General features: G+C 57.0%; 12 protein-coding genes and 1 long non-coding RNA gene across 24 annotated transcripts in view; 7 read left to right on the top strand and 6 right to left on the bottom strand.

Moving 5' to 3' along the window:
- Positions 1 to 5,772: 5,772 nt before the first annotated feature.
- Positions 5,773 to 19,432, bottom strand: LRRC32 (leucine rich repeat containing 32). Of its 2 annotated transcripts, none has more exons than XM_029047738.2 (3): positions 19,171 to 19,432; positions 9,874 to 9,964; positions 5,773 to 8,416 (listed from the first exon to the last, which is right to left on the bottom strand). In XM_029047738.2, exons 2-3 carry the CDS (start codon positions 9,958 to 9,960, stop codon positions 6,299 to 6,301), a joined length of 2,205 nt encoding a protein of 734 aa, XP_028903571.1. In that variant the 5' UTR covers positions 9,961 to 9,964; positions 19,171 to 19,432; the 3' UTR covers positions 5,773 to 6,298. The 2 variants fall into 2 exon arrangements, with proteins under 2 accessions (XP_028903571.1, XP_028903574.1); XM_029047741.1 differs by having other exon boundaries at positions 6,459 to 8,445.
- A 4,283-nt stretch (positions 19,433 to 23,715) lies between these two features.
- On the bottom strand, positions 23,716 to 38,632 carry LOC100074490 (guanylate cyclase D-like). Its single transcript, XM_029048552.1, has 19 exons — positions 38,626 to 38,632; positions 36,382 to 37,170; positions 35,530 to 35,834; positions 33,768 to 34,122; positions 33,212 to 33,296; positions 32,384 to 32,564; positions 31,882 to 32,013; positions 30,656 to 30,736; positions 30,390 to 30,566; positions 29,775 to 29,931; positions 28,848 to 28,997; positions 28,332 to 28,480; positions 27,675 to 27,838; positions 27,090 to 27,282; positions 26,652 to 26,826; positions 26,281 to 26,379; positions 26,054 to 26,148; positions 25,483 to 25,568; positions 23,716 to 24,002 (listed from the first exon to the last, which is right to left on the bottom strand). The coding sequence occupies exons 1-19, from the start codon at positions 38,630 to 38,632 to the stop codon at positions 23,894 to 23,896; spliced, it is 3,489 nt and encodes a 1,162-aa protein (XP_028904385.1). The 3' UTR covers positions 23,716 to 23,893.
- Positions 38,633 to 42,387: 3,755 nt separating this feature from the next.
- On the top strand, positions 42,388 to 57,435 carry TSKU (tsukushi, small leucine rich proteoglycan). Of its 4 annotated transcripts, none has more exons than XM_007660069.4 (2): positions 42,388 to 42,537; positions 56,207 to 57,435. In XM_007660069.4, exons 1-2 carry the CDS (start codon positions 42,419 to 42,421, stop codon positions 57,330 to 57,332), a joined length of 1,245 nt encoding a protein of 414 aa, XP_007658259.1. In that variant the 5' UTR covers positions 42,388 to 42,418; the 3' UTR covers positions 57,333 to 57,435. The 4 variants fall into 4 exon arrangements, with proteins under 4 accessions (XP_007658259.1, XP_028903783.1, XP_007658260.1 ...); XM_029047950.2 differs by lacking the exon at positions 42,388 to 42,537 and adding an exon at positions 49,580 to 49,831; XM_007660070.3 differs by lacking the exon at positions 42,388 to 42,537 and adding an exon at positions 54,631 to 54,705.
- On the bottom strand, positions 42,533 to 46,356 carry LOC103166926. The gene is made up of 4 exons (XR_003753878.1): positions 46,167 to 46,356; positions 44,590 to 44,663; positions 44,359 to 44,439; positions 42,533 to 42,770 (listed from the first exon to the last, which is right to left on the bottom strand). It is a non-coding gene; the product is annotated as an uncharacterized LOC103166926 (long non-coding RNA).
- An 11,414-nt stretch (positions 57,436 to 68,849) lies between the features above and the next one.
- On the top strand, positions 68,850 to 98,118 carry ACER3 (alkaline ceramidase 3). Of its 2 annotated transcripts, none has more exons than XM_029047952.2 (11): positions 68,850 to 69,014; positions 82,984 to 83,094; positions 83,913 to 83,965; positions 88,087 to 88,139; positions 89,492 to 89,573; positions 90,259 to 90,294; positions 93,241 to 93,299; positions 93,895 to 93,996; positions 95,725 to 95,829; positions 95,987 to 96,032; positions 96,447 to 98,118. In XM_029047952.2, the coding sequence occupies exons 1-11, from the start codon at positions 68,912 to 68,914 to the stop codon at positions 96,498 to 96,500; spliced, it is 804 nt and encodes a 267-aa protein (XP_028903785.1). In that variant the 5' UTR covers positions 68,850 to 68,911; the 3' UTR covers positions 96,501 to 98,118. The 2 variants fall into 2 exon arrangements, with proteins under 2 accessions (XP_028903785.1, XP_028903786.1); XM_029047953.2 differs by lacking the exon at positions 68,850 to 69,014 and adding an exon at positions 82,704 to 82,803.
- Positions 98,119 to 102,396: 4,278 nt separating this feature from the next.
- B3GNT6 (UDP-GlcNAc:betaGal beta-1,3-N-acetylglucosaminyltransferase 6) lies at positions 102,397 to 104,692 on the top strand (the record flags this gene model as incomplete). Its single annotated transcript, XM_029048551.2, has 1 exon — positions 102,397 to 104,692. A coding segment is annotated over one exon (1,014 nt), but the record flags the coding sequence as incomplete, so codon positions are not given.
- Positions 104,693 to 113,510: 8,818 nt separating this feature from the next.
- Positions 113,511 to 141,553, top strand: CAPN5 (calpain 5). 2 transcript variants are annotated; one of them, XM_029048432.2, is made up of 13 exons: positions 113,511 to 113,587; positions 119,661 to 119,848; positions 124,082 to 124,213; positions 132,554 to 132,762; positions 133,376 to 133,568; positions 134,390 to 134,583; positions 135,132 to 135,209; positions 135,704 to 135,899; positions 136,427 to 136,552; positions 137,028 to 137,224; positions 138,186 to 138,301; positions 138,711 to 138,847; positions 139,295 to 141,553. In XM_029048432.2, the coding sequence occupies exons 2-13, from the start codon at positions 119,684 to 119,686 to the stop codon at positions 139,475 to 139,477; spliced, it is 1,926 nt and encodes a 641-aa protein (XP_028904265.1). In that variant the 5' UTR covers positions 113,511 to 113,587; positions 119,661 to 119,683; the 3' UTR covers positions 139,478 to 141,553. The 2 variants fall into 2 exon arrangements, with proteins under 2 accessions (XP_028904265.1, XP_028904266.1); XM_029048433.2 differs by lacking the exon at positions 113,511 to 113,587 and adding an exon at positions 117,226 to 117,347.
- Positions 129,269 to 129,866, top strand: LOC114805910 (olfactory marker protein). Its single transcript, XM_029048434.2, has one exon. The coding sequence runs from the start codon at positions 129,306 to 129,308 to the stop codon at positions 129,789 to 129,791; it is 486 nt and encodes a 161-aa protein (XP_028904267.1). The 5' UTR covers positions 129,269 to 129,305; the 3' UTR covers positions 129,792 to 129,866.
- Positions 141,554 to 148,210: 6,657 nt separating the features above from the next.
- On the top strand, positions 148,211 to 189,795 carry MYO7A (myosin VIIA). The gene is made up of 50 exons (XM_029048388.2): positions 148,211 to 148,747; positions 151,704 to 151,817; positions 154,006 to 154,158; positions 156,351 to 156,535; positions 157,265 to 157,386; positions 157,651 to 157,793; positions 157,885 to 157,998; positions 158,604 to 158,757; positions 159,988 to 160,064; positions 160,230 to 160,349; positions 160,579 to 160,721; positions 161,162 to 161,372; positions 161,467 to 161,602; positions 162,007 to 162,113; positions 162,450 to 162,506; positions 163,349 to 163,405; positions 164,766 to 164,903; positions 166,796 to 166,954; positions 167,079 to 167,171; positions 167,819 to 167,913; positions 168,130 to 168,214; positions 168,377 to 168,595; positions 169,181 to 169,288; positions 169,873 to 170,082; positions 171,176 to 171,379; positions 171,498 to 171,674; positions 172,019 to 172,108; positions 173,247 to 173,374; positions 173,699 to 173,825; positions 174,073 to 174,192; positions 174,311 to 174,484; positions 175,302 to 175,529; positions 176,881 to 177,051; positions 178,621 to 178,738; positions 179,204 to 179,330; positions 179,589 to 179,758; positions 181,977 to 182,167; positions 182,690 to 182,814; positions 183,511 to 183,668; positions 183,829 to 183,982; positions 184,448 to 184,603; positions 184,688 to 184,793; positions 185,240 to 185,353; positions 186,025 to 186,112; positions 186,467 to 186,573; positions 186,781 to 186,966; positions 188,060 to 188,176; positions 188,443 to 188,526; positions 189,018 to 189,137; positions 189,427 to 189,795. The coding sequence occupies exons 1-50, from the start codon at positions 148,619 to 148,621 to the stop codon at positions 189,514 to 189,516; spliced, it is 6,759 nt and encodes a 2,252-aa protein (XP_028904221.1). The 5' UTR covers positions 148,211 to 148,618; the 3' UTR covers positions 189,517 to 189,795.
- Positions 189,796 to 190,015: 220 nt separating this feature from the next.
- On the bottom strand, positions 190,016 to 202,321 carry GDPD4 (glycerophosphodiester phosphodiesterase domain containing 4). The gene is made up of 17 exons (XM_029048363.2): positions 202,272 to 202,321; positions 200,308 to 200,377; positions 199,856 to 200,092; positions 199,328 to 199,431; positions 198,782 to 198,875; positions 197,326 to 197,385; positions 196,500 to 196,598; positions 196,166 to 196,358; positions 195,608 to 195,753; positions 195,265 to 195,347; positions 193,990 to 194,140; positions 192,851 to 193,075; positions 192,523 to 192,680; positions 191,634 to 191,781; positions 191,257 to 191,339; positions 190,741 to 190,787; positions 190,016 to 190,562 (listed from the first exon to the last, which is right to left on the bottom strand). Exons 3-17 carry the CDS (start codon positions 200,006 to 200,008, stop codon positions 190,474 to 190,476), a joined length of 1,833 nt encoding a protein of 610 aa, XP_028904196.1. The 5' UTR covers positions 200,009 to 200,092; positions 200,308 to 200,377; positions 202,272 to 202,321; the 3' UTR covers positions 190,016 to 190,473.
- Positions 202,322 to 212,011: 9,690 nt separating this feature from the next.
- PAK1 (p21 (RAC1) activated kinase 1) lies at positions 212,012 to 235,730 on the bottom strand. 3 transcript variants are annotated; one of them, XM_029048365.1, is made up of 15 exons: positions 235,614 to 235,730; positions 226,933 to 227,143; positions 224,211 to 224,311; positions 223,816 to 223,963; positions 222,451 to 222,488; positions 221,811 to 221,951; positions 221,153 to 221,327; positions 220,400 to 220,463; positions 217,760 to 217,808; positions 217,437 to 217,549; positions 216,807 to 216,924; positions 215,856 to 215,955; positions 214,035 to 214,231; positions 213,396 to 213,533; positions 212,012 to 212,398 (listed from the first exon to the last, which is right to left on the bottom strand). In XM_029048365.1, exons 2-15 carry the CDS (start codon positions 227,120 to 227,122, stop codon positions 212,312 to 212,314), a joined length of 1,659 nt encoding a protein of 552 aa, XP_028904198.1. In that variant the 5' UTR covers positions 227,123 to 227,143; positions 235,614 to 235,730; the 3' UTR covers positions 212,012 to 212,311. The 3 variants fall into 3 exon arrangements, with proteins under 3 accessions (XP_028904198.1, XP_028904200.1, XP_028904199.1); XM_029048367.1 differs by lacking the exon at positions 235,614 to 235,730 and adding an exon at positions 233,032 to 233,172; XM_029048366.1 differs by lacking the exon at positions 235,614 to 235,730 and adding an exon at positions 229,641 to 229,794.
- Positions 235,731 to 237,673: 1,943 nt separating this feature from the next.
- Positions 237,674 to 265,186, top strand: AQP11 (aquaporin 11). 4 transcript variants are annotated; one of them, XM_029048413.2, is made up of 6 exons: positions 237,674 to 237,860; positions 242,257 to 242,370; positions 246,167 to 246,584; positions 247,098 to 247,894; positions 263,350 to 263,466; positions 264,858 to 265,186. In XM_029048413.2, exons 4-6 carry the CDS (start codon positions 247,237 to 247,239, stop codon positions 264,932 to 264,934), a joined length of 852 nt encoding a protein of 283 aa, XP_028904246.1. In that variant the 5' UTR covers positions 237,674 to 237,860; positions 242,257 to 242,370; positions 246,167 to 246,584; positions 247,098 to 247,236; the 3' UTR covers positions 264,935 to 265,186. The 4 variants fall into 4 exon arrangements, with proteins under 4 accessions (XP_028904246.1, XP_028904245.1, XP_028904247.1 ...); XM_029048412.2 differs by lacking the exons at positions 237,674 to 237,860; positions 242,257 to 242,370 and adding an exon at positions 260,470 to 260,535 and having other exon boundaries at positions 246,080 to 246,584; XM_029048414.2 differs by lacking the exons at positions 237,674 to 237,860; positions 242,257 to 242,370; positions 246,167 to 246,584; positions 247,098 to 247,894 and adding exons at positions 257,083 to 257,814; positions 260,470 to 260,535.
- A 565-nt stretch (positions 265,187 to 265,751) lies between these two features.
- The window catches only part of CLNS1A (chloride nucleotide-sensitive channel 1A), a 6,000-nt gene continuing 3,696 nt past the window's right edge, over positions 265,752 to 268,055 (bottom strand). Inside the window, exons 3-7 of the mRNA XM_029047919.2 lie at positions 267,049 to 267,165; positions 266,834 to 266,944; positions 266,566 to 266,742; positions 266,260 to 266,353; positions 265,752 to 265,903 (exon numbers count right to left, since the gene is read on the bottom strand). Coding sequence (XP_028903752.1) covers positions 266,286 to 266,353; positions 266,566 to 266,742; positions 266,834 to 266,944; positions 267,049 to 267,165 — 473 coding nt within the window. The 3' untranslated portion in view covers positions 265,752 to 265,903; positions 266,260 to 266,285. The remainder of the gene's footprint in view (positions 265,904 to 266,259; positions 266,354 to 266,565; positions 266,743 to 266,833; positions 266,945 to 267,048; positions 267,166 to 268,055) is intronic.

The raw sequence follows: 268,055 nt of genomic DNA, 5'->3' as shown, positions 1-268,055 counted from the left end.
AGGGCAGGGACCGTGTCTCTTCCTCCTCGCCAAGTCCTTGTCTGCAGTGAATGTCGAGGGCAGAATTTACTCTAAAAAAGCCCCCGCTTTCAGCAGTCGAGGTTGTGTTCAGGATACTCGAAAACTGTTTGCCCTCTCTGTGGGATTCTCTCCATCTCTGCGATCAGGCTGGAGCCATCTCCCCTCCTCAGAGGTGACCGCCATGGCGAGAACTGGGCCGCCTGATGCCTTTAGCCAGGTGGAGTAGGTTTTGATTTCACGGCAGCCTTCGGAGCCTTGGGTATCGCACCTTCGACCCTTTGGCGTCGCACTAACCATCGTGTAAGTTTCTTAATTTGATTTACAAGTCGCGGTGCCAGGTTTCCGAAAGGTTCGCTCCTGTGTGGGTGCTGAGGTCCTGTGAGGTGCCGCTGCTCCTGCTGCCGCCGACGCTCCCGTTGTCTCTCCTCAGCAAGTAGGTCGCTTAGAACAGTGCTTGGCACGTAGTAAGCGCTTAACAAATACCATCATCATTATTATTATTATCTCCGAGTTGTTCGTCTGGGCTCACTTAGTAACTCTATGTCAACTAGGTGACTTGGCCCGGGCACGCCCTCCTAGAGCTGCGTGTCTTAAAGGCCTATGACTGTTTTGATCACTAATCAATCAATGCTATTTATTGAGCGCTTACTATGCGCAGAGCACCGTACTAAGCACTTGGAAGAGTACAGTAGAATTAGCAGACACGTTCCCTGCTCATAACGAGCATCAACACCCCGACCCTCCCCTCTCCATCCCTCGAGGGGGAGACGGACACTATTGATATAAATGAATAATTTATCATGTACAATTTCACGTAGTGCCCCGATGTGCCAAGACGCGGTGGTTATTTTCTTAGTAAAAATATATATTTTTTTCCATTTGCCTTGGCAGTCCGGAAATACTGCTTGCCAGTCGCGGTTTGCTGAGGAGCTGGGAAGGGAAGGCAATTTTTAGGGACACCTCTTCTAGTCCCTTTCCCCATTCGGTGTGAGCGGGACACCCCTGAAGAAGGCTGTTCAGCCAACAAAGACCTCGCTGAGCTACGCTGCTGCCGCTTCAGCCCCCGAACGACCAATATCGGGGACCACCTACTTGCGGAGGCCTTTTTTAAGTCTAAGCATCCCACCGTCCGAGAGATTTGCACTAGAATTGTTTTTCATTAGTGGTGATGGTTTGCATTTGGCCATCTAAACCCTCTCTTCCCCGGTGGTGCCAGAGAAGCTGCATGGCGTAGCGGGAGTCAGAAGATCATGGGTTCTAATCCCGGCTCTGCCATTTTTCTGCTGTGTGACCTTGGGCAAGTCGCTTTACTTCTCTGGACCTCAGTTGCCTCATCTGTGAAATGGGGATTGAGACTGTGAGCCCCACACGGGTCAGGGACTATGTCCAACTCGATTTCCTCCTATCCACTCCAGAGCTTAGTACAATGCCTGGCACACAGTAAGGGCTTAACAAATACCATTCAACAAATTCAGCAGTATTTTTTGAGCTCTTACTCTGTGCAGAGCACTGTACTAAGCGTTTGGAATGTACAATTCGGCAACAGATAGAGACCATCCCTGCCCAATGACGGGTTTACAGTCATTATTATCATTATTATTATTAAGCCAACAGTGATGCTTGGTGGGGGTGTGGGCGCAGACTCCGGCCGCGGTGGGGGTGGGGGTCAAGCCCCTCCGACTCTCTCCGTTTCCCTCTTCCTGTCCTCAGCCCCTCCGGAGTTTGTGGCCCCAAACTTTCTCCACTGACGGGAACCAGGACCACATCGGGAGGGGCGGGGGTCGCGCCGTTTCAGCCCCTCCAAGTCCCAGAGGAGCCCGGGGAGAGACCCCGCAGCAGAATCGCGTCAAGGGAGGCGAGGAGGGGCCGGAAGGCCAGGAGGGGTCTCTCAGTGGCTGTTGGAGCATCCTCCCCCTCTGTCCTCTTTCCCCCGCCCCCGATTCTTTCCCTCCTTTCCTCTCTCGTTCACCTCCAGCCCGAGCTGTGGGGGCTGGCCGGCTCCTCCCACCTAGCACCTGGCCCACCCACCGTGGCCTCCACCGCAGAGTGTGGGGAAAATGACCCGGGGGGCGAGGGCAAACCGGACCGGGGAGAGGCTTTCCGCCTTTCCCACGGGAAGCTGAGTAGCTGGGAACACCAGCAGGTCCCGAGGGGATCGGCCAGATCCTTGGACGGAAGACACGCTGGGTCCCCGAGGGAGAGTCCGGAGTGTGGGATGGTTTATACTGGGTCACCGGGGGAGAGTCCGGAGTGTGGGATGGTTTATGCTACGTCCCTGGGGGACAGTCGGGAGTATTGGTCGGTCCGCACTGAGTCACCGGGGAAAGAGTCAGGGATGGAGAGGGGAGGGTCGGGGGCGTTGAATGGTCCTTGCTGGGTCGCTGGGGAGAGTCGGGGGGGGGGGGGGTCGGATGGTCCGTGCTGGGTCACTAGGGGAGAGTCGGGGATGGAGAGAGGAGGGTCAGGGGTGGTGAATGGTCCTTGCCGGCTCGCTGGGGGAGAGTCAGGGATGGAGAGGGGAGGGTCAGGGGTGCCGGGTGGTCCATCCCTAACCGCGCGGGTGGGTGTCCAGCTCCCGCTGCTGCCGTCGGAGCCGGAGTCCTGGGCTGGACGGTCCTGGGACGCCCCCACGCCCCCCCCCTTTCACCGGGCTGGCCAGCCCCACATTCCTGGCCTGAGACGGGCTGTGGTGAGGTCGCTCCAGCTGCAGTCAATTCCCACACATCTGGCGGCGGAGGAGAGGGGCGGGGGCCGCGACCGGCTGGCCGTGGCTTGAGTCAGCAGAGGAGCTGGGCCGACGGGGCCGGAGCCCCCCCACGGTCCATCGCTTGCGGCCGCCCCAGGCGGGGGGGGGGGGCGGAGGGCTCCGGGTGGGAGCCCCGCGGCCTCCGCGGCCCCACGGGAGACTAGGGGTCGAGTGGGAGCTGGCGGGGTCTCCCCCAGCCTCTCGCGTCAGTCCTGACCAACCCCTTCGAGGGTCTCGACCCTCCTCCGTCTCCCCCAGCGCCCACCCCTCTCTCCTACCGGTCTCTCAGCCCCTCGACCCTCCCACTCCCAGTCCCTCATTCCCAGATCTCCCGGCGTTCCGGGCCCTCCGGACTCCTAGCCGCCCCCCCTCGAGGCCCCCCGCCTGGAATTCTTTTCCCTTTTAGCTCCCAGACCTTTTCTCGGCCTCTTGAAAACCAACCTCCCCCAGGAGGTCTTCCTTGCTCGACCCTTCTTCCCACCGGCTCGACTCTGGGCCCCCTCACCGCCATTCGTGACTTTATTTATTTGTTACTGATTTATTACTCCACCTCGGTTTACTTTTTCTATCGCCCTCTCCCTTGTAAATATTTTGTATTCGTACAATAAGGCGCCCCTCTCCCCCGTTAGACGGTAAACTCCTCGAGGAAGGGGCTGTGCTTATCACCTGCCCGGCCCCAAGCCCAGTAGGCGCCCAGTACAGCTTTCTGCACACCTTTTTCTATGGCATTTATGAAGCGCTTTCTATATGCCAGGCCCTGAACTATGCCCTGACATAGATACACGATAATCAGATCGGACAGAGTCTATGTCCCCCACAGGGCTCACGGTCTCAATCCCCATTTTACCGGATGAGGCAACTGAGGCACAGAGAAGTTAAGCACCTTAGGGGCTGGGAACAGGGCTCTGGACACACGACTCATCGACTTCAGTGCCCTGCATGCCGGAGACACCCAGTAAATCCTGCCGAGTGAGTCAATCGTATTTATTGAGACCTTACCGTGTGCAGAGCACTGTGCTAAGCGTTTGGGAGAGTATAATACAAAAGAGGCAGTAGACCCATCCCCTGCCCACAAAGAGTGAATGGGTGCAAACCCACTAAAAGACAGGTGAGCCCTGGGGAGGGCTAGAGCAAGGAAAGCAGACCCAGGCTTCCCTGTTTTCAGTGCCCTTGGAGCACGCGTGGAGGGGCGGAGGACTGTGAGGACGAGTCTTGTCCCGGATGCCGGGACCGCGGCCTCTGCCTCTATTTCCACCTCCCCTTATCTCTCAGCTCAGGACTGGTCCAGTCAGCTTCACGGTGCAGCGGGCCCTCCCTCACGTCCAGCATGGCCCAGGAGAAAGACCGAGGCACCGGCCTTGCTGGGTGTCCTCGGGCAAGTCAGGCAACCTCTCTGACCCCAGGGTCCTCCTCATTAGTCAAAAAGAGATAAGACTCCTGCTCGCCCTCCCTTTCAGATGGGGAGCCCGAAAGGGAGCGGGCCTGTGTACACACCGATTATTTTGGAGGTATCCCAACGCTTAGCGCGCAGTCATTATCGTTAGAGAAGCAGCGTGACCAAACGGATAGAGCACAGCCTGGGAGTCCGATTCCGCCTCTGCCACTCGTCTGCTGTGTGACCTTGGGTGAGTCAGCTGACTTTTCTGTGCCTCAGTTACCTCATCTGTAAAATGGAGATTTAGACTGCGAGTCCCACATGGGACATGGACTGTGGCCATGTGATTAGCTCGTATCTACCCCAGTGCCTAGAACGGTGCCTGGCACATAGTAAGCGCTTAACAACGGCTATTGTTATTGTTATTATTAAAAATAATTAACTATTATTGTTACTACAGCCCAGCAGATGAATTATAACATCTCCGACTCCTTCAGAGTTAGGAAGCACGCTGGCCGCGAGGCAGCAGAGGCCGCTGCAGATCCATTCTCAAGTCTTAGTTGCCCCTCAGGGGAGGATGGAGGAGGGTGTTTTTTCCTCCAGATGTTGTTCTCTGTAGCCGATCACTTTGTGAGATGCCCAGGGTTTGCTGCTTCCCTGCTTCCAGGGCCCAACTCCCCCGAGGGAGCGCTGACCCATCCCCAGAGCTTCCAGTAATGGTGTAGTGGAGAGTGCACGGGCCTGGGTTCTAATCCCAGCTCCGCCCCCGGTGTGCTGTGTCACCTCGGACAAGTCCCTTCCATTCTCTGGACCTCAGTTCCCTCATCTGTAAAAAAGGGATCGAGACGGTGAGCCCCGAGTGGGACAGGGAATCCGTCCAAGTCGGTTGACTCGTATCGACCCCAGCGCCCAGTACAGAGTCGGACACAGAGTTAGCACTTAAATGCCGTGACGATTAAGTGTAAGGGCCGTGGTCTGGAGTGAGTGCCGGGCCGAGAACTGCTTCCAACCCGATTATCTTGTATCCACCCTCGGAGCTTCGAACGGTGCCTGGCACAAGGCGAGCGCTTAACGAATACCACAGTGTTATTGTCATTATTCCAGACTGGCCCTCCAGACCTGCCCTCCGATCCCCGAGCACAGGGGTGAATCGGGAGCTCGGGGGGGGTCGGGGAGGGGGGGAGGTTTCCTGTCTCCCGGGACCCTCCGGCGTCAGGCCTCAGCATCGGCTCCGACTAGTCCAGTGGCGTCCGCCTTCCCCTCCGGGACCTGCGGCTCTCCGATAAGGGCGTCCGGTCTGGAGGGCTGCCCGCGGGGATCGGCCTATCGCTGGAGATAACGGCAAAGCCAGACAGCAGGCCCGGGGGCCTGGATGAGAGGGGGGCAAGGAAGGAGGCGGGAAATCTGAGGATCGCAGGAGGCGGCGCCAGGTACCGCCGCTCCCGCGGGGCCTGGGAATTACGAATCTGCCCGGATCCCACCTCGCCTCCCGCGCCATCCAGACTGGGTGTGCCCTCGAGGGATCGGGGAGGTCCGCTGCAGCCCCCCCCCCTCACCCAAAAGCCCACCACCCCGCCTCCTCCAGGAGGCCTTCCCCGATGCTCAGCGCTGGGATCGATTCATTCACGGCTCTGTTGTTCCGCCACCGCCTTTTACCGTTTCTGTCTTCTCTCCCGCCCCCTTCTAACCAGGCCGGCTCCGTCCGTTTGACCGGCTTGGCTTTCCCAGTGGACGGTCCGCTCCCCGAGGGCAGGGGTGCTGCCCTTTTGACTCTTTCCGTGCGTTTCCAGGTTCGGACTGCCGCTCCCCCCACCCCAATCCAACCCCACCCTCACCCCGGGCCACTCGACGCCCCGACGACCGGGTCTTCCCGAGCCCAGCTGGGCCCAGGCCGCGGCCCGGTGTCGGTGGGAGCCGGTCTGCGCCGCCTCCGGACCCCCATCGTACTCTCCCCAGCCCCTCGTACGGCGCCGGGCGTCCATTACAGCGCTCATCCGTAATAACCCCGGTATCTGCGAAGCGCTCGCCTTGTGCCGGACACCGTTCTGAGCGCCGGGGTAGATGCGAGGCGGTGAGGTTGTCCCGCCTGGGGCTCACGGCCTTCACCTCCGGCCGAGGGAACTGAGGCCCGGAGGAGCGAAGCGAGTCGCCCGAGGTCACACAGCAGCCGAGGTCAGACCGTCCACGCCCTCCGACCTCCAAGCCCGTGCTCTCGCCACCAGTCCACGCTGCTTCTCGGTAAAGGCCGTCGACCCGGAGAGGACCGGAGCGGGGCGCCGGGCGAGAGCCCCGAGGTGTCCGGCTCCTCGAGTCCGGCGGGGTCCTCCCGAGCGTCGACCTCGTTGGGGGCGGGGGGCGCCCGGGGAGCGGGAGGGGCCCGGGCCTCGCCCCCGGACGGCCCTCAGGCTTTGAGCTGCCGCCTCCTGAGCCTGTAGCGCCGGGCGCAGGAGAAGGAGGCCAGTCCGGCCAGGAGCAGCGTCAGCAGCAGCAGCGCCAGAGCCAGCAGGAGCAACCAGGTGGCGGGCCCCGCATGGCCCTCCTGGCAGTCCTCGGGCCGCAGCTGGCGCACCCGCACCTCCTCCCGGCCTCCGGGCACCGGCGGGAAGCGGCAGGTCAGGCGGTCGGGGTCCGGGAGGAGCGCGCTGTCCCCGCGCACCAGAGCGGACAGCCAGGCGTTCCCGCAGCAGCTCAGCGGGTTCCCGGACAGGTAGAGGCTCCGCAGGGTCCGGGCCAGGGCCGAGACGTCGCTGGCCTGGAGGTGGCTGAAGCTGTTGTTCTGCAGGTCCAGCACCCGCAAGGAGCCGCCGGGCGTCCAGCGGGGCAGCCAGCTCAGGCGGTTCTGGGCCAGGGTCAGGCGCTCCAGGTGCGGGAAGAGGGGCAGGGGGACGGCCAGGGCCGGCAGCGCGTTGCCCTGCAGGTGCAGGACGCGCAGCGACGGCTCCAGCCCCTCCAGGGCCCGCGCCCCGAGCCGCAGCCCCGGGTTGCCGGACAGATCGAGGGCGGCCAGCGGCGAGCCCCGGAACGCCCCGTCGGGGAGGCGGCGCAGCGCGTTCTCCGCCAGGTCCAGGTGGCGGAGGGTGGCCAGGCCGGACAAGGCGACGCAGCCGCCCGGCCCGGGCCCGGCCTCCGGCCCGGCCTCGCACACGCTGACGTTGTTGCCCCTCAGGTTGACCAGCCGGACGGCGGCCAGGCCCCCGAAGGCGGCCGGCGGCAGGGCCTCCAGCGCGTTGCGCTGCAGGTGCAGCTGGCGCAGGCGGGCCAGGCCGCGGGCCCCGGCGCTGAAGCGGCGCAGGACGTTGTGGCTGAGGTCCAGCACCTCCAGGGCGGCCAGCCCGCGGCCCCGCGGCCCCGAGAAGGCCCGCAGGCAGTTGCGGCTCAGGTTCAGCACCCGCAGGGACGCCAGGGGCTCCAGGAAGCCGCCGGGCACCGCCTCGATCTCGTTGGAGCTCAGATCCAGGTGCTGGAGCCGGCCCAGCGCCGACCGGCCGGCGTCCGGGTCCGCCGGCCGGTCGCCGGCCCCGCCGTCGGCCGGGCCCAGGCGGATGAGGTTGTTGGCCAGGTTCAGGTAGGCCAGCTGGTTGGCCTGGGGAAGCCGCGGGAAGCGCAGGAGCCGGTTCTCCCGCAGGTCCAGCCAGCTGAGCCGGAACTCGCCGGCGTCGGGGCCGGGGTCGGGGCCTTCGGCCGCCTGGAAGCTCTCGATGCTGTTGCGGCTCAGGTCCAGGCGCCGCAGCGGCCGGAGGCTGAAGTCGGAGATGCAGGCGATGGAGTTGGTGGAGAGGTTGAGGACCGAGAGGTGCCGCAGCCCGTCCAGCGCGCCGTCCTCGATGTCCAGGACCACGTTGCTGTGCAGGTCCAGGTCCTCCAGGGCCGGGCAGCCGCGGAACATGGGCGCCGAGAGCCGGGTGAGGCTGTTCTCGGCCAGGGACAGGGAGCGCAGCGCCGGGGCGTCGCGCAGGAAGGCCTCGGCCAGGCCGTCGAACAGGCGGTTGGCCGACAGGTCCAGCGAGGCCACCCGCGGCAGGAGGCCCAGCCCGGCGGGGCCGGGAGGGGCCAGGCGGTCCAGCCGGTTGCGGGCCAGGTTCAGGTGGGTCAGCTGGGGCAGGCGGGCGAAGAGCCCGGCCTCGATGGAGCTGATCTGGTTGGCGCTGACGTCCAGGTGGCGGAGCGCCGCGTAGAAGGCGAGGGGCTGCTCCGTCAGGCCGCGGAGGCGGTTGCCCGACAGGTCCATCTTGCGCACGTCTGGGTGGAGGGTGGCGGGCACCCGCTCCAGACCCCTGGAGGGGCAGAGGGCGTCCAGGTGGGCCTGCGGTTGGCGGGGGGGGGGAGGGGGGGGAGGGGGGAGAGGGGGCGGAGTGGAGAGGGGGCGGGTCAGAGGGCACCGGGACCCTCCCCTTCCCTCCCTCGCCATCTCGCCCGCAATGTCCCCCGACCTCCCGCTCCCGCCGGCCGCACAGACCATCTCTCTTCCCGGGACCTCAAAGCCGCGCGGGGCGGATCGGCGCCTAGAGGATCCGCCGTGCGGGGTGGGGAGGGCGGGGAGGGGCTTCGGGGTCCCGCGGGGAAGGTCAGGTTTAAGGTTCGGGGAGAGGATGCAGGCTGGGACCTCCGGAGAGGTGGCGTGGACCGGGATGGCGCATCTCCTCCAAGAGGCCTTCCCAGACTAGTCCCCTTTTTCCTCATCTCCCACTCCTTTCCCAGTCCCCCCGACCCGCTCCCTTTGCTCGTCCCTCCCCTCCCCGCCCCACAGCACTTACGTGTATATCTGTCATTTCATTTATTAGCGCTGATGCCTGTTTACTTGTGTTGATGTCTGTCTCCACCCCCGCCCCAACCCACCCACCCAGACCGTGAGCTCGTCGTGGGCAGAGATCGTCTCTTGATTGCCGTACCGTGCTTTCCGAGGGCGAGGGTACAGCGCTCTGCGCACAGTAAGCGCTCGATAAATCCGATTGAAGGAATGAACGAATCGTGGGCCCCACGGCCCGGGATCAGAGAGCCGCGGACGGAGCCGGATCGGGCTGGATGGGGCTGCGCAGCCCGGCCGGGTGTCCCGGGGCGGAAGGATGTGAGGAAGCCGGGGGGAAGCGCGGGTTTGACATTGTTGCAGTCTCTTCCCGCGGCAGCCCGGTTTCCTAAAGCAGCCGCAGCGGGAGGGGGTGTGTGTGTGTGTGTGTGGGGGGGGTCACCCTGCTGGAGACCCCGGCCCGGGTTGCGGTAGAGGGAACTGGGGATGGGGAGGGGGCGTCGCTGGGGTCTGAACTGCGCCAGCTGGAACAACCGGCCTGGGCTCCGGGACACACACACACACACACACACACACCCCTCACACACACCCCACACACTCTGGGGGGGTGGGGGCAATCTAGGATCTCGGGGATGTCGGCGTTAGGGGCTGGAGTGGGCGGGGGGAATAATAACAATAATAATAACGGTATTTGTTAAGCGCTTACTATGTGCCAAGCACTGTTCTAAGCGCTGGCGTAGATGCAAGGCCATCAGGTTGTCCCCCGTGGGGCTCACAGTCTTAATCCCCATTTTCCAGATGAGGGAACTGAGGCACAGAGAAATGAAGTGACTCGCCTAAGGTCGCACAGCGGACACGCGGCTGAACCGGGATCAGAACCCACGCCCTCTGACTCCCAAGCCCGGGCTTCTGCCTCTGAGCCACGCTGCTTCTCGTAGGGGAGGAGACAGACCGAGGCCCCCTCCCCCCTCGCAGGAAGACCCTTACCATGTCACAGGGAGACTCCTCCAGGGGCCGGAAGGTGCAGATTCCTCCCTCGGCCGCGAGCAGGACTAACAGGAGGCAGAGGTTCATGGCTCTGGGCGGGCGAGGCAGTGAGATGGACGATTAGACTGGAGGAAGTCTCCTCCTGCCCCCCCATCCTCCGCCCCATCGACCACAGCTCGAGCCGCCACCTCCAGGCAGCCTTTCTGGCTTGCCCACTCCGCCCCGCCAGCACATCTGGATCCACCCTCCCCCTCGCTTTGGACAGCTCGATTAGGGCTGTCAGGGTGTTCGTCCGCCTCCCCCACCGGACCGGGGTTTCTCCAGCGGGGGGCCAGTGTCCGCACCCAGTAAGCGTTCAGTAAATACGATAAAATGAAATGAATGAATGTCCCGCCCCCGACAGGGGCGTCCCCAGGGAGGAAACCGAGTCTGTGGCTCATCACGGATCCCCGAGGCCCGGCTTGGCCCCGTGGAATCACAGAACAGACCTTGGCGTCATCACAGAGGCCATCAAACGCCAACCGCGTTCATCTCCCCCCCCCCCCCCCCCGAGAGACCTTCCCTGATTAATCCCCGCCTTCCTGCTCCTGCCAGCTCTCAGCATCCTCGGTATTTACCGGATTTTTTTACATTGATCTATTATTCATACCTCCTCGTACACACTATAAAGTACTGTATTTTTCCCCCCCGTTTATGTCCGTTTGTCTCCCTCCTTGGACTGTCAGCTCCCCCAGAGTAGAGGAGCCTCTTCTGCTTCTCTCTGACCCCACCAGACGCCCAGTCCAGCACCCGGAATTCAGTGGGCATCCATTCCAGCACCCAGTTGGCACCAGTCTAGCCCCCGGCATTCAGTCAGAGCCCCAGGACACGGTAGCCGTTGGCATTCAATGGAAGTCCAGCACCCAGCATTCAATAAGAGCCCAGCGTGGCACTTGGCAAAGAGTTGGCGTCCAGTCTAGCTCAGGGCACAGAGTGGGCTCTGTCACCCCTCTGCCCTGGTGGGGCAACCCAGAATCCTGAAGAGAGCGGAGTCGACCAAGGGAGTCTTGATCCTCAAACTGTGTCTCCCCAGGAAAGGAGGCCGTGACGGAAGCGGGTTTGGGGGTTCCCCGAGGCTCTGTCAGGGGCGGGCTACAGGCCGGGCGACCCCTCCTGGGCCGTGCCCATCCCGGCCCCCAGTCAGGGTCGGGCGGGGGGCGGGGCAGCGTGGAAAGAGCCCGGGCTTGGGAGTCAGAGGTCATGGGTTCTAATCCCGCCTCTGCCACTTGTCAGCCGTGTGACGGTGGTCAAGTCACTCCACTTCTCTGTGCCTCAGTGACCTCATCTGTCAAATGGGGATGAAGACCGCGAGCCTCACGTGGGACCACCTGATGACCCTGTATCTCCCCCAGCGCTTAGAACAGTGCTCTGCACATAGTAAGCGCTTAACAGAGACCAACATTATTATTATTATTATTATAAGGCCGGGCTGCGTCAGGCCCGGGAGGCCGGGAGAGGTTGTGGGGACGGGGCGAGGCTGAGGTCTGCGGGCCGAAAGGGGCTCAGCCCCCAGCCCCGAGGGGTGGGACCCCATCATTTATCGTCCTCCGGTCCCCGCCGCCCCATTGTTCGGTGTGATTCATGACGATCGGACACTTCCTGTGCCGGAGTCCGGGCCGGGCCGGCCGGGCCGGAGCCCCGCGGGGGCCGGGGAGGGGGGTAAACGTTTCCAGGAAACGGCCACGTCAGGCCCTCGGGGGCGCAGCACACGCAGCCGGGTGTGCACCAACGGGTGGGAGCGTGCGGGAGGACACGCGATTCCAAATCCGGCTAATACGACGCGAGGGAGGGACGCTCCCGCACCGCCTTTGGCCAGAATTCGGGGCAGCGTGGAGCCGACGCTAATCCCCAGCCCGAGCCCCCCGCGGCCCCCCGACCCTCTCCTCCCTCCCCGCTCACGAGGCGAGGCCAGGAGCAGGGAAGACTGTCGAAAGAGCCCCGCTTGGAGCAGCCTGAGTGATCCGTATTTATGGGTCGGGGGATGGGAACGTGGACGTGAGAGGGTCCGAATGGGCCTGCGCGCCACATGTTGGGTGTTGGGCCCCGGCCGGGCGCACCAGCTCGTGTGTCTGGATCGGCGACTGCTGTGGGAAGAGTTGGGTGTGGGTACGAATCTGTGTGCACGGAGGGGGGTGTCTGTGGGTGCGGGACACTAATCTGGGAGCAATTTGCTCGGGGGAAAGTGTGGTTTGGGACAACCCGGGGGTGATTCTGTGACTTTCGCGTGTTCGGCTGCGCCTGGCTCAGCGTGGGGCTCAATCGTATTTATTGAGCGCTTACTATGTGCAGAGCACTGGACTAAGCGCTCGGAATGGACGATGCGGTAACAGATACACAGCCTTGACATGCCGGGCCCAAGAGTCAGGGCAGCCAGGAGTTCTGGACTGTGAGGCCCTCTTCCTCATCCGGGTCAGGGGCCTGTGAGGACCCTCCCCACGCAGCTGCTCCGAGGGTCCTCATTAGCAGCACGGCGTAGTGGATAGAGCAAGGACCCGGCAGTCAGGTCACGGGTTCTAATCCCAACTCTGCCACTTGTTTGCTGGGAGATCTTGGGCAAGTCACTTCACTTCTCTGGGCCTCAGTAACCTCATCTGTAAAATGGGGATTGAGACTGTGAGCCCCCCGTGGGAGAGAGACCAACCGATCTGCTTGCAACCACCCCTACGCTCAGCACAGTGCCCGGCACATAGTTGGCGCTTAACCAATGCCACGATGATTATTAAGTACCGCGGTTATTAGACCCCTGCGGTCTGACGGCCTGCACGTGTCTGTCTGACTGTCTGTGTGTCTATCTCCGCCTGGCCTGCTGTTGCTGCCTGTCTGCCGGTCCGTCTTCCTTTGGGCATGTTTGGGTGTCCGACTGTCTCGGTGTTTTGGAGGCACCCACGGGCAGGGTGCGCCTGCAAGTGGAGGGAAAATATTCAGGGCAGCAGGCAGCGAGGTTTGCCCAAGTCCACAGAGGCCCCTCGGTGCCCCCGCCTCGAGGACCCCTCCCCACCCCCCGGCCTCCTCGGTGGGCCTCCGGGGAAACGGCAGCAGAAGGGGAGTGCGCTGGCCGCCCCACGGATCCCTCGACGGTCCGGCGGAGCCACAGAGGAGTTCGCCCGTCCGTATTCCGGCCCCGGTGGGGGTGGTTTCTGGGGTCCCGGGACTCCGAGTCCAGGAGACCACTGCTCTTTTGGCAAAGCCGAGAAGGGGGCCGTGGGGGCTGGGGGAAGGGAGGGCGGGGGAACCCGTGCGAGGCAGGGGGATTGCGCTTTCCTTTACCTCGGTCAGTAGGGCTGTCCTTCGGATGCCCGGTGCCGATGGGTCATTTTCCCTGACGGCCGGCCCGTCTGGCCTCTGCGGCCCGTCCTGCCCGGCCCGTCCCGTCCGGCCGTCCCGGGCTCGCCCACCCACCGGACCCAGCCAGGGGAGAGACCGGGACATTTGGAGGGAAATATCCTGCTCTCCTTATTTGGACCCCCACCTCTCCCCACCTCCGCCCCCCGCCCACCTCACCGTGCTTTCGGCCACGAGGGATCCTAGCGCCGGCCGCGCTGCAGGAACCCGCGCTCCTCGGCGTGTCCGGCCGGCGCGGGGGGCAGGGACCCCCCCCCCTCCGCGCCGGGATTTAAATAGCAAAACCCGCTCCGGCCGAGCTGGGTCAGACAATGACCCCGGCCGGGGCGGGAGGCCAGAGGAAGCCGCTGCCGTAAACGAGGGGGCTCCTCGTCCCCCCGCCGTCCCGGCCCGAGCCAGGAAAAAACAGGCCGACGGCCTGCTGCTCTGAAGAGGAAGCCTTTCCCGCCCGGGAGGGGGGCTTGGGAAAGTCCTGGGGACCGGGAACCCAGCTGTGGAGCCGTGGCGTGGGCGTGGGAGGGTCCGGCTGGGGGCGGGGGGCGCCTGCTCCGGCATCCCGACCACTCCCACCGGTAGACTGAGCGCTCCCCTCGGCCGGGAGCACCCTCTCCGCTCGTCCGTCCCCAAACCCGCGCCTCAACCCCCTGCTCGCCGTAATCCAGCAGGGGTAGGTATTTGTGGAGCGCTTCCTGGGCGCTGAGCACTGTACTGAGCGTTTGGGAGAGGACGCCACCAAACCGTTGGTAGGCCCTCAAGGAGTTTGCAGTCTAAGAGAGGCTCGCCGACGGCCGTCAGTAGAGCTCCCTGCCCACCGTAGGCACCCGGGACAGCGCTCTGAACACCGTAGGCGTCCACTACTGCGTTCTGCTCATCCTAGACTCTGGGGCCTCTTGAAACCTGCCCTCTTCTAACCGGGAGAGACCTCCAAACGTCTGGGTCCATCCCCCTGCCCCTGGGCCTGTTTTAAGGTGCGCATGCCTCAGTGCCCCTCCCTCCTCCCCTTCCCCGCCTCAGGCCTCCTCTCTGAACTCCTGGGCGAGGACGGCCGGGGTCGGCTTCCCAGAGCTGTCGAGGGGGTCTCCCCCCCGGGCCCCCTATCCCGCCCCCACGCAAATAACTGGGGGCGGGGCTTGCCTCCCCCCCGGCCGGCTCCGGGCTGAGAGAGGCTGTGGTTACACCGCACGGTTTCTCCTCAATCAACACCGGCTTGGGGCTCCCAGGGTGAGACTGAACAGCAGACGAAGCGTGGCCGAGCCGGGACGCAGCCCTCGGGGTGAAGGGGCAGGGGCTCCCCCGATGCCCTCCCTCCAGGAGCTGGGTAGATGTCGGGGCCTGCAGGAGACGTTGGGGAGGGGACCACCCCTCACGTTACCTAGGTGTGCTTGGGAGGAGGCCTGGAGGGGCTCGGGAAGCAGGGAAGCCCCCGACACAGAACTCTTCACCTTAAACCCCGGGCCACCACCCAACTGGGCGGAGGTGTGTGGATGCGGGTGGGTTGTGGGGGGCTTCATGCCCGCAAATTGTAAAAGTAACAAGAATGATGACATCTGTTAAGCGCTTACTATAGCACAGTTCTAAGCGCCGGAGGAGATCCAAGGTAATGAGGTTGTTCCACGTGGGGTTCCCAATCTTAATCCCCCATTTACCCCAGAGAAGCGAAATGGCTCGCCCAAGGTCACACAACAGACGAGTGGCGGAGCCGGGATTAGAAACCACGTCCTCTGACTCCCAAGCCCGTCCTCTTTCCAATAAGCCACGCTGCTTCTCTTAATTAATAAATTGTAATAATGAATAAATAATTATAGGATTTTACAGATTCCCTGATGGCACTGAGTTTATTGTTACTACTACTACTAATAATAATATTGGAGCCGGCAAAATAATAACTGTGATGTCTGTCATTTCCTTCCTCCTGCTGCTGCCTATTCTCCGTTCCTCCTTTGGCCCACGCCCCATGTAGGGACGGAGAGGGGATCATCCACTGTGAGGACCCCAGGACAGGCCCTGGCTGCTCTCGGCCCCCGGGAAATGCAATGACCCTGCTGACCCTGACCCCGACTTTGATCACCGATCCCTGGCCCTCTCCCAAACCCTGACCCCAACTTCTTTCCCCCCGAGTATCTCCCAAAGCCACCTATCCCCCCTTCCCCGCCTATCACCCCTCTCCAATTTCTAGAGAATGAAGGGGGGGGGTGGCCAGGGAACCCTGGCCTGGCATAACTCTGCCCCCGGGGATCCCCAATTCTCACCCCCACAACCTGAGACCCTCACGAGCCCCCTGGGGGCCAGCAGGGAAAGCTAGGGGCAGAGTTGGGATTTCCCGATGGTTTTGAGGGACTAAATTTAGTCCTTCGGAGAAAGCGGGGATTCCCCCCTCCATCCCCACCTTCTCCAGGCCAGCACAGGGCAGGGCTAGCTGGGCTCCCCTGACCCAACTCAGAAACATCAGGATGGCAGGCCGACCCCAGATGATCCCTGGTGACCCCTGCCTCCCTTGGCCGGACCTCCCGTGGCTCTATGGGGAGGTACTGGGACTGAGTCCCTCCCTGAATCCTGTCCTGTTAGCCACCGTGGGTGGGTCTTTGGCCACCGAACCTACCCACTTAGGACTGACCCAAAGGGAAATGGACCAGTGCTGCGGTAGGAGGGATTCAGGTTAGACTTAAGAAATCCTTTCTGACTGGCAGAATCACCAGATCCTTGGGCAGATCATCTAAGGAAGGTCGTGAGACCACCCTGCTGGGAGATAAAGTGCAATATGGCCTAGTAGGAGTTACAAAGACCCAGGCTCTAATTTCAGCTCTGCCACTAGCCGGTGAGAGACCCCGGACAAGTTTCTTAACTCCTCTGTGCTGTTTCCCTTACCTGCAAAATGTAAACTCCTTAAAATAGGTCCTCTCTCCTTAGATTCTGCACCCCATTTTGGATAGGGACTTTTATCTGACCTTATTAGATTGACTCTACCCCAGTGTGTAGAAAGGGGCATGTAGTAAGTGCTTAATAATAATGATGTTTGTTAAGCACTTACCATCTGTAAAGCACTGTTCTAAGCGCTTACTACGTGTCAAGCACTGTTCTATTTACTGGGGTAGATACAAGGTACTCATGTTGTCCCACATGGGGCATTCAGTCTTAATCCCCATTTTACAGATGAGGTAATTGAGGCACAGGGAAGCGAAGTGACTTGCCCAAGGTCACACAGCAGACGAATGGCGGAGCTGGGATTAGAACCCACATCCTCTGACTCCCAAGACCATGGATCTTCTCACTTGGCCATGCTGCTTAAAAAACATTATTTTTATGATTATTATGAATAATAACAGTAGCAAAGGATTAGACCAGATAATCTCTCCAGATCTCCTCCTCCAGAGGGTGGGCCCAGCCACGGGTCGATATGCCCAAGCATCAGGAAGCTAGCCGGGCAGGGTGATTTCCTGTCCTTCCTCTCCATCCCAGCAGCTCCAGGGGCCCTGAAAGGTTCTCCCAGAATTGAACTTATTCAGAACGCAAACAGAACGAGGAGGGGTCATCTTGTCCGGCCTCCTGCCTCCAAGCAAGGTCACACCTCCACCAGGCTGCAAGCAGGAGTCACGGTGGACAAGCAGGCGGGTGGACAGAGGGGTGGGGAAGGGTGGCAGTGAGCAGGATGAACTTTCTCTCGGGAGACGAATTTCTCTGGGAAAAATATTTCTCGGATCAGTCAGGCTGTGGAATGGGATTTTTTTTTTTTTCCATTTTGTTTGCTCTGGGCGGGTCCTGGGCAGCCTTGAACCAGCTCCGGACCACCACCATCATCACACACAGCCCCAGGAGGCCCGGGGTGTGCTGACTGACGGGCTTGTGGATCCGGACCCAGAAGCCAGGGTGTCCCGGTGTCCATTCCCATTCCGGGCCTGGGAGAAGTACAAGTCCAGGGAGCAGAGATGGGGGGGAAAGGGAGAAGAGAATGAGGGAGGGCCGGCAACCCTACAGTGGCAGCGGGAGCCTCGGAAGCCCCAAGAAGTGGCCGAGGGCGACGGAGGGTGAAGGTCCGAGTCGAAGAGGGAACTCCACGGAGACAGGGGGATGGCCTGTCTGACCTCTGTTAAGGTTGTCCCTCCTCCCCACGGACTCGGGCCCTTCGAGGATCCCCGGACACCAGGTCGCTGCACTCCGGCTCCGAGTAGTAATGCCCCGAGACCCTACGGTGTGTCCTTAAAGACCAGGCCCCCGGTGGTCGCCGCCCCAGGTTTGGCTTGGCCGTGCCGGAGCTGGCGAGCAGCGGCCCGAAGGGAAATCGGATGAGCGTGGGAAGCGAGAAGCAGCGGCTCTCGGAAGCTAACGTTATCTCTCCTCGGCTTTTGTTCTGAACCATTTCTCGCACACCCGGTGACTCAGCCCGGCGAAGGCCCCACCCGTCCCACCCGCCCCGCCGCCCCTCCCGCGGACGCTAGTGGGCCGGGTCCCCCGGGCCGGGGTCGGGGCAGGGGGGCCTGGACCTTCCCCAGGCGTCCAGACAACTGTCTCTTCAACTTGTCCGCCGCCCCAGCCGGGCACAGCAGGGGCCGAGGGCGGAGGGGCGTTGGAGAGGGACAAAGGAGGGAGGAGGAAGAGGAGGAGGACGACGAGGAGAAGGAGGAAACAAGGGCCCTGCCCTCAAGAGGCTGCCAATCTGATGGGGAAGACGGAACCACACACGGACTGGATCCAGTCACACCCACGCATTTAAACCTGAAGACGACCCTTGTGACCCTTCAACCCCGGGAGAGATGTCGACGAGCAGCGTGGCCTATTGGTTAGAGCGTGGGCCTGGGAATCAGAAGGCTCTGGGTTCTAATTCCCTCCCCCTCCGCCCCCAGCCCCCGAAGTCATTTCTCTGTGCCTCAGTTACCTCGTCTGTAAAATGGGGATTAAAAATAATAATGGTAATAGTAATGATGGTATTTGTTAAGCGCTTACTATGTGCCAAGCACTGTTCTAAGCGCTGTGTGAGCCACATGTGGGACACGGATTGGGTCCAACCTGATTAGCTTTTATGTACCCCAGCGCTTAGTATAGTGACTAACTCGTGGTAAACGCTTAACACATACCTTAAAAAACAAAAACACCAAGAAAAAAAAAAAGAGCGATCCCTAAGCACTCAGTAGCGCGGCCGGCACTATCCCCCCCGGTACAGGGCGGGAGGAATTCCCCGCTATCACCTGGTGGCTTTTGGCATTTCTCAAAGCCGGGATCGGAGAGGCCAAGCAATTGGTCTGAGACCACCCAGCAGAGCCGGGAGCAGGGAAGGAAACTGAGGCAGCGACAGAAATGGGGTCAGGGGCCGAGTCGGACGGTACCTCCCCGCGGACCAGCCCCATTTCTCTCAGCCGAGCAACGACCTCCGGCCGGTCCTAATGACCAGCGGTCGGAGACGAGCCAAGTATCTGTAGAGCGTCGGTCCCGATGCGGACCAGAACGTTTTCCCAAAGGGGCAGCAGGAGACACGGAAGCCTCCCCCCGGGCTCAAGCTTGTCCGTGGGCTGGGGGAGCCCAGCTCTGCCCCGACAACCCCTCATCCCGACACCCAGGTAGCCCGGGAGGCCCGTCCTCCCGTTGGCTGTGTGGCCTCAGGGGGAAGGCTCCCTCTCTCTGGTCCTCGAGGATGCCCTCGGCCCCCATCCATATTCCTCCTCCTTTGAGAGCGGATCGCTGAGCCCCGGAGGGGACTCCCTCGGCCGGGGCTGGTCCCGGGTGGGGCAGGGAAGGCGTCGTCTAACGCCTCTTCCCTCACCCTGACCCTCAAAGCCGGTCGAAAAGGCGCCGGAGCCCCCGGTGGCGGGAGCGTCCGGGGGTCCAGGCCGGGTGGGCGTCCTCTCCCCTCCTCCTCGCCCTCCCTGGCCGCCCCACGCTCCTTCCATCCTCACCCCGCCGCCTCCCTCGGGGCCCAGGCCTCACCTGATGGCCTCCCGAGCTTCGGCCAACTCCCGCCTCCCTTTTTTCCTCCTCCTCCTCCTCCTCCTTCTCCTCTTCCTCCTGCTCCTGCTCCTGCTCTGGCCGGGTCCGGGAGGGGGGCGAGTCTGGGGCCGTGGGAGCGTAGACGCAGGCCAGCTGGCGAGGCGAGCTCAGCTCGGGAGAGGGAGAAGAGCCCAATCCGGGGGGAAGAGGAAAAACTTAATGAAAACCTCCCCACAGCCTCCCCCGGCCCCAGAGCAGACCAGAGCCCGGCCCCTCCCAGCGGCCCAGCCAGACTTCCAAACCGGGCTCTCCCCCGCCTCTTGTCTCCTCTGCCTGTCTCTGTCTCTCCCCGCCCCTCATCTCTGCCTGTCTCTACCTCTGTGTCTCATCTCGGTCTCTGTCTGTCCCCGCCGCTCATCTCGGCCGGCCCGTCTTTCCCCCACCACTCATCTGTCTGCCTCTGTCTCACCAGGCTCTCTCGGCCTCTCTGTCTTTGTCTGACTCTGTTTCTCTTACTCTCTTTTTTCTGAATCTGTCTCTGATCCTTTGTCTTTTTCGGTCTTTCCTTCTTCTCTTCGCCACCTCTTAGTCTCTGTCACTCTGTCTCTGCTTCTGTGTCTCTATCTCTTTCTATGTCTCCCTCTGTTCACCTTTGCCTCTCGGACCACCTCCTAACTCTATTTCTGCCCCTCCCTCCCCCTGTCCGGCCCCCAACCATGTTAGACCCCAGATTTGGCCCGGCTGGCTGGTCTCTCTCCTCCCTCTTTCCCTTGTCCTCTCGACCCGTCGACCCGTTGACTCTATGTCTTCTTCTGAGCCGTGGGGAGGAGAGGAGAATGTGTGTGGAGGGGCTCTAGGGTTGCAGGACGCTGGGGTGAAGTTCTGGGGGTCCTGAAAACCAGAGAGGGGGAGAGCTCTAGAGAGGCTGAGAGCTGGGAGGCCCGAATGCTAGGGGCCAGAGGAGAAGAGGAGCGTTGATCACCGGGAGAGCTCTAGGGAAACTGAGGCCTGGGAGGCTTGAGTGCTAGGGAGGCAGAGCGTTGGGGGAATGGGCAGGGGGGCAGGAATGCTGCTGGGGAGAGTCCAGGGAGGCTGAGCGCTAGCAGGGCAGAGCGCGGTGGGAGAAAGCTCTAGGGGGGAGCGATGGGACGGGTGAGGGAAGTTGGGGAGTGCCTAGTGTTGCTAGGCGGAGGTTATTATTCGCTGACTTCTGGGATCTGTCTTAGCCCTGGCTCCCTGGTTGCCGGTCGTTGGGTGGGGGAAGGTTGGGGGTTTCTGAGAGAGAACAGGATAATAGTAATAAGAGTATTTGTTAAGCACTTACTATGCACCAGCCGCTGTACTAAGCCCTGGAGTGGATGCGAGCAAATCAAGTTGGACACAGTCCCTGTCCCACGTGGGGCTCAGTCTCTTTCCCCATTTTACAGAGAGGGTACTGAGGCACAGAGAAGTGAATCGTCTTGCCCAGGGTCACACAGCAGACAAGTGGCAGAGCCAGGATTAACAGGGGTGGGGCCGCAGGCCTTTTTAAAAGAACTGGCCTTCAGGCCACAGCGATCCCAGGACGCTTCAGACTCTCACAGCACGTCTCCACCTCCCGGGTTTCTGTTGGTCAATGTGAGGACATTTCTGTGCTCCCCTTCCCTCCCGGGGGCACCGGGCTGAGTCTAGGGTCGTTTGAGGGTTGGGTACCCGCCCCCCGCCCGCCCCCATCCCCGCTCCACTCCCGTCACTTCCTCAGAAGCAGGTTGGAGTTTTGGGAAAAAACCCAAGTCCATAACTTTCCCCGTTCCTGAAGGATGAATCCGTGGGCGGTGCTGAGGGGAAGGGCGGGAGGGGTGAGGAGGGGGGCCGGAGCACGGGCTGAATCCGAGGGCCGGAGGCGGGACTCGAGCGATGGTCACGGTGACTAGATGATCTCCCGGCTGTTTCCTCTAGGCCCGAATCAAGCAAGATCTTCCAGGTCCCTAACTCTGGAAGCCGGGGCAGAGGGGAGGCCGAGAGGGGTTTGTAGATGGCCCTGGGGGCTAGGGAGTGGGGGACGTTTGGGGAGAGGTGGTGAGTGGGTGGGTGGGGGACGTTTGGGGATATGTGGTACAGGGCGTGGGGGCAGGGGGAAAGGCAGGCCATGTGGCTCTCTTACATTGAGAAAGTTCTCTGGGACCTGTCAGGATCAATTTAGGGGCAGAGTGACCAGGATCATTTCAGCTTTCCCGCCCTGCGCTCTGCCGTCCGCCAAGCTTCTCGGGTTATCAGAGCCCTCGCCCACACCGCTCCCCTCGACCACCTCCTGCCCTTCCTTCAAAGCCCCCTAAAATGACTTCTCCTCCAGGATGCCCTTCCTGATTGATCCCCACCTTCTTGGTTATGGCGTCCCTTCAGCCACCTCGGGTTGTTTTTTTTAGTGAGATGTTATAATGAGTGTCCATTAATTCATATTGTTCTCTTAAACTGATGCACGACTGTGGTCCGTTCACTAATTTATGCCTTCTGCCTCCCTCCGCTCGACTGCACGTTCCCGGAGGGCAGGGCCCAGAGCTTTTACTTCTGTATAGTCCCAACAGTCCAGTGCTCTGCACCCAGTACGGCCTGCACACGGTAGACATCTGGTATAGTTTAGTAGGGGGTCCAGTACAGCACCCGGACCACAGTGAACTCTGGCGACCCTGCTTCTGGGGCACGGGGCTTTCCTGGCTTCACACTGGCAGGTCCCTCGGGGAAGGATGCCAAGGCTTCAAGGCCTGCCCGTCTCTTTTGGGCACGTCCCCGGTCTGGGCTCCTCACTGTTTGCGTGGGAGGGACGCGCTTTTCCCCGTCACCAGGACCACCCTCGTGCTGCGAACACGCGGGGTGGCCGTGGGCACGGAATTTGGGAAGGGAGGGAAAAAGGGAGGGATGAGCCGGTCGTTGTCAGGCTTCCCCCATGCCCCCTTGAGGCCCCTCATCCTCACTCAGCTGAGTCGTCGCAGACCCTCCCTCTCTGACCCCGCACGGTGGGGGACCCCCCCTCCCCACCCCCAGCTCTGTTGGAGCCCCGAAACCTTCGAAGCCATCTTTCTTTGCTTTCCCTATCCATCGTCATCGAAGCAACATGGCCTAGTGGCAGGAGCGCGGGCTTGAGAGTCAGAGGACGTGGGTTCTGATCCCTGCCCCGCCGTGTGTCTGCCGGGTGACTGTGGGTAAGTCACTTGACTTCTCTGGGCCTCAGTTGCCTCATCTGTAAAATGGGGATGAGGACTGTGAGCCCCACGGGGGACAACCTGATGACCTTGTATCTACCCCAGTGCTTAAAACAGTGCTCGGCACATAGTAAGCGCTTAACAGATACCATTATTATTCTTAGTTCCCGGAGAACCCCCGGTCCAGCTGGACGACCCAATTTTCAATTTCTGTTCAACCCTCTCCTCTCCCGTGGGGAAAGATCTGCACTTGAGGAGGCGATCTGGAGGGAGACGGGAGACCCGGATTCAGGTCCTGGCTGTGCAGCGGGCCTTAGACAAGGAAATAATAATAATAATGATACTAATAATGGTATTTGTTAAGCCACCGGCCTGTTGTGTGATGGTGGGCAAGTCTCTGGCCCTCCCTGGTGTCCTGAATCTCCCTCTGTAAAGCAGAGGGCTCAGGGAATTTCCATCGTGGGTGGGTTCAGGAAAGGCCACGTCGGTTCTTCCCACTGTCCATCCGCCCACAGGCGTCCTACTCCCACGCGAGACCAAACATTGTGCTGGGTGCCTATTGTGTGCAGAGTGCTGTGCTGAGCGCCTACTTTGTGAAAGTGTTGGGCCGGGTGCCTATTGCTTAGAGAAACAGCGTGGCTCAATGGAAAGAGCATGGGCTTGGAAGTCAGAGGTTTGGGTTCTAATCATGGCTCTGCTACTTGTCAGCTGTGTGACTTTGGGCAAGTCACTTAACTTCGCTGTGCTTCAGTTCCTTCATCTGGAAAATGGGGATTAAGAATGTGAGCCCCACGTGGTACATCCCCGTTACCTTGTATCCCTCCCAGCGCTTAGAACAGTGCTTGACACACAGTAAGCGCTTGACAAATACCATTATTATTATTATTACTGTAGGGAGAGTGCTGTGCCGCGTTCTTGGGAGAGGACGAGAAAGTAAAGACCCAGGCCCTGCCCTCAAGAAGTCTACAATCTAATAGAGGAGACAGGCAGGTGACAATCTAACAGAGGCCGTGGAAACATGGCTACAACCGATACAGGAATAGCAAGGACGAGACGCAGCCTCAGTGGGAGTAAAAGGACAGACCCGGAAGGGCGGCGGGGGGTGGGAGGGCTTGAGGATGGGGAGGGGTCAGTCAGGCCTCTCAGGCCTACTTAAATCCAACTATGCCTACTGTCTCTATTCTCTTCTGAATCACAGTTTCTCTGTTCCTTCAGGAATGTCCGCTGTGAAGGAGGAGAGGGGCATTAGCACCCTGGCTTTCCCAGATGGGACCGCTGTCTCGGTTCTGCCGATTTCTCCAACAGCCAAGTATTTAGCACAGTACATGGCATCCAGGGGGTGGTCAGTCAGTGCCACTGCCCACCCCTTCACCTTCTAGCTGGATGGTGTGGTACCGGACTCTCCCTCCCCACCAGCTCCTCCCTCCTGGAATCTCTGGAGGAAGGGAGACTTAATGGGGGAGGGACGGGACTGCCTACTGGTGCCAGTCCCTCCCCTCCCCGTGGAGAGTGAGGACCCCCAAGAATCCCCGCGGGGTCCGCCTTCAGGGCCTGGCCTCCGTGTCCTCGAGGCTCCGGGGTCGTCCGGGGTTCCCCTTCGCAGTCTGGAAGGTGGATCGGATTTCCTTGTTCACCAGGTCCTGCCAGGGCTCTCTGCAAGGGAGGGGAGGCAGCATGGGAGGGGGGGACTGGGGAGGGGTGCAAGGGCGAGGGGGCGCTGCCCCGCCCCCCGTGAGCTGAGTCCATAGCTTTCCAGCCGACAAGCAGGCCGGATTCATTCATTCAATCGTATTTATTGAGTGCTTATTGTGTGCAGAGCACTGTACTAAGCGCTTGGAATGTACAATTCGGCAACAGATCCCTGCCCAACAACGGGTTCACAGTCTAAAAGGGCTCATGGTCTGCCCTCATCCCGCCCCTTGGTTCAGAAGTCCGGTCCCGAGGGGCTCCAGGGCTAGGCCAGGATGGGGCTGTGGCTTTTCTGCCTCAATCAGGTTTCCGATGAGGGGAGCCTGGAACAGCCTCCCTGCTGGCCTCCCTTCCTCCAGCCTTCCCCCAGAGTTGGCCTGGCACGCTGTTGCTGGATCCCTGTAATCTTTCAGAGCTCACTCTCCCCACAATCCCAGGGGACTCCCCAGTGCCTCCCACATCACCCAGAGACTCCAGTCTCTCCACTTCCAGGGACTCCCGACCAGCTTCCTCCTATCTATCCACTCTCCCGTCCTGCTCCTCCCCAGCTCGCACTCTTCACTCCTCCCACATTAACGTCCTTATGGTCCCTTTCTCTCGAGTCTCTGTCTCAGCTCTCTCGCTTATGCCCTCCCCTCCTTTCCGGAATGCCCAAACCCTCAGTTTCCCCAATCTGGGACCCTCCCCTTCTTCAAAGCCTCCTAAAAGCCCCCTCTTCCAGGAAGACTTTCCTGGTTGATCTCCATCTTCTCAATCAGTTACCCCTCAGGTAGCACTTGAGAATGTATTTGCTTACTTATTTATGGATTCATGTCTACTTCTGTTCAACTATGCCTACTGTCTCTATTTTCTTCTGAATCACAGTTTCTCTGTTCCTTCAGGAATGTCTGGTGTCTCCCCTACTAGACTGTACGTCCTCCAGGGTAAGGATACCTTTTCCTTCTGTCTATTCCCTCAGCACTCAGTATGGGATTCTGTACACAGTATGCTTCTAGTACAGCACTCAGCCAGTTAGTCAATCATATTTATTGAGCGCTTACTGCAAGCACAGCACTGTACTAAGCGATCGGGAGAGTACAACAGAGCAATAAAACAGAAACTTTCCCTGTCCACGATGAGCTACAGTCTACTCTACCCACAAAAGGTGCCCAGTACAGCATTCTGCACAGAGTAGTCACTATAGTACCCCGCACAGAAGGGACCCAGAACAGCTCTCTGGACACAGTAAACGTCCGTTACAGTCTTTATACCCTGAGCTAACCCAGGCAGGTCTTCTTGCCCCATGGAGGCACCCTGCCGAAATGAGGCCCGGGGCTGCTGTTCCCGTAGACCCAGGAAGACTGCTTCTGGATGGGCCTACGCTTACTTCACCGTAGCCCAAATATCCTTACACTGCTGTGGTCTTGGGCCTCCCTGGGGGCAGGGGTGGGAGGGATGGACTTACCCCGGTTTGATGTCCAGGGGAGGGGGCAGTGGCTTCTGGAAGCCTTTCTTCCCCACCAACCAGTAGGTCTCCTCCATTCCTTTGCCCTGAAAGAGACACAAATCCATCGTTGCCCCTCCATCCCAGCCGGAGCGAATGTGGTTTCGACAAGGTGGGGAGGTGGGGGAGGGAGACAGGCAGCTGGGTCAGAGCCAGGGAGCAATGTCTGAAGTAACAGACGGTGAGATCCTCCGGGCCAACGGTCACATCTTTTACTGCTCTTGTTTGTTTGTCTTCAAGTGTCTACAAGGATCATATTAACAGCAGTAGTATCGGAACCCGCGTCTTTCTGACTCCCAAGTCCCTGCTCTAGCCACTAGGCCACGCTGCTTCTTCTGTCTGCACAAGTCCCAGAAATGGAGATGGCAGAGAGGAGCCTCAGTGAAGTGGGGAAAAGGAGGACAGGCCTTCCCTGCCTGCTTTGATCCCTTGACCCCTGGTCCGGCCCGGTCCAGTCCCTCTGGGTCACTCTGGGAGGAGGAGGAGGGTAGCCAGTAAGCACCCCCCGCTTGGCCGTCCCGGCCTGTCTCACCTTGAGTTCCGTCTGGCCCCGGACGGCAATCTCGAAGCCCTCGCCCAGGCGGAGCAGTGTCCGCACGGTGCTCTGGTTGATGTGGATCCGGTAAGCTGGATGGGCCGTCGGAGAATTGAGGCCAGATGCCTCCCCCTCCCCGTCCCCTGGGGTCGCCACAGGATCCTCCACCACAGTGGCACGGTCAACCACTGGGGACACAGTGGGGGAAGAGTCGGCCCACTTACGTAGCCCCGTGGACTCCATGCGGGAGGCGGTGTTCACGGTGTCCCCAAACAGGCAGTAGCGTGGCATGATAAGGCCCACGACGCCCGCCACGCAGGGCCCTGGAACCCCAAATTTCTGCCCTGAGTCCAGCTCTCTCCCCCACCTACACCCCACCATCCCCGCCACGGTGAGCAGGGCCGTGGAGAGGAGCACGACATCCCTGCAGCTGCTTGCCTCTCTCTGGGCTGGTCCTGATGGGGTTGGGGAGGGCTGGACGTCACCGGGGTCACTGTGACCGGGGAAGCCTCTCTCTTTCTCTCTCTCTCCCTGTCCCGGGCCTGACCGGCCTCCGCCGGGCCTCCCGCCCTCTCCCCCGCCCCTCCACGCCCACCGGAGTGCAGGCCAGCCCGGATGCGGACGGGGACTCCGGGCATGTGACGCATCCTGAAGGATCCCACGGAGCTGAGGATGTCCAGTGCCATGTTGGCTATCTCGGCTGCGTGCCTCTCCCCGTTGCGCTGGGGCAGCCCCGAGGCCACCATGTAGGCATCGCCGATGGTCTCCACCTGCAGCGAGATCTAGGGTGTGGCACCCGGGGGCAGAGGGGAGGCCGAGAGAGGGGCGAGGAGATGAGAGGGTGGGGGGCCAGTGCCAGGCTGGAGCTAGGAGGAGACAAAGTCCTGGGCTGGATGAGCCGGGGGATGATTGGGATGGGGTGGACGAGACTGAGGGATTAACAGATTTGTGCTGTAGTGACCCTCGGGGTCCCAAAACCCTCGATCCCTCCATACTGAGTAGTCGGTGCAGGGGTCCAAGGGAGGCTCCTCACCTTGTAGACATCATGGCTGCCCAGGACGGCGTCAAATAGCGTGTAGAGGTCGTTGAGCAGGTTGACCACCTCGATAGGCGCGCTGAGGGCTGAGATGGTGGTGAAGCCCACGATGTCGCTGAAGTAGATGGTCACGTGTTCAAAGTATTCGGGCTCGACCGCCGCCCCGGCTTTCAGAGCGTCCGCCACAGACCTAGAACCACAGGTCGGACTTATCTGGCCGCTGTCTGACTTTACGGGGGCTGCTGACACAGATTCTTGAGGGCCCACCGCCCACCTTCGGGAAACCATGGCCTTACTTTGGGGGGCTACTGCCTGTCAGCTGGGGACTGCTGCATGCCTTTGGGGGCTACCGCCTAATCCTTGGGCAGCTGCCATCCGACTTTGGGCAAGCACTGCCTGATTTTGGGAGGCCACTATCTAGCTTCGGGTGACTGCTGCCTGATTTTGGGAGGCTGCTGCCTGACTTTGGGGGAGGCCGCTGCCCGGCTTGAGGGGCACTGCCTGATTCCTGGGGGGCCGCCCTGATTTTTCTGGCCCTGTGGCCGGGGCTAGGCTGCAGGGAGAGAGGGTGGGATGGCTCACTGGGGCAGCATCTGGGCCAGAAGCTTTTCTGTCTTCTGCTTCTCCCTCTCCAGCTCCTCTGTGCGTTCCCGCACCAGATCCTCCAGCTGGCCGGAATACCGCTCTAGCGCGCCCAGCACCGACTCCACGGACTTCATCTTCCGCCCTCCCTGGATGCTTTTAAACTGCAAAAGTCAGGGGGAGGTAGAGCACAGTCTCCACACTGAGGCAGAGCACCTCCCAAGAGCACTGTCCCCAGAGTGAGGCAGAGCACCATCCGCAGAGTGTTATACCCCAGGGCACCATCCCCAAAGGGAAGAATGATTCCTGTCCTCAAAGATTTTCCAGGTTTGAGGGAGACGGTCGACATGCATCAGTGAATTCTCATTTGGAGAGTGGAAACGAATGATAGGCCCTGGAGGGGAATGAATCCATAATCAATAAATGCACACACAGCTGGATTCATGACCTGGAAGGGTCGGGGGAATAATTCCCAGAAGGCCTCCTGGACTTTCCAGGAGGTTTTGAAGGTGGGGAGGGATGGACCGGTCAAGCGGATGGGGAAGATGCCAGCAGCATCAGTGACCCCCATGCCCTCAGATAAATCATCCCTCCCCCTCCATCCACTGGGCTCCTGCCCCATCGGCCTGGGGTCCAGGACGCTGGGGACCCTCGGACCTGGCTGAGGATCTCATCCAGGGTGGGTCTCTGTTCAGGCGTCTCCGCCCAACACCGCTGCATCAGCTGGATGCAATCCGGGGGCCCGAGGTCGGGGGGCACCGGGGGCCGGCACAGGGGAGGGGGAGCCTCCACCTTCTGGAGGATTTCTGTAGTGGAGAAATGGGACCCTTGGTAAATTCAGCTCCTCAGTCTTTGCTGAGCCACCACCTGCCACGAAAACTGCTTCTGCTCCTCTTTCCTCCCCTGACTCTCTCCCAGCGACCCGGTATGGACCATCCAACACCCCTGACTCTCCCCTCTCCATCCCTGGCTCTCTCCCCAGTGACCCAGCACAGGCCGACTTGCTCGGTGCCTCTAATCCCCCACATGCACCCTGCATTTCATGATCCCCTCTCCTGAAGGAAAGCGTCCCTCCAGTAGCTGCTCGGGGCTGACAGAGGAAAGAGGAGGGGAAGGGATGCTCCCTATGATGCTGGGAGCGGGGGCAGGAGATAGGGGGGGACACCTCCTTACCTTCAGCTGACAGCCCCGAGCCACAGAAGGGTGGTCCCCGCACCAAAACTTCCTGCACGATGATGGCGAAGCTGTACACGTCCCCCTTCAGGGTGGCCTGCCCGGTCTTCTGGGCATCCCTCAGGAGCTCAGGCGCTGTCCATAGCAGCTCTGGGAAGAGGAGCTCCCTCCCTCAGCCTGGCCACCCCGGCTCGGGGCCTGCGTCTACCTTGTGCGGGCTGGGGAGACTCCTAGCAGCCTCTGCTCACTCGCCAATTCTCACCGAGGATTTCAGAGGCTTGAAGTCCCCAAAGCTGCTGGACCTCTGGAGTTTGAGCCGGATAGTGGCAGTGCGAGTTGGGGGGGACGGGGAACAGATGCTAGGTAGCTTCGGGACAACAATAATAATATTAATAATGGTATTTGTTAAGTGCTTACTATGTCCCAAACACCGTTCTAAGTGCTGAGATAGATACAAGGTAATCAGGTTGTCCCACGTGGGGCTCACATCTTAATCCCCATTTTACAACTGAGGTAACTGAGGCGCCGAGAAGTTAAACGACTTGTCCAAGGTCACACAGCAGACAAATGGCAGAGTTGTGATTAGAGGCCACGTCCTCTGACTCCCCAGCCCGTGATCTTTCCACTAAGCCGGTGGGGGCGGCCGGGAGACAGTGGGGTTCGGGGCTGCGTCAGAGGAGCCAGGACCAGGGTCTCCATGGCAGCACCGCCCACCCTTCGGGAGTTCGTGGACCATGTTTCCTACTTTCAACACCTGGACTCTGCCCTCTCCACCCCTGACTCTTCCCCAGTGACCCAGCACGGACCAGTCAACCCCCCTGACTCTCCCTCTCCATCCCTGTCTCTCCCTCCACCGGTGACCCAGCACTGATGCTGTCCACAATCTCTCTAGCTCTCTCAACCCTGTCTCCCACCTCTTGCACATACCCTCCGATGGGGGCTGGGGGCGGGGGGCTCTCTGAGTCGCCAGGAAGGCATCAAACCCGTAGTCGGTGACCTTGAGCACGAAGCGCCCATCCAGCACGCAGTTCCGAGACTTGAGGCGTCCGTGGGGGAAGCCGCGGTGATGGAGGTAGCGGATGCCCTGAGTCGATCCGGAGGGAAAACCTTGAGCTGTGGTGGGAGTTTGAGGTCCCCAGGGCGAAGCCTCGTCCATAACATTACTATGAGCCCTCCCCTTCTCATCCTCTTCAGTATTTACTGATCACCTACAGTGTGCAGAGTGCCGTGCTGGGTGCCGACTGTGTGCAGGATGCCATACTGGGCGCTAACTATGTGCAGGGTGCTGTACTGGGTGCCAACTGTATGACTGTTTGGCACATCTAGTATTGTGCTGTACACAGGGTAGGCGCCCAACCTGCCCCATCTGCCTCACTGATCTTCAGTTATTTATTACCAGGTGAATCAGCATATATTTGCGAGGGAGAGTGGACTTCTTGTTGCCTGTGACCCAGAACCCCTCCTGGACCTCCTGGCCTCTCGGGCTTCTCCCAGGCCGCAGTCCTCTAGTAACCCAGGCCGCCCCCATCCGAGTCGCCTGACCTGGATGAGATCCAGCAGGAGAGACGCTTTGAAGGCCCAGTCGAGCCGCAAGTCGCGATTCCGCAGCAGATCCTCCAAGCTACCGCGGGAGCCGAACCCCATCACGACGGCCGGGACCCCGCAGCCCGAAAAGAAGCCCAGGCATCGGTTCACGTTCTCGTGGCGCAGCTTCAGCATCTGTTCGGGAGGGAGCTTGTGGCTCGCCCGGAGACCACCCCGCCCGACCCCAGAGCTCGCTCCCCCTACCCCCAGTTCCCCGGGCCTACCTCCCTCAGGAAGCTGGTGGACTCCGGGTGGAGCTCCGGGGAAGAGCCGGGCTCCAGTTTCTTCAGCCACACCCAGTCTCCCTGTCCGCACAAGAGCGATGTGGACACACACACACACACACACACACACACACACACACACACTTTCTCCACGCGCAGAAGTCCCTGCCTCTTACACGGGCTCACATGGGCTGATAGAAACCAGATAACCACAATGCAAATCTGATTGAGAGTGTAAAATCCCCATGTGTGTCCTGTCTCCCTCATCAGACTGCCAGCATGTGCGCACGTGTAGGGGTGAGATGGGCATTTGTGTCCTTTCTCCCCCAACAGACCGGTAGCTCCTTGAGAGCAGGAACTGTGTCTTCCCCTCCCTGTCCCTTCCCTGGCACCCCATTGTGTGTGTGTATGTCTGTGTGAGTGTGTATAACAAGGGAAGTCACCCAGCAAAACATCTCCCTCACCCCAGCCTGGTCCTGGGGCTCAGCATCTAACAACGACAGCATCTCTTCTGTCCAACTGCCAATCAGTCTTCCCTGACACCCCGGCACCACCAGTGATTGCCTTCCCGTCGTCTCACGAACAGCAGGCTAATAGGCTTTGTACCAGCCTCCTCCTCCCAGCCCATCCCACGGCCAGGAGCTGGGCCGAGCAGGAGCAGGCTCCGACACTTTCTGCTGCAACACTTGCTAGTCCACTGCCCCTTGCTACGCAGGCAGAGCGGGTCCCGGTCACACACTAGCATCCGGGAACTGGGTCCTTCAGCTGCCCCCTCCGAGGTCTCGCTCTCTCTCCCACAGTGGCTTGAAAGGCAAAAATCACCCCCTGACTTCCCAGTCAGGTGGAGATGGGACTTCTGTTTGGTCAGACGAGGCAGACAGACCCCCTGTGTGAGCCCTAAACCTTTCAGGAGTCCCTGGCATTACCCTGGTTCTGTTTGCACTGTTGCCTCCTCTGAGAAGTGGCTACTTTACTCTCCTTCCACTCTGGAAAAGTGTGTTCACTCTACACCGATTCTGCCTTGGGTCTGGAAGCAGATTCAGTGTAGCGCGAGGGGCATCAGCGAGGGGTGTGTGGCGGTCAATGTGGGATTCTGTGAAAGTGGGACTATGGGGGGTTATACTCATGTGCTTCCCTGAATCAGGCACTCACAGCCCAAGGATCGGGCCCTGAGCTGTGAGCCCGCATCTGGGGCCTGTCCCACCAGCCTCTCCCCACCAGCCTACCCTGAACAGCGCCGTATCAGGGTTCTCCGGGCCAGCCTGGACACTCCTCCCGGACAGTGACCACTCTCTAGACTTCAGGCTCTTCCCGTCCGAGACACTTCTGGTCTCACTTAGGCTTTCCGGGTTCAACCCCTGGGAGAACAACAGACCAGAGGAGCTCCCGTTTCCCGGAATCCTCCCTCTTGCTCTCAGACAGATTCAGTATAAGGAGACCCTTCCCCTAGCCTGGGCATTAGGCATGAAAGTAGGCCACCTCCTCCACCCCGGGAGTCTGGAAGGTAAGTCCAGAGGGTCTAACCGACAGGGTCAGAGCCCACGGACATCCCTCAGCCAGTAGGTATCTCCCCTCCCCTTCACCTTCGCCCATCCCCTTCCCTTCTTCCACCCCTCCTTCCTGATCCCTTGGGGTTTTGCTCTCCCACCTCTCCCTTCACCCAGGCAGAGTAGCCCCCACCCCAGCCCCCCGCCGCTTCCTCCCACACCCTTGACACTCTGGTCTTACCCTTCGGCTCAGTTTGGGGTCGATAAATGTGAGATCGTCCAGGGTCAACACCATCTTGTCGGACCCACGTGCCAGCCGGACCCGCAGAATGCAGTGTCTGGGAGAGGAGCAGCGTCTCAGCAAGGGGGCTTGGATTCCTTCCAGCCCCCTTCCTTGCCTCCCCATCCTAGACTCCAGGGAGCTAGGAGGCACGGGGACCATGCCAGGAAGAGGGTTACAGGTTATTCTTGGCAGACAGAAAGAGGATGGTCTGGGTGTCAGCCAGGCTCCTGGACATTTGTGGTTAAGGGTCTGCCTACCTCCGGGTCTCCAGAACTGGAGGTTTTCCCAGAATATTCACCCCCTGGGTAGGGAGATGGGGCAGGGTGCTTGCAGAGTGCCAGCCTGAACCACAAATGAAGAGGCAGTTGTATTCTCTCAAGTGCTTGTATTGTTCTCTCCCAAATGCTTAATACAGTGCTCTGTATACAGTAAGTGTTAAATAAATATTATTGATGGATTGATTGATCGATTGATAGAGGCAGTTGGGAAATTGTTTCCATGGGGATCTATGGACCAAATCTGGGGTCAGGTCAGTGCTAACAGCAGGGCTTAGAGGACGCTTGGGTGGGAAACTTGGGTGTGAGAGGTGATGATTTGAGTCACTTCCCCCAAACCTGCATTTTGGGTCCTGTCCCTAGGTTGCCCCACCCCGGCTCCCACCTCCACCTTCAGGTACCAACCTCTACACCCATCCCAGTTCCCACCCCCAGCCCTTGCCTCACTGCTTCCAAGGAGATCCAAGATATCTAGTTTCACCGTGGCCCTAAGGAACTAAGCGTGACTCACCTGACCAGGCATCCACCAGCCAATCCGCAGAGTCCCAGAAGGGCCAGTAGCCCCACGGCCAGGGCCATGGTCCATGGCCTCACACCTGGTGGGACAAAAGCACAGTCATAAGAGAACCAGGGAGGACCAGAAGCCCACCCCTGGCTACAAACCCCGCTATTCCATCTGGCACCCTCCGCCTCTTGAAATCTCCAGACCTGAAACCGATAGGGCCACTCGGTTCATCTGCATGGACGGCTTCCTCTTCTGATTATTCATTTCCCACTTACTAGTCATTATTCTCTTTACTGATTTCCTTGTTAGACTAGAGCCGGGTCTCAGGCCACCACTTTCGCTATGGTTCTGGGGCCCTTCGTCAGTTCCCTTCCTGACTACTGTAGCTATACACCATTGCAATCGATCGACTATGAAACGATCACAGAGGCAACTAAGCCTCTACCTGAGCCCCGTAATTGCTTGAATTCTCTCAATATAAAAAAAGTGCAGCTATAGACAGATGTCCAGTTTGCATAAGGACTGGTGGAGGTCTAGGCTCGTCTTGGTTTTATGGCCTCACCTTGGGTGCAGAGAGTGTTCGGGTGAAACCAACATCTGGAGTCTGGGGAAGGCGGGCCCCCTTTGGGAAAGTGGATAGTTCTGCCCAAGGCCTGCACAGACGGGCCTGACGGGTCCAGCACGTGGGTGGCGAAGAGCTGATCGCCCCGGCCATCTGTGTCCAGGACCACATAGGTAGCCCGGCCGACTCCCTTCTCGTCCGTGCGGATCCTGCGGCTGAAGCCGGCCATGTTCAGGGAGCCGAGGAGCTGGGCCAGGCCGGACCCAGTCAGGGGCACTCTCGGCTGAGTGGCGCGGTACAGGGCATAGGTCAGCAGGTAAACGGCATCATAGATGGTGCCAAACAGCGGGGAGACCTGGAAGAACAGCGGGAGGTGGGTGACCCCATATGCCACTGGCTGTGGCCAGGTGGGTGGGCTGGGGGTCGGAGGTCTCCCGAGGGTACTTGTAGGACTGGCTCAATCCCAAGCTCCTCATTAGTTTCCTGAAGGTCTTTCTCTCTTTTTTACAGTATTTACTACTTCTACTAATAGTAATAATAATAATAATGGTATTTGTTAAGCACTTAGTAGGTGTCAAGCACTGTTCTAAGCATTGGGGTAGACACATGGTAATCAGGTTGTCCCATGTGGGGCTCACAGTCTTAATGTCCACTTTACAGATGGAGTAACCGAGGCACAGAGAAGTTAAGTGACTTGCCCAAGGTCACACAGCAGACAAGTGGCAGATCTGGGATTAGAACCCACATCCTCTGACTCCCAAGCCCATGTTCTGGCCACTAGGCCATGCTAATAATAATAACAAAAAACTGTGGTATTTGTTAAACCCTTAGTATGTACCAGGCACTGTACTAAGTTTTTGGGTAGATACAAACTAATCAGATTGGATACAGTCCCTGTTCTACATGGGGCTCACAGTCTTAATCCCCATTTTACAGGTGAGGAAACTGAGGCATAGAGAAGTTAAGTGACTTACCCAAGGTCACACATCAGACAAGTGGCCGAGGCAGGATTGGAACCCACGTCTCTGACTTCGAAGCCCGTGTTCCATCCACTAGGCCAGGCTGCTTCCCTTCTTCAAACCCAACTTCCCTCTGCCTCCCACCTCAGCTTCCCCACCTCCTATCTCTTCACCCAGCCTCTTCACCCAAACTCCTCACCCTTTGACTCCCCATCTGCCTCCCCACCTCCAGCCTTTCACCCTCTGCCCCCCCAGACCCTCAGAGCCAAGTAGCTGAGTCTCAGTCCGATGACTGGACTGTGGAGACCATCTCACCTCCTCTCTGTCCCTGCTCCAGCACTCAGTAGTGTATGTGTATGTGTGTGCACGTGTCCCATCTCCCCGTCGGACTGGCAGCTCCTCGAGGGCGGAGACCATGGCTTCTCTCTCCTCCACTGCTTCTCAACCATTTCATTTGTATATTGACAGTGAGTTGGGAGCAGGGAAGTGTGGGGAATGGGGTCATCCATCAGTGGTCCTCGAGAGTGTCTATAGTAAAGGCTTGGAGGCAGCCAAGATGGACGCTATTGGTTTATGTGCGGCTTTTGGATTACCCAAGGCTTCAATTATCCCTGCTCTCACTGGACAAGGAAGTGCAGACAATCGAGCATGGCTATTGGGCGCTCTGGAACTAGATCTGCACCCTGTGAAGGCTGGACGAACCCTGAGTTAATTTCTCACCCTTCCCTTTCTCTCCCTGCCCCTCCCGCTCGACACAACCCCCACGTCACCCCGTCCACTAGCCCCACAGGGTCTCCACTGACTTGCTCGGGGTCCAGATCGGCAGTGATTTCCCCCCTTGCCCGGGCGGCCGCAAGTGCTTCGTGGAAGGGTTCTTCGCCGGACTCCAGGCTGACGGTCAGCACCGCGTCGTACGCCCTCCGGAGCTGAGAATCCCGCCGCAGTGCAGGAAAGGAGCGGTTCTGGTATGGGAGGCTGTAGAGCAGGGCATCATAGGGCACGAAGACCAGCCTCCCGTCCGTCAGTCCTGCCGCGTGGGCTGCGGTCAGGAAAGCGGCCTGGTCTTCACCGCCGGCAGCCAGCGCTGAGTGCATGCACAGCACCACCACTGCAAGCAGAGTGGTGGAAACGGGTCAGGCCTGGGGCTGGAAAAACAATTCCAGAGACTCTGTGGGTGGTCCCCTGCTGTACTGCGGAGGGTGTGGTGGGGAATGCCACGTGGAGGGGTAGTCCCACGGTGGAGGGGCAAGGCAGGGAATCTAGAGTGGGGTCCTGGTGGGGTTCTCTGCTCATCTGACTGAGTTGAGTTTCAATCTGGCTCTTGATATTTCTTGGCCCACTGCCTTGGGCCCCTCCACCCTCAAGCCAAATGATGGAGTCAGGGATGGAGAAGGGAGAGTCGGTGGGCGTTGGATGGTCCGTGCCGGGTGACTGGGGGAGAGTCAGGGATGGAGAGGGGAAAGTCAGGGGATTAGATGGTCGATGCTGGGTCACTAGGGAAGAATCAGGGATGGAGAGAGTCAGAGGTGTGGGATGGTCCCTTCCACTAGCTCCTGGATCTGGACGGCTCTCCTGAAGGACTGCCCAGGGTGGGACACAGGCACACATAGGGATGGGCCACCTTGCCTGGGCATGGGGGAAGGTGGGCCACTCACCTTTCAGTCTGTCTGCTCCTTTGAGCTGCTGCACGGTCTTGCTGACTCCCTGCCCATCGGGCCCCAGGGAGGCCTCCAAGACCCCTGGGATGCCCTGGGTCCTGAAGGCGGCGGCCAGCTGGCGGCCTGTGTCCACCCACATGTCATGGTGTGAGGAGACGACGGCAGCGTGAGCCCACCCGAAGTGCCCCATGAAGGTCAGCAGGACGGTCCCGGCCGGGGGCAGGGTTGGCACCAGGGCCCCGAGGCCCGAGGTCAGGGTGGAGTCCTCCAGCCCGCAGGCCCAGGAAAGGAGGGGCACGCCCCAGGTCTGCCCCAGCAGCGCCGCTGCCTTGCAGTAACCAGGCACAGCCGGACCCACAAACGCGGCCACCTGGCTCCTGCGGGCGGCGAAGGCCGCCAGGGCCTGGGGCGTCTGGCAGGCCTCAGGGACAACCTCATAAGTCATCTGGAAGCCCTGCCTCGGGGACAGGTCCCGGCTGACCCGGTCCAGGGCCAGCTGGGCTGCCACGCCAGGGAAGGCTGTGGCCAGGACAGGATCGCACTCCCATGGCCCCAGCACGCCCACCGTGAAGGGCGCGGCCGATGTCCGGTGGAGGGATGGTCCTGGACTCCACAGGAGCCCCCATAGCAGCAGGGACACGGACGAGGCCCAAGGAGCAGCGGGAGGCCGGAGTGGAGGCCGTCGGTCAGGGCCGGGGGCCCCGGATCCCGGGCCGGCCCGGCCAGGAGCAGAGGGCGCGACGGCCCGGCTCAGGGGGTTGCAGTGGTGTCGTCTCCTCTGCTCTCCTGGAGTCAAACAGAGACAGAGTCGGGGTTGAAGGTGATCTTCCACAGCCCTAATAATAATTGTGGTATTTGTAATGTGCTTACTATGTGCCAGGCATCATAATAAGCACCGGGGTGGATACAAGTAAATCAGGTTGGACACAGTCCCTGTCCCTCATGGGGCTCACAGTCTCAGTCCCCATTTTACAGGTGAGGTAAGTGAGGCCCAGAGAAGTGAAGTGACTTTCCCAAGGTCACCCAGAAGATAAGTGGCAGAGCCAGGATTAGAACCCCAGATGGATGGCTGGGGCGGGGCCGGCCTCCCGGGGATGCTGAGTTGCTAAGGAGCACAATTTGGATTTTCCGCCCCGGCTCCAGCGTCGTTCATGCCTGAGATCGAGTCCCTGGGGCCGCAGGAAGAGCGAATCTGGTCAGTGTCGGGAGTCGGGGAAAAACAGGAGGGGAAGAGGAAAGGGAGAGGGCAGATCTCCTGGACTATTCAGGCTCCCGACCTGGTTCCTGGCCTCCTGGCCCCTTGGCCTGAGGGTGAAGAGGGGCAGTGTGGATGATGACTTCTGAATGATGACCCCCCAGGTCAGTCTAGCCTACCCAACAACTGGGCACTCTGGCTCCCACTGTGGGGCTAGGACCTTGGAGGAACCTTGTGCTTGTCGCCCTCCTGAACGCTCACACTCAAGATTGCAGATAGACCCTCCAACCCCCCGACTCTCCCCTTTCCATCCCAGGATCTTCCCCAGTGACCCAACACAGATCATCTAACACCCCTGACTCTCCTCCCTCCATCTCTGATTCTCCCCCCAGTGACCCAGCTCGGTCCCCTTCCTAAGGATCTGTCCAAACCCCACTGAACTTGCGGAGGCCTCGATTTCTCCAGGAGATGTGAACCAGGTCACTATACTCCCTCCACTTGTCCGCTGCTCATCCGGACCCCGGTGGTCAGCGCCCACCCTCCTGGCCAGCGCTCTGGCCACATAGCCACAGCCAAACTCCAACCTGCCCTGCTCTCCCCTCCATCAGCCTGAAAACTACCCCCTGAGCCCCTCGAGTCTCCACAGCGAGCCCCAGAGAGGTTAGGTGACCTGCCCGCCCGCACTCAGCTTGGGGAGTGACCGGAGCCTCGAGCTTCCGGTCTCCTGCCACGCCCCAAAGGTCCTTTATTAATGATAATAACGATTACTAATTGATTATATTATTAATAATAATTGTGGTATCTGTTAAGTGCTTACCGTGTGCCGGGCACTGTACTAAGAGCTGGGGTACATACAAGCAATTTGGGGTGACACAGTCTCCATCCCCATTTTACAGGTGAGGGAAATGAGGCCCAGAGAAGTGAAGCGACATGCCCAAGGTCACACAGCAGACACGTGGCGGAGTCGGAATTAGAACCCACGCCCTTCTGGCTCCCAGGCCAGTCCTCTAGCCACTAGGCCGGCTGCGGGGCAGCCTGGGACTCACCCTCCATGCGGGGCAGCCTCCACGTCTCTTTCTCTGTCCACCTTCAAACTCCAGGTAGGCCGGTCCTGCCAGGGGTCACTTCTGGGTCTCGGGACCCCGACAGCGCTCTGCCCCGCAGCTTCCCTCTTCCTCCAAGCCCTGCTGTCCCCCGGCCTCTGAGAAGCCCAGTCCAGCCGGTAGCGCAGCGAAGCGGCCCCCACATCCCCCGGGAGCCCCCCACTCCTGCCCCCTCCCTTCCCTCTCCCTTCCTTTCCTTTTCCTTTCCTCCGCCTTCAATTGTCACCTCCAGAGACGCCTCCCCACACCTGGGAATCACCCGTCGTTTACAACGCCCTCCCCGCGTTGGGAACCGAAAGGGAAGCCAGGTGGAGGGCAGGGGCAACCGGGAAGTTGGGTTTTTCCTCCTTAAAAGAGCCCTGCTGCGGGCATGGCAGTGTGGTATGATGGATAGAGCATGGGCCATGGAGTCAGAGGACGTGGGTTCTAATGCTGCCTCTGCCACTTGGCCATGCCACTTAACTTCTCTTGGCCTCAGTTACCTTCATTCATTCATTCAATAGTATTTATTGAGCGCTTACTAAGTGCAGAACACTGTACTAAGCGCTTGGAATAGACAATTTGGCAACAGTTAGAGACGATCCCTGCTCAGTGACGGGGTCATCTTTAAAATGGGGATGAAGACTGCGAGCCCCACTTGGGACAACCTGATTACCTTCTATCTACCCCAGCGCTTAGAACAGTGCTTGGCACATAGTAAACGCTTAACAAGTACCATAGTTATTGTATATTATTATTAGAGGGTCATGGGGATACATCTAGAAGCCCGTCAAAGGGCAGGGACTGTCTCTGTTACCGATCTGTACGTTCTAAGCGCTTAGTACAGTGCTCTGCACATAGTAAGCGCTCAATAAATACTATCGAATGAATCTAGAAGTTTATTCATTTATATTGACGACTGTTTACTTGTATTGATGTCTGTCTCCCCCACTGTGAGCCCACCGTGGGCAGGGGTCGTCTCTCTTTATTGCTGTATTGTGTTTTCCAAGCGCTTAGTACAGTGCTGTGCAGGAAGCGCTCAGTAAATACGCCTGAATGAATAAATTAACCCCCGACTCGAGGGTGCTGAGAGCGACGGGCAGGGCCAGCCAATAGATGGCGCCCTGGCCCCAAAAATCAGCAGGCTCATTCAATACGTTCGCTTTGATATGTACTGAACACCTTTTCCGTGCAGAACGCTCTTCTGGTCGTTTGGGGGACAAACTAAAGAAATAAAAAAATGCTGTCCCATTGAGAGGTTTACAGTTTAGGTGGATGTTGGGTGGTGCGTGCTGGGTCACTGGGGGAGAGCCAGGGGTGTGGGATGGTCCTTGCTGGGCTACTGGAGAAAGTCAGTGATGGAGAGGGGAGAGTCAGGGGTGGTGGATTGCCCCTGAGACACTGGGGAAAGTCACTGATGGAGAGGGGAGAGTTGGGGGTGATGGACTGTGCGTGCTGGTTCACTGGGGGAGAGTCAGAGATGGAGAGGGGAGAATCAGGGGTGTTGGATGGTCCATCTCTGACCTTGAGGGTGGTGGCGTCCGGGAGAGAGAGCTGCACACGGGAGACCCTTGTGCTGATCTCATAGCAGCTAACTCGGGGATGGCATTGCTTTACCTTTGAACTGGAGATGAACCTGTTGTGTTATCTGCCGGGAGCAGGCGGGCGACCTAAAGGGCACTGAACTCTGGTGTCATTTTCAGGACAAAGATCCACTCTAGATAAAGTTGATTGACGCCTCTCCCAGGTACACGCCCTCACCCTCACAAACTCCCCTCCAATATGGCCTTCTCACCCTCTATCTCCTCAACAGGCCCCGATGTACTAGATAATCGGGGTTTTTTTAAATGGTATTTATTAAGCACTTACTATGTGCCGAACACCATACTAAGCTCCAGGGTATATACAAGCTAATTAGGTTGGACACAGTCCTTGTTCCAGATTATGCTCACAGTCTCAATCCCCATTTTACAGATGAGGTAAACGAGGCACAGAGAAGTGAAGTGACTTGCCGTAGATCACATAGCAGACCAGTAGCAGATGCAGGATTAGAACTCAGGTCCTTCTGACTCCCAGCTTGTGCTCTATCCATCGGGCCACATTGCTTGCTTTGTGCAGTGACTGACTCATCCTCCTTGGTTGACATCTGCTGCCCCTTCTGACATCTTTAAATCTGGGCAGGGGGTCCAGCTCTGCCTCCTACCTCCCGCCATTAGACCCCGACCCCCATATGCCTGGCAGAGTGAAGGGGTGGGATGGGCATGACCAGGGATATCGTTCGGAGCCCTGGATCTGCTCTTTGCCTGCTGTGCATCCTTGACAAGTCGTTTACTCTGTGCCTCGATGTCCAGCCCCATTCCCAAAGCTCGGTTGCACTGGCCAGCTGCAGCTGGACAGTGTGGGGAGGCAGCGAATGCAGTTGGATGAATAGTCCAGTGGAGTGACTGTGGATGTGGATATCAGCCCCTGATCCCCAGCCCCCGGCCCCTCGACCTCCCGACCCCACCAGCTCTGAGCCCATTGATTCAACTCTGTTCCTACTGGCCTCTGGGCCTTGCCGAGTGGCCCCAGGAATCACAGGGTGTTGGGCGTTTCCACTTCAGGGCCGGGGACCAGGGGTTGGGATGTAAGCTGAGTCGAGTTGAGATCACTGAACATTCAGTCCCCTGGGGCCTTCCGCCCAGTTCTCTTCCATGATCTGGATTTGGGGAAGGGACAAATGGGAGGGAAGTGGGATCTCTTCGGACTGATTTTGGATCCTATGAATCCAGCTCTGTGGCCGGACCGAGGGGGCAGTTGGTTTGCTTCCTGCAGGGGGCTGATATCCCCGGGGGAAACAGGAAGATTGGTGGTGGTAGAAGGTGGACTAACCTCTCTGGACCTCAGTTTCCTCCTCTGTAAAATGGGAATGATAATCCCTACTTCTCCCTGCATCGCAGAGAGGCAGTGAGGATAAAATGGGATAATTGACGTGAAAACAAAACTGTATAAGCTCAGATTTCTCAGAACTACCGCCTGCCTAAGGTACACAGATTCCCTCAAGTAGGGCGTGGGTCCCTGGCCGAGGGGTGGCTCTGTTCTGGGATCCTCCTGAATGCCTTCATTTGTCTGTGATGTGCTTGACTAGCTCACTCGGTAGAGCGTGAGATTCTTAATCTCAGGGTCAAGGGTTTGAGCCCCACATCGGGCATGAGTCTTTTTACGTACACATCTGTAATTTATTTATTTATATTAGTATCTGCCTCACCCTCTAGATTGTGAGCTTGTTGTGGGCAGGGTATATCTCTATTTATTATTATATTGTACTCTCCCAAGCACTTAGTACTGTGCTCTGCACATAGTGAGTGCTCAATAAATACGATTGATCGACTGATCTGTCTCCTGACAAATGGGATTGGCACCCAGACTTCAGGCACCCTGGCACCCTGGTCTGGCCTTCAGTGAAGCAGCCACCCTTCTCCTGGAAATGCTGCAGCACCCTCTAGGTGATTGGACCTGCTCTATGCCCCATACCCCCTCCCCTGTCCCTGCCCCCTGGAGCTGGGCAGGGGTGAATCTCCTTATTCCAGCCCCCATGAGCCCGTTTCTCTGGGCACTGACTCAGCAGGGTGAGTCGGGTTTGTGGCCAATCCAGCTGGGAGATCCACCCGGGGTGGATGATTAACTAATGACCCCAGCGCCCTCTCCATGGGGACATCCATTGAGGCCGGCCATGGCCGGGGCCCCTCGCCCATTCTGGGAGGGGTCTCTGTTCTCAATGCCACTTTCCCAGTGTCAACGACTCCCTGGCCCAATCCAGGGCTCTGGCACAGAGAGGAGCAAGTCAGACCTTGAATCCATGACGCACATTCGTGTCCCGGGTGGCGGTGCGAACAGGTGAGCCAGGGGTGGGTGATCCTCGGGTGGTCTCTGCGCTCTCCTCAGCAGCAGCCTGCTGCCTTTCCTCTGACCATCTCGCAGATTCGCAGGCCCCCCTTCTTCAGAGCCCCACAACACACTAACTTCTCCCCATGGGGCATCACACCTTCAGTATGCGCCGATGCAGAGGGTAAACTCTGCTGTCTGGAACCAGTCACCCCGGCCCATCCTCTCTGGTCCTGATTATCTCCCTGGGAAGGAGTGAGCCAGGAAGGGAGAGAGGGACAGAAGACGATAAGCAGGCAGGAGCTACAGCTTCTGCTCAGACTCAGAAACTATTGTCACCTTGCCTGGCCCCAGTGGCCAGCAGCCCCAACGTGTTGCCAGCCTCTGTACCCCCGGCCTTTGCAGGAATTAAGTGAGGGCAGAGAGATGCTTTGGGGTGAGACCCGATGGACCAGCCAGGGTTCCTTCTGCTGCCTGAGTCAAAGGTAAATTCGTTCCCAGGGCACAAACCAAGGCCTGGACGCACCTTGGAAGACATGCTTAGGGTAGACGGGCAGTGGAGCTGGTGGGATGGGGGAAACAGAGGTTCCACACAGTGTCTGGAAGAGCTGCTCACCAAGGGACTCAGCCTCAAGCCCCCCAAGAGTCCCTTGCTCTAGGCTCTGCCCAGAAGCTTCTTCCTCTTTATGTCACCCAAATAGCCACTTCCGCACATATCTGCTGCAGCTGTCCCAATCAATCAATAAATCAATCAATCAAATTTACTGAGCACTTACTACGTGCAGAGCACCGTACTAAGCTCTTGGAAGAGTAGACTATAACAGAGATGGTAGGCATGCTCCCTTTCCCCTTCAGAGCCTTATTGAAGGCTCATCTCCTCCAAGAAGCCTTCCCTGACTAAGCCCCCTTTCCTCTTCTCCCATTCCCTTCTGCGTCGCCCTGCCTTGCTTCCTTTATTCATCCCCCCCTCCTACCTGCACAGCAGTTATGTACACAGTTGTAATTTATTTATTTATATTGGTGTCTGTCTCCCCCTTTGGACTGTAAGCTCATTGTGGGCAGGAAATGTGTCTGTTATATTGTTGGGTTGTCCTCTCCCTAGCGCTCAGTACAGTGCTCTGCACACGGTAAGTGCTCAATAAATACAATTGACTGACTGCCCACAATGAGCTTTCAGTCTAGAGGGGGAGGCAGATATTAAGATTCAAAAAATAAATTACTGATATGGACTTAAGTGCTGTGGGACTGAGGGGTGAGAAGAGGAAATGAGGGCCTGCCTCCTCCCACCAACGGTGACCAGGAAGGGGCCTAAGAATCCCTCTTAGGCCTGTCAGAAGCAGGCACTGGCCAGGAGACCCAGCTCCAAGACTCGGTTTTGATCTCTTTTGAAGCACCCTTTGAGGGGGTTGGGAGGATGCAGGGGAACCCAGGGTCCCTAGGCAGGGAGAGGGAAGGTCTTCGGAGGGAACCCTTATGGTGGGATGGGGAGCAGTGGGAGGAGGTGTAGGGGTGCAGAGTGCTGAGTGAGGCAGAACGGAGCAGGAGTCAGCCTCCTTGGGAGGTAGTTTAATCCTCTAAGTAAAGGTAACGTGTTTCATAAAACCTGCAGTGACTGGTTTGTTTCTCAGGAAAGACACTCAACAACACACACATACACACACACACACACACCCCTCTCTCCCTCTGAGCCCACCCCTTCCCTCCAGGGCCCATGAAAGGGCGGTTAGAAAGGGGTTCTGGGGAGGGGTGAGGGTGAGCAAAGCTGGGAAATGGGATCTTTGTCAAACTGTAATAACGAACTTATCCAGCGAGAACGGGTCTGTAACAATGCACCTTCTGCTCTGGCCTCTGTGGTCCTGTTGAGCAATTTTGCTGCCGGTTCATGAAAGGGTAACTTCTTTGGAAATAATTTGCCTAGTCGAGAGAAAAATATGTTTAATTAAGAGACAGGGAAGCTCGTTGTTCTCAGCCCAGCGCCTAGGGGACTCCCTCGTTTTGGGGGGAGTTTAAAGAGGAGTTAAACCATTTTTAAAAACCAAAGAGGAAGATAATAATAGCCCTTACTTTGTAGATCACTTCATAAAATCGTTTCCAGAGCTCTTTCACATCGTTTGCCTCATTTTATCTTCACACCATCCCTGGGAGGCAGGGAGAGACAGGGAATATCATTCCTGTTTTACAGAGGAGGACACTGAAGCCCAGAGAGGCTAGTTGATTTGTCCCAGGTCACAGAGCAAGGCAATCGATATGTTTGCTAAGCACCTGGGGTTTGCAGGGCACCATCTGCATGGTTGCAGGAGGGCGGGGGCAGAGATGGAACTGAAACCCAGGTCTCCAGTCTCTGGGCTCCCAGCCTCGTGCACCTTTCCATCAGATTCTGCTGCTCGCCATGTCCTGAAACTCGGGGGGCAATCACGCAGTCAATCATATTTACTGAACGCTTACTGTGTGCAGAGCACAGTACTAAGCGCTTGGGAGAGTACAATGCAACAATAAACAGACACATTCCCAGCCCACAGTGAGCTTTCAGTCTAGACGTGGGGGAGATAGACATTAATATAAATAAATAGGTTACTGATATGTACATAAGTGCTGTGGGGCTGGGAAGGGAGATGAACAAAGGGAGCAAGTCAGGGTGATGCAGGAGGGAGTGGGAGAAGAGGAAAGGGGGGCTTAATAAGGCAAGACCTGTTGGAGGAGATGTGTCCTCAATAAGGCTTTGAAATGGGGGAGAGTCACTGTCTGTCGGATTTGAGGAGGGAGGGTGTTCCGGGCCAGAGGCAGAGACCTGGGCGAAGGGTCGGTGGTGAGATAGATGAGATGGAGACACAGTGAGAAGGTTGAAATTAGAGGAGTGAAATGTGCGGGCTGGGTTGTAGTAGGAAGAGGAGTGAGGTGATGTCGGAGGCGGCATGGTGATTGAGAGCTTTAAAACCCTCGGTGAGGAGTTTTTGTTCGGGTGTCCCAGTGGCTGTGGTTGCAAAGCTGAGACAGACCCGAGAAAGGATCTTATGCTGCAGTGGGAAGGACTTGAGCCAGACCCAAGGAATTTCCCGACAGCCGGAGACTCATGACTCCTGCCACGTTGTGGTCTTCCTCCAACCCCCCCCGATCAATTTATCAATCATTCGTATTTATTGAGCGCTTACTATGTGTAGGGCACTGTACTGGGGAGAGACAATATAACAGAGTTGGCAGACGAGTTCTCTGCCCACAGTGAGTTTACAGTCTAGACAGGGAGACAGTAATGTAAATAAATTATGGGTACGTACATGAGTGCTGGAGGGCTGGGGGGTGGAGAAAGGGTGCAAATCGAAATGCAAGGGCGACACAGAGGGAGTGGGAGAATCCCGGTTGAGAGCATCCAGGCCCAGCACCCTCTGTGGACTAATGGGAGGGACCCCAGACGTAGATTAGATAATCCAAAGGAAACGGTGACTGAATCTGTGAATCCTCAAGTCTCCCAGTATTCTGATCCCCAGCCGCAGGTGAAGTCAGCAGGGGACGGGGTGCAAGGGGCAAGGGATATTGGGCCTGAGGAGGGGGCTTAAGGCAGGGGGTGGGGGCTGGGGGGACAAAGTACTAGGTAGAGAAGGATCTTCAGTATTTCCAGATCAGCTGCTGCAGCTGGTACTCCTCACCCTGAAAATCGGTCCAAATCCTGGGATTTTCCTCTCTGTCCTGGAATTTCTGCTTGGCTCCGGGGGGCCTGCCCTGGCCCTCTGCCCTTCAGCCTCCGGCCTCTGCCCTCCGCTGGCTCCAGGCTCGAGGCCCTGGGGTTTGGCCTGCTTCAGTGACCTTCGGCTACAGAGACGAGGAACGACGAGGTTTTCGAGTCCCTGTGGGCGGCGCTTCTGCTGGCTGGGGTGGGCCGGGGGCGGCTGAGGAGGATAGGCGAGGCGATGACTGGACGGTCTTGTCTCTGTCGCTGCCGTTTAGGGAAGGCATACCCTGACTTGTCTACTGCATAAGTCTCCTTGCAGGCCTCCCTGTCTCCAACCCCTCCCACCTCCAGTCCCCATTTAACTTTGCTGCTTGGGCCATTGTTCTTAAACCTCATTTTATGCCAGTCTCCCCACTCTTCAAAAACCTCCAGTGGCCACCCATTCCTCTCTGCATCAAGCAGAAACTCCTGATAGTTGGTTTTCAGGCACTCCATCAACTCTCTCCCCACTATTTATCCTATACACACAGACGTACTTATATAAATTCATATGTACATATCCGTACATACAGATGTACTCATGCATTCATAATGTGTACACACATATTCAGACACACACGAATATCTACTCAGACAGATTCACACCCATATATAGTGAAATCCATACACTACACGTAGACAAACCAGGGTAGGAGAAAAATCTACATGAAGTTGTCTTTTATATTAGAAGAAGTCGGCACTGATGGGGAAGTTGAGCTGCATGACTGAAAAGGTTAGTGTGGGCTTCTCGGTCCTGGACGTAGTGGGCACACAAAAAGGTTTTTTATGGTACTTGTTAACCACTTACTTATGTGTGAAGCACCGTTTTAAGTGCTGGGGTGGATACAAGTTAATCAGATCAGACAGTCTCTGTCCCACACTGGGGCTCACAGTCTAAACAGGAGGGAGAACAGGTATCTAATCCTCATTTTGCAATTGAGGAAAACGAGGCACAAAGATGTGAAATAATTTGCTCAAGGTCACCCAGCAGACAAGTGGTGGAGCCAGGATTAGAACCCAGGTCCTTTGACTCCCAGGCCCGTGCTTTATTCACCAGGTCAGGCTGCTTCCCGGATGTCCCCTGTTGACCCTTGTTGTTGTTCTTAGTGTTTACAGCCCCTGGTGCTGTTTACTCTCCTGTCTCCTTATCTCTCTTTTCACAGGAAACTTTTGCTCAGAGAGAGCTATTCCCTTGTTGCTAGCAGAAGCCATGCAGGTCTGTCTTACTATTTTTATGGCACTCATTAAGCATTATGTGCCAGACAATATACTAAGCTCTGGAGTAGATACAAGTTAATCAGGTTAGATATGGCCTCCATCCCACAAGGGGCTCCCAGTTCCAATGCCCATTTTACAGATGAAGGAACTGAGGCCCAGAGAAGTGAAGTGACTTGCCCAAGGTCACACAGCAGACAAGTGGAGGAGCCAGGATTAGAACTAGGTCCTCCTGACTCCCAAGCCCGTGCTAGGCCACGGCAGCAATTGAGCCCCACTTTTCAGCTGGTGTGCAGCTTTGTTTGAGATTTTGTTTGACCCTATCCTTAAAACACTTCATCTGTCCATCTTGCTTTTTGGTCTCCCAATTTCGATTCTCCATCCAGCAGCTGTTTGGGTCTCTTGCTGCGGCTCATTCTCTTCACAAGCGCCTCCGGCATAGCTGTGTTAAGGGGAGCAGATCTTCAATGATAAAAGACTGACCATGTTCCCGAACTTCAGGCCCGCCTCCTCCAAGAGGCCTTTCCTGACTAAGCCCTCATTTCCTCTTCTCCCACTCCCTTCTGCGTCATCCTGATTTGCTCACCCTCTCCTCAGCCCCACGGCACTTAAGTCCGTATCCATCATGTATTTATTTATATGAATGTCCGTCTCTCCCTCTAGACTGAAAGCTCGTTGCGGGCAGGGAACCTGTCGACCCACTCTGCTCTATCTCCCAAGCGCATAGTACAGTCTTCTGCGTACCATAAGCGCTCAGTAAATACCATTGATAGATCCTTCGCGAGGAGGAAAATCTCTGACTAAACATTAAAAAAACCCCAGGTACAAAGCTGAGGAATTCCCCGGCCTCCTGACCAGCCTCGAGCCCCAGCCCCTCAAACGCCGGGGAGGGACTTGAGCCCCTGAATCTCCCACTCTCGGTGAGGATCGGGAGGACCCTTCCCTCTCCCCCAGTTTCCCGTCCACCCCGTGCTTTGTCGGGACCACGGTCCTCTTTCCAATCGGGGAAAATTCCGTCTGCATTTCCAGTCTGGACTGCGCCCCCTCCCTCCCCTCTCTCCTTTGCCAGCTACCCCTTCCCCCTTCTCGCCGAGAGGGAACCTTATCTGAGGCCCTGGGTGGTGGTGGAGGGCTCAGTGGAAAGAGCCTGGTCTTCGGAGTCAGAGGTCATGCATTCAAATCCCTGCTCAGCCGCTTGTCAGCTGTGTGACTTTGGGTAGGTCACTTCACTTCTCTGTGTCTCAGCGACCTCATCTGTAAAATGGGGATTAAGACTGTGAGCCCCACATGGGTCAAGCTGATCACCTTGTATCCTCTCCAGTGCTTAGAACGGTGCTTGGCACATAGTCAGCGCTTAACAAATGCCATTATTATTACCCCCGGGGTGGGGACCCAGATCCTGGTGCTTCGGTGTGTTCTGAGGGTCACGGGAAGGTGGGTAGGGGAAGTTGGCATTGGCGGGCATGTGCCCTTTTGGGTCGGTCCCTTTCCATTTCCCGAATTTGGGAGGGGGGTGGTGGTGGTTGGGGGGGCTACTGATTAAGAGAAGCAGCGTGACTCAGTGGAAGGAGCACGGGCTGGGGAGTCAGAGATCATGAGTTCAAATCCCTGCTCTGCCGCTTGTCGGCTAGGTGACTTTGGGCAAGTCCCTTCACTTCTCTGTGCCTCAGTGACCTCCTCTGTAAAATGGGCAGTAAGGGGACAACCTGATCACCTTGTATCCTCCCCAGAGCTTAGAACAGAGCTTTGCACGTAGTAAGCGCTTAAGAAATGTCATCATTATTATTATTAAGGATGCCCCGAGTCAACCCTCGATTCGCCTCTCTCACTCCCTGCCTCACGTGCCCGACCAGGGCTGGGGATGAGGGTCGTGGGGAGTGGGGGTCGTGGGGTGGGGGGAGCGGTGCCTGGATGGGGGGGGGGGCGAGGAGGACTTTATAGACGCTCCCTAGGGCTCGCCGAGCGGGAAGGGGAGAGGGAATTCGGCACTTTTGCGACGCTCCCTGGAGGGGCTGGAGAGGCCTCGCAGCAAATGCCTCGTCCCCTCCGCCCGGGGGAGGGCGGCGGCTGGAGAAGGAGGAGGAGGAGGAGGAAGAAGAGGAGGAGGAGGAGGAAGAGAGCTGGAGGAGGAGGAGGAGGAGGGAAAGAAGGGAAGGAGGAGGAGGCTGAGCCTTCCTCTCCACCCCTTAGACTCTCGCCTGCAGCCGCCGTGGTCAGCATCGGGCCTGGGCCGGAGGAGGGGCTTTGGGCAGGGGGGCACCGGGACCGGGACCATGCCCGGGCCCGTGCCCAGGGCCCGGCGGGCGCGCCTGGCATCGGACTGAGCCGGAGCACGAGGAGGAGCTGATTAGAAGGACCGGCTCTTGCGGTCCAGGGGCGAGGACCAAGGTTGGTGCGGGGGCCAGCCGGGCCCGGGGGGCTGGGGGGTCTTTCCCGAGAGGGTCCCTGGCCACAAAGGGAGGGCCCGGGGTGGGGGCCCGGGGCTCCGGGCACGCCCCCGGCAGACCCCCCTCCTTGCCTGGCCCTGCGGGGCAGCTGCCAGTCCTCCCCCGCCCCCCGGATCCGGCCGGGCAAACTTTAAGGCCCCCGCCCCCCGGCCTGGGCGGAGGAGGGGGCGGTTTCAACTTTTCCTCGCTCCGTGGCAGCGGTTTCCCTTCTGGCGGGCGGGGGGCGGGCCGCACAGCTAGGGACAAAGGCGGGGGCTACTCTGTTTGTGGGGGGGGGTGAATATTGGGGAAACTGAGTGAAAGAGCGAACGTGCATGTGTTGGGAGTTCCCGTCGGCAAGCACAATTGTGCGGGCCCACGTGTGTCGGTATGTGGCAGGAGTCCCCCTCCCCAGGGGGGTCTCCAAACACATCTGCCGTCCCGTCCCTTGGGACACCCTTCCCCTTTCAGTTCTCTCTTCCTTCCCCATCCCATCCGCCCCGCCCTCCCTCCCCCGCAAGTGTATGTAGGCCCGAGGATGCTTTTGGTGACCTGGGGGGGTTGGGGAGGGGTGTCGCAATGGATCCATCTTTCCTCTGCTGATCTGCTTTTTGGGGGGGGGGATGGGGCGGGTTGCCACGGGCTATCGAATGATCGACCACTGGAGCGGGCCTCAAACACCCTCCTTCCTCAGCACCTCCCTCGCGAATGTGGGAACCCTTACAATCCGATTGAATGAATGCATTAATCCGGGCTGGGGACCTGGGTGCTGGAGGTGGGTCGGTTCACTCTTTAACTTTTGGTGTGAAAGTGTGTGTGTGTGTACACGCTCACGGACTCACACTATCCTCAGGTCCGGACCAGAGAAGAGCTGTGATTGGAAAGGCTGAGGCCGTGGCTGAGCCCCGACTGGCTTCGTGGCTACCATTGTGGCTAGCTCTGTGGCTTGAACGGGAGGCAGGCGGAGAGGAGGAGGTGCCGTGGGGATTTCCCGTCTGGAAACGGTCCGGCTGACACCGGATGGGGCGGTTGCATCTGGAATATCCCCCAGATAACTCCAGTGGGGGAAGGGCCGCTAGGTCTCCCTCCAGCCTCCAGCCAGCATCTGGTCGGCAGCCTGCCCCGCTACCTCCCGCCCCCTACTATAATAAACCCACAGCTCCCCTAAATCCAAACCGCCGGGGCCAACCCTAAAAGTTCGATGTCAGAGGGCGTCCGCAGAGCCGTCGCTGCAGGCCGAACCCCCGCCGCATATTCCTCTTCCTTTGTGAAGACAGACAAGACCCGTCACAGACTGATCCGCTAGACGGCCCAACCCATACCAGGCCGAATTGAAGGTGGTCCAGGCTGGGTCACTGGGAGGGAGTCAGGGATGAAGAAGGGAGAGTTAATAATAATAATAATAATGTTGGTATTTGTTAAGCGCTTACTATGTGCCAAGCACTGTTCTAAGCGCTGGGGTAGAGACAGGGTAATCAGGTTGTCCCACATCAGGCTCACGGTTAATCCCCATTTTACAGATGGGTGAACTGAGGCACAGAGAAGTTAAGTGACTTGCCCACGGTCACACAGCCGACAAGTGGCAGAGCTGGGATTCGAACCCATGACCTCTGACTCCGAAGACCAGGCTCTTTCCACTGAGCCACGCTGCTTCTGTTGGGTGCATTAAGACCGTGAGCCCCGTGCGGGACGGGGAATCAGTCCAACCCAATTTGCTGGTATCCACCCCAGTGCTTAGTACAGTGTCTGACACACAGTAAGCACTTAACATACCGCAATTATTATTCATTCTGAATCACTGGGGGAGTCAAGGATGGAGGGGGGAGAGTCAGGAATGTTGGGTGATCCATGCTGGGTCACTGGGGGAGTCAGGGATGGAGAAGGGAGAGTTGGGGGAGTTGGATGGTCTATGCCGGGTCACTGGGAGAGTCAGGAATGTTGGAAGGTCCATCCCTAGTCGTGAGGGCAACCGGCATATGGTTCTTTTTGGGCTCCTGGGCCCACTGCCATAGACTGAATCTGGGGTTGGATAGACCAGCAGGCTGACCCAGGGACTAACCCACTGATGAGACAGCAGGGTATCAATTTGTGTTTGAAAGCAGCACACGACTCATCTGATCACCTTTACATAACAACTGTGGATGAAAGGGTTGGGTTGGGGATAGAGAAGGTCGAACCTTTCACCTCTGAGCAAGTCAGCCCCCTGAACTCCTCAGACTCCCAAATCCCAGACTTGTCGATTATCCACCCATTCCCACCCTTGTTCTTTCTGGAAACAGGCACTGACCATGCCTGAGGTCATCCTAGGCTCCCTGTCCCGTCCCCCCCCCCCCACCGCACCCCTTCCCTTCCGAGACCTTGGTGTTCCCAGCATGGAGCTGTCACGTGCTGCCTGGTGTCTCCTGGCGGAAAACTCGCCCATCTCTGGGTTGGGGTCGAGTGGAAGGGTACAAGGGAACCTGCCTGCTGAGATTGGGGGAGGTAGCAGGGGGTGAGATACGTGTCTGTGTGTTTGTGTATCCCCTCTGTGCTGATCACTGGCTCAGATTGGTTTTGAACCTACTCCTCCATCCCCTGGTGGCGGTTACCCTGTCCCCTCTCGCTCGGCCACCGGCAAGCTGGCCCTCCCCATGAAGTTCTGACTAGGCCAGTGACATCTTTTTAGGTACCCAGCACCCCCGGGGCAGGCGGACGGGGAGTTCCAGACTGGTTTTGTCGCCTACCTCGGCTCTGTCAGCCCAGAAGGGCCCAGATGGATGGTCCTGGCCCTCTCCCAGGCTGGCAACCACAGGGACACGCTGGCATTTATGCCGGGAAGCTGATAGCCACGGGTGTACAGCCGCCGGGCTGACCGGCCGGGATCGAGGGTGACGCCTAACATTCTTTCCTGCTGCTTCTGCTTCCTGTCCCGCCGCTGGCCGTGCCAGACAGCCGAGGCCGGGCCGTCTGCAGGCTCCCCAGGAATCCCCTGGACTTGGCCAGTGGACGGGACCCTGCTGGGGATCCGGCCGGTGGGTTACGCTGCCTGAGGCAGGTGCAGAATGCAACCCTAAAAGGGGGTGGAGGGGTGGGGGGGAAAGGAAGGGAAGAGAGAGAGAAAGAATTTTCCTCTCGAGGTGACTGCTGAGTCTTATTTCTCCCTCCTTCTCCTTTCTTCTCCCTCCTCCTTCCTTTCTCTCTCTCTCTCTCTCTCTCTCTGGCCTTCCAGGTAATGGGAGGAGGTGGTAAGACCCGTCCCAATCCCGTGGGGTTTAGATTTCACTCTGCCCTTGGCAGAGTGCTTGCCAGCAATGAGCTGGTGATGTAAGGCAAGGGGCCCAGGGGGCAGTTGGCCTTACACTCTCTCTCTCTCTTTCTCCCCCCTCTAGAGCCTCCCAGACCACCACTAACAGGGGGGCAACCATGGGGGATGGACCCCTAAAATGCATCTTGGGAGCACAGGGCCCCCAGCCTTCCTCACCCTCTGACTCCACATGCCCTCGGGACCTCTGTCCATCTCCGTCCTTCCATCTCTCCCACCTCCTTTCTCCCCATCTCCTCTGCTGTCCACATCCGCCCCCCTTCTCCTATTTTTTTTACTCTCTCCTTATGGAAGGGTCCCTTTTCCAGCAGGCCAGTTATTTATTCAGGAAAAGTCGAAGGATAGTGCTGGGGCCGGCTGAGGAGCCGGACACAGTGAGGTGTTTTTTCCCCACCTCTTCCTTCCCTGCTGCTGCTCCTCTAACTCTGAGGTATGTGGCCATTGGTGGATGGACGACATGGGGTCCGGTCTAATGTCCGTTGGCCCTGGACCCGGCCCCTCCAGGGCAGGGGCCTTCGTCCTCTGTCAGATGTCTTTCCTCCAGGCATACAGCAGAGGGGCCTATGCGCAGTGGATTCCTAGTACAACGGCCTGTGGACAGTGGACATCCAGTACAGTGGCCTGTGGGCAGTGGGCTCCTAGTACAGTGGCTTGCGGGCAGTGGGCACCCAGTGCAGCAGCCTGCGAGCAGTGGGTGTCCAGTACTGTGGGCAGTGGGTGCCCGGTATAGCGGCCTGCGGGTCGTGGGCACCCAGTACAGCGGCCTGAGGGCAGTGGGTGCCCAGTGCAGTGGTCTGCTGGCAGTGGGCACCTGGTACAGAAGGAAACTCGGTCCCCCGGCCCTCCCTCCCTCCACCCCCATCACTGTAGGTGCGTGTGAGAGTGCTGGGTGAGGGAAGGTCTCGGGTTTCTGAGCCGGATTCAGCGCCGGGAAGGTGATATCCTGGATCCTCCTCCTCGGCCTGTGTATGTGGTGGATTTTCCCATCTGCTTCCGGCCTGGGAGCTCCAGGTGGGCGCTCCCACCCCTCCCCAGGGCCTCTCTGCCTCCTGGCTCCCCACCAAACTGCAGCTGCAGAGGGCAGCTGAGAGCCAGCTGCAGACCAGGGGCATTTTGGTGGGCTGGAGAGTGCGGGCCAGAACGGGAACCTGGGCAAGTCTTGAGGTTTCCCCTCCTGGAGTCTCTGCCCACCTCGGTACCTCGAGCGGCTTGGCGGTCCACCCTCTGGGGCCGCTGTTGGTGCCTGGAGATCCCGGGGGGACAGGCCCCCCCATGGGCTGGGGGGGCAGTAGAAGAGGGGTGGGAGGAGGGCGAGATTCCCACCCCTTAACAGCGTTCCCGAGGGTTTGGTAATGGGATCTGGCTGAAGGCAAGGGGAGAGGCAGCTTGCATAACCTGAAATTGAAACGGCCCCCCAGGGAGCTGGGCAGAGAGGTTGGGGGTGGGACCCGGGAGTGCTGATAAGTAGGCTGCCCAGCGCTGAGCCCGTCAGCATGCTGTGGCCATCCCGTCTGTTCGGACGGGCACGGAAGTAGGTGAGAGTCTCGAGAGAGCCCCTGTCCCCTTCCCATCTCCCGCCCTCCCCCTTCCTCCTCATCCCTCCTTGCTCCCTCTCCCCACTTCACCTCACCCCCAGGACCCCAGAGTCCCGGTCAAAGTTGGCTTTGTCAGTCTGGGGACAGCGACACTGTGGGATACCAGCCAGTTAGCAGAGTTGGTGGGGTTTCCCCAGTCGTGGGAGAAGTGGTTCCCGGCCGACCGTTGGGGGAACGGCCCGTCGGCTGACTGTGGTGGAAGTTGGGGTCTCAGTCGGCCGGCGGTGGGTGGCGGCAGGAATTTCAACTGGGAGGTTTGGAACTGTGAGGGTCTTGGGTCTGAGCTGGTCCTTTTTGGGGTCGGAGAGTGGGGGTCAAGTGAAGGTTTCTGGAAGGAAAGGAACAAGAGCAAGAGGAGCAGGGTGTCTAAGGAAATAGTCCCCAGACAGGGCCTAGGTGTGGGTGTGGAATGATTAAGGCGGTCAACAACACCAGCTGGAACCCTATGTTCTCTGTCCTCGCTGCCTCCCCCCCTCGCCCTTAGCTGGATCCTCTCCGCCTAGCCGCCCCGCACCTCTGACCCCTGACTTTGATTTGGCCAGAATTGGTGAGAACCCAGTTCGACCTGGACCCAGGAGGGGGGTGGGTTGGTGGAGAGAGAAGGAGGAGGGGCCCAGCACAGAGGCCACAATCACAGAACCCGCTGAGCAGCTAACACCACTGAGTGTTTGCTCACTGGAGACACGGGAGAGTTGGGGAAAGATGCCCCTATGGACAAAGAACAACTTGGACACTTATCACTGAAGGTTTGCCCTGAGGAAACGTGGGGCAAAGGCAGAATGAATCTAGACTGGGGTCTTTGAGGGACCCCTCCGGGGCGATGACTACCATACCTGAGCCTGCTAGGTGGGGGCTGATTGGCCAGAGAGTCAGTCAGTCAATCGTATTAATTGAGCACTTATTTTGTGCGGAGCACCATACTGTTTGGAAGAGCACAATATAACAGACATATTCTTTGCCCACAATGATCATACTGTCTAGAGGGGAAGAGAGGGAAGCTTCCAATCAGAGAGAGAAGCTTCCAATCACTGGGCAGAGCCCATAGTGCCCACCAGGTGAGTGGAATTGGGAGCCTGGGGATAGAGTGACCCTTGTGCTTTTTTGTTCGTCCAGTGGCCTGTGGGTCCTCAGAAACATTGCATCCATCCGGCTGCTGAGACCAAATCTACCCCTTTTTCTCCCTCCTGCTCTCTCCTGCCTCCCGGCCCTCACGCGGTTCCAGGATCCGCACATCCTCCAGCAGCCACAGGGCTCAGACTGACCCAAGGAAGCTGGTCGGGTCTAGTGGGCCTGCCAGCCCCAGTGGGGCTAGGGTGGAGGGGTTGCGGGAACCTGGGCTCTGACCGGGTCCCAGAAAATGGGGCTCTCCCTCCCGCTCCCCCTCCTGCGGCCTGCTCGGGGGTGGGCAGGCTGAACCCTTCCTACTCTCCTTGTCTTGCAGGTCCACGATGCCGTGGCCCATCTGGCTCGCCCTGCTGCCTCTGCTGCTCTTGCTGCTGTCGCCGCCCGGGGCGGGGGCCGGGACCGGGGCGGGAGCCGGGGCCGGGCGGTCCTGCTTCCCCAGGTGCCGGTGCCAAGTGGAGACTTTCGGCCTCTTCGACAGCTTCAGCCTGACCCAGGTGGACTGCAGTGGCGTGGGCGCCCACATCGTCCCCGTGCCCATCCCACTGGACACCACCTACCTGGACCTGTCCTCCAACCAGCTGCGGGTCATCAACCAGTCGGTGCTGGCCGGGCCCGGTTACACCACGCTGGTCAGCCTGGACCTGAGCCACAATCGACTCACCCACCTGGCCCCGGCCACCTTTGCCCGCCTGCGCTACCTGGAGGCCCTGGACCTGAGCCATAATGCCCTGGAGGCCCTCCCGGACGAGGCCTTCGCCCGCTCGCCCCTGGGAGACCTGGACCTGAGCCACAACGCCCTGACCGAGGTGTCCGTGGGTGCCTTCTCCTCTCCCCGGGGCCAGGGTCGGCCGCTGCACGTCGACCTGTCCCATAACCGCATCTCTCACGTCTCCTGGCCTGCAGACCGGCCCGTCCCCAACCTCCGGGGCCTGAACCTCTCCGGAAACCTCCTGCAGGTTGTCCCGGACCTGCGGGGCCTCCCGCTGCGCTTCCTGAGCCTGGATGGGAACCCGGTGGCCTCGGTCCCGGGTGGCGCCTTTGCAGGGCTGACGGACCTGGTCCACCTGTCTCTCGGCCGCCTGCGGGCCTCCCCGGGGCTGACTGCCCACGGCTTCGGGCCCCTGCCCAGCCTACAGGTCCTCGACCTATCCGGCAACCCTGGGCTCCGGGCACTCAGCGCCGAGGCCTTCCGAGGCCTGGACTCCCTGCAGGAGCTGGACCTGTCCGGGACGGGTGTGGCCACGCTGCCCGACGCCTTGTTGGACCGCCTACCGGCCATCCGGAGCATCATGCTGGCCGCGGGGGTCCGCTGCCTCAAGGTGGTCCGCGAGAGCCAGTACCACCGGCAGCAGGAGGCAGCGGGGCTGATCAGGAAGGAGGTCTTGTCCTGCCAGGAGAGGGCTGGGGACGCTGCCAAAGCCCCCGTGCCCTATGCCTTGTGACCGTCCCTAGGGTGGTGAGGACACCAGACACCTGCCCCACTGACCAGTTGCCCCCAAATAATGTTTCTCCCTGGCCAACCTGGAGGGGGGGACACTGGGGGTCTGTCAGCTGGCCGTTGAAGAAGTCACACTCCCACAGATCCCTACATCCCCCCTTGTCCCTGCCCGGTCCTGCAAGCTTAGGGGAGGTGTGGTAGGGCCCGGGTCCCGTGCCCGTCTTTGAAACCAGCCCGGAAAGTCCCCAGATCAGTTTGGGAACTGGGGGCCAAAAGGGTCCCCCCCCGCCCCAGCCCCGACCCCGGCCCTTCTGGAGCTTCTTGTTCCTCCCCACCCGTTCACTCTTTTCCCAGAAGTGCCTTCTGGACGTGGCCGGGGAGGAATCTGCTGCTCGAGGCTCTCACCTTTGTGGGAGGCTGGTGTGGGGTCCACGGGTCACGATTGGGTCACCCCCCTGGGAGATTTGAAGGAGTCTTGGGTTTGACTCCCCAGAAGGTGGGTGGATGAGGCTCAGTGCAGGCTAGAGAGGAACTATCCTCTCACGGGACGCCGGAACCCTTCCCCCCACCCAGCGCTGGGATCCAGTCCGCATGCCGGGGGCTGAGCTCCGTCGTTGAAGTGATTTCTTTTTCCCCCTGGACCTGAACTCGCCTGGTCAGGCCGAGCAGGCTCATTCCAAGCCGTAAAATGGCTTCACACTGGTGTGGGGGACTCCTGGCACTGATGATGAGAGGCAAAGTCTTGTTTCCTGGAAAACTCCAGAAGATGAGACAGGGGCTTCTAGCCTGTAAGCTCCTCGTGGGCAGGAACATGTCACGTCTCTCCACTCTTATACTGTTACTCTCCCAAACAGTGCAGTGCTCTGCCCACAGTACGGGCTCAATAAATATGATTGCTATGATTGAGTTAAAAGAAGATTTATTCTCCAAGAAGCTCTAGAAACCAATGCTTCCAAAAGCCCCGGACATGGCTGGTCCTCTGGACAACTCTCTGGCCTCCTGCCTGTGTAGATTCTGCTCACCCAATGTAGCCAACAGCTTCAGCTTTACTAGCCAGGGAGCATCACTTCCCATACTACCCCAGGGGCTTCGTCTAGATGTCTCAGCCTGTGCCCTGATGGGCAGCCAGCCCTGCCTCTTATTTCCCCGACACTCTGGATCAACCAGCAGCACACCCCATTCCCCGCAGGTGCTGGATAACAGCTTTTGCTGGAATTGCTTCTCGCTTGGGAGCATTGGCGATCATCCCCAGCTCCGCCGTGCCCATGGTAGCCACCAGAGCGGTGTGGCTGGCATGAGCGGGTGCAGGCAAGATGTGGCCCATACCCTTGTCGGCTTGCTGGCAGGGAAGGGGAAATGGAAGGACCCAACATCACTTCCTGTGCCTCTGGAGAGAGCAGGGATATCTTTCCTGAGGATAGGAGGCCACTGGTCAGCCAGAGAAGGGGAGGCCTTGAGGATCATATTCCTTATGTCCAGATCTAAGGTCTGTTTCTGAGCAGAGCAGGGGGTTCTCTGGAATGGATCGTCCTGGTCCTGGGGTCATGGGGGGACGTGGAAAGTGCCCATCTGAACCAAGAGGGCGGAGAGGAAGTGAGTCTGGGGGAAGGACTGCGCACCCCTCGGTGGGTCTTGGGGCAAGGCTTGGGTTGGTTTGTCTTCCAGGACCCAGGCCCGAGAAAAGGAGGAAGAGCAATCGTCACTAAACTTGCAGATTTTCACCGAACTTATGCTCCCCAGCCCCTAGCCTCCCTGGGCTTGCTGATGGGCAGGAGGGAAGCCAGAGAGCTGGGATCCACACAGCGGCAGCAGCCACGCAGGATACCTCTATCAGTCCCTCCCTGACCTCTCCCCCTGTGGCTGACTCAGTCCGGGCCCTGGCTGTTGTGGCCCGCTGACCTCCGGCCCTTGTGTGCCATGTTGGTGGCAGATAAATGACCGGTCCAAGGTCACACAGCGGAGGACTAGAATCCGGGTCTTACCTCCAGGCCATACTGCCTGTCTGCCCCATTTTACAGTTGGGAAACTGAGGCCCAGGGAGATTGTGACTTGCTGGAGGTCACCCAGCAGGCCAGCCTCTGGCCACCCCGCCACAACCGCTCGACCACGATGTCCGGCAGCTCCAGCCGTCCCCACCCCTCCTCTTCGTGTGACTCGGTTTCCCGGGGCACTGGGTTCTCGGGGAACGTGCGGGGAAGCGGGATGGCTGGGGGAAAAGGCAAGTGGAAGCCAGTGGGTCGCCAATTCGACCCTCCCACCTTTCGTCGGCTGGTCCGGGCTGGGCCACCAGAGGGCGCTCGGCGCCGGCCCGGGCGTTCAGTTCAGTCCTAGGCTACTGTGCTGCCGCCCCCTTGTGGCCTCGGGCGAGCTCTCCTCGGCCTTAATAATACTAGTAATAATGTTGGTATTTGTTAAGCGCTTACTACTACTAATAATAATGTTGGCATTTGTTAAGCGCTTACTATGTGCCGAGCACTGTTCTAAGCGCTGGGGGAGATACAGGTAATCAGGTTGTCCCACGTGAGGCTCACAGTTAATCCCCATTTTACAGATGAGGTCCCTGAGGCACAGAGAAGTTACGTGACTTGCCCACAGTCACACAGCTGACAAGTGGCAGAGCCGGGAGTCGAACCCATGACCTCTGACTCCGAAGCCCAGGTGCAGAACACTGTTCTAAGCGCTGGGGAAGATACAGCGTCATCAGGTGGTCCCACGTGAGGCTCCCAGTCTTCATCCCCATTTTACAGATGAGGGAACTGAGGCACCGAGAACAATAATAATAATAATGTTGGTATTTGTTAAGCGCTTACTATGTGCACAGCCCTGTTCTAAGCGCTGGGGAAGATACAGCGTCATCAGGTGGTCCCACGTGAGGCTCCCAGTCTTCATCCCCATTTTCCAGATGAGGGAACTGAGGCACCGAGAAGTGAAGTGACTTGCCCACAGTCGCACAGCTGACAAGCGGCTGAACCGGGATTTGAACCCATGACCTCTGACTGCCAAGCCCGGGCTCCTTCCGCCGAGCCGCGCTGCTTCGACTAGTAATAATCATGTAGGTATTCGTCAAGCGCTTACTATAATAATAATAATAATGTTGGTATTTGTTAAGCGCTTACTTTGCGCCGAGCACTGTTCTAAGCGCTGGGGTAGACACAGGGGAATCAGGTTGTCCCACGTGGGGCTCACAGTCTTAACCCCCATTTTACAGATGAGGTAACTGAGGCACCGAGAAGTACTATGTGCCAAGCACTGTTCTAAGCGCTGAGGTAGAGACAAGGTCATCAGGTTGTCCCACGTAGGGCTCACAGTCTTCACCCCCATTTTCCAGATGAGGTCCCTGAGGCCCAGAGAAGTGAAGTGACTGGCCCAAGGTCACACAGCTGACAATAATAATAATAATGTTGGTATTTGTTAAACACTTACTATGTGCAGAGCACTGTTCTAAGCGCTAGGGGTAGATACAGGGTAAGCGGATTGTCCCACATGAGGCTCACAGTCTTCACCCCCAGATGAGGTAACTGAGGCACAGAGAAGTTAAGTGACTTGCCCACAGTCACACAGCTGACAAGCAGCGGAATCGGGATTCAAACCCATGACCTCTGACTCCCAAGCCCAGGCTCTTTCCACTGAGCCACGCTGGCCTTGACGGTCACTTGGGACACCACACTTGCTCTTTCCAATCTAAACCCAACTCTGGCCTGCTAGCTGACTTTGAGAAAGTCCCTGAACATCTCTGGGTCTCAGTTTCCTCGTCTGTAAAATAGGGAGAACGTTGCTGCTCTCTTAAACTGTGAGCCCTAAATGGCGCCGGGACTGTATACGTTCTCAAAACCATCTCAACCTTGGTGTTTAGCACATAGTGAGTGCTCAGTAAAAGCCAGCCCTGTGATTATTATTGGTCTTCATGGTCAGCAGCCGGGCATCCCCGGGTCCGGAACCCTAAGGAACCTTGTGATCCTAGAGTCTAGATCCCCTAAAGGAATGCCCCAGAACACGGAATCCTAGAGCTCACATGAATCCAGCTGATTTCCCCCTGAAGCAGAATGAGTAAAAGCCTGACAGATGGAGAAACTGAGGAAGGGATCTTGGGACTTAGAAGTCGGGGACCCCGGATTCTCGAGGCCACTCTCCCCGTTGGGTGTGCCGGGGGGACAAGACCATTCCTGGCCCATTCTTGCCTCACGGGTACCTCCTGGCCTCTGTGTGCCCATCCCCTTGTCTGCGTCTGTACCGCACCACCCTCGGGACAGCTCTGCCCCACCCCGACTCCTTATCTGGGTCTGCACTGCACTGTCCGGGGGGTCTCCACCCCCCCTTACTTAACTGTCTCTGCATTATGCCTGCCTTGGGACCTCCCACTCACCTCTCCGTATCTACACTGTGCGGGGACCCTCCTCCCCTTCCCCCCGCTTATCCATGCCTGCACTGCGGGGACCAGCCACCCCCCTCCCGCCCACTTCCCCTGGGGGCCAGCCGTGCCGATCGCAGCCACATCTCGTCGATCTCTCTGGGGACCGGCTCTCTGTGCCCGGAGATATGCCCCCGCCCCGCCAGTTTTGCGGCCGGTGCCAACAGCCAGCGACAGGAGAGCAGGAAGCTTGATGGAGCTCGGCCGTTTGTAAAAAGTGGCCCTGGCCCAGCCTGCTGATGCTGCCCAAGCAGATGGGAATTCGAGGCACTGCCATCTGTATGGGATTCCGCTGGCCAGCACTGGCCGGGGCGCGGGGGGCATCTCTAAGGAGCTGACAGTCCCCCTCCATTTTCATCCCTTTGCTGTGGCCTAGGGGAGAGGACACGGGGCTGGCAGACTTGGGTTCTAGCTCCAGCTGTGCAACTCACCTGCTGAGGGATCTTGTGCAAGTCACTGAACCTCTCTGAGTCTCAGTTTCCCCATCTGTAAAGCGGGGATGCAATCTGCTTCTTAGATTGTGAGCCCATCCCGGGACGGAGACAGGTCCTGATCTGAATCTACTGGCCCTAAGCGTTGGCCCAGAGTAAGAATTTTACTAAAATCCATATTAATTGAGGAGACAGCGAGAGCGGTCCCGGGTCTCCGAGCCCCAGGCTGAGACTGGATGGCCTCCAGGTGCTACTCCCACTTGGGGTGAGGGTAACTGGTGAAGAATATTTAGGACTGCCAGTGTCTCAGTGTCTCCAATTTCTCAAGACCCCCCCATGCCCTGGGCTGTTTGACAGGGTTGGGGCAGGATTTCTTCGCCCTCCCAAAGCACCATCTGCTCCTGTAACCCAAATTGCACCTCCTAATGAAGCCAAAAGCCCCTCACCCTGACTCCCCCCCCAGCACAGGGTGACCTCAGGCTTGCTGTGTGATATTTGACAGGCTTCGCAACCCCTCAGCCAGCTGCCGAGTCCATCTTGTGCGAGTTCGGCTGGAACTTCCCCCTCAGAGGCTCAGCATGGCCAGTTGCACAAGCAGATGCTTCCCTGGGGTTTCCAGAATGGGGCTGTTGCCCAACTGCTCCCACAGACAGGCTTCTTGGGCCAGTAAAAATTTTCCAAAAACCCAGACTGGTTGAAGGGCTCCTGGAGAGCTTCCTGCAGGTGGTCTCCAGGTGTGAAAGGCACCAAATGGAAGGACCTACCGCATGTCCTGGGCAGAACTCTGTGCTGAGTGCCAGCTGTATACAGGAAAACACAGGGGAAGGCAGCGGGATTAAGTGGAAAGAGCAAAGGCCTGGGCACCTGGAGACTCCTTCGTAACCTTTCTTACCATCTCGGGCATCATTTAGCTCTATGGGACTGTTTCTTCCTCTGTACGATGAGGTTAAAATTCCCGCTCTCCCTGCCTCAGACAGTGAGATCTGGGACTGCCTCTGGTCTGATTTTTCTGTATTCACCTCAGCACTAGCACATAGTAAATGGCCTAAGAAATATCATCATCATTATTACTATTAGAGAGCTATATTGGGCACCCATCGCTGTGGGGAATAATTGTATTAGCTTAGGCTCCACCCTTGCTTGGGGAGGGGAAGAGAGGAACTGGATTAGATTCCTCCCTGTTCCGGCTTCACGGGGCACTTTCTTTTCCTTCAAAGGCCACCGGGATTCAGATTCTTCTTTGAATCCCTCCTCTCCCCTCCCCCAAGTTCCTTTCCCACTTCCACCTTCCCACCCCTGTTCTAGTAGGAATGAGGGGGTGGGACCACTCCAGCCTTCATGACTCTCTTTGGCTTCAGACCTGCAGTTATTAACCACGGGGGAGGAGAAATATTTATTTTGGGATTTGAGAAGTGGATCTGGTAGGGACACTCCTCTCTGTCTGTATTGTACTGGCAGCGCTGACTTTCTGCAGGCCCGACCCTCCAGAGTATCCGGGGGCCCAGTCACCCTGATTGTCTTCAGGTCAGGGGAACAGCTGGGACTAGAATCCAGATTCTGGACTCCCATCCCGTGTTCTCTCTGCCAGGCCCCACAGGGACCAATCTAGCCCCCCATAGATCAAGAATGGATGAACAGACAGGCCTCTCTCAGGCTGCTGCCCACGCACAGATGCCCCCTTCCCCAACGTCACACCCTGGCCAGATGACAGGTCTGTGGACACCCCACAAATTATTCTCAGCACCCCAGTCATGTCAACCCTAGCCCACTTGTGTGTCTCTGCCCTAAAGTTGCTCTGACTGTTCTTTCTCATTCGTGAACCAGAATTACCATGTTGTCTGAACCAAAGCAGCCTGAAAAGCTTCCCACCAAGGGAATTCCAGTCCCCTCCGCCTCTTCAACCCCACCTGGGCTTCCCTTAGAAAGGCTACTGTTTTCCCAAAGGTTTGGATTTCTGCTCTGCGCTGGAAAGACACGAGGTCCTAGTGGGAAGAGCACAGGACCGGTAATCAGGAGATTCAGATTCTTTGCCCAGCTTTGCCCCTGGCCTGCTGGGTGACCTTGGGCATATCATTTTCTTCTCTGGGCCTCGGATTCCTTCTCTGGAAAATGGGAATCTGATCGCCGTTCTGTCTCCCTCCCTCTTAGGCTGGGAGCCCCATGGGGGACAGGGACCATATCCGACCTAATTGTCTCGACTCTACCCGAGAACTTGGCCCAGAACAGGGCCTCGGTCAGGACCCTAACTGACATAATAAACATTCGTGGAAAGTGATCGATTTAGTGCCGGAATCCACTGCTGCTGGATGCATCCGAGCTGGAGAGCAGCTGTCCCTGAAAACCTGAAATCCACTGATTGATTGATCGCCACCCTCCTCCATGTCAAGAGTTCTTCAAGACCCCGGTGTGCCGGATCTGGGCTGGCTATGCAGGTGAGAAGGGGCAGAGGCTCCTGGCTTCAGCTCAGTGCGATGGGACTCTGAGTTCCCTATTAGATGGCCTGCCTGGTTTGAAGTGGAACTCACTATCCAAAACATAGCCTCTGGCTGAGATGATTCAATTAAAAACTGAGCAGGCCAGACCGGTTTGTGGGACACTTTCACACAGAGCTCGGGGAAGTACAGAGAATGGCAATATCGAACCATCAGGCCCCTAAGCGGCACCAAATTCTGGGCCTTATCTTATAAAGGGTGAGTGTGACCTCGGGGAAAAAGCACGGGCCTGGATGCTAACGCTGTCTCTGCCGCATGTCTGTTGTGAGACCTTGGGCAAGTCACTTCACTTCTCTGTGCCTCAGTTTCCTCGTCTTTAAAATGCAGATTCAATACCTGTTCTCCCTCCTATTTGGACTGTGAGCCCCAAGTGGGACAGGGCTGGGTCCAACCTGATTATCTTGTTTCTACTTCAGGGCTTAGTACAGTGCTTGACAAGAGCTAAATGCCTAATAAATATAAAAAAAAAATTAGAGGGAAAAATTAGGAGTGTTGTATATAATCCGTGTTGGGTCACTAGGGGGAAGAGAAAGGGCAGACTGGGGGCTTCTGGATAATCATTACTGGGTCCCTGGGAGAGAGTGAGGGGTGTTGGATGGTCTGTGCTGGGTCACTGAGGGAAAAGCAGGGATGGAGAGGGGAGGCTCAGGGGTGCTGGAAAATCACTGCTGGGTCACTGGGAGAAAGTCAGGGATGAAGAGGATGGGGGAGTCAGGGAGGTTGGAGAGTCCAACCCTAACCATGAGTGTTCCTCACAGTGTCTCCCAGCATCCCGGTTCCCCTGTTGGAAACCAATTGATTTCTCGATCGATTCCATGCTGGGCTGGGAAGGCTGTGGGTCTGACCCAGCAATGACAGCCCTTCTGTGGTGATGTCTTTTTTACCCTACTGGCATTTATTAAATGCTTACTCTGTGCAAAGGACTGTGCTGAGCATGGGGGTAAATACAAGATGATCAAATTCAGATACGGTTCCTGGATCCACTAGATTGTAAGCTCCTTCAGGACAGGTATCATTTACTGACTCTGTTGTACTCTCCCAAATGTTCAGTACAGTGCTCTGCCCAAAATAAGCGCTCAGTAAATAGATACCACTGACTGATCACAAGGAGCTCAAAATCTATCCAAAGAATATTACATAAATACTATTAGAAGAACTTAGTCTATGCCAGTGTAAATAGTCAGTTCCCCTACAAGGCAGGGGTTTTGTTTGTGGAGAAGCCTGCACTCCCTCTAGACGGTCAACTTGTTGTGGGCAGGGACCGTGTCTGTTTATTGTTATATGGTACTCTCCCAAGCACTTAGTACAGTGCTTTGCACCCAGTAAATGCTCAATAAATAAGATTGAATGAATGAACGAAAGGAGAACTTGCTCCGTGGTTTGTGTGCCTTGACCGAGGTCTCAGGCCTGCACATAACCAATTCTTCCAACACCATGTCACGAACTCTCCAGACACGTGGTGGGAAAAAAAGTTCACTGATCCTAGTCCTAGTCAAAATGTGTAGTGAGAAAGCCCGTCATGGGAAAACTAATCACACAGACAGCAATAAATCTGTCAACTGTCCGGGCCTGGGACCCCTCCCTGGACCGGGCCAATAGTCTTTGGTTCTCCCCTCTTGTCCAGGCCCGGACACCCCAACATTTCCTTCTAATAACCCAACCGGACCCATGACTCGTAGGACACACCGGCATTCCTGACCCAGTTAAACGGGGACTCAAGAAACATCAAAAGGAGGGGAGTGGGCAGTAGCTTAGCCATGGACTGAGTACAGTCTGTCCTTTGGGTACTGTACAAGCTGAAATCCTTAACTCTGACCTCACAGCTGGAGGAAGGGTAGAGAAGAGCCTGGATCCTAACCCAGGTCTTAGTTTCTGTGGACTACACCCTCCAACTTCCTTGTCCCAAAAGCTCACCATCATGGGCTCATCCTTGATTCCTTTCATCTCCCACATTCTGTTTGTTGCTGATTCCTGCCAGTTTTCCCTCCACGGCATGTCTCACATCCACTCCTTCCTCTCATCTCTAGTGGCCATTTTCTGGTCCTAGTACTGCTGCCTTTGGGTCAGCCTTACGCACCAGCTTCCTTGTTGGCCTCCCTGCCTCCACCCTCCACTCCCTTCAGCCAATTTTACACTCTGCTGATCGTCTCCCTGAAACAGCGTTCCCAAATCTCCTGTGGCCACCTGCCTCACTCCACCCCTCCTTCTAGAGATGGGAGAGGACATGGCTGCTGAAGCAGAACTGACAAGGGCTTGGACTAGACTGTGGCCGTTTTAGGGGAGGAGGGGAAGGGATGGGACAAGGAAACATTGCGGAGGAAAAAATGGAAGGATTTCCTCCACAATCCCCACTAGGTTTACTCCAGGGTCCCTCCTCTGGGTCCGGTAGAGTCCTGAGGGAGACAGGCAGAGACAGAGAAGTCGAGACAGAGAAGAATAAAGTGCTTGTGAGTGTGTAAAATGGGAGTTGTGGACAGCACGGACAGAACTGGGCTTCTGGACACATTAGCTGCCCGACTCCAGGGGTGGACCTGGGTTAAGAACCACCAAACCACAACTCTCTTGGCACTGCCTGAGACAGTGAATTGGGGGAAAGGCGACTCTATAATAATAATAATAATGCTGGTGTTTGTTAAGCGCTTACTATGTGGCAAGCACTGTTCTAAGCGTTGGGGTAGATACAGGGTAATCAGATTGTCCCACATAGGGCTCACAGTCTTCATCCTCATTTGACAGATGGGGTCACTGAGGCACTGAGAAGTGAAGTGACTTGCCCAAGGTCACACAGCTGACAAGCAGCAGAGGTGGGATTAGAACCCACGACCGCTGACTCCCAAACCCGGGCTCTTTCCACCGAGCCACACTGCTTCTCATGCTGTAGCCTCTAAGCATTTAGATGTGACCCCCTGCCCCCCACCATTTATAATACTGTTGGTATTTGTTAAGCGCTTACTATGTGCAGAGCACTGTTCTAAGCGCCGGGGGGGACACGGGGGAATCAGGTTGTCCCACATGGGGCTCACAATCTTAATCCCCATTTTACAGATGAGGGAACTGAGGCCCAGAGAAGTGAAGTGACTTGCCCACAGTCACCCAGCTGACAAGTGGCAGAGCTGGGATTCGAACTCATGACCTCTGACTCCAAAGCCCATGCTCTTTCCACTGAGCCACGCTGCTTCTCAACACAACCCTGTAGTCAGTTGCCTTTTCCATTCATTCATTCAATCGTATTTATTGAGCACCTATTATGTACAGAGCACTTTACTAAGCACTCTGCCTAGTACACTATGACAATAAATTAGGGTGGCATTTGTTAAGTGCTTACTACGTGTCAAACACTGTTCTAAGCACTGGGTAGATACAAGCTCATCAGGTTGTATCAGGTTTAGGCTGTGAGCCTGTCATTGGGCAGGATTGTCTCTATCTGCTGCCGAACTGTACATCCCAAGCGCTTAGTCCAGTGCTCCGCACTCAGTAAGCGCTTAATAAAGCAGCGTGTCTCAGTGGAAAGAGCCCAGGCTTGGGAGTCAGAGGTCATGGGTTCGAATCCCGACTCTGCCACTTGTCAGCTGGGTGACTGTGGGCAAGTCACTTCACCTCTCAGTGCCTCAGTTCCCTCATCTGGAAAATGGGGATGAAGACTGGGAGCCTCACGTGGGACCACCTGATGACCCTGTATCTCCCCCAGCGCTTAGAACAGTGCTCTGCACGTAGTAAGCGCTTAACAAATACCAACATTATCATTATTATATAATCATTATATTACAACAATTAATATATTATAAACATACCTTATAAATATAATATACAATTATCATTATTAAATACCATTATTTAATAATGGGGGGCGGGGGTGTTTGGTTTTGGGGGTTTTTTTGGGGGGGGTCCCCCCAGCCTCAGTTGGTTGCCATGACAACGTTGAGAGCGCCCACTCCGGCCTACCAACACTGCCCCAGTGCGCATGTCAGCCCCGCCGAGGCCGGGCCCCGCCCCTCCCTCCTCCCCAGTGCGCATGTCAGCCCCGCCCAGGCCAGACCCCGCCCCTCCCTCCTCCCCAGTGCGCATGTCAGCCCCGCCCCGCCGCCGAGGCCGGGCCTCCGTCCCTCCCTCCTCCCCAGTGCGCATGTCAGCCCCGCCCTCCGCCTCGGCCTGGCCCCGCCCCCCCGTCCATCATCCCCCAGGGCGCAGGCGCGGGCCCGGGCCGGCCCCGGGGCGGGAGCGGCTGAGGCCGAGGGCGAAGCGGCGGAGCGCGATGGCCCCGGCCGTGGACCGCGCTGGCTACTGGGGTCCGACCACGTCCACCCTGGACTGGTGTGAGGAGAACTACGCCGTGTCCTTCTACATCGCCGAGTTCTGTGAGTTGGGCGGCCGCAAGGCCTCCCCTCGAGTGGCCAGGCGCCCCCCCCCCCCTTGACCAGAGCGAAAAGTGGCCACCTTTCCCGTGATCCTTTTCGGGAAGCCCCCCAGGCTCCATCTTCTCCCCCCCGGCTAGGGACCGGTCGTGGGTTAATAATAATAATAATAATGTTGGTATTTGTTAAGCGCTTACCATGTGCAGAGCACTCTTCTAAGCGCCGGGGGGGACACGGGGGAATCAGGTTGTCCCACATGGGGCTCACAATCTTAATCCCCATTTTACAGATGAGGGAACTGAGGCCCAGAGAAGTGAAGTGACTTGCCCACAGTCACCCAGCTGACAAGTGGCAGAGCTGGGATTCGAACTCATGACCTCTGACTCCAAAGCCCATGCTCTTTCCACTGAGCCACGCCGCTTCTAATCCCGGCCCCGCCGCCTGGCAGCTGGGTGACCTGGGGCCGGTCACTTCATTCCGTCGTATTTATTGAGCTCTTACTGTGTGCAGAGCGCTAAGCGATTGGGCAATAATAATAATGTTGGTATTTGTTAAGCGCTTACTATGTGCAAAGCACTGTCCTAAGCGCTGGGGTAGATACAGGGGAATCAGGTTGTCCCACCTGAGGCTCACAGTCTTAATCCCCATTTTACAGGTGAGGTCACTGAGGCACAGAGAAGTTAAGTGGCAACAGGGTAGAGACCATCCCGGCCCATTGACGGGCTCGCAGTCGAATCGTTGCTCGGGGCCTCGGTGACCTCATCTGGAAAATGGGGATGAAGACCCCACGGGGACCTTGTAATAATAATAAGGTTGGTATTTGTTAAGCGCTTCCTATGGGCCGTGCACTGTTCTAAGCGCTGGGGGAGATCCAGGGTCATCAGGTGGGCCCACGTGAAGCGCCCAGTCTTCATCCCCATTTGACAGATGAGGGCACCGAGCAGTGAAGTGACCTGCCCAAAGCCGGGATTCGAACCCATGACCTCGGAATCCCAAGCCCGGGCTCTTTCCACTGAGCCACACTGCTTCTCAGGTCAGTGCGTTCAGAGCACTGTGCTAAGCGCTAGGAAAGTACAGTTCAGCAACAAGTAGAGACCGTCCCTGCCCACCACGGGCTCAGTCACGGGCACCAGGGATTCATTCATTACGAGAAGCAGCGTGGCTCAGTGGAAAGAGCCTGGGCTGGGGAGTCAGGGGTCATGGGTTCGAATTCCGGCTCCGTCACTTGTCAGCTGTGTGACTTTGAGCAAGTCACTTTAACTTCTCTGTGCCTCAGGGACCTCATCTGTAAAATGGGGATGAAGACTGCAAGCCCCACATGCGACAACCTGACCACCTTGTCTCTCCCCTAGTGCTTAGAACAGTGCTTGGCACATAGTAAGCGCTCAACAAATACTATCATTATTATTATTATTCATTCAGTCGTATTTGTTGAGCGCTTACTATGTGCAGAGCACTGGACTGAGCGCTTGGAATGGACAGTTGGGCAACAGATAGAGACCATCCCTGCCCCACGACGGGCTCACGGTCTAAACGGGGGAGACAGACAGCAAAACAAAACAAGCAGTCTGGTGTAAATATCATCAAGATAAGTGGAATCATAGATCTAGACACATCATTAACAAAATAAATAGAGTTTATATCTGTGCAAATATGCACAGTGCTGTGGGGAGGGGAAGGGGGAAGAGCAGAGGGCGGGAGAAGGAATGGGGAGGAGGAGCAGAGGGAAAGGGAGGGCTCAGTCTGGGAAGGCCTCCTGGAGGAGGTGAGCTCGCAGTAGGGCAGTAGGATTCAGCCGTCTGGGCCCTCCCACCAGGACCCCCACCCCGTCCCCCAGCCTCCATCCACTGACCCTTTTCCCTTCCCCAAGCAGCCTCCCACCCATCCCCCTTGGCCGCCCACCCGCCCCCACTAATAATCATTATTATTATGGTATTTTGTTAAGAGCCTACTGGTTGCCAGGCACTGTTCTGAGCGCCGGGGTGGATACGAGTAAAGTCCACTACAGACCGGTTAAGGCCACCGACCTCCTCGGCGCTTCACCCCGTGACCAGCGTCTGTGAGCCGATGGGGGGGCCGGGAGGGAGAGGCAGAGAGTCTCAAACAGCAGAGTGCGAGCGGTCAGGCTTGCGGCGTGGGCTTGAAGTCAGCGGGCACGTGGTGGGCAAGAGGGATGTGGAGCCAGACAGAGCGGTAGAGTCTGGCCAACGGCTGCCCAGAAATGGGAAATGGCCTTTGTCCGTGGAGCGTCTGAACGGGGAAGTGGGCAGAAGCCCGGGAGGACTTTGACCCGAGTGTCTGTGGGGCAGAGATTGGCGTGGAGGCAGGGGGGCTGGGCGCGTGATGGACGGAGGGGGTGTTACCTACTTCAGTGCCAAGGGGCGACCCTCGGGAAGGGCCACGGCTGGAGTTCCGGAGGTCCAAGCTGCCCTGGTCCGCGCACCCGTCGGGGTGAGATTCGAGCGGCCTGGGGACCACCCCACTGTGAACCTTGAGTTCTGGATGTGGTCTGGGCCAGTGCCTGAATTTTAATGCCAAAGAAACAAAACCCCCGCCCTCATTCTCACACCTGGCAGCACGTGTGCTGCTTTTAGTGGGCCTGGTTTCTGAAAAGTCGGGGGAGTGAGTTGGAGGGGGCGTGAGAGGTTTTGGAGGCTAACAGTTTGGAGACTCCCTAGCCTCACAACCTTATGAACGTATTTTTATTCTCGTTGCTTCCCCTAAATGGAATTCATTCCCAGGCTAGAGCGTCAACTCCTTATGGGCAGGGATCAGGTCCGCCGACTCCGTTGTATTCTACGAGCTTTTAGTTCGGTCCTCTGCACAGACCCAGGCTGTCCCACTCGGTGGCCCTCACAGTTCTCTCCTGCAAGGCAATTTCACAAACGGGGCAGCCCGGCGGAAGGGCCGATATCTCGGTCCGATGGGGGCGTGGGCACGGAAACCGTGCTTGCTGGAAACCAAAGACAGCTGTGTCCGGAGATAGACGGCTCGCCACCGCGGGTCCCCGGGCCTTTGCCCGGGCTCCCGGACCGGGGTGTGCGTGTTGCCAGCCTGAGGCCGGGGAGTTTCTCCTCCCTCGCCATTAAATGGTTTCTTATGTTGTGCCTGTCCAGAGCTGCAGGTGAATCGGGACCCCCGTCGCTCTCCTCTACTTCCCGTTTGCTCCCCTTTGCTTCCCCGTTTTCCATCCTGCTCCTCTTCTCTCCCCTCTATTCCCCCTTCTCCCCACGATTCCCTTCATTTCTCCCATGCCAGCTGGCCAGGTTCCTCTGGACCCACTGGGCCTCACTGGGCTCAACTCCCTGCCCTGCCCTTCTCTATCGAAACCCGGTGGGGTGAGGGTAAGTCGAGGACATGGCGGGGTCAGTTTTCCTCATCGATCAATCAGCCGTGTTTACTGAGCACTTGTGGTGTGCAGAACACGGTACTAAGCACTTGTGAGGGTACAATATGACAGAGTCACCTGTCTGCTGCCAGTCTAGTCTCTACAACTCAAAACGCTGTGAATGTTTTAGGACTTTCAGAATCGTCCCATCTGCTCTCAGAGCCCCAGTGCCAAGGACAGCATCCTGCCGTGCCACCAGTGGGCCAGATGCTGCACTGGGCACCCTCATCCGCCGGATGCCATATTGGGCGTCTTCCGGATGCCTAATGGGGTAAATAGGAAGGCAAGCCACGTGCAACACGCAGGCCCTGGCCTCACTGAGCCTACAACCCACCAGGGACACCGGGCAGATGTAAATTGTTTACATCAAGTGGAGGCGGGAGGAAATTGAGCGACCACTGGGAATATTTAGGAAAGTGAGGAAGTGGAGTAGGCCTCTGCGGTGCTGGGCGGGGAGCCGGGGTTGGGGCGAGGGAACTTTTGGAGGAGCCTAGTGGGAAGTGGTAAGAGACAGGGAAGGCGTCCTGGAGGAGGTGGGGTTTAGACTGGGGGGGAAGAAGAGGAGGCACATAGTTTGGACACAGGTTTGGGGGATCCGGGACGAGGGAAGGGCGTGGGCAGTGGCCGGAGGCCGGGGCGACGGGCTCGGTTTGTTCTGCATGGCTGCCCCTGGTCTGACTCTTAGTACAGGATCTTCTGGATGATACCTGGGAATGTGGGGGTGCAGGCCAGGTGTCTTGAACACTTTGCCCCTTCATGATCCCTTTTATTTGGAGGTCTCAAAGACCTGTGTGGGCAGGAGTTGCCATTAAACCTGCCTTCTTACCCTGCCTGGCGCTATCATTAACCCTATTTCCTGGGCCCCGACTCCACTCCCTGGACCAGGGGCAGTAAGCAGGGTGGCCTTGTGGATTGAGCACAGGACTGAGAGTCAGCAGGACCTGGGTTCTAATCTCGACACCGCCACTTAGCTTCTCTGTTCCTCAGTTCATGTTAATTCATTTGAAAAATGGGTTTTGCGACTGTGAGCTCCATGTGGGACATGGACTGTGTCCAATCTGACTAGCTTGTATCTACCCCAGTGCTCAGTACAGTGCCTGGTACTTAGTAAGTGCTTAACAAATACCCCCCCCCCCAAAAAAAAAGAGTCCCCAATGATTCAGGACCTCCTTAACTTATATGTTACTCTACTTCAGAGCCCCAGCCAGGCCACCAGCATCCTCCCTTGAACCACCTCCTCTCTAAGAAGGAGGGAGAGCAGAGATCTTGTCCCCGTTTTTCTAGTGAGGAAGCGAAGGCCCAGAGAAGTTCAATAACTTGCCGAAGCCACACAGCAGACCAAAGGCAGAGCTGGACCTGGAAGCTGGCTCCCTTGACCCCCTCTGGATCACACCACTGTCCTGGAGAGGAGTGTGCGTCATTAGCTTTTATGGTTCCAGGACATTTCCTCCTTCTCTAACTGGAAATTGTGTGTGTCTGTCTCCTGCTAGATTATCAGCTCCCGAGGGCAGGAATCCTTTCCCCCGTCTAACACACTCTCCTCAGCACCCTGCACCCCTCGGCACCCAGGCAGTGCTCTCGATGGAGGCGGTAGTTACTGTTGCGTTCACCTTCCCCTCTCTCCCCGCCGCTGAGGTGGTTTTCTGTGCTCCCCTCCCCCTAACCGGGGGGCTGTGTGGGACTCCCCAGTCCCCAGGGTGGTCCCTGAGGGCAGGTGGGACGCGCCCACAGGTCCCAGAGACTTGGGCCAGCGGTGCCACCTCCCGGCTCTTAGCCTCTCCCCCGACGCCTCAGCTCCACTCAGCCTCCCCCTTCATCCCCCTGGATCTGACAGTTCTCTGAGACGATTGCAGTCGGTCCTTGTCCTCCTCCCCTCTGTACTTTCTGGGTCCTTACACAACTCCTTCCTGTCGATACCCTGCCCTGCTGGGCTTCCTGTTCAGTCTTAGAGGCCTTCACGCCGATCCCTCCAAGCCCCCCTCCAGAACCCCGATCTGAAACCGTGCTCTTGGGACCCCCAGCACGGAGCCAACCTACCCTGGGGCGGTGGGATTGCAGGGGGCTTCAAAGATCATCAGTGGGTCCGGCTGGCAAACACTATCTGCTTAATCCTGCGCCTCTCGGCTGACTTATCTATGGGTGTCGAGTCCCCCGGGGTGAGGCTCCAGACCGAACTGAGCGCTTACTATGTGCAGAGCACTGTAAGGTCCTGTCCCTCTGCCTCTCCCCACTAAGCTGCCAGCTCTCCGAGGGCAAGACGCGGGTCTAGTCCCTTGTGTCAGTGGGTCAGAAGCGGAATGATGAAAAAATCAAAGCCTCCGACAAAAGGCACCGGGAAAACCCATCAGAGCTGAGGTGGTTGATAGGGTGAAGCAGCCGGAAAAGGTGGGAGGACCGATCAGGGAAGGTGTCGGGCAGGAGGTGGTTTTTTAGGTGGCTTTGAAGGAGGGGAGGAGTGCGGTTTGGCAGATGGGAGGGGTGAGGGAGTTCCAGGCCGGGACAAAGATGTGAGACGCCTTCTGTCCCTGTCCCCTCGCAGTCTCTGCCCGCTTCAGTCTATCAGCCAATGGTTTTTGAGTGCTTATGTTGCACAGAGCACTGCACTCGCTCCTCTCCTCCCCATCTTGGGCTCTGACGAGGCTTGATCCCGTCTGACCTGCCCGCGCCCCTGTCTGCCTCTGACGGAGGGCAGGGCCTCCCGTAGGTACAGATCCAGACAAGTTCCAAGCCTCCCCCGGCACGGAGGCCGGAGGCCTCTTGGGGCCTGGGTCCAGGGTCAGATGCCCACCCTGTCGGCCCTCGGGGCAGCGTCCCGGAGCCCCCGGAGAGGGGGTCCTCGTGGTGGCTTTCAGCTCAGGGTGGCAACTCTGCTGCTATGAGCTCTGTGGCAACCGCCCGCTCCAAGCCCGCTACCTCCGCCCTGCTCCGGAGGAAGGCGACATGGCTGAGGCGGAGACTACGCCGGGAATGCAAGGAATGGGAGAGTCACTCGGTCCAGATCCCTGTTCGGCAAACGGTATTTCTAATCAACAAGCCTCAAACAAAGCCAGTGTAGACATGAAGGTCTTAGGGAAAAGTCTCCCGAGTGTCAGTCAGTCGTATTTTTTGAGCCCTTATTGTGTGCAGAGTGCTGTCCTAAGCACTTGGGAGAGTACAGTGTAACAGACACATTTCCCACCCATTCATTCATTCAGTCATATTTGTTGAGCGCTTGCTGTGTGCAAAGCACTATACTAAGCTCTTGGGAGAGTACAATATAACAATAGAAACATTCCCTGCTCACAGTGAGGTTACAGTCTAGCGGCGGGGGAGATAGACATTAATATGAATCAATAAATAAATTATAGATACGAACATAAGTGCTGTGGGACTGGGAGGGGAGATTAATAAAGGGGAGCAAGGCAGGGTGATGTAGAAGGGAGTGGGAGAAGAGGAGAGGAGGGCTTAGTCAGGGAAGGCTTCTTGGAAGAGATGCGCCTTCAGTAAGGCTTTGAAGTTCAGGAGAGTAATTTTCAGATATGAGGAGGGGGGAGCGTTCCAGGCCAGAGGCAGGACGTGGTCCAGAGGTCGGCGGTGAGCTAGATGAGGTCGACGTGCAGTGAGTAGGTTGGCATTAGAAGAGCGAAGTGTGCAGCCTGGGTTGATGTAAGATTAGACTGTAAGCCCGATTAGACCGTAAGCCCGTCAAACGGCAGGGACTGTCTCTATCTGTTGCCGACTTGTTCATTCCAAGCGCTTAGTACAGTGCTCTGCACGTAGTAAGCGCTCAATAAATACTATTGAATTGAATGAGTGTAGGTGAGTAGCAAAGTGAGGTAGGAGTGGGCAAGGGGATTGAGTGCTTTAAAACCTATGGCAAGAAGTTTCTGTGTGATGCGGAGGTGGATGGAACTTCTTGAGGAGTGGAGAAACGTGGCCTGAATGTTTCTGTAGAAAAATGTTCCAGGCAGGAGAGTGAAGTATGGACTGGAGTGGAGAGAGACAGGAGACAGGGAGGTCAGCAAGGAGGCCGATCCGGTAACTAAAGTGGGATAAGATAAGTGGTCGGACCAGTGTGGGCCTTGGATAAGCACCATTAGTGACTCCGATCGAGCGGGCCTCGACTAAAGCCTCAGCAAGAAGAGTCGCCCACATCTTGTTGCCAAAGCGTGGGTGGCCCTGCCCCTTGAGAACTGTAGAGTTGCCCTGAGGGTCCCCAAGATCTCTGCTGCCCTCCTCTTCTTCCCTGACCGCTCCCTCTGGGATCTCCCCGGCCCCTTGCAGCCAGGGTGTCCACACCCTGCCTCAGTCCCCTGAACGTGCCCCAGAGGGGCCTCCTTTTGATCGATGGAGAGGCAGCCCCGAGATTGTGGTCCAAAAGGAATCGGGATCTCCAGTGGTGCTTTTTCCCCGGTTTCCCCTCTGTGCCGTGCTGGTTTACACTCGACAGTGGGGGAAATCTTTTATCTTCTGTTATTTCCTGTTGCAGGTATAAAATATCAGAATCATCAGAACATTTTCACTGTGCCTCCTCTGTAGGGGGCTGGACTGGGTACGGGATGCTAGAATGGGGGCCTACTGCATGCCGAGCTCTGTACTAGGTGCCTTTCGCAAGCACAGCGTTGGTACTAGGTGCTAAGGATCATATAACAGATGTCCGAGTTGCAGAGCTTGGCCTCGATAATAATAATCGTGGCATTTTTAAAGTGCTTACTATGTGTCAAGCATTGTACTAAGCGCTAGGGTAGATAGAAGATAATCAGGTCCCACGTGGGGCTCACAGCCTGAGTAGGAAGGAGAACAGCTATTGAATCCCCATTTTGCAGACGAGTGAACTGAGGCACAGAGAAGTGAAGGGACTTGCCCAAGCTGATGAGTGACAGAGCTGGAATTAGAAGCCAGGTCCTTCTGACTCCCAGATCTGGGCTCTTTCCATGCTTCTCAGGTGCTCACGGTCTAATGGGGGAGACCCGAGGTATGAGACTGTGAGCCCGTCATTGGGCAGGGATCGTCTCTATCTGTTGCCGAATTGTAGCTTCCAAGCGCTTAGTACAGTGCTCTGCATGTAGTAAGCACTCAGTAAATACTATTGAATGAATGAGTAGAGCAGTACGGAAGAGTTAAGAGTGAGGGAACAAACAAAAATGGCTCCATCGATCGCTAGCAAACGATCAGGAGGGCTCGGGGGGTAGTGGACGGCTCTGTGGCTTTCTTCTGCTCCCGTCCACTCCGCTCGCGGTCAAGTCGGCCTCTTGGACGCTCAGCTCTGCGGCTTCTGCTGGGCGGAACTGAGACCGATCAACGTGGGGCGTCTGCGTGCCACCCGGGCACGGGGTTCCCAGTGGCAATGGGCAGCGGAAGCCCCAGCATCGCAGTGTTCTCATGCGGTTGCCGCCTGGGTGCGGGAATGCGCTTGAAGCCAAGGAGCAGGCGGTGATGCAAGCCTCCGGAGCACAGCAATGTAGGGGAAAGGTTGCAGATTGGCACAACTTGGCTAGGGCTGATTCATAGCCCCGGGAGACTAGAAAGCCAGCCTCATGGTGAGGAATCGGCAGTGGGCCGCTGGTCTGATCAGCCCAGAATCGCCCAACAACTTTCTTTATGAGCAAAGAAAGAGCGTTTTCTTCCGGCAGAACAAAACAGAGCGGCCTTGTCGCTGGACTGGGCGGGGGTGGGCTTACCTCCCGTCATGCCCCTCTCTCCCGCCCCCACCCATCCCCGTCCCGTCCCCCGCTCTTCCCTGAGACCTCCTCTCTAAGACCCACCCCTTGAACCTCAGCATGGACCTGGGGGTCGGAGGACCTGGGTTCTAATCCCCGCTCTGCCGACTGCTTGCTGCGTGACCTTGGGGAAGTCACTTCTCTGTACCTCAGTTCTCCTGTTCTCCCTCCTACTTAGACTGTGAGCCCCATGCGGGACAGGGATTGAGTCCAACCTGATTGACTTGTATCTACCCCGACGCTTAGAACGGTGCTTTGACGCTTAGTAAGCTCTTAACAAAATACCATACAACAGACAGACCTCCTCCCGTTACGGGGGCTGTCTGATGGGGCTCTCCCCGGTGATCCTGGCACCGGGATTCCAGCTGCGGATTTAGCTCTCTCCTCGTGAGTTCTAAACCCAGTTCGTGGCGAGTTGTTTAAACTCCGACAGCACCGGGCGGTGGCACCTCGCGGTCGGGCCACGAGGACCAGCCCCCCGCTCGGCCCGCGGAGAGTCGGCTATCGGAGTGAAGCGTCCAGCAGCGATCAGCCCCCTTCCACCCCCGACTGGATCCAACGAAGCGGTTTAGGGCCGGCGAACTGGACCTTTTGGCGTGGAGGTTATAGTGCCTGGGCAGCGTTTGAGCTGAGGGACCCACACGGAGAACGGAAACTAGAGTGACTCATCAGGAACCGAGCGAGTGCTTCCTTCGATGGTACCGTCCGGCTGGCCACAGCAAAGGCCTCAGCCGGAGCCACGGGGCCCCGGCTCCCCGTGGTCGGGCCGAACGAGGGAGAAGTAGGGGGCCTGCACTCCTGTGCCAGGAGAGGCAGGCGTATGGCCCTTGATAATGGCCTGGCTGCTGACCGCTTGAACGCTCGCCATTAGAAGCCGGCAAAGGGCCTTTCTTTCTGATCCACGCAGACTGACTCGGTCTCAGGCTGCTCCCCGGGCCCCCGAATATCTAAAATGCCAAAGGACCCAGGCCGCTTGGCCTCTAAAGGCCTTGGCTTGCCCAAGTGTGAAATGTCATCATCGTCCATCCGAGTCCACCCTGAGTGGGCTACTGGACTGCGGAGGGGCGATGACAAGAGGGTGAGGTTGGCTCAGTGCTAGGCCATCCCCATTGCTGCCAACCCAACTGATGCACGTCCGGCCGGTGGCCGGGCTGATCTTCCCCCTCCTCGCCACCCATCTGTCCGGGGCTGGGAGAGGTGCCCAGCTGTATTTCAGGAGGCGTAGGGGGTGTGAAACGCTCTCGCGATGGCACTCCTCGTGATGCCACTTTGCTAGCGTCCAGGAAGACTTCACGGTAGCCACGTGCCTATGCTAGAGATGAAGCTCCTTGCGGGTGGCAAATATGTCCTTCTGTACTTTCCAAGTTCTTACGGTCATGCATTCAGTAGGTACTCAGTTAGTGGCATCACCCCGACCACAGTCAGGGCATTCAGGAGGTGCTCGGTAAGTACCATGATCACAGTCACGGTGTTCAGAAGGCACTGAAGTAGCGAGTTGAGATCTCTGTCCTGGAGAGCGGTTTTATGTCTTCGATTTTTACAGGCCTCAAAGAAAAAAAACCAGCGTCCAGGTGCCCTTCACAGCACCCACCCCATCGTGGGCCCACTGTTTCAGCCCTGAATTTCCTCCCCTTCCACACCTGCAGCCGCCTCCACCCCCTCAGCCTCCGCCTCCTCTCCCTGTGGTCGATCCCCTGTGCACGAACCGAGGTTACGTCTCACCTTGGGGCCGACCAGGGTGACGGGGACGTGCCTAACTCCCTCGTAGTCCGGCCCCGGGCCACGGGAGGTTGGATCGGCGGAGTCTCTTTCAATGGGAGTAATTTAGAAATGGGGGAAGGGGTGGACTCACCATGTGAGTTTCCATCGGTAACTTCTCCCGTCCTTCCTCCCCACCCCAGCCCTCTCCCTCCGCCGCCACCCCACCGGAAGTCCTCTCCTTCCCCCACCTTCCTGACCTCTTCCTTAGGAAGGCTCTCAAACAAAAGGGAAATGAAAACACCAGCCCCTTGCCTGGGGCCTGAGGGCCTAGAGCAATCCAGGAGCTGGGGAGCCCCTCCCGTAGCTGGAGCGGGCATGTTGGCTCTCTTCGCCCCTTTCATTCCCAGGGCAACTCATACAAGCCAGCCAAGCGAGCCACTGTGGAGCTGGCACGGAATCCAGCTCCCGAAAGGTCACAGTCCGAGTAGGAGGGAGTAGGATTTAATCCCCGTTTTGCAGATGAGGAAACTGAAGCACAGAGAAATTCAGTGACTTGCCCGAGGTCACACAGCAGACGTGCGGCGGAAACAGGATTAGGACCCAGGTCTTCTGACTCCCAAGTCTGTGCTTTTTCCATTTGGTCCTGCTGCACCCAGTAGGTGGCCAGTTCAGTGTTCTTGCAGGCAATAGGTGGCCGGTACAGTGCTTTTGCAGGCAGTAGGTGGCCAGTACAGTGCTCTGCAGGCAGGTGGCATTTAGTACAGTGCCCTGCAGTGGCTGGTCTGAGAACTGGTCAGTTGGGAGTTCTTATGTCAGGCAGGCTGAAGTGTTTTCTGCAGGGTAGAGTGCCAGCGTTGGGGACGGAGAGTAAAGTGTGGCCCTGAGGTCCCTCAGGAAGTCCTCCCTGCCATGCCCCCTCCGCCCGCGGTGGCATCTATTGGAATTGAGCCATGCATCATCCCCCTGAAGGGCCCTGGCGCCTGCCTTGTGGATGCTCTCTGCCCAGGGCCGGGGGGGAGACGGAGGTGAGGGCTACTACAGGCAGGCGGGCAGGTCCCTGGGTACCAAGCCCTTTTTCTGGAAGGAAATTGGCCGCTCCTAAGTATCCTGCTGCCAAAGGGCCTGGACAAGCCCTAGAGCGGTAATGCCTAATTAAAGCCCCGGTGGGAACTCTGGGATTTGGGAAAGGGAAGCCGGAGGGGAATCTGGGGACAAGGGCTTTTATGGGATTTTATGGGAGCAGAGGAGCTGGGGGTGGAGCTGGCAGGTCCCCTGGGAATGGTGGGGTGAGGGGGGAGCCTGGCTCAGAGGCATCTTCCTGCTGCCCCTCCCTTGCCTTTGAGGCAGACTGGAGCAGCCCTCTCCCAGCTTGGTCCAGTCAGCTCACGGGGATGACTTCCGTCTTCCCGGAAGGCCCGGCCCCCGAAGTTGCCACCCGGGAGTTGGGGCTCTGTCTCAGTCTCTGTCCGGAGGCAGGGTTGATTTGGAATTTGGACAAGTAAAGATGACATTCAGTTAAGGTCCTGAATTCCCGGGGGCTTAGCGGCAGCAGCGGTCGAGGAGCCGTGGATAGAGGAGAGTCGGCTCGGATGCAGTCGGCTCGGATGGAATTGGTTCGGCTGCAGTCCCTGCCCTACCCAGGGCTCCCTGTCTAAGAGGGAGAGAGACCCGGGATCCTATCCCCATTTAACAGTCGAGGAAACCGAGGCCCAGCCGGTTCAGTGACTTGCCCAGGGTCAAATAGGAGAGGTAGAACTTGAACCCAGGGGCGTGGTCCCCTATTGTCCTCAAGCTACACTGTGAGCTCGTTGTGGGTAGGGATTATCTCTCTCTATTGCTGTATTGTACATCCCCAAGCGCTTACTGCGGTGCTCTGCACACAGTATGCGCTCAATAAATATGAAGGATTGAATGAGAATGGTAATTGTGGCGGTTTTTAGTCTTGGATGAGAAATTTTGAGGACCCAGAAGGAGTTGAGGTTGTGAGTGCTGACTTCTTCCTTTGGGCAGGAGCCCCGCTGGCCATGTCACTTCCCCATGCTCTCATCTCGGGGAGGGGAAGGGGCGGCTTGCTGGAACCTCCAGGAAGTGGGACAGTAGGGTTCAGGGGGAGAGGGAGATATGAGGCAATCCTGTAGCTTTGCCAGAAGACGGTAAGCTGCGTCTTAGCTAGCCAAACCACGCGTGCCCCCAAAGGATTTGGGGATGTCTTGAGGACAGAGCTTGTGCAGCTCTGATAACCCCAGAGGATAGTTTTTACCAAAAGCCGGGGACTGCCATCTGCCCGTGCTGGGTCATTCGGGGAGAATCGGGGGTGTTGGATGGTCTGCGCTGGGTCACTCGGGGAGGGTCGGAGAATTGCATGGTCCCTGCTGGGTCACTGGGAGAGAATTAGGGATGGAAAGGGGAGAGTCAGGGGAGTGGAAGGGTTGGTCCGAGCTGTATCACCGTGGGAGAGTCAGGGATCGCGAGGGGATAGTCTAAGCGTGGAATGGTCTGTGCTGGTCTCTGAGGGAGAGTTGGGGGATGGAGGGGGAAAATCTGGGTTTGTTGGAGGGTCCATTCTGGATCACTTCGGGAGAGTAAGGGGTGGAGAGGGGAGAGTCAGGGGTGTGGGATGGCTTGTGCTGGGACACTGCGGGGGTAGTCAGGCTTGGAGAGGGCAGAGTCAGGGGTGTTGGACAGTCTGTCCCTAACCACAAAGGCAATTCTGGTACATGTCGTTTTGGTACTCGGTAAGCACTTACTATGTGCCAGGCACTGTTTCTAGCCCTGGGGTAGATTAAAGTTAATCAGATGGGACACAGTCCCTGTCCCACACAGGGATCACAGTCTAAGTAGGAGAGAGTGGGATTTAATCCTCTTTTTAACAGATGGGGTAACTGAGGCACAGAGAAGTTAAATGACTTGCCCGAAGTCATGCGACAAAGAAGCGGTGGACCCTAGATGAGAACGCGGATCCTCTGCCTCTCAGGCCCGGGCTCCCCGGCGATCCGGACCTTCGGTCTGTCTCTCCCCTGCCGGCTGGACAGCGAGGTTGGAAGTGGTCGGACAGAGAGGAGAGTTCCGACCCCGCCAGCGTATCTCCTCCCAACCGCCGTGTCGAGGCCTCGGTCGAAGCCCGGGCGGGGCTGGCCCGGCCGTGCTGGCTCTGGTCTAAGCTTGTCTCTGGTTTCTCCCCCAGGGAACACGGTGAGCAACTTGATCATGATCCTCCCTCCCCTGTACGGCGCCGTCCAGACCTTCAACGATGGCCTCGAGAAGCGCTACCTAGCAGCCTACTTAGGTGTCACGGGTACGTGGGGGTCGGTGGCCGCCGGAGTGCTGGTGGCGTTTATCAAGCGTAATACCCTGTGTTGGGAAAAACTGCACAATTAGATGCGGTCTTTGGCCCTCCAGGGGTTTGGTCAGTCAGTCGATCGAATTTATTGAGTGCTTACTGTGTGCAGAGCACTGTCCTAAGCGCTTGGGGGAATACATTATAACAATAAAGAGTTATATTCCCTGCCCACAGCGAGCGTATAGTCTAGAGAGGGAGATAGACATTAATGTAAGTAAATAAATGACAGATATGTGCATAAGTGCTGAGAGGCTGGAAGGGAGGATAAGTAAAGGGAGTAAGTCAGGATAACACAGAAGGGAGTGGGGAGGGGGTCTGGTGGAAAAAGATACTTTTGGAAGGCTGAAATCCTCTAAGTAAAAAAAGAACACAAGACAAAGCTTAGAGGCCCACCGGTCCAGTGGAGGAAGGGACCCGGAAAGGCTGTGGGGGCCCGGGGCCCAGGCCATCCAGAGTCCTTGGTCATCTGTGGGGCTCGGGATACCCGAGGGAGGCCACAGGGTCCCCGATAGCCCTGCAGAGGGTCTAGTTGCATCCATCTGGGGGGCAAGGATGGGTGGGGGCCACGGGCAGGGGAGGAGGGTGCTTCTTCCTCACAGGCGGGCCGGTCTGCCAGGGGCGGAGGTGCAGGGGTGGTCTCTGCACAGATGGGCTGGGCAGTCAGGGCCTGGGGTGATCTCTGCCAAGACAGGCTGGGCGATCAGGGCCTGGGATGGTCCTCTTCTCCTCTCCCCCATCTCTCCTCCCTCTGACTGGTCTTGTCTCTATTTCAGTGGTGGGCCTGGGATCCTGGTGCTTCCACATGACTCTGCAGTACGAGATGCAGGTCAGTACCCTCCGTTGACTCGGACATACACTCGTGCCCGGGTGATGAGAAGAAGTGGCCTGGGGCTGGGAGTTAGAAGGACCTGGGTTCTAATCCTGGTTCCGCCACTTGTCTGCTGTGTGACCTTGGCAAGTCTCTTTCTTCTCTATTCCGTAGTTACCGCGTATGTAAGGTGAACTGTCATGTTACTTCAAAAGTTCATGAGCCCCATGTGATACAGGGACTATGTTCAACCCAATGATCTTGTATCTACCCCAGTGCCTGGCACACAGTAAGCACTTAACAAATGCTTACTATGCTTAACAAATGGGGAAGCAGCGTGGCTCAGTGGAAAGAGCCTGGGCTTCGGAGTCAGAGGTCACGGGTTCGACTTCCGGCTCTGCCACTCGTCAGCTGTGTGACTGTGGGCAAGTCACTTAACTTCTCTGTGCCTCCGTTACCTCATCTGTAAAATGGGGATTAACTGTGCGCCTCACGTAGGACAACCTGATGACCCTGTATCTACCCCAGCGCTTAGAACAGTGCTCGGCACGTAGTAAGCGCTTAACAAATACCAACATTATTAAATGCCGTTCTTCTTCTTATTAGGCAATCGTGGCCCAGCAGAGGTCACCCTTAGAGGGGAGCTCGCTGGGTGGCCCTGGGCAGCTGTGGGAGTTGGCATCCAGCTGGGTTAGGAGACGTGAGCAGCGGGGTAGCAAATGGGAGAGTGGGTGAGGTTCATCCAGTGCCCGGAGACAAAGCCGATCATTCTGTGAGCCGTGACCTAAGCAATCCTGTGACCCTGGTTTGCTCCTTTCTTCTCCATATGTCTGTATCCCCGAGGGCCCGTGACCCGCTCCCACCTGAGGGTCAGCCCCAGAATTGCTCCAGGGCCTCATTAGCAGCAGCATGACCCAGTGGAAAGAGCACGGGCCTGGGCGCTGGAGGACTTGGATTCTAATGGTGGCTCTGCCACTTGCCTGCTGTGTGGCTTCACTCCTCTGGGTCTCAGTTTCCTCAAATAAGAATTCAATACCTCCTACTTAGATTGTGAGCCCCAAGTAGGACAGGGACTTTGTCCGGTCTGATTAACTTGTATTTACCCCAACGCCTCAGGCGGTGCTTGACAACACAGTAAGTGCTTAACAAGTGCCTTAAACAAATATATAAGTGAGCCTGCTGCCAAGTTGCCTGTTTCATCTTTTTTTTGCCACCACAACAGCCCCTGAAGGCCAGAAGAGGCGGCTCTTTTCTCCCCATTCCGCAGAGGGGGAAATTGAGACGCAGAGAGGTTCAGTGATATGCCCAAAGACGCACAGCTGGGTTCTCCTAATTTCCATTCTCAGGCTGTCGCCTTCTAGTGACCCAGCATGGACCATCCAACGCCCCTGACTCTCCCCTCTTTATCGCTGACTCTTCCCCACTGACCCAGCATGGATCATCCAACACACCTGATTATCCCCTCTCCCCCAGTGACCCAGCCTACTTGTCTGCTGCTTGTCTGTGGGTCTGTGTAAACCCCTCGTAAATCTACACCCATTTCCCCCTGCACATCTTCCTGCGGGAACGCCTTTCCCTGCGCCCCCGGCCCCGCAACCGCCAGGGAGAAGAAATGCTCGTTTGTTTTGGAGGCCGAGGTTTCCGGGTGCGGGGGTCGGAGGAGGGAACATTTTTGAACCACGCAGCAGTTGCTTTGTATTTATTCAAGATGTTTGGGCGATTTTGGTGGAGAGGGTAATCTTCCAGCTGCTGGCCCTACTGCCTGAACAAGCTGAAACAAGTTGGGCCGTTCGAGCGATTGGTTTTTTCGCAATCGCGTTCGTTTCCCTTTCGTTCATTGGGCACCGGCCCCCATCTACCCCCCGGTTTCCCCCCGGGCCTGCCGGGTTGGCGCTTCACCACCTCCAGGGCTGCCTGGGCACAGCTGCCCACTTGCCAGTCTGTCCCTGTGGATCAGCTGCCCCCCGGCCTCCCTCCCCTCAAGGAGGGAGAATCTTTTACATTGAGAGAGCCTGGGGCCAGCGTCCATGGGTGCCTGGTGCCATGGGGCAGTTTGGGCGCGTGGCGCCGGCCAGGAATTCCGGGCACCCCATACTGGCACTACCACGCTGAAGGGCTCCTACCCGCTCCCTCTATCTCACCGTGACTACAAGGTAATGGGAAGAAGTGTGGCGTAGAATGGAAAGAACGTGGACCTGTGGAGTCAGAGGACCTGCCTTCTAATCCCGGCTCCACCACTTTTGCATACTGTGTGCCCTTGGGCAAGTCCCTTAACTTCTCTGTGCCTCAGTTTCCTCCTCTCTAAAATAGGGATTCAATATTTGTTCTCCCGGCTACTTAAACCGGGAACCTCATCTGGGACAGGGAATGTGTCTGTCTGTAATGTGCATCTGCCCCAGAGCTTAGTACAGTGCTTGGCACATAGTAAGTGCTTAACAAATACCACTAAATTTAAAAAAAAAACTTTTCGAGGTCAGGGAGCAGGTCTGTCTCACTTGGTTCTTTTTCTGTGTGTGTATGTGTGTGTTTTTCTTTTAATGGTATTTGTTAAGCACTTATTCTGGGCCAGGCACTACATCTAAATGCTGGGGTAGATAGGAGGTAATCGAGTTCGGACACAGTCCGTGTCCCACATGGAGCTCACGGTCTTCTGATTTTACAGATGAGGTACCTGGGACACAGAGAAGTGAAGCGACTTGCTCAGGATCACAAGGCAGACAAGTGGCAGAGCTGGAATTAGAATCCGGGTCCCTCTGGCTCCCAGGCTCATGCTCTGTCCACTAGGCCACTCTGTGCGGTCTCGAGCACCTATTCCCGTGCCCTACACACAGCAGGCACTCGATAAGGGCTCTTGGTGGAAATCATTCTGACCCCCAGACCACCCAGAAGCCCAAAGGCGGGCAGGGAGCGGAGACCTGGAAACTGTCAGACGCCAGTCGAGCCTCCCCGTGTGACAGCGGACTGGCGCCCTCCCCTTTGGCGGGGGAGGGATGAGCAGCGAGCCCAGCTCCGGTTGTCGACCCTCCCCCACTGCCGTGCACCCAGCTCTTTCTCCCTCCACTCTTCAGGCCTCTCCCCGAGCTGGGGATCTTGAGACTTTTAACACGAAAAATTGGCTCCAGTGCTTAGCATGGTGGATGACACAGAGTAAACACTTAATAAATACCGTTTTGGTATTATTATGGACTCGGTCGATTACATTCTGGGAATAGCTTAGTGGATATCATGGAGGACCGAAGGTCAGCCCTGGAGTTTTAATAATACTAATTTTGGTATTGGTTAAGCACTTACTACGTGCTAAGTGTCGTACTAAGCAGCGGGGTCAGACACAGTCCCTGTCCCAGATGGGGTTCGCAGTCTAAGAAGGTGGGAGAACAGGTATCGAATCTTCATTTTTTCAGGCGAGGAAACTAAGGAAAGTTAAATGACTTGCTCAGGGTCACACAGCAGACAAGTGGTGGAGCTGGGATTAGAACCCAGATCCCCTGACTGCTGATCCAGTGCTCTTTCCACTACGCCTCGCCACTTCGTGGTTGTTTTGGCAGTTGTGGAGATGATCAGCAGCTGGACACCTACTCTCACCTCACTAGGATCAACCCACCGGGCTGAATCTGAATCCAGGTTCGGAGTCACCGCAGCCCAGGCTTGGAGTCAAAGGACCTGGGTTTTAATCCCAGCTCTGTCAGTTGCCTGCTCTGTAACATGGGATGGTCACTTTGCTTCTCTGTGCCTCCGTTTCGTCATTTGTAAAATGGAGAGGCAATCCCTGTTCTCCCTCTTACTTAGGGAGAACTTAGTCCATGTAGGACAGGGACTGTGGCTGACCTGATTAACTTGCATTTACCCAGTGCTTAGAACAGTGCTCAACATATAAGTGCTTAACAGATATAATAATTGTAATGATAGCAAGGTTAAAGAGCTTAGGAGGTTGTGGCTTAGGACCCCTTATGTGATTCTTTCTCCCGGCCCCACCTATCACTTGCCAATCTGGGGTTGGGGGAAGACGTGATTTCCCTCAGTCACAGGCAGTGGCCCTTGGAATCTTAGTCCAGTGCTCTGCACACAGTAAGCACTCAATAAATATGATGGAACGAATGAATCTTGTGTTCAAAATTTGTCACCGTTCTCTGCCTTTTTAGCTCTTGGACGAACTGCCTATGATCTACAGCTGCTGCGTCTTCGTCTACTGCTTGTAAGTACCGTTCCCTTCACGCCGGCCTGTGTGATTAGCACCCGTTACTCCCCCACGGAGTCCGTAGCTACGATGGATTCGCCCAGCAACAGAGCAGGCCAGGGAGAGGTCCGTGCAGCCCGGCTGCCTCCCTGTGAGCCGGTTGGCTGGTTTCCAGACCTGTCCCCAGTCGGAAGAGGGTGCTCTGGGCCAAGATAATTTTTTTTAAATGGTATTTAAGTGCTTACTATGCGCCGGGCACTGTACTAAGCGCTAGGGTTGATACAGGCTAGTCAGGTTGGACACAGTCCCTGTCCCACATGGGGCTCACAGTCTTAGTCCCCATTTTACAGATGAGGCACGAAGATGGGGTGACATACCTAAGGACACACACAAGGCCGTGCTGCTTCTCTGTATTTCAGTATTTGCTGAAGTTATGGCAGTTGTTTGGTTTTGGCTCCAGCAGAGAGTGAGCCTGCTCTGTCCACTCCCAACTCTCCACCCAGTCCCTCTGGAGAGATTTCTCTCCACGTACTCTGACAGCAGGGAGCTGAGGCCAGGAAACCGGCTCCCTCGGGCACCTGGGGGTTTGGGGCAACTTAGTCTCCATCTTATTCAGAGTTTTAAGGATTTTGTTTCGTTAGAAGCCCAATTTCCAAGGGACTGGAATCTGGTTTCCAGTTCAAGCAAAAAAAACTGCTGACCCACCCACTAGCATGGTTCCTTCTAGGAATGGGTCAAATGTTGTGGCGTCCTTGGGAATAAATAGTCTTATAGTACCGGGGAGAGAACATTATAACAACATCACAGACACATTCCCTGCTCACGACGAGCTTACAGTCTAGAAGGGGAGACAGACATTAATATAAGTAAGTAAAATAACAGATAGGTACGTAAGTGCTGTGGGGCTGGGAGGAAGGATGAATAACCAAGCGCTTAATACAGTGCTCTGCACATAGTAAGCGCTCAATACATACTGTTGAATGAAAGGGAGCAAGTCAGGGTGATGCAGAGGGAGTGGGAAAAGAGGGCTTAATCAGGGAAGGCCTCTTGGAGAAGTGTGAGCTCCGAGGGTGTGGTGCTCTTGGCAGCAGGCGTGGGGGTCTGATGGAAGGGCCCCTTCCTCGATAGACCTCGGGTGGGATTCTGTCCGTGAGGCAGTAGGAGCCTGCCTGCCCAGGCTGCCCCCTCCTCCCGGGCAGAAAGCTCCCAGAATCCTGAACTGGCGAGAACCCCAGAGCTCCCCTGCCACGGCCCCGAACGGTTTCAGGGCCAGCCGGCATCGATCTCCTTCAGATTTCAGCCCGGGGGGGAGGTGGGCCGTCGGTGTCCTCCTTCAAGCCAGGCTCGTCCTGTCCTCCCCCTGTCTCTAGGTATGAGTGTTTCAAGGTCAAGAATTCCATCAATTACCCGCTGATTTTTCTGCTGGTCCTGTTCAGCTTGATAGTGACCGTGGTAAGTGCTGCGCATTCACCAGTTCTCCCCGGAGACGAGGCTGCGTCCGTGGTCCCTCTGGGAGGTGGGGCGAGGGTGGGCTCCTTTTGCTAGGACAGAGGCAGGTGGAGGGCGGTTCTGGCTGCTAAGCAAGGAAGTGTTTTGGGATCCGAAGGCCGCTTCGGGGGGGCTCACCGCCTCACCGTCGCCAGGATCAGTGGGCCACCTGCTGCAGACACAGCCAAGCAGGTGCCTGGCCTGAGCCCGGTTTAGACCAACCCACGGACACGTGATGTCACGTGGCATCAGTATCCCAGGCAGGACCCTGAGGTGGGGACCCTGAGAAAGGGCACAGTTGGGTCTGAGAGACCCAGACGTTTCTCGCCCCACTCGTAGGCTGAGAAGGAACCTTGCTCTGGAGAATATCTGAGGGGGTGGATCCGGAACCTTCTGTCCAAGGACTGACCTTTAGCTGGGCTGTGGGGGAATGGGCGCCGGAGCTGGGAGCAGGGGAACAGAGAAGCTTTTTCCTCTGGGCGACCTCCTGTGCCCTGTGGCCCCCAGCAGTGCTGTGCCGACTGTGCGGCCCAGTGGGGCGGTGGAGCCAAGGGGGCATCTCGACTGGATTTGGGAAAAGAGTGGAGGCTGGTTGGAGTCTTTTGGGAACTGGACTGGACTAACAGCTGTCCTTTTCGCCCCTTTACAGGTTTACCTGAGGTGGAAAGAGCCTGTATTTCACCAGGTAAGGCCCGGTCCTCCCTGAGAGATTAGACTGCCCCGTTGGTTGCCCCGATTACCGCCGGTTCCCGGGGCTCTTGCAGTGTCTACACTGGCCGAGGAGCTAGGGAAGGGGAAGAGGTCTGGGGTTTGACCATGTGGAAGGTGGGTCTCGGGGCGGGTGGGAAGGGCCCCGTTTTCCGGGCGAGGAGGTGGCCGGGCTCCGGAAGGGCCAACAAGGATAACACCTGGTGGCTCGGGCCCTGGTCGGGATCCCCTTCCCTGGGATCAGGACTGGTCATGGGCATTTGTAGGTTGAAAGCGCCCCCTTGGGGCAGTGCACTGTACTGGGAAGCAACGGGGCCTAACGGAAAGAGCTGTGCGACCTTGGGCAAGCGTCCTAACTTCTCTGTGCTTCACTTTTCTCATTTGTAAAATGGGAAATAAATGCTAGTCCGTCCATCCTTAGAATATGAGCCCCATGTGGGACAGGATCAGTGTCCAACGTCATTATCTTGTATCGACTCCGTTGCTTAGTTCAGTTCTTGGAACATGTAGGCGCTTAACAAATACCATCCTCACCATCAGTATTATTATTATCATTATTATTATTATTGTGCATTTGGAAAGGGCAGATAAGCAAGCGTTCCCTGCTCACAAAGAAGTGACACATTAATGGGAGAGAAGGACCAAAGCTTTTACAAAGAATAATCAAAATGAATAATTGAATGTACAACCGAAGAATTCTGAGGATGGGCCCTCCCAAGCACTGAGTACAATGTTCTGCACATAGTGAGCGCTCAATAAATGCCATTAATTGATAAATACCATTCCCTGCTGACAAAGAACTGACACATTAATGGGCGAGAAGGACCAAAGTTTTTACAAAGAATAATCAAAATGAATTACAACTGAAGAAATTCTGAGGATGGGCCCTCCCAAGCGCTGAGTACAGTGTTCTGCACCTAGTGAGTGCTCAATAAATACCATTGATTGATTAACTGATGGGCATGAGGAAGCAATGGGATGGGGGTCAGAGCCAGTCTCCCCAGTTCCCCTTCTCAGCTGCGGTCTGGGCTTTTGCTGCCTTGTCACACGTGATTCCCCTCCACACCCCAGCCTTGCCTTCTCCCCAGAGAGCTCGGAGGACCGGGGCCCCAGAGGCCTCCCAGATGCTTTGGTGAGGTGGAGCTTCGGCCCTTCCCAGGAAACTGGGAAAAGCAGGCCAGACAGGAAGATACCAGGTGGGGAGGGGAGGAGAAGAGCGAAGGCTGCCTGAGGGTGCCAGTGATGTTCATTCATTCATTCAATAGTATTTATTGAGCGCTTACTATGTGCAGAGCACTGTACTAAGCGCTTGGGATGAACAAGTCGGCAACAGATAGAGACGGTCCCTGCCGTCTGACGGGCTTACAGTCTAATCGGGGGAGAAGGACAGACGAGAACAATGGCAATAAATAGAGTCGAGGGGAAGAACATCTCGTAAAAACCGATGGCAACTAAATAGAATCGAGGCGATGTACAATTCATTAACAAAATAAATAGGGTAATGAAAATATATACAGTTGAGCGGACGAGAACAGTGCTGCGGGGATGGGAAGGGAGAGGTGGAGGAGCAGAGGGAAAAGGAAAAAGAGGGTTTAGCTGCGGAGAGGTAAAGGGGGGGTGGCAGAGGGAGAAGAGGAGCTCAGTCTGGGAAGGCCTCTTGGAGGAGGTGAGTTTTAAGTAGGGTTTTGAAGAGGGAAAGAGAATCAGTTTGGCGGAGGTGAGGAGGGAGGGCGTTCCAGGACCGCGGGAGGACGTGACCCGGGGGTCGACGGCGGGATGGGCGAGACCGAGGGACGGTAAGGAGGTGGGTGGCGGAGGAGCGGAGCGTGCGGGGTGGGCGGTGGAAAGAGAGAAGGGAGGAGAGGTAGGAAGGGGCAAGGTGATGGAGAGCCTCGAAGCCTAGAGTGAGGAGTTTTTGTTTGGAGCGGAGGTCGATAGGCAACCACCGGAGTTGTTTAAGAAGGGGAGTGACATGCCCAGATCGTTTCTGCGGGAAGATGAGCCGGGCAGCGGAGTGAAGAATAGACCGGAGCGGGGCGAGAGAGGAGGAAGGGAGGTCAGAGAGAAGGCTGACACGGTAGTCTAGCCGGGATATAACGAGAGCCCGTAACAGTAAGGTAGCCGTTTGGGTGGAGAGGAAAGGGCGGATCTTGGCGATATTGTAGAGGTGAAACCGGCAGGTCTCGGTAACGGATAGGATGTGTGGGGTGAACGAGAGAGACGAGTCAAGGATGACACCGAGATCGCGGGCCCGAGAGACGGGAAGGATGGTCGTGCCATCGACGGTGATAGAGAAGTCTGGGAGAGGACCGGGTTTGGGAGGGAAGATGAGGAGCTCAGTCTCGCTCATGTTGAGTTTTAGGTGGCGGGCCGACATCCAGGTGGAGACGTCCCGGAGGCAGGAGGAGGTGCGAACCCGAAGGGAGGGGGAGAGGACGGGCGGAGATGTAGATCTGCGTGTCATCTGCGTAGAGATGGTAGTCAAAGCCGTGAGAGCGAATGAGTTCACCGAGGGAGTGAGTGTAAATGGAGAACAGAAGAGGGCCAAGAACTGACCCTTGAGGAACTCCAACGGTTAAAGGACGGGAGGGGGAGGAGGCTCCAGCGAAGGAGACCGAGAATGACCGGCCAGAGAGGTGAGAGGAGAACCGGGAGAGGACAGAGTCCGTGAAGCCAAGGTGAGATAAGGTATGGAGGAGGAGGGGATGGTCGACGGTGTCAAAGGCAGCAGAGAGGTCAAGGAGGATCAAAATGGAGTAGGAGCCATTGGATTTGGCAAGAAGGAGGTCACGGGTGACCTTAGAGAGAGCAGTCTCGGTAGAGTGGAGGGGACGGAAGCCAGATTGGAGGGGGTCTAGGAGAGAATGGGAGTTAAGGAATTCTAAGCGTTCCTTAGAGATGTCCCTTCTCCCCTCTCCCGCAGGTCATGTACGGCGTGCTGGTCTCCAGCTTAGTGCTGCGCTCCGTCTACATCGTCACCTGGTAAGAACCGGCCGGCCGACGGGGTCCCTCGGCCAGATGTGGAGAGCCCGATCCCACCGAGAGCCCAGTGGGCCGGTAGCTCGGCTGACGGGCCGTAGGGCGCTCTTCAAAAAACTTCCATTGACGGAACAGTGCCCAGATCACTGTCTGACTTGGGAAGATTCAGGATGGGACCGGGCAGAAGTGATCTGGGGATGCGTCCGGCTTGGAGGAGCAAGATTCGGGGCGGCGATTCGGGGAGGGTGTCCCAGCTTCCAGTGTGTTGGCAAATGGGTAATTTTGCTGGTGCTGCTGTGCACCAAGGCCTCACTCCTCTTAGCTCCCCTCCCCCGTCCAACAGCCGTCTCCTTCCCGGCCACCCAACAGATACGATTGAATGAATGATTGAAGTCTCCTCTGCCTGCGTTTGCCGAGCGTGAGGGTGAGGGCATCGCCAGTCTGAGTGATCTATCTCCCCACCGGTGCCCCTCTCGGTGCCCCGGGGCAGCCCGTCTGATGTTGTCGCTGCCGGGTCACTAGAGGAGCGTCAGGCTCTCCTTCTGGTAGTCTCCGGAGGTGGAGGAATTTTTTTTTTCTGTTTCCTTCTCTCCCACAGGGTGTACCCTTGGCTTCGGGGGCTAGGCTACACATCCTTGGGCATCTTCCTACTGGGGTTCCTCCTCTGGAACATAGACAACATCTTCTGTGAATTCCTGAGGTGAGAACCCCCCCCCGCTGCCACCAGGAGCCCCAGTCGGTCGGTCACCGGGATTGACCGAGTGCCCCCTTTGCTCCGCGGAGCACTGGATGGAGCACCGGGGAGAGGCCGGGAGAATTAGAAGACATGACCCCAGCCCTTCAGCGAGTTTACAGTCTGACAACCTGGACTCTCCGAGGACCCACCGCCCTGCCAGGACTCACCACCAAACTCTGGCTTCTGGCCCGTCATTCATTCATTCATTCAATTGTATTTATTGAGCGCTTACTGTGTGCAGAATACTAAGTACTTAGTACTCTGTTCCCCAAGTACTAAGTGCTTGGGAAAGTACAATGGAACAATTAATAGTGACAATCCCTGCTCACAATGAGCTCACAGTCTAGAGGGGAGACAGATGTCAATACAGAGCTGAAGTGGGCGGGTGAGAAGGGTGAGAGCTGAGAGGCAGCGTGGCCTAGGGGATAGAGTACGGGCCCGGAAGTCAGAAGAACCTGGGTTCTAATCCCGGCTCTGCCGCTTGTCTTCTCTGTTACCTTGTACTAGTCACTTCACTTCTCTGGGTCTCAGGTCCTTCATCTGGAAAATGGGGATGAAGACTGTGAGCCCTCTGTGGGCAGGGACCGTGTCCAACCTCCAACCCTGCGCCTTGCTCTGACCCTGGACTCCGCTTTGAGCTGGAGAAGCCTTGAGGCCCGGTGGAAAGGTCCTGGATCTGGGAGGAGGGAGTCCCGGATTCAAATCCTGGCTCTTCCTCAGGCCTGCTGTGTGGCCCGGGTGGGTCCCTGAGCCTCTCTGGGCCTGTGTCAAATGGGGAGAATAATCCCTGCCTCTCCCTGCCTCTTGGAATGGTGGGAGGCCACAATGAGACCCCCGGTGAAAAAGCGACATGGGATAATAAAAAGCCCCCGGCAAAATTAGGGTGTTAGCACTGGATGATTCACATATCCTTTCTCCGGCTTCCATTTTCTCATTTGGGGGATGCTGTTTGCTGAGAGAGAGAGAGAGAGATGCACCTGGGGCATTGCAGGCAGGAGTCTGTTTTTTCTTTGTTTTTATGGTATTTGTTAAGCACTTACTATGTGCCAGTCACTGTGCTGGAGTAGATACAGGGTAATTAGGTTGGACATAATCCGTGTCCCATGTGGGGCTCCCATTCTTAATCCCCATTTTATAGGTGAGGTAAGTGAGGACCAGAGACGTGAAGTGACATGTCCAAGGTCCCAGAGCAGACCAGTGGGGGAGCTGGGTTTAGAACTCAGGTTCTTCTGACTCTGAGGCCCGTGCTCCGTCCACTAGGCAACACCGCTTCTCTCTCGCCAGGGAATCCCGGTTCCCAGCCGATCGGGCCCCCCCACATCTGCCCGACAGGCCCCCTCCTTGGCCGGCGGGCGAGGTCGAAGTGGTCAGTCCATTAATCAGTTATATTTATTGAGGGCTCACTGTGTGCAGGGCACTGTGCTAAGCATTAGAGAAATCTCCTTCTCTGGAAGTAGTCCAGTGCGGTGCCTCCCTTCTCCACACCCCTGAGGGTAGGGGCAGGGCAGGCGGGGAGCCAGACCTGGAAAGGTGGGTTGGGGAAGTCGCTGGGTGCGTAGGGACAGGGGCCAGTGTGCCCAGCACGCGGCGGGCACCCAGGGGCACCACCGCACCTCCCCCTTCCCCAAGGTCGGTGGAGGCTGCAGTGGTGTTCCGCGCCCCGGGTTGACGGGCCGTCTCCTCTCCTGTCAGGACCCTGCGGGCATCCATGCCGCCGGTGGTGGGGGCCGTGACCCAGCTGCACGCCTGGTGGCATATCCTCACTGGCCTCGGCTCCTACCTGCACATCCTATTCAGGTACTGAGCGTGAGCCCCCGGAGGCGGTGCCGGAGGGCAGTCACAGCGTGTGGGGGGCGGGCAGGTGTGGGACGCCCGGGCTTCCTGAGGGGGCTGGTCCGCGGGGTGTTCGCGAGCTCCGGGCGGGACTCGACGGCCCGTTTTCCTTCCGTTTCAGTTTATACACGAGGACTCTTTACCTGAGATACAGGCCTAAAGTCAAGGTGAGTGAAGACCCCATCTGAGCCGGCCGCGTCATCCTGCTGCGGTGGTCCGGGGCTCTGACCCCAGTGGGGAGGCAGGGATGGGAGAGACACGAACCGGTCGCCCTCGCCCCTCCCTCCGGGCACCCGGAGACCAAGTGGCAGCCGGTCCTCGTGTGTAGATGCCGCCGGGGAGGGAGCCGGGCAGCGGAGGGCAGAGCGGGTCCCCGGGCCTGGAGATCCCGATCAGAAACCCGCCTTGGGGAGGGGTGGTCATCCATTTGCTTGGAGGCAGGGGGCCGGGCCTGATGACCCCATGACCTTCGGGGCTCCGGACCCGGGGTTTCTTGGCTCACGAGAGCTAGGATGAGGTTTCCTCTTCTGGCTGTTGAGGGGGACCTCTCTCTCTCCTTCCTTCCCCGTTGCCGCCACCAGTTTATTTTGGGGATCTGGCCTGTGATCCTGGTCGAGTCTCCCAAGACACACTGACCGCGGGCGGCCCAGCGGAGAAGATGGGGGACCCCCTGCCGTCAGCCCGGACACCGAGGGGACCTCCGCTCTTCCAGCCAGTGAGATCACGGCGCCGTTCGGGGCGGCCAGAGGACCACCATCGCGCTGCCCCCGGGCCGGTCCCGAGGGCTGGGCAGCCGCTATGGCTGGGGGGCGGGGGGGCTGCCTCTATATACCCGGGGGATCCTTTGCCCCTTTAAGAGGCAGCAGGTCCGGTGTTCTAGTACACGCTGGCACGTGGGAGAACGAGGTGGCTAAAATCGATGGGGGGGGGAAGGGCGCCGGGGACGGCCCCCCGGGGGCTTGACTGCTCAGCCGTCTTTGGAGGTGGGAGGCCCAGGGTGTCTGGAGTCCGGTCTCTGACTGAAATTGGTACGCGAGTGGGTGGTCGGTGCTGCCGGCTGGGGCGGGGATGAGCTACTGTTAGGGAGTTGACCCCGAAGCGGGGCCCCGGGGCGTGGGTCCCACCTGCCAACTTGATGCTAACCACTGCTTCCTGGGACCCGTCGTACCGCAGGAGGTACCGTGCGGTCCTGTGGGCTGTATCCCCGCTGGTGCCAGAGGCTCCGGGCTGGGGACTACGTGCCGCCGGGTGCCGCGGGCTCTCTACCGCTGTCTGCCGCCCGGTGCCGCGGGCTCTGTGCCACCTCATGCCGGGGACTTTGTGCTGCCAGCTCCGTGATGGTAAACAGTGTGGTTTTGCCTGGTGTATTCTTCTTTCCCTGGAAAGCTGGGTGGAGGACACCAACTGACGGCCACCCCGGTTCTTGTGCAGGGTGTGGCCACATTCACCACCCTGGGCTTGCCAGCTGTCGTGCGCTGTCATCCTGGCCCACCATCCTCAGCCTCAAGCTCAACCAGCTGCAGCCTGTCCTGTCCCCCTCCCTCCCATCGGTCAGTCTCCCCGGAGCCTCCCCCAGTTCCCCTGAATGGCATCACACCGCTGTGGAATTGTGCCATATTATACCCCACCCCAGGGTGTGTGATGGGGATGTCAGGAGAACTTCCAGGTGGGGCGGAGGGTACGTCAGACCCCGGCACGGAGGCACTAGTGAGCCCAGTAGGCCCGAAGGAAGTTGAGCACGGCTCTGGGTACCCCCGAAGCGGGCCGACCGGTGAGATGATCAGATGATTTTCCGGCCACCTCCCCAAGCTCGCGCCCTTCCCCTTCCCTCGTTGCGACCCAAGGACTGGGCTCCCTCAGCCTTGCAGGATATCTACACTACAAGTTCCAGACTGCCAAGGGACCTAAACTGAGCAGGGACTGAGCGAGCTCCGGCCAGTTGTGAAGAGTCAGAGCGGTAGCGGTGAAGAGAGCAACTGGGGGGGTCGTGCTGGCTTCACAGAGCGGTCTAGCCGGCTCAGTGCCAATTCTGGACGTCAGCTTAGGCTTTCCTAAAATGGCCTCCGGAAATCCAAGACTCCCCAGGCGACCCCGTGACTTGCGGTCGACCTGCCCGGGGCACTCAGCCGGGTCGCGGCGTGAGAGTCCCGACCAGCGCTCCTTCTCCGCGTCGCCTCCGAAGGCCACGATTGGCCCCGCCACCTTGATTGGGCCCCCGCGCCCCCCAAATAAAACTTTTGGAAATTGGGTTAACCAGTTGATTGATTGACCGCTAGATCGATTGATTTTGGTGCCAGCTGTCCATTCCCGGGCTGGGTGTCCCGTGTGTCCTCAGACTGCATGCAGCGTGGGGATCTGGATTCCTCCTCTTCCATTTTTACCTTTTCCATGGCCCCAGTTTCCATCCAGGGGTCAAGCTCTCTTTCCCCCTTGTCCGTCTGTCCGTGGCCCCGACTCCTCTCCCCACCCTTCATAATCCGTCACTCTTGAAGCTCCCAGAAATGAATGGGGTGGAGGGCGGGAGAGAATGAGTGTTTGTGTGTGTGTGTTGGGTGGGGCTTCTCCCTGGCCACCCAGGTGCAGCCCCTGGAGAAGCAGGAGATTGATGGTCAGGCTGTCCCACGGGGCAGATCCAGGCACTAGTCACCATCCAGGGAACAGCATGGAGCAGTGGCTAGAGCCCGGGCCTGGGAGTCCGAGTTAATGAATTCTAATCTCAGCTCTGCCCCTTGTCTGCTGTGTGACCCTGGACAAGTCATTCGACTTCTCTGTTTCTCAGATACCTGAAACTGAGCCCCACATGGAACGTGGACTCTGTCCAACCTGATCTGCTTGTATCCACCCCAGCGCTTGGTAGAGTGCTTGGCACATAGTAAGCACTTAAATATCATGATTTAATGATTTACTATTGTTATCTGACCGTATTTGGGCCGCACCCAGGTGCCAGTCAGCAGTGTTACTGTCCAAAATCCTGCCGGTGGCCCCAGGACCTCCTGACTTCAGGCCTCTAGATTCCTTGGGCTATCCCAAGGAAGCTGCATCCCGATGGGGTAGGACAAGAGGGAGGAAGCCCACCTCCCCCTCTTTCTCTTCCCCTTTCCCCCCTTCCCACCTCCACCAGTCCACGGCAGCTAAAGGTTGACTGGGCAGAGAAGGGGGCCTGGTCACCATCAGCCTCCAGCCCTCCCCCCCTTCAGCATGGTAGAAAGAATCTATCCGGTGGAGGATCTAGCTCATGGCTGAAAATCCTCGATTAGGCTTCCAGAAGGCCCTGGAGTCCAGAGAGTGTCACCGGAGATTACAGGGTGGAGGATCAAACCCACTGATGAAAAGTCCTGGCCTGGACTGCGTCAGTATTATCTGTGAGTGTGTACTGTTGCTTTATTGTTTTATAACAGAGCCCAGCAATTCTTGACTACTGTTTGAACACCCCAGGCTCCAACAGCTGAGCGGACAGGCAGCGGGAAGGGCGGCGGGTGTAAACTGAGGGAAAGAGGGAGGGCTTCGGCCGAGGGACTTCTGCGTGGCCGATGACGTTTTCGGGAGTGGGGTTCACCTCTACCCTGCTTCCTGACACCGACTGGGCCTCCTTATGGGCAGGGAATGTGTCTGTTAGTACAGTGCTCTGGAATTACAGTTGACTGACTCCCCTTCCAGCTTGGCCAGCCCCCGGGGTGCAGGGTGAGCCCAGACAGGGTGATGGGGCAGACCACCGTGCCTTCCAGCTGTGTAATTCGGTGCACGGCACCTAGGGGACTCGGTAATTTCCACGGTGACTACTAGGCGGGAGAATCGATTAATCAAGAGTGTTTAGAAGCTCTTACTGTGGCTCAAGCTCTGTGTTAAGCATCTGGGAGGATGCACTAAAGTTAGAAAACACCGTCGCCGTCCTCAGGGAGCTTACAACGTAGAGAGAGAAGGGAATGGGCAGCTATCGGGGTGCTTGAGTGGGGAGACATTGAGTGATATTTTCGCTTTTGTCCTCTGCTTCAGGGTCTATCTTTACATCGGGCACTGTTCTACCTAGGTCGCAGAATCCAGTGAGCTCTGGATCTCCGATGGGCACCTTTAGCTGTCTTGGGTTATTGGTGGGGATCCCCTGGCACGAAGCCTTGGGCTCCTTCAGTCTTATTGCCCTCTAGATTGTAAGCTCATTACGGGCAGGGATCGTGTCTACCAACTCTGTTGTACTCTCCCAAACAGTACGGTGCTCTGCAGTCAGAGCTCAAGAAATGCCAAAATTGATTGATTACTGTCATCCCTGGCACTGTACCGGGCACCTGTTGCATTGCAAAGTAGAGTGCCGGGTGCCTGCTGCGTGCAGAGCAGAGCACAGCCCTGGGCATCTGCTGGGTACAGAGAGCTTTCCTGGCCCCCTCCCGCGTAAGGACGTTGTCCTAGATGCCTGCTCTGCGCAGAGTGTGCCATCTTGGGTGTCCAACATTGTAAAGCTGGAAACTACTTCGGTCTGGCTCCTTGCCTCCAGGGACGGGGTTGGCACAGGCTGCATTGTCGAGGCCGATGACTTGTCCTGTTGTTTGAGCTCCCACCGCCCGGGAGATTCCTTGAAACTGCTAGGCAGTATTTTTTACAAGCAGGGCCTCCTGCCGTGCCTGTCTGTCCCTCCCTCCCTTTACCCCTCCCTTCTTCCCTTCCCTTCCTCCTTCCTCATATCGCTCGTTCCCTCCCTCGCTCTCTTGCACCCCATCTCCTTTCCCCTAGTCTCGGGTGCTGTGCAGAGAGCCAGCCCGGGGACACAGACAGAGCTCCGACTTCCAGCGAGGCGTCCGACTGCTCCTTGGGCAGAGTCCTTGGCCACAGCGGTCGTCCGCTTGCCCCCGCAGCTCAGAAGTCGAAGAGGCGCCGCGACTCTTGCAGGGTAGGAGGCCAGAATCGGGTCTGGGAGGGGTTGGAAGGTGAGGATTGGAAGGCTCTGGGGGAGTGGCTCCCCAACCTATTTCACCCCAAGAAAATGTAGGGTCCTGGCTCTGGGGTAACGAACCCAGAAATCTCTGGGGTGGGGTGGTGGAGAGGGTAGGGTGGCAGAGAGGAGAAGAGATTCAGTCTCTAGACACGAGGGGCTGGCTGCCAGGCTGATGAGGGAGGCAGAATTCTCTCGGGAAAGAGAAAGAGGAGTTTCCATGTCTTCTCTCTCTCCCTCCTCTCCCTCTACCTTCTGCTCTTCGCCCTCTCTTGAATTTCTCTTACCCTTCTCTCCCTCTTTCCCTCTCCCTTCGCCTTAACTTCTTTCTCCTTCCTTGTCTTCTGCCTCCCTGTCTTCTCTCTCCAGCTCTCTGCTCTCTTGCCCCTCTCTCGCCCTTCTCTCCACTCCCGTTTTTCCCTCTCTCCTTCCGTCTTTCCCCCGTCTTCCCCTCTTTCCTCCTCTCCCTCCCTCTCTTCTCTGCCATTCTGCCCTCTTGCCCTTCTCTCACCCTTCTCTCCCTCCGTGTTTCCCTTTCTCCTTCCGTCTTTCCTTCGCCCCCTTCATCTTACCTTCTCTTCCTCCTTCCCTGTTTTCTCTCTCCAATTCTCTTGCCCCTCTCGCCCTTCTCTCCTCTCCCTCCATTTTTCCCTCTCTTCCTCCATCTTTCTCTCCGACTTTCCCTCTTCCTCCCTCCTTGTCCTCCCCTTCTACCTCCCTCTCTTCTCTCCACTTGCTCTCTTTTGCCACCTTCTCTCCTCTCTCCTCTCCCTCTGTCTTTCCCTCTATCCCTCCTTTCCCTTGCGTGGCTCTTCCGCTCTCTGCTCTCTCTTGCCCCCTCACCTCTCCCTCTGTCTTTACCTCCCACTGTCTTTCCCTCTCTCCTTATCCTCTTCCCCTCCTCTCCAGCTCTCTCTTGCACCTGTCTCGCCCTCTCTCCTCTCCCTCAGTCTTTCCTTCTCTGCGGCCGTCTTTACTTCTCTCCTGCCTCATCCCCCAGCTCCCGCCGTCCTCTCCCTTCTCCTGCTCCCCTCTCTCTTCACACTCGGGTCTGCAGATGGAGGAGTGTGTGGTTGTGATCTGCGAAAGAGAAACCCTGCGAGGAAACGATCCCTGCACAGGAATCCCTTTCTCCCCTCTCACCCCCTCCTCAAATCCTCCTTGAGGGCGATTTTACGGGAGTTGGTCTGGGTCTTCCTCCTCCCCGGGTCCGCTTCCTCCCCATCGACGGGCAGATCCGTGTTTTCAGACCCGTTGGAAGGCGGTCGCCGACGGCCTAGGGGGCAAAAATCGAGTGGGCTCCGGGGTCGCCGCCTACCCTGTCCCCGGCCTCTCGTCGGTGGCCCCGTTGCCCTTCCACTCTGCGGGCCCGGGGTGAGGGAGGGCCGCGCCCCGAGGGTCGGGGGGACTCTGACTCGCCCCCGGCCTCGCTTGATGGCCTCCCGGGCCCCGTGTCTCTCTTGCAGCGACCGATGGCCCGGTGCAGGATCCCGAGGGGGCATTGCCGCCCTCTCCTGCTCCTGCCCATGGTGCTAATGATCCTGAGGCTGCGGCTGCAGCTCCGGGCCGACCCCACGGGTCCGCCGGCGGCCACGCCCGGCCCGCCCTCGCCGGCGGCCGCGGCCCCACCGACCCTACCCCCGGCGGCCCCGTGCCTGCCCAACGCCACGGCCGCCGGGCTCCCTGGCTTCTCGGCCCTGCCGGAGCGGATGCGGGACTTCCTGCTCTTCCGGCACTGCCGCGCCTTCCCGCTGCTGCACGACGCCCCCGCCGCCTGCCGCGGCCCGGCCGGCGTGTTCCTGCTGCTGGCCGTCAAGTCTTCGCCCTCGCACTACGAGCGGCGCCAGCTGGTCCGGGGCACGTGGGGGCAGCGCCGCCGGTACGCGGGTGCGCCCGTGGCGCGGCTCTTCCTGCTGGGCAACCCGCCGCCCTCCGAAGAGGCGGCCAACCTGGAGCGGCTGGTGGCCCTGGAGGCCCGCGACCACGGCGACGTCCTGCAGTGGGGCTTCCGAGACACCTTCGTCAACCTGAGCCTCAAGCACACGCTGTTCCTCGACTGGCAGGCGGCCCGCTGCCCCGGGGCCCGCTTCGTGCTCAGCGCCGACGACGACGTCTTCGTGCACACGGCCAACGTGGTGCGCTACCTGCGGGACCAGCCGCCCGACCGCCACCTGTTCGTGGGGCAGCCCATGGTGGGCTCCCCGCCCGTGCGTCACCCGGCCAGCAAGTACTTCGTGCCTGAGATCCTCTTCCCCGGGGACTTCTACCCTCCCTACTGCAGCGGCGGCGGCTTCCTGCTGAGCGCCTTCACCGTCCGCGCCTTCTGGCAGGCCGCCCGCTCCGTGCCGCCCTTCCCCATCGACGACGCCTTCGTGGGCATGTGCCTGGAGCGGGCTGGGCTGGCGCCCAGCGGCCACGAGGGCATCCGCCCCTTCGGCCTGGACCAGCTGGGGGCCCCCGGGCGGCGCTCCTTCGACCCCTGCCTGTACCGCGAGGTGCTGCTGGTGCACCGCTTCCGGCCCTACGAGATGCTCCTCATGTGGGAGGCCGTGCACGATCCGCACCTGCGCTGCTACAAGAGACAACGTGTCCCCCAGAAGGACAGCGGGCTTCGGCCCCAGTGAGGCGGCCCCTCCCGTCACCGCGCCACCGCCCGCTTGACCGCCCCTCCCCATCTCCGTCGGAAGTGGTGGCCCCTGGGGACGCGGTAACACCCCTTTCCCTTGGAGGTGGTTTCTGAGGGGCTGGGGACAGAGTGACCGCCCCCGGTCCATTTCCCATCTCTCTCTGGAAGCGGTGAGCCCGGAGACGTGACCTTTGTAGGACTGGGTGTCGGTGGGAGGGGACCTGTAGGCTAGACGGAGGAGGAGGGGGCTTCTCCCAGTTCTGCCCTTAAAACTCTGGGTTGAGGGGTCCTCTTGGATTGAATAACTCGTCCTCGAAGCCTGTGTCGAGCAGTCCAAGTGTCTGTTCGTAGGTCTCAGGTCCCTCCCCGGTCCCTCCCCCGGTCCTGTTCCAACCAGCTTTACCTCCTCTGCCCCGCAAGGGCCCTTTGCCCGACAGTAGACCCGTCCCGACCCTATAGATAGTCATCTTTCACATAAGGACATGTTTGCTATCTTGTGGGTTTGTGCCGGATGGGCCGATCTCTCTTTCCCCTTCTGACTCTGGTTTTCCCCCGATGGTCACAAAGCCTCCGCTGGAGGAGAGGTGGTCCTCTCCTGGCGGCTACCAGCTTGGCTGGCCTGTCCACGATAGTGGGAGCCCCCCAACCCCTGCTACATCCCATTGTTTGAGACTGCGGTCCACCATATCTTTATTCACCGGCCTCCCAGCCTTCCGCATCCCGTCCGGGGGACGGTGTGGCTCCGACCATTGCCTCGGTCTCGCCGAGCTGACTTCTTCAGGGCCTCGTTGGCCATCTTATCCTACCGTCTGACATCCGGTGCCGGTTGTAGGCCTTGAGGGGTGGAAACCTCTCGAGGTCCCGGATGTGTCTTCTGTGGTAGGTCCAGGTATCTCGTCTTTACGGCGGCCGGGCAGGCTTTCGACTTGAGGTGGGGTTTGATGCCGTATCGTTGCCCCACACTGTTTCACCATCGGCTCACTGCTAAGCTGGTCCTTTTTATCGTTTCTTCCTGTTGTACTCGATCTGTCAGGACTCCGTCGGCTAGCGCGCCGCCTGGGGAGCGGAACTCAGGGATTGCCGAAAAATCTGTGTGGCCTATGAAAATCATGGGTTGGGTTTCCCGAGAGTGGGCTGGTAGAAGACTTCATTTTTTTTTTCAGATTTGCTGTCAGCCAAATTTGAAGAGCCATCAGTTAGTCACTAATCAATCATATGTATGGAGTGCTTTACTGTGTGCAGAGCACTGTACTAAATGCTTGGGAGAGTACAATATAACATGCTGGACACATTCCCTTCCCACAATGAGCTTAGAGGGGAAGACAGATATTAATATAAATAAATAAATTGCAGATATATGCGTAAGTACCGTGGGGCTGAGGGAGGGGTGAATGAAGGGAGAAAATCCAAGCGCAAGGGCTATGCCGAAGGGAGTGGGAGAAGACAAAATGAGGGCTTAGCGAAGACCTCTTGGAGGAGATGCGTCTTCAATCAGGTTTTGAAGGCGAGGAGAGTAATTATCTGTCGGATATGAAGAGGGAGGCGTTCCAGGCCGGTGGTAGGACGTGGGTGAGAGGTTGACTGAGACAGACAAGATGGAGGTACAGCGAGTAGGTTGGCTTTAGAGGAGCAAAGTGTGCGTGCGGGCTGGGTTGGAGTAGGAGAGTAGCAAGGTGAGGTGGGAAGGCGCAAGGTGATCGAATACTTTAAATTGCCATTCTGGGGCTGCCTTGTTGAATGTGCGCCTCCAGTTTACAGTCCTCCGTGGGGAAATGTCCTGGAACCCCCAGTATTGATGACGATAATACTTAGGATTGTGGTGTTAAGTGGTTCCTGTGGTTTGAGCACAGTGCTAAGCACTGGGGCAGTACAGGATAATCAGGTCAGACACGGGTCCTGTCCCACATGGGGCTCACATCCTCATAAGCAGGGAAGACAGGTATTTAATCCCCATTTGACAGATGAGGAAACTGAGGCACAGAAAAGTTAAGTGACTTGCCCGAGGTCACCCTTCAGGCAAGTGGTGGAGCTGGGATTAGAACCCAGGATGACCGACTCAGTCCCGTGCTCCCTCCGCCAGGTCACACTGCTTCCCGAGGGATATTTGAAGCATTTGAGCTGGACAGACCCCAGGCTTCCCCTAACCACCCTCCTCTCTCCCTCTTCCCACAGCTCAGCTAAAGCCACCCAGGCGTGTGCGCGCACACACTCCCTCCCTTTCATTCATTAACTCGTATTTATTGAGCACTTACGGTGTGCAGAGCACTGTGTTAAGCGGTTGGAAAGTACAGTCTGGCAACAGGTAGAGAAAATCCCTACCCAACCACAGGCTTGCGGTCCAGAAGGGGGAGACAGACAACAGAACAAGTAGACAGGCATCAGTGGCATCAAAATGAATAGAATTATCGATATATACACATCATTAATGAAATAGAATAAATATGTACAAATATACACAAGTGCTCCGGGGCGGGGAAGGGGGTAGAGCAGAGGGAGGGGAGTCGGGGCGATGAGGAAGGGAGGAGGAGCAGAGGAAAAGGGGGTGCTCAGTCTGGGAAGGCCTCCTGGAGGAGGTGAGCCCTCGGTAGGGCTTTGAAGGGGGGAAGAGAGCTAGTTCGGTGGAGGTGAGGGAGAGCATTCCTGGGCAGCGGTAGGACGTGGGCCGGGGGTCGACGGTGGGACGGGCGAGAACGGGGGACGGTGAGAAGGCGAGCGGCGGAGGAGCGGAGTTTACGGGATGGGCAGTAGAAGGAGAGAAGGGAGTTGAGGTAGGAGGGGGCGAGGTGATGGAGAGCTTTGAAGCCCAGAGTGAGGAGTTTTGCTTCAAACGAAGGTTGATAGGCAACCCGGGGAGGTTTTCGAGGACGGGGGTGACGTGCCCAGAGCCTTTCTGTAGAAACGCTCTCCCCCCACCGCACCGCTCGACCCAGAGGGCCCATTCTGACCCTGACCTTAACCCAGCCCATCTTTTGACCATAGCCCTGACCCTGATCCTCAGCTTAGGAGGCTTAGTGGATAGAGCAAGGGCCTGGGATCTAAACCCGGCTTTGCCTCTTGACTGCTGTGTGACTTTGGGCAAGTCACTTGACTTCTCTGTGTCTCGGTGACCTCATCTGTAAAATGAGGATCGAGACTGTGAGCCCCGCATGGGAGAGGGACTGTATCCAACCTGATTATCTTGTATTTACCCTAGTACTTAGGATAGTGCTTGGCACACAGTAAGCACATAACAAATGTTATTATTAGTATTATCTCACAATACCCCGGAGATCCGCTCTGGCTCTGGGGCTGAGAGAGGGGACAGAGTCATAACCGCCCTGACTGGTCGGACCCTGGATGTTTTCCAGGGTTTGTTGGCTTCTCCACACTTCCGTTTTCCCCATCCTGGGTTGGTGGGAAATTCCCGCCACATCCACCCTTCCAGTCCTGGCTGGCAGATGCATCGGGGCAGGGTGTGGGTTGGGGGACAGAGTGTCATTAATTAATTAATTCATTCATTCAGTAGTATTTATTGAGCGCTTACTATGTGCAGAGCACTGGACTAAGCGCTTGGACTGGACAGTTCGGCAACAGAGACAATCCCTGCCCATTGACGGGCTTACAGTGTCAGCCCAGCCCTCCGCTCCCACTCCCTCCCTTCACCCACCATCCCTCCCCTCTTCATCTGCTTATCAAGATGGGGGATGGCAGGTGTCTTAGAGAAGCAGTGTGGCCTACTGGATAGAGCTCGGGCCTGGGAGTCAGAAGGACCTGGGTTCTGATCCCAGCCCCGCCCACTTGTCTGTTGTGTGACCTTACGCAAGTCACTTCACTTCTCTGGGCCTCAGTGACCTCATCTGTAAAACGGGGATTAAGAATGTGAGCCCCATGGGGGATAGGGACTGTGTCCAACCCGATTTGCTTTTATCCACCCCAGTGCTTGGCACATAGTAAGGGCTTAACAGATACCATGATTATTATCTGAGGCTCTGTGGGTGGAGGATGAGGTGGAGGTGAGCACCAGGCCAGATTCCACAACTCAGATCTGAAGAGGAAGCAGATGTAAAGCACTGGGCAGGCCAAGGTCACGAAACCCCGGTCGTAATAATAATAGTAGTATCCGTTAGGCGCTTACTATGTGCCAGGCACTGTTCAAACTGCTGGGCCGGAGAGGGAAATAGCAGCAAATCGAGTTGGACCCAGTCCCTGCCCCGCATCGGGCTCACAGTCTTAATCCCCGTTTTACAGCTGAGGGAACTGAGGCCTAGTGAAGTGACTTGCCCGAGGTCAAACAGCAGACGAGTAGCAGTCGGAATTAGAACCCGTGACCTCCTGACTCGCAGGCCCGTGTTCTACCACTTGGCCATGCTGCTTGTGGCCCCGGGGCTCCAACCACGGAGGGCACTGCTGTGGGTGGGGGAGATGCTGGACTCCTCCCTTGGGGGGCAGAGGGTGGGGTCTAAACCTTTCAGGCTGCTAACGTTATTGTGTTCTCCCAAATGTTTAGTACAGTGCACTGCACATAGGAAGCGCTCAATAAATGCCATCGATCGATTGATTGACCAGGGAGCTTTAGAATCTCTGCGCAGAAGGAGAGTTGGTTTGGCTTTGGGCTCCGTGCGTGTCTGCCGAGGGGCAGGGGAATGGGCGAGATGACCTTTCGTGGACACTTGCGGTCCGGGAGACGGGACTATGACAACTGTGAAAGGAAGAGAGAGAGCCACCCTGCTTCTCCTCCGTCTGGGAAGTTTTCCAGGCTTTGGAGTGACCTCCTCCTCCTTCCCTCCGGGCTCCACCGTGGCTGCCCGGGATCTCAGGAGCTGATGAAGGTCAAGGCCTGGGGATGGGGGGGGCGGGGGTGGGGAATGCGAGGTGCGGGCCTGGCGGGGAAAACAAGGATAGGAGGGGCTGCGGGTGGGACAGGGCGGCCAGGGGTGAATTGGGCTTGGATTCGCAGGTTGGATTTCCCGGGGACTTGGAAGGGTGGGTGGGCGGACACCTCCTCCGGCCGTCCCGCACTTGTCCATCTAGGGGTGCCACCCACCCACCCGGGACCACGTTCACTCGTTCATTCAATCGTATTTATTGAGCGCTTACTCTGTACAGAGCACTGTACTAAGCGCTTGGAATGGACAGTTCGGCAACAGAGGCAATCCCTGCCCCACAACGGGCTCACAGCCTAAAAGGGGGAGACGGCAAAACAGGTCGGCAGGCATCATTACCATCAAAAGAGAGAAATCGAATCATAGATCCGTACACATCATTAATAAAATAGTCATAATATATACAGATATACACAAGTGCTGTGGGGAGGGGAAGGGGGTAGAGCAGAGGGAGAAGGGGCGACGGGGAGGGGCGGAGGGAAAGAGAGGGCTCCGTCTGGGAAGGCCTCCTGGAGGAGGTGAGCGCTCAGTAGGGCGTTGAAAAGGGGAAAAGAGTGAGTTTGGCGGAGGTGAGGAGGGAGGGCGTTACAGGTGAGTGGTAGGACATGGGTCGGGGTCGACGGCGGGAAGGGCGAGAACGAGGCAGGGTGAGGAGGTTAACGTCGACGAAGGGCCGCCTCTCTGAAATCCTCCTGCCTCCTTGCGACGAACAGCGCAGCCCCCCTTCCCGCCTGGCCCAGACGACACCGAAAGTAGAGACAGTGGGGTTCAGATGTTGGGAGGCCCTCAGACCGGACGGGATCCTCATCTGCGTCTCACCGGCCTGGGCTAAGGGGTCATTGCGTCCCTGACCCTGAGCAAGCTCTGCCCAGGTAAGTGTCAGGGCCCCAGACAGCTAGGTGAGGTGGGAGGTGACTGGATAGTGACAGAAGCCCCCAACGGGGGCTTTTTGGGGAGCAGGAAGGAGGTGAGGACAGGGACAGAGGGGTTGGCGTAAAGTTGCAGCGAAGCGAAGGCCCCGACCAAGTCCTGCCTCCCTCCCCCGTCCCGATCCGGGCTGGGAGTCTGGAGACCATGGCCGGAGACAGACGTTAATATAAATAAATGACAGATATGGACATAAGTGGAGCTAGATGGGTAACCACTGGAGGTTTCTGAGGAGAGGGGAGACGTGGATTGAACCTTTTTGAGAAAAGTGACCTGGAAGGGGAGAGAAGTGTGGACTGGGGAAGAGAGAGACGGGAGGCAGGGAGGCCAGCTGGGAGCCTGATGCAGAAGTCAAGGTGGGGTGTGATAAGACTTTGGATCAGCGAGATGGCAGTTTGGATGGAGAGGAAGGTAGGGATCCTACGGATGTTGTGAAAGGAGAACTGATGGGATTTGGTAATAGACTGTGGGTCGAATGAGAGGTGAGTCAAGGATAATACCCAAATTACAGGCTTATGAGGATGATGGTGGTGTTTGCAGTTATGGGACAGTCAGCAAGAGAACGGGGTTTGCGTGGGAAGACGAGGAGTTCTGTTTGGGATGAGTAAAGTCTGAGGTGTCGGTGAGACATCCAAGTAGAGACGTCCTGGAGGCAGGAAGAAATATGAGACTGCAGAGAAGGAGAGTGATTGGGGCTGGAGAAGTAGATTTGGGAATCATCCGTAAAGAGATGGTAGTTAAAACCATGGGAGAGGATAAGAATAATAATAATAATAATGATGGTGTTTGATAAGTAAGCGCCTACTGTGTGTCAAGCACTGTTCTAACCGCTGGGGTAGATACAAGGTAATCAGGTCGTCCGACGTGAGGCTCACAGTCTTCATCCCCATTTGACAGATGAGGGAACTGAGGCCCAGAGAAGTGAAGTGACAGCTGACAAGGGGCAGAGCTGGCATTCGAACCCATGACCTCTGACTCCCAAGCCCGGGCTCTTTCCACTGAGCCACGCTGCTTAGTACAGTGCTCTGCACATAGTAAGCACTCAATAAATAGAATGAATGACTAGATAATGTTTCCAGGGGGGATTAGGATGGGGTAGAGGCAATTGGTTTGGGTAGGAAGGGGTTCGTTGGTGACTTTAGTGAGGGCAGTTTCTGTGGAGTGCAGGGGGTCGTGGAGGTAAATCTTTTCCAGGGGCTAATCAATAAATGTTGTTTACTTTGCACACATCACTCTACTAGACAAATACAATGGAAGGAAGCATCACATTTTTGGATCTTAAGAAACTCTCCAAGGAGACAGGAAGACTTCAATTATTTCCAGAATGGGAGCGGGAGCAAGAACAAAGGCAGACCAGGCTGTAGAGACAATGTCAGGGCGGAAGAGCTAGATTCATTTATTAAATATCTAGACACACTCCGCACAGGTTCTGACCGCAGGGTTGTTCAGAGACGTCGGAGCCTGCTGCGGAGCACTTTTTGAAGAGAAGAAGGCTGTTATTCGATATAGATTCTTCCCGAAAGTAGAAAGCCCGCCAACCCTTCAGCCCAACAAGCTCCCGCAGAGAGTCAGAGTCGTATTATAACTTCTTTTCTTCATGGTATTTGGTAAATGCTTACTATGTGCCAGGTACTGTACTAAGTGATGGGGGAAGGGTCAAGATAATTGGGCCGGCCACAGGTCCTGTCCCACACGGAGCTCACAGATGAGGAGACTGAGGCGCCGAAGTCCAAAACTCAACACGAGAAGCCTAGTGGGTAGAGCATGGGCCCGGGAGTCAGGACGACCTGGATTCTAATCCCAGATCTCTGCCCCTCGACTGCTCTGTGACCTTGGGCAAGTCACTTCACTGTGCCTCAGTTATCCCATCTGTAAAGTGGGGATTAAGTCTATGACCCCCATGTGGAACGGGGACCGGATTAACTTGTATCCATCCCAGGGCTTAGAACGGTGCCTGGCACACAGCGAGTGCTTAACAAATACCACATTTTTTTAAAAAAAGTTCTAAACTTCCCCTTTCCTAACTCCCAGCTGGGCCGAGCTGGGGAGCAGGCCGCGTCCGACCTTAGCTCCGAGGAGGGATGAAGGATAGAAGGAATAGAGAAGCAGCGTGGCTCAGTGGCATGGGTTCAAATCCCGGCTCCGCCAATGTCAGCTGTGTGACTTTGGGCGGGTCAAACTTCTCTGTGCCTCAGTGACCTCATTTGGAAAATGGGGATGAAGACTGGGAGCCCCACGTGGGACCACCTGATCACCTTGTATCCTCCCCAGCGCTTAGAACAACTTAACGAGTACAAGGAGGCGACTCTGAGGGTGCCCGGGGCCCGACGGGACGGCGTCCCCCTCCCACGGTTGCGCTGAGGCCATGACTCGGGAGGCTGCGGGGGCGCAGGCATCGATGGACGTTTGGGGCTGGGTCAGGCGGGTAGGAGGAGAGTTAGGTAAGAGGGAGCGAGCGAGGGGACCGTCAGGCCGAACCCCCTTCCGGACTCTCCGGCCCCCCAAGGCCAGAATCAAGTCTCCCCCCCTTCCAGGCCCTTCCCAGCGTCCAGCACAGGGTGTGTCCTCACACATCTTCTGTCTGGCAGCTCCTCGTCCGACAGAGGAGACGGGAGGGAAGGCGGAAGTCCCTCCACTTAAACTGTGAGACGGGGATTATCTTGTATCCACCCTGGCGCTTAGTACTGTGCCTGGCACATAATAAGCACTTAACAAATACCACTTGGAAAAAAAAAAGTAGGAACAAGGTCAACTTCCCTCCGTGTCCGCTCAGTTGCCGGGAGCCAGAGTGCGTTAGAGCTCCAGCAGAATTCCCTCAGGTCATGGGGGCATCTGTGTGCCGTATCTTGCACACGGAGGGCACCCAGTACAGTATTCAGAACACAGTAAGCACCCTGCACAACACTCTGCACAGATTAGACGCTCAGTACAGCGCCCTGAACACAACCCAGTATCTGGCATTGGTGTGTGAGGCCTCAACCGGCCTCTCCCCTCTTGCCCCACTCTGGGCAAGTGACTCTGTACAATTTTTCTGACCCCCCTCCAGAAGGTTTTCCCGGTAGTCACCGGAGAGGTTGGCCTGCGGCAGGGTGGAGGCTTCACCAATACCAACGTTATGATTATTATTAATAAATATTTTTAATTTGTGGTGTTTAATTTTTAATCGGCTCGTAATGTTTGCACTTTATTGTTTCTGTAATTCCTTCCTATTGTTCCATCTCCCCTCTCTCCTTGAGAGGACAGGGACGGTGTCAATCTGGTCTGAATATCCTGATATCCGGGCTCTTTCCACTGCGCCACGCTGCTGTATCTCCCCCCAGCGCTTAGAACAGTGCTCTGCACATAGTAAGCGCTTAACAAATACCAACATTATTATTCAGAGCCCGGGCTTGGGAGTCCGAGGTCATGGGTTCGAATCCTGGCTCTGCCACTTGTCAGCTGGGTGACTGTGGGCTAGTCACTTCACTTCTCTGGGCCTCAGTGACCTCATCTGTCAAATGGGGATGAAGACAGGGAGCCTCACGTGGGACAATCTGATGAGCCTGTGTCTACCCCAGCGCTTAGAACAGTGCTCTGCACATAGTAAGCGCTTAATAAATACCAAATCATTATTATTATTTGAATCCCGGCTCTGCCCCTTGTCAGCCGGGTGACTGTGGGCAAGTCACTTGACTTGGAGAAGCAGCATGGCTCGGTGGAAAGAGCACGGGCTTTGGAGTCAGAGGTCATGAGTTCAAATCCCAGCTCTGCCACTTGTCAGCTGTGTGACTGTGGGCAAGTCAATTAACTTCTCTGGGCCTCAGTTCCCTCATCTGTCAAATGGGGATGAAGACTGTGAGCCCCACGTGGGACGACCTGATTCCCCTGTGTCTACCCCAGCGCTTAGAACAGTGCTCGGCACATAGTAAGCGCTTAACAAATACCAACATTATTATTATTATTATTTTCTGGGCCTCAGTGACCTCATCTGTCAAATGGGGATGAAGACTGTGAGCCCCACGTGGGACAACCTGATTCCCCTGTGTCTACCCCAGCGTTTAGAACAGTGCTCTGCACATAGGAAGCGCTTAACAAATCCCAACATGATCATTATTATTAAATGCCACGATAATGATGATGGTGACTCGCCCCCCCCCTCAGTCCCCCCCCAGCAGCCTAAAGGTGGAGTCCGCATGCGCAGGGCAGGCCCCGCCCTCTTCCCGAGGCGGCGCCCTGATTGGTGGACGGGCTTGGGTGGGCGTGTCCCGGAGCGGCCGGTCCTCGCGCCCCGCCGCCGCCGCCCCCACTCGACGCAGCGGCCGCGGCCGCGCCCAGCTCCCCCTAGCGGCGGCGCCCTCGTCCTGCCTGGCCCCGCCCGGGCCATCGCGCCCCCTGCCGCCGGAGCAGGTAAGGACCCCGGCCCGGTCCGGTCTCGCCGCTCGCCCCTCTGGCCCGGCCCGGCCCGGCCGGGGAGGGATGGGGGGGCAAAGGGGTGCCCAGCCCCTCCGACCAGCCCTGCGGGGGCACTTGGTGCCCGGGAAAAGCCCGCCCGCCCTCCCCCTCCCCTTCGCTGGCTGGGGATGGAAGAGGGACAGGAGCCCGCGGCCGCAGCGGCAATCCCGGACTTGTTGTGCTGGGGCTGGGCCCATCCGACGCCCCCGGCTCTTTTCCTCTCCACCCCTGACTCTGCCCCCCTGACCCACTACGGACCATCCCACACCCCTCGCTCTCCCCTGTCCAGCCCTGACTCTCCCCCCCGACCCAATACAGACCATCCCACACCCCTCACTCTCCCCCAGTGACCCAGCACGGACCTTCCACACCCTTGATTCTCCCCTGTCCAGCCCTGACTCTCCCCCCCGACCCAATACAGACCATCCCACACCCCTCACTCTCCCCCAGTGACCCAGCACGGACCTTCCACACCCTTGATTCTCCCCTGTCCAGCCCTGACCATCCCACACCCCTCACTCTCCCCCGGTGTCCCAGCACGGACCTTCCACACCCCTGATTCTCCCCTCTCCAGCCCTGACTCTCCCCTCCGACCCAATACAGACCATCCCACACCCCTCACTCTCCCCCAGTGACCCAGCACGGACCTTCCACACCCTTGATTCTCCCCTGTCCAGCCCTGACTCTCCCCCCCGACCCAATACAGACCATCCCACACCCCTCACTCTCCCCCGGTGTCCCAGCACGGACCTTCCACACCCCTGATTCTCCCCTCTCCAGCCCTGACTCTCCCCCCCGACCCAATACAGACCATCCCACACCCCTCACTCTCCCCCAGTGACCCAGCACGGACCTTCCACACCCTTGATTCTCCCCTGTCCAGCCCTGACTCTCCCCCCTGACCCAATACAGACCATCCCACACCCCTCACTCTCCCCCGGTGTCCCAGCACGGACCTTCCACACCCCTGATTCTCCCCTCTCCAGACCTGACTCTCCCCCCCGACCCAATACAGACCATCCCACACCCCTCACTCTCCCCCAGTGACCCAGCACGGACCTTCCACACCCCTGATTCTCCCCTCTCCAGCCCTGACTCGCCTCCAATGACCCAGCAAAGACCATCCAACCCCCCGACTCTCCCTTCTCCATCCCTGACCCTCCCCCAGTGACCCTGCAGGGGCCATCCAACCCCCTGACTCTCCATTCTTCAGCCCCTGACTCTCCCTTCTTCAACCCTGACATTCTCCAAGTGGCCCAGCACAGATTCTTATCCATAAATACGTCCAAACCCTTCTGGATCAGCTGCCCGGCGCCTTTCAGGATAGGATTCTCTGTGATTACCTTTTGCTGGGGGAAGAAGGGTTTCCTTTTTGGCCTGGGCCTTCTGCCCCCAGTGGGGGCTCCTTGCCCAGGAGGGAGTGGGATTCGGGGAACGGCAATTCCACGTCCCTCCTGCCCACCCTAAATTAGTCAGTCAGTGGTTGAAACCCCCAGTTGAGAACATGTGCAGGGCAAGCAAGCCAAACTTCCAATGCTAATGCTTCAAACTTCTGCAAACAAAAACCCAAGGGTTTGGGGAACTGTATGGCTCCAAAGGGGAACCTCCTTCCGGTCCCCGTTTCCCCTTTGCTGTTGATAATAATAAAGAGGCTTACGATATGCCAAGCGCTGAGTAGATACAGTACAAATAGAGCGAACGCAATCCCTGCCCCACACAGGGCTTAGAGTCTTAAGCTCGAGAGAGAACAGAGAAGTTAAGGACTTGCCCAAGGTCACACAACAGGCAGGAGGCAGATGACAGTCTGATTCCCAGAACCGTGCTCTTCCCACTAGGCCCTGCTGCTCTCCCCGCTTCCTCCCTTCAGCGGCTTCTCGGGGCGGGCAGGAATCTCTCCCACGTCCATCTAATTTCTTCCCCGGCTCCAGGGATCAATTCCCCCTCCTCTTTCTTCCCTCTCCCCACGGAGCAATCCATAGCCCCTCTCTGGATCTAGCTTGCAACCTTCCTACTACCTTTGCCCATCTGAAGGAAAGAAATGGAGATCGTTTTACACCAGGAAGTAGATTCTGTTTGACTTTAGTCCACGGGTGGGGCAGAGAGGGGTCATAAAGTTTAAATTTGGACTGATCGTCCCCAAAGTCAGTAACACACCCACTGCCTTACCAACGTGCACACAAACACCCAGATTTTGGAGCCCTGCCCTGCCTGGGAGCTTTACAATTAGGGGAGGGGAGACCAGACCTTACCTACTCATCGAGGGGAGACCTGGGCCCAGTGGATAGATGCTCATAGAGGCCGGGTTCACCCTCTCCCTGAGTGGAAAGGTGGGGGCCGGGGATCAGCGGAAAGAGCCCGGGCTTGGGAGTCCGAGGTCATGGGTTCTATTCCCGGCTCTGCCGCTTCTCAGCTGGGTGACTTTGGGCAAGTCACTTCACTTCTCCTCGCCTCAGTGACCTCACCTGGAAAATGGGGATTAAGACTGCGAGCCCCACGTGGGACAACCTGATGACCTTGTATCAACCCCAGCGCTTAGAACAGTGCTTTGCACATAGTAAGCGCTTAACAAATGCCGTCATTATTAGTATCGATCAGGGAAATCCCCTGGAGGAAGGGAGGAGTGCGGATTGGCAGCTTGGAGGTGGGAGGGTTGGGACGAAAGAACAGAGGAAGGATTGCCCACTCTTATAACCATAATAACAATAATGGTGGTGTTATTTTTTAATCGCTTACTATGTGCTAAGAACTGTTCTAAGCGCTGGGGTAGATTCAGGGTGATCAGGCTGTCCCACGTGAGGCTCACAGGCTTAATCCCCATTTTACAAAGAGGTAGCGGAGCCCCAGAGAAGTTAGTGACTCGCCCAAAGTCACACAGCTGTCAAGTGGCGGAGTCTTCCCTGCCCTCTCCCCTCCCTAAACTGCTCCTCCAGTCCAGCCCTCCGTGAATTCAGCTCTGAGTTGGAGGTGGCACTGGGATGGGGGAAGCCCAGTCCATCCATGCTTGGGAAGCAGCATGGTGCAGTGGATAGAACATGGGCCTGGGAGTCCGAAGGGCATGGCGTCTAATCCTGGCTCCGCCACTCGTCCGCTGCGCGGCCTTGGGCCAGTCACTTCCTTTCTCTGGGCTTCAGTGACCTCATCTGTAAAACGGGGATTGAGACTGTGAGCCCCACTGGGGACAGGGACTGTGTCCAACCCGATTTGCTTGTCTCCACCCCAGCGCTTAGTACAGTGCCTGGCACACGACGGGTATTATCGTTATTATCCAGCCCCCTGCTCCGGGGCAAGGAGGACGGTGAACTTCTCACAAGTTCCCGAACTGGGATGATAGTTTGGCTCCTGCCTTAATGTCCAGGGCATCCTCCCAAGTGCCACTGATCTTAGGGAAGGAACTTCCCGTCTCTCGGTGTTTGGGCGGTTGAGAGCGAGAGTCAGCGGGTAAGGAGACGCCCGGCTGGTTAAGGAACGGTTGATTGGGCTGGCTTGGGGCCAAGGGGCTGTGTTTGCAAACAGTATTCATGTCACCACCTTCCCTCCCACTGCATCACCACTGGGCAGGACCTGGGGCAGTGGCCTCCGTAGAGCCTTGGTGGGACTGCTCCCTTCGCTCTCCCTGCTCCACCGCCATCCTCACCTAACCTCCCTACAGGCTGGGAAGGAGGCCGTGCCCCCGTTTCACAGATTGGCCAGGAGGCCAGGCGGAGGCCCGGCTCCGGTAAGTCTTCCCAGTCCCTTCCCCGTCTGACTGGGAGCGGCAGGACCGTGTAGTCGGCCTGCTTCCGCTTGACAGTCGTAGAGAGTTTGCTACTCACCATCAGTGAGTGGGTGAGGGGCTGCATTAGGCCCCTGTGCCTCAGGCCTGGGGACATCTCCCCCACGGGACGTGGTCGTGAGGAAGGGTTTTGGGGGGTGGACCCCCTCGTTTGGCTGGCATTCAATACCCTCTGGATCTTAATCTCCGCTTTCGCCCTGTGACTAGGGTGGCTGGAGTCTGGGCCAGTGGGGGTGGGGCGGGGGGAGGTGGTGAGCTGTGGAAGCATCTCTCCCACCTCCTACAGGAAGTCTCTATTTAACCGCGTAACTTGCAGTTTATGTCACCCCCTTGGTGTCCCTCGCTTCTTCCTGGTTGGTTGATCCCCTGGTCCTGCCCCTCCCTTATTTGCTCGTACTTGCCCAGTCTTTTTGTCCATTTTTGTCTGTCCAGTTTCCCCAGGGAATTGTCCCTTCCTCGATGGAGGAGAAGCAGGGGGTGGGCAGGGGGAAGGAGAGAGGTCAGGGGCAGGCGGGGAGGTGATGGAGAAATAGATCCCTCTCTTCTCTATCCTTGCTTGGCCTGGGAATTTCAGGGCATTTGAGGAAGAGAGAGCAGAGCCTGGAGATTAGGGAGCCAAAGTGAGGTATAGCGACCGGTGACTTCCACAAGGAGGTTCTGTGGCTGATGTACTGGGCGGGGGCCCTGGGCACTCCCCTCTCCCGCCGGTTCTGCCTCTGATGTGCTGTGTGACCTCGGACAGGTGACTCTCCATTTCCGGTCCTCAGTTTGCTCTTGCGTGAACCACGGAGGCTCTCGGGGTCGGGGCTCTGAGGTGGTGAGGGAGGGGCTGCTCCCCATCCTGTTTACTCCTGAGGCTACTGGGCGGTTGGTCTCCCCACCCTGTTTGGAAAGCGGTGGGCAGCGTGGCTGGGGCATGCGGGCAGTGGCTGGACCGATTGCACAGCAGCCCCGTTCAGGGGAAGAAAGCGCCGCAACACTGGGGGAGCTCGAAGCCCCTAGGGGCTGTTTCACCAAACATCCTGAGCTGTTTACTGAGGGAGGACAGGGGACATATGAGCGGAAGGTTGTGACCTGGGGGGCGGCAAAGCCCCCGTGAGGAGGTCCAGGGATGACCAGCACAGTGTTACTCCCGGCACTGGGGACAGAGTACGGGGCTGGGCGAGCGATGGGGCTGATCGTGGGGGATGACCTTGGGGGCGAATCTGGGGGTGACCATGGCGGGTGGCCGTGGGGTTGTCGCTCAGAGGACTGACTGTGGAGGGTGCTGACCGTGGAGGCGAGGCTCAGGGGGTAAATGGTCGAGGTTCTCTGGCAGTGGAAACCACAGTGTCCCCCTCCACCAGTAGAGTGGGGAGGAAGCTGCCCGGCGAGGTGGACGGGCCGTGCGGATGCCGCCCGAGGGCGCCTTTAGGTGTGACCCATCCATCTGGCCGAGCGGCTTTGGCAAAGACTAGGGGCCTGGGGCTGATTGCCCATCTGTGACTCAGGAGTCAGGTGGACGCAGGCCACTGCTGCCTGGCCTCTCCTTCCCCTGGCCCCGGGGTGAAAATTGTTGACTCTTCCCACGCAGGCTTGCCCCTCCCTTACCTCGGCTGGGCCCTGGAGCTGGAGATGGGGGTGGACGCTGCCTACTTTCTCGGGTTTGGTGGTGGGAATTTCTCCCCCTCACCCTGGCACAGCCTCAGCTTTTTATCTGCAGCTCCCGCCAGGGTCCCGCTGCCCTGGTTCCGTGTCTCTCTGCCTCGTGGTCTCAGCCACACCTTGGGCACCCAGTCCAGTCGGCTCCCAGGCCACTGCCCTGCCCCCAGTTGACCACCTTGCTGAAGAAGACGGGGACAGGGATGAGGGTGATGAGATCTTGACCCGACTGGATCCCCGACTGCCCAGATCTTGGCCCTCTCTACTTTGTCCCTATTGCGGACCTCCCCCAAAGGTCTTTCCCCAGTCTAAAGTACCCTCCTCCCTGAAACATCTGATTATGTGTTCACAAGTGCCCAGTACAGTGCCTGGCACACAATAGACTCTCAGTGCAGTGCCTGGCCCACAGTAGACACCCAGTAGACGCTCAGTGAGGTTCCAGACGCAGTGATAGGTCCCCAGGTCGGCGTTCCATGAATCCTGACTTGGAGGAGCCCCGGGGCTGGCCCGGAGATCTCCGGGTGACCCCGAGGGCTCAGAGGAAGCAGAGACTCCGGGGTCTGAATGAGGTTCCATGTGGAGCCGTGTCGAGCCCAGCCCGTCTCCGTGTTTCAGCCGTCCCGGGCTCGCGGAAGGCGATGTTCTCCTCCGTGAAGCCGTACGAGGGCCAGCGGTATGCCACGCTCAAGAGGGACTGTCTGCGGAAGAAGGTGCTGTTCGAGGACCCCCAGTTCCCGGCCAACGATGACTCCCTCTACTACAAGTCGTCCCGGATGCAGGGCATCAAGTGGAAACGCCCCAAGGTACACCCTCGCTCCCTCTCTCCGCTGGGTACAATGTAACACTAGAACAGAGTTGGTAGACCCCTTCCCTACCCCCAAGGAGCTTATAGTCTGGAGGTGTTTTGTTGTTAGTTTTGAACCTGTCGCATTTCTGATTTTGGGACCTCTGACCCCTTTTGTAGCCAGCCCTCTGACATCAGCCCGGTCCCTTCCCCCTCTCCGGCCCTCCGAGCTTGGGAATCCGCGAATTTTTGCCTTCTTGGTGGAGCGGGGGACGGCTGGGATGAAAGGGGCTTTTGTAATCACTGGCTGAGCCTCCCCATCCTTGGGGCGGGCTGGGGGCGGGGTTTGGAGGCTCGTCCTAGCCAGAGAACCGGCTGGGGCAGGGTGATGCCCGCCGGCCTGGGCGGAGAGCGGCCTCTCAGAGTCAGTGGGGAGATCCATCTGACTTGGTTCCCTCTGAGCTCTCCGACTCCATCCCCCCTCCTTCCCAGGGTCCCTCCTGGGACTGCCCTCATGCCCCGTTCCCCCGGTCTGCCCTGTGCCCTGTGCCCTACACTCGCTGGGCCCGTTTTCCCTGTGTCCCCACCTGCCCCGTTCCCTCCATTTGCCCGCTGTGCCCTCTCCCGGCCCTCAGTTGCTGTTCTTCTGTCTTCCCTGTACCCCCGTGCCCCACATCTTCACCTACCCTGTGCTCGCTATGCCCTCCGACTGCAATGCCAATAGTGTCCTCCTCTCTGCCCCAGGCAGAGGGTTCTGGGATGGGGGGACCTAATTGAATTGCCTGCCTTCCTTTAGGCTCCGAACCACCCTATGGTGGAACCCGGTGCCCGAATCCTCCCTGGGCTCTCATGTGGAGACCCCACGTGGGGCCCACGTCAGGCAGCTCCAGCCCACCCCCGTGCCCCCCGGCCTTCTCCCGGTAGGTCTGGAATGATGGGGCGTACCCTCCCTCCCACCCCCCGGCTGGCTGAGCCCGTGGGACTTTGCCCACAAACAGGACTTTCCTGTTGGGCGGTGAGGTCGGGTGACAGGGTGAGGGAGGGTGGGGTGGAGAGGGAGGGAGTAGAGATGTGGGTTCCTTCAGGTTGTTCAGATTTCATCGCCGGGAGCTTACCGAAGGTCCGTCTGAGTGAGTCAGAGGTCACGTCCCAGGGAGAGGGGACGTTCAGCCTCACCAGGCTCACGGCCCCGACCACCGTGCCACGCGCAGGGCCGGAGCCGGACAGGGAGCGGAGCAGGTGGGCAGGAGCGGGGTGCCAGGGCAGGGAGCGGAGCAGGAATAATCGGTCCATCAATGGCATTTATGATGATGATGGTATTTGTTAAGCACTTACTATGTGCCAAGCACTGTTCTAAGCACTGGGGTAGATACAAGTTAATCAGGTAGTCCCACGTGGGGCTCACAGTCTTAATCCCCATTTTGCGGATGAGGTCACTGAGGCACAGGGAAGTTAAGTGACTTGTCTGAGCATTTACTCTGTGGAGAACCCTCGGGAGAATACAGTATAACGGAGTTGGTAGACATGTACCTTGCCAGCCTTGCTCCCTGCCCCTTTCCCCCTTTCCCCTACCCCCGGTCAAGCTCAGACCCGGCTCCGAGAACTTCCACGAGAGGCCGGAAAACTCCCCCAAACGGGTGTGTCTGTCACGTTCGCCCGTCCTCCTCAACTCCCTCCAGCTCCCCCGGACCCTTCTCCTCCCGGTCACCCTGATCAGAATCTAAGGGAAGCGGCTTAACCTAGTGGATAGAACATGGACCTGGGAGTCAGAAGGACTTGGGTTCTAGTCCTGGCTCTGCCACTTGTCTGCTATGTGACCTTGGGCAAGTCACTTAACTTCTCTGCGCCTGAGTTCTCTCATCTGTAAAAAATGGGGATTAAGACTATGAGCCCCATGGGGGGACGTGGACTGTGTCCGACCTGATTACCTAATACCTAACCCAGTGCTTAGAACAGTGCCTGGCACATAGTAAGCGCTTAACAGGTACCATAAAAACAATTGAAGAGGTGGGAGCTTCCCAGAAGATTTTGGGGTCTCCTTCATTGAGGGCCCTGGGACCCTTCTATTCCACCCGACACTCTGCCTCTCCACTCCTCACTGCCACCTAAGCACCTTGAGACCAGGAATGGGTTGAAACTACTGCTGTGTGGGACTGTGGGGCCCCCCTTCCACATCCCCTAAGGGTGGGGGAACCCTTAGGCCTCTGCAGTGTCCGTCATTGGTCAGGACTGCTTATGCGGAATCCCAAGACTGACCCGGCCATTTTGGACGCCCCACAGTTTTCACTGATCTCCACAGTCAGTCAATCATATTTATTGAGCACGTACCGTGTGCAGAGCAGTGTAGTACGTTGCTTGGGAGAGTAAAATGAGGTCAACAGACACATTAGAGTAGCAGTGTGGCTCAGTGGAAAGAGCACGGGCTTTGGAGTCAGAGGTCATGAGTTCGAATTCCAGCTCTGCCACTTGTCAGCTGTGTGACTGTGGGCAAGTCACTTAACTTCTCTGAGCCTCAGTTACCTCATCTGTAAAATGGGGATTAAGACTGTGAGCCCCACGTGGGACATCCTGATTCCCCTGTGTCTACCCCAGTGCTTAGAACAGTGCTTGGCACATAGTAAGCGCTTAACAAATACCAACATTATTATTCCCTGCCCACGATGAGCTTACACTCCAGAAGGGAAGACAGACATTAATATAAGTAAAATTACAGATATGGACATAAGCGTTGTGGGCCGGCAGATGATGGAGAGTTGGCCAGGCCTCTTCCCACTCCCCCCAACCCTTCTCCGGTCTTGCCCTCAGTCAAACCAAAGGCGCCTCTTCCAAAGCCGTCACCCCCCTCCCACACCCTCCCCTGGCCCGAGGCTAAAGCGAATAGAGACAGGCAGCCTCTTCACCTTCTAATCAGCCTCCTTGACCCCACCCGCAGGCTCACTGCCGCTGATAATCGAATCTCAAATCTCCCATCTGCTGGGAAAGTGGTTCTCGGAATGGACGAGCAGAGGGGAGGGGAAGGAGGAACAGAAGAGGCATCGGGGAGGAGGACAGGAGGGAGAAAGATGGGGAGAACTGGGGAGCGATGAGGGGGAAGGTGGAGGGAGGAGCCGGGAGAAGGATGGAAAGAACGGGAGAGATGGGGTGGAAGGTCGAGGAAGGAGCAGGAGGAGAGGGAGGTGGGGAGTGGGGTGGAGGGAGAAGGATGGAGAGAACAGGGACATGAGGAGGGGTGATGGAGAGAAGGGAGAAGTAGGGGGAGGTGGAGAGGGGAGGAGGGAAGAGCGGGGAGGAGGGAACGGAGAGAAGGGAGCTGCTCCCTCCGAAGAGGGGGCAACAGAAGGAGCGGTCTCTTCTCCCTTAGCCGGCCAGGGACCAGGGTTTGGGCAGCTCGTTTCCAGTGGAACAAGCCCCCAGCTCAAGCTCGTTCCCTGGACCGGCCTCCGCCTGCAGGCCCAAGACGCCCCAGCCCCGTTCGTGTACGCGCCCCCCAGGTTTCGGTAGAGACGCTCAGAAGGCCTGCCAGTGGTAGTGCTGGGGCCGAGCCGCTGGGTCCAGCCTGAGGAAGTCAGAACCGGATTTGGAAGGTCTGGAAAAAATCAGAAAAGCTCTGCACCCTCACCATAAGTGAGTGGACCTCCCCAGTGTGCAGGGCACTGTGCTGGACCCCCAGTGTGTGCACGACACTGTGCTGGGCAACCAGCTACATGCAGTGGTGTCTTTCACTATAAAGGACAGTGTACATGAGTCAAAGCCCAAGTTTCCAGCCCTTTCCGGGCCCAGCAGAGGGACGGCCCTGTCACCGAAACAAAACGCTGGAGTCGCAAACCCAGGGCGGCGTGCAGGCCGACCGATTTTTCTCTTTCTTTGCTCACAATCGGGGCGGGAGACGGTACTGCTGGGCGCCCAGAATGACTGGGTCTCCACGGGTGAGTCTGCTAAGAGTACGTGAGGGGGAGGGGCCCAGAGATCTGAGGGGAACAGCTGTGCTCCAAATTCCCGTTCGCCATGTGCTTCGTGTCCCCCCACCCACCCCCGAGGCTGCCAGTATGATACCGCCTTAGAAACCCCCTGGTGTCTATTATATTATTATATTGTACTCTCCCGAGTGCTTAATACAGTGCCCTGCACACAGTAAGCACTGAATAAATACAATTGACTGAGGACGTAATGACCAGCAGGTGTATGATCAAGACAGGGTGGTGACCCTTGTCTAGATGGGGACCGGTTAACCCCGTCCATCTCTCCTGCGCAGGAGATCTGCAATGACCCACATCTCTTCGTGGATGGCATCAGCTCCCACGACCTGCACCAGGGCCAGGTGGGCAACTGCTGGTTCGTGGCAGCCTGCTCCTCCCTGGCCTCCCGGGAAAGCCTCTGGCAGAAGGTAAGACCACAGTTCCGGGCTGCCGTGATCAGCGCCGGGAGGGGCTGATGTCTCTCTGCAGTCTGGAAAATGGAGTTCTGGACAGAGTGTCTTTGGTCCCATGGAATGGCCTCGACCATGTGCATGGGAATCAATCAATTAATTGTATTTATTGAGCGCTTTCTGTGTGCAGAGCACTGTCGTGAGCTCTTGGAAGAGTACAATATAACAGAGTTGGCCGACATGTTCCCTGCCCACAAGCAGCTTACGGTCAGTCAAATGTATTTATTGAGTGCTTATTTTGTGCAGAGCACTGTCCTAAGTGCTTGCGAGAGTACAGTATAATGATATAACAGACACATTCCCTGCCTACAGTGAGCTTACAGTCCAGAGGGGAAGACAGACATTAATATAAATAAATAAATTATGGATATGTACAGAAGTCCTACGGGGTAAATAAAAGGTACAAATACAAACATGAAGAGTGGGAAGATAACCCCACTCCTCACGCGCATGTGTGAACCCTAAACTTAAGGGTCCAGAGATTCTTCGGCTGCTCAGAGCATGCAGAGTCCCTAAAAATGCACAGACACAAGTCCTAGGTCCTCAAATGAATCATATCTATAATTTAATTTAAATTAATATACCATACATTAATGTCCTTCTCCCCTTCTAGACTGTAAACTCACTGTGGGCCGGGAAAGTGTCTACCAACTCTGTCAGGTTGTACTTATCCTAGTGTTTGAGAAGCAACAGGGCCTAGTGGATAGATCCCGGGCCTGGGAGTCGGAAGGACCTAGGTCCCAGTCCCGGCTCCGCCACTTGTCTGCTGGGTGACCTTGGGTAAGTCCCTTGACTTGTCTGTGCCTTCTCTGTAAAATGGGGATTAAGACTGTGAGTCCCGTGGGGAACGGGGATCGTGTCTAACGTGATCATTTTGTATCTACCCCAGCGCTTAGTAGAGTGCCTGGAACAGAGTAAGCGATTAGCAAATTCCATTAAAAAAAATGGAAGGTGGAGGAGAGTCGCTGGTTCTCTGTGCTCCTGGAGCCCTCTAGGATTTGGAATTTGGAATTGCTGCAGGAGGAGGTGGGGAGATTGTGTGTGCTTGTGTTTGTGTGTCCTTCTCTTCCTTGAGGGCACAGGGTACCTCCCCCTGCTGCACCGTCCTGGCTGCCTGCTGTGGGCAGAACTCTGTTCTAGACACTTGCTTAGGAGCCTACAACAGAGATCGAAGGTTACAGCCGAGGTGCTCATGTCTAATGAGAAGACAGATCCAGATTGCCAAATGGAAGTCAGGTCAGAGAGAGAGTTCAGAGATATAAGTGACAGAAACTAAAGTAAGCAGCTAAGTGAATCAGTTCGATGCCCACCTGAGCCCTGAAGAGGCTGAGGGTTGGCCTGAGCAGGCATGTGGGGAGGTTAATCAAACAAGGCCTACTGGAGGAGGGGGCTTCTTAGGGGTCTCTAAAAGACAGGAAGGAGGTGGCTGGTCAGATTTGATGGGGAGGGGGTCGGGCAGGTGGAGGGGCGTGAGCATGAGGCAGAAGCGAGGGATGGAGAGATTAGGCGGGGAGGAACAAGGAGCAAACTTGGTTCCCGCTTTGAATCTTGAAGGGTGGAGGAGGCTGAGGCCGAGGGGCTGACATGGGGATTGAGGTCTTGGGGTCTCTAAGTAGGCGCCGAGGTCATAGAGGTCAATCAATCCTACTTATCGAGCCTTTACTGTGTGCAGAGCACCGTACTAAGCCCTTGGGAGAATACTAAGCACCAATAAAACAGATGCTCTCCTCGCCCATGACGAGCTTACAGTCTAAAGGGGGAGACAGATGTTAATATAAATATATAAATTACAGATATGTATGTAAGTGCTGTGGGGCTGGGTAGGGAGCAAGTCAGGGTGCTGCAGAAGGGACTGGGAGGAAAAAAGTGAGGACTTAGGGGAGGCCTTTTGGAGGAGCTGTGCCTTCAGTAAGGCTTTGAAAGTGGGGAGAGTCATTGTTGGATATGAAGAGGGAGGACGTTCCCGCCCAAAGGCGGGACGTGGGCGAGAGGTCAGTGGTGAGCTAGATGAGATCGAGGTACAGTGAGTGGGTTGGCATTAGAGGAGTGAAGTGTGCGGGCCGAGCTGTAGTAGGAGAGCAGCGAGGTGAGGTAGGCAGAGTTTCAATTTGATGCAGAGGAGGATGGGCAACGACCAGGGGTCTCTGTGAGAGTCCCGGTGGGGGGCGGAGGGACTCTCAGCTCTGAGCCCTTGGCCTGTTGTCTTGCAGTGGGAGCGGCCTAAAACCCCGGGTTTGGCCCGGGGGAGACCTGCCGCCTCCCGGAACATCCGTCAGCCCTTTGGCCGAGGTGTCTAGAGTGGTCAGCGTCCCCGCGGGGCTGCACGGGAAGCTATTTCCCTGCCCCTACCAGATGCGCCTGGACCGGCTGACTAATGGCCTGTCTGGGGAGCGCTGGAGAGCTCCAGGGAACACCAGGGAGCACTGGGGAGTGGAGGAGAACCATTAGAGAGAAACTCATTATGGCAGCCCCCTCCCGCTCAGCTCCTGGTGTTTGTTGTCTCTCCAAGCAGCAGGCCCCTGGGGCCCCTCCCACCTACAGCTTCCCTCTCACCCTCCACTGCTCAGCTCCCCCCTCCTCCCACCTAGAAATCCCATTCCCACCACCCCCTCCTCCCACCCTCCCCAGCTCAGCTCTCCCCCCTCCTCTCCACTCTCTACCCCAGCTCACCCCCTACTTCCACGCTTCCTAGCTCAGCTCACCCCTCCTCCTGCTCACCACTCTGGCCCAGAAATCCTATTACCTCCACCCTCTCTTATCCTCCCCACCTCAGTTCACCCCTTCCTTCCCCCCCAAAGTTCCCATTCCTACTGCCCTTTCCTCTTCCAGCTCACCCTCTTCTCCCACCCATCCCCAGCTCTCCCGGGCAGATCTTCCCTCTATCTCTTGATCTCAACTCTCCTGTCTCCAACCCCTCACTCATATCCTTCCCCTGGAACTCTCTCCTCATAAAATAGGCCAAGCCACCATTCATTCTTTCACTCATTCATTCGATAGTATTTATTGAGCGCTTACTACGTGCAGAGCACTGTACTAAGCGCTTGGAATGTACAATTTGGCAATAGATAGAAACCATCCCTGCCCACTGACGGGCTTACAGTCTAATCGGGGGAAACAGACGGACAAAAACAAGACAACTTAATCGCAATAAATAGAATCAAGGGGATGGACACCTCATTAACAAAATAAATAGGGTAATAAAAATATACATAAATGTGCACAGTGCTGAGGGGAGGGAAAGGGAGAGGGGGAGAAGCAGAGGGAAAGGGGGGAAAGGGGGCTTAGCTGAGGGGAGATGAAGTGGGGGGCAGAGAGGCAGCAGAGGGAGCAGAGGGAAAATATTCACCCAGTTTACATAGAGACAAGCATATGCATAAGGACTGACCCTCAGAGCCGGGGATAAGGACATACATATAATCCTACAACTGGATATTCACACAGAAGCGTCTGTGCGCACGCACACGGGCACAGACACACCTGGATATTCACACATCGCCCACAAAGGGGCATCCGTGCGTGCACACGGGCCCACATACATGCACACACACCAACCACAGACCCAGCCCAGAATGATACGAAGGCGCTCCTCATAACTCGGCACACAAGTTCGCTCATCCATAACTTCTTTCTCCATGGGTGAGCCATAAACTTCATCTCTATGCTGGTGGCTCAGCACTAACCAGTGGTAGTCTCCAAGTCCACCCAGTTAAATCCATTGCATTTCCACCACCCACCCCACCTTCTCAGCTTCCTAAAAAGCCACTTGCTCAAGGCAGCTTCTTCCCTCCCCAGCTGGGGTCTAGTCCCAGCTCTTCACTGGCCTGCTGTGTGACCTCGGGCGAGTTACTTAATCTCTCTGGGCCTCGGTATCCTTCTCTGGAAAATGGGGATTATTATCCCTGTTCACCGTTCCTATGAGACTCATGTGGGACAGGGATCGGGTCCGATCTGATTGTCTTGGATTTACTCCAGCCACTGGCACATAGTAAGTGCTGGATAAATACAGTAGTTATTGGGGGTGTGAAGTAACGTGCGGGTAAAGAGGGAAGGATTTCCACAGAGGGTTTGGTCATGTTGCAGTGAATCACTGGGGACAGTACTGGCGTCCTGTATAGTTACCGACCATCCTGGTGGTCCTGGGCAGGGACCGAGGCAGCAGTCGGATCTCTAGTGGCGTTTTTTTCTTACGTAAGAGGGCAGTTTGGAGGTCCAGTTTGTGTGGCCCAGCCTGGAACCCAGTACAGAATGGGCCACACAACACTCGCTATGAACCGGCTTTTACTGAAAGACTTTTGAAGGAGAGGGAGATGTTTGGGGTGTAGGGTGGTCTGTGCTGGGTCACTGGAGGGAAAGTAAGGAGTGGAGGGAAGAGAGTCGGGGGAGTTAGATGGTCCATGCTGGATCACTGCAGGAAAGTCAGGGATGGAGAGGGGAGAGTCAGGGGTGTGGGGTGGTCTTGTCTGGGTAACTGGGGGAGAGCTAGTGATGGAGAGCGGGGAATCAGGGGTTTTGTATAGTCTGTACTGGATCACTTGGGGAGAGTCAGGGATGGAGAGGGGAGAGTCAGGGGTGTTAGATGGTCTGTCCCTAACCATGAAGGTGGGGGGCCTTGAGGTCCACCGGCACATGGTTCCTCCCAGCTGGGCAGCAGTGGGGGCTGACCCAGGAGCCACAGGGGCAGGGTGGTCCCGGGTGAACACCCCGAGTTTCCATCCAAACAAACCCGTTGCCCATGCGTTTCCACGACGACCTGACATCAGCAGTCTCCTCCCTCGGGTTCCCCAGCTTTGCCGCTCAGCCCTGGGCTCACCGCAAATGAGGCATGTGGGACCTCCCCCTCCCGCTTCGGGAGATTCCCCCCACCCCCCCCTGCAACATTTTGCATCAGTGACTCCTTCTCTGGACACGCTGGAGAGAGGGAGGGGAGAGGTGGGGGTGGAGGGGGGAAGAGGGGCCTCTTTTAACCGAGCGGCAGCCCGCCCCGTCCCCAGAACCGCACGGCGGCCACGAGGTGAGGCGGCGGAGGGCGAGGACGAGGCGGGGACTACCAATGGCTGATCAGGCCCCTGCCCAGCTGGAGCTGGTGCTCACCCCGGACCCCGACCTGACCACCATCATGCACTTGCGCGCAGAGGGCCTGCGCCAGCGGAACGAGAAACGGCAGGACGGAGAACGCCTCCTGCGGCCGGCCGAGTCCATCTACCGGCTGGACTTCAGCCGCCAGCGGGGCCTGCAGTTCGCACGCTGGCATGTGCGGCTGGGCCGGCCGGGCCAGGTGACCATCACGGGCACCTCGCAGAACTGGACCCCCGATCTCACCCACCTCATGACCCGCCAGCTGCTGGAGCCGGCCGCCATCTTCTGGCGGCGGGAGGGCTCCGACCAACTGGAGTGGAACGAGGCGGACGCCCAGGAGTTCGGCGAGAGGCTGTCCGAGCTGGCCCGGGTCCGCAGGGTCATGTATTTCCTCATCACGTTCGCCGACGGCATGGAGCCGGCCCAGCTCAACGCCTCCGTGCTCTTCGACCTGCTCTGAGCACCCCCGCACCGGCCCCGAGCCCTTCCGACCCCCAGCTCCCCTGTCCTGAGCCCCCTGCTGATCCTGACCCTCAGTTGGGTGCTTCGGGGTTGGGTGGGTGGGGTACCTAGGGGGCTCAGCCCGTCATGGGTAACTGGCTAGCTCGCTCTACGACCCCCTCCCACCCTCTCCCTTCCCCGCCTCTGTCCTGACTGTGGGGAGTCCTGGGCGGGATGCACAGTACACAGCGAGAGGTGGTCGTCAGCGGGGTCCTCAGTGGGGATGGGGCGCCAAGGCGGACACTCCCTCCCCCCCAACCCCAGAATATACACCCTGCACCTCTTCTCCTTGCGGTTCCGTGCCGGAAGGGACGGCCAGTGCCCTCAGGGTGACCTCTGCCGGAATGGGACCCGGGGTGGGCTCACTCTCCTTCCAGGGGCCCCAAGACCCTGCACGCTGGGGTGGGGGCAGACAGGGAAGAGTCCCCGGAGCTTGCCGCGCCTCCACCCTGTAGGTATCAGAAGGTGTGTCCGGATCGGAGGAGGCCTGACGAGGGTACAGCTGCGTAGATAACCTTTCGTCTTCTGACTCTAGTTGGGCTTAAACTGACCCGTGTATGCGCATATTTATATTCATAAAGATATACTCTAGAGATGTGTACTCCGCCTTGCGTTCATGTGGGTGTATTCATGTGTGTATCCTGCGCTTAATCTTCAAAGAGAGTGTGGGTTCAGGCCTTGCTAGAGACAGGGGGCTGGACTAGTTGGAGAATGGTTAACAGGTTTATAGAAATTCATCTCAGCTCAGGGGACGGGGAAGCCAAGCAATCTCCCTTCGGGTCAAGAATCTCGGCCTCTGAGAGTCGTCCCCTGGGTCCACCCTGCAGCTCATCCCCATAGCTGCCCTGGGACACTGGGAGGGACCTTATGCTGACTGCCCTCCTTTATACCCACCTACGTGGTTAGGGTTCAAAGCAATCCATCTATCAATCAGTGGTATTTATTGAGTACCTGCTGTGCTCGTGGAAGAGTACAGTACAAAAGAGTACATATAGACAATCTCTTCCCTCACAGAGCACACAGACTAGAGGAGGAGACAGACATTAAAATACATTATGGATGAATATGTACATAAGTGATGTGGGGCTGGGGGAACGTTCTCCATTCCTTAGTCTCCATTCTCCATTCCTTACTCTCTTCCAGTGACTCAGCTCAGACCATCTAACACCCCTGACTCTCTCCTCTCCATCCCTGACTCTCTCCCAGTGATCCACCACAAACCATCGAACCCTCCTGACTCTCTCTCCTCTCCATCCCTGACTCTCCCTCAGTGTTGCAGCACTAACCGTCCAACAGCCCTAACTCTCCTCTCTATCCCTGCTTCTCCCCCGGTGCTCCAGCACGGACCAGCCAATACCCCCGACTCACCCCTCTCCATCTCTGATTCCCCCCCCCACTGACCATCCATCACCCCTGGTTCTGCCTTCCCCATCCCTGACTGTCCCTCAGTGGTCCAGCACGGACCATCCAAACTCCTTGGTTCCCCTCAGTGATCCAGCTGGACATCTGTCCATTGATCTATCCAAATCCATGAGGTCTGGGCGGTGTTTGCAGCTGCAGGGTCCCTGTGGAAATGAATTCCCTGTGCTTGCCCCACTCTGGGAAGAAGTACTGTTTGTTCTGAACCCTCCTTGTCTCCCGTTCCCCAGTTCTCCCTGTTCCTCCTGGCCTGCAGGGTCCCGAGCCTCCAGGATGTAATCACAGCCCAGAGCCACCCGAGCCCCTCTCTTTCCTCCCTCCCCTCCTCCTTCGCCGGGCCCATTACCCCGGCTCACATTCCCGGGGAATTGCACCGCACACTGGGACCAGCTGGACAGCCCCTCCAACCATGTGAGGACCAGTCTCGCTCTCCTCCGACGGCCCTGCCCTTCCCCTTACCACATGCAGGTCCCTTCGCAACTCCTCCAGGAAGCCTTCCCTGATTTGTCCCCAATGAATTTTCCTGCATCTGGACACCCGTTATCCCCATGTTATGGGTTCAAGCAGACAAACCTGGGACCCCTGTAAGGGCTGGTGTCCAGTTGTGAGGGCAGCCGGGCCTGGGTGAAAGGTTCCAGCTGTGTGGGCGATGGGCCTCTGCTCTGCTGTGGAGGGCCAATGGCAGAGCTAGGAGCAGAACGCAGGCTTCCTAATACTATTAAAACTACTACTACTAATAATAACACTAATTGTGTCATTTGTTGAGCACTTACCATGGGCCAGGCACTCTTCTAAGAGCTAGGATCGATACAAGATAATCAGGTTAGATACAGTCCCTGTCCCGCATGGGGCTCACAGTCTTTATCCCCATTTTACAGACAAGGGAACTGAGGCAAAGAGAAGTTGAGTGACTTGCCTGAGGTCCCACAGCAGACGACGGACAGAGCTGGGATTAGAACCGAGGTCTTTCTGACTCCAAGGCCCGTTCTCTATCGTAAGCTCATTGTGGGCAGGGAACGTGTCTGTTTATTTTTATGTTGTACCCTCCCAAGAGCTTAATACAGAGCTCTGCACCCAGTAAACGCTCAATAAATATGATGGAATGAATAAGTAGGCCACGCTGTTGATGTATCTCGTCTGTTAGGGTCCTTTCTGCTTCGGATTAAAATCTCGTGTATACGATAGTTGTGCCGCTGCTGATGTCACTGTGGTCATTTAGTCAGCAGAGATCTGATCCAAATCTGTCCCTGCTTCCCCATCTCCGCCCTGCCATCCCATTACCCCCCCGCCCCTCCCCCCAAGGTGATACCGGACTGGAAGGAGCAGGAGTGGAGCCCCGAGAAGCCGGAAAACTACGCGGGAATCTTCCATTTCCACTTCTGGCGATTCGGCGACTGGGTGGACGTGGTGATTGATGACCGGCTGCCCACCATCCACAACCAGCTCATCTACTGCCACTCCAACTCGACCAACGAGTTCTGGTGTGCCCTGGTGGAGAAGGCTTATGCCAAGTAGGTGCCCGGGCTGGCTCAGGGCGGGTGGGGAGGGACGTGGTGGGGGGCAGCAGCGGGGCAGAGATCAAACTCCGAGCTGTTGCATAGAAGGTGGCAGGGCCTGTGAATGTAAGGTTAATCTTACCGTTGGTATTTACCCAGAGCCCGCTCCGTGAAGAACATTGAACTGGACACCTACTGTGTGCAGGCAGCTGGGCTGAACGTGGGCAGAGCGCTCTACTGGACAGCTGCTGTTGGCAGAACCCCATACTGGACCCCATGTTCTAGGCAGAACTCTGTTCTGAGTGCTTGGGAATGATAAAAAATAATGGCTACACTTTAACTCTGTACCAGGCACTGTATCAAACACCAAGGTGGATACCATATGCTAGAGGCTGACCGTTGTCCCTGCCCTTGGGGAACTTATGGTATAGTTAGGATGAAGGCCGTCAGAGTCAGTACAGCGTGTCTAGGTCAGGATTCAAAGGTTTCTCAGCAATAGCAGAAGTGAGCGAGAAAGGGGGAAGGGAGAAGGGGTGGGGAGGCCAGTCGAGGCCCCGGGGAGCTCCCAGACTCCCGTGATCCGGAGCGTCTGGGCGGCCAAGCACCCCCCGACCCACCTCCTCCTCAGGCTGGCGGGCTGCTACGAGGCCCTGGATGGGGGCAACACCGCGGATGCCCTGGTGGACTTCACGGGTGGCGTGTCCGAACCCATCGATCTGACCGAGGGCGACTTTGCCCGCGATGAAGCCAAGAGGAACCTGCTGTTCGAGCGGGTCCTGAAAGTCCACCAACGGGGGGGCCTCATCAGCGCGTCCATCAAGGTGAGGAAACGGGGTCTGCTCCCTGTCCCTACCTGGAGCCCAGGGGTGGGCCTGGGAGGAGGTTCCCCAGCGCTCCCACACCCCAAGGCCACTTAGATCACCGTGTGGACAGGAAATCTGTCAGTTGTTCTGTTGAATCGTATTCTAGTGAGTGCTTAGTACAGTGCTCTGCACACAGTAAGCGCTCAATAAATACGATTGACTGACTTTGGAATCGAGCCGCTCTGTTTCCAGCCCTTGCAGATAGAATACCAGCCTGCTGGAGGTAGGAAGGGGGAAGAATGGCAACTCCCCATTCTACGCAGTCAGTCAGTTGTATTTACTGCATGCTTCCAGTGTGCAGAGCACTGTACTAATTGCTTTGGAGGATACAATATAACATTAAATAGACATGTTCCCTGCCCACATCAGCTTTCAGTCTAGAGGGAGAGACGGTATTATAAATAAAAATTACAGATGCGTACTTAAGTGCTGAGGGGTTGGGAGGGGGAATGAATGAGGGAGAAAGTCAGGATGATGTAGAAGGGAGTGGGAGAAGAGGAAAGGAGGGCTTAGGGAAGACCTCTTGGAGGAGATGTACCTACAGTAAGGCTTTGAAGGTGGGGAATTTTCTTTCAGATATGTGGGGGTAGGACGTTCCAGGCCAGAGGCAGGACATGGGCAAGAGGTCTGCGGCGAGGCAGATGAGATTGAGGTACAGCGATAAGGTTACCTGCCCGGACTGAGTCCCATGATCATTCAAAAGTGTCCAGACCCCGTTTGTTGACCCTGACTCCATCCCGACCCCACCCCTGACCCCCGACGCTGGTTCTGTGTCTCAGGCCGTGACTGCAGAGGACATGGAGGCCCGGCTGGCCTGCGGGCTGGTGAAAGGCCACGCCTACGCCATCACCGACGTACGGAAAGTCCGGCTGGGCCATGGCCTGCTGTCCTTCTTCAAGTCGGAGAAGTTGGACATGATCCGGCTGCGCAACCCGTGGGGGGAGAGGGAGTGGAATGGTCCCTGGAGCGACACGTGAGCCCGCGGGGGTTGGACCCGGGGCGGGGTGGATATCGGGGGATGGATACAGGATCTCGCAGCGGAGTTAAGCGGGGAGGACGGGGTGGAGATGAGAGGATGAGGTGGAGAGAATGAAAACAGCCTTTGGGTGGAGCTGGGTAGACCTGCATGCTGACTGATGGATTCTCTCTCATTTTGAGCAGGGTCCTCCGGCCTAGGCAGAAACACACAAATGCCTATATGTACAGAAACGCACAAACACATTCAACCCCCCCCCACGCGGACAGATACCCTCAGAAACACAATGCACAAAAATGCACCACTGAGAACTCCTGTCTGTATTGTCCAGCCTTGCAAATAAACTCATCAGGCTTCCAGCCCGCTCCCTCTGGAGAGAGACCCAGCGGTGCCCTGACGAAGGATCAGGATAGGCAGGTTTTCCGTGGAGCGCTCCTCCCCACACAATCCCCTGCCCCTCCACCTGATAGAGTTAGTAAAGAGCCTGTCAGGTCCCCGCCTGCCCTTCTCCCATCTTCACCCTGCGTGCTTCCCTTCCCGCCCAGCTCCGAGGAGTGGCAGAAAGTGAGCAAGAGTGAGAGGGAGAAGCTGGGAGTGACGGTGCAGGACGATGGGGAATTCTGGTGAGTTTGGGATATGGTTGAGATCCCGTAGGTGGAGGGGGGAGCCCTGTGGAAGCAGGAGGGAGTCTGGTGGGGCACGGGGAGGGGAGAGGAGGCAGAAGTGCGAGATAGGGCGAAAATGCCACGAGAGCCCTGACCCTCCTTTCTTCCCGGAAGTGACCCAAGGGTACTGTTACTCCATAACCGGGCAACAGTTCCTGTCCCTCAAGGTGCTGGGGGTTCCTTAGTGACCCCGGGGGGATCTCAGCATCCCTTTCCCCCTTCCCCTCTCAGCGTCCCTGGGCATTTGCTCTCCGAGCTCTGACCGGGCCTAGAGAAGTCAGGGTGGCCTGGCCCAGGTCACGCAGCCTGTCTGGGCCAGAACATTAATTGTCATAATTACCCCCCGGCATCTTGGACTCCAGCAACCATCCTGGGCTAGTCCCAAGCGTGTCTCGAGGCAGGGGGTTGGCCTGAAAGACCTCTAGAAGTCACTGACCCCCTCCACTCCCTAGGATGACGTTCGAAGACGTCTGCAGATACTTCACCGACATCATCAAGTGTCGCCTCATCAACACGTCCTACCTGAGCATCCACAAGACATGGGAGGAGGCAAAGCTGAGGGGAGCCTGGACCCGCAGCGATGACCCCCTGAAGAACCGCAGCGGTGGCTGCATCAACCACAAGAGCACCTTCCTCCAGAACCCTCAGGTCAGTCCGACCTCCGCCCTCGCTCAGGTGCCGGGCAGGAGGGGGCGGTCAGGGGGAAGGGGCTGCGGGAACTGCCCGGAGAGGTTAGGTTCCCTGCCTAGGGCCCTACGGCAGGCCGAACCTGTTCCTAGGTGCCTGGCCTTCCTCCCTCCTCCCCATCCCTTCAGACCCTGCCTGACCTCCCCATCTCGCCCAGCTGCAGCTCTCACCCTGCCCTACACTACTGCAGCACTCCCCGCCTCTCGCCCCACTTCAACATTTCCCCTGGGCCGTGGCAACGTTCATTCAATTACATTTATTGAGCACTTACTGTGTGCAGAGCGCTACACTAAGCGCTTGGGGGAGAGTAGAATACAACAATAAACAGACACTCGCTGCCCACCAACGAGCTGACAGTCTTCCACACGCCGCAACGCTCCCCCTGCACTGTGGCAATACTCCCTGCAGCATTCCCCGCTGTGCCCTGAAACCCCCCGCAACCACTGCGACACCCCCCCACACCACTGCAACCCTCCTCGTCCCCCCAGTATGTTTTCGACGTGAAGAAGAAGCCGGAGGACGAGGTGCTCATCTGCATCCAGCAGAAGCCCAAGCGGACGAGTCGTCGGGAGGGCAGGGGCGAGAACCTGGCCATCGGCTTCGACATCTTCAAGGCGAGAGGGCCAGGGATTCTGCCTGCCGGTGGTGGGGTTGGGGGGGGTCCTTTCTCCCTGGGGAGACCCGGCCTCAAGGTCCAGCTGCCCATGTGTGGGGCTTGGATTCTTTTCGTAACAGGAGGTACAGGGCAGGGATGGGTAGGGATGGAAAGATCCATGGGGAAACGGTCTGGGCTGGGTCACGGGAGCAGTAGGGACGAAGAAGGGAGAGTCGGGTGTTGGATGGTCCGTGCTGGGTCACTGAGGGAGGGTCAGGGATGGAGAGGGGAGAGTCGCGGTTGTTGGTTGATGGGATCTGGGTTCCGGGAAGAGAGTCAGGGGTGTTGGTCGATCCATCTCTAATCATCTAGGAGGGCAACTAGTGCACAGTTCCTCTGGGAGTCCTGGCCTGGGTAGGCCTCGGGGCTTACCCCCGGACGGGGGTCTGCTGGGGGCGTCCCTCGAACATCCCGCCGCCTCCGCCCCCGCCCAGGTGGAGCTGAATCGGCAGTACCGCATGCACTCGCTGCAGCAGAAGGTGTCCAGCTCCATCTACATCAACTCCCGCAGCGTCTTCCTGCGGACGGACCAGAGGGAGGGCCGCTACGTCATCATCCCCACCACCTTCGAGCCCGGCCACACCGGGGATTTCCTGCTCCGCGTGTTCACCGACGTGCCGGCCGACTGCAGGTACTGGCTCCCGGGCCGGCCCCCGGACCCACGGGACCGGACCGTCTCCGGAAAGGTCAGCCAGCTGGGGGTCGATCCCCACTGCCTGTGAGGGGCGGGGGTGACGGGTAGGGGAGGGAGAAGGGCAGAGTTCGAGCCGCTTTTGACTTCCTGAATTATTTCACTATGTATTCATCCTCGGCTAAGTGCCAAGCACTGCACCAAGGACTGTGTAGAGCCAAGATGACACGGTCCCTGTCCCACAGGGGACTCGCTGTCTTCTGGGGAAGGGCAGAAACGGAACAGGAAGAATAAATTCTAGATGGGAGGAGTGCTTTGGAAACGTTTTAACTCCTTCCTAACCCCCACCCCTCTTCCCACCCACTAATCTACAAATGTGGGATCGTTCATGCCGGGTCACTGGGGAAGAGTCAGGGATGGAGAGGGGAGAGTCTTGGGGGTGTGGACTAATCCGTGCTGGGTTACTGGGGGAGAGTTAGCTATGGAGAGGGGAGAGTCAGGGGAGTTGGAAAGTTAGGGGTGCTGGGTCACTGGGGGAGATTCAGAGATGGAGAGGGGATAGTCGGGGGTTAATAATATGATGATAATTATGGTACTCGTTAAGCGCTTACTGTGTGTCAAGCACTGTTCTACGTTCTGGGGTAGATAGAAGTTAGGGGTTGTAGGCAGGTCTGGGTTACTTGGGGCGAGACAGATGTTGGATGTTCTGTACTGGGTTGGAGAGGGGAGGGTCAGGGGTGTTGGAGGGTCTGTGCTGGGTCACTGGGGGGAGAGTCATGGGTGTAGACTGGTCCCTCTGTAACCGTGGAGATGGATGTCCCGGAGAACAACCGGCACACGGCTCCTCCAAGCATCCCGGTAGTCCTGTCGGAGAAGGGTCTGGGCTGGGCGGGCTGCAGCGCCGATCAGGCTGGGGGCAGTGGAAGGCGTCTCTCACATCCTCCCTCCACCCTGGCTGCAGAGAGCTGACGCTGGACGAGCCCCCGCGCAGCTGCTGGAGTGGGATGTGTGGCTACCCCCAGCTGGTCACCCAGGTCCACATCTTCTCTGCCGACGGCCTGAAGGACTCCCCGAGTGGTAGGTCCGGCCCCCAAGGAGGCGCGACCCTGAGGACGCCCCGGGGCCCTGTGTTTTGGTAGTGCTAGCCAGCCCCCCATCCCCTCAGTCCAGGCCCCTGGACGTCATCCAGATCACTGAGGGAGGGTGGGTGCAATCTGTTTGCGCCCCCATGTGCAAATAGTGGGGGTCCTTCCTCTCCGGGGGTCGTGGTGGACGGAGCTCTCGTTGGCTCTGGAAGGGATGCTTCAGTTCTCCATGCGGGGCCCGCCTCTGGACCCTGCCCGGCCTAGAAGACCTGGTTCAGGGGCCCTCGGCTGCTCACTGCAGGCCGAGGTACCCTGGACGCCGCCCTCCCCGCTGCCATCCTCCCTGCACTGTGCCCCCTCCGAGCCCCCCAATGCCTCCTCCCACCCCACCCCCTCTTCAGGTGCCGACTCTTACGTGATCATCAAGTGTGAAGGCGACAAGGTTCGTTCCGCTGTGCAGAAAGGGACCTCGAAACCTGAGTTTGACATGAAAGGAATCTTTTACCGCAAGAAGCCGGGGCAGCCGATCCTGGTGCAGGTGAGCGGTGGTACACCTCTACACACACATACAAAAACACACACACACCCTTAATGTGTGCTTACAACCATGCTTACACCCACATGCCTGCACACTCAGGCCTTCACACAAACACAGTCATGCACACACAGATGCTTATGTACTCACCCCCCGACCCATGCCTGTGCACACACTTACTACATGCAGATACATGCCTATTTGCTCACGCCCATGACTTCATACCCCCCTCCACGTACACCCCCCGGTCATACTCACTCACTCTTGGCGAGTGGCGGTTTAAGGAGTGATGGGGGAGAGGTTGTATCCACGTCCACCCCATCCCTTGGGTTTTGCCGGGGTGAACCGGGTAAGGTTTCCCGAAATAGGCGGCTGCTCTCTTGGTGCGGTTGGGGCCGGGCGGCGGAGCGGGACCCGGGTAGCCGACTCCCTTGCTCGTTCGCCTTGCAGATCTGGAACCACAATGTCCTGAGTGATGAGTTCCTTGGCCAGGTGACCCTGACGGGAGACCCCGGGGGACCCCGAGCCCCGCACACCCTCCACCTCCAGGACCGGAGCAGCAAACTTGCCAGTGAGCGCCCAGGCACCGTCACCCTGGGACTGCACACCAGTGCCACCCTGACGGACATCTAATGCCTCTCCCCTTTCCAACCTCGTACGGTCCCCTGGTCTCTGCCCCATGACCCCCAAGCCCCATGATTCCCGGCTCAGGGTAGCACAGGGCAGAAGGGGGACAGTTCCCAGGGGAATTTGTGTATAAGGGGACCCTCTTCCAAATCCAATGACCACATTTGCCCTCTTGATGCCAGGGGGTTTGAACCCCAGGATGGTTCCCGGAAGAAAAAGGGATAGGCCGGGGGTTGGGCAGGGTTTCCTTGTGCTCGCAGCCTCATCTTGAGCTTTTACACTGTCCCTCTCGCCGCTTGACTCTTTCCGGGTGTGGCAAGGAGGTGGAGAGCATGCATCTGTGTTGTCTCGGCGGGCTGTGACTCTGCCGGCGAGCTGGTTTCCGTTGGACCGGCGCGGCTGTGGTTTCATCTGAGACTCATCCCCGGCCCGAATGGCCTCCTTGGGGTGGGTTGGCTGCACCTCCCGGACCGCCGGCCGGCCCTGATGGAACACAACCGGCTCCCTCTCTGACCCACTCCTGGCCCCGTGCCGGCTGGGATCCCAACGGATGCCGGAGTTCGGGGCCACATCTCGGTCTTCAGGCAACCACCGCCTAGGGATGGATGCGATCGCCGCCCTGACTTGAACTGAAGCCGGGGTTCCCTCGCAGCCCCGGCCCCTTCCTAAAGATCAATAATCAACCGACAGTATTTACTGGGCCCTTGCCGGGTGCGGAGCACGGTACCGGGCACCTCGAGTATGGGACACTGGGGGACCTCGGGCAAGGCATTTAACCTCTCTGTGCCTCGGTGTCTTCACCTGTGAAATGGGACCAATGACCTTATTTATCAAGTGCTGCATAAGTGCACAGACCTAGAATTCTATCCATCATTATGCACGTACATGTACACCCAGATCCCACTCGCTTTCTGCTTTCTTCCCCGGGCCCTCGGGGTCCCATCACCCGCACTCAGCGCCGGGACTGAACGTTTGTGGTCCTGGCTGGGAAGACTCCACCCCAGGGCTGAGCTTGGCCATACTGAGGTTCTGGGACACCAGGAGGTGCAGCCCCCTCCCCTCTCTGTCGCCAACTAGTCCTTCGTTGCAGCCGAGCCAGAGACCTGACCCCAGCCCCCGACCCCGTAGTCCTCCTTCCCCACCCCCAGGTTGGGATCCGGGGTGGGAAGGGGTGGCGTCCAGAGTCCAGGATGCGCCCCCGCCCCACCTCCACTGGAGAAACGGCCAGAATCCTGCAGCCTCTGCCCCCTTCCCAATGGTACAGCTGGGAAACCAAGGCCCAGAGAGGTTCAGCGACTTGCCCAAGTTCGCACAGTGGGCCAATTGGCCAGGATCTGGGAGAAGTCCCCTTGTCCTGATATTCAGTTCATTAGATGGCCTAACCCGAATTGAAAACTTCCAGGGGTCCCCCCGCCGGTGTTTGGAGCGGGGCTGAGGGGGAGTGGGCCGAGGGCAGGGCGGGGAGGTTGAGTTCTCAGAGAATGAGGCCGTAAGGCAGGAATGCGTCATGGGCACAGGGTGGTGCTGCTGGGCTATGTTTTCCAGTGGGAACGGGCGCATCCCGAAGTGGCGTGGATGGCGGCGCGGTGGGCCGTGGGTTCCAGCTCACCGGAAGTGGGGGCATCTTTCGCCGTACAGCGGGGTGGAGAGACTGGGGTCCCTTCCCCCCTATCTGGGATGGTCTGCCTGGAGGCCGGAGGCTGGATGTTATGACCTCTCCAGGGCTGCTTCCAGTCCCTGGGAGCCCTGACTCAGGACTACTTGGAGCCCCATCAGCCTCCCTGGGTCTCTGTTTCCCCAACTATTAACGGGAGGGAGCCCGCTCTCCCCGCGGCCCTTTGGGCCGGACAAAGGGCAGTTACATCAGCGCTGACCATCTCCAAGTCAGCTATGGGGTGATCACAATCTTCCAACCCTAGCGCTGGGTGGGACCCCGAGAGGTCACCCGGTCCAGCCCTCTGCCTCCGGACACGCTCAGGCCTCCGTCTACCCTGACTATGTTGTATCTACCCCGGTTCTTCGTACAGCGTTGGACACGTAGTAAGTGCTTAACAGATATTATAATAATACTACTAATTATTACCATTATTGTTATTATTGTTATCCCCCAGGCCCGTTGTGTGTGTTCTTTCCCGAGTGACCCTCGGACTTGTAGTGTCCATCCCGCCCTGGTCCTGGGGGTCCATGTGAAGGAGAAGACCCTCCTCCCCCCCACATGTGGCTTTAGGCTGGGGCTCTAGGAGTGCGTGGTGGGAAGGGAGGTCTCCCTCGAGGTAATGAGAAGGGTCTGTCCTGCTCACCTGGGGTCAGGGCAGCAACAAAGTCAGGTGTCAGTGGGAGGGTGGAGAGCTCCGGAAAGAGGGGTGGACGGAGAGCGGGCCAGGGCCGGGCTGTGTCAGAAACCCCCAATTTGGGGTCTTTCCCGTTCCTCCCGGAAGCTCTCGCGGCTGGTCGGAGACTTGGGGCAGCGAGGCCGGAGACCAGTCCAGACAGCTGGCGGTGGTGCTGGGGGTGGAACAGTGGCTTCTGCCCCAGACCTGGATGCCGAGGATGCTGTCCCCTGCCTGCTGACCTGGTGTCCCCATTGGGGTGGCGAAGCAGGAGCTTCTCGGCTTCCCATAGTCAAGTTCACCCTCCTCATCCTCCCTCCTCCCTGCACCTGACGCCAGAGCAGATCTGACCCTCTGACGACCCACAGGCTCCTCCCCACCCCCCCCACCCCGCTAAGAAGGATCAGGGAGGAGGAAGAGGCACGGCAGGACGGGGGAGGCGGAGGAGTCGGGTGCAGAGAGAGAGCAGAGGGGAGAGAGCTTGGCTAGAGGCAGCTGGAAATCCAGCCCTCATGCCCTCCGACCCCTCCCTGGGGACAGCTGAGGCAGACAGCTGGGTGTCTGTGGCCCATCAAGGTAAGAGACTGGAGCTCTGGGTTCTAAGATATGGATTCTGGAACTCTTGGATTGGGATTTTGGATTCTAGGCTCTGGGTTTTGGATTCTGGACCCTGGAGCTATGGAATTGGGATTTTTGGACTGTAGACTCTGAGGATCTGGGCTATGGGACTGAGATTCTGGATTGTGGGCTCTAGGCCCTGAGGCTTTGTATTCTGGACTCTGAGCTCGGGGCCCATACCCTCAGACTGTATGGAGCCATGATTAAGCGCCTGCTCCAAAGCCTCTTAGCAGGGCTTGTCCTAGAGGGGGTCCAGGGAGGGGGAAATCAGAGGAGTCCCTTCAGGGGGTCGGAAAAGGATGGTTTTCTCCAGGGCCCGCGGTGCTGCTGTACCAACATCCTAATTCAGCAAGGGACTTTGGAGTATCCAAAATCGCCCTTCCCTCCCCTGGGCTGACCAGTCTCCCTCCATCATTCTTTCTTCAGTAAACGAGGCAGAAATGGGACCAGGCCCCAGGGGCAGGGGGAGGCAGGCGTTAACCAGCCCTCAGTTACACCCCAGAAATGGCCAGACCAAGGCTTCCCACATCTGGGATCTCATTCCTCCTCAGATCTCCCCAGACTAACTTCCCTAACGGGAAGAGCTGAAGAGGACTGTTCAGAGGGAAACTGAGACTCAGAGAGGTTAAACTGTTAGACTGAGGTCACACAGCAGGACAGGGGATGGTGTCAGGACTCTTTTTTTTTCCAGTGCTATTTGTTAAGCACTTACTATGTGCTAGACACTGTACTAATCCCCGGGGTAGGTACAAGATAATCAGGTTGGAGAAAGTTTTCAGTCAATCACTTTCACAGATGAGGTAACTGAGGCATGGAGAAGTGAAGTGACTTGCCAAGATCACCCAGCAGGCAATCACTGGAGCCAGAATTAGAACCCAGGTCCTCTGACATCCAGGGCAGAGCTTATTCTACTAGGCCACTCTGCTTCTCGCCCCCTGGGCTCCTGATGCCTGAGCTTCTTCAACTAAATTGGTTTAGTGGCAAAACTCCTGAGGGAAAATCAAGTCAGTAATTCAGTCAGTCAATCGTATTCATCGAGTGCTTACTGTGTGCAGAGCATTGTACTAAGTGCTTAGGCGAGTACAATATAACAGGCACACCCCCTGCCCGGGTCCAGCAGAGAATGATGAACTAAATGGACAGGCCCTGGGGCGGGGGGCAGTGGAAGGGGTGGCCCTGCCTGCACTTGTGCCTTTGTGTGTCTGAATCTGCTGCAGATTCTCCTGGGGGAGGAGACTGAGGAAGAAACCCTGGAGATTTGGCTGGAGACCAATGGGTGGTGGGCCGGTAGGAGAGAAAGTCGGGCCCTCCCCAGTTCGGTGGGCGGCCATAGCTAGGGAGTGGGGAGGGGATGGAAGCAGCGTGGCCAAGTGGAAAGAACCTGGGCCTAAGAGTCAGGGGACCTAGGTTCTAATTCTCAGGCATTGCCTGCTATGTGTTTTGGGCAAGTCATTTAACTTCTCTGTGCCTCAGTTTCCTCATCCGCAAAATGGGGATTAAGTACTTATTCTCCCTCCTATTTAGACTCTGAGTAATTATTATTTTGAGCAATATGGTGCTGGCTTCTCTCTCTAAGTGGCATGGCCCTTCTCCCCCCACACCCTCTCCTCCATCCCTATTTCTAATTTCCTATGCCAACCTGTTCCACCTCCACCCCACACCCTCTTGTGCATGTGACCCAGGCCAAAGCCACCATGAATGGGGCCATTATTCCCGAGCGCAGGGTCCCAGACCCGAGGGGATCGTCTTCTTCCCCAGCCTAGGTTGGATCCTACCACCCCGGGGCCCCGGGGTTCAGGGACACCGGGCAGCGGGCCCCATGGAAACCAGGCCACGGGCCGAAATGAGGAAACGTAATAGTCTGCCCTTTTGTCTTCTCTTCCTTTTGTGTTTGGTTTCTCATGGGAATCAGCACGGGCCCCAGGCGGGAGCTGGTCAGGGGGAGCCGGGCAAGCAGGAGAGAGGGTTCGGAGATGGGGGGGATGGTTTGGGATGGGGAGAGGTGACCCTGGGAAAGCCAGATGGGACAGTGATACAGGGCCAACCAATCCAGTTAGATTGGAGGTGGGATGGAGGTGTGGTGGGGAGGGAGGCGGCATGGAGCTCTGGAAGCTTTTCTCCAGGCCAGTGTGGTCCGAGCCCAGGCCAGGAATGGCGGGGATGACAGGTGAGTGTGAACACCGGGGGAGGGACGGAGGGAGGAGAAGACATCGTTCCTACCCTCGAGGGGCTACCAGTCTGAAGCGGGGGAGGTGGGGGAGACAGGAAAAACATGCACACAGCACACGCACATGCACGCACACATACACACTATGCGGGCTGCTGGAAAAAAGACGGAAGAAAAGACATGGTCCCTGCCCTCCGCTGGTTGGGAGACGGTATGGACGGACGGACAGACGCACGCACGCAAGCACGTGCCTACCCCTCTTTCAGAGCAATCCTCAAAGACAGAGATGTTCCCGACTGAGGCGGGAGGCCAGGAGCTGTCTGGGAAATCTTCCTGGCACAGGGGGCAGAGATGTGATGCCCGATTCCCTGTCCACAGCAGGACCGGTGGTAGCTGTCTGCTGCTGATGTGCGGAGCGGGGAAAGATGGTCATCCTCCAGCAGGTCAGTGTCCTGGGGATTCCCAGCCTGGGTTAGCAGAGACTAACAGCCCTAGGCTAAGGCTACCAGCGGGAATATCAATGGTGTGTGGATATTCCCAAAGCTCCTCCACCTCAGTGACTTCAGTTTACCTCCAGAGCGACCTTGGGAAGTAGGGAGGGACACGGATCACTCTCCCCACTTTTCAGAAAAAGAAGCCAAGGCTGAGTAGCATTAGCATGTCTGAGTGGAAAGAGCCCGGACCTGAGTTCTAACGCTGGTTCTGCCACTTGCCTGCTGGGTGTCCTTGTATAAGTCACTTAACTTCTCTGGGCCTCAGTTTCCTGAACTGTAAAATAGGGATTCAGTAGCTGTTCTCCCTCCTATTTAGATTATGAGTCCCATGTGAGGCAGGAAGTGTGTCCGACCTGATGATCTTTATCTACCCCAGTGCCGAGTAGCCTGCTTGGGACACAGTAAGAGATTAACCAACACCGAAATTATCATTACGGTCCGGAGAGGTTATGCGATTAAACCAAGGTTACACAGCAGGCCAGGGGCTGACCGGGAACTCAAATCCAGGTCCCCTGATGCCGAGGCCTGTATACTTTCTACTGAGCCAAGCTGCTTCTCTTACTGCCTGCCCTGCTCTGCACACCATAAGCACCCAGTAGCGTGCTCTGCATGCAGTAGTTATCTAATACAGGGCTCTGTATATGGTAGGTGCCCAAAATAGGTGCTCAGTACAGCACTATGTCCACAGTTGGCGATCAGCACCGTGTTGGGCACCCAGTAGGTGCCCAGACCAAACTGGGGATGGAGCAAGATGTTTTGTTTCTGAGGGAAAGCTGGAAGTGGGCGGGATTGGCGTGAGAGGGGGTGGAAGTTTGGAGGGGCGATGAGGCAAAGGCAGGAATGGACACCCCCGGTGCTGAAGCTCTTTGAGGTGGGAGCTGCCTGGGAAAACACAGCAGAGACCTCCAACCAGCGAACCTTTCACGAGGAAGGGAGGAGATGGGATCCCAGGGCACCAGTGTTCTCCCTCTCCCGGGGCCCCGGAGCCTGGCTGGGATGACCAATTGGGTTGACCTTTCCCAGTGGCGCTTTCCGGCCTATGGGGCCCACAGACCCATCCTAATGATGGCAGGCGGCAGCGCTGGGTCAGCCGAGCGTGAATGGTGGCTGGCAAAAGACGAGAATGATGACTCCGCTCCTTCCCACCCCGCACGCTGTTCCTTCCAGTTCATTTAACTGGGATGTGACCCTCACCAGCCCTGGACCTGGATGTGGGCAACCAATCCCCCACAAGCAGTGAGCAAAGCCCCCCTACTCTTCAGGAAGTGACCAGCCTGGTCTTTATGGGGCATCTGGTCACTGTGGCCCGGGGCAGACCTTCTCAGATGCCTTAGGGAGCCGACCGGCTGGGTCTCGGAAAGTTGCGTGACCCTCGGGGCGTCCGTGCAGCGGAGCGGGGAGCTTGGCCGAACTGGCAAGAGCCCGGGCTTGGGAGGCAGAAGACGTGGGTTCTCATCCCGCGTCTAACCCGCCACTTTGCTGTGTGACCTTGGGCAAGTCACTTAACTTCTCTGGGCCTCAGTTCCCTCATCTGTCAAATGGGGATTAAGGTGGCGAGTGCCACGTGAAACGGCCTGATGACCTTGTATCTACCCCAGCACTTAAAACAGTGTTTGACACATAGCGAACGCTTAACAAATAGCATTATTATTAGTATCATTATTATTATTTTCTACAAGCCATTGACCAGCAGAAGGCGCTCGGTGGCCGCAGTCGGAGGCCTATGGACCCTGCAGGCCTAAAAAGAGGGAAATCAGACAGGGAGCTTGGGGAAAATCAGGCTGTGGGCCCCGGGGACGTAAACCTAGCCCTCAGGGAGTTGGCAATCCAGCCGGGAGCGAGACAGAAAAGAAGGGATACGAGGTGGAAAAGAGCCCGCAACTCTAGACTCTAGGGGAAGAAGGAATCAGTAACACAGAGACAGGGCAGGCTGCCAGCGAGGCTGGGCCCGCAGATCCCCAGACAAGCCTTCCTGATTGAGGGCCTCTGTGCCGGAGGATTAGAAGCGTGGGGAGACGTGGGTGCTAGCGGATTTCCGAGGGAGGGGAATTCCAGGGTTGGGGGGGACGCGTGTGGGGCGGTGGGTGGGAGTCGGGAGCTCCCAGAGCAGAAGATAGTTTCTTGTCCCAGGCCCCGGTTGGTATCTGTGTTCCCGGGGAGCCTGGGTTTCACTGGAGCTGAATTATTTAATGCTTGTGGCGGGGGCCCTGCTCGGGTAGGGGCAGCTAGGGAGAAAGAGAGCTTCATCCCTGGCCATAGAGGGATGGATAGGCTCAAAGAGGGGGCGGTGGGTGCAATGTCTGTCCCTCCGGCCAAGAACAGTTCAGAGAATAGAGGGATCCGTGCTGGGTCACTGGGAGAAGAATCAGGGGGGTTGGATGGTCCACGCGAGGCCACCGCAGGGAGGCCGGGGGGCTGAAAGGTTGGTCTCTAACCATGAAAAGGGCCACTCCCAGCCCCTTGGTGCCCTGTCGGAGGCAGAGCTCCGGGCTGGCCCCCGGGGGATGGTGCTTGGGACCTGAGGGTCTGCTGAAGCCTCAAAGATCACATCTGTTTGGCTCCCCTCTACCTTCCCTATGCTGGGCAGCAGGTGGATCGTGCTGCGGGAGCAGCGTGACTTGGCGGAAAGAGCACGGGCTCGGGAGTCAGAGGTCGTGGGTTCTAATCCCGCCTCCGCCACTTGTCTGCTGTGTGACCTTGGCCAAGCCGTTTCACTTCTCTGGCCCTCAGTTCCCTCATCTGTAAAATGGGGATTAAGTCTGTGAGCCCCACGGGGGACAACCTGATTACTTTGTTATCTACCCCAGAGCCTGGAACGGGTGCTTGGCACATAGTAAGTGCTTAACAAATATTATTATTATTATTATGAAGAAGGAGACCGAGGCTCTGGGTGGTCCAGCCCACGTGGAAGCGGATGGGTTTCCCGGGCTCGGTCGGGAGAGGGGCGGACTGTGCAGGTCCCTTAGGGGGCTCCCCCAGCCCAGAGCGGATTAAAAGGACCCGCGCTTAATCCCGTTACCGCTCCGGCGACTGGGGAGGGCGATGAACCCTTTTAAACGTTAACGAAGGGGCGGTCCTCAGACCTCGGGCCAGGCCGGGGACGCCCCGGTCATTTAAAAATTCAGTTGCTATGGGTGTCCGCGGCCCGGAGAGACCAGGCAGATGGCGCTCGGGGCCGAACTGGACTGGGCGACGAAGGCATTAGGTTAATTACGGGCCGGGAGGTGGGCCCGGGGAATGGTCCTCGAGGGTGTCAGCCGGTGCCCAGACGTGAGCGGCGAGTCTCTCCCCTGTGGCATCCGCCCTCGGAGCCCCTGGTCGGAGAGGGTCGGCCTGGGCCCACGGAGGAAGGCTGCCCAGGGGCACTCGCCCGCAGAGGAGGGACTGCCCGGGGACACTCGCCTTCAGAGGAGGGGTTGCCCGGAGGCACTCGCCAGCGGAAGAGGGGCTGCCCGGGGGCACTTGCCCACGGAGGAGAGGCTGCCTTCTCTGCCCGGGCAGTGGAGCCAACGGAAAGGTCTGAGGGGCTGCCTCCGTCATGCACCAGCCCCGGCCCCGCGGGGCTCAAGGCCGGAGGGTCCCGCCCCCGCCCCCCGAGAAAGACCCCGGAAAGTGGGCCTTGGTCCGGAACCTCAACCAGGCCCTGAAGCCTCACGCCATCATGCCGGTGAGGGGGAGAGGGTCAGAAGGGTCAGACCGGGGGGGATGGGGGAAGGGCAGCAGAAGGGTTTGAGGGTAGACAGGAGTGAAGGACTTGGGGATTTGGACAACAGGAGTAAGGGGGCTTTGCTGGTGGCCTCCCCTAACTGGGTAGCCCATCTGCCCCTCGACTTTGATGTTTCACTGAGGGAGTGAAGCTCTCACCCACGCCTTCACCGGGGGCTAAGGGCGAATATCAGGCTGGGTACCTGTAACCAGCGTCTGCCCGTTTTGACGGAGGAGGGTCCAGAGGCCCAGAGAGGTTGTGATTTGCCTCAGGTCGCACAGCAGGCCAGCCGGTTGTGCTGTAAGATGCTGGGTTGGTGACGGAGGCGGCTCCCGGGGCTGGGGGTGGGAAAGAGTGGGGGGCAAGGGAGTGGCAGGTGGGATGGGGCAGGGGGGTGCACAAAACTAACAAGGCAGAGAAACCCAATTTGGGGGTGTCCAGCCTCCAGTAAAAGCTCTTGAATTTGGTCAGGGGCCTGGGGAGACCGGGCCTACTGCCCCCGTCGTCCCCTTGTCGTAGCATCTCCGGGGTTCTGACGGGGCAGGGGGGCAGGGATGTGTTGGAGGGAGGGGCGAATGGCAGAGGAGTTGACCTTTGACCTCACAGATAGCGGGGCGGGGGGGCCCTGGCTCCACCCTTAGCCCTGGCCCCTGGGGAAAATCTACTGGCCGATGGGGCCACTGACTCCCATCAACTTGATAGGACACAGGGCCCACCCACAGTGAACGTGGAAATCAGTGTTCACATTGTATGCACATGCGAGTACATGGAAATCAATAATATTTACTGAGCACTTACTGTGTGAGGAGCACTGTACTAACTGTTTTGGAGAATACGATAAAACAGACATATTCCCTGCCCACAGTGACCTTACAGTGTAAGTTTGGGACCTCTGCCCTCCCATCTCCATGAGCATGTGGGATGCCAGGCCCCCACCCTCTCACGTGGATGTACACAGGAAAGTCAGACCTTCTGCTATCCCATCCGGAGATATATGGGAAAGTCAGGCCCTCTACCCTCCCACGAGTGTGGACAAGAATAATAATGATAATTGTGGTATTTGTTAAGGGTTTACTATGTGCCAAGCACTGTACTAGGTGCTGGATTAGGTACAAGATCATCAGGTCCCACTTGGGGCTCACAGTCTGAGTAGAAGGGAGGACATGTATTGAATTCCCATTTTGTGGAGGAAACCGAGGCACAGAGAAGTTAAGTGACTTGCTCGAGGTCACACAGCAGGCAAGTGGTGGAGCTGGAATTAAGATGCAGATCCTCTGAGTCCCAGGCCCAGGCCCAGGCTCTTTCCACTAGGCTATGCTGCTTCTCATAGGAAATTTGGGCCCAATGCCCTGCCACATGGATGTACATGGGAAATTGAGGTCCTCCGTTACTCTTCCACATGTGGGTACACAGGAAATTCAGTCTCACTGCCTTCCCACGTGCATAGACCCAGGAAAGAAGCCCCCCCCATCACCTCCCACATTTTCTGGTGCCTGTATTCCTCCCCTCAAGCCTTCACTGTGATGAAACTATTCAATCCTACACTGTCCAGGAGAGGGAGGAGAGGCGGAATTCCAATTCCCTGCTCTACGGAGGAAGAAGTTTGAGGCACAGGGAGGATAGTTGATCTGTCTGAGGTTACCCAGCAGGCCAGGCTGTGGACTCAAACCCGGGAATGGCTCCGGGCCCGAGCTCTTGCTGCCAGCCCATCTCTTGTCCAGGTCTCAGGCTGTTGTTTTCTGATCCCAGCAAGCGTTCACCAGTGTTTACTTGGGTTATGTGAACGGGGGCTGTGGGGTTGGATGGGGTGAAGGCTGCTCCCCTGGAAAATGGACCCCAGAATGCCGGGCCGAGCTGCTCAGCTCCTTCCCTGGCCCAGGGGGTGCCGTCCTCTGCCTCTTCTCTGTCATGGGGGTATCCTCCTCTTGGTATCATTTGACCCACTCTGTTCCCCATGCTGATCATACCAGGCTTTTTTTAAGGTATTTGTTAAGCACTTACTGTATTCCAGGCACTCTTTTAAGCAATGGGGTAGATACAAGATAGGTTGGACATGGTCCCTGTTCCACATGGGACTGCAGTCCTAATCCCTATTTTCCAGATGAGGTAACGGAGGCCTAGAGAAGTGAAGTGACTTGCTCAAGGACACACAGTGACAAGGGGCAGAGCCGGAATTAGAACCCAGGTCCTCCTGACTCCCAGGCCTGTGCTCTAGCCACTAGGCCATGCTGGTTCTCTGTCCTTTTCTGCTCCCCTAGGCTCCAGAATGCAAAATCCCCATGAGTGGGCAGCCTGGAGGAGAGAAGGCTGAGGGCAGGCAGGGCTCAGGCTAGTTGAGAACCAGAAAGAGGAAAGCGGGTGCCCGGTCCAGTTACAGCTGCAAGAATTGCAGAATTTCCCAACTTTCTGTCCTGGAGAGATGGTGGTTGGGGACAGGGTGTGGAGAGAGAGAGAGATTGAGATTGAGATTTGAGAGAGATCTCAAATATCATATCACTTAGGTACAGATCTTTAAATTATATTTTATAAATGGTTTATATTGTTGTCTGCCTCCCCCTCTAGGCTGTAAACTCAATGTCAGGGAACATGTCTGCTAATTCCATTGTATTGTACCTTCCCAAGCGCTTAGTACAGTGCTCTGCACACTAAGTGCTCAATAAAAGCCAATGGTTGTTTGAATGAGCTATCTCAGAGGTCAGTTTGAGAGCCTGCAGGGGCCTGGCCTGGCTTGGGCGTAGAGGGGGAGAGGTCGAAGGAAGTTTTCTTACATCCAACCAAGTCATGGCTTGACCCCAGACTCTGATATGAAGACTGTGGCCCCGCGTCCCACCGCCTCACCCCCGCACGACCCCGGTCCACCCTGCCTTGGTCTTCCCCGCCCCTCTGAGCTCTCTCTCCACCTGCCCTTCGCCCACAGGGAGATTACGTCTGGATGGACCTGAAAACCGGGCTGGAGTTTGATGTCCCCATTGGTGCCGTGGTCAAGCTCTGTGACTCCGGGCAGATCCAGGTGGTGGACGATGAAGGCAACGTATGTGAAGGGGGGCGGTTCTCTGTCATTCCTAGCTGTCTCCTCTTATGTGAGAGGGGCTCTGTCTCTCTGTCTGACCCCGTGGCTGTCTTCCTGTACACGAGGAGTCTCCATCCGTCTGTTTGTCCATCCCCATGGCTCTCTCCCGGAGCCGCTGGCAGGCCCAGGGAAGAGGCAGCAAGGAAGGATGGAGTTACCCCGGAGAACATCTGAGAGTCCTTCTAGAACTTGACCCAGCGTAGCCTCGGGGAAGGAGCGGGGATCCGGGAACCGGAGGCCCCTCTTCCTGTCCACCTCTGGGTCCAGCCTGCTGGGTGACCTCGATCGATCAGTCCGTCAATCAAAGGTATTTACTGAGCGCTTACTAGGTGCGGAGCACTGAGCTAAGTGCTAGGGAGAGGACAGTACAATAGAGTGGGTCGACAGGTTTCCTGCCCACAAGGTGCTCACAGACGGACATTAAAATAGATGGTCTATTATTGTCTAATTAATCTACCTTACATAGATTAACTAGACATTAAAATAGACCCTGACCCACTCATTTTAACCTCTTCGGTCCTCAGGTATAAAACGGGCAGGATCTTGCCTTCCTCCGAGACACATTATTGAATTTATTGTTCTTATTCCTGAGTTTGGGGCTTCGAAGTATCCCACTGCAGCTCTCCATCTGCCCCCCACCCACAGCCTTGTCCCCCTCTGACAGCAAACTGCAAATCACCAATCCCCGCAAGCCCTGCCCCTGGGAAGTCCGGCCTCCCAAGGGCTGCACCGATAAGGTAGTCCGACCCTGGGGCAGAGGGAGCGGGAAGGATGGGGGCGGACAGGGCAGGAAGAGGTGGTAGGTGTGAGTCCCACTGGGGTTAAGCTACAGACAGCATGGGGTGGTCCACTTCCTCTAGTGCTGACCTTCTCACTGTACCTCCATCTCAGTTTTTGCTGCTGATCTCTCACCCTCGTCCTGCCTCTGGCCTGGAACCCCCTCCGTCTTCATATCCACAAACAATTCCTCTCTCCTCCTTCAAAACCTTATTGAAGGCCCATCTCCTCCAAGAGGCCCTCCCTGACTGCGCCCTCCTTTCCTCTTCTCCAACTCCCTTCTGCGTCGCCTTGACTTGTTCCCTTTATTCATCCCCCCTCCCGGCCCCACAGCACTTATGTACATATGTGTAGTTTTATTTATTTATACTGATGTCTGTGTCTCCCTCTGGACTGTAAACTCATTGTGGGCAGGGAATGTATCTGTTAATATTGTTATACTGTACTCTCCCAAGTGCTTAGTACAGTGCTCTGCACACAATAAGCACTCAATAAATACGGTTGACTGACTGACTGGGCCAGAACACCGGGCCTGGCCTCTCAGGATGGGATTTGCTCTGCACACACTAAGTGCTCAATAAAGACGCATGATTGATTGATTGATTGATAACTGGGGCTTGGGGGCGGGTGTGGATGGTGGCCTTTTGGGGTAGCTGCTAGGGAGTGGGCCAGGAGAGGCCTGGGGTGGTGATCTCAAGAGAAGCAGCGTGGCTTAGAAGAAAAGCACGGGCTTGGGAGTCAGAGGTTGTGGGTTCTAATCCTCACTCTTCCACTTGTCAGCTGTGTGACTTTGGGCAAGTCACTTAACTTCTCTGTGCCTCATTTACCTCATCTGTAAAATGGGGATGAAGACTGTGAGCCCCACGGGGGACCACCTGATGACCTTGTATCTCCCCCAGCGCTTAGAACAGTGCTTGACACCTAGTAAGCTCTTAACAAATGCCATCGTCATTATTATCATCTCCGGGAATCTGCAGATTTTTGCCATTGCGGCCACCTCTGCCTCCTGGGATCCAGTGGCCTGATCCAACAATCCTCCCTGCTGGCCTCTCTCTGGCCCCTCTCAAACTAATCCGGGCCAGCTACAGTCGGGGGTGGGACGGGAGAGGTGCACTATAGGGTGTGGTGTTAGGGGATTCGGAGGGGCCCAGCTGAGGTCTCTCGGCCTCTGGGGCGCTTCCTCCCCCGGCCTCAGGGCTTGTATGAGGTGGGTGGAGAGGTCTGACACTCCAGGGTTCGCTGGAATGGAAGGAAGAGATGGACTTGCTGGTCCCAGCACGCAGAGACAGATGGAGAGGGGACAGCCCCAGAGGCTGGGCTGGAGCGGAGAGGACCCGGGCCCCGAGGGTTACAGGTCTCCGTCTTCCCCCAGGACCGCTGGATCTCCCCGCACAGCGCCGGCAACATCAAGCCCATGCATCCCACCTCCGTCCACGGCGTGGAGGACATGATCCGCCTGGGGGACCTGAACGAGGCTGGGATCCTGCGGAATTTACTCATCCGCTACCGGGACCACGCTATCTACGTGAGTGCCCTGGCCCCGGCCCTGCGCAGAGGGTGCTCCCGCCAATGGTTGGGGAGGTGGGGGAAGAAGAAGAGGAGGGGAGAGGAGGAGGAGGAGGACCGACAGCTCCTCTAGGGCAGGGATCAGGTCTTCCAACAATATCGGACTCTCCTAAGTGTTTAGTACAGACCGGGCTGGCCTTCCAGCACCACACATGCTCATGGGCATCGGCTGGGCATAGGCTCGCTGCCAGGCACAGGTGAGGAGGACACCGGGGCTTGGAGTTACTGACCTCGGTCCTGGGGGGAGGGGAGAGGAAGGGGAGGAGGATGGGACGGGGGCGCTGGGGAGGGGAGGGTGCAGGTGTCCAGCTCTGAGAAGCCCATCAAGTTTTCATGAGGCTGGAGGACGACCCTGTCGGCTTCCGCGCTGTCACGCTGGAGAGGCTGAATAGTTAATGGCCCCAGCTTGGCTCAGCGGTGTCAGTTTTCGGGGGTCTGGTGCCCCGAACCCCCCATCCCCCTCCTCAAGCCCCCTTCCCCGGTGTTGGTGTCAGGCCAGCCCCTGGGGCCTTTCCTGAACCAAGTTCTGGGGCTGGGCACATGAGGGTAGGGGCAGGGAGCCCCCGAGGCTGGGAAAAGAAACCACCTTTGGCCCTCCAAGCATCCCCGGATCCGAGTTCATATCTTTACCTCAATCTGGTGTCTTCCCAGGGCCTCCATTCAGTTCCCCCACCCACCGGGGCAAGAGGCTGTGAGAGTGCCTAGGGTTGGATAGGACAGATTCTCCGTTTTTGGGGAGGGAGGGGTGAGAGATCTGGATTAATCCGAGGGGGCTTGGACCCTCACCTGCTGTTCCCCCTGCTTTCTCCAGGCCCTGAAACATCGGGGTGGGCTAGGACTGGGCTGAGACAATGGGATTTGGGTTGGGAATCACTCAATCTATCAATCAATGGAATTTAGTGAGTGCTTACTGTGTACAGATTGGAGATTGGATTTGGGGCTAGGGATAGAGCTGGACTGGGTTGCCCTCAATCCGCTATTGATCTTCGGCGTGAACTTGCACAAGTTCCTCAGTTTCCTCATCTCTAAAATGGGGACAGGGACAGCATCATGCTCTCCCCCGTGCCTTTATCCCCAAGTTGAGGCCCCGGCTCTACTCAGGGCACACCCGTGGTGGTGGTGTTGCAGAAGCGCCTGCCAAGCCCTGACCCCCCAAAATGGCCAGGCACCCCACCTTTTAACCTAACCAGTCTGGGTGCCCCTGAGGGAGAAGTGAGCTCCCTCGCCCCGCTGTCCTGCCTGTCCCCACCTGCTCTCCTGGGGGCCCGGGCAGTCTCTGTGTGTGGGTGAGTGTGTCTCTAGGGCCGGGGTTGGGGGGGATCTGCCAGGCCTAGGGATCGGTGGATGGTGTCCCCCTCGCCCCTGTAACCTCTTCTTCCTCTCGGCTGTTCCCACCCAAAGACCAACTGCGGAGGGCGGGTAAGTGTACCAGTGCCGCCCGCAGCTGGGGATTGCCTGGCCCCCTTCCACCCTCCCACAAGGCCGGAAAGTGGGGCGTCCCTGCTCCGAGCTAGCGCACCCCTCCCCGCATCACCGCTGTTCCCGCAGGGCCGGGCCAGACCGACGCGACCCCCACCCCTGCCCGCTTTTCCATCTGCTTCTGCTCCCAGATATGTCGTCTCCCCAGTGGCTGCTTCCAGATGTGCCCCCTGCCCATGCCTTCTCCTGGCTGCTCCCAGTCGTGCCCCCTTCCTGGCTGCGGGTGCTGGGGTGGCGTGCAGAGCCTGGGGAGCTGGCAGTGAAGGGACGGGGTTCTCAGGGCCGGCGGCTGCCACTATGCACGTGTTCTGTGGGGCCCCTGGGGTGGGCAGCGGGGCAGATCACGGGGTGGGGGACGGGTATTCAGTTCGGGACCTGGGTTTGGGGCGGCCTGCCGGAGTCTCATCCCGAGCCATGGGATCCAGAGGATAGGCAGCTCTGGATCTGAGCCAAGGGCCCCCTCTGTGCCCCCTCCACCCCCAACTTCCCACTGGGTCTCCCCATCCCCTCACCACCCAGTCGGGGTCCTGGCCAGTTGGCGTCTGGCCTGGTGGTGTTTGTCCCTCACCGCGAGGGGCCCCCAACCCCCAGACTGGAGCCGGGGGCAGGCTGGAAGGGGAAGGGACCCTGCCCCCGGGACGCGGCGCCCACACCCCCACCCTGTCTCCCCAGACGTACACGGGCTCCATTCTGGTGGCAGTGAACCCGTACCAGCTGCTGCCCATCTACGCTCCGGAGCAGATCCGCCAGTACACCAACAAGAAGATCGGGGAGATGCCGCCCCACATCTTTGCCATCGCCGATAACTGCTATTTCAACATGAAGCGCAATAACCGTGACCAGTGCTGCATTATCAGGTGGGGTGTCTGCGGCCCGTGGGCGGCGCCTGGGACCTGTGGGTGGAACCTGACGTTTGTGGGCAGAGGCTGGGGTCTGCAGGAGAGGCCGGTGGTCTGTACGTGGTAGGGGGGAGGCGTTGGCGGGAGCAGGGGGTGCCGCCCCTGGGGCTGGGGCAGAACCCGGAACCTGTAGGTGAGACCCAAGGTCTATGGGTAGGACTCATGCCCTGGAATTAATGGGTGGGCCCCTAACATTAAAAGGTGGAGCCTGGGGCCCTTGGGTGAAGCCCCGAAGTGGCCCAAACTGACCTAAACAGGGAACCCCATAATCCCAGCCTTCCCTCTCCAGGAATCATTGAAACAGCAGATCCCTCCGCTCGCTACTCAGTACAGGGCACCCAACTGGTCTCTCTGTACACTGCTCAGTACTGTGTACGCAGCTCAGTAAAACGTACGCAACTGATCTCCCTACCCCCAACTCGGTACTGCATCCGTAACCGATCTCCGTACGTAAAGCTGGGTACAGGGTGCCCAGTGCGTCCGCGGTGCACAAAGCAGCCCTCAGCTCAGGGACCGGGGTGCAGAGGGGCAGGGACGAGGGGGCAGAGTGGGCAAGGGGCTCCAGCCTCCGGCCGCAGACCCCGGTCCGGCTCAGAAGTCAGAGGTCGTAAGGAGGGGGGGCGGCCTCATGCCGGCAGTGGGGACCGTACGCGGAGCCTCCCCCCGCCTCACTGCGGCCTCCGGCAGCGGGGAGTCCGGGGCGGGGAAGACCGAGAGCACCAAGCTGATCCTGCAGTTCCTGGCGGCTGTCAGCGGGCAGCATTCCTGGATCGAGCAACAGGTCCTGGAAGCCAACCCTATCCTGGAAGGTGAGTCCGTGGCGGGTGGACTAACTCTACTCTACTAACGCCAGTTACCGTATTCCCCCCAGTGCTCGGTACAGTGCTCTGCCCAGACAAAAACTCAACTGATACTATCGATTGACCCTTGCCCTTACCCCGCCCCAGGGTTTAGTGTGTCAGCCCGGCCTGATTGGCAGCTGGCACCGCCCCGAGGGTGGGTGGAGGAGACCCCCTCCCCGGGCCGGCACAGTACAGGTGCCCTTGGGCCACGCCGCCGCTGACCTCTCGCAGCTTTCGGGAACGCCAAGACCATCCGCAACGACAACTCCAGCCGGTTCGGGAAGTACATCGACATCCACTTCAGCAAGCGCGGGGCCATCGAAGGGGCCAAGATCGAGCAGTACCTGCTGGAGAAGTCCCGCGTCTGCCGCCAGGTCGGTGTGGTCTGGGGGGGAAGGGGTCGCTACCCGGGGGGTGGAGAAGGGGGCTCGTGGGCCTGCTCGGACCGCGTCCTCGTGACCGCAGGCCCCCGATGAGAGAAACTACCACGTGTTCTACTGCCTGCTCCAAGGGGTGACGGCGGAGCAGCGGAAGAAGCTGGGGCTGGGCAAGGCCTCGGACTACAACTACCTGGCAATGGTGAGGACACAGGCGAGCCGTGGGCTGTGAGGGCATCTCTCAGGTAGCGTCATGCCTTATCGAAGCCACATCTCTTCCAAGAGGCCTTCCCCGACTGAGTCCTCCTTTCCTCCCTTCTGCCGTCACCCTGACTTTCTCCCTTTATTCATCTCCCCTCCCAGCTCCACAGCACTTATGTACCCATCTTTAATTTATTTACATTAATATCTGTCTCTCTCTCTCTCTCTAGAATGTAAGCTCCTTGTGGGCAGGGAATATATCCATTTATTGTTATATTCCTCTGCACACCGTAAGCAATAATACAATCGACTGTCTGTGTGTAGGACATCAGGGTGGGCACCCGAGCTGAATGCTGGGCACCCAGTTTATGGGTGGAATGGGGACTGGGGCACCAATCTCTGGTTGGGATGCTGTGCCAAGTGCTCTGTCTGGATGTCGCCCAGGCCCCCCAGCACGTCCCCCTTTCATTCATTCATTTAATCATATTTATTGAGTGCTTATTGTGTGCAGAGCTCTGCACTAAGCGCTTGAAAGAGCACAGTGTAACAATAACTGGACGCATTCCCTGCCTACAGTGGGCTTACAGTCTCCCCGTGTCTGCCCAGGGTAACACAACCACCTGCGACGGCAGGGACGACAGCAAAGAGTACGCCAACATCCGCTCGGCCATGAAGGTGCTGATGTTCACCGACACCGAGAATTGGGAGATCTCCAAGCTGCTGGCTGCCATCTTGCACATGGGCAACCTGCGGTATGAAGGTGAGGCCTCTGGGCCGGCTCCGGGCCACCTCCCACTGCTCCTGGCCCGGGTGGGGCCGTGTCACCTGCCGGTGCCCCCTGCCCGAGCCCCCTGCCCCGCTCAGTCACACCCTTTCAGCTCTCATGCGTTATCCCTGGAAGGTAGCAGTGATTCTCCCCATTGTACAGAGGAAGAAACTAAGGCGGAGGGAGGTTGAAGTGACTTGCCCAAGGTTACACCGAGGAGACCCGGGACAGAGTTGCGGCTTGAACCTGGGTCTCCTGACGCTCAGACCATTAAACCCTACCGGGATTGCTTCTCTGCTATTTTATTTGCTGAGAGATTTAGGCGCCCGAGCATGAAGCTATTTGGCAGAGGCTGGTAACTGGCTGGACCTTATCAGTAGACGCTGTCCAGAGTCGTATTCACGGTAGTTTGTCCTAGCAGCGTTTATTGAATGTCCCTTGGGTGCAGTGCACTGTACTCAGCATTTGGGAAGTGCAAAAAAGTCAAGTGAGACATTCTCTGCCCAAAAGGAGCTTACTTTCTAATGGGGAAGTCAGGCATGAAAATATTTGCAGAGGAACCACAGGAAGTGAAAGTACTGTTGAATAAACGATATAGAAATGCGCCAAGGGGTAAATAAGTGCTGGAGATAGATGGTGAGTTTGTACAACTTGAGGTACCGAGAACTTATCCGGACACTGGATGTGAGGCACGCCGTGGGCTGTCATCGGGTTTGGGAAAGGAGGGTGTCCAGGCCATGTGGGCAAGGGAGACGGAGGTGGGAGAGGAGCGAGGTCCCCTGAGGAGGTTGGATTGAGAGGAGCAAAGAGAGCAAAGTGGGGAGTGACGGGTGAGGAGAACCGTTACGGAAAGTGGGGTTAGTTGGCTGAGAACCTTGAAGCCGAGTGTGTTTATGATGCAGAGGGACGTGGGGAGGCAGGGGAGGCGGTGGGAAGCGTGAGCCGAGCGACGCTTCAGTAAGACGATGCGAGTAGTGGCAGCGGGAAGTCTAGATTGGAAGGGGGAGAGGCTGGAGGCAGGGAGAACGGCCAGGAGGCTGTTGTGATCACTTGACCGGAGCTTGGCCCAGTGGGATGAGGATCTGGGAGTTGTTGTGGAGGAAGAACCGGCAGGATTAGGCAGTAGATTGAGTGGGAGAATTGAAAGGCAGCAGGGACCCCAGGGGACGCCCCCCGACCTCCGAGGCCTACCCCCACCACAGACTCCGGAAATCCCCCCCGCAGCTCGTGTGTTTGATAACCTGGATGCCTGTGAGGTCATCTTCTCCCCATCGCTGGCCACGGCGGCGGCCCTGCTGGAGGTCAGTAAAGGCCGGTGGGCCACAGGGCTTGGGGAGAAAGCCCGGGGTTTTCTGGGGTCTCCCTGGTTTCGGAAAATACGGTCCCCAACCACGCATCGCTGGGTGGGGTCAGGGAGCAGAAGGCAGGGCTGGGGAATCCATGCCTGTTTCTCTGTGAGCCTCCAGGTCAACCCTCAGGCCCTGATGAACTGCCTCACCAGCCGGACCATCATCACCCGGGGGGAGACCGTGTCGACGCCCCTGAGCATGGAACAAGCCCTGGATGTCAGAGATGCATTCGTTAAGGTCGGCCTTGTGCCCACGATATTGCTCGCTGTCTACCCGGGTGGGATGACACCCCCATTTTCTCAGCTGCTGGGTCCGAGGCTGGCTGGGGCCTACTTTCCCCTTCCCTCCTGGTTTTCCCCACGAGCCCTTCCCCCACCCTTTCCCGACTCTCCTTCCAGTTCTCCCCCTCAGCTCTCCACACCCCCCAACCCTCAGCCAAGCCCCAGCCCCGTGTGGCTGCCCGCAGGGTATTTACGGACGTCTGTTCGTGTGGATCGTGGACAAGATCAACGCGGCCATTTACCGGCCCCCGCCCCAAGGGACCAAGAACACCCGCAGGTCCATCGGACTGTTGGACATCTTTGGGTTTGAAAACTTCACTGTCAACAGGTACCCATCTGCCCTACTCTACGTGCCTCCGGGTCTCTTTCCCTGTCCCTCCTCCTCCAGGGCTTCCCGCCCCAAAAGTCTCCCGGAAATCCAACCCGCCAGCCCCGAGTGCCACCCTGGGGCAGCCCCTCAGTCTGCCCACCCCCTACTCCTCTCATCTGGCAGCCCCCAGCCTCCCAGCACATCCTACCCAGACACCGCTCCACCCCCGACCACCCCGTTGGCCACGCTCTAGTCCCCACCCAGCTCCTTCGGCCCGTCCACTCCACAGAGAGCAGAGCCGTGTGAGGGCAGGGCAGGGTTTTGAGTCCATTGGTTTTACTCCCGTTGCCCGGTTTCACCCGTCACCTGGCTTCCCTCGGTCACTTGTGGTCCCGAAGCTCCTGGGTTCCCGTGTCGTGGGGGTGGGCCTCCCTCTTAAGCCTCCTGTCCCCACCCAGTTTCGAGCAGCTGTGCATCAACTTTGCCAACGAGCACCTGCAGCAGTTCTTCGTGCGCCACGTATTTAAGCTGGAGCAGGAGGAGTACAACCTGGAGGACATCGACTGGCTGCACATCGAGTTCACCGACAACCAGGACGCGCTGGACATGATCGCCAACAGACCCATGAACATCATCTCGCTCATCGACGAGGAGAGCAAGTTCCCCAAGGTTAGGGCTGGGCGGGATGCTGCAGGAGGGGGCGGCGGTCAGGGGGTGGCCCGGGAGGGGCTGGGGGGCCCAGCGTCTGTGCCAACTGCTCCAGGGCACGGACTCGACGATGCTGCATAAGCTGAACTCGCAGCACAGGCTGAACCCCAGCTACGTCTCCCCCCGGAACAACCACCAGACCCAGTTTGGCATCAACCACTTCGCGGGCGTGGTCTACTACGAAACGCAAGGTGCCCGGCCGGGCCTTCCCTCCCCCCTCCCCGGGATGGCCCTCTGGGAGGGGAGGCCCTACCTGTATCTAGACTGTCAGCTCGCTGTGGGCAGGGAATATGCCTCTTTATATTGTTATATTATACTCTCCAAAGCGCTTAGTACAGTGCTCTGCACACAATAAGCGCTCAGTGAACACAAATGACGCCTGACTGTATCTTGAGGCTCAGTGGGAGAGGGGCAGGGTTCGGACCCCTATTGGGAGGGCACCGATATCAGAGTCAGAGTATGGATTGGGCAACCCCATGTGCAGAGAGCTGCATTAAGCACTTAGGAGAATATAATTGAGCAGTGGCCTTGATCCCTGCCCTCAAGGAACCCCACCGGCCGGCCCTTGGGGGTCTGCCCACTCTGTGCCCTCCAGGGTTCCTGGAAAAAAACCGGGACACCCTGCACGGAGACATCATTCAGCTGGTCCACTCGTCCAAAAACAAGTTCATCAAACAGATCTTCCAGGCCGACGTGGCCATGGTAAAGAGGGCGGGGGAGGCGGAGGGCAGGGGAGGGGCAGGCTGGGGGAGAGGACCAACTGGGCCTTGGACTGGGGAGTAAATGGGGTGTTTCCCCTCCTTGTCCCCTGCCCCTTGAGCCCCCAGGCAGCATCCGGGCCGAGCCACACCCCGCAGGTTAGCGTCCTCGACCCACACAGCTTCTGGTTCACTCAGCCCCCAGCTGGCCCAGTCCGGGACTCTGTCTCCATCAGCAGCGTCTGGGTGCAAGGGGGGAACCTAGCCCCACTCTCCCTCTGCCCCCGACTCTGGTTCCGGCTCCAGCTCTGACCCAGCTGTTCTGTCTCTGTCTCCGCAGTTCCTCTGCGGCTATGCCTCTGGCTCCCTGGGCCCCGCGTCAGCTCCTTCTGTGAAGGTAAACCCCGGCCTGAGGGCCTGAGGGCTGTCTGCCCATAGATCCATTCTACTTTGTTTGGGGAGGGGAGGGGGCTGGAGCCAGCACGCAGCCTCTCTAAGCCGGTGTGGGTGTGTGTCGAGGGGGGCGATGGACAGCAGCGAAGCAGGAGCATGAAGCAGTTGAAACGCCCAGTGTGGTTTCAGGGGATGGAACCCATAATCCTTTCATTCAATCATATTTACTGAGCGCTTACTATGTGCAGAGCACTGTACTAAGCGCTTGGAATGTACAATTCGGCAACAGATCCTTGGCCTGTGATGTCTGGCCCTTTCATTTGTCACTCTATAGACCTACCTTGGGCCAGTCATTCATTCATTCAATGGTTTTATTGAGCTCTTACTGTGTGAGGAGCTCTGTACTAAGCGCCTGGGAGAATACAGTTTAACAATACAGACACATTCCCTGCCACCAACTAGCTTACAGTCTGGAGGGGGAGAGTCCTCACCCCTCTTGGTCTATGGGTGAACAGCCGGTCGTAACTTCAGGACGGGAGCCAAACTTCACCGAGGCCTTGTTCAGAGTTCATTGAAAGCTCCTCCATGTGGAGTGGTGTACTGGATGCCGACTGTGCGTGGAGGGCTGTACTGGATGCCAACTGTGTGTGGAGCGCTGTACTAAGTGCGTGGAAGCGTGCCACAGATGCCGTGCCCTAGTGGAACTTACAGGCTAATGGTGTTGGAGCAGGGCTGCAGACGGACTCTCCACATACGGTAGGAGCAGGAGGAGAAAAGCAGAAGTGATCAGGCTGCCAGACCCCAATGTGGATTCCTTTTCTCCTCCTCTTCCTCTCCTGTCCCTAGTTTCTCTGTGGCTACGCGTCTGGCTCTCTGGGTCCCTCGTCGGCTCCTTCCGCTAAGGTAAAGGAGTCCGTCTGTCTGCCTTTGAGAGTGGCGGGTCTTGGGATGGGGCCGTGCAGCTCGTGCCCCTGGCCACGGCCCCCCGGGAGTGGGGCTTGGAGGTCTGGGTCGTTCTGGGACCAGGAATGGTGAGTGGCTTCCTTGTGCCAAGCAGAAGCTGGGCTCTGGGTTCTGGAAATCCTGTCCACCCCCTCCCGGCCTCCGGCCCCACCCCCACAGATGCTGGGAGGTAGGCTGCCGGGGTCCAGGTCTCAGGAGCCGGGGGGGGCCTGAATGGCAGGAAGCCGAGACCAGGAATCGGCAGACCTGGGTTCTATTTCCAGCTCAGCCCCGGCCTGCCGGTGACCTCGGGCAAGTCACTCAACCTCTCTAGGCCTTGTTTTTCTCATCCGTGAACTGGGGAGAATAGCCCTTCCCTCTCCCTGGCAAGATGTGGGGATAAAATGGCGGCCCCACTCTTTGGGGGTCTGGGAGCTGAGTCTGGGGAGGAGCCCGCTGGACCAGATTGAACGCAGGCTCCCTACAGGAGGATGTGCCATCACATCTCCCTCACCGTGGACACCTCCCCGCCACGACACGACTGCCCTTCAGGGGAGATTTCGGGAGAGGGGGTGGAGGGGGTTTGTCTCGGAGATGGCCTCCGGGGCAGCCAGTCACCCATCCCATCCCTGTGGATCTGGTTAAACCATGATCTGTTCAGGGGACATGGCCTAGTGGACCCCCACCTCCCCAGGGCAAACCGACTTCTACCCCGGAGAAAGAGAGAAGAGGTATCAGGGCAGTTGGTGCCGCGGGGTTCAGGGGGGGCAGGCAGGTGGACACCTGTCCTTCCAGGGGTCTCAGGTCCGCCTAGACCCTCTCCTGGGGTTGGTGACCCCGCCCACAGAAGCAGGAAGGTGGGACATCCCCAGGACCCGGTAGCCCCAGGGCCCAGTAGCAGTACGGGGATTTGGAAGAGGGAGGCAGAGGGGAGGGATGGGAGGATTTTAATTCCAGAAAATTCTCCCAGAAAGTAGTATCCATCCCCCAGTGCTCCCCGGACCCAGAACCCCTTTCCCGTGAACCCTCACCCCTCTATGTGGCCCCTTCCATGCTCCCTGGATCCCTGTAACACCCTGTGACACTCCCGGTCAGCGGGGACTGCAGGAAACTGGGAGGAGAAAAACATTTCCCAGCCTCCTGTCCTCTCTCCACTTCCTGCGGCCTCTCCACTGACCCCCTCCCTCCCTCCCTCCCTCCCTCTCTCCCTCCATCTCTCTTCCTCCCCCTGTCTCTTTCTCTCTCTCTTCCCCCCCGTCCCCGCCCTCTGGTCTGCCCGGCCGGCCCTGGCTCCGGCTCCGGCCCCACGCGACACTGGCAGGGAGCCGAGACCAGGAAGCGCTCACCGACCCTCAGCTGCCAGTTCAAGCGCTCCCTGGAGCTGCTCATGCGGACCCTGAGCGCCTGCCAGCCCTTCTTCGTCCGCTGCATCAAGCCCAATGAGTTCAAGAAACCCATGGTGAGGGGGAGCTGGGGGCTGGTGGGCGGGAGATTCCCTGCTCTGAGTTGGCCATGAGCGAGGGGAGGGAGCCCCTTTCTGCCTTAAGTTCATACTGGCCATTCGCTCCCTGTCCACCCCCGGATGGAAGGACAGTGTCCCTGGACCCATTACACAGTGAGGGAAACTGAGTCCAGGGACCGGGGAGGTGCCAGTGAGGCAGGGACAGCAGCTCCCAAATCCCCACCCTGGTTAGGCAGAACTGCCAGGGCCCCACCCAGCGGGGGCCAGCTGGGGGCTTCCAGCCCGGCCTGGCAGCCCCATGGGACAAACGGCTCCCTTGGCCAACTCAGGGTGGTGCACTTGGGCCCAGCTGGACAGGGGTTGAGCGTCGGGCAGGATAAAACCCGAGCTTCCGGGATCTCGGAAATGTTCAGCGACTGTGCCCTCTCCCGAGTGAGGTACTGGCCCCAATACGATTCGGGTTGGATGAACCTGGTTAAGTTGCAGTCCCCATCTTGGGGGGCCTGGATTCCAGGACCCCTCAGACCCCAGGATCCCAGGCCCCAGGAGAGCAGACTGTTTAGTACCTGTCACATGCCCATGCTGCACGTGGGGAGGCACCAGTCTGGGGTGGGACCCTGGCCGGTCAAGGCGGAAGATGGTGATAGAATGTTACTGAAGGAGGTGCCCGCTGACTGCCCCATGGAGAAGTGTCCCCGGCCCAATTCTGACCTCAGCGGGCAGAGAGGACACTGATTTTCAGCCAGGCAAGGGTCCCAGCCCCACCACGGCCCCCACTCCCCCACCCCCCCGCAAGGCAGGAAATGGATTGCTGATGAACTGAGTTGGGGAGGAAGTCGTGTGCTGGAGAGAGAGAGGAAATGGGACAGCAGGAAGGGAAAATCCATGGAAAGTTTCAAAGACTACCCCCGCCACCTCCCAGCAGGAAACTTTCTCTTCCAGCACAGAGGGAGTGAGGCTGAGGTCCACCTGGACGGAGTTTGGGTACTGTCAACAGGAGAAAGGGAGAGAGATCAAGAGAGAGACAAAGAGTGGCAGAGAGAGTCCCTCTAATGGGAAAAGTACTTTGGTTTCCCCGAAGTCCTTTCTCTTCACGCACCCCATCTCACCCTCACAACGTCCCTGGGGATGAGACTACTCTCTCCATTTTCCAGAGAAGGAATGTGAGGCCCACAGAGGTTAAGTGACTTGAGCGAGGTCACTCAGCCGATCTGGGGCAGAGCTGGGTGCCAGTCCCAGCTCTTCCTACAAGGAAACACTGTTTGTGAGAGAGGGAGACACACACACACACACACACAGACACACACACACACACGGTCTTTTGGGGTGTCAGCTGGGGAACAGAATGGTTGGAGGAAGGACGGGGGCAGGAGGAAGAGCAGGAGGGTCAGGGCTCCCTGGCTGCTGAAAAGGGAGTCTTTGTGAAAAGGAGGGAGAGGAGGAAAACTGAGACACAGAAAAGTTAAGTGACCTGCCCAAGGTCACACAGCGAGCAGTTGACAGAGCCAGGATTAGAACCCAGGTTCTCTGAGATGCAGCTCTGTGCTCTTTCCACTAGGCCATGCCGCTTCATTTGGGATGAAGGTTGCCCAGAGATGCCTCTGTGGAACTAAAAGCTAGGAAAAAGGGCCTCCATCCCCCAGTGCCCTCCAGTGCCCCTTGCCTGGGTAGCCAGAGTGGACTATTGGCGAGGAAGAGGTTGCCGACCAACATTTTAATCCGGACCGTTTTCCTCCTTCATTAGATAGGTCTATGGCCTCTGACTATCGCTCTCTCCCCTTGACCCGGGGTTCAGCAATCGCCCCAAACCCGGCAATGTCTCCGTGGGGGTCAGGGGTGTGAGAGAGGGGTGGGGCCCGGGGCCCTGACCGCCATCTGGCCCCGTGCAGCTGTTCGACCGTCAGCTGTGCGTGCGGCAGCTGCGCTACTCGGGGATGATGGAGACCATCCGGATCCGCCGGGCGGGGTACCCGATCCGCTACACCTTTGTTCAGTTCGTGGACCGCTACCGCGTACTCCTGCCTGGCGTGCAACCGGCCTACAAACAGGTACAGTCCCCTCACCCGCGGGGGGCCCGACTGGTCCGAGAGGCGTGGGCCGGACAGCCCAGTTGGCAGAGAAGGGGGCAGGGAACGAATGAGGGATGGCAGCATAACTGTCGTCCCTCCCCAGGGGGACCTGCGAGGCACCTGCGAACGCATTGCCAGAGCCGTGCTGGGCCGATGTGACGATTGGCAGATTGGCAAGACCAAGATATTTCTGAAGGTGAGGGGGCTGTTGGGTGACGGCGGGGGGGCGGGGATGCTTCTGGCTTCAGAGGGACCTATAGGGCAGAACGGGGGTCGGGGTGGATCAGCCCGGAGCATCTGACACTCCTGACTCTTTCTTGGTGACCCAGTGCGGACTAAAATCCCTGGCTGTGCCCTCTCCAGCCCTTGCTCTCTACCAGTGACCCAGAATGGACATTCAATCATGGGTCTGTCCAAACACATGGGTCCATGCCGCTGGTGTCCCTGGCTGCACAGGTCCCCGGGGGAGAATCGTGCAGGAGTCTGGAAAGGGGGTGGGGGAATGGCAAGGGCAGGGTGGGAGTGGCTGTTGAACGTTCCCCATCTCGACTCCTGATTCACTCAGGGGGCCCAAGACCACAGCACTTGGACAGTTAGACCGTAAGCTCTTTGTGAGGAGGAAAAGTGTCTATCGTTAAAGTGTATTCTCCCAAGTACTAAGTACAGTGCTCTGCACACAGTAAGTGCTCAATAAATACAATTGACCGATTCTCAAACGGTCTCCTCCCCCATTTGTCCAAGAATTTGGAGGGCAGGAGCCGAATCGCCACCCCCCACCAGACCCCTAAGTACCGCAGCCTGGTAGGTGAGGGGACCCCATGACCCAGGTATATCTCTGGCCAGGACCACCATGACATGCTGCTGGAGATCGAGAGGGACAAGGCCATCATGGACCGGGTCATCCTCATCCAGAAAGTGATCCGGGGCTTCCGCGACAGGTATCCTACCTACCGAATGCTGTGCTGAGCACCTCCCGTGTGCTCAGCGCTGTACTGAATGCGGGAGAACAGTACGTAAAGACTCAGTTCCCGGTCCTCTGGACTGGGAATCTCTGGGAGCCTGGGGCATGGCAAGCAGAGCAGCCCCTCGGTGCCCCCACTCCCTCTGGGCTCGGGGAGCGAAGGTCCTGGAACTCGCCGCCCACCCTTCCACAGGTCCAATTTCCTGAAGCTGCGAAGGGCTGCGACGGTCATCCAGCGAAACTGGCGGGGCCACCGCTGCCGGAGGGACTACAGGGCGGTGAGTGTGTCCGCGGCTGACCCCGTGCCTCCCTCCGCCCCTCGACTGGACGATTGGGCTGTGGGATGGCAGCCGTCCCACAGCCGCTCCAGATGGGCAGCTGTGGAGAGGGCAGGGGGTGGGCCCGGGGCGGACACCGCTGAGCCCCCTCCGTCCCCGTAGATGCGGATCGGTTTCCTGAGGCTCCAAGCCCTCTCCCGAGCCCGCCAGCTGCACCGGCAGTACCGCGTCGCCCGCGAGCGCATCATCGAGTTCCAGGCGCGTTGCCGCGGCTTCCTGGTGCGGCGGGCCTTCCGCCACCGCCTCTGGGCTGTCCTGACCGTGCAGGCGTATGCCCGTGGCATGATCGCCAGGAGGCTGCACCGGCGCCTGAAGGGGGAAGTGAGTGTGGGCCGACCCGCTCGCCTCCCTGCGGCTTTATGGGACGGGCCCCGTGCGGGCTGGAGGTGGACCTCGGGGACCCATCAGCTGGGGGGCTGCCCGGGGGTGGGTCCTGCAGGCGATTGAGCTCCCCTGAGGTGACCGGGTGGCTGGTGGAGGGCGCAGAGGGTGTGAAGGTGCTAAATGGCAGCTCCTTCCATGCATTCATTTAGTTCTATTTAGTGAGCACTTACGGTGTGCTAACCACTGTACTAAGGGCTCGGGAGAGTACGATATAACAATGAACGGACACATTCCCTGCTCACGACGAGCTTACATTCTAGAGGGGGAGACAGACATTATTATAATAAATGAATTACAGGTATGAACATATGCTTCTTGGGGCCCATCGATTGGAAAGACACCCCCGCCGGGCCCAATCCGGGATGGGGGTCTCCTACTCTGTGGGACCAGCACCATGGTTAGGAAAGGTGCATGTTCCGGGGGACGTTTGGGGGACCTTGTCCAGTGGCCCGGTGGGAAACTTTCCGTTTCCTTGGGGCGGTGCCCCGTGCCCCACACCCCGTCTCCCTGTCCCGTGCTCAGTATCACCGTCGCCTGGAGGCCGAGAAGCTGCGGCGGGCGGAGGAAGAGCGGCTCAGGAAGGAGATGAGTGCCAAGAAGGCCAAGGAGGAGGCGGAGAAGAAACACCAGGTCAGCTGCTCCAGAAGCCCAGGCCTGCAAGGGGCCTCACCCTCTGTAGTCATCAGATCCAGCCCCCTGCCTCGGGAGACCCAGGTCCCCCTACCTGAGCCACCCCAGATGCCTGTCTTGTGATTTGAATCACACCCTCCCACCAGTTGCTGGGGGTGAGCGGTGGGGGAGGCGGGTCTCCAGGCCCCAGGGTCAGCCTCCCATCCCAACTCTGTTCAGTGGGGTGGCTTTTCAGGAGGACCCCCGGTCGTCTCACCGTCCCCCCATCCTGGGACCCAACGCAGTTCCCCAGAGTGAGGAGTGGGTCCGGCGGAGTTCTGCAGGGTAGAAGCTCTTGAATTCCACCTCTTGCCCACTTCCTCCAGATGACAGTATGTCCCGGCAAGGTCGGAGGTGGCCCAGCTCTATGCCAGGAGGTGCCCGGGCACCTGGTGGGACTCCCAAGTCCCAGCAGTTCGATGGTCACCACCCGGACAGGAGGCTCGGACCCTGCCCGGGGCTTGGGGCCCGCAGATGGGGTCCTCAGTCAGGTCTTCCCCCTCACCACTCCACCCTGAGTACCCACTGCTGCCTGCTGCCCCCAGGTGCGCCTGGCCCAGCTGGCCCGCGAGGATGCGGAGAGGGAGGCGAAGGAGAAGGAGGAGGCGCGGCAGAAGAAGGAGCTCCTGGAGCGGATGGAGAAGGCCCGGAACGAGCCCGTCAGCGACTCAGAGATGGTGGACAAAGTGTTTGGCTTCCTCGGAGCCACAGCCACACTCCCCGGCCAGGAGGGGCAGGCGCCCAGTGGCTTTGAGGTACCTAGGGGCCCTATGCGTGGAGGGGGCATCTCAGGGGCTTGGAGAGATATCATGAGTCCCCCTGGGTGGGGCAATTCTCTCCCCAGACTGAGAGAGGGTAGGGTTGGAGTTTACAGAACCTGGGTGGGGAATTGCAGTTCCCTAATTCCCTCCTCCTGCCCCCGCTCCCTGAGCGAGGAACCTCCAACTGCAGCTGGAGCATGGTATTTTCAGAACAAACACTTTTTTCACCAGCATGGAGAACTGTGCAATCTGAAACACTGGCAGGTCTTAGAGGAGATTGGACCGATTCACGGAAGGGGGTCTGTTCTGTGTCATGGGGGAGGGTCAGGAATGAAAAGGAGAGAGTCAGAGGGGCAGGATGGTCCACGCTGGGTCACCAGGGGAAGAATTAGGGATGGAGAGGGGAGAGTCAGGGACGTGGACTGGTCCATCCATCCCTAATCATGAGGTGGACGTATACTGGTAGCTCTGTCGGAGACAAGAGTCCTGGGCTGGACGGGCCTTGGGGCTGATCTGAGGGGTTCGTTCAGGGGCTGGGTGTTCTACCATTCACTGCCCAATGTTTGAATGTCCATCTGTGTCAGGGGAAGGGTTCCTTGACCCAAGAGCTCATGGTCGCGAAGGTGAGGTCTGAATCAGTCCGTAGCGGCCATTTGTCCAACCGATCCCTGGGCCTTGTGGAAACCAGGAAAAGTGTCAGAGGGATTTCACTCCCTGTTGTGGGTGAGGCTTGGAGCCCACCCCCCATCTCTCCTCTGGACTGCCCTGGTCTTATAGAGGCTGAATTGGGGGTCCTCTCTGTGTTGGAGAGTGGAAGAAAGTCAGAGGCCAGCCCTCGGGGTCTGCTAGACCAAGCGGCCTCCCTCATCCCTGACCTGCTCTCCAACCAGGTGGTCGACCCCCTTCCCTGCACTGCCCCCCTGCTCCCGAACTTGGAGCGTCAGACCCTCCCACCCGACAGAGAGCTCAGAGGTGGAGGTCAGAACCCGGATTTCAGATTCTGTAGGCTGGCTGTCTGGGAAGCGGGATACGGTGGGTAGTCCCCCCGCCCGGCCCGGCCAGTGACCCGGGCCTCTTCGCCCGGCAGGACCTGGAGCGGCTGCAGAAGGAGATGGTGGTAGAGGACCTGGACGCCGCCCTGCCCCTGCCCGAGGAGGACGAGGAAGACCTGTCGGAGTACAAGTTTGCCAAGTACGCGGCCACCTACTTCCAGGGCACCAGCACGTACAGCTACGTCCGGCGGCCCCTCAAGCAGCCCCTGCTGTTCCACGAGGACGAGGGGGACCAGCTGGTGAGGAACCTGCGGGAGGGCGGGGAGCGGGAGATGGGGTGGGGGCACACAGAGCCCCGCACACGCGTGCACCATCTGGGACCGACGGGAGCCCCCCAGTCCGCTCCTCTTCCCTCAGGCGGCCCTGGCGGTCTGGATCACGGTCCTGCGCTTCATGGGGGACCTCCCAGAGCCCAGGTACCACACGGCCATGAGCGATGGCAGCGAGAAGATCCCCGTGATGACCAAGATCTATGAGACGCTGGGCAAGAAGACCTACAAGAGGGAGCTCCAGGCGCTGCAAGGGGAGGGAGAGGTGAAGCTCCCGTCTTTCCTGAGATCGCCCCCACAGAAGAGCATCCCCGGTCACCCCCTCCCCAGAGATCCTGCAGCGGCCGCTTGAGTACAGTCTGGAAGAGGGTTGCGGTAGTGTGCCTGGGGTGGTGGGGCCTGGGGATGAGGGCCTTGGTGCAGGCTAAGTTGCGGGGTAGGAGATCTGGTTTCCTCTAGGCGAGTCCCCGAGGAGGTTAAGACCTCCCTCTCCACCCTCGGGAGCAGCCCAGCCTAGGGACAGGCATACTGCCTGCTGCCTGCCCCCACCACCCATCCTCCAATACGGGAACCTTTGTCCCCGCCTCCCCCCGCACTGCCCCACGACAGGCCGGGCATCCAGATGGGCACAGGAAGAGCAGCGTGCGGCACAAACTGGTCTCCCTGACTCTGAAGAAGAAGTCAAAGTTGACTGAAGAGGTGAGAGGCCCCATTCCTGGCAATAACCTGGTCTCAACTGGCCCGGAGGAGGCTCGGAGGCTGGGGACCGGGAGAGGCATGGGTGCTGAAGTCCAGGGTTGGGGGTCGGGGAGGTGTGGGCCTGGGACCGGGGGTGGAGGCCAGCGTGGAGTCCGGGAGAGACAAGAGCCAGCCTGGGCAGGGACCTGGGGAGTTGAGCTGACACGGTCAGACAGGCAGTGAGTCCTGACAGGCGGCCAGTGAAACTGGACTCTCGACAGTGAAAACCAGCACGGTCCCCAGGCAATGAGGGATCAGCAGAGCGATTCCCACTGTACTTGGCTTCCGCTGGGCGCCGATGACACTGTACTGGTCTCCTAGTGGGAGAGCATATGGTACTGGCCTCCTGCTGGGTGCAGAGAACACTATATTGGGCGCCCACTGGATGTAGGATGATGCCCTTAGGCTTTGGAGAACAGACAATAGTGAAAGATAAGCTCTCTGCCCTAATTCCGGTTCAGTGGGGGAGCCCTTCGAGTACACTCCGGCTAAGACTGAGACAGGAGACGTGGATAAATGTATCTTTGACGAACTGATGAACAGATCCACCCAGGAATTCTGAGGTGGCTGAGGGGGCCACATCATCAGGGAAGGCCTCATGGAGGAGGAGATGGGGAATGGCATCATCGGAAAGGAGAGGTCAATGAGAGAAGACCTCTTGGAGGAGGGAGTTTTTTAGGAAGCTTCGATGGAAGGGAGGGTGGGGAATAGGTGTGAGCGAAGGGTTGGAGGTGGGAGAGTTGAGGGTAAAGACAGTGAAAAAAAGTTTGTTTCGAAGAAGCCGAGAGTGCAAGCTGGGGTGGTGTGGGATTGGGGAGCGGGAGAGAGAATGAGAGTAGACAGCCAGAGTGGTCAGCTGGTGAGGAGCAAACTTCCTGCAAGCCCATTGTCTTGGCTCCGGGAGTTGCTCATGACCTTCTAAGCCCCAGTGGAAGGTTTCGTGCCTCCGTATGTCCTGGGAGACATTCCACCCTGGCAGTTGGGTTTTCCGGACCCCTGTCCTCTGGACCTCCACATTTCCAGCCCCAAGGACCAGGCGCTTGGCCTGCCGCGGGGTCTGACCCCGGTCTGCCCCTCTCCGCTGTCATCTGGGCTGCAGGTGACCAAGAGGCTGCACGACGGGGAGTCTACGGTGCAAGGAAACAGCATGCTGGAGGACCGGCCCACCTCCAACCTGGAGAAGCTGCACTTCATCATCGGCAACGGCATCCTGCGCCCGGCCCTGCGGTGAGGCGGGCGCAGAGCCCAAACGGGGGTGCCGGGGGACACGTCTGCTCCTCCCACGGCCTCCTCCTGGGTCACTCGGGGAAAGTCAGGGCGGTTGGATGGTCCGTGCTGGGTCACTGGGGGAGAATCAGGGAGGAAGTTCTCAGGTTGCCCCAGCTGGACACCTCTGCTCTGGACTCGCCTGCGTGTGCATAAAGACAGCCAAAGAACCCCTCCCCATGGCAGGATTAGAAACTGGATTTCCAGCGCCCCTCCGCCCCCGCCACTCCCCCGGCTCCATCAATCCTGGGCCTTTCCCAGCTCTGTCCTCATCTCCCCCCACAGAGATGAAATCTACTGCCAGATCAGCAAGCAGCTCACCCAGAATCCCTCCAAGAGCAGCTACACCCGCGGCTGGATCCTCCTGTCCCTCTGCGTCGGCTGCTTTGCCCCCTCCGAAAAGTTCGTCAAGGTGGAGACCCGCTGGAGCGCCCGGGTCACCGCGGGGAGGGGGCCGCAACCAGCACCCAGGGAGCCTAGGGAAGGGGGATCGGGCACAGTGTGGGGCTTCGGCCATTCCATCTGACCTGGATTTCCACCCCAGCTGTCCCTGCCTCCCCCGCAACCCGAGCCTGCCCCCTACACCCTACACCCCAGGCCCTGTCCCCTGTCCCCAGTCCCCTCACTCCGTCCTCTTGCTCCCCGCTCCGTGTGGGCAGTTTTTGAGGAATTTCATCAGCGTGGGCCCCCCGGGGTACGCCCCATACTGTGAGGAGAGGCTAAGGCGGACCTTCGTGAACGGGACACGAACACAGCCTCCCAGCTGGCTCGAACTCCAGGTACTTGTGCCCCCCAGCCCCCTCCGTGGCCCCTCCGGCCCACCACCCCGCCCAACCCAGAACCACATCCCCCAGCTCCCGCTCTTCACCGAGGTGTTTCCCCACCGCACCCCCCCAGGCCACCAAGTCCAAGAAGCCCATCCTGCTCCCGGTGACGTTCATGGACGGGACGACCAAGACGCTGCTGACCGACTCGGCTACCACGGCCAAGGAGCTGTGCAGCTCACTGGCCGACAAGATCTCCCTGAAGGACTCCTTTGGGTTTTCGCTCTATATCGCGCTTTTCGATAAGGTTTGGAGCTGGGGGTTGGGGGTTGGGGGTGGGACTTCAGGCAGGGTGAATGATGGGGGGAGACAGACTGTGCAGAGTAAACAGATCAAAAACACCTGGTCTGGGGCATTCCCCACCCTGCTCGGAAGCTCTTGGGTGTGTTTGAAGACCGGGGGAGAGCGAGTCTGGAGTCTAGCCCAGGAGTGGTGGGGGAACAGTGACCTCCCCCGACAGCTGGATCCAGGGACACCGGGCCCATCACCCCCACAGCTGGCCTCTGGAGGAGCCAGGGGTGTTGGATGATCCAGGCTGGGGCCCTGGGGGAGAGTTATGGATGGATTGGGGCGAGTCAGGGGGTTTTGAATGGCCCATCCCTGACAGTGAGGGTGGAGGTCCAGGAGGGTAGCCAGCACACCATTCCTCCCGGAGTCCCGGGCTGGATGGGCCACGTGGACTCACCCGGGATGACTCTGCTCAGGCTCTGATGTCCTCATAGTCATATGCTTTTGGAACCTGGTCTCTCTGGAGAGTGAGCTAGGACTTTACAGGCCAAGGCCACCATGCTCAGAAGTGGCTCTGCCAACTCTGGAACCGAGGGCACTGCTCCCGTGTCCCACGGACTTGAGGGGTCCCAAAGAATTGAGGTTGGGCCCCTTGGGCCAGCGAGACTTTGGAAAGCTTAGTTCTGAGAGCTTGGAGCATATGAGCAGAGTACTAGGGGAGTTCTCCACGCACATGCTCAATCTCCAGGACTTGAAGTCCCAGACCTAGCCAGGGCCGTAAGCCGCCATCCGCCCCGTCCAGTTGGTGCCTTGACCCTTCCTGTCTGGCCGGCCAGGTGTCCTCGCTGGGCAGCGGGAGCGACCACGTCATGGATGCTGTATCCCAGTGCGAGCAGTACGCCAAGGAGCAGGGGGCCCAGGAGCGTAACGCTCCCTGGCGGCTCTTCTTCCGCAAGGAGATCTTCACCCCCTGGCACAACCCCTGCGAGGACTCGGTAGCCACCAACCTCATCTACCAGCAGGTGGTACGGGGGGTCAAGTTCGGGGAGTACCGCTGTGACAAGGTGAGGGGTCTCCACATCCGGGCTGCCACAGGGGTGGGGGAGACCCGCCCGTGGGGACATGCTGGGTGGCAGGTGGGGACTGGGTCACCCGCTCAGCCTCACTGGGAGAAGAACAGGATTCAGGTTCCCTCATGGCCCAATTGGGTGGAACGTGGGTTCCAGAGTACCTGGTCCCACACTCCCCATCCAAGTGTGTGCTCCTGCCTTGAGGAGTTGCAGGCAGGAAGTCTCAAATCCGGCATCCTTTTGGCCAGGCTGAGGAGGGGAGCGGGATGCTGGACTCCCTCTTGCCCATCCCTGCCAGGCTGTCAGGGAGAGGGTCACTGATCCCCTTCCAGAGGTCCCTGCCGGGCCAAAGGGCTGTGACATCCAGGGGAAGGAGAGGTGTGGGCGGCGGGGGGGTACGCCTGGGGCTGATGAGACAGGAATGGTAGCCACAGAGTGGACCTGAATCTAGTAGTCCAGGTGCCACTGGTCAGACACCTAGGTGAGGCTCTCAACAGCCTGGAACCAGACATTATTGATGCCATGAGAAAATACTGACACCTGAGGTTACCCCCAGCTCTGTTGGCAAAGAGAGTGATGCTGAGTCCTCAAGGCAGGGGGATAGACTGGGGTCCTGGGGTCCTCCAGCTCCCTGACCCTCAGAGAGGTGTCATCTCTGTTTGAGGATGGACAGGGAGGATCAGCACTGCAGACTGGACAGCCTCAGGCTGAGAAGGGGCAGGTTGGGGTTTACAGAATCAGGAAGGAGGTGGATATGGAATGGCTCTTCCCCAATTCTCAGCTCCCCACCCCAAGGGCATCTGTTCCCACAGGGAGTCGGGGAGCCAGAAACACGAGCAGTCCCAGAGGGGTTTAGACAGATCCCCAGATGGACCTCTGAACTGGGTCACTCAGGGAGAGAGTCAGCGTTGGAGATGGGGGTGTCAGGAGTGTTTGCTGATCGGTGCTGGGTCACTGGGGATGAGTCAGGGATGGAGAGGAGAGAGTTATGAGGGTGGGATGGTTCATGCTGGGTCACTGGGGGAGAGTCAGGGATGGCTAAGGGAGAGACAGGGGGGTTGGGTGGTCTGTCCCTAACCATGAGATTGGGAGAGCAGGAGGGTGACCAGCAGACAGTTCCTCCCAGCATCTTGGTGTCGCTGTCAGAGACAGAGTCCTGGATCTGTAAGTTAGGGGTGCCTATCCGAAGTCGGGTGTTTTGGGCTACACTCCTCCCAACTGAGCCAGGGACAGGTCAGCTGGGATCCCCTTCTACAACAGAAACTCCCTGCTGGGCATGGAGATGAGGGGCCACGGTGGGGTTTTCCTAGGCTCAGCCTGGCTCTGAGTTCCTGTCCCACCGCAGGAGGATGACCTGGCTGAGCTGGCGTCCCAGCAGTATTTTGTGGACTACGGGTCTGAGATGATTCTCGAACGGCTCCTGAACCTGGTGCCCTCCTACATCCCCGATCGGGAGATCACGCCCCTCAGGTCCTTGGAGAAGTGGGCCCAGTTGGCCATCGCGGCGCACAAGAAGGCAGGAGGGGCTGAGGCTGGGGGTGATGGGGCTGGGCCTGGGGTGGGGTTTGCGGGCTTGCTGGCTGTGTTCCCCCTCCTAACCCCTCCTCTGGGACCCCGGGGGTGCTGGACAGGTCGGGCTGAGGACGGGATAGTAATCAGAAGCCCGTCCTTCTATCCCTCCTACTTGGGTGGTTTCCTCTCTAGGCTTCCAAATCTGTGCACTTCCTCCTACCCCGGCATATTACCCTGCTTCAAGGCAGGAGGCTGGACTGGAGGTCTTCCCAGTCCCATGTTTCTTTCCTGGATTCTTCAGGTGGGGTGGGAAGGGCAAGAGAAGGAGGGCCTGGCTAACCTGGCTCAGGAGGGACAGAGCCTCATACATCAGTCAGTCACTGGTATTTATTGAGCGCGTACTGTGTGCAGAGCACTATACTAAGTGCTTGGGAGAATACAATATAGCCATAAACAGGCACATTCCCTGCCCACAAAGAGCTTGTAGCCTAGAGGGGGAGACAGACATTAATATAAATAAATAAAATTACAGAGATATACTAAGTGCTGGGACTGGGAGGGGGATGAACAAAGGGAGCAGTCGGTGATGCAGAAGGGAGTTGAAGAAAAGGAACAGAGAGTTTAGTCAGGGAAAGCCTCTGTGGCCTCCAGCCTCTTGTACTTGACTGTAGATGTGGCACTGGGACTTGTCTGAAGAGGCAGAACCTCGTACGGGGCTGTAACTGTGATCTTAGGGCTGTTCTGGGGAGTCAGAGCCCCATTTTATGGCTGTAGAGAAGCAGTGCAGCCTAGTGGAAAGAGCATGGGCTCGGGAGTCAGAGGACATGAGTTTTAATCCCGGCTCTGCCACATGTCTGCTGTGTGACCTTTGGCAAAGTCACTTAAATTCTCTGGGCCTCGTTTACCTCAGCTTGTAAAATGGGGATTAATAATAATAATAGTGATGGTATTTGTTAAGTGCTTACTATGAGCCAAGCACTGTTCTAAGTGCTGGGATAGATGCAAGGTTATCAGGTTGGCCCACGTGGAGCTCACAGATGAGGTAACTGAGGCACAGAGAAGCTAAGTAACTTGCCCAGAGTCACACAGCTGTCAAGTGGCAGAGCGGGATTAAGAATGTGAGCCCCATGTGGGATAGGGACTGTGTCCAACCTATCTCGTATCTACCCCAGCACTTAGAACAGTGCCTGGAACATAGTAAGAGCTTAACAAATACCACAATTATTTTTTAATTATTATAATTATAGTAGATATGGCCTCGGGGCTGGAATCAGAGCCTCATGCGTGGTATAGATGTGGCCTCGGGGTCGGTCTCGGCTCACAATAAGGGAGCAAGCCAAAGGGCGGAACCCAAGTGGCATTAACCACAAGAACCTCAGAGCGCTCAGGACCCTCATTTCTATCTTCTGTCTGCTCCTACTCCACCCCCAGCCCACACTCGACTCCTAGTCGACCCCTGATTATCAGGTGGGGCTGCCCGGAGAAGGAAGGGGGTCTCCCAACCTGTGGCTTGTGGGACCCCGGCATCCACTCCATGCCTGGTCCTCACCCACCCCTCCCCTGCTCCCCACAGGGCATTTACGCCCAGAGGAGGACCGACTCTCAGAAGGTCAAGGAGGATGTGGTGAACTTTGCTCGTTTCAAGTGGCCCCTGCTCTTCTCCAGGTTTTACGAAGCCTTTAAATTCTCAGGTACGGACCTCCCTCATCCGTCCATTTCCCGAACTGGGTACCTGGACTCGGGGCCTCCAACAGAAGTAGCCAGGAGTGAGGATAAAGAGAGGTAGAGGGAAGTCAATGCTGTATCCCCCAACCCGGCCCTTGGGGACCCAGATCCAGGGGGATTTAGGGGCTCATTGAGGCTCGAATGGTCAGGATGTGGCCATGGTCAGTTGTCAGAGGAGAAAGGGCTATTATAAAACCTGGAGGTTTGGGTGGATTCAAGGGTGAGCATCCACGAAGAATCACCAGATGAGAGTCAGTGGGCGGATGGTGTGTGATGGGTCACTGGGGGACAATCAGGGATGGAGAGGGGAAGAGTCAAGGTGTCGAATGGACCGTCCCTAACCACGAAGTTGGATGACCAGGAAGGTGATCAGCACTCGGTTCCTCCCAGCATGCTGGTGCCCCACCCCCTCCTCGCCTTCCCCATCCCAGGGCCCAACCTGCCCAAAAATGATGTCATTGTGGCCGTCAACTGGACGGGCGTCTACTTTGTGGATGAGCAGGAGCAGGTCCTGCTGGAGCTATCCTTTCCCGAGATCACGGCTGTGTCCAGCAGCAGGTACGGGCTGGGGCTGGAGGGGGGCCAGGAAGCCTCAGTGGTCGGGGGCTCGGAATCGGCTTCTCAGCAACCCAAATTTGGCACCTCTGTCCCCCCAGGACGTTGGGGTTGGGGTCATGTGAGAGGGGTAGACTGGAAGGACTGTGGGTTGGGGTGGTTAAGAGGGGTTTGAGAGGGGTGGCCTGGGACAAGGGTCAGCGTCGGAGGTAAGGGGTGGTTGTGGGGCAGGGGTCAGCGCCTGGCCACCCCTTGCTGCAGGGGGGGGAAGCTGCCTGGCCAGAGCTTCACCCTGGCCACCATCAAAGGGGAAGAGTACACCTTCACCTCCAATAACGCCGAGGACATCCGTGACCTCGTGGTGACTTTCCTGGAAGGGCTGAGGAAGAGGTCAAAATACGTGGTCGCCCTCCAAGACAACCCCAACCCCGGTGAGTGCAGGAGCCTCCGGCTCACCCGCTCTCTCCCGTCCTTTCCTGAACTCCCCATGAGGCCCTCCCCTACGCCCTACACCGCCTGTGGGACCACCTGGCCAGGAACGACTCCTTCCCAGGCGGGATCCTGTCCAACCCAGACTTTTTCAGAGAAGGGCACTGGAAGGCTGTAGGGGATCATGTGCCGGCCACTCTCCTGGACACCCCCCTTCAAGGTTAGGGACAGACCAATCGATCAGTGATAGCTTGTTGTGTGCTGAGCACCGTATAGAGCACCAATACAGTAGAGTTGATAGACACGTTCTCTGCCCCAAAGGAGCTTTTTTATGGTACTTGTTAAGCAATTACAGTGGGCCAAGTACTGTACTAAGCACTGAGATAGAAACAAGCTAGTCAGGTTGTACCCAATCTTGTCCCACGTGGGACTCACGGTCTAAATCCCCATTTTGCAGATGAGGTAATCCCAACTCTGCCACTTGTCAGCTGTGTGACTGTGGGCAAGTCACTTAACTTCTCAGTGCCTCAGTTACCTTATCTGTAAAATGGGGATTGACTGTGAGCCTCCCAGAGGACAACCCGATTACCCTGTATCTACCCCAGCGCTCAGAACAGTGCTCTGCACATAGTAAGCGCTTAACAAATACCAACATTATTATTATTATTAATTCAGGCACAGAGAAATGCGGTGACTTGCCCAAGGTCATACAGCAGACAAGTGGCAGAGCGGGGATTAGAACCCAGGTCCTTCTGTCCCCCAGAGCCATGGTCTATCCATTAAGCAATACTGCTTCTCTATCTTACAATCTGTAGGAGATAGACAGGGGAAGTGGACAGTACAAGGTTATAGGTACATACTCCCGTAGAGCTGGGGATGGAATGAATTTCAAAGTGCTTAGATGACAGAAGCAACATGACCTAGTAGATAGAGCCGAGGCCTGGGAATCAGAAGGACCTGGGTTCTAATCCCGGCTCCACCACTTGTCTGCTGTGTGAGCTTGGGCAAGTCACTTAACTTCTCTGTGCCTCAGCTGTAAAATGAGGATTAAGACCGTGGTCCCCACGTGGGACACGGACTGTGTCCAACCTGATAAATCCAACTGATAACCCAGTGCTTATTACAGTGTCAGGCACCTAGTAATTGCTTAACAAATACCATAAAAAAAGAAGGAGGGTGAATAGGAAAAATGAGGGCCTCATGAGGAAAGGGCTCTTAGAGGATGTGTGATGCATATAGGGCTTTGAAGGGGGTGGACTGTTGGATATGAGGGGAGATTGAGTTCCAGGTAAGAGGGAGAACATGGGCAAAGGTCCAGCAGTGAAAGCATCCAACCCCCCTGATTCTCCTCTCTCCATTCCTGACTCTCCCTCAGTGCCCAGCCCACCTCCTCTGCTCTTTCCCCTCTCCACCCTCCCCACCCATCAAACCCAGGGAGTCTGATAGAGCCAATCAGCATCCTTGGCTGGGAAACCTCTTGGTTCATATAAAAGGTAGAATTGTGTTAGGCAGCCCAAAGGATTTTTGGTGAAAATCAGGGTAGTGAGATGCCTTTTCCCAGCTTGCCCTCTTTCCCTTTCTCTCTCAAAGATAGGGTGGAGCTGGGGCAGCAGGGAAGCCGGGGTTGTACTCCCCCCACCCCCAGCACTGGACTGATAATCTCAGCATGCCATAGGGCCTTAACTGAACACATACTGACCATGCTTCAGTCAAAACAGGGACAGTGAGAGCATTTGTAGTGAAAAAAAGCAGCTGGAGGTCAGGGCAGAGTTAGCTGACTTGTGTAGCACGATCTGTCCCCTTCCTGGGACTCCCCGTTGACAGGTTTTCTAGAACGGCCCAGGGCAACTCACGAAATTCTAGGGATATCCCTGCTAAACCGGTAGCCTTGCAGATTATACTAATTATAATAGGGATTATACGGATCAGATGGTCCAGGCCTCCACCAAGGGCCAGAGAGGCCCAAATGGCCCCTCAGGGTCGGAAGTCAGGGAGGACTTCCTGCTGTGCCAGGAGAGACTGGGAGAGACACTTCCCTGGAGTCTGGGAGAAAACCCGGACATTTCTTTCCCATCCCCGGGGAGGTAGTGTCAGCACTAGCGGCCTGGCAGGGATGGGGTGGGTCAAGGTTCCCTGATGTTGTGGCCAGTGGAGTTCTGGGCCCCAGCAGGTCTTGCCCAAGTGGGGAGCAAGACTCATCCCTCTTTGCTCATCTGCCAGGGGGCGATGAGTCCGGCTTCCTTGGCTTCGCCAAAGGAGACCTCATCGTCCTGGATCAGGACACGGGTGAGCAGGTCATGACCTTGGGCTGGGCCAACGGTGTCAACGAGCGGACCGGGCAGAGAGGGGACTTCCCCACCGACTGCGTGTACGTCATGCCCACAGTCACCAGGCCGCCAGCAGAGATCGCGGTACGTGGAGGACCCTGGGCAGGGGACAAGGTGGCAGAATCCCACGCCCTGGGCAGCCGGGCAGGTTGGCAATCTCTCCGGTCCCTCTTCACCACATCAGGGCCCCTTTTCACACCCCACCTTCCCCCTCTCCCAGACGGCAGCAAGGGCGGGAGTGGGTGATGGGAGCAATCAGCTCCTGGGCGCCTCAAGGCCTGGAAGCTCTAGACTGTAAGCTCGTTATGGGCAGGTAATGTGTCTGTTTGTTATACTGCACTCTCCCAAGCGCTTAATACAGTGCTCTCCACACAGCGCTCAATAAGTAGATGGACAGAAAGAATGGAATACCTGTTCTACACTGTTGCCATTCATGCTGGCCTCCCAGAGTTCCCTCTGTCCCTCTGGTCTGCCATTGCGGCCGTCACATCCCCAAGAGAGGGGTGCGAGTGGCCTCCCAGTACCTCCCCATGCACAATCTCTGCACTCCTCAGTTTCACACCCTTCAGGGAGAGGCAAAGGAAGCCAAGTGTCTGCTCTCCCCAGGCCCTGGTCACTATGACCCCCGCCCAGCGGCAGGATGTCGTTAGAATGTCGCAGCAGGCCGCGGTGGAGCCAGAGGTCAAAGTGAAGCCTTACACACTGGAAGAGTTCTCTTACGATTACTTCAGGTACAACTAGAGACCAGCAGGATCTTGGGGGTCAGGGGGATAAAGGGAGGGGAAGATAGGAGAAAAACAAGGTGGGAGGGGAGGGATCAGACCACCACCAAGCAGACTGGGGTCGACACAGATTCAGGGAGGGGATGGAGATCAGCGGTTATGTCTTGGGATCCCTGCACCTCCATGCCTTGAAGGTGGTCCCGGCCAATCCAGGGCCTGATATTGTCACCGTATTGGAGGGTGAGCGATGACTCCAAACAGCCCCACTCAGGTCCAGCCCCGAATGTGGTCTCTGATGTTTGCAAAGTCTGTGTACTGGTCACCCTCCTGGCCCTAGGGGTCAGATAGGAGATGCTTCTGTGAGGGGGCAGGCAGGAGGGTTAAGAAGCTTGGGTTGGGGGCTGGCTGGAGGCGGGGGGGGGGATGATGTGGGCCAGAGACAAGCAGAAGCAGCAAGAGCAGCAATATTTGAATATGTTGAGCGCTGTGCAGGGCGCTATGCTAGTCACCCATTGTGTGCAAGGGTCTGGAACTGGTTGTCCAGTGCATATGGGGTCCTGTTCCATGCTAAGTTCTGGGGAAGTGACAGAGGTAAGAGAGGTGGCCCCTGCCTGTTCTCAGGGAGCTGGCAGTCTCACGGGAGAGGACCAAGGACAGATGGTCCCACCTGCCCGGGCTCCTGCGCCCGGGCACCCTCTCCCCCAGGCCGCCGCCCAAGCACACCCTCAGCCGGGTCATGATCACCAAGAGTCGCGGCAAGGACAGGCTGTGGAGCCACTCGAGGGAGCCCATCAAGCAGGCGCTGCTGCGGAAGCTGGTGGGGAACGAGGAGCTGTCGCAGGAAGCCTGCATGGCCTTCATCGATATCCCTCCGAGCAGGCCGCCGCGCCGCGGGGTGCGGGCCCGGCTCCCGGCTCCACTCCAGGAAACCCAGAACCCGTGGGGTTGCGGGGCGGGGGGAGCCCGGGGCGAGCTCCGGAACAGCAAAGGATGCCAGTTAGAGCTTCCTTGACGGCGCTGCACCCATGCTCAAGTACATGGGGGACCACCCCTCCAAGAGAGCTCGCTCTGTCAACGAGCTCACCGACCAGATCTTCGAAGGGGCCCTGAAGGCAGAGCCCCTGAAAGACGAGATCTACGTTCAGATCCTCAAGCAGCTCACCGACAACCACATCAGGTAGGAGCCTGCCCCTCCGAGGTCCTCAGCTCCTGTGCCTTTTACCGGGCGTGGAGCCGATCAGGGGGCTTCGGAAGTACCCAGTGCTGGGCTGAACACTGGGGTAGAAGAGTCCCTGTAAGAGAGAGACGGGCAGGGATCTGTACGGAGGAGGAAACGGGCCCGGAGAGGGTAGATGATTTGCCCAAGGTAACGCAGCAGATGGGGTCATAGTGGGGACTGGTACTCTGGTCTCCTGACTCCCAGCCTTAGGCTTTCTCCTCTAGGCCATCCACACTTGGTTGAGCCAGTCAGTTGTCAGTCGTATTTACTGAACGCTTGCTGTTTGCCGAGAACCACAGGGTTTGGGAGTGTACAGTATAAGAATAACCAGGCAATCCCTGCTCACAGTGAGCTTACGGTCTAGAAGGACTGCAGAAGGGGCCCCTGACCCCCTTGGTCTTGACCGGAGTGGCCCACCCCCAGGTACAGCGAAGACAAGGGCTGGGAGCTCCTGTGGCTGTGCACCGGCCTCTTCCCCCCGAGCAACGTCCTGCTGCCGCACGTCCAGCGCTTCCTGCAGTCGCACAGACACCAGCCGCTCTCCACCGACTGCTTGCAGCGGCTCCAGAAAGCCTTGAGGTGCGGCTGGCCCGGCCCGGTTCCCCGCCCCCTCCGTCCCCACGGGATCTCTCCGGCCCCGGCTGGAATCCTGTTGCCTTTCAGGAACGGGTCTCGGAAGTATCCGCCCCACCTGGTGGAGGTGGAAGCCATTCAACACAAGACGACCCAGATCTTCCACAAAGTTTACTTCCCCGATGACACGGACGAGGTGGGGCGGAGGCCGGGGGCGGGTCTGGGATCTGGGGAAACTGGGGCAAAGGGTGTGGCCCTGATATGTGTGTCTCATGTGCACATGTCCCACGTGTCCACGGGGCCAGGGGTCAGCCTTCCTCATGGCTTGTGGTTCCTCCCTCCACTGGAGCCGCCCTGTCACACCGCCGGTGCCCCCCATACCTAGTTGTCCATGTTTCTGTCGGCGGGGATTCGATCTTCCTACCCGCAGAGCCTCAGAGCTGGGGTCTTGCGGGGGTGGGGGACCGGTGACAGCCAACGGGCCTGGTGCCCTCTGCCCAAAGGACACTCTGGGTCAGGGGGGCAGGGGAGGGGTCCGGCGACACGGGGAGAACAGGGTTTGGGGATGAGAGCAAAGCCGGGAACGGGGCGGTGGGGGGCAGCCCCTTCCTCAGCCCAGACCCTCAGTCCCTGCTTCCCCAGGCATTCGAGGTGGAGTCCAGCACCAAAGCGAAGGATTTCTGTCAGAGTATTTCCACCAGGCTGCTCCTCAAGTCTCCGGATGGATTCAGCCTCTTCGTCAAAATCTCCGACAAGGTTCGTCAGGACCCGTCACCTCCCCTTCCCAGGCCCCTGTCACCGAGGAACCACCGGCCTCTTTCAAACCGGAGCGTCAGGGGACTGCCTTGTCCTGGCCTTACCAGGAGGGGAACAAGTTAGAGAATAGTCAGACTCTCGGGGGGGGGGGAGGGGTGGTCTTGGTTGGCCCTTTTGGGCGCTACCTGTCTCCTGGCGTTTCTGAGTCTCACTTGCTACCTCTGAATTCATCTCTGCCTCAGAGTTGGGAGGGGGTGGGAGGTGGGGGGATGTGTACGGGGATGTGGGGGTGTCTACATGTGTGTATTTCTTCCTCTGTGATTTTTCTTATGGTATTTATGAAGCACTTACTATGTACCAGGCACTATTTCTAACACTGGCGTAGATGCAAGCTAATCAGGTTGGACACAGTCCCTATCCCACGTGAGGCTCATAGTCTTTATCCCCATTTTACAGATGAGGTAATGGAGGCAAAGAGAAGTGCCCAAAATCACACAGCAGATGTGTGTTGGAGCCGGGATTAGAACCCAGGTCCTTCTGACTCCCAGGCCTGTGCTCTATCCACTAGGCCACGCTGCTTCTGTGTCTGTGTGTCACTCCATCCCTGTCAACACCCCTGGCCCACAGAGGGTCAGTGGTGGTCCCCCCTGAGCCCCGGTTGTGCTGTGCAGGTGATCAGCGTTCCGGAGGGAGATTTCTTCTTTGACTTTGTCCGACACCTGACGGACTGGATCAAGAAAGCAAGACCTGTGAAAGAAGGTAACACGGCGGGGCCTTGTGGGGTTCTCACTCAGCCCGGGCCACCGTCATGTGGATGGCAACCCCAGTGATGACATCGGGGGGGGGGCGTCACATTGTCTTTGGTCCATCCGGGGTCACGCAGGGAGAGTCAGAGATGGAGAGGGAAGAGTCGGGGGTATCGGATGGCCCGTGCTGGTTGCTCGGGGAGAGTCGAGGGTGTTGGATGGGTCCTGCTGGAGGTATGCTGAAGAGACGGGCAACAACTGAACCTGGAAGCCTTCGTGGGTGAGGGAGACGGGTCCTCGGGGAGTCTGGGTTGGCTGATGGGGCGAAGGAAGCCGTCCCGCACCAACCTACCGCATGTCCTCTCAGGGATCGTGCCTTCGCTGACCTACCAAGTGTTCTTCATGAAGAAGCTGTGGACGAGCACCGTCCCAGGGAAGGACCCCATGGCCGACTCCATCTTCCACTACTACCAGGTGGGCCAGGACCGCTCCCCGACCCGGGTCCGTCCCCCACCCCAGTGCACGACGGCCTGTCCGTAGCCGAAAGCCTGAGCCGCAGAGAAGAACCGTGAGGTTCCTCGTGAGGGATCCGCTACCTGCCCTCCCCCGTCTTCCTGCTCTTCTCCTTCCCCGGCCCCTCCCGGCCCCATCCCCACCCCCGTGACCTGCTGCTCCCTGCAGGAGCTCCCCAAGTACCTGCGTGGCTACCACCGTTGCACGCGGGAAGAGGTGCTGAGCCTGGCAGCCCTGATCTACAGGGTCAAGTTCGAAGACGACAAGTCCTATTTCCCCAGCATCCCCAAGCTGCTCCGGGAGCTGGTGCCCCAGGACCTGATCTCTCAGCTCTCCCCGGACGACTGGAAACGGGTAACAGCCGCTCCACCCATGGGCTGTGCCCCGCTGCGTCACCACGGGGCCCAGGGACTCCCCAGAGCAGTGGGTGGGGGCCCCAGGGGGACGGGGCAGTCTGCTGGGGTAAAACCCCCTGGAGGGGGTTGGAAAAGAAGACAGGCATTATCTCTACGGAAAAAGACATCCGCTGCAGATAGAGAAGCAGTGTGGTCTAGTGGGAAGAGCAGGGACCCAGGAGCCAGAGGACCGAGGTTCTAATCCTGGATTTGCCACTTTTCTGCTGAATGACCTTGGACAAGTCGCTTAAGTACTCTGTGCCTCAGTTTCCTCATCTGTAAAATGGGGATTAAGTCCTACTCTGACTGTGAGCCCCATGTAATCAGGGACTGTGTCCAACCTGATTATCTTGTATTTATTACAGTGCTTAGGACAGTGCTTGGCACCCAGTAATCGCTTCATAAATGCCGTTATTATAATCCACCGTCGTGTCATTGAGGCCTGGAGGATCGGGGCGTCTCTGGCATTTAGGATGGGCTGTATATTGATACCTCCCCAAGTGGGGCTGAGCCCACCCTAAGCTGGGAAAGATGGGGGCCTCCAGGGCTGGTCCCTCCTTGCTTCTGACCAGAGGGAAGCAATCAGGCCTGGAGGGCAATTGAGGGAGAGGGGTTGTACCCCGTGGGGGTCACTACCACTCCTTAATGCTGCCAGTAACGGTCCACCCGGATGCCTGGGGGAGGTCCGAAGTTGGGGAGGTGGCAGGGATCTTGCTGGGCACCCAGACTCTGGCAAGCAGGCAGGAAGTCACTAGGCAGTGGCAGGAGCTGCAGCACCATGACGTCAGGGCACCGCCCGGCTGTGGGGCAGGGCGGGGGGCAGGGCGGGCAGGGGATGGGCTGGGAAACTGGGCCGTCCTGAAGATTTAGTGGTGGTGGTTTCTGTCAGGAGCTTCAGTTTCCCCCACTCTGATCTCTGAGGTTTGAGGGGGAAGGGTGGGCCTGGAGGTTGGGGGGCCGGACGGCAGTGGAGGAAAGCAGATCGGGTCGGGGGTGCCCATCAGGGGGTTGGAGCACAGTTGAAGGTCTCCATGCACAACATTTCCCCACAGTCCATCGTCGCCTATTTCAACAAGCACGCGGGCAAGTCCAAGGAGGAGGCCAAGCTGGCTTTCCTCAGGCTCATCTTCAAGTGGCCCACGTTTGGCTCGGCCTTCTTTGAGGTCAAAGTACGTGCCCAGTGGGGACAGGGCCGGCGGAGGGAGGGGGGAGGTGGGAGAACATAGATGGTGGGTGATGACGGCAGGGGAGGCTCTCATCTTGATCTCTGAGCTGCTTGGCAGTCAACCGACCGATCGATCCACCTGTGCTGGCTACCTCTCTCGGGCCCCGAAGCTGAGCGGCCGTGCCGACCCGGGGCTCCCTGCCCACCCGTACCCTCGTCCAGTCGGGCAGGTGGCCAGGCGGGTCAGGGCAGCCTTCCTTTCTGTCTCAGCAAACCACTGAGCCGAACTTCCCCGAGATCCTGCTGATCGCAATCAACAAGCACGGCGTCAGCCTCATTGACCCCAGGTCCAAGGTAACGGCCAGTCAGGTGGGCGTTGGTCCTCGCCATCCCCGTCCCACCTCCAGCCTCCATCCTTCGCTCGGTCCAGCTTGCTACCCCTCAGATGATCTCCCGTCCTGGCGCTTGACTAGTTTCCCCACCCAAACCCCTACCTTAACCCAAGAATAATAATAATAATAACTGTGATATTTGTTAAGCTCTTACTCTGTGTCAGGCACTGTACTAAGGGGGGGATACAAGCAAATCGGGTTGGACACAGTCCCTGTCCCATATAGGGCTCACAATCCCAATCCCCGTTTTACAGATGAGGCACAGAGAAGTACGGTCAAACAGCAGATAAGTGGTGGAGCTGGGATTAGAACCCATGACCTTCCGATTCCCAGGCTCGTGCTCTGTCGGTTATGCCTTGCAGCTGCCCCACCTCCCTCCGGGACAACCTCACCCCTCTCTTCCTTCGCCACCTTTGCAGGCTGTTCTCACCTCTTTTTCTCCCCTCCCACCAGGACATCCTCACCACCCACCCCTTCACCAAGATCTCAAACTGGAGCAGCGGCAACACGTATTTCCACATCACCATTGGGAACCTGGTCCGAGGGAGCAAGCTGCTCTGCGAGACTTCCCTGGTAAGAGACTTGGAGCTGGGACCCTCCCCTTTCCTCCCCCTACCCCCCGGGTCGGGTTGCCGCCGACCTCGATGGGGAGAGGGGGGAGATAATAGTAATAATAGAATTTATTAAATGCTTGCTTACTGGGTGCAGAGCACAGTGCTAAACCCTGGGGGAGAATACACAGGTGCGAATTAGATATGATCCCTGTCCTTTGGTGGGGGAGAGCCAGAGGACATCCAGGCAGTGTCCGGGACCCCCCTTTCTCCCGGGCCCATAGACACTTCCCTCACGCCCCTCCTTGTAGGGCTACAAGATGGATGACCTGTTGACATCCTACATCAGCCAGATGCTGACAGCCATGAGCAAGCAGAGGAGCGGGAAGGGCAGCAAGTGAACTGGGGCCGGGCCCCTGCTTCTCCGTCAGCTGCGGCCCGTCGGGTACCCCTGCAGCTGGGGCTGGGCCTGCCGGGGGCGGGGGTGGGCGAGGCCCCGCGGACCCCCGGCCCCTGACTCTGACCCCGACTCCCCATCCAGCGAGGACGACTATCTGTGACCCCAAGGAGGAGAGGCCGCCTCCCACGAAGGGGGAGGGACTCCTGGTGAAGCCCCTTGTGGTCATCCCCTGACCCCTACCCCACAGAGAGATGTAAAGAAACAAGTGTATTTCAATGGGGTCTCTGTGCTGTGTGAGTCGTGGCGGGCAAGGACCACCAAGGAGTGGTATCAAGACTCCCCCCACCCCATTTCCAATAAGTGGTGAATCATCTTTCTGAGAGCCAGAGCGGTCTGTGGGTGGCTGGTCGGCCAGAGGGGTGGGTCTCTCCTGCATCCTTGTTCGGGATCCTGGGCCCTGCTTCCCTCCCCTCCGAGGCCCCAGCGATCCCTGACCCAGGTGCATCCAGAACCCGCCTTTATTCAAGCTGGGAGGGGGCAAACGGGGGCTTTCACAGGCAGAGGAGAGGGAGCAGGAGGCTCAAACCCACGATGGTGCCCTCGGCAGGGGACCCAAGATGGTGAATCCTTGGGGCAGGGATCCTGACTGCAGTGTCCTGAGTCCGGGCTCCTTCCTCCTCTTGGATCCCAGCCGTGCTCCCCGCCCAGGGCCCGGCCCAAGACCCATCGGGAGTTGGAGGCGGGTGGCGGGGGAGGTCGGGGGGGAATCTTCGGGCCTGGACCCGGTGGCAGTGGGGGCGGAGGGAGGGGAATCTTCGGCCCTTGGCTCCGTCGCAGGCTTCGGAAGGGCCCGTCCTGTCATCGGTGCAGACCCTGCGTCCCACCTAGGAACCCTCCCCACCCCCGCAAAGTCCCTTTGGGGTGAGACTGACCCACGTGGGCAAGCAGGGTCAGCCGCTTACGCCTTGCTGCTGGGGGCCGTTTGGCTGACCGCCAAGGATGAGGTGGATGAGCAGGCTAGGGAGGCCACTCGGGTTCTGGAGTTTCCTTCCAGGTTAAAGGAGGAGGAGGAGGAAGAGTAGTTGGTGCTGACTCCTGGGGGAGCCAGGCCATGAACTGGGGGTCAGATCCCAATATCCCCCCACCCATCTCCTGGGGAAGGTGCCAGCACGATCCAACTCCTCCTGCTCCAGCCCAGTCATTCCCCCCCAGGTCGAATACTTGCCAGGGCATCGTTCCTCGGTGCAGGAGACTAAACTCCTCTCTCTCCACCTGGAACCCCGAGAAAGAAAGCTGGGTTCCAGGTCCAAATAATAATTACGGTATTTGTTAAGGGCTGACGAAGGGCCAGGCACTGGACAAGCAAATCAGGTTGGACACAGTCCCTGCCCCACGTGGGGATCACAGTCTCCATCCCCATTTTACAGCTGAGGCACAGTGAAGTGACTTGCCCAAGGTCACAGAAGACAAGTGGTGGAGCCAGGATAAGTAACCGTGACCTTCTGACTCCCAGGCCTGTGCTCTATCCACGAGGCTGTACTGTTTCTCTTAGCCAGCGGGCGGGACTCGGGCGTGCAGGGCAGGGCGCCGGAGTCCAGTACAGCACCTTCCGGCTTGGGGAAGGGGGATGCTGCAGCCAAAGCAAATGAGACGGCCAGAATTCCACCACAGGGGGAAAGGAGCACCTGAGGTGATGGGTGGGCAAGGGGGAAGGGGCCGGGCTGTGGCCGGCAGCACTCACCAGTGGAAAGCGAAGACCAGCAGGATGAGTGCCGCGGACAAGACGTCGATCAGAATCCACATGTGCTGATACTCCTCTGGGGTCTAAGGCAAAGGGCACAGCTCGGGGTGCTCGGAGGCAGGGCGCGCCCCCCCACCCCTCCCCGATCCCCCAACCCCCTTCTCTGGGGCCAAAGACTTGGGGGCTGGGGAAAGGGAGATGGAGATGGCGAGACAGAGACATCGGCGAGACTGAGAGCATCGCCAAATGGCAGGAAACAGGCCCGTGTGAATCAGAGGGAGCCTGAGGCAGAGTGGACGGAGGGAATTTCAAAGATTTTGGGGGCTCTGGGGGCTGAGGAGGAGGGTCTGGGGGTGGCGGAGAGGGGTCCGGCTGACCATGAGGAAGAGTGGGCGGTGGAGGGCCTTAAGTTGATGCACAGTGTTGGTGGTGACCGAGTGAGCTCCCGCGCACCAGGCCAGAGAGAAGAGCCACGGCTCGCTGACCACATACAGGTTGGTGGTGATGTTGGCGGCCGCGTACATCCTGTGGGTCGGGGGGGAGGAGAAATGGGAGGAGAAGCCCACTCCTCATCCCAAGACACCCCCGGAATCCGCAGGGAACCCCGGGGAGGAGAGAACGGGCCACAGGAACAGCGGGAGGGATGAAGGGCAGACTTCAAGAAGCACTTTCCTCCCTGTACGGTTTGTCTCTCCAGCCCTTAGACTGGTGTTTAGGGGAGCTCAGGGGTAGGAATGGTTTGAGGGCCACGTGACCATCTGGGAAAGAGCAGAGGGATTGCCAGGATGATCCCCCCCAACCACCCCGGATGGTGTCTAACTACCTCAAGATTCTACTGTCTCCCAAGGGATTGGGTTAGGCGTTTACTACACTGTATGGAGGTGCTCAAATGTCATCACTACTCCTCTCCACTCTCCCCTAGAAGAGGAGACAGCATAGCCTAGTGGAAAGAGCATGAGGCAGGGAGGCAGGCGGCTTCGGTCCTCAGGCCAGCTCTATCCTAGGTCTACGGTGGGGGGCCCCCAAGTGCTCAATCAGAGCTGACCGGGATCCCGACAGTCACTGGGGCTGGATCAGGGGGAGGAGACCCCCCACACACACACAAATACAGCACGAGGAAGGGAATGAGGAGGACCAGCTGGGAACCTGGGGAGAACCAGGAGATGGAGAGGGACTTCCAGTCGCTGCTATGGGCACACCGAGGGCAAACGACGGCACCTCGCGGGCTGGCCTAGGGGCAGCGCCGGCACTCCAGCCACCACCTACCGGATGGTGTCGGGGGCCATGTCCGTGTAGGGCAGGTTCAGTCCCGTGATGTTGTCCCGCAAGAGGTCCGGCACCGAAGCAAGGTGGCGCGTGATGTGCTGAAACCCGGGGGCAGTCTGCTGGACGTGGGATCGCTGCGCATCTGGGAGCCAGAGGACCTGGGGTGGGAGAGGAGAGGAAAGGGTGTTGGGTGGTTCCGGCTGGGGCACTGGGGGAGGGAAGGGACTGGGATGGTCCGCCCCTAACCCCGAGGTGGGCATTCAGGAGGACAACGGGCCCACGGCCCCTCCCAGCTTCCTGGCCGGGCGGTGGAGCCGACGGCCAGTACCAGATGGGGTTTGATTTTCGACTCCTTGACGATGGCATTCAGCGCCCTGCTGATCCACGAGCTTGTATAGGGGTGGGGTTCCGGCGGGCGGTAGAGGTCAAAAATCACTAGTCTGTTGGCTCGATCCGCCAGCCGCAGGAAGTCGCTGAATTTGAAGATGGACTGGTTCGCGGCCTGTGCCCGGTCGGCCCCCGACAGGGAGCCCATGCCCACATAAGGCTTGTTCTGAAAACAGACGGACGGATGGACTTTGAGACAGACGGTCCACGGGACACATGGACAGATGGGGTCATGGAGAAGCAGCATGGGGTAGCAGATAGAGCACGGGCCCGGGAATCAGAAGGTCGTGGGTTCTGATCCCTGCTCCACCACTTGTCTGCTGTGTGACCTGGGCAAGTCGCTTTAGTTCTCTGTGCTTCAGTTACCTCATCTGTAAAATGGGGACTGAGACTGGGAACCCCATGTGGGACAAGGACTGTGTCCAACCTGAATTGCTTGTATCCATCCCAGCTCTTAGTACAATACCTGGCACATAGTAAGTGCTTAACAAGTACCACAGTTATTATGCCTCCACTTTGGGCTTCTGAGCAGGAGGCCGGGGGTCCAGAGTTGCAGAGGCAGCATCTCTCCAACCCAACGTATTTCTCTCCAACCCAACGTATCCTCCACGCGTGGGTGCCCTTCCCCCCCAGACACTTCCAGGGGCCAGGCTGGGGAGGGGGCTTCTACTATCTGTTCTAGGAATGAGGAAACACTGGGCTCCCGGTTGGGGATTAGTTCAGTGGAGTCAGAAGACCTGGGTTCAAGGCCCAGCTCTACCGGCCTCCTGTGTGAGCTCAGGTGCATCATTCATTCATTCGATTATTTATTGAGCGCTTACTGTGTGCAGAGCACCGTACTAAGCACTTGGAAAGTACAATTCAGAATCGCAGAACCTAGCTGTACCTCCATTTCCCCAACTGAGAAATGGGGAGAATAATCCCAACTTCCCAGAGGCTGGGGTGAAGGTGCAATCATTGCTGGGAAAGGGGATTGGCCACTAGATGCAAGGAGAGTTCTTGTTACTTGGGAGACACCCCACCCCGAGCCTCTTTCCCCCTTCACCCCCCAGGGCCACTGGCCAGCTTGGCTTCCCATACCTGGAGGAACCATCGGCCTGCATTGAGGACCTCCAGCTCGGACCAGGAGAACATGGAGGAATGGACGTTGGACTTGTTGGGGTGGACTTGCTGGACATTAGTAGTTCTGCGCAAGGTGTGGTCGTGCATAAGATACGGGACCCCATCGTAACTGGGAGGGAGGAGACCGACATGAGATACGGTATCCCATCAGAGCTGGGGGGCAGTTCCTGCTTGTTCCATTCCAGGGGCACGGGATGGTTTAGAACCCCAACCCCCTTTAGGGATGGGAGGGGTAGAGAGACTGTGGGGGACCCCCAGGCTGACCACACGGCTCTGATCCCCTCCTCCTTTCATTAATTCATTCAATCGTATTTATCGAGTGCTTATCATGTGCAGAGCACCGTACTAAGCGCTTGGGGGTGTACAATAAAGCAGCGTTGCTCAGTGGAAAGAGCACGGGCTTTGGAGTCAGAGGTCATGGGTTCAAATCCTGGCTCGGCCATTTGTCAGCTGTGTGACTTTGGGCAAGTCACTTAACTTCTCGGTGCCTGAGTTACCTCATCTGTAAAATGGGGATAATAATAATAATGTTGGTATTTGTTAAGCGCTTACTATGTGCCGAGCACTGTTCTAAGCGCTGGGGTAGACACAGGAGAATCAGGTTGTCCCACGTGGGGCTCACAGTCTTAATCCCTATTTTACAGATGAGGGAACCGAGGCACCGAGAAGTTAAGTGACTTGCCCAAAGTCACACAGCTGGCAAGTGGCAGAGCCGGGGTTCGAACCCATGACCTCTGACTCCAAAGCCCGTGCTCTTTCCAGTGAGCCACGCTGCTTCTTATTAAGACTAAGATTAAGGATTAGGATTAAGACTGTGAGCCTCTCGTGGGACAACCTGATTCCCTTGTGTCTACCCCAGCGCTTAGAACAGTGCTCAGCATATAGTAAGCACTTAACAAATACCAACATTATTAATAAACAGACACATTCCCTGCCCACAACGACCTTACAGTCCTGCTCCCTCTGAATGATTGATCGAAAGGCAGCAAGAAGGGGTAATAGATGAAAATAAGGTGGAAAAGAATCCCTCCTGCTCCACGCTCAGTGGACTCAGCCCTGTCGGTCTGCCTTCTCCTCTAAAATTCCCTCTCCTGCCCCGCAGCCTGGCTGCGGTCCTTCTTCACTCGCCCATCCTATTTTCCTCTGGGTTGAACCCCGTTAGAGCCCCTGGGAGGACAAATGCCCGAGGTTGTCCCGTCCTGATCCCGGGCGGGAGTGGGGACACCCCCTTACCTGATGGTGACATCAGTCTCCAGCCCCTCAGCCCCGTGGTCAATGGCCTTCTCGAAAGCCATCTTGGTGTTCTCGGGCGCCAGCTGCGTGGGACAGGGTAAGCAGATCAGCACCGGACCAGAGACCCCTCCTCCGGGCCGGGGCTTTGGGACTCTCCCTTCCCCGTACCACCCCTGGACCCTCTAGCCCCGTGCCCCTCTGGGCGAGGTGGTCATGGACGCAGATACAGGTCATACCCTCGCCCTCTCTCCTTTCTGGGTTCCCATCAGCGGGGCTGTGGCCAAGCAAACCTGGTAGGGGGTGGGTGGAAGGGCATCTTCCCCTCACCACCACCCACACCTACCATCGGAGCCCCCCGATGCCCAATCAGAGCTGGTCGGGGTCCCAGAGCCCCCCGGGGCTGGATGCAGGGGGAGGAGACCCCCAGCGGGACCAGGTAGAGGAAGAGCAGCAGCGCCAGGAAGGGGATGAGGAGGACCAGCTGGGAACCTGGGAATAATAATCATAATCATAGCCAAGCACTGTACTAAGCACCGTGTGGATACAAGCAAATCGGGTGGGACACAATCCCTGTCCCACTTGAGGCTCACAGTCTTAATCCCCATTTTACAGATGAGGTAACTGAGGCCCAGAGAAGTGAAGTAACTTGCCCAAGGCCCCACAGCAGACAAGTGGAGGAGCTGGGATTAGAAGTCATGACCTTCTGACTTCCAGGCCTGTGCTCTATCCACTACACCATGCTGCTTTTCTAAGAGCCTGGAGGGAAGAGGGTGGTTGCCAGGAGCCCCGCCCACAGCAAGCGGGGAGTTGGGGGACGGGGAGGGGGTTCCAGACTCCCCCCGCCCCCTCCCAAATCCGTTCCAGCTGTGGAGGCGGCTGAGCGGGAAGGTCAGTCTCTAACCGGAAGGTCGGCATCCCAGGAGATCCTGGCAACTGCAGGGTCCTGATGGGGTCGAAGTCAAACGGGGAGCTGACCAGGAGGGTATGGGGGCCGTGGTACCTCTGTTCCCCAGCCGGGCGTAGTGGAACGCCACGGGCCAGGACAGGAAAACCATGACGGCGATGGCCCCCAGATGCAGGTAAGGCGCAGTTACCTGCGAGGAGGCCGGAGAAGCGCGGGAGGAGAGGCCGGTGTCTGAGCCTGAGGCCCAGTGGGAGGAGTGTCCCTCCATTCCCTCCCCCTGGGAGCCCAGGACACCCCCCCTCAGCCCCCCACCATCTCCACCCGAGCAAACCTGGAGGGACAACAAGGTCGTGATCCAATTTTCCTTCCAGAGTTTGCAAATGACCAAAATCCAGGCCAGGGACACGCCCAGCACCACCACTATCACCATCTGGGGAGAGCCACGGGGGAGTTTCTGTGGGGCTGGCCGGGTCCCGCGGGGAAACACTCCCTCGCCTGGAGGGAGGTTTCTTCCAAGCCCTCTGCCCCACTCCGTCCCGGCCCTCCTCTCAGGCGCTGGGTTTAGCCAGACACCTCCTCCCGGAGGCCCTCCCTAAGCCCAGCACTGCCCATTGCCCACAGGAAGAGCTCAAATTCTACAGCTGTAGCTACTGCAGTCTGCTGAAGAGCTGGTCCCCAGCACACCCAGACTGGTGGGGAGGGGTCATCTTAGACTATGAGCCCCCTGAAGGTTAGGGACCATGTCTAATTCCCTCCATTTTTTATGGTATTTGTTAAGCGCTTACTATGTGCCAGGCAGGGTACTAAGTGCTGGGGTAGATAGAAGCTAATCAGGCTAAAAATAATAATAATTATGGTACTTATTAAGCTCTTACTATATATATCAAGCACTGGGGTAGATACAAGATAATCAGGACTCCGTCCCTGTCCCATATGGGACTCATAGTCTTAATCCCCATTTTACAGATGAGGTAACTGCCCAAGATCACACAGTGGACAAGTGGCCGAGCAGAATTAGAACCCAGTTCCTCTGCCTCCCAGGCCCGTGCTCTTTCCACTAGGCCACGTTGTTTCTCCTGTATATTCTTGTACAGTGCTCTGCACACAGTAGGCACTCAATAAATCCTAGCACTACCATCCGTACCACCAGGGCATACCTTATGGGCGCGATGCAGGTACAGCTTCTGGCCCTCGGACAGCAAGCACACGGCCAGGATCTGGGGCGGCGAGCAGAGTAACGTCGACGGCCTCAGGTGTGATTGTCGTCATCCCCCCGCGCCCCTCCCCTGGGGCCGTGACTCCCCTCGCAACCCCATGCCTGTGCTACCTCACTTGAGCCACCCATTCCGGAATGCTGGGAAGCACCAAAGTAGGAGCGGAGCCATTTGGGAACACCAATCGCTAGCCACGGCCGCCGGCCTCGGCGGCTCAGCCGGTGGTGTTGGAGGAAATGTCCTTCTGACCCCACCCCTGCCCTCCCTTCTCAGCTGAGGCGAACCTCGGCCCTGCCCTCCTTCAGAGCCCCAGCCACCTCTTCCCAGAGGCTTTCCCTGACTGACTCCACCTTCCTGGCCCCGTCACCCCCTCATCTCTCAACTACAACCGTGATTTAGTATAGTGCTTTTATATTTCCAAAGCACCGTCACATCCGTTACCCCATTTTTATCCTCAAGACATCCCCGGGAGATAGGGAGAGGCAAGTACTAGTAGAGAAGCATCATGGCCTAGTGGATAGAGCACAGGCCTGGGAGTCAGAAGGACCTGCGTTCTAATCCTGGCTCCGCCACTTCTCTGCTATGTGACTTTGGGCGAGTCGATTCACTTCTCTGTGTCTCAGTTACCTCCTCTGTAAAATGGGGACTGTGAGCCCCATGTGGGACAGGGTTATCTTGTATCTACCCCGGCGCTTAGGACAGTGCTCAACACATAGTAAGAGCTTAATAAATACCATTAGGATTATTATCACAATTATGTGGAACATGGATGGTGACCAACCTGATTAGCTTGTATCTGCCCCAGCTCTTAGAGTGTCTGGCACATAATAAGTGCTTAACAAATACAATTTTTTAAAAATCCCCATTTTACAGAGGCCCAAAAAGGTGAAGTGATTTGGTCCAGGACTGGGAGGCCTCCTGACCCTCAGTCCCAGTCCCCGACACTGCCTCCCTTTTTGGAATTCAGCTGATGGTTGTTGAGTTGCTTGTGATTCATTCATTCAATAGTATTTATTGAGCGCTTACTATGTGCAGAGCACTGTACTAAGCGCTTGGAATGGACAAATCAGTAACAGATAGAGACGGTCCCTGCCCTTTGACGGGCTTACAGTCTAATCGTTAAAAATGGCTCAGAAGGGTTGCGGCCACCCTCGAGCAAGTCATCACTTGCACCTGTTCGCTTACTCTTTCCTATCAGATTCAGCAACCTAACTTCTACCACCTCCCCATTTTTTCTGATTCCAGGCCAAGACTCCATTTTTGCTTCTGAGTCGGACCATGCATGAAGGCGCCAGGAGCAGCCAGGAGCTGGTTGCCCTCCTGGGGCCCCACAGGGGCACGGATAGAGAGGCGGGGGTGGGGAGCCCGGGCTCGAGGGAGGGGGGGAAATGATTCTCACCACCAGCCCGGAAAGGTAGGTGACCATGACCGAGGCCAGGACCAGCAGCACGAGGGACCAGAAGAACCAGCGCCCCACTTTCGTGTACGTGTACCTGAAAGGTCACCACGGCTTTCAGGGCCACTTAGCCATGACTACTGATGCCATCCCCACTGGGCCCACGGCAACCACCCAGCCCCGACCGTTGGTTCCAACATCACCGAAGCCACGGCTGAGGCACCGCGGCCACCAGCGTCATTCACGTCGGTGATCCCTGCTTTCCCTCACCAAACCCCTGAGAGGCCAAGGAGAGGCAAATATTCTCATCCCCATTTAGACAAAGAAACTGAGGCCCACAGGAGTAAAGTGGCTGGCCCAACTCGTACTGCAGGCCAGGGCAGAGCCAGACCGAGAACCCAGGTCTGAGTCCTTCCCACCAGGGCCCGGCTCCCGGTCTCCCGCACCAGTCTGTCATGCTGTCTTCCGAGAGCCCAGCCCCATGGCCAGGGGCTCCTGGCCCCTGCCAGCGCGATTGTAACCTGGAGAGCTGGAGGCGGGTGGGCATACCAGTCAAAGTTGTTGTAGTCGTTCTTGGCCTGCGCCCACGAGTACAGGAAGAACAGAGACAGGCTGAAGGCCGCAAGCAGGATGGGCAGGAAGAGGCACTCACTCTGGGGAAAGGAAGAGAGGAGTCCTGATGGGCCTCTGCCCAGGGGCTGGACTGTCCAGATTCTGCAAGGGCCCCGGACCCCTCACCAAGCACACCCAGGGTGGACCGCGTGTGGCTCAGAAGGTTGGAAGGGAAGGTCTGCCTGGGGCATCCTCTTCCAGGTCTGGACTTCAAATCCTAGAATGCCACGAGGCCCAAGCTGAGCACAGACTGAGCAGCTCTGAGCCAAAACAGTGAGGGAGAGGAGCTGGAGGGGTTGGTCCAGGCTCTGCTGATGGGTTGAGCTAGCAAGGCCTCCCCTCCTCAATTCTGGGACGTTTGGGTTGGTTTTTTTTAACCTACTAAGAGGACTACAAGCGGAGGTCAGGGGGCACCCGTGGAGTCCCGTTTCCCCCTGCCCACCCCCAGTTGGGCCCAGCCCAGACCATCGTGCAACAGCAGACTCCTGGCCTGGCCCGGGTGCCCTGGGACCTCCTCCATTGGCAGCTGTAGAGGCCGACCAGGATGGAGACGAAGGGCCGGTGGCTGTAGCGCTGCTTCAGCTGTGACCTCACTGCCTTCAGCCTCTCCAGCTTCATGAAGTTGCTGGACGTGCGGCGCTCCCGTGGCTGCCACCTTCGCCTCCTTCTGGGGGGGACACCGTCAGGGGGCCAGACCTCCTCCTGGGGAGAGACGGTCAACAGTCCAGGGACCCCCCCCTCCCCTCCTCCTGGAGAGACACAGTCAGCGGTTCAGACCCCCTCCTCGCCCTCCCTCTTCCATGTGAGGTGGCATAGTCAGCTGTCCAGCCCTCCCCTCCCAGGACGTTGGCCTGCTGGTCAACAGGACCCGGGCAAGTACCCCATACCAGGATGGTGATTCTGGGGACCCGGGCTACCTGGATGGACTGGAAATAGGCCTCTTGTCGTCAGGATTCCTTGAGTTTGTCCAAGTTCTGTTTTGGTGCTCTGGTTTGGAAGAAAAAGAATTGGGTGAGGGATGAGTAATCTCTCTCGACCGCTCAGGAGCACTGGACTACTCCAAAAGCTTCAGCAAAGTGCGCTCCCGGAATGAGGAGAGACTGATGGAACCCAGGAGCCACAGAGACAAGCCCGAGGAAATGGGGTCCAGGGAAGAAGAGATTGGAACCAAGCAACTTTAAAGAAGGTAAGGTCAGCGGGATGATGGCATTAAGTGTTTCTTTCCCCAGGACTGTAAGCTCCTTGGGGATGGGAAACATGCCTACCAATTCTATTGTTTTAGACTCTCCCAAGTGCCTAATACAGTGCTCTGTATATAGTAAGCACTCAGTAAGTCATTACTGGTATATACTCAGCACTACTATGTGGAGAGTAATAGTAATGATGGTTTTTCTGAAGCTCTTACTGCTTGCCAAGCACTGTTTTAGATCCAAGGTGATCAGGGCGTTCCACGTGGGACTCACAGTCTTCATCCGCGTTTTACAGATGAGGTCACTGAGGCCCAGAGAAGTAAAGTGACTTGCCCAAAGTCACACAGCTGGGATTAGAATCCACGATCTCTGACTCCCAAGGCCGCGCTCATTCCACTAAGCCACACTGCTTCTAATACGATACAATACAACACAGTACAATAGAGTTGGCAGGCACCTTCCCTGCCCACGACGAGCATTGACCAATTTACTCTGTGCCAAGCCCCTTGCTAAACGCCGAGGTAGAAACAAGACGTTCGGATGAGAAACGGTCCCTCTTCCACAAGGAGCTCACTCTCAGACTAACAAGGAGGGAGAGCAGATTTTTTTCCCCCCATTTTACAGACAAGGAGCCTGAGGCCCAGAGAAGTTAAAGCAACTTGCCCAGGATCACGTAGCAGACAAGTGGCAGAGCCCAGACTTGGAACCTGAGTCTCCCGACTTCCTGTCCCGGGCTCCCTCTGCTCTCTTTTTCATTCAATGGTATTTATTGAGCGCTTACTAAGTGCAGAGCACTGTACTAAGCGCTTGGAATGTAAATTTTGCATCTACCTTCCCAGGGAGGCGTGCAGATTTTTGAAGGGCTCAAAAGCAGATTGAGACAGATGAAGATGGGGGCGGGGAGTGTGTGAACCCCCCTTTTCCACCCCCTTGTTTTAAAGCCAAAGGGGGCAGATGTGTTATTTTAGCTGCCCCCCCACCCCAACTCCGGGGGTTTAAAGTATCTACACTAACTAGTCTCTCACTTACATTGTGAGCTGTATGTTTCCAGTCTGACTACCTTTGATCTGTCTCATTGCTTGGAATATGTTAGGCACAGGCAATAATAATAATGATGATGATGATGGTATTTGTTAAGCACTTATTATGTGCCAAGCACTGTTCTGAGTGCTGGGGGAGATACAAGGTCATCGGGTTGTCCCTATCTCACTATCTTAATCCTCATTTTAATAATAATAACAATAATGATGGCATTTAAGTGCTCATTGTGTGCCAAGCACTGTCAGGTTGTCCCACGTGGGGCTCCCAGTCCTAATCCCCATTTTCCCGATGAGGTCGCTGAGGCCCAGAGAAGTGAAATGACTTGTCCAAAGTCACTCCGCTGACAAGTGGAATCCACGCCCTCTGACCGCCAAGCCTGGGCTCTTTCCACTGAGCCACGACGTGATGATGATTGTCGTTATTGCTGAGCACTGTCCAGTAACTCCTGAGCAAAATCGGTGCCCGGGACTCCTGAGACAAGTGCTCCCGTCCTGTACTTCCTCCAAGACCCCCTTTCCCAAAATCATCCCCGCGGGAAAGTCTCCTGCTCGGGGGGATCCCACCACCTGGACCCCCACCCAGGGGTCACAACGTCCGACCCCTCCTCCAGCCGGGACCCTGGGCCCGCAGGACCCCCGAAGCCCCCCTACCTGCCTGCTTTCGGGGCCGGGGTGGGGGGCGTTGAGGTCGGTTGCTAGGCAACCTGGAATCCGACTCCATCCTGGACCCCCGAGACCCCGGTCACGAGAGACCCTGGCGTCCCGTAGTTTAGCATTCATTCATTCCATCGTATTTACTGAGCGCTTACTAGGTGCAGAGCACTGGACTAAGCGCTTGGAACGGACAATTGGGTAACAGAGACCATCCCTGCCCCAAGACGGGCTCCCAACCTAAAAGTGGGGAGACGGGCAGCAAAACAAAACAAAAACGAGACAACATCATCAAGATAAATAGAATCAAGGAGATGTCCACTTCATTAACGAAATAAATAGGGTAATAAGTAATATATACAAATGAGCACAGTGCTAAGGGGAGGGGAAGGGGGAAGTGCAGAGGGTGGGTGGGCTGTCTGGGAAGGCCTCCTGGAGGAGGTGAGCTCTCAGTAGGGGAGCACTTTCACTGCTCCTTAGCAGGGGGTTACTCAGCCCCCCCAGGCCCCATTTGCCCCCAACAGTGAAAGCTCTTGTGGACACTACTAACTAATAATTATGGTGTTTGTTAAGCGCTTACTATGTGCTAAGCACTTAATACTTCCCCCTAACCTGCCATTTATTTTAGTGTCTCTCTCCCCAGCTACAGTGTGAAATCCTCTAGGGTAATAATAATAATGATCGTATTTTGTTAAGCGCTTACTATGTGCAAAGCACTGTTCTAAGTGCTGGGGGAGATACAGGGTCATCAGGTGGTCCCACGTGAGGCTCACAGTCTTAATCCCCATTTTACGGATGAAGTAACTGAGGCACAGAGAAGTGAAGTGACTTGCCCACAGTCACACAGCTGTTAAGCAGCGGAGCCGGGATTAGAACCCATGACCTCTGACTCCCAAGCCCTGGCTCTTTCCACTGAGCCACGGCTGCTAACTCTATTATAATGATGATGATGATGGTACTTATTAAGCGCTTACTATGTGCCAAGCACTGTTTGTACTCTCCCAAATGCTCAGGACGGTGCTCAACAATAAATAATGAGGATAATAATCATCCTGTATGTGCATCCCCCGAGCCTAACACTATTCTAAGCAGTGGGATAGATCCAAGGTAGATTGGACACAGTCCATGTCCCACCTACAGCCCCCAGTGTAAGTAAGAGACACCAGTGTATATATTTAAATTATAAGTTGTAAATTATATTACATTCTTAATTTATATTCATTATTAAATTTTATTATATCAATGTAGGTCTCCCCGCTCCCGCTCCCCCACCCCCAAGACTGTGGGCAGGGAGTGTGTTTGCTAATTCTGTTGTATTATAAAAATAATAATAATTATGGTATTTAAGGGCTTACTATGTGCCAGGCACTGTTCTAAGCACTGGGGTGGATGCAAGCAGATCAGGGTGGACACAGTCCTTGTCCCACATTCATTCATTCAGTCATTCAATCGTAGTAATTGAGCACTTACTGTGTGCAGAGCACTGAGGTAAGTGTTTGGACAGTGCAATTCGAGCCTTATGGTCTCAATCCCCATTCTACAGATGGGGTAAATGAGGCACAGAGAAGTGAAGTGACTTGCCCAAGTTCACACAGCAAAGCCAGGAATAAAACCCACAAACTTCTGACTCCCAGGCCCGTCCTAAATCCACTACTCCACGCTGCTTCTCACAAGAGTTTAATACAGTGCCCTATATATATGCGTGGCTCATTAGAAAGAGCCCGGGCTTGGGAGTCAGAGGTCATGGGTTAAAATCCCAGCTTTGCCACTTGTCAGCTGTGTGACTGTGGGCAAGTCACTTCACTTCTCTGGGCCTCAGTTACCTCATCTGTAAAATGGGGATTAACTGTGAGCCTCACGTGGGACGACCCGATTACCCTGTATCTACCCCAGCGCTTAGAACAGTGCTCTGCACATAGTAAGCGCTTAACAAATACCAACATTATTATTATATAGTAAATGCTCAATTAATGATTGATTAAACAGGTATGGGCTCCTCATTTTCAGATGAGGAAACTGAGGCACAATTGACTTGTCCAAGGTGATAACAGCAGATAAGTGGTAGAGCCAAAGTTAGAACCCGGGTCCTCTGACCCCCAGGTCTGTGCTCTTTCCCCCCAGTCCATTGCTGCTCCTCAGTCCTTATTGATCGGTGTTTAATGAGCTCCTCTGAAGCCCGGACAATCCTCTTCCTCACCCTCGGTCGACTCTGCTGAACTCCTGCTCCACCCACCTGCTCCACTCACCAGCCCCGGCCCACGCTACCGTCCCCTATCATCTCTACCCAGCTCTCTCCAACCTCACATATGCTGTTATTATTATTATTGTTGTTGTTATCAGATCACAACCTTCTAACCTGCCTCCTCACCCACACACTCCCGACCTTCGAACTCTGACCTCCAGACTCTGGATCCTCTCAGCCGGTCCCAGGCTATCCCAGCCATCCTACCAATTTCTTCCCAAGCCTCCCTTCCCTCAATGCTGAAGTTCCCACCTTCCAACCTGCCCTCTCCTCCAAACTCAACCCTGACTCTCCATCGTTCCAGCCTCCGGCCCTGGTTCTCCCTCTCGCTCATCTCCCTCCTCTCTGGGCCCCGTGCAGCTGTGGGCATCTGCCCGGCTCTGCCGCTTCTCTGTCCTGTGACTTGGGGCAAGTCACTTCATTTCTCTGTGCCTCAGTTACCTCCTCTGTAAAATGGGGATTAAGACAGAAAGCGTGTCCAACCTGATGATCTTGTATCTATCCCAGGGTTTATCACAGTGCCTGGAACATAGTAAACGCTTGACAGATACCATAGAAAACATTGTCTGCTGATACAATTGAGCTCTCTTCTACTCCTCCCAAGCTCACAGCCTCCACCAACTGTTTAAACCCCTCCTTTCAGAAGCAGCATGGTGTAGTGGGGAAGCAGCGTGGCTCAGTGGAAAGAGCCTGGGCTTCGGAGTCAGAGGTCATGAGTTCGACTCCCAGCTCTGCCACTTGTCAGCTGGGTGACTGTGGGCAAGTCCCTTAACTTCTCTGTGCTTCAGTTACCTCATCTGTAAAATGGGGATTAATTGTGAGCCTCAGGTGGGACAACCTGATTACCCTGTATCTACCCCAGCGTTTAGAACAGTGCTCTGCACATAGTAAGCGCTTAATAAATACCAACATTATTATTATTATTAGTGGATAGACCACGGATTAGAAAGTGATGGGTTCTAATCCCGGATCTGCCACATTCATTCATTCAATCGTACTTACTGAGTGCTTACTATGTGCGGAGCACTGGACTAAGCGCTTGGAATGGACAATTGGGCAACAGAGAGAGACCATCCCTGCCCAACAATGGGCTCACAGTCTAAACCGGGGAGACAGACAACAAAATAAAACTGTCTGCTGTGTGACCTTGGGCAAATCACTTCTCTCTGCCTCACTTACTTCAAAGGGGACTGTGAGCCCCATGTGGGATTATCTTTTATCTCCCCCAGTGTGTAGAACAGTGCTTGGCACATAGTAAGAGCTTAACAGATACCCTAATTATTATTATTATTATCCAGGACCTCCCCCCTCCCAGGGGAGCTCTGCATTTTGCATTTGGGAGGCAGGGCATCGGCCTCAGGCCGGGCAGACCTACCTTGGCTGGGGGCGAGGAGGAGGGTCCCGGGGTCCCGGTGGGCACAGAGGGGCTGCTGTTCGACCTCAGCATTGGCCATGGGGCTCCGGGGAGGAGCGTCAGCACGGCCAAAGGTGGAGGAGAAATCGCGGATGGAGCAGCTCTCGCCTCACCCTGGCCCTGCCCGGCCCTGCCCGGCCCGGCCCCGGGGGCAGGGCTTCGAGGTCCTGAAGGCAGCTTCCATGGCCCTGGTCCCGGGAGTAGCAGGAAAAGAAACAAGAAGAGAGACCGAGTCACTCAGAGGGACCCAAAGAGATAGAGTCAGAGATAAGGACAGAAGAAGAGCAGAACTAAAGAGAAATAAAGGCAAGCACACCCCTTCTGTCTCCCTGGATTTGACAGCTGCTTCACTGTCTGTCTGTCTGTCTCTCTCTGCCTCCCCAGGACAGGCTGCTGAGACTCCCACAGTCAATCAGTAGTATATATTGAGCGCTTTCTTTGTGCACAGCACTGTACGAAGCACTTGGGAGTGTACAGTATAAGAAAGTAGGAAGACGGAGAAGCAGCATGACCTAGGGGATAGAGGATAATATAATCGTATATTATAAATACATTATATAATTGATTATCATATACATTATTTTTCTGTTATTGATATAATGTAGCTAACTACAACAGTCCCCCTCCCCTATCACCACGTGCATCTCATCCTTCCCAGCTGTCTCTCAAGAGGAGATCTCCCATCTGGAACAGTCAGGTGTCAGGGCCTGTGAAGGAACCCCATACCGGCTGGCTGAGAACACATCCTTGACCCCTCTCCTCAACTCTTTATCTCTAGCAGACAGTATCTCCTCCTCCTCCTCCTCCTCTCCAACTGGAGGTGGGGAGAGCAGGGGGATGATGACATGATGAATATCTCCTTCTCGTTAGACATTAACCCCGCACACTGAGCTGGGGTCAGGGAATCTGCAGGCACAGGAACATCTTATCGACGGCATGGGGCTGGAGGTGCCGGATGGTGACCCTCACACTACTATTCCCCCACCCCGCCAGCTGATATTTACGGGTTTATGAGGCCAGAGTCTGCTGCGCAACGCCATAAACATCAGGTCGGTCCAGTCCAGACCACTGTGGAATGACTTTTCCCTTTTCCGATCCCATTCCCAAGAGCTGACCGGCCCCATGGCTCCGGGAGTAGCATGAGCTGAAAATGGGATCGCTGTTCCCCAAGACAGGCCAAAGCAGAGTGTTTACTGAGTGCCTCATGTACCTACTGTGTGAAGAGCATTGTACGGAGGACCTACTGTGTGTAGAGGGCTGTACCGGGTGCCTTCTGTATTCCTGCTTTATCCAGAGCGTTGTCGTGGACAGTTGGGGAAACAGAGAGGAAAAACAAAGCTGTGGTTTCTTCCCCTTTAGGAGCACTCAGGCTGGTCAGGGTGGGAGAAGGGACATAGATGGAGTCAGTAAATCAACAGGGTGAGCTCAGAAACAAACTGCAAACGTGAGTGAATCAATCGCTAACCAGTAAATGAACAGCTCGTTCCCATCGGGCCCAGTCAGCCGGGAGGCATTGCCCTGCTCTGGAGCTGCTCACTGTGTAGTCGTGAGAGATGGGCCGGGATCCCGCTCCAAACTCGAGCCCCCGGCAGCCGGGGTTCTAAGCAGGAGAGGGAAGAAGGGGACTGAGAAGCAGCATGGCCTAGTGGATAGAATCCGGGTCGGGGAGTCAGGAAAACCTGGGGTTCTGATCCTGGTTCTGCCAATTGTCTGCTGTGTGACTGTGGGCAAGTCACTTCACTTCTCTGTGCCTATCTCATCTGTAAAATGGGGGTTAATAATAATGTTGGTATTTGTTAAGCGCTTACTGTGTGCAGAGCACTGTTCTAAGTGCTGGGGTAGATACAGGGTCATCAGGTTGTCCCACGTGAGGCTCACAGCCATTTTACAGATGAGGTAACTGAGGCACAGAGAAGTGAAGTGACTTGCCCCCCAGTCACACAGCTGACAAGCGGCAGAGTCGGCATTCGAACCCATGACCTCTGACTCCCAAGCCCGGGCTCTTTCCACTGAGCCACGCTGCTTCTCTGATAATGTGGGACATGGGTTGGGTCCAACCTGATTAACTTGTATTCACCCTAGCGTTCAGTACAGTATCTGGCACGTAGTAGGCGCCTAATAAATAGCATTAAGTGGGGGGGGCAACCCCGTTACCTGGAGTGGCAAGGAGTTGGGCTCCCTCGTGTGGACGGAGCGAGAACTGCAACCCAGGGGCTTCTGAGCTCAATCATTTCAATTCAATCGTATTTACTGAGCGCTTACTGTGCGCAGAACACTGTACTAAGTGCTTAGAGAGTAAAATAGAGCAATAGAGACAATCCCTGCCCACAACCGGCTTACAGACTCGGGAATTCACTTTCCTCCCTAAGCCTCAGTTTCCTCATGTCTAAACAGCGTGGCTCAGTGGTAAGAACCCGGGCTTTGGGAGTCAGAGGTCATGGGTTCGAATCCCGGCTCCACCACTTGTCAGCTGTGTAACTGTGGGCAAGTCACTTCACTTCTCTGTGCCTCAATTACCTCATCTGTAAAATGGCTGTGAGCCTCACGTGGGACAATTTATTTTGTTAATGAATTGTACATCGCCTTGATTCTATTTAGTTGCCATTGTTTTTATGAGATGTTCTTCCCCTTGACGCTGTTTAGTGCCATTGTTCTTGTCTGTCCGTCTCCCCCGATTAGACTGTAAGCCCGTCAAACGGCAGGGACTGTCTCTATCTGTTGCCGACTTGTTCATCCCAAGCGCTTAGTACAGTGCTCTGCACATAGTAAGCGCTCAATAAATACTATTGAATGAATGAATGAATGAATGATTACTCTGTGTCTACCCCAGCGCTTAGAACAGTGCTCTGCACATAGTAGGCGCTTAACAAATACCAACATTATTATTATTATAATAAATACTCTTCAGAGGAAAGGAACTATAGGGATACAGTCAAATAAATAGCTACGGGACCTTTCCCTGCCCCCAAGGTGTGTTGAGGGCATAAAAAACCACATTCTTTATTTCTGTGTTCTATATTCGCAAAGGTAGGTGGCTGTTGCTGATGTGTGAGATCGCGTGAATCAGTTTCTGAGTTCTTCAGGCTAAAGCATATAAACTATTAATACTGCCAAAGGTATTGACAATCAAGCAGTGGTATTTATTGAGCATTTACTGTATGCAGAGCACAGTATTAAGCGTTTTGGAAAGTAGAAGATGACAGTTAACAGAGGCAGCATGCAGAGGCCGCCGGGTATTTTTCAAAAAGCCCTGGGGTCGGGCCACATGCCGGGGAAACGAGAAGGGTCAGGGAGAGGAGGCATTTGCTTCTAAACCCCACTGTCGTCCTGGTCCTCCTCCTTCTGCTCTTGGTTGTCCTCTTCCTCCGTCTCTCCCTTCTCCCTGGCCCCCCGAACCCTTCTGGGTCAGAGTGGCCGATTTGGGGCCTATCTTTTTTTTTCTTATGGCGCCATTATCACCCCCCCAGCCATCTCCTCTGCCCACTTCCTATCTCATCCAGGCACCACCAATGCAGAGTGGGGACCCCCAAATTTTGCCGAGAGGAGAAGTGTGCAAGCGGCTCTCCTGGACACCCCTCTTGGTGGTTAGGGATGGACCACCCAACCCCGTGGCTCTCCACCTCCATCCCTGACCCTCCCTCAGTGACCTAGTATGGACCATCCAACCCCCTGAGTCTCTCCTGTCCATCCCTGACTCTTCCGAAGTGTGACCCAGCCCTGACGCTCGCCCTTGGGCCTGTCCAGATCCTTCTGGACCTGCTGATGTTCGCGGCTGCACCGATTCTCTGACCCGACGAGCTCATGGCCTCGTCGACACAGACCCGGCTTCCTCCAGGATTTGGGGGCTCCGGGGGCTCCCCGTTCTGCCCTGGCGACCCCCGACCCTGCCAGGCCATCCTGTTTTGGTGGGGAGAGAGGACCCTGTTGAGGTCAGGTCGCCATCCTCCAGAGCAGCCAGCACGTGAAGCTCTGACACCGACCCAGGAAGCAGCTAATAATAATAATGATGATATTTGTTAGAGCCCTTACAATGTGCCAAGCACCGTTCTAAGCGCTGGGGGGAGAGACAGGCCATCAGGTTGGCCCATGTGGGGCTCACAGTCTTCCTCCCCATTTTACAAATGAGGTAACTGAGACCCAGAGAAGTGAAGTGACCGGCCCAAGGTCACACAGCAGATAAGTGGTGGGGCTGGGATTAATAATAATAATAATAATAATAATGTTGGTATTTGTCAAGTGCTTACTATGTGCTGAGCACTGTTCTAAGCACTGGGGTAGATACAGAATAATCAGGTTGTCCCATATGAGGCTCACAGTCTTAATCCCCATTTTCCAGATGAAGGAACTGAGGCACCGAGAAGTTAAGTGCTTTGCCCAAAGTCACACAGCTGACAGGTGGCGGAGCCGGGATTAGAACCCATGACCTTCTGACTCCCAAACTCGGGCTCTTGCCACCAAGCTGCTTCTCACCGACTAGGCCATCAGCCAGCTTCGGGGTGATAGGGGGTGGACAAGTGCTGGGAAGACCCTTCCCTGATGCCACAGAGCTCCCTCCGGCTGGCTCCCTTGTCCCTCTCCCCTACTCGCCTTCACCACTTGTCTATTGTGTCAACCTGGGGCAAGTCACTTCACTTCTCTGGGCCTCAGTTTCTCATTTGGAAAATGGGGACCGAGACTTCTGGCACTTAGAACAGTGCTTGGCACATAGTAAGCACTTACAGGCCCCCGTGGGACAGGGACTTTGTCCAATCCGATTTGCTTCTATCCGCCCCAGCGCTTCGTACAGTTCCTGGCACATAGTAAGTGCTTAACAAATGCCATAATTATTATTACCCCCTACAAATACTTTTTAAAATAGTATTTGTTAAGCGCTTGCCCTGGGCCAGACCCTGCACTAAGTGTGAGATATATAATAATAATTTATAATAATAATAATAATTTTGGTATTTAAGTGCCGTTTGCCAGACACTATACCAAGCACTGGGGTGGATACAGGCACATCGGGTAGACACAGTCCCCATCTCATATGGGGCTCACAATCTCAATATATGAGGTAATGAGATTGGACACCGTCCATGTCCCACATGGGGCTCACAGTCTTAATCCCCATTTTACAGATGAGGTCACTGAGGCACAGAGAGGTGAAGTGACTTGCTTAGGGTTACACAGCAGACAAGTGGTGGAGTCGGGATTAGCACCCGGGTCCCTCTGCTTCTCAGGCCCATGCTCTAACCATGAGACCACGCTGCTTCGAGGACGGTCACCAGTCCCACTTCACGGAACAGTCATTCCTTGGGGCCTTTTCGTCTTCCCTGGTGGCTACTGTTGTCACCACCCCCCTCTTCCCACTGCCGTGTCAGTTGAATTGATCCATTTTCGGTAGAGAACGGGACGACTAATTGTTGTATTATACTCTCCCAAGAGCTCAGTTCTGTGCTCTGCACATAGAAAGCGCTCAATAAATACCATTGATTGATTGATTGAAGTGTAGGAAACCACACAGGCCCGTAGTGGGGTGAGCGGCCCTCCCTCCCGCCGCTCCCCCCACGGCATGCCACACGGTGAGGCTGTGTGAAGCCCGGACGGTCAGCTCCCATACTCGGGCCCTTTCTTCCAGACCAGTACCTCAGCCGGACCTTAGGACTTCCGAGTCGACGGGAGCCCCCGACTCTCCCGGCTGTGGAAAACCGCCTCCCTGGGCGGTCAGGCTCGAGCATTTTATTTAGGGCCTTGATCCATTTTATTTAGGCCCAGAGCCCGCTGGACTGGAGCTGCCCGTGCCGGAGGAAGTCGGAGGAAGTCGGAGGTGGCACTGGGAGCCTGGTAGATGGGGCAAGGGTGGCGCCGAGAGTGGGGAAGAATGGGTGGGCACAGACCAAGAGCAGAAATCTTGACGGGGAAACTCGCCAGTAGCTATGGGCAGGGCAGGGCGGGAGCCGAACCACAGCACTTCCTGTGGGTTCGTGACCGGTTGTTCCTCTGGCCAAATGGGCACCAGGGATCCGGCCCGGAAACACGAGGCCCCCTCCTCCACCTCCCCAGGGCTGTTCCTTTATCTGGAAGGCAGGCCACACCTCTCATCGCTGCTGGCTCAGACCATCCCAGTCACGGGATAAAGTTTATTGTGCTATATTGGGATAGACGGGGGCTCAGTCCTCCACCATGGGGCGGGTACGGGGGACCAGCATCTTCCCGATCAGTAAACCCACGGTCGTGGAACAACTAGCACCGCCCCCGGTTATCCAGAATTCGAGTCTCGCGTGTGTTCTGCTGCTGGCAGAGGTCACCGGGGGCTGAAGTGTCCCCCGAGGATGGGCCGGAGAGGCTTGGGAGTGTGGCCAAGCCTGGGGGGTTGGAGGGATGAGGGTGGGGGAGAATCCAGCTTCAGTGGTTGTTCTTGGCGGCCTCCTTGGCGGCGGCGATCAGGGGGGTGAGGCTGGAGAGGGGTCTGGCGATCTTCAGGAACTGGTGCTGGGGAGGGGAGGAGAGAGATAATAATAATAATAATGTTGGTATTTGTTAAGAGCTTACTATGTGCAGAGCACTGTTCTAAGAGCTGGGGTAGATACAGGGTAATCAGGTTGTTCCACGTGAGGCTCACAGTCTTCATCCCCATTTTACAAATGAGGTAACTGAGGCCCAGAGAAGTGAAGTGACTTGCCCACAGTCACCCAGCTGACAAGGGGCAGAGCTGGGATTCAAACCCATGACCTCTGTCTCCCAAGCCTGGGCTCTTTCCACTGAGCCACGCTGAGAGATGCTCAGTTATGCCCCAGAAACTCTTGGGCCACATTAGAGGATGGATCAACGTATCGGACTGCGGCGGCCTCAGGTCCACCCCCGGTGCCGCTCGGAGGGGCCCCTTGGTGGGGGCTCAGACCATCAGAACTCGGGCAGTGGGGGAGACCAGAGACCCCCCAGGAGCAAACATCAGTGGAGGGAGGGGAAAGGCAAGACCCAGCTTGGGTGGGGGCACAGGAAGGCGGTGATTTTTTTTAATGGTATTTGTTAAGCGCTAACTATTCTAAGCACTGTCCTAAGCGCTGAAGTAGACCCAAGCTGGCCAGGCTAGGACACACTCCATGGGGCTCACAGTCTTCATCCCCATTTTACAGATGCGGCACAGAGAAGTGAAGTGACTTTCCCAAGGTGACACAGCAGACAAGTGGTGGAGCTGGGATTAGAACCCAGGTCCCTGACTCCCAGGCCCGGGCTCTATCCACTAGGCCACGTCGCTTCTAATTCCTGATGCACCCTCCCTCCGTGTCGAAAGGAGCGGGAGGGAAAGGCGTCCGAGCCGATTAACCCGTCTCTGCCCCGGCCGAAAGCCCAGGGAAAGTGTTGTACTAAGGGCGTAGTCGTTGTATTAAGGGTGTAGGTCGGGGCCCCACCATTCATACATGGGGTTGGGACCCTGTGAGGCCCCTCCCCCATAGAGCCCCCTCTAGCCCCCCCAACCCTGGCTCACCTGCAGCAGGTCTCTAGCGGAGCTTCTCCGCTCCACGTCCATTTCCAGACAGCAGTTGAGGAAGTTCTGGAACATGGGACTCAGCTTCTCTGGGTTCTGCAGCTCCGGCGTGCCGTTGGTGGCGATGAGGTACAGGGCCTGGCCGGGACCGGGGCCCAGTCAAGAGTTAGGGGGCCCCTGCCTGTCCTGCCCTCCCCTACAACCTCCCCAGCAGCCTCAGTGCCCAGAGAGCCCCTCTCATCCTGAGGTGGTTTTCCTTCTCCCAACCCAGGAGGCTGAGCTCCCCCAACCCTTCAGGGTCCCAGTGACCCCCCAAACTCCCCACTGTGCAGCCTCCCCATATTCCCCCCAGAGCATAACGCCAGTGACGTCCACCTTGCCCATTCTCACCCTCCCTCTGCCACCACCCTCCGCTGAGCCCCCTCCCAGGGCCCAGGCACTGTGTCCAGTCCCGGCCCCCCAGCCCCTCCACCTGACAGCCCCACAGTGAGCCCGGTCTGGCCCAGACCCAGGAGATCAGGGGAGCCCTCTCCGGCCAAGCTTTCTCCCGTGAGACCCCCTCAACCGTGACCCTAACCAGGGGCCGGGGGGAAGCGACGATACCCCAGGTGTGGCTCCGGCGGAGGGGGGAAAACTTACCCTCAGGGGGTTCTCGTTGAGGTACGGGGGCTCTCCCTCCACCATCTCAATGGCCATGATGCCCAGGGACCAGATGTCCACCTTGGGCCCGTAGGCTTTCCGAGTCACCACTTCGGGGGCCATCCAGTAAGGCGTCCCCACCATGGTGCTGCGCTTGCTCTGCTCGGGGGTGATCTGAGCACAGAAGCCGAAGTCGGCTGCGGGGGGCGGGGAGAGGGAGAGGCGGTCTGAGCGGACCCCTTGGTCACACCCAGAAGAAGAGCCCATCGCCGAGAAAAGCCATGCCCCTCCCAGGCCCCTCCCCCATTTTGCCCGGCTGTGGCGAGGAGCACTGGAATGAGCCCATGGATGATGATGATAGTGGTATTTGCCAAGCGTTTACTATGTACTAAATACTGTGCTCAGTGCTGGGATGAATACAAGATAATCAGGCCGGTGTAGTCTGTGTCCCACACGGGGCTCTCACGGTCTAATGGGGAAGGAGAGAAGCAGCGTGGCTTAGTGGCAAGACCATGGGCTTGGGAGTAAGAGGAGGTGGGTTCTAATCCCGCCTCCGCCACTTGTCTGCTGTGTGTCCTTGGACAATCCACCTAACTTCTCTGTGCCTCAGTCACCTCACCTGTAAAATGGGGATAAAGACTGTGAACCCCACGTGGGACAACCCGATTACCTTGTATTTACCCCAGTGCTTGGCTCATGGTAAGCGCTTAACACATGCCATAATAATAATAATAATAATTGTTATTAAGGAGAACGGGAATTTAATCCTCATTTTACTGATGAGGAAACTGAGGCCCAGGGAATTTAAGTGACTTGCCCAAGGTCACCCAGCAAGTGAGCGGCGGAACAGGGATTAGAAGCCAGGTCTCCTGGCCCCCAGACCTATGATCTTTCCACTAGGTCATGCTGCTTCTCCTCTCTGTGGTTTAGAAAAGACTTTGTCCGAGGGCCAAACTCTGTCGGAGGGCAGCCCTCTGGCACTTTGGCATCTTCAGGATGTTCTGACCCATCAGCCGATAGCTTGGTCTAAGTCTAAGAATCCCATCTCACACCCCACTGCAAAGAATCGCTCCCTACGTCCTCGCTCCAGCTTCCCCCCCGCTCCAGACTTTTCAAAACAATGGCTCTTAGGCCACCAGCCTAGGCTCAGATGATGGAGGTGACAGAGGCAGGGCAGTGAAGCAGAGTGTGAGGGGCAGGGCAGGAAGGAGTGGAGTGGACAGAACTGGGCATGGGAAGCTGGTTATGCGGAGTGAGGTGTGGTGGTGCCCAGCAGAAGTCAACTCCTTGGAGCCAAGCAGGGGCTCTGGTCCTCAGTGGTGAAACTGGGAGTTTGGAGCCAAGCAGGGGCTCTGGTCCTCAGTGGTGAAACTGGGAGTTTGGAGCCAAGCAGGGGCTCTGGTCCTCAGTGGTGAAACTGGGAGTTTGGAGCCAAGCAGGGGCTCTGGTCCTCAGTGGTGAAACTGGGAGTTGCCCGTGCCCCACCTGTGCCCTCATGGTTTCAAAATCAATTCTGCCTGACTGCTGTCTGTCCGATTCCTCCATCAGACTGTAAGCACCTTGAGGGGGGGGACAGTGTGTCTCGTTCCCACTGTACTCCCTCAAGTGTCCGACACAGTGCCCGGTGCTCAGCGGGCCCGGGAAATGCTCCTGAAGGGTCTGGTGACCTCTGCTTGTTTGGAATAGCGATCGCCACCTATCCCCCCAGGGGCACGGAGACGGGAAGGGGCGCAGGCGGCGCTGCGGTTCAGCGGACCCCCGCATCTCAGGGCTCGCCGGTCTGGACGGGAGCCCATGCCGCAGCCCCCGCCCGCCACTTACTGAGCTTGACGGAGCCGTCGGTCCCGAGCAGGATGTTGTCACTCTTGATGTCTCGGTGGATGACTTGGTTCGAATGCAAGAACTCCAGGGCCTGAAGGCACTGAGGGACGGGGGAGAAGCGGAAGCCACAGACCGGCTTTCCATCTGCCACCCTCCAGTCTGAAGCGGTGGCTGTGGGGGGCCCTCCTCCTTACCCTGCCCACGGGCGGCTGAGCCGTGCCCACCACGTTGACCACGCGGAGGATGTCCTCAGTCAAACTCCCCAGCTTACTGGCGCCAGGGAGGCCCCGGAAGGCTACAGTTAAACTCCAGCTGGGACTTCTGGTGGCCGGGGTGGGAGCCTTGGCAGGCTGGGCACCCTGGGCCCCTTGGGAGGCTGGCCTGACCCGATAGACCCCATCCTGGGGGGTAGATGAGGAAGCTGGAAGAACTGCTCGTGGCAGTCCCCAGGGCAAGGGGTGATTGGGGAGGGCGATAGCATGCTCATCCCCAGCCTCTTTCCACTCACCCGACAAGCTCAGGGAAGCACCGTCAGGCCTCAGGGCAGAGGGCTGGACGATATGACCTTTGGTGGTCCCATGGGTACTAGTGAATTGGAACCAGTGGGTACTCCAGGGGACCTGGGTGGGGCTAGTCTGGCCTGGATCTCGGTGGGACCTTGGCCCCCGTTCCCCAGTGATGTGAGAGACGGTCCACCCAGTATGCGTGGGGCTGAGGTTTGGGGGCATGTGAGACCCTGAGGAGCTCCCTGGAAGTTGGGGGGTTGGAAACAGGATGGTGGCATAAGGGTGTCAGCTGCTGGGAAGGGTCTAATGTGGGACCCAGCCCCTGACTGGCCCTTTCGTGCTCGGAGGAAGCTTAGCAGGGTTTCTGGGAGGAGTGAAGCAGGGACAGGGGGCCCTGGCAGAGGGTGTGGGGGGCTCCGGACCACTCGCCCGGAGGTTCTCCTACCTCCCGGCACACCGCGGCTATCTGCCCTTCATCCATGCAGGTCTCCGTCACCACGTCTGTCAGGGAGCCTCCGGCCAGGTACTCCATGACCACCCACAGTTCTTCTCCCACAAGGTAGCTGCAGAGAGCCACACACGTGTAAATGCACCCCCCCACACACCAGAAAACAAACAGTACAGTCTGTTAGTGCAAGGAAGTGTCAGTAAGAGGGGTCTGTGTGAAACAGATTGGGTTCAGTCCTTGTGGGCACCAGGCCGACCCCAGCCCCTAGCCTGCAAGTGGAGCCCACACCTGCCACTTTGGCCGGAAGAGCCGGGACTGGAGCCAAGGTGACTCTTTCCAAACCCTCGCCAGGCCCTACGTTGGCAGATTTTGATGCAGCACAATGAAACGGCAGACCTTCATGTGCTACGGAGCCTCCGTCAGTCAGCCCATCACTGGAATGTACTGTGTCGACGTGAGGCACGGCACACTCCTGAACACTTGGGGGGCAGCAGCAGCAAAAGACACACTCCCCCGCACCCTCCAAGTTACTCGGTGGCTCTGGACCAGGCCAGCTCCAAAAAATCATTTTCTGTGTCCACAGCAAGCCTCGATCCCTGCCGAGGTCCCGCCCTCCGTGGCACCGACCTGTTCAGGTAGTTGACGATGTTGGGGTTTTTATTTTCCCTCATAACCAGAATCTCGTTGATGATCAGCTCTTTCTTGGGTTGCTGCTGCAGGTTCATCTGTTTGATGGCCACCTGCAGGCAGAGAGCAGAGAGGGTCAGCGGGACTTTGTTGGAGGGCCCTGTGTGAGCTGGGGTTCTTGACCAGAGAGGGGATGTGACCATCAGGAAGAGCTTTGGGGGAAGGCTCCAAGAGAAGGTACAGGAGAGCCCACCCCTAGGTTATAGAAGCAGAACATGAATGGTTTCCAGTGAATGGGAAGAGTGGCTGAAGGCGTCACTCACCTCCTGTCCTGTGGCAACTTCCACCGCGGTGTACACGGTGCCCGAAGCACTGTGTGGGTCCAGACCCGAGGCAAGAGAGAAAGCACATGTTTAGACTAGACTAGACTATAGTCTCGAGGTGGGCAGGGAATGTGTCTCTTATAATGTTATATTGTACTCCTCTAAGCGCTTAGTACAGTGCTCTGCACACAGTAAGCGCTCAATAAATATCTCTGACTGATTGATTTAGATGCAGTCGAGAGGGCGCTTCCTCCCAAATCACCGTCTCCTAAGTCTCGCCCCTGCCCCCAATCCATCTTTCCCTAAACTGAGACCTATAACCCAGTGAGGGGTGGGGGTTGTGAAGGAGAAATTTCCAAGGGCCAGAGTGGACTGGTGGTGGGGGCTTTGGGGGCAAGAAATGATAGCAAGCAGAGCCCCCAGCTCACAGTCTTCTCCCGGGGCCTCTGTGGGGGTTTGGGGTCTGATGCCAAGGGCCCGCTAACTCGGGGACGGAGACACGTCTGCTGCCGCTCGTCTGCAGAGCGGGAACTCTCAGGCCCTGGAGAAACCCCAGGAATTTTCAGTGGTGGCTCATATTTTCCCTCGCCGAGTCAGCGTTTCCCTTGGAACCCTCCTGGCGGAGGAGGAGGAGGAGAGGGAGGAGGCGGTTGGCTCTGCGGGAGATCAAACGCCATCAAGACTCCTATAGGGCCCCCTGCCTGGCCCTGCTTCCACAGGGAGCAAGGTCCCTCAGCAGAGGTTAAAGTGGAAACTCCTTGTGGGCAGGACAAGTGCCGCTGCATTATTCAATACTTCCTAAGCATTCAGTAAAGTACACCAGGAGACACTCAATAAATACTATTACTTCTACTGTCCTGGGGTAAGGAGTCTCCACGAGACTGCAGAGCACCATGTCACTTCATCTTGCTCTTCCCTTAGGCCTCCGCTCCAAGGAAGTGAGCCCCGCTCTGAAGACAGCAGGCAACGAGCCCAGAAGACATCAGGCTGCAGGTGAGAATTTCCACAAAAGACACAGCTTCTGGGAACATTCTGTTGTGGAGCGGGGTGCGAGGGCACCCCTTTGGGGGACGTGTGTGGCAAATCCTGAAAAGAAGTGGCTGGCTACTTTAGAGGCCATGGGGTAGCAAGCCCCAGATCTGGACAGCGGTCATCCAGATAAGATTGGGGTGACAGAAGGCAGGCCCGGGGCAACAAAACCCTCAGCTCAGGCCACCAGGTGACCCTGGTTGGACACCTGCTAGAGGCAACCGAGCCTCATTCGGGCTGATGCCCTGCATCGTCCCCGAGTTGAAAGGGCCGCAGGCCCAGTTAGTTGGGATGATCGGGGGGGCACCCGACAGAGACCAGGAGAAGTGGCTGGAGAAGGCCAGATGGTCAGGTTGGGGCCAATGAGGGTAACTCAGGGGACCCAGGGCAGGCCAGAGAGGCTTCCAAGAATGTGGAGCATTTTGGTTTCCCACGGTAGCAAATGGTACGATCAAAATAAAGTTAGTAATGCGTTCATATGGTGCTTTTTACATTTCAAAGCGGTGATCTCATTTTATTGTTGGGAACTAGGGACAGACAAATATTTATCTCCCCGTTTCATAGATGTCAAAACTGAGGCGCAGAAGAGATAAAGTGGCTCGCCTGAGGTCACACATCAGAGCTGGAAATAGGGTGGGGAAGAAGCAAACAGGCTGACACTCATTCCTCTGTCACCTCTGAAACAGTCCTGCTTTGGCAAGGGGGAGATCGTGGGTCCCGGGGGTGGGCAGGGTGAGCCCAGAACTGCTTTTTCCCCGCCTCCTCACTGGAGCTGGAAGGTGGCAGATTCAAACCAACCAACGGTAGGAAATCCTCCCTCCCCCGGCCGCTCCCCAGGGTGAGGATTTATAAGAATTTGTTCTCAACAGGACATTGTGGAGAATAAAAATACCAGTGGGTTCAAGAAGGGAAGGTCGGGGATGGTGGATTGGAGGGAGAGTTGGGATGGAGAGGGAACAGTTGAGGGGGTTTGGAGGGTCCTTGCTGGCTCTGTGGGGGCAATTCAGGGGTGGAGAGGGGAGAGTCAGAGGGGTTGGATGGTCTGTGCTGAATCACTGGGAGAAAGTTGGAGAGGGGATAATTAGGCATTTGGGATGGTCCTAACCATGAGAGGGGGTGTCCAAGAGGGTGACCAGCACATGGTGCCTCCCACTGTCCAGGTCGGTGGGCCAAAGGGCCGGCCCGGGGGCCACCTCTTGGAGCTGATGTAAGAATCCTGGGGTCTTGGTGTGTGGTCTCTCCTCCCCCATCTTCAGCGTGAGGTTGAGCCATTCACCAGGGACGGGGTTGGGTAGAAGGGAAACGTGGAATCTGGCAGGCTGGACTGATGCTCAGCAAATGACTGGTTCCCTCTCCCCAGAGCTAAGTTTAGCTCTCCATCTCTCTGGCCGGCTAATGATATATACTTTCTATTAAATATCATCACCCCAAGTCCCAAGGGTCCCCCGTAACTCACGCCTATGGGGGGGCAGGGCCGGGGTGAGGCGGGAGGGAGGGCGGCAGGGGAAGAATTGAGTGGAGGGAGGGAAAAGGGTTTGTTGTGAGAACTGATTCCAGGAGGGAAAAATAAAAACCATCTCTCCTGCAGAGGGGAAAAGCAGCCCTACTCACCCTTGTCCGATCTTCTCAAAGTTCATGTACTTCTTTTTGGGGTCTCCCACACTCACAATGCTCCCTGCAGAAGAGAAAGATGTTGAACCCTTGTTTTCTTTCCCTTGCCAACACCCCAGGCACCGGGATGCCCTAGTCACCCTGATCCATACCAAACTCTATCAGTTTCCTCCTCTGAAAAATGGGAATAAAACACCTGTTCTCCTTTACTCTGTGAGCCCCTCAAAGGACAGGGACTGACTATATTTGCCCCAGTGCTTGGCACATAGTAAGCACTTATCAAATACCACAATTACTAGTATTCCTACTATTTGCACCAATATTTACTGGTCACTAGTATTTACTCTTCACTCTGATCCTTGCTATTTATTTTAATCTTCCTTGCCCACCCCATTCCCTTCCTCCTCCTGCTTCCTCTGCAGCCCCCTGGGCCCTCCCGATAGGGGAGGAAAGAGGAGGGCCTGCCATCTTCCTTGTTCAATAATCAATCAATCGTATTTATTGAGCACTTTCTGTGTGCAGGGCACTGTACTAAGCCCTTGGGAGAGAATACAACAAACACATTCCCTGCCCACAACGAGCTTACGCTCTGAGGGAGGGTTTCCTCGGAGGAACCCCTGAGAGTGATGGCAAAGAGGAGCCTTTGGCTTATCTGCACTTTCAACTTTTCCTGAGGCTCCCGAAGTCCCATGAGCTCTGCTCTTTTGGGGTCACTGCACCCAGAGTCAGGAACACAAGTCCCAGAGAACTTACTCAGTTTCTCCAAGATCTCCTCATCTGACATCTTGGGCTTCTTCTTCGGCTTGTCGGCGCTGTGAGCCAGGGTTTCGGGAGTAGGCGAGGGCACCTCGGAGGGCGAGACTGGGGAAGGGGGCACCTCCGAGGTCGGGGAAACGGGGAGAGGCTCGATCACGGACCGGGTGTACATCTGGTCATGGGTGGGGAGAACGGGTCAGAACCGGGCTGATCGAGGGCATGAGACAGGTGGGCCCTGGTGCGTCCGGGCACCCAGATGCCCATGCCGGCCATGCATGATGCCAGGAATGCAACATATGGTGCCGATATCACGTGCACAATTTTCCTGAAGTCTGTCTGATGGTGCCCCAACTGAGCCCGTGCCCCTGGGGAACCCCAGACCCCTTCCCCCTCACCCCCCAAGGTCCCCTGGATACAGACACCTCTCCTGAGCAAAGTGAAAACCCCAATCCCCCAACCCCCACAGGCTGAATCTGGTCCAGACAGGGCGAGCTTCCACAGCAAGACTGACTGACCAGATATGTGGCCACCCTAGCCTGGAGTAGTGTGTGTGGAAATGTGGGAGAGCCAGAAATGCTGAATGCTTCTTCCCTTGGGGTGCCCGCCCTGATCTCCTGGGCAAGTAGAGGGTGGAAAGGCAAACCCGGGCACTCACGGATTTGGTGTGCTCCGGGCGAGGGGCTATCACTGGAGGGGGCATCGCGTTGTCGTCCTCGTCGTCCTCATCCTCTTCCTCGTCATCCTCGTCCTCTGACACGGCGGGGATGGTTGGTGTCTCGGACATGTTCTTTACATTCTGGTGGGAAGGAAAGTTGGACCAGTCTTAAGTTGGGGTTCCGGTGGCCCGAGGCTGCAGATCATGGAGGCAGTATGGCCTAGTGGAAAGAGCACGGGGCTAGGATCACCCTGTCAGTTCCCTAGGATGTACCAGGGAGCTGGAAGAACTGTACTCCTCCCCCCACCCATCTCTCACTGGTCACCACTGAGGTCCCCAGCTGCCCGAGATGAACCAGGGAGCTGGAAGAGCTGTACTTCTCTCCTCCTACCCCATCTCCTGCTGGTCACCCCTGTACCCCCCTCTCTCCCCACCAGTCCCACAAAACATACCAGGGAGGTGGAAGAGCTGTACTCTTCTCCCCAACCCCCATCTCCCGCCGATCCTTGGAAGTCCCCGAGGTGTACCAGGGACCTGGAAGGGCTGTACTAACCTCCTTTCCCCCTACAAAAAAATCTTGCACCCTTCAACCCCACATCCCACCTGTCCCCCCCCTTCCCGCCGGACCCGCGAGACGTACCAGGGAGCTTGAAGAGCTGTATTCCTCTGCGGACTTATCTGGGAGGGGGCAAGAAGACAGACACTGGGTCCCCAAGTGGCTCCCAAACAGTCGGTGCCGCCCCGGGACTTGGAGCCCAACTCACAGCGTGCAGTCACACACCTGCACAAGTGCACATTTGTCCGCCCTCACGGCTAAACATTTCCAACCACAGATATCTAGATACACTCTCACAAGCATGCATACACATACCCACTCAATCCATCCGTGATATTTATGGAGTGTTTAATCTGTGTGGAGCACTGTGCTAAGCTCTTTGGAGAGTACAGTAGAGTTAGTAAACAAGATCCCTGCCTTCGAGAAGCTTACGATCAAGTGGGAGACAGTAAAATAAATTACAAGCAGGAGGAAGTAGCAGAGTAAAATGGAGGTATGTAAGTGCAATGGTAGGTTGTGAGACTGTGAGCTCGTTGTGGGCAGGGATTGTCACTCTTTATTGCTGTTTTGTATTTTCCCAAGCATGTAGTACAGTGCTGTGCACACAGTTAGCGCTCAATAAATGACTGACTGAATGAATGAATACTTATGTGCTCAAGTTGGTGCAGGGGCGGCAATCAGGAGATGGAGGGTGGGGGAGATTAGATTAATTGGGGGAGGCCTCCTGGAGGAGGTGGGATTTCCAGAGGGCTCTGAAACTGGGGAAGGCTGTGGTCTGTGGGGAAAGGAAGTCCAGGTGGAAGGGAGGGGGTGTGGCATGAGCCAGAGATCGGATGCAGGGAGACAAGAATGAGGCACAGTGAGTAGGTGAGCTGGAGAGGAACAGAGAGTTTGAGCTGGGGCTTAGAGATGAGAGAGAGGAGATAAATATGAGAGGGTGAGCTAATCAGAAGTGGAGCCCGTCAGTTCTTCGGAACCACCTACACAACTCGTGTACTCAGGGTATCCCATGATGCTCATATGCATACGTAACATCCTATTAATTACTGACTCTTATTCACATCCCCTTTCCCTTCCTTCCTTCCTTCCTTCCTTCCTTCCTTCCTTCCTTCCTTCCTTCCTTCCTTCCTTCCTTCCTTCCTTCCTTCCTTCCTTCCTTCCTTCCTTCCTTCCTTCCTTCCTATCTGTGATTTATTTTAGGGTCTGTCTCTCCTGCTAGGCTGTAGGCTTCTTGAGGGCAGGGACTGTGTATACCTACTAACTCTGTTGTACTCTCCCAAGTGCTTTAGTGGACACAGTAGTAGTCTAGTATAGTGGTCTGCACATAGTAGGCATCCAGGACAGCCTGCTGGCCACCTTCCCCATCCAGTTTCAAATCCATGCCAAACCCCTGTTGCCTGCTATGCCGCCGCCCCCCGTGCCCAGCCTGCCACGCCGCTGCGCCCACACCTGTGAAGCTCATATATTTCTGGCTGTTGGAGGCTTTCTTGGCATTGTAGAATTCCAGCACATCCAGCACCGCCTGGGGATTCTTCTTCTGCTCTAACTTGGTGATGTTTGAGGTCTGGAGCAGACGAGCCCACTGCTCTGGCATTCCCTGGGGGTGGGCAAGAGGTGGGTTGGGTGGGGCCGCTGTCAGGGATGGGCAGCTCCAAGCCCACTCTCTGGGCTAATCAGAATAATGTCTCACGGGAAGTGATACCCTGTCTGCAGGACCTCAAGCTAATGGTCTTCAGCCCTCCTGTCCAGCCCATCCTTGCCCTCAGATCCCACCCCCAGAGAACCTTGACCCTCTTCCTTCATCTCTGTTCCCCTCCCCGGATCCCCGGCCCACCAGGACTCACGGTGAACTCCCCGGTAACAGCATCGAAGCCAACGTGAATCGTGTGCTCAAAATCGGAAGGGAGGGAGATCTCTGGCCGCTCCTTCTCTTTCTTTTTGTTTGCTGAAAAGGAAGGGGGGAAAGGCAGTCTTGCCGAGGCCCAGTGGAGCCCCCTCCCTCAGCACCCCTTTGGGTGGGTCCCCAGACCCTCATGCCTGGGCTTCATCTCAGTTTAACTGCCAGGTGAGGGGCACCCGGTCAGCCCAGAAGATGGACCGGTGCTGCCGGAGACTGGCCAGATTGGAGAGCTTGTGGGGTTGGGAGATGGGGGCTGCTGCCTCTCGGGGGTGCATGGGGGTGTGTTGGGGGCAGTTATTGGGGGCTGCTGCATTATGGGGGGATGTGGGGTATGAGGGGCTGCTTTCTGGTGAAGTAGTTGAGGAGGGCTGCAGTCTTTGGGAGGACAGTGGGCATAATGGAGCAGTTAGTGGGAGGCTCCCATCAGGGGCAGTCATGGGGGGCTGCCACCTGTTAGGGCTGTCATGAGTGGCTGTTGTCTGGGGTGGGCAGCCCGGATGCATTTTGGAGGGGCTGACAGCCATCTCAGGGGGCATGGAGTATTCTGGGAGCAATTACTGTGGTTGTCTGTCGGGGCAGTCGTGGCAGAGGGCTGCCATGTACTGTGGGGCACGAGATATTCTGGGAGCAGTTATTGGGGGCTGTCGTCTGACGGGGGCAGTTGTTGGGGGCTGCCATCTTGGGGGGCACAGAGTATTCTAGGAATAATTGGGGGCTGTCATCTGTTGGGCATTCGAGGGGCCGCGTCTGTTGGCATGGGGTATTCTGGGAGCAGTTATCGGGGGGCTGTCATCTCTGTGGGGGGGCGGTGCTACTGTCTGCTGCATTAACAGAGAGGAAAGAATCATTCCCCCAGAGACCAGAGTCCAGCAGCAGATCAAGGCGGCACCTCTGGGGGTTTCGCATGGCACAATTCAATTGCAGTGCAAAGCGACGGTCCGATGGACTCTCGTCTGCCCTCAAAGGGCAGCGGGAATGTCCCTCTCCGCAGAGGCTGCAAGCTGTCCGCCTCCTTGGGAGGGGAAAGTGTCACAACCACCTGCAGTTTTCCTTCAAATCCTGGCCCTGCACCCACACACACACACATCCACATTCTGGCCCCAGTCCTCCCCCTACCTCGCTTATGATTTCTTCCTCACTGTTCCAGGAGAAGGGAAGCGGGGGAAGTGCCAGGGTAACTATAGAAATTCACTGTTAATTGAGGAGGAGGGAGGTTCACACCTCAAGTCACGGGGGGAGAAAAACACATCTCAACTGATGTAGGGCAACAAACAGTTCCTAATTCGGTGACACTGGCCGGTTTTAAAATTAACTTTGTTAAACTTTGTGCTGGTTCTGAGTGTCCCTTTCTTTTTTTTTGCCACAGAGGCGAGGTTCACATATTCCAAAGAAAATGGAGCAGCACCACCCCAGAGCCAGACACCAGTCACAAAGTCCCAAATTCTGAAAGGAACAGGTAGGGTAGAGGCTGTCGGGCTGGGTGGTTGGTTAGCTGGTTCATTGGTTGGGATGTTGGTTGGTGAGCTGAGTGAGTAGTTAGTTATGCTATTTAAGAAACACTATAACTGCACCGCCATATTCCCCTCAGTCCTTTAAACCCAATCTGGCCTCCCCCATTCCTGGGCTGGGCTAGGCTGGCTTCACCAAATTCACTTGAGAAATCCCTGAAAGAAAGATGCTGCTTATCTCTCTTGAGTAGTCTGAAAGTGCAGCTTGGGAAGAGGATTAAGCATAAATCAGGGAGTGGAAAATGCAATGCGGTACTTTGATTCCTAATGAATTTTGTAGCTGCATGCATTTCTAACAGTGTCCTAACCTCGTCTTTGAAGTAGATACTAGAGGCAGCAAGACTTTACAGAAAGAGTCTGGGGCTGGGAATCAGAAGACCCGGGTTCCAGGTCCAGCTCTGCCTCTGGCCTTCTGTGTGACCCTAGCCAAGTCCCTTCATCTCGCTGGTCCTACATCTCCTATTTTTCTTAACGGCATTTAAGAGCTTACTATTTGTCAGGCACTGTGCTAAGTGCTGGGGTAGATAGAAACTAATCAGGTTGGACCCAATCCATGTCCCACAAGGGGCTCACCATGTCGATTCCCATTTTACAGAGGAGTAACTGAGGCACAGAGAAACTAAGTGACTTGCCCAAGCTCACACAGCCGGCAAGTGGCATAGCCGGGATTAGAAACCAGATCCTTCTGACTCCCTGGCCCGGGCTATATCCACTAGGCTTCTCAAGCGTGAATCCCATGGGAGGCAGGGAACTGCATCTGACTGATGGACCTGTATCTACCTTGGCTCTTGCACAGTGCTTGACCCAGAGTAAGGGCTAAATAAACACCGTAACCAAGATAAATGTCGACAAACAAAGCTGTCCTCACAGCCATTGCCGACCCCCCCACAGCTTCGAGTGTTTCTCATGGTGGGGACTCGATAAACTAACGACTCCTGTGGTCCAAAGCTCATCCGCGGCCAAGGGAAATGGGCCAAAGAAATCCCCTTGGTCAGCGAGAGAGCATCGGAGTGGCCGAAACAGCTCTAGGAGAAACTGAGGAGAGCCGGAAGGGAGGGAGGGAGAGGAGAGCAGTGGACTGGCTCCCATCCTTCGCCTCCACCAGCCCGTCTCCCAGCAACCAGGTCCAGCGAGATGCGAGAGGAAGCAGTTCCCTACCTTTGTCGCCGGGCAGGATGGAGCGGTAGAATCGATCTCGCTTCTTCTTCTCCTCGGGGTTCGGTGGCAAAGGTTTGGAGCCGTGGTTCGGGGCTCCGGCCTCTTTTCCGCCCGTGCCGATCATCGTGCTGGTGTTTCTCATGGGAGGGGCTGGGGGCTTGTCCTGGGTTTCCACGCCGTTGCTGGACATCTTTGACACAGACGGCGGCTCCTGAGTGAGAGAAACACAATTAGGGGTGTCAAACTCACTCGCAAGTAATCACATCACAGTTAACTAAGCAAGGGAGGGGCAGGAGGAGCAGAGATTCACAGGGATTAGGGGGCAATAGGTCTGTGAGCTAGGCTGGGAGAGGCAGGGGTTGGAGGGTCCACACAGAGGGAGAGTCGGGGCCGGGGGTTGGATGGTCCATGCTGGGTCACTAGGGGAGAGTCAGGGCAGTTGGATGGTCTTTGCTGGGACACTGGTGGAGAGTAAGGGATGAGGAGGAGAGATTTAATGGTCCACACCGGATCAATGGGGGAGAGTCAGGGAGGTTGGATGGTCCATGCTGGGCCACTATGGGAGAGTTGGAGATGCAGAGGGGAGTCAGAGAGGTTGAACAGTCCATGCTAGGTCACTGAGGGAGTCAAGGATGGAGAGGATTAAAATGAGGATTAAGACCGTGAGCCCTTTTTGGGACAGGGACTATGTCTGACCAAATTTCCTTGTATTTACCCCAGTAATAATAATAATAATAACAACAATGGTATTTGTTAAGTGCTTACTAGATGCTGAGCACTGTTCTAAGCGCCGGGGTAGGTACAAGGTAATCAGGTTGTCCCATGTGGGGCTCAGTCTTAATTGTGGGGCTCAGTCTTAATCCCCATTTTATAGTTGAAGTAACTGAGGCACAGAGAAGTGAAGTGACTTGCCCAAGGTCACAGCAGACAAGTGGCGGAGCTGGGATTAAAACCCATGTCCTCTGACTCCCAGGCCCATGTTCTTGTCACTGGCCATGCTCCTTCTCTCACTAGCTTAGTATAGTGCTGGCACATAGTAAGCACCTAAGAAATACCATTAAAAAATTGCTTAGGGGGTAGAGACACAGGTAGAGAGGGAAAGTAGGCTCAGGAGATAAGGGATTAGTCAGAGGATTCCTGGAGATGCGATTTTACTAAGGCTCTGAAGATGGGGAGAGTGGTGTTCTGTTGAATATGAAGGGGAAGGGAGTTCCAGGCAGGAGGGAGGATGCCAGCAAGGGATCCAAGATGAGAAGGACGAAAGCGAGGCATGGGGAGGAGGTGGGTTGTGGGTCCCTGCCTTCAAACAGCTTGCAGTCTAATGTGGGAGAGACACCGACATAAGCTGTTTTCATAGAGTGGAACCGGGAGGAGAGAATTAAAGCCGGAAGTGAATGTAATCCGGGTGAATCAGGTGAATAAATAATTGAGTGTGCAAACAGACCAGAGGATCAAACCATCCTTAGGAGCGTGAGTGCTCAGGGTCGGAATGAGGTACTCGAGCGGTTGGGTTGAGGTAAAGTGGAGGCCCCCTGGGGTGCTGGGACCTTGTCAGGGAAGACTTCCTGGATGGAGTGGGAAACGAGCCCAAGGGAAGAAGTGCGTGAGGTTGTGTGAGGATGAATTTCTCACTGTCGGTCACTGGTGGAGACCGAACAGCCGGAGACTGTTGCCTGGAGACGGTGGCCAGAAGCCGGTCGGAAAGGGCCAGAGTCCACTCGCTGATGGGACAAGGCGGGGGACGGAACAGATGGGCCCTCTCCCTGGGAGAGAAAGAAAGCACTGCCTTTCTCCAACCCCATTACCTTGTATCTACCCCAGCACTTAGTACAGTGCCTGGCACATAGTAAGCCCTTAACAAATACCACAATTATTATTATTATTATCATTATTATTATTCTCTGCCCTGCCTTCCCCCAGCTCCACCAGGCAGAAACTCTCCCCTGTTAATAATACTTATGGTATTTGTTAAGCGCTTACTATGTGCCAGGCACTGCATTAAGTGCTGGGGTGGATACAAGAAAATTGGGTTGCACACAGTCCCTCCTGGGATGGTGCTCTGGGGAGTGAGACAAACCCCAGGAAATGGCAGTCTAGGACCTGTGAGGGGTCCCTGCCATGGGAATCTGGCTTCTCTCTTGAAGAAGCGCCAGGCGGTTCACGCTGGCAAGCTGACGGGCATCTCGCCGCTCTGGATCTATTGATGGTGTGTTTCCTGCCGGCCCCAGACCCCTCTGCCCGCGAGCCCCAGAGCCCCATCTGTGGGGAGAACCTATTTCCTGTGCTAGGATAAACGTGAACCCGAGCGGTCTCCCTCCGACCCCAGTGGCGCTAACTGTGGTCAGCCCCTACCTCCAACCCCATCCTCAGGGCCTAATGGATGGCTTTAGATCCATCGGAGGAAAAGTAAAGTAGGCCAAACATCCAACGTCCAAACGGCCGCTCAGCCTCGAAGGTAGTGGGCGAGGTAAGTCTGGGCCTCAGGAAGTGGCATTGTGCAACAGGTTGGCCCGGCCTCAAGCAGTTCCCCATAGGGCTCGCCCCCGGATTTGTCCCCCACCCTCCTCCCCACCCTGGACACTGGCCCTGAAGAGGGTCCCCCGGACCTCCCATCCCCCCAGCTCACGCACTCAAGGGTCTGGAGCCACCAGACCCCAGATGGGCCCACGTTTTGGAGTGTCACGCCCAGGGCTACCCGACCCCTTTACCTGGCCCGGCGCCGCTCGCCCAGACTCAGCTCCCCTGGGCTGCGGTGTCCCTCAGGGATAATCGAGGGCCCGATCCAGCAGGCCCCACTGACAGATGCTGCTCCCTGCCCCTCTATCGGTCCTACCGGCCCTCCAGGTCCCCCTCCCCTCCTTCCTGCCCTCCCCGTCTCTCTCTCCTCCCTTCTGTCTCCCCACTCTGATCCCCCTCCCCTGCCTCCCTCTTCCCTTCTGTCTCCCCTCTCTGACTCTCTCCCCTGCTTCCCTCTTCCCTTCTGTCTTCCCACTCTGGTCCCTCTTCCTTCTGTCTCTCCTCTCTGCCTCCCTCTCCCCTGCTTCCCTCCTCCCTCCCCTCTCTGCTTCCCTCTCCCCTGCTGCCCTCCTCCCTGCAGTCTCCCCCCTCTGCCTCCCTTTCCCCTGCCTCCCTCCTCCCTTCCCACTCTGATCCCTCTTCTCTGCTTCCCTCCTCCCTTCAGTCTCCCCTCTCTGCCTTCCTCTCCCCTGCCTCCCTCCTCCCTTCCCACTCTGATCCCTCTTCTCTGCTTCCCTCCTCTCTTCTGTCTTCCCACTCTGATCCCTCTTCTCTGCCTCCCTCCTCCCTTCTGTCTTCCCACTCTGATCCCTCTCGCCTGCCTCCCTCCTCTTTCCGTCACCCCCTCTGCCTCCCTCTCCCCTCCTCCCTCACCCCCTCACCCAGTCCCCCTCTTTCTGCCCCCTTTTCCCCCGTGCTCCTCCCCACGCCCCCTCCCCACTGTCTCTCTCTCTTGCTCTCTGTTCCCCCTACCTCTGCTGCATCCTCCACCTCTGCCTCCTCCTCTTAGGTTTCAATTTGGATTGGCAGGAGGAGGGTGGCCGGGGCGGAGCCAGAGAGGGGAAACCGCACACTGGTTTCTTCTCTTTTCCCCAGGAAAGAAGGGGGCGGGGGGAGGGGTCCCCGGCACCAGAACTGAACCCCAGGCCTCCCCCGAAACAGCAAAACCCACCCCTAGGGGGTCGGGAGAGGTCACGCCAGCTTGCCCAGGTTCCCACAGTTCAGAGAACCCAATAATAATAATTATACCAGTGGTATTTGTTAAGCACTTGCTATGTGCCAAGCACTGGAGTAGATACAAGGTAATCGGGTTGTCCCACGTGGGGCTCACAGTCTTCATCCCCATTTTACAGGTGAGGTAACTGAGGCCCAGAGAAGCTAAGTGGCTTGCCCAAGATCACACAGCAAACAAGCAGCAGAGCCGGAATTAGAGTCCTCCGACTCCGAAGCCCGGGCTCTTTTCATTAAGCCACGCTGCTTTTCTATCCTGGGGCTGGGGGAGAGTGGGGAGGTGGGCCAGGAAGAGGAGGAGAGGTGGGGAGGAAGAAGGAACTGTCGGTGGTGGCGGTTGTGGCTTCAAAGTTGCTAGGGCAAGTTGGAGAGACTGGTGATACTTCCAACTCCGAACAAGTTCCTGGCCCGCAAGGAGGGCAGAGGACGCAGAGGGCCGGGTTGGGGGTTCAACCCCTCCACCACCTTAGAGCTCGTGCAGCTATCACTCTACCTGGCTTTGTTTCTCGGCCTCCCTGTTTTTATCATTTCTTTCTGCAGTCTTCCTCTTGGAATTTATTTTGTGCCAGGTAATGGGTCTTCCCCATTTGACTGTAAGGTCTTCGAGGGCAGAGATTCTGTCTTTGACTTTTGTTAACTGCTTCTGAGCACTCGGTACACTGGAGGCACCCAGCCCAGTAGCTCATTGTGGGCAGGAAATGTGTCTATTTATTGTTATATTGTTCTCTCCCAAGGGCTCAGTACAGTGCTCTGCTCAAAGTAAGCACTCAGTAAATACAACTGAATTGAATGAATGTTGGAGCTCAGTACAGTGCTCTGCATACAGCAGGCACTCAGTACAGCCTTCTGCATGCTGTAATAATAACTGTGGAATTTTTTAAGCATTTACTATGTGTCAGGCGCTGAGGTGGATGCAATGAAATCAGATTGGACACAGTCCCTGTCCCACATGGGGCTCAGAATCTCATTCCCCATTTTCCAATGAGGTAACTGAGGCACAGAGAAGTGAAGTCCACACAGCGGACAGGTGGCAAAGTCAGGATTAGAACCCTTGACCTTCTGACTCCCAGGCTCGTCCTCTATCCTCTACGCCATGCTGCTTCTCCATGTGCTCCGTCGTTATTGTTGATGATATTATAGGCTGTTTTCCAAGTCAATTGCGTTGGCAGCCAGTGATCTTTGGGATGGATTCCGGAGGCAGTGGTGGGAACCTGCTGTGCTCTAGCCAGCCGGGGGAAAGCCAGTAGCCACAGGTGCCATTTCCGTGGGGGTCGGCCTTCCCCAGAGCCACCCTTCCAGCTCCCTGAGCTGGTCTGGAGCCTCGCTCTCCCTGGGTCCCTGGCCAGAACTGAGAGTTTCTCAGTGGGGCTCCTTACAGAAACTCCTCACCATCTGCTTTAAAGCCCTCCATCACCTCGCCCCCTCCGACCTCACCTCGCTGCTCTACTACAACCCAGGCTGCTCACTTCGCTCCTCGAAATGCCAACCTGCACACTGTATCTCGATCTCGTCTGTCTTGCCAAGACCTCCCGCCCATGTCCTGCCTCTGTCCGGGAACGCCCTCACTCCTCGTATCTGATAGACAGTGACTCTCCCCACCTTCAGAGCCGTATTGAAAGGTACATCTCTTCCAAGAGGCCTTCCTGACTAAACCCTCATTTCCCCTTTTTCCACTCCCTTCTGCATCACCCTAACTTGCTCCCTTCCTTCAACCCGCCCCCAACCTCACAGCACTTACGTACTTACCTGTAATTTATTTATATTATTATCTGTTTGCCCTTCTAAACTCTAGCTCACCGTAGGCAGGGAATGTGTCTGTTCACTGTTATATCATTCTCTCCCAAGCACTTAATACAGTGCTCACAGTAAGGCTCTATAAATAAGAATGACCAACTGACCGACTGGGGCTGAAAAGACCCCAAATTGGGTTGAAGCCAGTAACTCTTTGCAGTCTGCCCACCCCTCCCGAGCCCTGCCCCATCACTTCCTCTAGAACTCTGGGCCGGGTGAGGTATAAGGGTCCTCTGTGCCACTACCCAAGCTCCTTATGCCCCGGCGGACACCCCGCGGCCCCTCCTCAGTCACCGGCAGGTTGGTGTCGCTTGCTGCCCTTTCCCCGGTTTGGCTCTGTAGTCAGGGCCACTGTGTGGTCGGGGCTGCCAGACCCCACCTTTGCATCCTTCCAGGGGACCACAACCTCTGGGATCCAGGACAGCTCGGTGTTCGGTCCGCTGATACATGGCAATCCACGGCCAAAGCATCTGGTGGCCATGGCCCCAGGCCATCCCTGCCCACCTATGCCACCCCCTCACATACACACATTCACTCCTTTCTCAGCCGGGCCCCACTCACCTGGTCTTGCTGCTTTGGGCTTGTCCCGAGTGCTGCACCTGCCCACCCCTTAACCACAGCTCTCCCTGAGACACGGCAGGAATGTCGAAGCAAAAATTATGCCCTCGGACACCCCGGGCCGGTTTCCTTCTGTCCACCCCGTGGGAAAGTGTGGACGCTCCCTGCCAGTCCGCACATTCCCAGAGATGGGCGGAGAGACGGAAACCAGCTGGGAGGGGCCGCCAGCCGGGTGAGGTTGCAATAATTTTACGGTGGACTTTCCCCCCAGAGAAGGGAAAGGGAGAAGGCAGAAGGAGGCTTGGGACAGAAGGGCAGAGGACGAAGTGCCAGAGACACCCCAGCCGGGGGTGGAACTATTCCTGCTCCAGGGGAGCGAGCATGCATCCTCGGCTTTTGTGGGACCCCAGGACCCTTCTCTTCGCGGGAGGGAATCTATTCACGGTCAGCCGAGGGTCCAAGTCCCCAGAGGCGGACCCAGGCCAGCCTGGCACCCAGAACACCGGGACTCGGGTTCGGGGCTTAGAACATTCAGGCTGCTCCGTTCTCTAGCTCTGGGACTACAAGTCTCACAGGGCTAGAGGATTTCCCCCAGCCCTACAATAATAAGATAAATAATAAACCTTGAGTCTGTCCGGCCCAAAGAGCTTTCACACTAGTGATCTCATTTGATCCTCACAACCACCTTCTGAGGTGAGATATGGTGGGGATTTTTATCCACTGGAGCGAGGACAGGGAAGAAGTTCACCCTTTAGCCAAGCAGCCTGGAAATCCTGTCCCTCCGGGGTCCACCTCCCCAAGACTCCATTGCCGAACAAAGCCCCGATCCACTGGAGGGGGGTGGCAGAAAGTACTTTGTTCCTTTCCCCAGCACTCAGTACAGTGCTCTTCACAAAGTTAGCCTTTAACAAGTGCAGTACATCATCAAGATAATAATCCCTATTTTACAGGTGAGGAAAATGAGGCCCATAGAGGTTAAGTGATCTGCCCAGAGCAGAGACTGATTGGTCCCCGGGTGTCCTAACTTCTGGATCGCTGTCCTTTCCACTCATCCACACTGCATATGTGTCACTGGTGTGGGGAAGATGGGGGACGAGGGGACTGCGATTCTAGAGCGAGGTCCAAAGCTGGGATTTTTAGTGAGGTGGCAGAAGGGGAGCTACTTCCTGGACCTGGGGGATTCTAGAGGCAGCTGAGGAAGGAGCTCTGTCACAGGACTGGGAGGCACTAGGCTTGGACCTGTTTGGTTCAAGATCTCAAGGAGTCTGGTCCTCGAGGAATTTGTCCAAACAGCCACCCCTATAGAGCCCAGAGAGGCTACCAGTTCCCCAGGGCTTTGTCACCTCTGACCCCCAGCTGAATTCTCACCTAATGTGTACATCTAGGAAAACTGCTACAGAAAATGGACAAAGCTTAGAATCGAGTCAAAATCATGACTATGGACTGAGTACCTACTGCACCCAGGACACTGTACTGGGCACTCGGGTAACATGCTGAACAACTCTCAGTGGAAGAGTTTGAGTTGAGAATGAGAAACTGAACTGACAAATGCACAACGGTAATGACCGTGAGTGCTGATCTGAATATTAAATGCGCGCGGACCCCTAATAAACAGACAGTTGGTTGCCGAGAGGGAGGAAGGGACAGTATGACAGCTGAAGAACAGCCTGGACTAGTGGAAAGGGGCCAGGCCTGGGAGTCAAGAAACCTGAGTTTTAATCCTAACTGCCACTTGCCTGCTGGGTGACCATGGGTGAGTCACTTGATTTCTCTGTGCCTCCGGGTTCCTCATTTTTCAGTGGAGATTAAATACCCATTCTCCCTCCCCCTTAGATGGTAAACCCCGGGTGGGACAGGGACTGTATCCGACTTGATTAGCTTCTGTCTACCCCAGTGCTTGGAACAGTGCTTAGCATAGAGGAAGCACTTAACGGATACAACAATTATCCTCATTGTCAGTAACCCAGTTCTTAGAACAGTAAGTGGAACAAAGTCAGCAGTGAAGAAATCCCACAATTATTATTGAGAGGGAACCCAGAGTCGGCAGAAAGGGAGTGGGTGGAAGGGGGGGATTATTATTATGGTATTTGTTAAGCACTGTCCAAGCACTGTTCTAAGCGCTGGGATAGATAGAAGGGAATCAGGTGGTCCTACTAGGGGCTCACAGTTTTCATTCCCATTTTCCAGATGAGGGAACTGGGGCCCGAGAAGTGAAGTGGCTTGCCCAGCAGACAAGTGGCAGAGGCGGGATTCGAACCCACGTCCTCTGACTCCCCAGTCCGGGGTCCTACCACTAAGCCAGGCTGCTTCCCCCAGTCATCCAGGGATGGGGTCCCGGGACAGGCGGAGGCCACCGCGTCCTGACCGGGAGTTCCCAATCTGGAAGCAACGTCCAACTAGTCCAGCCCCCTGCCGCCTAGCAGGGGCCCGCAGAAGACAGCGACCACCCCCCGACCCCGGCCCGGCCTCCCTGGGGCCCGGCTAACGGCCCGGGGTCATCTGGTCCATCCCCCTGCCTCCCAGGCAATGGTGCCCCCTTCCCTTCCCTCCCCCAGCCTGCAGCCCCCTCCCCTCCCGGCACCTACCTCCTCGGCTCCGGGCCGGTGATCGCCCCCCAGTTTGGGGGGCACCGGCGGCAAAACCTCGACGGGCCCAACGAGGAACAAAGCCGCACCCCCCACCCCACCCGACCCCGGACACCAACGAGACGCTGAAATACGATCTGGGGTTTGGGAGCTGCGGGGAGTCAGCTGAGCCGCCTCCCCCTCCCCTCGCCTATCATCTCCCTTCCCTCCTTCCCCCTCCCCATCCCTCCTCCTCCAGCCCCTACTGCCCCCCGCCCTAGGGGAAAGCAGATGGCCAAGAGAGGAACAGGGGCGTGGGGGGACGGGTGTAGACATCAAAATCTGCATGGAAATAACGGGGGGGGGGGCTGCATCCCCCAGGCCCCACCCGATTGGGGCCGTAGGAGGTGAGGGAGGGTCTGCCTGAGTCCTCCCCCTGACCATTTAAATGCAAACTGTTATCTCTATTTCCCCACTCTTCATCATCTGGTGGGGGGTCTCAGCTGGGGCCGTGCCCCCTCATCCCCATCCTCACTCCCGAAGGCTCCCGGCCCCCCAAAACCCGCATCCCCCCCGCCCCCCGCAGAAGCCAGAGCCAAAGCATCGCCATGGCTACCGTCTCCCCCACAGGGCTGGAAGGAATCTCACTGGTTCACCGGCATCGTGGCCCATTGTTTGCAGAGCGCGCCCACTCTGTGCAGAACTGAGGACCCACGGTGGGCAGCCGGCACTGGGTGTGGCGGTTTGTTCTGGGCATCACTGGAGGCAGAAACCGGTCCTGGGCACCCACTGCGTGGAGGGCACTGTACTGGGCGGTCACTGTGGGTAGAGCGCCGGGCTGGGTGCCTGCTCCGTGCAGGGAGGCTTAGCTGGGGGGTTAGTATCGTGTCCCAGAGAAGCCGTGGCCTAGCGGATAGAGGACGGGCCTGGGAATCGGAAGAACCTGGGTTCTGATCCTAGCTATGTCACCTTGTGACCTTGGGCAAGTCGCTTAACTCCTCAGTGCCTCAGTTATATCAGGAGTAAAATGGGGGATAGTACCGTGAGCCCCACGTGGGATGTGGACTGTGTCCATCCTGATTATCTTGTATCTACCTCAGCTCTTAGTACAGTGTCCGGCACACTGTAAGTACTTAATAAATACCATTTAAAAAAACTGACTCTGGAGATGAAGTCGGGACGTCCTAGCACCCACACCATGACAGCTGGGGGGTAGCAAAAGGGTGAAGAAACAGAAACCGGAAATGCAGAGAGGCTTGCAGTTACTCCAGCCATCACACCTAGTTTCCTGGTCTGTGCGAGGGGGGAAACGCCACGCTCAGAAGCCAAAAGGCACTGTCACCGCCAAGGCGGAGCTCCCAGTTTTCAACCGGGACGGGGCGTGGGGGTCCGGGCCGAACAGGAGGCGGCTGGAAAGGGTACCTGAACCCAAAGGCGTTTATTTACCCCCTCTCCCGCTGCCGGCTTGAACCCGGTAGAAGGGACGGCAGAGAGAGGATCAGGAGAATCTTGGAGCTGAAGTTAGTGAGCCACTGTGACTCTCTGGGCAGTGTAGGCCGGGAGGGAGGGCTGGTAGACACCCTAAATTACCGGCAATATTTGAATACCCATTGGTTTATCTGTCCAGCACTTCCAGGCCCAGCATGCGGCCTGCCCTGCAGAATCTCTTCAGTAGATCATGACTCATGTTCCCATTGGATTCAGTACTCTCCCAAATGCTTAGTACAGTCCTCTGCACACAGTAAGCGTTCAGATGAATGAATGAATGAACAATGACCCAATGGACTCGAGCCCACTGGGTGCAGGGGGCTTTGCGGAGTGTGGGCTGCGTGCAGAGCGCCGTGAGGGGTGCCCGTGAGGCACCGAGCTGGACACCTACATCCCTCCCGCTGCTCTTCCTTTCTCCATCTTCCCATCCGGTCTCCCGTGGAGACCAGATCTTGTGGTGCAGCCTCAGAATCCAGTCACGGCACTTTGACAGCAAAACCATATGCTGTGTTACATCAGTGGGAAAAAATAGCCCGAGTCCCAGTTCTTCACCTTCCCGCTCCTGCCTCAGAAAGAGAAATGCGTCGGAGCGGTTGGAGGAGCCGGGGCACGGGGCTCTGGATGACAATGACAGCTCTTCCCTTTCCACCAGAATCATCCCGGTGCCAGAGCCCAAAGCGGAGACACCCCACGTCCTCAGACAACTCTCCGAAGGGAGGTGTGAGATCGAAGGAGCAAAGAGAGGGGCGGTTTCCTACGCAGCGCATCTTTGGCATAACGGTGCGACCCCTGCGACGTTCAGTTATCCACGGTTGGGCGGTGTCTGCCTCAGATTTCTGAGCATTGGGCTCTAGTGGGGAAGCAGGATGGCCAAGTGGGTAGAGCCCGGGCCTGGGAGTCAGCGGGACCTGGGTTCTAATCCCGGCTCCTCCACTTGTGTGCCCTGTGACCAAGGGCAAGTCACTTAATTTCTCTGTGTCTCAGTGACCTCATCTGTAAAATGGGGACTAAGATTGTCAGGCCTTTATGGGATAGGGATGCTGATTAGCTTGTATCTACCCCAGCGTTTAGAACAGTGCTTGGTGCATAGTAAGCGCTTGACAAATACTGTCATTATTATTATTACAGGCCAGCACTCACACGGTCAGTGGTTTGAGATTATCTGTACCACACCTCCTTTGATAACCACAGATCATCGAGAGTTGACTGAGAAGGTTGTAGGGGGAGGGGAAGAGGCTTGGAAATACCCAGTTAGAAAACTGTCAATCTAAAAAAAAGCCCCAGAGTTGGGCTTTTTTTTTTTAATGGTTTTTGTTAAGTACTTTCTCTGTGCCACGCGCTGTACTAAACACTGGGGTAGATCATGATGATGATATCTGTTAAGTGCTTACTATGTGCCGGGCACTCTGCTAAGCGCTGGGGTAGATGCAAATCGGATTGGACAGAGTCCCTGTCCCACTGAGGGCTCACAGGCTTAATCCCCATTTTATAAATGAAGTAACTGAGGCTCAGAGAAGTAAACTGACTCGCCCCAGGTCTCACAGCAGGCAAGTGACAGAGCCGGGATTAGAACCCAGGTCCTTCTGATTCCAGGCCCGGGGCTCTATCCAGTAGGCATATGCTACTAGAGGAGCTGGCTGGGCCCTGGCCTGCAGCCAGAAATCCCCGGGGATCTGATTGCGGTGTCACTGGACACTGGAGGGTCGGGACAAGCACTCCGACCCACCAGCCCCGGACCTTTAAATACACGAAGCAGATGTCGACTCCTCCTCCCTCAGTGGAGAGGGAGGAGGGGGGAATGCGGGGCAGGGGTAGAGCTGGGGTCCTCCTTTGGGGGAAAGTGGGAGACAGAGTAACCCGAGATTCCGAAATCATTCAAAGAAGATTTTTAAAAGTGAATTTTCCAAGATCTCTGCTGGGTCACTGAGGGAGAGAGAGGGATGGAGAGGGGAGAGTCGGGATGCTGGATGGTCTGAGCTGGGACACCGATGAGGAGCGTTACTACTGTGGGCAGAACACTGTACTAAGTGTTTGGGAGAGTACGATCTATAGAGTAGGTAGATGTGTGCTCTGCCTACAAGGAACTTAGACTGATTAGACTGTAAGCCCGTCAGTGGCTCTATCTGTTGCCGATTTGTACATTCCAAGCGCTTAGTACAGTGCTCTGCACAGAGTAAGCGCTCAATAAATACTATTGAATGAATGAACTTAGGCTAGAGGGAGAGACAGACAGTAATATAAATAATTTAATTTCAGAAATGAACATAAGTGCTCTGGGGCTGAGGGTGGGGGGAGGAAAGGGTGCAAATCCTCGGGCAAAGATGACGCAGAAGGGAGTGGGAGAAGAGGAAATGAGGAAGTGCTTGGCAAATACCACAGTTCAGTAAGCTCATGGTGGACAGGGAACGAGTTTACCGACTCTCCCACCTGTTCAATACAGTGCTCTGTTGGAGGCACCCCTCTACCCTCCCTCTTGTTCCCCTGGCTCCCCCCTCCCTAAATCATCCCCCAAGCTCCGCGCCTCTTCCACCCTGACCTCCTGAGGCCTGGGCAACATCCCAGGCAGGTGACCTGGGAGGGAGGGAGGTCTGCCCCAAGCAGGGGATGTGACTTGGCAGCCCCAGTCTGCCCCACCTTCTTGCCCCCCAGAAATCCCCCAGCTTCCAGAGCTCCCCACTTGAGGGGGGCCTCAACCAATCATCAGGGGTATTTATCGAATGCTTGCTATGTGCAGAGTGCTGTACTGAGTGCTTGGGAGAGTACAGTATTACAGAGTTAGTGGAAACAAACCCTGCCCATAATGAGCTTTTGGTCTAGAGACAGAGCCATACATTCATTATAAATAGATAATTTATAATATATAATCTGAAGACCCATACCTAAGTGATGTGGGGCTAGAGGTGGGGTGAATCTCAAATGTACTGCTCCTCAGTCCTCAGGGTTCGCCCCAGGGTGGTCTGGGGAGGTGGAGAATATACCCATTGTATGGGTGGGAAACTAAGCCTGCCCCACCTCCATTCTCTCCCCTCACCCCCTCCACTCCTCAAGGAGGAGACCAGCCCGCCCCTCACCCCTCTTCCCGTCCACCTCCACCTCTCCCTCTTTTTCCCTCTTCCTGCCTCTCCCCTTCACCTTTCCCTCTTCTTCTCCCCTTTCCCTCACTTTTTTTTTCTTTTATGGTATTTATTAAGCCCTTACTATGTGCTAGGCACTGTACTGAGCACTGGGATAGATACAAGCTACTCAGGTTGGACACACTCCACGTCCTACATGGGGCTCACCATCTTGATCCCCATATTTCAGATGAGGGAACAGAGGCAAAGTGAAGTTAAGTGACTTGTCCAGGGTCAGAAGCCAACTCGCATGCCCAGCAGTCAGGCTGGGGCTAGAAGGGCCAGCGCTGCTTTGGGCCAAGGCTTGTAAACGAATCACCAGTGGCAGTAACGGCCGCACTAACTTGATGGTTACCGTGGGCAGAGCATTGTAACAGATGCCCGTCATGGGCCGTGGCACCTGCCGTGGGCAGAGCCCTGTTCTGGGCACCTGCTGTGGGCACAACCCTTTATTGGATACCCACCATGGGCACAGCCTGCTGCAGGCAGGAAGAGAGATACAGAGAAGGGGAGAGGAAGAAAGATACAGAAGGAAGGGGGAAACAGAGGCAGGTAGAAATTGAGAGGACAGCCATGAGGAGAGCAGCCCCAGCGAAGAGCGAGGCGCAGTCCCGGAAATATAGTCAAACCAACCCCTCCAGGCCTCGAGATGACCTCATTAGGAGAAATGACACTCACCCACACAAACTTTGACTCCTCCATCATTCACACAACAACCCCAAACCCGGCCCCAGCAGGTAATTGCCCCATTTCCTCCCATGCTTCTGTTGTCTTCTCCGTTTCAGTGGCTCAGGGACAGCGTGAATTTCCAAGTGTCATTTCAAAGCCACCTCATCAACCTCTCTGTTATTCCTGGGATAGGTAAAGCAGTCCAAATATGTCCTGTAACCTACTTGATAAATACTACTATGAGGGACTGATACTGCAGAAAAATACGTAGAATATATACTGCAGAAATGGTAGAGAAAACTGTCAGGTAGAGTTGAAATTGTCCTTGTCATCCATATTAATCGAGCGTCTACTATGCGTGCGGCATTCTCCTGGATGTAGAATACTGTCCTGGACTCCTGCCTGGTGCAGAGTGCTTACAGCACGAGCTAGGTGCAGAGAACTCTCCTGGGTGCGTGCCGGGTGTGGAGCACTGTACTGAGCTCCTGCTGGATGCACAGCACTGGTCCTGAGCTCCCAATGGCATGGAGCATTGTACTGGGCACCCACTGAGTACGGAGCACTGTACTAGGCGCCTGCTAGGGGCAGAGCTCCAGATTTCAGCTCTCCCATTGTCAAACCCCTCCTGAAATCCGGATTTATTTATGGCTCCCTGCAACCCTTTAGTGCGTATAGATTTCCTTCCTATCCTCGGCACTTATGTATCCATGTATATTTATGCGTGTATTCAATTATTCAGCTATTTCAACCTGATACTTTTGTAATATTTCTTATATCCTTCTTCCTGTTCCCACTATTCATAAATCATTTTTGTCCATTTCCTCTCCTCCCCCTACTTTAGGTGGCAAACTGCTTGAGTGCAGGGATTGTGTACCTTGCTTCTGTAGCTCTCTCCCAAGTGCTTAGTATAGTGCTTTGAATTCAGGAGGCACCAATAAATTCCGTCGGATGAATGATAGCATTGAATTGGGTGTCTTCTGGGTGCAGAGCTTGGTATTGGCTGTGTGTTGGTGCAGAGCACTGTATTAGGCACCTACTCTGTGCAGAGCACTGAACTGGGCACCTGGAGCTAGGTGACAAAATTAGAAGAGAAAATCCCTGCCTTTGAGGAGGTAAAAGTCTATTCACTGTAAGCTATAGCGATCTCTCCCAAGAGCTTAGAACAGCGCTGTGCACACGGTAAGCATTCAGTAAATATGATCGATGAATTGATTCGGGGAGACAGACAGGCAGGCATAGATTATATGCACATAATAGGGACAAGAATACAGTTATTTTAACTACAGTGTTTAAGTGTTTACTCTGTGTTAAGAGGTGGGTAGGTATAAGGTTACCAGACTGAACAGTCTCTGTCCCTCACAGAATTCACCGTATTTCTTATCCCCATTTTACAGATGCCGAAACTGAGGCCCAAGAGAGGTTAAGTGACTTGTCCAGGATCACACAACAGGCCAGTGACCAGAGCCAGGAAAAGACTACAGACATAGATAGAAATGGTTCCCGCCAAAGTAAGTGCTTGTGGAATGAATGAATGAATCGTTGGGTGAATGAATGAATGTGTTAACTAGGGAAACACCGTAGCGCTCAGAGTGGAAGATAGGATGATGTGAGGACCCGTCAGGGAAGGCCTCCTGGAGGAGGTGGCCTTTCGGGAAGTGAAACTCGAGCGGCATTCACTCTGATCCCTGGATTCATCCCGGACAAAGATGCTCAGAAAGGTGATCCTTGCCCCCCGCCCCGGGGGGGCTTTGCTGCAGAAATGGCAGGGGGAGCGAGGGGTCCTGAGGCCTGGGGACCCACATAACCTGAGAAGGGGAAGGTGACAGAAGCAACAGCCTCGGGAGGTGCCTCTGTTCAGAGACGAATGATCCAGAGGCCGAAGGAGGGACAGCTTTTCCTCGCCCAGTTCTGGGCACTTCCCCCAGCCCAGCCCTGCCAGGTCAGGCACCGGGGCTGGAGAGCCGGCAGAGGCCAGGCCTGTTCCCGGCTTTTCACTTTAACCACCTCCTCCTCCTAGGGGGCAGAGTAGCAGTGAATGGACTGTAAGTCCTCGAGGCCAAGAAATATGTCTTTTCCTGAATGGTCCCAAGTGCGTAGTGCAGTGTTCTATACCCAACATAGTACTCTGCGCCCACTACAGACCTCTGCAACCAGTATGGGCTCAAGACAGTGCTCTGCACCTAATAAGTGCCCAAGACAGTACTTTGCACCCATTAGGTCCCCAGTAATAATAATTATAATAATTATGGCATCTGTTAAGTGCTTACTTTGTGCCAGGCCCTGTACGAAGCGCTGAATGCATAGCTCTGCAACCGGCAGGTGACCTAAACAGTGCTCTGCACCCAGGAGTTGTCCAGGATAGAGTTCTGGGCTCGGTAGGTAACCATTACAGTGTTTTGCCCCCAGTAGGTGCCCAGTACAGAACTCTGAACCCTGTAGGTGCCATCAAGCACAAGTTGCATGGGAAGCATCCAGTGGATCATTGGGAACCATCTGTAATCCTCTGGTAGTAGTGATAATGAGATGTATACTGAGGGCCCGCTGGAAAATATCTAACCAGAGAAGAGACAGATTCCCTGCCCACAAGGAGATTCAGCTGTAATCGGGGAACCAGACACAGAAATATTTACAACTAGAGCAATAAAGATAAATAATTGAGTATACCGGAGTGCTGAGCATGGGTATAAATAGTTGCCTAACTGCTGGAGACAGGTGATGGATTTAAAGTGCAGGAATGGAGGGGGGAAGGCTGGCTGGAAGAGATGGGGTTTCAGGAGACCTGGAAGGTGGGAAGGTGTTTTGCAGGGTGGGGAGGGAGCGAGGGCCTGAGATCCAGCAGGCTGTTCGGGTTTAGAAAATGCACCCCCCTGCTCCGGACAGTTATTACAAGGGTATCCGCCCCTGCGGCCCTCTCAGGCCACCTGTCACACCAGGGGGCAGGAAGGGAGAACAGAATCCATCTGGAAGGAAGAGCGGAATCCAGCCCCAGGGGCCTGGAGGGTGGGAAGAGCCCAGAATCCAAAATCCTGGCTTCTCTAAGGGAGCACATCTCCGGCCTTGGGCCCAACACTGTCCACAGCCATGGTGAGGCCTGCCCAGCCCGCCTTCTCACTGTCACCGGTGGCCTGGTCCGCCTCGACACCCCCCAGGACACCTCAGTCGGTCTGGATGCTGCTCAACCACCACAGCCCCGGGCCCAGAAAGCGGGAGACCCCGGCATCTGTCACAGCTCGGCTACCGTATCACCTCGGGCAAAGTCACTGAACCTTTACGGGCCTCTGTTTCCTCCTCTGGAAAATGAGAATAGTCCCTGCCCCACCCTAACCCACCAGAATGATGTGAGTAATAGCAGCAGCAGTAGTAATAACTGTATTTATTAAAGTACAAAACAAACAAGTGACACATTCCCCGCCCACAAGGAACTTACACTGTAATGGGGGAGACTGACGTGACAGTATTCCTCTCGAAGGCACCAAAGGAAGTAATTGAATAAAAAATTGAATAGCCTATATATGGATGTGCTCAGGATGGGTATAAATAATTGCAGAAAATTAATGGTGGGTTGGAAAGAATCAGGATATTTGATGTGGGCTGCAGTCAGGTTTGGGGAGGGAAGGCGTCTGGGCAGGGGGAACCGCATGGGCGAAGGGACAGAGGTGGGAGAGGAGTGAGGTTTGGTGAGAAGGTTGGATTGAGAGGAGCCAGGAGAGTGAGCTGGGAAGTAACAGGGGAGGAGAGCCCGTATGGAAGGTGGGGTGAGTTGGTTGAGAGCCTCAAGGCTGAGTGTGTCTGCGTGACGTGGAAAGACGTAAGGGGGCCCGGTGGAGGGTAGGAGGCAGTGGGAGACGTGAGCTGAGTGAGGCTTCAGAAGATGATCCAGGCGACAGCGGCGGGGACTCTGGGCTGGAGAGGGGAGAGGCTGGGGGCAGGGAGACCGGGGTGGAGGCCGATGCGATCGTTTGAGCAGAGCTTGGACCAGGGTGGTGACTGGCTCCGGGAGACATGGTGGAGGGAGAAGAGGCAAGATTTGGTGATAGTAGATTGAGTGGGAGCACGGAAGGATGACAAGGAGTGGCCGATGTGACTCCAAGGTTGTGAGCCTCCGGATCAGGGAGGTCAGAGGTGAGACAGACGGAACTGGGAGAGGGGGAGGAAGGGGAGGTGGAGGGGGTGGGAATGAGATGGGTGATGCCAAAGCATTTGCTTTGGAAAATGAAAAGTTAAACCCCCCCCAGGGCCAATTCCCCGACCCTTTGGATATCTCTGTGGCCGTCCTTGACCCTCTCGGATCTCTCTCCATCCCCAGGGAAGAGGAGGGGACAGAGGAGGGGGGTTTGGCAGAGGACCTACTGGAATCTCCCCCATTCCGGGCTTCTGAACGTGGATCCTGGGTCTCTGCTCCTGAAACCAGGTTGTGGCTGGGCGAGGCTCAGAGGGCGACGTCCAGACCGGCCGTGCCCGCTGTGCCAGGGTCATCTGAGAGCAGGCGGATGGGGGGTGACATGCTGCCATCATGTGGTCCTGGCCGGGAGCAACACCGTGACCGCTGAACCACCCACTCCCCCACACACCTCCCCCCAGCTCGGCCCTGGGGCCCCACAGGTCAGGTGGCTAGAGGAGAGTGGTCAGAGGTCAACCCGGCCCATGAGGCCTCCACCAATTCTGTTCCGGACCTTCTCGGATCCTGGGGGTCAGGCCCAGGAGACGCCTGCCGGTGAAGGGTTCCGACGATCGCTCCGTTCTGAACTTTCTGGAGGGGTTGGGGTCCACATGATGGGGTCCACGAAGCTGGAGGGTCTTCATGAGTTAAGCCACTCAGAGAGGGGGGAGAGGTGAGAGTACCAAGTTGGCATCATAAGTTCCTCAAGGGCATTGACCCTATCTGTACTTTTTTGTGTGCTCCCAAGTGCCCGGTACAGTGCTCTGCACACATTAGGATCCATTGCAGTGCTGTACACAGGGTAGACACCCGGTAGACTGCTCTGCACCCAGTAAGCACTCGATCAATACCACCGATCGATCGACTGATTGTGGCCCCCGGGATTGTCCGAGCTTCGGGGTCGGGTCAGAAGTCTCAGGGAAGCCCTCTTGGGCCCTCCCCGGCCGTGGGGGTTTCTGTGCGGCTCAGAGAGCAGGGGAATCAGCAGGGAGACCAAAGCGAAAGAGAAAGGAAGGGCGGATAGGAAGTGCTTAGACAAGCGAGCACCGGAGTGCCTAGTGGTTGTCCTTCCACGTCACTACACGGCCCGCGGGTGCAACATAAATATTTGCTGACCGACCGCTGGCATTTGTCCACGCCCACAGTGATCAGAGAGCAGTGCGGAGCCCTCTGTGTCCAAGAGAAGCAGAGTCGTTCTCCTTGAAGTTTTCAACCGAATGAAAAAGGCAGGCAAAATATCACACTTCAAGTGGAGTCCGTTTGCAACTTCAGCGTTTCGAGCTGTATCTTCACGCAGGAGAATAAGAGTCCACTGAACGGGACCATCAGATACAAACGGGTCCAGAGCCCTCTGCAAATCACCGTGTGCCGGAAAGGTCACCTGCCTCCTCGACTCGGTTATTACCGCCACCTTGGATCTATATTTGACAATCTGGGAGAACATCTTTGATGTTGATTGAAACGTTCTAGCGGCCGGGGAAGAAAGCATTCTCCAGGAAGGGAGGAGAAACCTGGCCTCTCGCTGACCCAGTGGCCTCGGTTGGCAGCACGAATCCGATTCAGGTGAGAGGGCGGAGAGGGGCCCGGTGGGCCTGTTGTGGAATTCCACTGGCAGGCACTGGGCCAGGCTGGGTTGGAGCAGAAAGCTGGGGTTCATTCGTTCATTCAGTCGTATTTATTGAGCACTTACTGTGTGCAGAGCACTGTACTAAGCGCTTGGGAGAGTTCAATATAACAATAAACAGACACGTTCCCTGTCCACGATGATCTTAAGGTCTAGAGGGGACTAGACCGAGGTTACTCTTGGGTCCACCCAGAATGGGTGAACAGCGTGGTGGTCAGTGGGGGAAAAGTGGGAGGGGGTCACACTGCAAGGCGCCTTCCTCCCGTGGGCAAAGGACAGATGTGCCTGCTCGGAGAGAGAGGGGGTAGGGGAGCGGGAGGGTCCCATGTGGCCGAAACTGGCCAGAGATCTGAGGCCGGGAGGGAGGGGGGCAGGGAGCAGCTCAGCAGTGAAACTCCACCAACGACCTGCAGTCTCTCCTGACTCCCTCCCCCTCCTCCGCTCATTCCCAGATCTGGCCAGCCCCGGCCCCGGAGGGCAGGGAGGAGGAGAAGGAGGAGGAGGAGGAGGAGAGGCTTGGACTCCGGACTTGACACAGCCTGCCCAGCAGAAGACAATCTGGCGTCCTGGGAAGAGGACGAAGAGTGGCTGATGGGGGGCAGCCCCACGGCGGGGCCGAAGGTGTGGGCTCTGGGCGACCTGGAGGACACCCACGTCTCCCTCGGGTTGCTGGGGGCCACCGTGGTCCTGGTGGGGCTGCTGCGCGTGGTCACCCTCTGGGGCCTCCCTGATGGCGACCCCCGCCGCCGCCCCGGCCCACGGCTGAGGCCCTTCCTCATGGAGCTGCTGGCCACCTTCCAGCTGTGCGCCTGCACCCACGAGCTCACCGTCCAGGCCGACCTGAACCCCTCGCCCCACTTTGGCCTCACGCTCACCTACTTCTTCACGGTCATCCACGGGCTGACCCTGACGGGCTCCTTCTGCAACCCGTGCGCCGTGCTGCAGAAGATGGCCATGGAGCGTCTGGCCGTGGAGACGGGGATCTTGAGGATCCTGGCCCAGATGGCGGGGGCCCTGCTGGCCCGGGCTTACATGGTCGCCGTCTGGAGCCTGGGCCTCATCGAGCAGCACCGCGCCGACCGGCACCGGGCCTGCCGGAACCCCATGCGCACGGACGTGCCCGAGGCCTGCCTGGTGGAGGCCATCTGCTCCTTCATCTTCCACAGCGCCGTCATCCAGCTCAAATATATCCGACCCAAGCTGCGCATCCACCTGCAGGCCGCTCTCATCACCTTCCTGGTCTTCGCAGGTTTGTTGAGCGGCAGCCGGGTGCCCAGAGGCCCCGGTCGGCCCAGGTCCTCCTTCATCTGAGTTTAAATGCACAGTCGTAGTCCTCTGGGAGATGGGTAGCGCTCTCCCCGTCTTCCTCTGCACTGGGGGTTTGATGGTCTTCAGCCCCTCTGCTCTCCATCCCAGCCCCGGTCAATCGATCAGTCAGTCGACGGTATTTACTGAGCGCAAACCGGGGGCAGAGCACTGTATTAAGTGCTTGGGATGGTATGGTCAGTTGAGCTAGTTGAATCTGATCCCCGCCCCCCAAGGAGCTTAGGGTCTAGTAGGGGAGAAGACCAAAGCTCAAATAATTTCAGTAACAAGAAGTGGCCTGATGGAAAGATCCCAGGCCTGGGAGGCAGAGTACTTGGGTTCTCATTGCAGCTCTGCCATTTATGTGCAGTGTGTCCTTGGGCAAGTCAGTTACCTCATCTGTAGAATGGGGATTTAGACTGTGAGTCCCCTGTAGGATATGGGCTGTGATCAACCCGATTATCTTGAATCTACCCCCAGCGCTCAGTACAGGGCTTGGCACATAATCAGCGCTTTAGCAACTACCACAAAAAAATAAATAAATTACAGATAGGGGAGATGGCAGAATATAAAGATCCCTACCTAAACATTGTCGGGGGTGAGTATCAGAGTGCTTAAAGGGTACAGAGGCGATGCAGAGGAGATGGCGAATGTGGTGAGGATATGAGGGTTCAGGGGAGGTCTTTGGAGGAGATGTAATTTTAGTAGGGTTCAGGGATCGTCTCTCTCTGTTGCCGAATTGTACACTCCAAGCACTTAGTACAGCACTCTGCACATAGTGAGCACTCAATAAATACTACTGAATGAAAATAGAGACGTCGGCAGTCTGTTGGATATAAAGAAGGGGAATGATTTGGGCAAGAGATTGGTGGCAAGATAGATGAGATCGAGGTACCGTGAGCTAGTTGGCATTAGAGGCGCAAAGTGTGTGGCTTGGGTTTTTGGAGGAGGGCACCAAGGTAAGGAAGGAGGGGGAGAACTGATGGCCTTGAAGCCAACGGTAAGGAATTTCTGTTTTCACTCTGGGGTGGATGGTCAACCACCAGAGGTTTTTGAGGAATGGCAGGTGTGGACTGAACTTTTTTTTTGAAAAATGATCCGGGCAACCGAGTAAAGGATGAACTGGAGTAGGGAGAGACAAGAGGCAGGGAGGTCAGTGAGGAGGCTGAGGCAGTGGTCAAAGTGGGATGTGAGAAGCGCTTGGAGCAGCGAGGTGGCAGTTTAGGTGGAGAGGAAGGGGGAGATTTTAGCTAGGATCTCCTACCACAAGAAGGGAATGAGTCTAGCAACCCAGGGAGCCCTAGGAGATTCTGCTGAGGGTTTGAGTGCCCCCACCATGGCCCCCTATAACTATAACAATGTAACAGACACAGTCCCTGCCCACAAAGAGGTTACAGTCTAGAGGAAAAAGATCCTCAACTCTCTCACTCAACCCACATATTCAATCGGCTTGCAGTCTTAATCCCCATTTTACAGATGAGGTGATTGAGGCACAGAGAAGCTAAATGACCTGCCCAAGGTCGCACAGCAGACAGATGGCAGACCTGGGATTAGAACCCAGTTCCTTCGGACCCCCAGGCCGGGCTCCAACCACCAGGCAACGTTGCTTCTCCACAAGAAGCCCAACGCTCAAACCAAGGAGACTCAGCACAGTCTTTCAGCCCCAACGTCCCCCACCACCACCCGCCATCAGCGTCAGCGTCACACCTGTCCACCCAGAGCCACTCGGGATTAATTGGTCGATGGATTGATGACCATCGATGGTACACACACAAGTAGAAGGCAGATGAGAAGAGGAGCTGAGTTAACGTCCGAAGAAAAGTGGCACGGAGGTAGTGTTTCATTGTGAGGGACAGTAGGTCAACGGGTGAGCCGTTAAGTGGGTGGGAGAAGATGGGGGGCTCTTTCGGTGTATTTCCCATCTGGGATTTGAGATTCTAGAATGTTTCTGGAGGTCCTGGGGAGCTGAATTCTCTGTCTTCTCCACGGCATCTCAGATTTTAATAGAGCGCTTTTATTTTCCAAAGCATTTTCACATCACATATCTCATTTGGAGGGAGGAGGGAGAGGCAGGAATCATTATTCTCTTTTGACAGATGAGGAAACCGAGGCCCAGAGAGGCAAAGCGACTTGCCTGATGTTGCTCAGCAGGCCTGGGGCAGAGCTGGGACTAGAGACTACAGCAGAACCAAGTCTCTTGTTTCCGGCCCTTGGGGGCTTTACAGTTGAAACGAGGACAGAGCTCTGTGCAAATAGTGGGAGCAGGAGGAAAATCAAAGACAAAGCGGTGCAGCCAGGTCAGAGTGAAATAGCTCAATAAAACATTGGATGTACATAGCAGAGCAAGAAAATAAAAAATGTGCACAGGAATGTGAATGTTAGGGGTAGGAAGAAAATCCTGAAAGGCTTTGATTTGGTCTCTCTGAAATAGAGAGAATTAAGGCTAAGAACTACGACCCCCTCGCCTCCTACCCCTTCCTCTTGGCCGCGGTGATTTTTTTAAAATAGTATTTGTTAAGTGTTTTCTATGTACCAAGCACTGTACTCAGCGCTGGGGTAGATAGAATGCAATCAGGTTGGACACAGTCCATGTCCCACTTGGGACTCACAGCTTTAATCCCCATTTTACAGATGAGGTAACAAGTGGCAGAGGCAGATTAGAACCCAGGTCCTCTGACTTCCCGGCCTGTGCTCTTTCCGGGAGGCTACGCTGCTTCTTTTGACTAATTCGTTTCTACCCCAACGCTCAGAACAGTACGTGGCACGTAGCAAATACTTAACAGATACTATTAAAAAATTAAAAAATTACCCAACTCTACATTATTTTGGAAGAAGATCGTCATGATTTGGCTCACTGGCCACGGCCAAATGCATTACAACGGAGCTCCAGGAACTGGGAGTGGGAGATAAGGGGTGCAAAAGGACAGGTTACGTCGATGGGAACTGTGAGAGCCTCCCCCTTTTTTTTTTAATGGTACTTGTTAAGCACTTACTACGTGCCAGGCGCTACACTAAATCCTGGGGTAAATACGAGCTAATAGAATTGGACACAGTCCACGTCCCATAAGGGGCTCCCAGTCTTAATCCCTGTTTTACGGATGAGGTAACTGAGGCACAGAGAAATAAAGTGACATATATATAATATATTAAAAAAATAATAATGATGGTATTTGTAAAACGCTTACTATGTGCCAAGCACTGTTCTAAGCGCTGGGGTAGATACAAGGTAATCAGGTTGTCCCATGTGGGACTCACTGTCTTCATCCCCATTTTACTGATGAGGTCACTGAGGCACAGAGAAGTGAAGTGACTTGTCCAAAGTCACACAGCTGATAAGTGGCAGAGCTGGGATTAGAACCCACGACCTCTGACTCCCGAGCCGGGGCTCTTTCCACTAAGCCATGCTTGTGAAATGCTTACTATGCGTCAAGCACTGTTCTAAGCGCTGAAAAATAAATAAATGAAAAAATAAAGCCTAGTTAAGCTCTCTGAAGCCTGTTCCCTCCCAGTGGCAGACCCTAAACTTGCCCAAGTTACGCAGCAGGCAAGTGGCAGAGCCGGAATTAGAACCCAGATCCTTCTGACTCCCAGGCCCGGATTTTTCCAGAAGGCCATGCTGTACCCTACCGATTTTTGTTTTTATTTTGTGTATGCTTCTTTGTCTTTTCTATATTTCGACTGTTTTATTATTTCATCGCTCCCTGCATCGTGTCCGTTGCCAGTCCCCTCTCCCTACTGTATATTCCTTGACTGTGAGGTCCTTGAGGTCTGGGGACAGTGTCTGTTAATCCATTGGTCAATCGTTTATATTCATTCATTCAGTAGTATTTATTGAGCGCTTACTATGTGCAAAGCACTGTACTAAGTGCTTGGATTGTACAAATCGGCAACAGACATTTGTTGCGCGCTCACTGTGCACAGGGCACTGACTGAGTACGTGAGAGAGCACGGGATAGCAGAGTTGGTAGGCACAAGGAGCTTACCGTCTGGGCCGGCGAGATATTAGTATGAATAAATTATATTATTTATAGATATTATTATTTGTAGAGAGGCAGTAATATAAATAAATAAATAAATAAAGGACAGGTAGGGCCATAAGTGCTGTGGAACTTCAGATGTCTAATTTCCACTCATGTATTGTTTCTCACTGCTAGGTATCGTGCTCTGCACTCAGTCAGTATTTAATAAATGCTATTATTTACCACCTCTGCTACTAGTTATCGAGCACTTATTGCATTCAGAACACTATCCTAAGGTCTTGGGAGAATTCAATGGAGTAAAAAGTGATGCCCCCTGCCTCATGGCTTGCAATCTCAAGGGGAGAGAGCCACAAGGTAATCACAAAATACTAGGGTGGCTGACTGCAAAAGGAGGAAAGGCTGAGAGAAGAAGGATGTTAGAGGGAATCAAGAAGGTGCTAAAGTGCTAACGTGTTTAAACCCAAGTGCTCCGGGTGACTGTGGCGTGGAACTTGGGAAGGTTGAGCTTGATCAGGGAAGGCTTCCGGGAGGAGGTGGGCTTTTTAGGAGGGTCTGAAGTTGGGAAGAGCTGTGTCTGGCAGGTTTGAGGGTGGAGGGGATTCCAGGCCGGAGGGAGGGCGTGAGGGAGAATTGAGAAGGAGGCATAACGAGGAGGTTAAAGTGGAACAAATAGTGTGAGCTGGGGCTCAGTGGGAGAAGAGAGCAGATGAGGAGGGAGAGAGGGTCATTTATTCAGTAGTATTTAGTGAGCGCTTACTATTCATTCAATAGTATTTATTGAGCGCTTACTATGTGCAGAATACTGTACTAAGCGCTTGGAATGGACAGATCGGTAACAGATAGAGACAGTCCCTGCCCTTTGACGGGCTTACAGTCTAATCGGGGGAGACGGACAGACAAGAACAATAGCAATAAATAGAATCTAGGGGAGGAACATCTCATCAAAACAATAGCAAATAAATAGAATTAAGGCGATGTACATTTCATTAATAAAAGAGCACTGTACTAAGCGCTTGGAATATACAGTTCGGCAACAGCTAGACACAATCCCTGCCCAATGACGGGCTCACAGTCTAATCGGGGGAGACAGACGGACAAAAACAAGACAACATCATCAAAATAAATAGAATCAAGAGGTGAGAAAGTGCCTGAAAACCAACGATTCGTAGTGTCTGCTTGGTGTAGAGAGGAAGGGGCAACTAGAGAAGCAGCGTGGCTCAGTGGAAAGAGCCCGGGCTTGGAAGTCAGAGGTGATGGGTTCGAATCGCTGCTCTGCCACTTGTCAGCTGTGTGACTGTGGGCAAGTCACTTCACTTCTCTGTGCCTCAGTTCCCTCATCTGGAAAATAGGGATGAAGACAGTGAGTCTCGTTTGGGAACACCCTGATTACCCTGTACCGACCCCAGCGCTTAGAACAGTGCTCTGCGCATAGTAAGCGCTTAACAAAAACCACCATTATTATTATTATTACTATTATTAGTGGAAAGATCAGGGCCCCCGGAGCCAGCGGACTTGCGTTCATTCATTCATTCAGTCGTATTTATTGAGCGCTTACTGTGTGCAGAGCTCTAATATGTGCGGGGATCTAATGTTGCCTCTCCCACTCACCTCTTGGGTGCCCTTGGGCAAATCATTTCGCTTGGCTGGGCCTCAGTTTCCTTATCTGTAAAATGGGGATTCGATGCCTGTTCCTCCCCCTATTTATTTAGACTGTAATGATAATAATAATAATGTTGGTATTTGTTAAGCGCTTAGTATGTGCCGAGCACTGTTCTAAGCGCTGGGGTAGACATAGGGGAATCAGGTTGTCCCACGTGGGGCTCACAGTCTTCATCCCCATTTTACAGATGAGGGAACTGAGGCACAGAGAAGTTAAGTGACTTGCCCACAGTCACACAGCCGACAAGTGGCAGAGCTGGGATTCGAACTCATGAGCCCCGTGTGGGGCAGGGACTGTGTCTGACCTGATTATCTTGTACCTACCCCCGTGTTTAGTAGAGTGCTTGGCACATCAGAGAAACAGCGTGGCTCAGTGGAAAGAGCCCGGGCTTGGGAGTCAGAGGTCATGGGTTCGAATCCCGACTCTAGCACTTGTCAGCTGTGTGACTGTGGGCAAGTCACTTCACTTCTCTGTCCCTCAGTTACCTCATCTGTAAAATGGGGATGAAGACTGTGAGCCTCACGTGACACAACCTGATTACCCTGTGTCTACCCCAGCGCTTAGAACAGTGCTCGGCACAGAGTAAGCGCTTAGATACCAACATTATTATTATTATTCACATTAATGTCTGCCTCCCCTCTAGACTGTGAGCTCGTTGTGGGCAGGGAATGTGTCTGTTTATTGTTGTATTGGACTCTCGGGAGCGCTTAATTCAGTGCTGTGCAAACGGTCGGCGCTCAATAAATCCGATGGAATAAATGAATGAACTTAATAAGTGCTTAACAAACTCAGGGACAGTGGGTTAGAAGTACATTCTGCCTGAGAGGGAGAGAGGTAAATCGCACTTTTGTTCGAAGTGGATGCTGCCTTTAGGCAGGTTGGGGCCGTTGATGAGTGTGATCACAGGGGAGTGTTAGCACCGTCCCCAAAAGTCTTTTTAATGTGAGCTTTAATTAGGTTCCCTTGAGGCACAGTTGTCGTGGCCAGGCCCGACAGGATGTACGTGCAGGGTCTTTGTTAGTCTCGGGGAGCCAGCACCAAGCCAAATGGAAGCGATGAGCCACCCTCTCAACGACTTCATCCTGTGTTATCTCTTCCAAAACTGAAAGTCAGTCCGTCAGTCCTATTTACTGAGCGCTTACTGTGTGCAGAGCACTGTACTATGCACTTGAGGGAGTACGGTGTAACACTATAACACATATTCCCTGCCCACAGCGAGCTTACAGGCCAGGAACAGGGATTTGGAAGGAGAAAGTCTCCATCTCTGTACGCAAAAAGAGGCTGGACCTCCTTGGGGAGAGGGGCAGGGGCACAAAAATAATCCTAATAATTGTGGTACTTGTGAAATACTCGTTATGTGCCAAGAACAGTCCTGAGCTCTGGAGTAGATTCAAGATAATCAGGGGTCCCACAGAGGGTCAGAGTCTAAGTAGGAGGGAGGACAGGTACTGATCCTCATTTTGCAGACGAGAGAACTGAGGGACAGAAGTGAAGTGACTTGCCCAAGGTCACCTAGCAGAAGAGAGGCAGAGCTGGGATTAGAATCCCGGTCCTTTTGACTTCCAGACCCATGCCCTATCCATTAAGCAACGCTGCTTCCCTACTCTTGTGTGGAGAACGCTGTACTAAGCGCTGGGGAGGAGTATGCAGGTGGAAATTAGACCCAGACCCTGGGGGAAGAGGGGTGCTGGGACCTTGCTCGGCCTCCATTCCCCGGGGTGGAGTGGGGGGTGGTGTTCGTGGGGACCCTGGGGGAGACCTTGGCACACTGGGGTATTCATTCATTCAATAGTATTTATTTATATTAATAAATACAATTTATCAATTTAAATAATAGTATTTATTGAGCGCTTGCTATGTGCAGAGCACTGTATTAAGCGCTTGGAATGGACAATTCGGCAACAGATAGAGACAATCTCTGCCTATTTGAGGAGGGAGAACTTTTCCCCCCCCGCCATGCTGGGGTGGATATGGAGGGGAGGCTGAGGAAGAAGACGCCTCTCCATCCATTCATTCAATCGGTTTTAATAAGCGCTTGCTGTGTGCAAAGCACTGTACTGAGCGCTTGGAAAGTACCATTTGGCAACAGATAGGGGCAATCCAACAATGGGCTCACAGTCTAGATATGGAGGGGAGGCTGAGGGAGAAGACGCCTCTCCCTACTCTGGGATGCGGGGGAAGAGGGGAGACTGAAGGACACTTTGCCCCTCTTCTGCCATGCTGGGGTGAATATGGAGGGGAAGCTGAGGGAAACGACGCCTCTCCATCCATCCATCCATCCATCCATTTAGTTGTATTTATTGAGCGCTTACTGCGTGCAGAGCACTGTACTGAGCACTTGGAAAGTACCATTTGGCACCAAACAGGGTCAATCCCTGCCCACAACGGTCTCACAGTCTAGTTATGGAGGGGAGGCTGAGGGAGACAATGCCTCTCCATCCATCCACGCATTCATTCAATGGTATTATTTATTGAGTGCTTACTGCGTGCAGAGCACTGTACTGAGGGCTTGGAAAGTACCAGTCGGCCCCAAAGAGGGCCAGTCCCTGCCCTCAATGGGCTCACAGCCTGGAGAGGGAGGGGAGGCTGAGGGAGAAGACGTGTCTCCATCCATCCATCCATTCATTCATTTAATGGTATTTATTGAGCGTTTACTGTGTGTAGAGCACTGTATTGAGCGCTTGGAAAGTACCATTTGGCACCAAAAGGGGCCAGTCCCTGCCCACAACGGCCTCACAGTCTAGAGAGGGAAGGGAGGCTGAGGGAGAAGACGCCTCTCCATCCACCCATCCATTCATTTATTCATTCATTCATTCACTCATGCATTAATTCTCTCAATGGTATTTATTTAGTGCGTGCAGAGCACTGTACTGAGCGCTTGGAAAGTACCACTCGGGCCCCAAAGAGGGCCAGTCCTGCCCGCAACGGGTTCATAGTCTAGAGAGGAAGGGGACGCTGAGGGAGACGACGCCTCTCCATCCATCCATCCATTCACTCATTAATTAAGTCAATGGTATTTATTTAGGGCGTTTAGAGTACTGTACTGAGCGCTTGGAAAGTACCATTTGGCCCCCAAAGAGGCCCTGTCCCTGCCCACAATAGGCTCATAGTCTAGAGAGGAAGGGGAGGCTGAGGGAGACGACCCCTCTCCATCCATCCATCCATCCATCCATCCATCCATCCATTCATCCATTCATTAATTCACTCAATGGTATTTATTTAGGGCGTTTAGACTACTGTACTGAGCGCTTGGAAAGTACCATTTGGCCCCCAGAGAGGCCCTGTCCCTGCCCGCAAGGGGCTCATAGCCTAGAAGGGGAGGGAGCCGCGTCGGCCATTGAGGGAGGGCGGCCTTGAGTCGCCTCAGGCGCTCGCGGGCACGTGGGGGGGAGGGGCGGGGGGGAGGCTCCCGGGCGCGCGCCCCGGCGCAGTGCGCAGGCGCCGTCCCGGTCTCGCGCCTCGGGCCCGGACGCGGCGCCTGCGCAGTGGCGTCCGCTCGCGCCTCTCCCCTCCCGGCGCGCGGGTCCTGAGGCGACGGCGGTCGTTGGGCCGCCATTACCGGCCCGGGGGGTCGCCTCGTCGGCCGGGCCCCTTCCCCCTCCCCCCCCCCCCCCGGGCCGGGCGGGAGGGCGATGGCGGGCGGCGTGGGGGACACCTGCGTGTCCTTGGGGCTGATGGCCGGCACCGTGGTCCTGGTGGGCGTCGTGCGGGGCCTGTGGGAGCCCGAGGCCCGTCGCCTCAGGCCCTTGGTCCTGGAGCTGCTGGCCACCTTCCAGCTGTGCGCCTGCACCCACGAGCTCGTCGTCCAGGCCCGCCTCGACCCCTCGCCCCACCTGGGCCTCACGCTCTCCTACCTCTCGTCGCTGGTGCACGGGCTGACCCTGCCGGGCGCCCTGGCCAACCCCTGCGCCGTGCTGCACAAGGTGGCGGCCGAAGGACTGGCCGTAAGGACGGCCCTGCTCAAGGTGGCGGCCCAGGTGGCGGGGGCCCTGCTGGCCCGGGCCTACGCGCTCTCCGTGCGGAGCCTGGGCCTGGCGGAGCGGCACCGGCCTGACCGGCGGCCCGCCTGCCGGCCGCCCCTGCCCGCCGACGTGCCCCGGGCCTGCCTGGTGGAGGCCATCTGCTCCTTCATCTACCACAGCGCCGTCGTCCAGTTCAGGGACGTGCGGCCCAAGCTGCGCGTCCACCTGTTGGCCGCCCTCGTCACCTTCCTGGTCTTCGCAGGTGTGTGGCGGCCGCCCGCGGGCCTTCGCACGCTTCTTGGAGCGGCGGTTTTGCACCCGCGGCCCGGGCCGAGACCCAGCCTGGCCGTCCAGGCCGACGTCAGATGGACGGACGGTCACTCCCTGACACTGGCGTTTTGGTCTTTGCACGCTTCTTTGAGGGGCAGTTTTGCACCCACGGCCCGGGCCGAGACCCAGCCTGGCCGTCCAGGCCGACATCAGATGGACGGACACTCCCCGACTCTGGCGTTTTGTTCTTTGCACGCTTCTTTGGGCGGCAGTTTTGCACCCACAGCCCAGGCCGAGACGTACCCTGGCCGTCCAGGACGACATCAGATGGACGGACACTCCCCGACTCTGGCGTTTTGTTCTTTGCACGCTTCTTTGGGCGGCAGTTTTGCACCCACAGCCCAGGCCGAGACGTACCCTGGCCGTCCAGGCCGACATCAGATGGACGGTCACTCCCCGACTCTGGCTTTTTGTTCTTTGCACGCTTCTTTGAGCGGCAGTTTTGCACCCAGAGCCCGGGCCTAGACCCAGCCTGGCCGTCCAGGCCGACGTCCGAAAGACGGTCACTCCCCGACTCTGGCTTTTTGTTCTTTGCACAAAAAGTATAAAGTATAGATTAAGTGCTTGACAAACATCATTAAAAATTAAAAAAAAAAAAACCCACCCCGGACACACAGTGGTCTGGGAAAATGGGCCCAAAATGAGTGTTGACAAAAACACCGGCTGATGTCGTTGAAACTTGGCCACTCCTTCAGGTCCCCGCGTTGTGCGGTAGCGGGGCATTCATCCCGCAACTAGTAAATAGCAGCCAACACATCTTTTTTACAAAACAGACTTAGGAGTCCTAAAAGGGAATAGGAAATGCGGGAGATTTCTGGGTTTTCGGCGGCAAAACTTGAGTGGAGGAAGAGGGGACAATCCTCAGTGTCTCAGTTTCTCGGACGCGGCCTCCGGCCGAAATCAGACGTGAAACCCCCGACCCCCGGCCCCCTTTTTGGGGCGGGGGGGGCTTTTCTTTTAAATCCTATTTCGGCTTGGCCGAATCTTGGACCGTGGGGATTTGTTTGGTGGTTAATTAAGGCCTTGGGCCGTGGCCAAAACCTGGAAAACCTCCCAGCGTAATTGCGGCGGTCAGCGGCCCGGGCCTTTCCCTCCTGGGTTCGCCGGCCGGGTCGCGGGATGCGACGGTTGCTTCTTTTTCCTAATGATAATCGTGACAATTGTGCCCGAGTGCACGCTGGAGGCCAAATGCTGGGGAAGTTGAAAGTTAAATCAGGTCAGACGTGCGGTCTCTGTGGCTCATGGGCTGCGCCGTCCCAGTTGGAGGGAGAACTCTCCCTCCCACCCCGACGACCCTTTCCCCCCTTTCTGCGCTTATTTAATCTTCCCCAAGCGCTCTCGGAGGAGCTGTGATTTTAGGACTTGGCAAGTGGGGAGGGAGGTGGGCGGTCTGTCATTCCAAGCGCTCAGGACAGTGCTCCGCACGTAGTAAGCGCTCGATCAAGACTAATGAACGAACATAGGAAGGGGGAGGGAGTCCCAGGCCAGCGGGAGGACGAGGGTAAAGGAGTCGGTGGAGGGACGAGAGCGAGCCCCACGTGGGGCAGGGACTGTGTCCAACCCAGCGCTTAAGAGAAGCAGCGTGGCTCAGTGGAAAGAGCCCGGGCTGGGGAGTCAAAGGTCATGGGTTCGAATCCCGGCTCCGCCGCTTGTCAGCTGGGTGACTGTGGGCCAGTCACTTCACTTCTCCGGGCATCAGTGACCTCCTCTGTAAAATGGGGATGAAGACCGTGAGCCCCACGTGGGACAACCTGATTCCCCTGTGTCTACCCCAGCGCTTAGAACAGTGCTCTGCACAGAGGAAGCGCTTAACAAATACCAACATCATTATTATTATTAGTAGTACAGTGCCTGGCACAAAGTAAAAGCTTAACAAATACCACAAGGTTAAATTAGTCATATTTGAGTGCTTACTGCGCGCAGAGCCCTGTACTAAGACAAGCCGCGTGGCTCAGTGGAAGGAGCCCGGGCTTGGGAGTCAGCGGTCTTGGGTTCTAATCCCGGCTCCGCCACCTGTCAGCTGGGTGACTACTTCTCTGGGCCTCAGTTCCCTCATCTGTAAAAGGGGATTAAGACTGCGAGCCCCGTGTGGGACAACCCGATCACCTTGTAGCCCCCCAGCGCTTAGAAGAGTGCTTTGCACATAGTAAGCGCTTAACAAATACCATCATTATTATTCCGAACCTCTCTGTGCCTCAGTTACCTCATCCGTGAAATGGAGATTAAGACTGTGAGCCCCACGTGGGACAACCTGATGACCTTGGTCTACCTTGATCTGATTAACTGGAGCTACCCCAGCGCTCAAAACAACAACAAATCCCGTCGTCGTCATTTTTGTTATTATCGTCATCATCATTGTTATTATCTACTGCTGTGAGATAGATGAGATGGAGGTACAGTGGCCATAGTGGAATGAAGTGTGTGGCCTGGGTTGTTGTAGGAGAGAAGAGAGGTGAGGTAGGAGGGGGCAAGGGGATCGAGTGCTTTAAAGCCAGTGGTGAGGAGGGTCTCACCTGGAGGTTCTTGAGGATTTGGGAGATGTGAATCGCAAGGGTTTTTTTGTTTGTTTGTTTGTTTGTTTTGTAAGGAAAAAGATCGGAGCAGCAGGATGAAGTGTGGACTGGAGTGGGGAGAGACAGGAGGCAAGGAGGAGGTCAATAGGAGGCGGATGCAGTCAGTAGTCAAGGTGGGATGGGAGAAAGTGAATGGTGAGGTTGAATGAGGGGTGAGCGGGGGATAATAATAGTAATAATGTTGGTATTTGTTAAGCGCTTACTATGTGCAGAGCACTTTTCTAAGCGCAGGGGGAGATACAGGGTCATGAGGTTGTCCCACACGAGGCTCACACTCTTAATCCCCATTTGACAGGTCACTGAGGCACAGAGAAGTGAAGTGACTCGCCCACAGTCACCCAGCTGACAAGGGGCTGGGATTCGAACCCGTGGCATCGGACTCCCAAGCCCGGGCTCTTTCCACTGGGCCACGTTGCTTCTCTAATGCCAAGGTCACAAGCTTATGAGGGAGGAAGGATGGGGGGGGGGGGTGTCTACGCTCCTCATTTCCTTTCATTTTTCCCCTTCCTTTTCAATTAGTAGTATTGAGCACCGACTCTGGACTAAGCGCTTGGGAGAGCACAGTAGTTTGCAGACCCGATTTCTGTCCTCAGTGAGCTTCATCTGTTTCAGTACTCGACTCTGCCCGCTCTTCCGCACTCTCCCAAGTGCTCAGCACAGTAAGCGCTTCATAAATACCATCGATTGACCGATTTTTCTGCCTGTCAACCCTGAGCTTTTCTGTTGATGTTATCCTGGGAGACCCCCCCTCCCACCCTGCATTTCAGCTCCTTTCTTCCCTCCTCCTCCCCCCTCTTACAGTCCAGATTCCCCCCGGGATGTAAGCTCGTTGTCGGCAGGGATCGTGTGTCCAGCGTACCCTCCCAGACGCTTAGTACAGTGCTCCGGGCGCAGGAAGGACTCAGTAAATGCACTGGGTTGCTTGATTGGGACGGTGCACCTGCGTGTGGGATCTGCACCACCCCTTCCAGGCACGAGCTTGGACCAGAAGGATTCATTTAATGCCGCAGACCCCTTGTCCGTCCCTTGGGTCAGAGGCGATGGCAGGAGAAGGGAGTTGTAGAAGGGATGGACTGGCAGAAACACAGGAGGGGAGGTGGGAGAAAGGAGGGAAAGGCCGGGGGAGTCCAATTTTCCAGCCTCTGCCAGAGGCTAGGAGAAATCCCCTCCACCCGGGCCTCGTTCCCTTTGTTCCCTCCCAGGAAACCATCGGGAGAACGCCTTGGGAGGAAGAAATTATATCCGGTTCTTTTCTCCCGTGTCCTGAACAATCGAGTTCTTTAACTGAAGGCCCCACCCGTCCCCAGGCTCAAAGAGAGTCCCAGTCTTGAATTTTTCTGTCAACCAGCCCCCCTTCGGCCCTTTCGTCTCCTGGTCCCGGGATAGTCCGGATCCAACGGCTCAGGATTTCCTTTTAGGCTCTGGAGATGATGGAGACTTCCAGGAGAGCCCGACACTTATAGATTCTTTAAAAAGTGACCCTTTTTTTTTTTTTAAATCATCTACTGTGATATCTTTTTTGAGGGGAAGGGGGTTTTAAGGAAAATATTCAAGCTCATTTTTTTTTAATTAAATAGAAATATTCAAGCTCATTTTTTTTTAATTAAATAGGACCAAATCCCCCTCACCCCCCCCCCCCAGTCCATTTCATGTTATACAGCAGAGTAAATTTGAAAATTAGGAATATATTGTTTTCAGTTTTCACGGAGCTCCGGGCTGGGTAAAATGGAAAGTGTCCCTCTTGCTGTGCCTCTCCCCCTCGCACAAAATTTCCCCTCTTTTGGAAGAACAGTATCCCCCGGAAAGTCAAGCTAGCGAGAAATGTTTCCGAGTTTGAGAAGCTAAAGAGAAATGCCCTACGACCGTCTGAGAGCACCACACTGGTCATCTTCCAATCTTACGCGGGAGATGTAGAAAACTGGATGTTCCCTCTTTTTGGAATAAGAAACCCGGAGAGAAATGTCTAAGTTGTTTACTGTTGTTGGCTGTCTAAGTAAGCGGAACCCGGAGATGCCAAAACAAGGGCTTCCTCGTGACCGTCTAACTCGCTCGGGTTCCACCCGTAATAATAATAATGATATTTGTTAAGCGCTTACTATGTGCCAAGCACCGTTCTTTCCCTTCAAGGCTCTGTGCATGGTAAACATGAGAAGCAGCATGGCCTAGTGGTTAGCAGGTGCGTGTGGGTCACAGGGACCTGGTGTTTGTTTTTTTTGTTTTGTTTTTTAAATAATGGTATTTGTTAAGCACTTACTATGTGTCAAGCACCGTTCTTTCCCTCCAAGGCTCTGTGCATGGTAAACTTGAGAAGCAGCATGGCCTAGTGGTTAGCAAGTGGGTGTGGGAGTCACAGGGACCTGGTGTTTGTTTTTTTCGTTTTGTTTTTTAAATAATGGTATCTGTTAAGCACTTACTATGTGCCAGGCGCTGTACTAAGAGCTGGAGTGGCTGCAAACTAATCGATCTGCACACGAGCCTGTCCCAGGGCGGGTTTGGAAGCGCTCACCATTTTAATCCCCATTTTACAGATGAGGAACTGTGGCACAGAGAAGTTAGGTGAGTTGTCCCGTCACTTCTCTCTGCCCGTTACCTCATCTGTAAAATGGGAATTAAGGCTGTGGGTCCCGTATGGGACGGGGACCGTGTCCATCCCGGTTTGGACAGGCTCAGAACAGTGCCTGGCACACAGTAAGCACGTAACAGATACCAGTTATTATTGTGTAATGGTCAATAAATGCCATTCCTCGGTTGCAACCGGCAGATAGGCGGTGGGGGTGAAGGGGTTTGGGCCCCGGCAGAGCCGTGCGGGGACGGGGCGGTGTCGGCCCCGCTGCGGCGTTGGCCGCCCTGAGAAAGCCGCTCTGCTCATTCCTTTCTCTCTCCGTCTCTCGCAGGAGGAAGTATAACGGGGGCCGTGTTTAATCCAGCCCTGGCTCTCTCGCTGCACATGAAGTGCTTCCAAGGCGAATTCCACAACTTCGCCATCGTGTACTGGGTAGGCCCCACGGCAGGTAAGCGGGGCCGGCTCCCATCTGCCGGGAAAGGGGGAAGCCGAAGACGGCCCCCCGGGTCCGTGAGCGGTGAGGCCTCCGAACAGGGCCACGCCACCTCTTTCCCAGGCTGGCTGCCTCAAGGAGGAGATGTGGGAGAAGCAGCGTGGCTCAGTGGAAAGAGCCCGGGCTTGGGAGTCAGAGATCACGGGTTCGAATGCCGGCTCTGCCCCTTGTCAGCTGGGTGACTGTGGGCAAGTCACTTAATTTCTCTGTGCCTCAGTGAGTTACCTCATCTGTAAAATGTCCCCATTAAGACTGTGAGCCTCATATGGGGACCACCTGATGACCCTGTATCTACCCCAGCGCTGAGAACAGTGCCCTGCACATAGTAAGCGCTTAGCAAATACCAACCTTATTATGATTTGGGGGCCCACCCGCAGGCTGTTTAAAACTGCCTTCCGGAGCACGTCAGCAGATCGCCGTCCGTACTGTCTTAAGGCCGTCTCTTTCCGAGGCACCACCTCGAGGTCCGACTTCTGTGGTGTGAGCCGACAGCGGGTGCTGGACTTGAAACACCGGCCTGCCTGGGGCCGTTTTTATTTATTTTTCATGTTTTAATAGTATCTGTTAAACACTTAACTATCTGTCAGGCGCCGTACTGAGCGCTGGGGTAGATAGCAGGTGATCGGACCGGCCTGTGTCCCTGTCCCCCTTAGGGCTCACAGTTTTAGGCCATTTTACAGATGAGGGAACTGAGACTCAGAGAAGTGAAGTGACTTGTCCAAGGCTACCCAGCAGTCAGGTGGAAGAGCTGGGAATGGGACTCAGGGCCTTCTGACTCCTAGGCCACGCTGCTGCTTCAATAGGCTAGCCTGTGAATGTGGGGTGCTCTTAGAGGACCCCCGGAAGTCACCCTTAAGCCTGTTTTACAGTGGGGTCTTTTCTGCATGTGCACCTTCTGCTTTTTGGCCCGAAACCCCGTGGTAGCCCTCTTAACTCCGCAGTGCCGCCAAAATGGCCGTCTGTCGTTGGAGATGACCGTTTCAGGCCTCCTTCCCCTCTTTTTCTGTAGCCACGCCTGAGCTCAGGTGGCAGCAATGAAGCCGCCTTCCCCGGGAGAGCCTTTTATCCCCATAGCAACGCCTCCGGGCTAGAAGGCAGGCCTCCTGACCCCCCGCTTCCCGTGGTACTTGTAGTCGAGGGGAAAAAATCAGTAAAGGTGGAAGGGTTTCTTTTCTTTTTATGTTACCAAATCCACAGGAGGGGGAATCCTTTCGGGCCCTCTATCCACATCTCAGCCCCTGGGCACGACCCGATAGGTTTTGGGGGACGATTTCAGGCTCCCGTTGGGTGTCTCCGGCAGTGCGTCTCGCCCGGGTATATGACGGTTTTCTATTTTTGTGTCGCAGGTATAGCGATGATGGTTTTGATGTACCGCTTTTTCCTTCCCTGGCTGAATCGCAAGCGGTCACTGAAATTTGAATGACCCGATGACCCGGGTCGAAGGGACTCCCGCAGCCCAGTCACGTTCCGGTTAGAGCGGACCCGGGCCCCTGCCTTGCCACGACGGTCAGAGGACGGGCCGCGGTCAGTTTATTTATTTTCTTTCGAAGCGGCGTCGGACTGGGCTGGAGGCCCGGCACACCGTGCGCTCCGTGGTTCTGCCTCGGGACGCTGACTGTGGCGGGGGAGCTGCGGGGAACCCCCCCGCCTCCTATTAAAGTGCGGCTGTAGCAGACGTCTCTTTTGAAATGTGGAAGGGAGGGTCCGCCGTTAACCCGTTGCCTGCTGCTGCTGGCTGTGGTCCGCCCCCCCCCCCCCCCCCCCCGGCAAAGTGCCTTGAAGGTGAGTGACCATCCTTCCTCCCCCCAGGGTCTTCTCTGCTCTCCCACTCCAGGAGAAGGACCCCGATTGGGGTCCAGCACAGAGGGGCTTGGGCCCTGTGAGCCTTAGCTCACCCGGCCCCTGGTCCGAACCCTAAATTCAAAGAAATTGTGCCTGCGAGGGGTCGGTGGAGGGTCTCTTCCTCGGCGGTGGTTCCTGTGGTAACCGCCTCCCTCCCTCCTCCCCTCCCTTTGCAGGCATCACCTCCAGCGGGGCCGAGATGCAGCGTTTCCCCAAGCCGGGGTCGTTCTCTTCCCGGCTTCTCTATCCTCCCCGATCTCTGCTTCGCATTCAAAGGCGGCACTGCCCTCCCGAGGCTCAAAGAGCCTGACTCCGTCCCCCGGGGCTGGAGGGGGACCCGTACCTCCTCCGTTCTCACCACCCTCCCCCTGCTCCCCCACGCACAACTCACCCTTGCGCCAGCTGCAGGGAACCGTTTATTTAAAAAAAAAAAAAAAAAAAAGGGAAACGCTCCCCCAAGGCCGCGGAAGACTCGCACACGTATAAAAAGCATTTACAGACAAGAGGAGGGGGCCCGGCCCTCACCCCACGGCCCGGTCCCGAGTGGCATCTGGAAGACAAGAGGGTCGGGGGAGACGGGACCCCCGACACGGTCATCACCCGTCACGGCCCAAAGGCCCTCGTTAGTGGGGGGGGGGGGGGGGGGGCCACCTGAAGAGCCTGGGCTACTCTGACAGAGGAAGCGGCGACCAGGAGGAGCCCGACTTCCCTCAGGTATTGTCTTTTGGGGGGGTTAAGAGCCCACCCAGGTTCTCCCCGCACCTGCAGCCCGCACCTCAGTCTTCTCGGAGTGACCACCTTAAGCGGGACGCACGCGGGACTTGCACTGGAGGATTCCCCTCCCTTCTTCCCGTTTAGCCGGAGGCCAAGCCCCTTCCCAGCGGCGGGAGACGAGGGGGAGCTCACCGAGGCGGAGGCCCGGACCGCCCTCTTCAGTGGTCGACGTCGGCGTCTTCGAACTGCCCCGCCACGGCCGGCGGGGGGTCCACCTCCATCCCATCTGAGAGAGAGGGACGGGCTGAGGGAGAGCCGGCGCCGCCACGGCGGGAAGCGGGCCGGCGCTTCCCTTTCTCGACCGCCCTCCCCCAGCTCGCCTGGAGACGTCCCCCCGTGGAGGCCTCTCCCGCCGCGGGCCGGGACCGGAGTCGGGACGAGAGGGGGGAGGAGGTCGGGTGCGCGTGCGGGGGGGGACGGGGGGGGGGGGGTCCTCACCCTCAAAATCCCTGGAGGAGTCGTCGGTGCGGACCCCCGCCATGTGGTAACGGCTGCCCTCCGACTGGGCCAGCATCCCCTCCAGCCTCTCCAGCGTGGCCTGGCCTTCCGCCGTCAGCTGGGACAGGCCTTCCTCGTACGTGTAGAAGGTGGGGAGGTCGCCCTGGCCCCCCCGCTCTGCCAAGGGAAAGGGAGAGCCTGGGTGCGGGGCGCAGGGAGGGAACGAGGGAGCGGGAGAGACACCCGTGGCGGGGCCGGGCTCCCCTACCGTGGGCCTCCACGTCGTACTCGCCTCCCTCGTAGTCGTCGTCCGAGTCGTCGTCCTCGGGGTCCGGGTGCAAGGCCTGGCACTCGCACATGGCCGAAAACATGGCTTCCACTGCATCCAGAGAAGCAGAAGGCAGGGACCTGACGGTCCGGCCGGCCCCCGACTACTGAGCCGAAACCACCCCCGCCCCCCCCCGGGCCGGGGCCGCCACTCACGTGCAGATCTGTCGCCGGGCACGAACCGGAACTCCGCGATGGGCTCCGCCTCCTCGTCCTCGTCGCTCTGGTCCCGGCCGTCGCCCTCGGCCACGGGCGTCTCCTTCGCCTCGTCCTCTGCGGAGGGCGGGGGGGGTCCTGTGGCAGCAGGCGGGGCTCCGGGGGGGGCCTCTCCGGACCAGAGCGGCGCCGCCCGCCTCCCGGCGAGGGCTCGGCTTCAAACCCCCCGCCGCGGCGGACCCGAGGCGATCGGGTCGGACCCGGTCCCCGTCCCCCGTGGGGGCTCGGAGTCTTAATCCCCACAGATGAGGTGGTCGCGGCACGGAGGTCGACCGACTCGCCCGAGATCAGATACATTCCATCGTATTTACTGAGCGCTTACTGCGGGGCACTGTGCTAAGCGCTCGGGAAAGTACGGGAGGCCGATAAAGAGAGACGATCCCCGCCCCCGTGAGCTCACCGGACGTCCAGCCTGGTACGCGTTAAGCGTGAACCGGGTGCCGAGCGCCGTGCCCAGCGCCGCGGTGGATCCCGGCGAGTCGAGTTGGACCCGCCCCCGTTTTCCAGAGGAGGCCGCCGAGGCCCGGAGGAGTGAGGCGTCTGGCCCGGAGGTCGCCCGGCAGGCAGGTGGCGGAGCCGGGATCCGAACCCACGGCCTTCGTGGCCACGCCACCTCTCTCAGGTGGACCCCGGAGCTCACTACGGTGCCTGCCACGTAGTAAGCCCTTAAATTAAAGCCACGAAAAGACGGGGGGGCGGGAGATTTCCCGGTCAGGACCGCCGGGGCCGCCCTCCCGGTCCGCTGCCGAAGGGGACCGGGGTTCCAATCCGGCCTCGGGTCGCCCCACCCGTAAAACGGGGATCAAGACCGCGATCCCCCAGGCCGCGTCCAACAGCAGCGGGCGGAGCGCCTCGCGCGCAGTGACTGCTTAACGCCCGGCCCCTCCTCTCCATCCGAACCGCCACCACACCGGCGCGGCCGCTCGTCCTCTCCCGCGCGGACGGCC

This window comes from Ornithorhynchus anatinus, chromosome 20, assembly GCF_004115215.2.
Source record: "Ornithorhynchus anatinus isolate Pmale09 chromosome 20, mOrnAna1.pri.v4, whole genome shotgun sequence".
NCBI lineage: Eukaryota > Metazoa > Chordata > Mammalia > Monotremata > Ornithorhynchidae > Ornithorhynchus > Ornithorhynchus anatinus.
Note: the sequence above shows the minus strand (reverse complement) of the source record. Positions and strands in the feature narration are given on the sequence as shown.

What these genes read in the sequence shown, in the direction of transcription:
- AQP11 (XM_029048412.2), top strand. Translation starts at nt 247,237, where the DNA reads ATGGGGGGCAGCCCCACGGCGGGGCCGAAGGTGTGGGCTCTGGGCGAC. An exon ending in AGACAGGAGGCAAGGAGGAG is followed by an intron (nt 260,536 to 263,349) that starts GTCAATAGGAGG and finishes CGTCTCTCGCAG; the next exon opens with GAGGAAGTATAACGGGGGCC. An exon ending in CTGGGTAGGCCCCACGGCAG is followed by an intron (nt 263,467 to 264,857) that starts GTAAGCGGGGCC and finishes TTTGTGTCGCAG; the next exon opens with GTATAGCGATGATGGTTTTG.
- TSKU (XM_007660069.4), top strand. Translation starts at nt 42,419, where the DNA reads ATGCCACTTTCCCAGTGTCAACGACTCCCTGGCCCAATCCAGGGCTCT. An exon ending in CCGGGTGGCGGTGCGAACAG is followed by an intron (nt 42,538 to 56,206) that starts GTGAGCCAGGGG and finishes CTTGTCTTGCAG; the next exon opens with GTCCACGATGCCGTGGCCCA.
- LOC100074490 (XM_029048552.1), bottom strand. An exon ending in AGGAGCAGACAGACTGAAAG is followed by an intron (nt 35,835 to 36,381) that starts GTGAGTGGCCCA and finishes CTCTGCTTGCAG; the next exon opens with TGGTGGTGCTGTGCATGCAC. An exon ending in CCACCAGCTTCCTGAGGGAG is followed by an intron (nt 30,567 to 30,655) that starts GTAGGCCCGGGG and finishes CCTCCCGAACAG; the next exon opens with ATGCTGAAGCTGCGCCACGA.
- LOC114805910 (XM_029048434.2), top strand. Translation starts at nt 129,306, where the DNA reads ATGGCTGATCAGGCCCCTGCCCAGCTGGAGCTGGTGCTCACCCCGGAC.
- ACER3 (XM_029047952.2), top strand. Translation starts at nt 68,912, where the DNA reads ATGGCCCCGGCCGTGGACCGCGCTGGCTACTGGGGTCCGACCACGTCC. An exon ending in ATCTTCTGTGAATTCCTGAG is followed by an intron (nt 93,997 to 95,724) that starts GTGAGAACCCCC and finishes CTCTCCTGTCAG; the next exon opens with GACCCTGCGGGCATCCATGC. An exon ending in TACCTGCACATCCTATTCAG is followed by an intron (nt 95,830 to 95,986) that starts GTACTGAGCGTG and finishes CTTCCGTTTCAG; the next exon opens with TTTATACACGAGGACTCTTT.
- LRRC32 (XM_029047738.2), bottom strand. Translation starts at nt 9,960, where the DNA reads ATGAACCTCTGCCTCCTGTTAGTCCTGCTCGCGGCCGAGGGAGGAATC. An exon ending in AGGAGTCTCCCTGTGACATG is followed by an intron (nt 8,417 to 9,873) that starts GTAAGGGTCTTC and finishes CTGCCCCTCCAG; the next exon opens with GGGTCTGGAGCGGGTGCCCG.
- GDPD4 (XM_029048363.2), bottom strand. Translation starts at nt 200,008, where the DNA reads ATGAAGCTGGAGAGGCTGAAGGCAGTGAGGTCACAGCTGAAGCAGCGC. An exon ending in GACTACAACAACTTTGACTG is followed by an intron (nt 198,876 to 199,327) that starts GTATGCCCACCC and finishes GTGACCTTTCAG; the next exon opens with GTACACGTACACGAAAGTGG. An exon ending in CTGGTCTTCGCTTTCCACTG is followed by an intron (nt 190,788 to 191,256) that starts GTGAGTGCTGCC and finishes TCGGGGTTCCAG; the next exon opens with GTGGAGAGAGAGGAGTTTAG.
- PAK1 (XM_029048365.1), bottom strand. Translation starts at nt 227,122, where the DNA reads ATGTCCAGCAACGGCGTGGAAACCCAGGACAAGCCCCCAGCCCCTCCC. An exon ending in GCCCGGAGCACACCAAATCC is followed by an intron (nt 221,328 to 221,810) that starts GTGAGTGCCCGG and finishes ACCCATGACCAG; the next exon opens with ATGTACACCCGGTCCGTGAT. An exon ending in ATCGTCAACTACCTGAACAG is followed by an intron (nt 216,925 to 217,436) that starts GTCGGTGCCACG and finishes GGCTCTCTGCAG; the next exon opens with CTACCTTGTGGGAGAAGAAC.
- CAPN5 (XM_029048432.2), top strand. Translation starts at nt 119,684, where the DNA reads ATGTTCTCCTCCGTGAAGCCGTACGAGGGCCAGCGGTATGCCACGCTC. An exon ending in GTGGAGAAGGCTTATGCCAA is followed by an intron (nt 132,763 to 133,375) that starts GTAGGTGCCCGG and finishes CCTCCTCCTCAG; the next exon opens with GCTGGCGGGCTGCTACGAGG. An exon ending in CAGGACGATGGGGAATTCTG is followed by an intron (nt 135,210 to 135,703) that starts GTGAGTTTGGGA and finishes TCCACTCCCTAG; the next exon opens with GATGACGTTCGAAGACGTCT.
- MYO7A (XM_029048388.2), top strand. Translation starts at nt 148,619, where the DNA reads ATGCACCAGCCCCGGCCCCGCGGGGCTCAAGGCCGGAGGGTCCCGCCC. An exon ending in TGGTGGACGATGAAGGCAAC is followed by an intron (nt 151,818 to 154,005) that starts GTATGTGAAGGG and finishes GTCTTCCCCCAG; the next exon opens with GACCGCTGGATCTCCCCGCA. An exon ending in TCAGAGATGCATTCGTTAAG is followed by an intron (nt 160,350 to 160,578) that starts GTCGGCCTTGTG and finishes GGCTGCCCGCAG; the next exon opens with GGTATTTACGGACGTCTGTT.